We start from the raw sequence: 288,358 nt of genomic DNA on the forward strand, positions 1-288,358 counted from the left end.
CTAATTGCCCAGAGGGCAGTTAAAAGTCAACCAGATTCATGTGGATCTTGAATGAATGCATTAGTGTTATGTAGACAATAGTAAAAGAAAAGGTAGAAGGAGTGTATGATAAACCTCCTATTGTCCAAATTCCTCTGAGGGAAAAAAAGTGGAAGTCAAAAAGGAAATGTATTACAGAATCCATCAGTATTATAAAGAAGGTGAGATTCTTTTGATTAAGCCAACTCAATAGATTGGTGTGGAATTGGTATTCAAAATCAAAGTTAAGGTTTGACACTGTCAAAAGTTTTTATTTAGATTCACTCACGGGATATAGGTATCTTTGCCACGAGAGCATTTATCGCACATCCGTATGTACACAAACAGAGCAATTAAGAGTCAACCATCTTGCTGTAAGCCTGCAGTCCCACATAGGCCAGATAAGGGTGGTAGTTCCCTTCCCTAAAGGACATTCGTGAACTTGATGGGGATTTTTCCCAACAGTCATTTCATGATCAATAGATCCTTAATTCCAGATTCTTTATTGAGTTCAAATGTCACCATCTACCATAGTTGGAATTTGAAACTACATCCTCATCACATTAACTGAGTTTCTTGTATTAATAGTCCAATGATAGTACCATTAGGCCATCGCCTCCCCAGTAGGTGTTGGGAGAACAGAGTCAAGCAAATGGAAATGGAGGGGTATACTCTGTCTGAAAGAGAAAAAGACAGGTTCGCTAAAAGCACATGGAAAATAAGAATGAATAAGATATTCCTATCATTGTTTTTTTTTGCCAGATGGTATTTTTGAAAAATATATGATATTAAGGAGAATCAAATGTGTTTACTTGTAAATTTCTCAGTGACTTCAGTCGATGATGTTCCCATTGTGATTGCTGAATTGTTAAATTGTCAGAAATTTATGATGTCTGTTTAATTATATTGTATTCTGGGAAATTATTTGTATGATGAAATCTTACATTTTAAAGTGTACATTCTGGTTTCAAATGAGGATGGATTTTTGAATATTGTATTAACCAAGAATTTTATTATATTGCCCTCTATGCTGTGATCTTTGTTGGCGAGATGCAAATGATGTTATTTTAGTAACTGGCTGCTGTTGTGCATTTGTCAGTGTTGTTCACTGACAAATGCACAATATGCATGGGAAAGGGGTAATCTAAACCTTTTCTTGTACATTACAGTGAAGAATGCCTGCCTCACTTGGATCCACAATGACAAGTTTTGAACTTGCTTGATAAGTTCTTCACTTGGTATCTTGTAGCTTTTGTAGAGCAAAATCATCATGTTGAATTCTTCACTCAATAGGCTATTAAAATTGCAATTGGTGTTATCATCCATTAGGATCTGGCAAGGATGCCTGAAACCTAATGGAACTGGGGAACCCATGATGATTATATGTTAATGAAGGGGTAATTAGCTGATCACTTGACTGAGGGACAAGTAATTGTGTTGAAGTTGGTGAAGAGTGAGTACAAATTAAAATGATGAAAAACTTATATGCCTGGACTCTGTCTAGCCAGCATTTACCTCTGGTATTTACATCAGTATCCTAACTACAGGTTCCAAATTTACATGTGTGTATCAGATTCTCACGAGATGTGTGTGGGCATCTCAATCACCCAAGCAAACAGCAGGATTAAAATGTCCCCAAGATGGGGAAATAGGCAGTATGTTCAACATGTAGGATTTGGGATCTGACCATGATTGTCAGACAGCTGTATTAAAAATAACAGCATGGAGCTGGAGGAAGCCAGCAGGCCAGGCAGCATCAGAGGAGCAGGAAAGTTGACATTTCAGGTGGGACCCTTCTTCAGAAATTCCCCCATTTCTGAAGGAAGGTCCCAACCCAAAACATCAACTTTCCTGCTCCTCTGATGCTACCTGGCCTGCTGTGTTCCTCCAGCTCCATGCTGTGTTATTTCTGACTCCAGCATTGACAGTTCTTACTTTCTCTGAGCTGTATTCAAAAGTCTTCTGTGGACTCCATCGAATTAACACCCATTTTCAACGACAACAATCAATCAGTACGCTTTATTACGTTTTTTGGAAATTTTGGTGGAAATCACCAGTTTGAAAGAGTACCCAGCTACAAGTGAGTGCACAAACCTATACATGTGAGGAAAGTCACTTTCTATAACAAAAAGACCATAAGATGTAGGAGCAGAAGCATATTATTCAACACATTGAGTCTGCTCCACCATCTAATTTGGATCATAGTTGATCTGATACTCCTCAACTCTACATTCCTGCCTTTTCCCCTTAATTCTTTATTTGTTTACAAATTAAAAACCTGTCTGTTTCAGCCTTGAATATACTTAATGACTCAGCAAAAGTAGCCCTCTGTCATAAAGGAAACCATAGATTCACTACCCTTTGAGAGAACAAATTCCTCTTAGTCTCTGGTTTAAATGGGTGGCCCCTTATTCTGAGATTCTACCCTTTGATCCTAGTGTGTCCCACAAGGGGAATCACTTTTTTTTTGCATTTATGCTATCATGTCCTCTAACAGTCATGTACGTTTCAATAAGTTTTCAGTCTCATTCTACAACTGTCATAATCTGTGATTGATTAATTGAACAAATTTGACTGTACACAGACTTTAAAATATAATAAAGCAAAATCTATATCTAATCGTCATGATTAATAGCTTAAAAATAGGAATCATTCTTTTTCTCACATTCATGTAAGAAGACACGGGCTGCCAGCAACATGATTAAAAAACACTAATGTAAAGTGTTAAGGGGGTGTTTGGATAACTGTAGCAAGGAGGAAGATTGTGTGAAAAAGTTATACATTGAGGTGTGCATGGAATTTGATTCTGCAAACTACTCTCAAAAATAAGATGATTTCTGGTCATTGCTCAAAGTATTGGGTAAGTAAATGAAACCTCTTTTTCATACGACTTAGGATGCAACAATTTTAACCAGTGGCTCATTTTGATTTGTAAATTTAAAGTGAGTTTAAAAGGCTCATAAATCTTGCAGCAGTCAGTCAAATTTTGTCTATGTTGCAAATATCAGATGACAATTCATGTGTTTTAGATATATAATTTTTTTGGATATAATGTTAAGTCTGGAGATTAAAGTGTTGTAAGATAAATTGAAACTTTTTTTGAGGAACTGGTAAATAAATCTGGGGCGATTACAGTTGAAAAAGTAACCTGCACTCAACTTATAAAGCCACAATTGAAGTAAGAATACAAAGTATGTTCCATTTCTGATCGCTTGCTAAAGTCTATTGGTGCCTCGATTTTAAAAAAAAAAGTTAAATTGCATATATAATTCACAGATTTAGAAAAAGGCTAAAAGCAGTTGGTAAGCAAGGGGTTTCATTCTGGGAGTCGCAATTCTAGGAAAGACCACTGTAAACCCCATAAGAGATAGTAATTAGTTTTATGGGTCACAGGATCAAAGGGTTGTTTTCGAGGCAAAAATGATTACTTTGCCTTTTTACTTGGAATATCCTAAAGCATGCCACATTGCCATGAATAGGGGCTGTGGGGTTTGGGACATTCATTTGTATTCTGTGTGTATGCATTTGGTCTCAGAAGCAAGCGCACTATAGTTCATTATAAGATCATGCCAAGGCTGAATGTGTATTTGCTAAGAGCTGAAAAATAGCTGTAGACCAAAATATTTTCCACTGAGTGAAGGATATTGCAAGAGTGTATTTAAAGTCAAACTTGAGCTGGACTGCTGAGAACTGAGGTCCTGAAGTCATTGTGTATTTGAGACCGGGATAGATAGGTTTTTCATTGGTAAGGGGTCAACTGTTTTGGGTAAAAGACAGAAGAATGAAGTTGAGAAACATAAGAACAAAATGAGTTGAATGGCGTTATTCAGCTCCTGTGTCTTATGGTCTTATGGTTAATAGGCAATTTACCATTCCCAATTGAGCATCTCACATTGACACCCAGAACTTGGATAAAAGATGCAATGAATTGTTCCTAACATCAAGATCCTCCCAGACCTCTTGTGTGATATTTTTCTCCACTATATTTCTCACCATAGCCCTCATCATTCAGGCCTCCATAAGATTACACACAACACTATGTTGGGTGCTTTTTCTATTGGAAAGTTCTGTGATGCATATGAACCAGTACATAAGGCTAGTTAATGTAAGGGTCAACTTACCTTTAAGATAGATCTGAATGATAAACCACTCAAAATGTGACATTTGAAAGCGTGCAAACACTTTTTACTTAGCTTTCGGATTACCTCTCCTTTTTCTATTTTCCAACAATCTCTCAAACCAGATGTATATTTAATGGGCTTCCAAAACCTCTCACTGCCAGACAAAAATGGTGTGTAGAGGAAATCAATTTTCATCCCTCATTTTAGAATGAGGAACCTGCCTTCAGCAGTGTGGGAAGCGATCAGCAGACTTGGAAATCCTAATTTACTAAAGTCCAGAGGAAAATGGCACAGTGTCAGAAATGCAGCGAAGATCAGATCCCTTTCTGATAGAAAGGTAACCAGTTGCGTACTGAAACTTGCTTCAAACTAGATTAAAATTCAGCCCATTAAATGCCTTTAAATTAATAAGCAACATGTTAGAATTATGTTATATTTTGTGTTCCGCAAAATATCATTCTAGACTGTTCCAAAGTAAAAAATGATTTAATGTTGAAATTTAAAATAAGTGAACAGTGCAGCTAAGAGTAATATTTTACTGCCCTCTAGTTTCCAAATCCGAAAAAACAATTCATAATGAAGTATTGTAGCATTTTGTTTTATAAGAGACTTCTGTGGATGGTGTTATTATCACAGTAGTTGTTCCATCTGGAAACACAAGCATCACTTCAAATGTACTATAGTGATTCTGACAACATATTCCGTGGAAATAGAGTATAATAATAATATCTGATTCCTGATAGTTACCAGATAGAAGTACAATGCTGCATGCCAACGCTGTACCTACTTTGAAAATGACCACTGTTTACTGTGCTTTTTTTTACAATAATAGTACTGTAATTGTCATAAACTGATGTGATTTTGATGCCTGGCCTCTTAAACAACATGATATATATGTTAATACGGAACATGCATGCTTAAATGCTTACTATAATAATAGCATTGTACAAGTTATTTCAACGAAAATTTTAATCGGAATTAATTGAGCAGCAGTCCAATTCTTCTACTTAGAGAGCTTCTGTTTTCTTGTTTTCTATTCTTGATGAGCAATTCCTGTACCAAAACCCATGCAGAAACAATGCAGTTTTTATAGTATGCACAAGAACGTTTATAGATATTCACAACCTTCTTGAAACCCCAAGTGGAACTCTGATTCTAGGCTCCATGCAAGTCAGCACTTTGAAACATCAGAGATAATTATTCTTTCATCCTCATTAATCCAATAAATAACAGGGCAAACAGAATTATTGCTTAAATTTTAGTAAATTGTTTCAAGAGCCTATATGTGTTTGATGTGATGCTTTACTGTAATATATTAATAGCTAATCTACCCGGATTTAGTTGCATAATTCCCCAGTGTTCTCCACTGGTATCACAAACTGATCTGTGGTTTGAAGCTGAGATTCATATATGTTACTACAGATTGACTGACTCTAAACTGATTTATAATTGATCTAAACACTTTTTTGAGGTACATTGAAATGTTCAACACCTTCAGTTATTTGTAGTGTGAACTGAGCCATACAGACTGAGAGGTTTGTCTTAATTAGCAAACTCTAATCTATCAAATTTTGATCAAGGTGTGAATCAGGCCTATAATTGATTTTTTTTTGTTTCTGAAAATGGTGTGTTTGAATTAGACAATATTTCTGCTATGGATCACTTCAGTAAATCATGCTGAAAAGTGTATACATTTGAATATTGAATCGAACTCTCAATCAAAGAAACATTTCAATTACAAATGGTGTTGTTGAACTTACAATATGGCCGACCTATGAAGTACATATTTGTGACATTTAATATCACATACAATTTTGAAGTCGTCCATGTTAAAACGAACACCTAATACTCATTGTATTGTTTCTCATATGTAATATGATCACATGCTCAACAATTTGGAGGTTTGTTGTCACACTTGGAATGCAGCTGGTGCCTATCGATCACAACCTGAGATGCTGTGTTATGGCGACCAATGTGCAGGATCGTTGTAGCCACCAGTGAGCTGAAATCACCTGGTACCAGCTGTGACTTTCATGCTCATGACGGATGGTGGGATTGAGACCTTCAAATTAGTGAGGCAAGATTTGCAGTTAATAAGGTTGTTGGTAAATTATAACCCTTTTTTTTAATGGACTACTCACAACAACTCCCATGAATCTTGCATGGATGCACAGAACTTGGTTAAAAGATGCAGCAGCTTGGTCCCTATATCTATATTGATTTATCATGTAATTCTACCAGCTTTCTTGCAATAACCTATGCTGTTCAGTCCCCTGTAAGATTCCATGATCTTTAACTTAAAAGTGACTAAAAATCCTGTAATGGTAAGCTGCAAGTGATCCCTCTTGCTTAAATTCCATTCCAGATTCACAGTGCAACACAGTGTATGTGTGTGCTTGTGGCAGTAATTACATTATTGCTTACAGTTTTCTCCTTGTTATAATTAGTCTGTGGGCTTCTGAAACTGAGCAAAGAGCCACCGTTCAGCCTGAATAGTTCATGGATCACCCAGATGCCAATGGAGATTACTTACAGTTGGAGAAGGAAGAATAATTTCTCTCAAAGAATTAATGAACTAAGACTAATTACTAGGCATTTGCAGAGCAGCAGAATCTATGTTAACCACATATTTGCAGATAACTAGAAATGTTACTGATAATGAATGTCAAGTACTTTGTGCTCTACTGGAATTAGCTTCTTTAATAAATACCACATTACCTGTAAGTATAAAGGTAACTGGTACTAAGAAAAAGAATCCCCCTCAGCAGTGATTTAACTGTCTACTCCAGAAGAATCATTACCTTTGTTCACTTGCCTTTAACTGGTTTCTGAAACACAAGTCATTAAAGGATTTCTAGGCTCATCCCCAATTTCCAACATCTGAACAGTTATGTTTCTTGGCTTGGTGACAGAATTCTCTTCCTACCATTACTATTCTGCCATTTCCATTAGTGTTGCCAGTCAATGAACAGTGAATTGTTGAGATTACTGGCATTGCTCACAAATAATTCAATCAATTTAATGAATTATTGGAGCCTATGCATAAATAAGTCATTTAGATGGGAGTGTTCCTTTGTTTCCCTGTTCTTCTAATCTTCGCCCTCTGCTTTTCACCTGTCAGTTGTTGGCAAGAGCTGTTCCCTCACAAAAATCAGATTACGCAGCAGAATAAGTGTTGGTACATGTTCACCTTACTTGAAGATGGCTGTGGCATAATCCATAATTTTCCTTGAACTTGTAGATCTATGCACATTTATGTGGAGGGTGGATAGAGTCAGAGAGTAAAGACAACCATAGAATGACGAATAATGACTGCTGCCAGGAAAACATGTATGTAGTTAATAGCACACTGCATCATGGGAAATTATGTATCACCTCATGTTACACTACTTGCTTACATTTGGCAACAGCAAATGAGATGAAGACAAACAGTAGGCTGGAAGAACGCAGCAGGCCGGGCAGCATCTGGAGGAAAGGAGCATCCTGAAGAAGGGTAATACCCGAAATGTTGACTGCTTCTTTCCTCCAGATGCTGCCTGGCCTGCTGTGTTCTCCCTGCCACCTGTTTGCCTACCTTGGTTTCCTACCTAGCATCCATGGTTTTTTTTTGTCTCTAACTAAATAAGATGCAGACATTGGTAGGAGCCTGAATGATAAGTAGCTATAGCAAGATTTGTGGCAGAATTGGCCAAGAAGTGGGCGGTATGGTGGCTCAGTGGTTAGCACTGCTGCCTCACAGCACCAGGGACACGGGTTAGATTCTACACTTGGGTGACGGTCTGTGCGGAGTTTGCATGTTCTCCCTGTGTCTGTGTGGGTTTCCTCCCACAGTTCAAAGATGTGCAGGCTAGGTGGATCGGCCTTGCTAAATTGCCTGTAGTGTTCAGGGATGTGTAGATTAGGTGAGTTATAGGGGATGGATCTGGGTGAGATGCTCTGAGGGTCAGTGTGGACTTGTTGGGTCAAAGGGCCTGTTTCCACACTGTAGGGATGCTATGATCTATGATCTATGATCTATGAAGTCCAGTGAGACAGATTTTGAATGGGATCATCTTGTACATTATTTTTTTTGAGGGAGGCAAGATTTGGGCTCAGTGCCCAATGCGGGACCCAGCTAAGTAGCATGGTGAGTTTTTCATTAGACAGTGGAAAATTGCCAATTGAGGAGGATTATTGGTTGTTAAACATCTTGCTAACAATTGAACTCCCCTCATTAACACTAAGTTTCTGATCTTTCCAATTGTGCAAAATAGCTAGCCTGCTCTGAAGGACCTCCATGGTGGACAGCAGGCATCAACATCTCATGGGAATGCTCCATGGCTACTAGTCATACACACCCATGTTCATGGATATTTGCATATCACATGTGCCAGCCTGGAAGAACCCTTACACACTTTCCAATAACAGGATGCTTCTGAATTTTGATGCTGCACCTCAGACTGCACCGGCAGCTATCATTTATAATGCTGTAGCAAGGACACTGTGGCATCACAGATATGGACCCAGCTTTTGGACCAGACCAAGCTGCATCTCTGAGCTCCTAGCTCACAATCATAACACTCATTTATTCTAACCTCAGATGGAATGATCATACTGTCCCTGCCTGGCATTGCCTTTCCTTGCCCTTTTGTGCTTTTACCCCCTCAGCTCACATTACTCTTACCTTGCCATTTTAGAGCTGACAAACAGATGGGAAGGTTGTCATGGTGGTCAGGAGGGCTCAGTGAAATTGAGGAAAATAGCCCTCACTTACTGGGTGCCAGCACAATAAATCAAGGATAGTCTCCAATACCAGCCAAGTGGCTTAGGTATGGTTAATCAGCACTCTGGGTAGTCATATAGAATGTATCTTTACTCTCAGGGGTGGAAAGTCATAACATCAAGCAACCCAGTACCCATCTTTAGCTCTTTGCCCGTTGAAGGCTTTTGTTTTCTCTCTGTCACCTGGAATGAGAAAGAAGCAGGTATTAAGGAAGATGTAACTAGATGGCATAGCTGTTATTTTGGTGCAGGTGGGGAAGTGTCCAAACAAGCGAGTGGGCAGTATAAAGTAGGCAGTAATGTTGGGCCTTGGGTTGGCTGAAAGCAAGTAAGGGAAGATGTTGTAGGCAATAGTGACAGTAGTAAGGCGTGAGCCTGGGTCGGAGATGGTTACCATAAAAGAGAGAAAGTGAAAGAGGTATCAGATAGAAAATGATGAATTTTGGCATTTATTTCAAAGTGAATGGAATGTAAAAGTAAGACAGTTTGTTAAAATTGTACAAGGGACTTACACTACCACAGCTGGAATGCTGTGAACAGGCTTGGGACCTTTTTATAGAGTCAGAGTCAGAGATATACAGCACAGAAATAGACCCTTCAGTCCAACTCGTCCATGCCAATCAGATATTCTGTGTGAGCCTAGTCCTATTTGCCAGCATATGGCTTATATCCCTCTAAAGCCTATCTAAGAAAAGATACAATGGCATTGGAGGCAGTCCAGGAGAGGTTCACTAAACTAATACAAGATATGAAGGGACTGTCTTACGAAGAAAGGTTGAGTATATTGAGCCTGTATTCACTGGAAGAATTAAGAATGAGTGGAGATTATACTGAAACGCACAAGATTCTTGAGTATTTGACAGGATAGATGTAAAAGGTTGTTTCTTCTTGTGGGACAGTCTATGACCAGAAGGCATAATCTTAAAATAAGGAATTGCACATTTAAGACAGAGAGGCGAGGAAGAACATTTTTTTTTCTCAGAGGGTAGTGAATCTATTTTTATCACAGAGGGCTGTGGAGACAGTGGGCTGTTAAGTATATTCATGGCAGGAAGACTGATTTTTAATCTGGAAGGGAATCGAGAGTTATAAGGCAAAGGCAGGAATGTGTAGTTGAGGGCTATCAGATCAACCATGATCTCATTGAATAGTACAGCAGACTTGATTGGCTGAATGACATACTTCTGCTCCTATGTCTGGTGTTCTCATGGTCTTGCCCTAGTGGCGTGGACACAGTTGGCAATCTCAAACCAGATTGGCACGTACTAATGTTGTGGCCTCCACCGCTGGTCCCAGGACAAGAAAAAGTCCAGCCTGTTCAACCTCCATTTAATAAGCCCAGCAATTCTCTTCCTGGAAAACAGGACAACTATATCCCCTGTCTGCTATGTCTAGGGTAGAAGTCAGGAACTGCACACAGCAGTTGCAGACTGACAGGGCTTGTTGGGGTACGTGACTAGCTTCTAAAGATAGTGCAGTTGCATGGGATGCCAGTGAATTCTGGGATATTCATTGAGTGGTGACTTAATCTGGGAAGGATGTAGTAAGACAGGGCCAGAATTGGACATGAGGGACGCTGTAGGGCGGGATAGTTAGAGAGGTGGACTTGGTATGATATACTGAGAAAACCTGCAAGGCCTCTTAGTGAAAATCCTTCCAGAACTAGCTTGAGTTAGCTGAAGAAAAATTAGATTCATCTCTCAATGAGCATGTTTACATCAGTGCTCTATAAACTGTAAAATGTTGCAAACACCTCAAAGGAGTCAAATACATAACAGCCACATGAAATGCTGATTTGGCCCTTCTTTGAGGTTAGAATTATTAGATTTCATTCACAATATCTTGAGTGAGGCAAAGTCACTGCATTCATTTTATCCACAGAGGTTGGTGTAGGACAATTGTTTTCTCAAGGCAGTCACTGAAAATGGTCTCTGGGTAAAATCCATCTCCTCTTTCACCTTGCCCCCTCGTCTTCCAGCAGTTTGTCTTTCTCTAAGTGATGTCTCGTCGTCTTCCCAGTCATGGTTGGGATGCCTTATCAGGTCATCCATATCTGGAAACAAATAGTTTGAGCATAAGATTTTAAGAAATCTACAAAGAAATTGGCCACCAGCCATGCAGAGTTTCGAATTTTAGCCAAATATGAAGACACTCCAAAACCATGTACACTGCATCATCACTTAGAAGAAATAATCTAACAACTAACCTGGAAGCATTTCATGGTTCCTTTTCAATAATACTGATGGTGGATCTTTCATTCCATTTAGCAGCATATTCGGCGTTAGATGGTTGAGGCAATGCAGGAGAATGGCATCCATGCATGGCAGTGCAGCCATTAAATCAGCATTGTGTCCAAATTAGTGCAATTAGTTTGGTATGCTGCATCCTGCCAGCAGCCATGAGGTGGATCCCTTTACCAAGGACCTTTCCAGCAAGCCTCCCAAGAGAAGCATGTGCACATCTCAGGCTTCATTTTCAATCTTTGTGCTTACATTGCACTTAAAATCCACAAACTATATCAGAGATTTTATATTCCACAAGGAGTCCTCCTCTACAACATACTGGTTGACTCCTCCATCACTACTAATACTGCTCCAAGCCTGTATGGCACCTTCCAGTGGAATCACAGATGTTGTTACACTTGCCACTTTAGAAAGCAAAGTTGCAGTTAAAAATAGGGAACTCGTGTCACAAATATACAGGATGCTGGTGAGGCCGCATCTGATATGATGTGTACAATTTTGGTTCTCACATATAAAAAAAGGATATGTTGGTTTTGGAGGCAGTTCAAAAGAGATTCACTCAGTAAGGAAGGGGTTAACATATCAATAACAGCTAAACAGGTTAGCCCTTTATTCATTAGAGTTGAGAAGAATGAGAGGTGATCTAAATGAAACATATAGGATTCTGAGGAGGCTTGACAGGGAAGATGTTGAGAAGATATTTCCACTAGTTGGGGAATCTCAAACCAGGAAACATTGTCACAGAAAGGGACATCATTTAAAACTGAGATGCAAAGGACTTTATTCTCTGGGAGTTTTGAAATTCTGGCATTCTCTACCTCGGAGGCTAGATCACTAAAGTTATCTAAAATGGGTCAATCGCTTTTTGACGAGGGTCAAGAGGAGCTGGACTGAAAGCAGAGTTGAACCTTGCAGCAGAACAGCCATGATCTTATCAAATGGCAAGGTAGGTTTGAGGAGCTGAATGGCCTATTTCTGTTCCCTGTTCTTATGTTCCTCACTCTTCATTGTCTGAGGCACCAAAAACACCTTCTAAATGAAGAGAGATAACAAAGTGTGGATCTGGATGAACACAGCAGGCCAAGTAGCACCTTAGGAGCATAAAAGCTGATGTTTCTGGACTAGACCCTTCATCAGAAAAGGGGGATGGGGAGAGGAAAATTCTGGAATAAATAGGGAGTGAGGGGGAGGTGGACCGAAAATGGATAGAGGAGAAGATAGGTGGAGAGGAGAGTATGGGTGGGGAGGTAGGGAGGGGATAGGTCAGTCCAGGGAGAACGGACAAGACAAGGAGACGGGATGAGGTTAGTAGGTGGGAAGTGAAGGTGCGGCTTAAAGTAGGAGGAGGGGATAGGTGAGAGGAAGAACAGGTTAGAGAGGCGTGGACAAGCTCGGCTGGTTTTGGGATGCAGTGGGGGAGGGGAGATTTTGAAGCTGGTGAAATCCACATTGATACCATTGGGCTGCAGGGTTCCCAAGCGGAATATGAGTTGCTGGTCCTTCTAAGTGAAGCCATGATATATTTTAAGTTCATTCAATCTAGTTGCCCCATTCATTGCTCATAATGAGGGGAGCATTTATGAGACCAAATGCAGATTGGTACTGCTGATGGAACATTTCCACTGTGTACAAGAATGACCCAACTCTCTGCTTATTTGTCATTCAGCACACCTTTCTGTTGTCATGCAAGCACCTGTGTCTTTCTGTAACGTTCCAGAGAAACTTGTCACAAGCTGTGGGTATAGTATCGCATTTACCATTAGGCACTCTGCAGACTTCAGGACTCAACACTAAATTTAACAACTTCAAACACAGTTTTTGATTTTGAATAACCTCCTCCACTCTTTTTTTACCCTCCTTCAGTTAAGAAAAAAAGTCATATTGGGTGGAATTTTACTTCTGTTTTTCTTTCTCTCCTCAGATGCTCGCAGGCCTGCAGAGTTTTTGCAGCATTTTTGATCTTTCTTAGCTCTGTTTGCAGACCTGAAAGCATATTCTAATAGCTTTATAGTTAGTTCTTGTCTCTATCCCCATAATTTTTCATCTAATTTTGTAAACAAAAAAAAATCTGCAATAATTAATTTTCTGTTTGAACCTGTAAATAATGCTGGCAATTTTTGTTTTATAAAGAGAGAACAAAAATGCCTTGCATTTTCTTAATTCTTGGCATTGCCACTGTGGGGACGTGGTTGGCAGATGGAAGTTGTGGGAAGTGTGTGGGTTTGATACTGGTGTGATCAACAGCATTGATACTGAATATTCATCATACCACACATCTCAAAGGTTAGCTGGACCAGTTTCAGAAAATGTGGATTTATCTGAGAAAACATTACATTTCATTCCCTTTATCTAAGGCTGGTCAGGGGGAGTGTTAGCAACAGAATCTCACACATATACAAGTGCCAGATCTGTTCATAAGCATCTTTGTTTTCTACAACAGTATCCATGGAATCGAGAAGATGCACTATCCAATTAACGATACATCATTTTGTTGCATTTCTGAATTTTATTTAGAGGTTTAAAAATCTTTCTGAAAATTATCTTTTATTCTATTCTAAAAGTGAAATGTTTTACCTAGCATGTGAATGCTTAAGAGCCCCCCAGTCTTTCATTCAAAACATTTATCTGCATTTTTTCCTATGCATGAAATTGAGTCATTTTGACCTGTAGAACTCCCTGCTACACTGGACAATCCCTGTGTCTAATAGGCTGTCATTAAAACAAAGAATAGGTTTTCCTTATGCATTAGTTTGAAATAAGGAAGGATATGTCTTCTTTCACAAAACAACCATGTTAGATCTTATGCTAAAAACAAATAAAATAATTGAATGTTCATATCACCAATTGTCTTGCAGAGAATATTTTTTAGAATATAAACATTTTGTATTTAACAAGTGCTTTTTACATTCTTGGGACTTCTCAAACTGCTTTCATTACAAAGTGACTACACCCACATAAATCAGCTGTTTTTTATACGTTTTAGAGTTTTACCATAAAAACATAATAATAGAGCAGAAGTCAACCATTCAGCCCATTCACCCCGTTCTGTCTTCAACATTGCCCATCTGTTGTTGACCTTGAAAAAGTGGTGGTGAGCTTTCTTACTAAATTGCCATAGTGTATGTGGTGGAACTTTAGCCAAGTAACAATGAAGGTGCAGTGATAAAACTGAAAGCCTGAAATGCCTGTGACTTGATTTCCTTGTCCTTCGAGGCAATAAAGATTTGCGAGATGCCACTGAAGAGGCGCTGCTAAGTTGTTTGTGACCAGATGGAGATATTATGTGAGAGCAGCAGGGACAAAGGAAACAAATTTGTATTGTACCAGTTGGAGACTGAGACAACAAGGCAAATAGTGCTATTATAGCCACCTGATCACTCATAGTTTCACTAATCCTCTGCTTTCAATATATAAAGTACCATGTGTTATGTCCTGATGTGTTCTGTAATTAGCATCTTCAAAGTCTGAAATCCTCCAAGTAAAGTTATATCATTACGGTCCATTTCATAACATTTACTGTAGATTATTTCTTAACATTTCCATTGGCTGACAGGTATAGGTACACATTCCCTATCCAACGTTGATTGTATTCCCACTTTGTATACACCTCTTGCAACAGGAATAAATCTAGAAATTACTGCAGCCATAAATATTACCAAAAGTGAAACTACACCCTTTCTGAACCTTTCTTCACATTTCATGAGAAACACTTGTGAGAGGTGACTGGAAGTCCTCAGGGATCTAACACTAGTACATGTTCTTGTGCATACATTTGACTATGGATCTCAGTCACAATGAAAATTAACTCTGAAAATGACATCAAGCGAGAGATGTTGTGGGCTCAAAGAAGGCAGTGAAAATTTCACAAAGAGAGCTTGACAGGGAAAAGCCCTGCATTGGCCAGTCATGAATGAAACTCAGAGTGGATGAATGGAAAGTGTTGTGTACCAGGCATAACAATAGATGATTTGGGGAAGTTGTAAGAGTTTGAGTGATATTCGTTAGCTCATGCTGAATAGTTTGAGGTACCACTGGGACAAGTGAATAGGACACATGGTTACATTTCCAGATGTGTTCGTTAAATGTTTCAGAGGCATGACAGATCTGTAGAGTGTATTGGACAGTCTACAATGGAATGGTTTGAATTATTCTGTTAGCCACAAAAATTGAGATTTCTTCCAGTACTTAGATATGATGCAATGGGAAATGTTAAGGCTGGTCCCCAGAGGGATGATCTGTGAGCCATGAATTACCAAGTTAACACTCTTTACCCTCAAAAAGAGACATAAGAGAAGGCAGCTGAATACAAGTTTGCAAATGCATAACGGTATTGAGAAGATACACAGCAACAATACCTTCCTACATGCCATGGATGTGAGCCAGATTTAGAACAGATGTCAGAACATAGTTCTTCTCACAGCTGACCAGATAGGTGGTTGGTTAGGTGCTTATTTATGAAGATGTTGTCATGGGAAGGTATTGGTAGTATATTGGAGACTGATGGAATCAGTTAGGCTGAAGCAACATCTTTAACCGGCCTAATGTCCTCAAGGAAAGTAGTGGAGATGAAGGCTTTGATCTATTTACCAATGAACTATCATAACATTTTCACACGCATACATTGTGTGGAGGTGCAGGTGGAAAATTATATGATTGATTTTTGTGTTTTCAAAATCCAATGTTTTTGAGTCCACCAAAGGATTAGTCCCTCTTCAAAATAGTAAATAGTCTAAAAAAAGCTCATTTATTTTTCTCTCCAGGAAACTATAGTTCATTGCTAACCAAACACATGTCATTAAGATTTTTGATTATTAGCTCAGTTAGCAATTGTATCTCTGCCCAGCATGTAACAAATAATTTTGGGCATATAATGAAGAAACAAAAAGAAGGGATTTTTGCACTGAAATTAGCTTTCAGACATCATGGACTATGTTTGCAAATTGCATAAAAATTCTAGTCACCATTTTACTTGTTGAATTATAATACATTCCTCTATAATGTTAGTTACACTGAAAATGGAAAGATTATATCCCATGGAGGACAGAACCAATTACTCAAATTTTATGAAAAAGTACATGACAGAAAAGCTTTCAATTTAAGGTAATGTGAGCTGCTGTAAATTACAAATTGTTAAATGAATGACTGTGACAATAAAGATAACTTCTACACACTATATCCGAAGGCAATAATCTATTTCATTATACACCAGAAGGAGCAAAATTACACAGTATAACGAAAGCAGCATATATTAAGCAGTCACGCCTTTAAAGTTAATCATCATAATCATCTTTTTAAAAAATATTGTCATCTTAAAATTAGGGGGACAATTTTATTCATCAGATGACATGGACTGGAAATTGACACAAAATAAATGTACATATAGACTTTTATCAGATTGATGAAATATTTACACCTTTGTAATAGTGTATCAATTTTCAAACTTCTAATCACATAATTTAAAATTCTGACAGTTGAAATCTGTTCTTATGAGAGAAAACCTGAAACGAAAGCCTTATAAATTTGGTCATGCTATTTTGGGTTGTTAAGGTGAAGAGTAAATGGGGTCAGAGAGCTTGATCTTTACATCCAAATTTTGCACTTCTTTGCTATCAAGCAGACAAACTGCAGATAGTAACAGGATTTCTCAGTAAATGCTTCTTTTTGAAGGCAGTGTTTTTGGCTTGGATGGAGTATGTTTGTTTTTTTGGCTATTTTGACTTTAGAACTACCACAGCTCTGTCTGACATCACCCTATATCCAAAAGCGTATACAATTGAAATGCAGTATTAGCAGCTATTAATCAGGACTGGGAACCTGAGTTTGCATCTCAACAGCCTCAAAAGCTTATTATGAATTGCAATATGAATTTTGCCCTCACAGTGAAGATTTACTAACTTAGCAGTAAACAGGTATCAAAACTAACACCGTCCTGATCAGCACAGTTTCATGCAATACCTTAACCCTGTGTCACGACACACATGGCTACCAGCAAAGGGGAACATCTTGCTTGAATTAAAATCAGTGCCTATACTGAAGTTAGTGAAATTGCAAATTTCTTGCTATTCAATTAATTTAGGTTTGGACATATGCTGAGACACTGCAAATTGAGTTGATTATAGTGTGCTTTTCAAAGCTGCAATTATGGGTTAACAGTACATGTTTAAAATTGCAAGGCTGATTGCTACACATTGTGTCCGTAGTCATAGCAACCTTTCTGTCCATCTCCACGTCTGTCTCACCTGTTTACAAGTTATTGTTGAACTTCATAATTTGTTTCTATGTCAATCAGGGTCCATCTGACAATTCATCCACCAGTTGACTGTCTTTGTTTGGCCCTTGACATTTCTCCATTTTCATCTCTTCCCAGTCTGTGCTTTTAATCTTCTTGTCAGGGAATTATTACTGGCCTTTCCACTGGGGTACCCGAATTTGCACTCAATCAAAAAGTCCATTTCACCCAATGTCAAACTTCAAGTTGCATCATACCTATGTCCTCCGCAAGTTCTGTCGAACCCACTGTAAAGCAAGTCAAACACCCCTTTATACTTTAATTAGTTTTATTAATTATATGCAACCAGCGTGTTAATATTTCTCATTCCTAGAATCAATTTTACTATTCTGCAAATAATGAAACTTTTTGTCTTTTCAGTGAGAACTGGTCATCACAACATCAGCCATTTTGATTTTCACTGTTCCCCTGAATCACTCTAATCTACTTCCCTTTGATCTTTCCACACTCTGCTCTAACTAGTCCGATCCTACCGTTGTCATGAAACCTGCTGGAAAAGCTGATTCTGTTGTTATAAAAGTAAGTTATGTGGATTCGGGAAAGCTGAAATAAAAAGAAAAGGTACTGGAGAAACTTAACAAATCTGACATCATCTGTGGAGAGAGACAGAGTTAACACTTCGAGTCCAAAATGAGGCTTCTTCAAACTCAGTTCAGGGTGGGATAGGATGGAGTAGGGTGAGAGTTAGAGAGAAGATGGGTGCAGTAGCAGAGTTAGAATGAGTGTGAGGTAACAGAGAGAAGACTTAACTTTGCAGAGTGAGATGGACATTAACTTTCTTATGGAATTGCTGAGTGCTCCTCTGGACCATGGATACTGCACTGGAAACCGTAGAAACTTTGGACCAGGCTGGCAGGATCTGGTATCCTGGTCACCTCTGCCAGTCTTGAGGAAAGAGGATAGCCCACCTCCACACCATCCTGTACATCAGAATCTGCAGGTACTTGTTGGTGAAACAGGGCATGAACCTGCCTTTGTTAGCTTTTTCTGGGGCAGTTCTTTATACACAGCAAACATGAAGGGCAGCTCTACAATACTGGCAGTTGACCTGGTGCACAACAACAGTTTAAAAACAGAACAGGTGCTGGGAATTGCAGGAAGTCATGGCAGTGGTACATCTGCTGATGAGCACAAGGCAGTGCTGTCTGGAAGGAGAAGGCCTTGTGAGAGATCTATGTATCCTCTTTAGCCACAGGCAAGGTCCCAGAAAACTGGAATAGCTGGTGCTGTTCCTTTACTTACGAAGGGCAACAGGGATAATCCAGGAAATAATAGGCCAGCGAGTCTTATATCAGTAATCGGGAAGTTATTGGAGAAGATTCTTAGGAATAGGATTTCCTCACATTCGGAAGAGAATAGACCTATTAAAGATAGGGAAGTTAGCGATACAGCAGTATGACCTTGTGTGGGGAGGTCTTGCCCTCAAATTTGATTGAGTTATTTGAGGAAGATACCAAGTTGACTAAGGGTAGTTCATGTAGTTTACGTGAACTTTGCTAAAGCATTTAACAAGGTACCTCAGAGTAGGTTGGTTCAGAACATTAAGTCACATGGGATCCACAGTGAGTTAGTAAATTGGATACAAAATTGGCTTGGTCAAAGAAGCAAGATGAGTTGTGGGGAAACCAAGCGGAGGCTTGGGGACCGGTTTGCAGAACACCTATGCTCGGTTCGCACTAAACAACTGCACCTCCCAGTCATGAACCATTTCAACTCCCCCTCCCATTCCTCAGACGACATGTCCATCCTGGGCCTCCTGCAGTGCCACAATGATGCCACCCAAAGGTTGCAGGAACAGCAACTCACATTCCGCTTGGGAACGCTGCAGCCCAATGGTATCAATGTGGATTTCACAAGCTTCAAAATCCATCCTCCTCCCACTGCATCCCAAAACCAGCCCAGCTCGTCCCCGCTTCCCTAACCTGTTCTTCCTCTCACCTATCCCCTCCTCCCACCTCAAGCCGCACCTCCATTTCCTATCTACTAACCTCATCCCGCCTGCTTGAACTGTCCGTCCTCCCCGGACTGACCTATCCCCTCCCTATCTCCCCACCTATACTCACCTCTACAAGCTCCATCTCCACCCCTTGACCTTGTCTGTCTTCTCTCCATCTGTCTTCTCTTCTATCCATCTTCAATCCGCCTTCCCCTCTCTCCCTGTTTATTTCAGAACTCTGTCCCCATCCCCCTTTTCTGATGACGGGTCTAGGCCCAAAACTTCAGCTTTTGTGCTCCTAAGATGCTGCTTGGACTGCTGTGTTCATCCAGCTCCACATTTTGTTATCTCTTGAGTTGTGTACGGGTGTTTTTCTGACTGGAGGTCTGTGACAACTGGTATTCTGCAAGAATCATGATGCAACCACTTTTGCTAGTAATATATACACATATATAGTGACATATATCTAAATGATTTGGAAGAAAATGTAAGTGATTTGATTAGTAGGTTTTTGATGACACAAAAATTGATGGAGTTATGGATAGTGAAGAATGTCGTCAAATGATACGGCAGGATAGAGATCAGTATGAAAGTTGGAAATGGCAGATGGAGTTTCATCTAGACGAGTGTGACAGATGTATTTTTGGTGGTCAAATAAAAGAGGAAAGTATACAGTTAACAGCAAGACGCTAAAGAGCATGGATATACAGAGAGATCTTGGGATGAAAACTCCATAGCTCTCTGAAAGTTACAATACAAGTAGATAAGATGCTAAAAAAGGCATATGGCATGTTAGGTTTCATCAGTCAGAGCACTGAGTGTGTAAGTGGGCAAGTCACGTTGCAGCTGTATAAAATTTTAGTTGGGCCATATTTGGATTATTGTGTGCAGTTCTGGTCATCACACTGTAAGAAGGATGTAGATGCTTTTCAGCGGGTGCAAACGAGGTTTACCAGGATGGTGCCTAGATTAAAGGCTATTAGCTATAAGTAAAGGTTGGACAAACTTGGATTGCTTTTGCTCCAAAGAGCATCAGAGCCTGGAAGGTGACCTGGCAGAAATACCTAAAATTATGAGATTCATGGATAGGAAGGAAAGTCGGAGCCTTTTTCCCAGGGTAGGATACTAGAGGACACAGGTTTAAGGTGAGAAGGGGAAATGTTTAAAGATGTGCAAAGCATTTCTTCTTACACAGAGAGTGGTGGGTGCCTTGAATGTGCTGCCAGCGGAGATAGTAGAAACAGAGATATGATGGCAATGTTTAAGAGCCGTTTAGATAAACACATGAATAGCTAAGGAATAGAGGGATACAGGCCATGTGCAGTAGATGGGATTAATTTGGAATGGCATCATGGGAGCGCAGATATGGTGGGCCAAAGGGCCTATTCCTGAACTGTATTTTTCTTTGTTCTATTGCTTCCTGATTGTGTTCAATTAAAGAACACATTGAGAAATATTACCAGAAAAATTCTTAAAAAATAAACAAGAGAAGTAAAATACAAATGAAAATAGACTGTTTCAAACAGGTACAATATTGCCATTTTTCTGAGATTTACTTTTAATATTAACTTTCATTCATTCACAGCTGTTGTATCTTTTCATCATGACACCCTGGGTATAATCATTTAATTGTTTAAAGCTGCACTGATTTGACTGGGGTGATGACACAGGAAATTACAATATCAACAAATGGCTTGATTGAATGACAGACGGGTGGTCACATCTGTGGTTCCCCTAAATCACTGAGTGTACACTGTGAGTCATGGTCCCAACATTTTCATACAGAAGTGAAAGGAAAAATGGGAGTTGCAATCATCAGACACTGCTTTCGACTGCTCAATACAGATTGTTTTAGAGATTGTCTACATTTTCGTTGCAGCTATTTCATTTCCCAAAGTGAATTATGAAGAAAAAAAATTAATGACACAAGAAATTACATCCTTTTTTTTAAACAACACGGTACATTTACTTTTGTTGAATGCAACAGTCATTTGATCTACACTGCCAACTGAACTGGAAATAATTTAACAAATTGTTCTTTTTCTTGAATTTAGGTTCACTCTCTGCCAATTTCCATTCTTTCTAATTCTGGCTGTCTTCTGATGTATTTTTCAGGAATGTACTGTCACTAATTTAGCACAAAATGAAACAATTAAAATAACATCTCTTCTTTAAAATAACTTCAAGCTTAATGATGTAATTAGTATTATTTTTATGGATGTTGTTTTGTAATATCTGTTTCTGTTTTCTTTCAGAATCCTCCACAGTTTCAGTGAATTAATATCTGGTTGAGCTGTGTAACAGTAATTTAGTTGATCCCCTTAAATGTATACTTAGCATGTGAGAAAATGTTGTGGTTATATCAAACCCCTGCTTAATGGGAGTGAACAGGAGTGTATACCATTAGCAATGCCTATTCAAATCTAGTTTTCTTTTCAATTCCATCCTTTCTTGAAGCAATTATTCAGGGTATGGCTCTAAGTGTGTACGCAGCCAAATAATCAGTAAACCATTTAATTGTTAGGCCAGAGATAATGGGAACTGCAGATGCTGGAGAATCCAAGATAATAAAATGTGAGGCTGGATGAACACAGCAGGCCCAGCGGCATCTCAGGAGCACAAAAGCTGACGTTTCAGGCCTAGACCCTTCATCAGAGAGGGGGATGGGGTGAGGGTTCTGGAATAAATAGGGAGAGAGGGGGAGGTGGACCGAAGAGAAAAGAAGATAGGTGGAGTGTAGAGTATAGGTGGGGAGGTAGGGAGGGGATAGGTTAGTCCAGGGAAGGCGGACAGGTCAAGGAGGTGGGATGAGGTTAATAGGTAGGAAATGGAGGTGCAGCTTGGGGTGGGAGGAAGGGATGGGTGAGAGGAAGAACTGGTTAGGGAGGCAGAGACAGGCTGGGCTGGTTTTGGGATGCAGTGGGGGGAGGGAAGATTTTGAAGCTGGTGAAGTTCACATTGATACCATTGGGCTGCAGGGTTCCCAAGTGGAATATGAGTTGCTGTTCCTGCAACCTTTGGGTGGCATCATTGTGGCACTGCAGGAGGCCGTGATGTTATCGCATTTGCTTTGTTTTCCCAAATAAAATGTTAAGATACTGTGGGTTTCCTCACGAATCATTGAGTTAAGACAGTGGAGACATGGTGAGTACGATGTTGGGTAATTTTATGTGTTACGACAGTTGGAATGCTATAATTAACCCTTGTGCACCTATGTTAAAGCGAGGGAAATCAAAGAGATTTCTTCCCCAGGGTTGAGGCAGCAACCAGAGTACAGAATATTTTAGATTTAAAATAGTGTTGCTAAATCAGGTTATTTAGCAAACTTACAGTAAAGGCCCAACCTGGCAACAAACGATTATATGATAGAATTTCATGTTGAGTTTGAAAGTCATGTTGTTAATCCTGAAACTTGCATCTTATATTTTATCAAAACCAACTACATCAATGCAATGGAAAAGTTAGCTAATGTAGATTGAGCAATTAGATGAAAAGACATAAAGATAGCTCAGCAATGGTGAGCACTGAAAAAAAACTTCTGAATTCATAATAATCATTCATTCCTTTGAGACATGATCTCCATAGAGCAAGTGATGCAGTAGTTCCTATTAGAGAAGTTAAAGATAATATCAGATTAAAGGAAATTTACAATGTTACCAAAAATGACAGTAAGCCTAAGGATTGGGAAGATTTTAATAATTAGCAAAACATAGCCAATAAATTAACAAAGAAGGAGAAAAGACAATATGAGAGTAATTAACCATGAAACATAAGGACAGATTCTCAGAACTGCTTCCATTATTCGTTCTACTATCTTTACTTTGACAAGGAAATTTGAACTAACTGACCTTATTGTCCTCAAAAAGAAGAGACATTAATCCATTCTGGAACTTAACATTATTAGCATAAGACTTGGTCCTAAATGAAATGTCCTCCTTCTTGGAATTTTCATTCTGGAATTTAATGTACTTCTCTGAAAATACTAAGTAATGTTATAGCAAAAACAGTAATTTGACAATATTAATATTTGTAATCCTGATTTAAGAATTTTGCTATTTTAACTTGTTTTTTAGACCATTGAGGCATTTTGTGTAAATCTACATGTTTTAATAATTGTTTCTAGAACAATATAGTACTAAACAATCATAGATTGCATGATCAAAATGTTATGATATTATAAGAGTATACTATAATTAAATGTCAAGTCATTCTTAAATAACTACTGTATTACCATTTACAGATGATGAAGAAATGTTGTCTCATTTCCGTTTTAAATTTACCCCCTCTAATTCTAAGGCTGTGCCCACAGGTCCTAGTCTCCCGGCCTAACGGAAACAACTTCCCAGCACCCACCACTTCTAAACCATACATTATCTTGTAAGTTTCTGTTAGATCTCCCCTCAACCTTCTAAACTCTAATGAGTACAATCCCGGATCCTTACCCATTCATCATACGTTAAACCTACCATTCCAGGGATCATCCGTGTGAATCTCCGCTGGGCATGCTCAAGGGCTAGTATGTCCTTCCTGAGGTGTGGGGCCCAAAATTGGACACAGTATTCTAAATGGGGCCTAACTAGAGCTTTATAAAGTTTCAGAAGCACATCGCTGCTTTTATATTCCAACCCTCTTGAGGTAAACGACAACATTACATTCACTTTCTTAATCACAGACTCTACCTGCAAGTCAACTTTTAGGGAATCCTGGACCAACACTCCCAGATCCCTTTGCACTTCTGCTTTATGAATTTTCTCACCATTTAGAAAATAGTCCATGCCTGTATTCTTTTTTCCAAAGTGCAAAACCTCACATTTACTCACATTGAATTTCATTAGCACCAGGGTCCCGCAGTTCAATTCCACACTTGGGCGACCGTCTGTGCGGAGTTTACACATTCTCCCCGTATCTGTGTGGGTTTCCTCTGGGTGCTCCAGTTTCCTCCCACAGTCCAAAGATGTGCAGGCTATGTGGATTGACCAGGCTAAGTTATCCACTGTGTTCAGGGATATGTAGATTAGGTGGGTTGTAGGGGGATGGGTCTGGGTGAGATGCTCTGAGGCTCGGTGTGGACTCGTTGGGCCAGTAGGCCTGTTTCCACACTGTAAGGATTCTAAGATTAATCGGAGAACCTTGCAGAGATCAGTAAGGGGTGTGGTTATTCATCAGCCAGAGCTGTTCTTCCAAATCGGTCAAAGTGAGGGGCACAGCCTGTCCTAATTTCTTAGAAAGACACGTTGGGTTAATCGGACCATTACTATTGGGGAAATTAATTGTGGGAATTGAAGTCCACATACAGAGATGCCAAGGAGACAATAATTGAGAAGGGGGTGGGGAGGTAACTCAAAATATAAGGATGGGAGTGCATAAGAGGACATGAGTTCCTGTGAGAGAGTGGAAACCATTAATAGCCACCACCACCTTAGTTGCAATACTTGACATGACTAAACTGCAGCTAGGGGTAATATTGGGTGTGAAAGCTCAGAATGGATATGATCAACAGGATGCAAGAAGAAAAAGGATGTGAAAGTTTAGATCGTCACCTAGATTAACAAGCTGGCCTTGCAACTCACATTGTGAAATTCTTCTTGTCCAGGAAGGTCCCATGGGTGGCAAATACTTCTACAGCTGGTGAGTAGATGGGCATATGAGCATGACACTGTATGGGAAGTGCTCACATATTGAGGTGAGGAGAAGTTAATAACTAATGGTACGTAGGGAAGAAGTGTATGGATTCTATCGGACTGTGCCTGGTAAAGGGCCAAGTGATCCTTGTAATGGGAATAGAGGTCCCCCGGTAAAATTTACTGAAACCAGATGCCGTTTTCCAAAACAGAAAGGGACAGCTGATTTTGCTTTGTGTACACTTTTGGACTCAAAACCATATTATTTCAAAAATACGTTGGACTGAGAAACAAAGAAAAAGGGACAAGAATATAAAACAACTGCTGCCATGGTTTGCAGGGAGAAAAGTTTTCTTCCAAGCCAAGTTGTTGGGAAAACATATCCATTGTTGAACAGATAAGCCTGGGGTAATTTTAAAGACACCACACATTACCCCTGATGAGGCCAGGATAAGGATTCCCTAGTGGTCTGGGTCTTACTGCTGTAAACCAATTTGGAAATTCTCAGGATACTGAGAGAAAGAGCATGCAATGGTCTTGGGCATAATATCTCAGCCAAATGAGAAGAAAAATCTCATTTGAAGATGGAAATGATTTCAGGCGGTTTCCTGACAAAGCTGCAATTCTTTGCCAAGTGTCCTGGAAATTACATATCTGGCATATATTTATTGGTCATAAAACATTAATAAGGTCCATGTTTTCTAAAGTTCTAGACTGTTCATTGCTAATGATAACCTTTAGACAATATTGACTTTTTTGTTGTAGTAAAAGTCTTAAACTCAACCTTGAGTGATTCTTTAATCTGGCCACTGAGATTTCAAATCTGTATTTTAAAAAATGTCTCTATATTGATTACAACAGGCATCACAAAGTTCTATACGGACACAGCAACAATTTGGAAGAAAATGGTATCTTTGCTTCTTTTGAATGATGATTGAAGTATGAAAATAAGAAAATGTTGTTGCAATAATCTGGGCAATGATGAGACCAAATGTGGAATAATTGGCACAGTTTGTTCATATTACATAGAGATGGATGTATTTGCCTTGAGAGGTGACAACAACGGTTCACTAATTGAAATGTGAAACATTTCAGAAGGTTCATTAACAAGGCCAGCTGACTATATAGAATCAGGTATCAAAGGGCTAGAAGTAATGGGCAGCATTGAGAAGGAAGTGGGGCAGAGGGTGGGTGGTGGCAAACAAAATCGGGAAGTAAATACATCATGTTTATTAGTTGCTTTTTATTGTAGCTACAGTATTAGCATCTTGTATCTAAGTTATCTAATTAGGTTGAGTGGGTTTGATGATGGCCCACAAGGGCTGTTTTTTCTCCAGTTTTGGAGGAACATTCCAAATGTGAAACATGATAAAACTCAATTCTGGAAATGGGACCAAAACAGTAAGAAGTAACAGATGGAGTGTATACGTTCAAAGGCTACACTTCTTTTTGGACAGCCTTCACTGATTGTCAAGCTGAGGTCTATAAATATCTGCAGGGAGACATTGTCCATTACTGATGAGAAGGGAAAAAAATCTGCCAATTAAATCAAGAAAGCATGACTCGAGGTAACAGAATTGTCAGTTGCAGGCACATGGTGCCTTAACTCCGGATTCAATGTCAAAACGGTATAAACCACAGCAGGGCAGGAAAGGTGAGTATGTTGGGACTTTCATCAACACCTTAATCTCTATATCATCCCAACCCTCTCACTTTGAATAAACAAGTCTATTCCAAATGCATTACTCCTCACATCCCCATCATTCAACCACTAACACTTGCCATTATGTAACGTCGGATCTCTCCCTCATGACTACTCTTACCAAATACTCCTCATCCATTTATTCAACATGCACCACTATTCTCACTGATAGATGTAATGAGCCTTCTGGAGCCAATGCTTCTCTTGCCGCTCCTACTGCCGGTGCTCTCCCTGCAGCTACAGTTGCTGTTGCAGACCATGCTGGTGCTTATCGGTGACCCAAAGTCAAACAGCAATAGCAATGATCATTCTGATCTGATTAATCATTTATTTACAAGTGAGATCAACAACAAGTTACATTAATACAGCATCGTTAATGAAATAAACTACTTCAGATTTACTAACTTCTAAAATTATTGCAATAACCTTTTCAGCACGGGAACCAGTGAGAACAATCAGGCAAGAAGGCAGCTGCAAGGATTCTGGTCTTCGTTTCCCTGTCATGTCTTCAGCCCGTGAACTGCTGCTATGTTTTTGCCTTTACATTTTCGAGAAAATCCAAGAAATGTGCTCAGTTGCAGTTAAGTTCTAAAAATCATGTTAATAGCCTGATGGTAATATTGCAAATGACAACCTGCACTCCATGAAAGGTTTGATCATATGGAGTCTAATGAATTACAGTTAAATGTAGAACCTGGCATCCTGATGTACGGGGCCAGGTTTTCTTGTTATAGGTGGGAATCAGGCGAGAGAAGACCAATCTCACCATTGTAATCTCACTTTCATGGGGAGGCTGCTGGGAACCAGGGTATTCTGGGATACAGGTCTTAACTGGTTTGGTGACAGGCTGCTGAAGACAGAAATGAAGAAGGGCTATGCGTAAGTGAGCCTAAAAGGCCTACCATTGTTTCCCCAAACATTCTCAGCCCAACGCTTCTAATATAATCAATGGCTCATGTATATATCCTTGAACAATCTGACCACTTTAAACACCCCTAAATCCTTACCCTATCAACATTCCGTGCTCATTCCCACATCTCTTTTACCTCTCTTACCCCAGTCCTCACCCCATTCACTGTCACCTCCTTAATCCCTCACCTCATCACCATCAGTCCTGTAGCCTGAATACGTTTTAAATAGAACAGCCCAGCACTATGATAAATTAGAATAGCTGATAAAACTGACTCTTCAGCTCTGCAAACAAAGTCAAACACTTAGAAAAATAATTAAGCTATTGGATTGTACCCAAGAGTCCATAAAACTCCCCAGTTAAACAAATAGACTTCACAGCTGTTGCTGCAGCATGTGTCGAGCATGAATAAATGAAGGAAATGAGAAATGATTAAACATTTCTCAATTGTTCTTTTGGGGTACATTTTCAATAGTGTAAAATGTTCTTTACTATTTTATCTATGAGGTGATTCTTCTTAATTATGGAAAACCTTTCTACAATGTGAAATAAAAGATAAGAATTGTAAGATTACCACTTGGTACAAGTAACCGTCTGGCAAACACATGGGTTTACTGAGAAACATTTTACATTTGACAGTTACAGCACACTGTTGTGACTTACCACAGTGTTCCAGTGAAGCCCAACAAAAGATGGAGGAACAACACCTCATTTTCTGCTTGGGGACCCCACAGCCCTCTGGACTCAATATTGAGTTCAATAATTTTAGGGCCTAAACTCTCCCATGTCCCAGCCCCCACCCCACAGACCAAGCCTTGTTACCACATAGCCTGCCATTACACACCCCTGTTGTTAGTCACTAACAGTCCCCAATGACAACTATTCACCCTCCTAGCCTGAACTTTAGCAACTCCTTTGTCCGTCCAACTGTCTTTCTCCCTCTTTGGGCTCTATTCTCGTTTATTCCCTTCCCCACCCAACTCCCTATTTTCTGCATATAAACTGACGATTTTCCAGTCACCATCAGTTCTGAGGAAGGGTCACTGGTCCCAAAACATTAACCCTGTTTTCTCCATCACAGATGCTGCCAGACTTGCTGAGCTTTTCCGGCAACTTCGTTTTCGTTGTGTGGGATTTTATAAATTCCTATTTTGGAAATAATGCCAGTTTGACTCCAAGTTAATACGCAGCCCCAGATTCTAAACAAGGCCTCACACCTAAAATGCATTGTCTGACCTGAGATGTCACCTCTGATATGCTGATAAAACCTTGAGTTATCTTGGGGCAGTGACTTGAAACAAATTCTGGAATTTGCATATCGATCGTTTCTAACTGATTAAAGGTTTAATTGACATCTTAGATTTGTTCAATACACTTAAATCAGTTCTATGACCCTTTGATCTTTTGCTTATAAATTCAGTGTCTGATGCTACCTCTCTCACTGACAACTGAAGAAGGAGTGAGACTCCAAAAGCTTGTGTCTTCAAATAAACCTGTTGGCCCATAACTTGGTGCCATGTGATTTTTGACCTAAGTGATCGACTTTGTGACCTGAGACTGTGTTCACTGGTTCTAGACTCCCCACACAGGGAAATAATCCTCCTGCATCTAGTCCATTCAGCCTGGTGAGACTTGTATATGTTTCAATTGGAAACATCCTTCGAAAGTGTAGTGAATAAAGGCCGAGTCAAGACTTTGTCTTCTCAGGACAATCCTGCCATCCCTATTATTAGTTTAGTGAACCGCTGCTGTGTTCTCTCTATGGCGAGTGTATCATTTCTTACATAGAGACACAAAATTACATGCAATATTCCATCTCTGGTCTCATCAAATAACTGTTCATTATTGAGATGCACACTTGAATCTCTGTCACGGTTACAAACTGGGGGTGAGTGTTCACTGCTTGTAGAACCATACTGCAGCATAAAGTCTATACTTTCATGGCAGGATGAAATTAAAAAGAAAAGAATTAACTCCAGAAAGTTTTAGGCGATTCCAAGTTCAATAGCATAAAACTCCTGTAAACTGCAACCATATTCTGAAATGTTATGAATTCTATTTTCTATATATGCTCAAGCATCTCAAACATTATATAAATAGTGAATATGCTGGATATTTTTAAGTAACATTGTTTAGTTCATATTTCAGAAGAATGTAGTAGTTCGACAGTGGTCCAAAATGTAATTTTCTACATTATCCTTACAACCATTTACGTTGTTGAAATATGTGAAGATTTACTAATTCTGAGTTTGCCATGAGCATATGCCAGTGACCCAGGATAATTTGTTCCATAATTTTTCCCTCTACCTCTCTCCAGGGAGTCATATGGCCTCCGCTAGCAAATTCCCAATAATTCCTCAATTACAATTAGGAGCTCATCATGATAGAATACTTCTCCTCTGTACTACATATAATGAAATGATTCCCCCATGTGAGGAATTAATATAGATACAGGCTCACATCTCAGCAATCCAGTGAAGTGCTCTGAGTACAGCATTATTAATAACAAGCCCTATTATTGAAATTGTGATTTGCCAGAAAAAGTTCTCTGACTTACACTGTTCTGCAGATCAGCATTGATTTTCTGAGCCCAGTTGATTTTCTGAGCCCCCTTGCTCCCAATGGCATAGAACCATGTGAAATTTATCCTCTTCCACCAAAACTACTATAATTTGATTGTGACTTTCATATCCACAGTTTTGCTTTTTTCCTTCATAAGCTACTGTACAGAACCGAGCTGTAATTGTGACCATGCATAAATATATAAAGATATTGTTATGAGTAAAATACATTTCTGATGTTTAAATATGTGTGGCGCCTCCTTGCTCTGGGTCCACACTGGCATCAGTCTGTCTCCCTGTCAAGAAGGGGCTACCACATTGAGGTCAAGATCCCTCATGCCACTTTCACTTTGGCATAGACACGGACATTTATGACTAGAGCAATGGAGCGCAAGTCCATGCGCACAGCCAACAATGTTACCCAAGGAAATAACCAGGCACATGTACGTCAGAACTGGCATGATACTGACAAAGTTGATGGACTCCTGTATCATTTCATCCAGCTTACAAAGTACTTCTGACAAACCAGCCTGATGGCCTTGTGTCTGTACATTTTGATGAAGTCTGGCTAAATCTGACAACCTCTCCTCATTTGCAGTGAGCAGTTTTATATTCACTATGTTTCCCATGCCCTGTGATGAAACAAAAAGAGGGTTGATTATGACGGATGTGGATGGCAGATCATTAGTGCTGACGCTGGAGCAGGGTGGGTGGTCAAGTGTCCCTGGTGAGTGAGTAAGAAACATAGAGAAAGGAAGGGCCTTTTGTTTGGGATGAAGAGTGGGTTAGAGCCATTGCATGGGTATAATGCACGCAATAGTGAAAGATGTCGTCTATGAGCCTCGGTGAGTTAAACTGAATGATGGTCTTGAGAATGTGAGGTAGCAGAGAGATGGCTTTGGTATATACCCTTACAGAGTGTAAAAGATCATTAGCCTTATTCTACACTGCTGATGTTGCTTTTAACTTGAGATACTGCATGGGTCTTTGTCACTATCTCAGTCCAGACTGGCCAAGACTGCTGTTGTATCCTCTGTTGCCAGTGATTTGTAAAATCACTGCTGTTCATGCAACACCTCCAGGTATCTGTCATCAAACTCAGGAGCTAACTTCCTTTTGTGGACCATTTCCTCTGGGACAATGGTGGACCACATAGTTCAGGGCAGTTCCTGCATCTGAGTTGATGCCGAGCTGGGGTGTAGGTATGGCACCAGCAGCTTGATTGTCACAAAGTCCTGGCAGCAGTGAGAACTTCCACCTGTCCTCCTGCACCTAAAGCTACTGAACATTTTTTTGAACTGTAGTCTCTAGTGCAATGTGGGAAACTCATGTTTCCACTTATGACCAAGAAGCTTACAATTCATCCATTTATAATGGCATTGGTTTAGCATCAAATATGACCCAAAACATTTGTAAGAGCTTCCATCTTTTCTTTGCATTGTGCAGTGGGATATTTTATGTTCACCCTAGGAATGACTGATGTTTGATCAGATAACATCTCATCTGAAAATGACGACCTTTAAAGTGTACAACTGTGCTTCAGTTCTGTACTGAGGCATCTGAAAAAGACGTTATATCAAATTGATTTTCTACATTTACATATGCCTTACAATAGAAAGAGTGGTGTGAGGTTCTGTGGTACGGTTTATTAACAGTGAAAAGGGAGTCTAATAACTTTTATCATGACACGATGGAAAGGCTGTCAACATATAGACGAGAATAACTTGCAATAACCTGCTCACTGACATTCAGCTTCACTTATACCAGGGCTGCCAGATCAATGGGGGCCATTTTGGTTCAGGGCAGAAATTGAGCACTCGGCAGACACAGAGGAAATCATCAGGCAAATGAGGCTCTGGGAATTCTTCCACAACACCCAAGACATCAGCAGCGAGCCCAGTGAGACAACCAATGAACCGGAGTAGTCGACAGAGAGTTCCATGGTGCAGCGACCAAAAAAAAGTCGAATTGGACCCCACGAGAAGGCTGCTGGCTTAGCCTCGACATGTACACTCAGGCCTTCAGGATGTGGATTAATGCCAGATTCATCAGCCACGCTCACAACATAATGCAGACCGTCACCCAAGCATAACGCAATGCCATCCGTGCTCTCAAGACCAATCGTAACATTGTCATCAAACTAGCAAACAAAGGAGGAGCTATTGTCATACAGAATAGAACAGACTACTGCAAAGAAGTGCACCAATAACTGAACACCCAGTAACACTACCAACAACTACCTGCTAATCTCACCAAAGAACACTCCCAGCAACTGAACAGACTGATCAAAACCTTTGATCAGACCTTCAGAGTATCCAGTGCACTCTCATCCCGCATGCTTCTCGAAAAGAGAATTCTACTGCCTTCCAAAGATTCACAAAGCCAACATACCTGGATGTTCCACCGTATAAAGCAACGGGACCTGTGTTAGAACCTCTCTGGCTATGTCAAGGGCATCTTAAAATCCATTGTACAGGGAATCCCCAGTTTCCGACACAACACTACAGATTTCTTACGGAAATTCAGCATTCACGGGCCATTCAAACCACGAACATTCCTTGCAACAATGGACGTTTCAGCACTCTACACCAGCATCGCCCACAACAATGGCATCACTGCAACAGCCTCAGTACACATACCAACAACTGCCAATTTCCATACTCCAACCTACAACTCATCCGCTTCGACCTCAACTACAGCATCTTCACCTTCAACAACTAGTTCTTTATCCAGACACATGGAACAGCCGTGGGGACCAGACTTGCTCCCCAACATGCCAATATTTTCATACACGAGTTCGAGCTAGACTTTCGCTACACAGTACCACCAAACAATGCTATACACCAGATACATTGATGACATTTTCTTCCTTAGGTCTCATGGTGAGGAACCACTGAAAAGACTACACAATGATATCAACAAATTTCATCAGGCTTACCATGGACTACTTTTCAGAATCAGTCTCATCCTTGGAAACATGCATCTCCACCAAGGATGGACACTTCATGACATTCCTCAACCGCAAGCCCATTGATAACCTCACGATGCTACATTTCTATAGCTTTCACCCTAAATGTATTAAAGAAGCCATCCCCAGTGGACAAGCCCTGTACATACACAGGATGTGCTCAGATGAAGAGGAACACAATGACACCTAAAGATTTTGATAGACTCCTTAAAAGAAGAGGATATGATGCTCAATTTACTGATTGCCAGTTCCGATGTGCCACACAACTACCTCCTCAGAAGGCAGACACAAGATATGACTGATAGAGTACCCTTCACTATCCAGTACTTCCCTGGATCAGAGAGACTACACCATGTTCTTCTTAGCCTTGATTTCCTTTCCAATCACGATGGGTATCTTGCCAAGATCAACCCTACACCTCCACTTCTCATCCTCAAACAATCACCAAACCTTAAACAGACCATTGTTTGCAGCAAGCTGCCCAGCCTTCAGGAGAACAGCCATCACAACACCATACAACCCTGCCATGGCAACCTCTGCAAGACATGTCAGATCATCAACATGGACATTACCATCACACATGGTAACACCACCCACCACATACACAACAGATACTCGTGTGAGTCAACCATTGCCTACCTCATATGCTGCAGGCAAGAATGCCCCAAGGCATGGTAGAGAGGCGAAATCATAAAGACGCTATGACAAAGGATGAAAGGACACTGCGCAACAATTGCCAGACAAGAATGTTTCCTCGCAGTTGGGGAACACTTCAGCAATCAAGGGCATTCAGCATTCACTTTGGGCAAGTGTTCTCCATGGCCACCTTCAAGATATACAACATCACAAAATTGCCAAGCAGAAACTGATAGCCAAGTTCTGTACACATGAAGATGGCTTCAATCGTGGTCTTGGGTTCATGTCATGTGAGATGTGACCATGCTGCATTGTTCTGTGTCTGTAAAACCTTCCTTTCTATCCTGTTTTGACACCATCACCGAGATAAATTGTTATGATCTCTCTACCATAATTAACTTGTAAGGTTTTGGATTATTTATTACTTTTGTTAGACCCTCGGCATGCGACTGTTATACCTGTCATATTATTCCAGGCGTTTGGTTTGTCTCCAGCACCACCTTATTTCTAATTTTTTGTAATCTCTCTGCCTCACTTAATCAGATTAGAGGTCATCCCTTCGCTTGTTATTCAGCTCTTGACACTGCATTCACATCGTCTGATCACTTGGAGAGAATCATTATTCAACAACCCACTTACATCATTTGTATGACCATTTGATCTTTCTGTCCCTGATCTCTCTGCCCATAAATTCAGTGTTCTGTGTGCTCTTCTCTCTCACTTCACCTGACAAAGAGGCTATACTCTGAAAGCTTGTGATTTCAGATAAACCTGTTGGATGATAACCTGATGTCATGTGGCTTCTGACTTTGTTCACTCCAGCCCAACACCGGCACCTCCACATCACCCAATTTTTCACCGCAAGAGATATCTCCTGTTTCAGGTTCACTTCCTGCAATGATATTTCCATCAGAAAAATGAAGCGTTCCGTGGCTTCCTGAAGACAGTCACTTCCTGTCCATCATTCTGAAATTGCACGTCCACTTTTCCTTCACAAACATATCAGCCCCTTTAATTGCTTTGGGCCTTTAGATTCTGTAGCACAACATTTTCCACCTCTAAACTGGCAAGCTCTACAATTCAAATACATGGAGCTGACCAAAAATACTGATGATGAGGCTGGCCCAGAAACTACACTTGAAAGGGTGTTTATTAAATCTGACATGTCGGATTCCTAGCAACCTGATAAAGAAATTCAGGTGTCACAGCGAATTATCTCAGAGGACTTATTGTCTGTGGTAATGTGCATGCTTGACCTAGCCATAACTAACAAGGTGAAAGTTATTCATGTAATTTCAATGTGCTCCCAATAGAAATTAAACATTGTTGGTTGGGAGCATGTAGCAATCCTGCAGTGATTTAAATGATTTCATTTGATTAAAGAACTGTTACAGAACAGAAGAAGGCCATTCAGCCCAAATGAAAACCACCTTTATTGTGTCATTCTCCTGCCTTCTCTCTGTGGCTGTACATATTTAATCTTTCTGTCCCTGATCTCTCTGCCCATATTGTCACCAAATTTCCTCAAACACCTTGATTCAACCGTCCTCCACCACTCTTTCAGGCTGCAAATTCCAGATCTTAACCATTTGCTGCATGGAAAACATATCTCCTCAAGTCTCCATTACTTTTGTCAATTACCTTTGGTCTGTGCCTTCCTTCAGTGGAAACGTTTTCTGCCTATCTATTTTGTCCGGGTCCCTCATGATTATGGATAGCTCTATCAAATTTCCTGTCAACAGTCTCCAAAGAAAACAGTCCCAACTTCTCCGATCCACCTATGTAACTGGAGACCCGCATCCCATTGTCATGAATCTCTTCTGCACCGTCTCTGATGCCTTTCTGAAAATGAGGCACCCAGAACTTGACGTAATATTCCAGCTGAGTCCAAAACAATGTTTTCTACAACTTTAATCTAACTTCTTTGCCCTTGTACTTGGTCCTTTTAACAAAGTTTAGAATGTTGTATGTTTCGTTAACTGGTCTCGCAATCTGTTCTGCCAACTTATGCACCCAAGTCCCTTTGTCTTGGCACATTCTTTAGAATTTTATCTTTTATTTTATATTATCTCTTTTGAGTGCTTCCTAGCAAAATGAATCATTCACACTTGTCATCATTGAATTTCATCTATCACTAGTCTTCCCAAAAGCCTTATCTGCATCTTAGAACATAGAACATGGAACATTACAGCACAGTACAGGCCCTTCGGCCCTTGATGTTGTGCCGACCTGTCATACCAATCTGAAGCCCATCTAACCCACACTACTCCATGTACGTCCATATGCTCATCCAATGACGACTTAAATGTACCTAAAGTTGGCGAATCTACAACCGTTGCAGGCAAAGTGTTCCATTCCCTTACTACTCTCTGAGTAAAGATCTTTTTGAAGTTTTCTACTGTTCTTCTTACAGTTCACAATGCTTTCAAATTTTATATCTTCTACAACTTTTTATTGTAGTCAACGTGGTAAACTCTAGGTCATTAACATCTATCAGGAAAAATCAAGTGTCCAAAAATTGACTTCTGAGGAACTCCGGTACAAACCTTTCTTCAGTACAAAACACATCCCCTAACCACTCCTCCCTGTTTATTGTCACTCAGCCAATTTTGTATCCATTTTGCTACTATTCCTTTTATTCCTTGAGCTATGACTTTTCTCTCAAGTTTGTTGTACGATGTAGGCTTTTTTTTGCAAGTCTACCTTCAGGAGCCCTATCTTTCCTTCTTTTATTGTTTCTTTTTTAATTTCCCTTCTGAATCTTCTACATTCAGCCTGGTTCACTGCTTTATTATCCAGCTGATGCCTATCATAAATGTTACCATAGTACTAAATCTGAATTCTTGACATTTAACTTCCATTATCTGATTTTACACTTCAGGCCCTCATAGACTAAAATGATAAATGCTCATCTAAAATGGCTCCTGTGATCAACAAACCACAGACTGGGGATGGCATATGGAGCAAGTAAAGATTTGATTGTCATAGTTCTCGTGTCTTGGTACAGGCAAAGACACACAACTAGTGGTGATTTAACCTGAGGGTCACCACACCTTAGGCAAAGGGAGAGTTTAAGATGGAGACTTCTTCGTGGTAACCCCAGTTGGTGCAGGAATTGAACTCATGCTTTTGCCACCAGTCTGTATGGAAAACTAGCCATCCAGCTAACTGAGACAAATAACCCTGCATTTGGGCTTCAGTAAACCAGCAAAACTGTGCTTTGCCATTATCATTTTGTCCAATGTCATGAAACTCGACAATTAAGTCAGCAGCAAGAAATCTGCATTTCTTATTGAATTCACACTTGCATGATAAACCATCCTATTGAGAAAATAAAGTTACCTTTGGAGAATTCAGCTTAAAAAGACAAAGTAAGTAGACTCGTGAATTTGGGGTGATTTTAGTAGCTTCCTTCTCAGAGCAGATAGAGAAGGAAATATAGATTCATAATAACAAAACATGGAAAGCTTGATCTCTCTCTTCTTGTTTCTCTCAATATCCAAATTTAGTGCCCAATGAAACAGCAACTTGAGAAAACAACCATTCACCAAGGACGCTAGAATTCTCCAGACTTCACTAAATTTTTGCTGAAAAAACAAGGTAACAGATAAACTCTCATGCACTCAGGTTTCACTCTCTCAGTTCAAGGATTCTCATAATTTTAAACTGCCTTTGCATTTATCTCCCTGGTTGTACTAGGAACTCCTTCCTTATTTCTTTTAAACCTATTATCTGTGCTTGTGTGTATTTATGTATTATTTGTTTTCTCACAGTGAGTAAACAATAAAACTTCTCTTTATTTCACTCAAGTAAACCTTGGAATTGACTCCATTAATTTTGATCTAGTTAATTATGTTTCAAATGACATGCGATTGTTATTTGCCAGAAGACAAAATGTAAATATTTATTGCAACTGACCAAGGAGAAGTAAAAAGAGGGGAATCAATTCACCATCCTCACTTGATCATAACATACACACATTTTTTTTCTTCATCTTTATCACTTTTGTCATACAGGGAGCTGTGCATTTGTTTGTCCTACATTTTCAATTAGAGGGTGTTTACTTAACTGCACAAAATTATCTGTTCTTTATCATTTCACACTTCCCACATTTCCTGCCAGCCTTTGATTCCAACTTATCTAGAACACAGAACATTACAGCACAGTACAGGCCCTTCAGCCCTCAATGTTGTGCCGACCTCTCATACCGATCTGAAGCCCATCTAACCTACACTATTCCATGGACGTCCATATGCTTATCCAATGACGACTTAAAGGTACCTAAAGTTGGTGAATCTACTACCGTTGCAAGCAAAGCGTTCCATTCCCTTACTACTCTCTGAGTAAAGAAACCACCTATGAAATCTGTCCTCTATCATTCACCCCTCAATTTAAAGCTATGCCCCCTCGTGCTCGCTGTCACCATCCCAGGAAAAAGGCTCTCCCTATCTACCCTATTTAACCCTCTGATTATTTTATATGTTTCAATTAAGTCACCTCTCAACCTTCTTCTCTCTAACCTAACAGCCTCAAGTCCCTCAGCCTTTTCTTGTAAGACCTTCCCTCCATACCAGGCAACATCCTAGTAAATCTCCTCTGCACCCTTTCCAAAGCTTCCACATCCTTCTTATAATGCAGTGACCAGAACTGTATGCAACACTCCAAGTGCGGCTGCACCAGAGTTTTGTACAGCTGCAGCATAACCTCTTGGTTCCGGAACTCGATCCCTCTATTAATAAAAGCTAAAACACTGTGTGCCTTCTTAACAGCCCTGACAACCTGGGTGGCAACTTTCAAGGATCTGTGTACATGGACACCGAGATCTGTCTGCTCATCTACACTACCAAGAATCTTACCATTAGCCCAGTACTTTGCCTTCCGGTTACTCCTACCAAGGTGCATCACCTCACACTTGTCTGCATTAAACTCCATTTTCCACCTCTCAGCCCAGCTCTACAGCTTATCTATGTCTCTCTGCAACCTACAACATCCTTTGTCACTATCCACAACTCCAACGACCTTAGTGTCGTCTGCAAATTTACTAACCCGTCCTTCTACGCCCTCATCCAGGTCATTTATAAAAATGACAAACAGCAGTGGACCCAAAACTGATTCTTGTGGTACACCACTAGTAACTGGTCTCCAGGATGAACATTTCCCATCAACTACCACCCTCCGTCTTCTTTCAGCGGGCCAATTTCTGATCCAAACTGCTATATCTCCCACAATTCCATTCCTCCGCCTTTTGTACAATAGCCTACTGTGGGGAACCTTATTGAATGCCTTGCTGAAATCCATATCCACCACATCAACTGGTTTACACTCATCTACCTGTTTGGTCACCTTCTCAAAGAACTCAATAAGGTTTGTGAGGCACGACCTTCCCTTCACAAAACCGTGCTGACTATCCCTAAACAATTTATTCTTTTCTAGATGATTATAAATCCTATCCCTTATAACCTTTTCCAACACTTTACCAAAAACTGAGGTAAGGCTCACTGGTCTATAATTACCAGGGTTATCTCTACTCCCCTTCTTGAACAGGGGAACCACATTTGCTATCGTCCAGTCGTCTGGCACTATTCCTGTAGACAATGACGAGTTAAAGATCAATGCCACAGGCTCGGCAATCTCCTCGCTGTCTTCCCAGAGGATCCTGGGATAAATCCCATCCGGCCCAGGGGACTTATCTATCTTCACCCTCTGTAGGATTTCTAATACCTCTTCCTTGTGAACCTCAATCCCACCTAGTCTAGTAGCCTGTATCTCAGTATTCTCCTCGACAACGTTGTCGTTTTCTAGAGTGAATACTGTCAAAAAATATTCATTTAGTGCTTCCCGTATCTCCTCTGACTCCACACACAACTTCCCACTACTATCCTTGATTGGCCCTAATCTTACTTACGTCGTTCTTTTATTCCTTAAATACCTATAGAAAGCCTTAGGGTTTACCCGGATCCTATCCGCCAACAACTTCTCATGTCTCCTCCTGGCTCTTCTGAGCTCTCTCTTTAGGTCTTTCCTGGCTACATCGTAGCCCTCAAGTGCCCTAACTGAGCCTTCACATCTCATCCTAACATAAGCCTTCTTCTTCCTCTTGACCAGAGATTCCACCTCCTTCATAAACCACGGCTCCCACGCTCTACAGCTTCCTCCCTGCCTGACAGGTACATACTTATCTAGGACACACAGGAGCTTTTCCTTGAATAAGCTCCACATTTCTAATGTGCCCATCCCCTGCAGTTTCCTTCCCCATCCTATTCTCCCTAAATCTTGCCTAATCTCACCATAATTGCCTTTCCCCCTGCTATAACTCTTGCCCAGTGGTATACACCTATCCCTTTCCATCGCTAAAGTAAACATAACAGAATTGTGATTGCTATCACCAAAGACCAAGTCTAGTGAAGAATAAAGAAATCATTCAAAAGAATCATCAGAAAACTAAGTAAATAAACCGAAGGATCAGATTGGATTTTAATACATGGGGTCAGGACCAGAAATTCATTAGGAAAAGTGGGAAATGAATAGGATTCAATTATGGTTGATCATTTACTGAAAGTATTCAACAAATACAAAGCTTTTCATAAAAAAATGAATGAGCCATTACGGTATATCTTAAAGTCTTATGATTATTTCATGTCACATAATTTAAAGGCAACATTTAATTTGGAATATCATATGGAATGTTAAAAATTCTATCTTTGCAAAATATGTTAATAATGCAAAGGAAAATACTCTAAAAAGAACAACACAATAATACTGGTGTTTAGGATTTATGAGCTCTTAAGTTGATAGGAGATGTGATTCAGGTATTTAAAATGTTAAATTGCTTCAAAAGTAGTCAGCTTACCCTTTAAAGAAAGCTACAATATGTTTCAAAGGTTATTTTATAATGTAGTAGCTGATCATCTGGTTACTGATGTGACACGTGTAGAGGTATTACCAGGAATTTTAATCAATAAACAAGTAGAAAATTCAGGATCTAGTATACATTATTGAGAAATAAGTACACATTAAACATCTCTATTTCCTGCAGTCTGATGGTCTTTTCTGCATTGATAGTTAGATTATTGTAAACAGGTCACTCTGTTGTGGATATATATAGGATGAGCACAGGTTTCAAAGTTTTGTTACGGAAAGAGATTTGATATAAAGCACATGTTCTGACTGCATCCAATATGTCCACATGCTGCACTAATTTTTTATGGCATCTTTTGACATTCAAATCTGCAGATGTTATGGTTTACTTTGTTGATTTGACTTTAATGTTGTATGTATCAAATATCAAAAGGTACCTCATAGAATAAACAATGGTAGTAACGCAGAATATTGGTTTGTTAGTCTGATTTTTTTGGGGGAAAAAAGGCTAATATTAGTACAAAAAATTGTGTAAATTAGTAATATAAACAATACTTACTGATGAAACAAACTACAGTGATCTATATAATTTTCTGATTTTGGCCTTACCCTGAAAATTGTTGCTGAACTGTGATTTAAGTAGAAAATAGTGCAAAGGAGTTCTCTAACATTAGGTTTGTTCCACAAGTGTAATAAAGATTAGGGAGGAGATGGCCTAGTGGCGTCATCGCTGACAGTTAGTCCAGAAATCCAGGTAATGTTCTGGAGACACAGATTTGAACACCATCATAGTAGATAGTGGAATTTGAACTTAATAAAACACTGGAATTAAGAGAGTAATGATGACCATGAAAACACTATCCTTTATGAGGAAGGAAACTGCTATTGTTACCTGATGAGGCTATATGTGCACCAGACCAACAACACTCTGGTTGATTCTTAACTGCCTTCTGTGATAGGCAATAGATGCTGTGAATGAATAAAAAAAAGTTAGCCTTGTGGATAAAATAAAGAACATATTTTTCTCATCTCCATTTGTTATTACATCTATATAGTGTCTATAGAAAAGATGTGTTAGTTACTGTTTAGCCTAAAGGACACCTTTGATAGTATCTATTCTGTAGCTCATTACGTGTCTTGCCTCTATTCCATGATGACCTTTAGTCATCTTGAAACTTCCGCTAGTAAGTATCAAAGAAAATTACTATAGAATTGAGAGTTTTTTTTTAGCTGTTTTGCTATGGCACCTAAGTACTTCTTATATGCCTTCAGAGCTACATAACTGCATCACCCATAGATTCAATCATCAAGCAACTGACTTGATCAACAATGACCCTTTTTTAAAGTCTGCTGATTTGAATTGGTCAGATTATAACTTGTTTCTGGCTGATTTGGTCAAAGTTGAGCCCTGCTTGTCATTCCCAGTAAGTAGAGACCAGTGCACAGGCTCTAATGAATACAAGGCTGAAATTATCTAAGGGGCAACCAGTGAATACCCATGGCCCTACACCTTCCTAAAGAATAGGTGGAACTCTTTACCTTAGGTAGTAAAGCACAAAACGGGTGATACTCTGAAAGTAAAAACAGTGAGGATGGCAATAGAAGGTCACCATACTATTAATCCCAAGTTAAGTTGTTCAGAAGCTCATATGGAGGCTTAAATAAGGAAGTGCCCAAGAGATGAGGAAGTGATTACCTACATTAGTTGATTTTTAAAAATCCAAATTATGACCTATTTTAAGCTACGTTACCAGAATTTTGAATAGAAAGGACTTACAGTACTTTCTAAATCATTAGTAACATAATTCTAACTCCTGAAAATTGACAAGACCCACTGCCCGCAGACAGCAACAAAACAGCCTTAAAGTAGCATAATAACATTTAGTATATATCATTAAAGTTGTGTAAATTAATATATCATTTAAATGTGAACATTTGTCTTCAAAAAGTATTTTGTAAGAAAGTTGTTAATTTATGAACTCTGCCCAGTGTTCAGTGTTCTCTGCCCGGTGTTCAATTTTGCTCGTTCTCCAACTGCTTGCTTGTTGTATATCTGTTTCATTCTCCTTTGTCTTTAATTAAGAAGGGTTATACAGTTGGTTGCTGGGCAAGCTCATTCACACTTGTCTTCTGAGTGTAAGTTGTGCTGGAGGTGGCCATCTCTTTTCAATTGGTGTTGTATGAAAACACAACAATGCATTATAGAATTATTGTTTCATTACTCTGTACTTAATTATCATTGATTTTCTAATGCATTCTAAATGTTCTGCCAGGTCATTTAAGCATAAAAATGTGATATGTTTCACTAATCATTTAATACACATGTTTGAAATGATTTTCCAGTGTAATGCATTCCAGTATCAAATACAATTTGATCCAGACACTGACTGAACTGAAAATTTGTGTCGGTGATCTCTATTCTCCTTGTATTGTATCTTCAAACAATGGAAAATTTGGAGAAATAATCCATCACAAGATTAAAATCTTCCCATTGCACTGTGAATCTCAGGTCTGTTGCTCCTTCCATCCAAGGAGTGAATGGAATATCATGTGAATATACTCCAATAGTCATCAGCTGCCATTCTTCAGAGTTTCTTTCTCCCCTTTCCCTGCCTTCTGTCAGTGAGGCATTCCTCTATCCATGCCAGTATTTTACCCCTAACACCACATGTTCTTATTTTACTTAGCTGTCTCCTGTGCAGAACATTGCCAAAGGTCTTCTGGAAATCCAAAGGATCATTACCATTTGCTCTACTTTGTCTAACTTGCTCATTACTTCCTCGAAGAATTCTAACGGATTGGTCAGACGTAGCCTCACCTTGATGAAGCTGTGCTGACTCAGCCTTCTTCTACATTCATTTCCAAGTGTTCTGCAAACTCATCTTCAATAATGGGCTCAAAAATTTTTCCAACGCTTAAGTTCAGGCTAATTTCCCGTCTTCTGCTTTCCTCTCTTCGTAAATAGAAGTGTGACATTAGCCACTCTTCAGCCCCCTGTGACTTTCCCTGAAATCTGATTTCAGAGTCATATTCTTGCAGCACATTGATTCACTTGCATTATGCATGGTCTGTTTTACCATAGTTTGATTGTTTCAATATCCTGAATTGTAACTCTATCAAAATAACAATGTGGAGCTGGAGTAGCCTCAGTAGGCCAGGCAGAACGAGAGGAACAGGAAAGTTGATGTTTTGGGTCGTGACCGTTTTTCAGAAAATGACTCCAGAATCTGCAGTTCTTGCTATCTCTCTGTGACTATACCAAGATTTATTTAACTGGCAGTCCTGCCATTGCTGGAACATTGTTATTTACCACGTAAAAAATTTCAAGAAGACAGTGTAGTGATTGTGATGAAGTCAGCCAGCTGGACTTTATATAATATGAGTTCCTGATTGGGACTGTTAATCTGGCTCAATCAGGGGCCCTGACTACCATTAAAAGGTTAGGGGTCAGAGATACTGACACTCTGGTGTCTGACTCTGTATGCCTTAGTACTATAGTCAAGGACTCTCCATGGGTAAATAAAAGGTAACTTGCTGGTGGGATACTGGCCTCTGTTATTTCAGACAGGATGAGCTTGCATAATGGCCCTACCAAAGCACAGCATTCATGATCCATTATACACTGTAAGACAGTTTCCAGTTAGCTGTACCAAGAAAGTACCTGTCTTTTAGGATGTAAAGTGGTAATATGTTGGCTATAGCTCCAGTGGTGACTTTAGCTTTTGGTATATGTTATATAGTCTTTTCAGGATATATAGTGATAAGGGTCATAAAGTTTCAGGCTTCTTTATACCATTGACAAGGTGTGTGAGGATAACAATATGGAGAGGTTGGCCATCTTCTGAAACTTGCCTTGCACTCAGTTGACATGTCTGACCTAACCTTTGGAATTAGATTGTCTGCATGTGTGTGCCCAATATCACTTTGTTCTACAAGGTGAATACTAAATAAAAAAAACAAAAGAACTGTGGATGCTGTAAATCAGGAACAGGAAGAGTTACCAGACCCAAAATGTTAACTCTGTTTTTTCCTTCACGGATGCTGCCAAATCTGCTCAGCTTTTCCAGCAACTTTGTTTTTGTTCCTGATTCACAGCATCCACAGTTCTTTTTTTTTATACCTTTGCTCTATATGCTTTATACATGTCAAAAAAGCTGGACATCTTTTAAGTAGATGTGACATAGGTGTTGGTTTGGTCTGCTTTGTTGACAATAGCAATGGTGTTGGCTCAGTTAGCTTGAACTGTATCAATACTGCCAACTGTACTTAAAGCATGTAATTTCTGTTGACCTATAACTTCATACTAGAACCCATCCTCAAATAATGCATCAATGTAATATCCTTTATACTCATCTAAATATTCTTTCTAAAGCCTTAAAAATGTGGAACTGTACTTTTTAACAGTATGTTTCTGACTTTGTGTCACTGTAAATTAGAAGTGCCGTTTAATTGACATTGGTCTCTTTAAAACTGTTAGTTAAATTCATGTAAAGAACAGCACATGCTGCAAACCAGAAATAAAAACAGGGATTGCTGGAAAAGTTCAGCAGGCCGAGCAGCATCTGTGGTGAGAAAGCAGAGCTAACATTTCAGGTCGGGTGACCCTTCCTCAGGATTGACGGTAGCCAGGAAAATATCAGTTTAAATGCAGAAGCTAGGGTAGGGGCAGGGAGTAAGGAATAAACAACAGGCAGTGATAGACTGCAGAAAGAGAGAAGAACAGTTGGACAAACAAAGGAGTGGATAACAATCTGGCTAGGAGGGTGAACAACTATTAATGGTAAGTGTTAGTGGCTAACAATGGTTTGTGTATAATGCCAGACGGTGAAATAACAGGCCTGGTGTGTGGGGATAGGGATAAGGACAGGATGAGCTCAAGCCCTAAAGTTATTGAACTCGATATTGAGTGGAAAGAGTCTCCAACACCTTAATAGCGATTCACCCTCCTAGCCAGATTGTTATCCACACCTTTGTCTGACTAACTATTCTTCCCTCTTGGGCTCTATCCCTACATAGTGTTTACTTTTTATCCCTCTCAAACCCTATCTTCTGCATATAAACTGACATTTTCCTCGCTATTATCAGTTCTGAGGAGGGATCTTCCACCCAAAACTTTACTGATTTCCCTCCACAGACGCTGTCAGACTTGCTGAGATTTTCCAGTAATTTCTGTTTTTCCTTAAATTCATATTGCTGATTGTCCAAATTTTCAGATGTACAGAACTATTGTTTAGTAGGTCTTCAATTCAGTTTCCAAATATTATCTCAAAGATAATGGAGTTTTTTTTGTTTATAAACAGTTGCTAACCATGATATGAATTAGCCTCTAGCATAGCGATTCAATAATCTTATTCATAGCACAAGAAACTGGGTTTCACTATGTCATTGAGGATTCTAAAGAATGTTTACTGCAATTAACTACTATTGACAAGCATTAACTTGTAACAGAGCAGCATTCCAGTAGTGTGCCCTGTTTCAAATGGTCGCTGATTGGATAGAGTATGACACCCTTATGAACTCGGTTCACATGACATGATGAAGTAGCATGTATCTTAAAGGTATTAAATGAGAGTGAAAACTAGCATAACAGTAATCTGCCCCTCTACCCCATTGCATGTGCACTCTTCTCACCTAACAATACACATACACATGTGCATGCACATGCACGTGCGCACACACAGGCACACACACACAGGTTATAGAACTATTGGCAGCCTATGTGAAGACCATAAGACATAGGAGTGGAAGTAAGGCCATTGAGCCCATCTAGTCCATTCTGCCATTTAATCATGGCTGATGGGCATTTCAACTCAACTTCACTGCACTTTCCTCTTAGCCCTTAATTCCTTGTGAGATCAAGAATTTATCGATCTCTGCCTTGAAGACATTTAACGTCCCGGCCTCCACTGCGCTCTGTGGCAATGAATTCCACAGGCCTACCACTCTCTGGCTGAACAAATGTCTCCTCATTTCTGTTTTAAATTTACCCACTCTAATTCTAAGGCTGTGCCCACGGGTCCTAGTCTCCCCGCCTAACGGAAACAATTTCCCAGCGTCCACCCTTTCTATGCCATACATTATCTTGTAAGTTTCAGTTAGATCTCCCCTCAACCTTCTAAACTCTAATGAATACAACCCCAGGATCCTTAGCCATTCATCATATGTTAAACTTACCATTCCAGGGATCATCCGTGTGAATCTCCGCTGGACACGCTCCAGGGCTAGTATGTTCTTCCTGAGGTGTGGGACCCAAAATTGAACACAGTATTCTAAATGGGACCTAACTAGAGCTTTATAAAGTCTCAGAAACACATCACTGCTTTTATATTCCAACCCTCTTGAGATAAATGACAACATTACATTCGCTTTCTTAATCACAGACTCTACCTGCAAGTTAACCCTTAGAGAATCCTGGACCAACACTCCCTTTGTATTTTTGCTTTATGAATTTTCTCACCGTTTAGAAAATAGTCCATGCCTGTATTCTTTTTTCCAAAGTTCAAAACCTCACATTTGGTCATGTTGAATTTCATCAGCCATTTCCTGACCACTCTCCTAAACTGTCTAAATCTCTCTGCAGCTTCCCCACCTCCTCAGTACTACCTGCCTGTCCACTTATCTTCGTATCATCGGCAAACTTCGCCAGAATGTCCCCAGTCCCTTCATCCAGATCATTAATATATAAAGTGAACAGCTGCGGCCCCAACACTGGACCCTGCGGGACACCACTTGTCACTGGTTGCCATTCCGAAAAGCAGCCTTTTATCCCAACTCTCTGCCTTCTGTCAGACAGCCAATCTTCAATCCATGCCAGTAGCTCACCTCGAACACCATGGGCCCTCACCTTACTCAGCAGCCTCCCATGAGGCACTGTATCAAAGGCCTTTTGGGAGTCTAGATAGGTAACATCTACTGGGTTTCCATGGTCTAACATACCTGTTACCTCTTCAAAGAATTCTAACAGGTTTGTCAGGCACGACCTCCCCTTACTAAATCCATGCTGACTTGTTCTAACCCGACCTTACACTTCCAAGAATTTAGAAATCTCATCCTTGACAACAGATTCTAGAATTTTACCAACTACCGAGGTTAGGCTAATTGGCCTATAATTTTCCATCTTTTGTCTTGATCCTTTCTTAAACAAGGGGGTTCCAACAGCAATTTTCCAATCACCTGGGACTTTCCCAGACTCTAGCAACTTTTGAAAGATCACAACCAAAGCCTCCGCTATTTCCTCAGCCACCTCCCTCAGAACTCTAGGATGTAGCCCATCCGGGCCAGGATATTTAGCAATTTTTAGATCTTTTAGCTTTTCTAGCACTTTCTCTTTTGTAATGCCTACTACACACAGCTCTGCCCCCTGACTCTCCTTAATTGTTGGGATACTACTCATGTCTTCCGCTGTGAAGATTGATGCAAAGTATTTATTAAGTTCTTCAGCTGTTTCCTTATCTTCCATCACTAGCCTTCCAGCATCAATTTGGAGCGGCCCAATATCTACTTTTGCCTCTCATTTGTTTCTTATGGATTGAAAGAAACTTTTACTATCATTTCTAATATTACTAGCTCGCCCATATTCATATTTGATCCTCTGCTTCCTTATTGCTCTCTTTGTTATCCTCTGTTTGTTTTTGTAGCTTTCCCAATCTTCTGATTTCCCAGTGCTCTTGGCCACTTTATAGGCTGTCTCTTTTTCTTTGATACATTTCCTGACTTCCTTTGTCAGCCATGGCTGTCTAATCCCACCCCGGATAATCTTTCTTTTCTTTGGGATGAACCTCTGTACTGTATCCTCAGTTACACTCAGAAACGCCTGCCTGACAGCTCTGCTGGCCTGTGCCCAAAAGAAGAAGGAATAAAAATCATCAAGGCTGAGCAACATGCGGGACATGTGCAAGAACAGATCTAGATGTTGTCTTGGGCACAGTGCAGGGTGTATTTCCAGAGTAGGAGTAGTTCCTGACCCAAATGGTGCATCACTACTGGTGGTGTAATAATTAATTTACCAGAGAGCAAACAATCCACATGGTAATTCTTGCAACTTTATCATTATAGAACGGTGAAAGTGGCTGTTTTAAAGGACTTTGTATTACCAGTGCATTGCATCATCTGAGCCTCTCTACTTTGTGGGATTTGGCCAGGAAGCAATGGACACTATTGAAGTTCACACAAAAAAAATCCAAAGCCGACAGACAAGCAGGACATGGGCATGGGCAAAGGACATGGCTAACACCCATTTGGGCCTCAGTGAGGGTTATAGCTACAGAGATTGGGGGCCCAACCTATTATAGAAGTATTAGCACTGGTTCATTTTATTTTCTCATGAGACATGGGCATCACTGAATGGGCCACTATATGTTTCCCATTTCCAATTACCATTCAGAAGTTGGTGGTGAGCTTGAACTACTGTAGTCTATTGAAGTAGGTACATTTAGTGTTGTTTAGAAAGGCCTTGTTGCGGGTTACATTCATAAAGGAGCAAATCTTTTCTTGGAGAACAACCAACCCTAGATTCTTGCAATTTTAACAATATACAAGTGTGGAATTTTGTTTTTTAAAGCACTTTATAAAAATGTTATCACCGTAATTTAAGATTTTGACTCAGTAACAGTGAAGGAATAGCGACATAGTTCCAAGTAAGCATGGTGTGGTTGGAGGGAACCTTCCAAGTTTTACCCCCATGCAACTGTTACCCTTGTTGCTACCTAGATGGTGGAGATCATGGGTTTGGAAGGTTCTATCAAAGGAGCCATAGTCAGTTGTGGCTGTACATCTTGTAGGTGTACACACTGCTGTCACTGTAAGTCAGTGAGTAGATGCTGAAGATGGTGATTTGAGTGTCAATCAAGCAGGGTCCTTTGGCTGGAAGGTGTTGATCTTCTTTGGTGTTGTTGGAGATGCACCAGTTTAGGTAAGCAAACAGTATTCCACCACATTCCAGACTTGATGCTTGTTTATGGTGGATAGATTGCGGAAAGTCAGGAGGTGGGTCTTACCACAGAGTTCCCAGCCCCTTATGTACTCTTGTAGGCATTATATTTATACAGCTGAGTTCAGTCTCTGGTTAATAATAACACCCAGGAAATTGATAGTGGAGGATTCTATTATAGCAATACCTCTGAGTGACAAGTGGAGATATTTAATACCACAAACTCATTCATATTTGGTAATTTTCTTTCACAGATTTATATGTTAATTGTTTCAATGCTTCTTTAGGTAGAAAATTTATATTTGATAATATTTTCAAAGGTTTATTACACACAATAATGGTTTGTCTGTGAATATGACTGGTAATTGTACATCCAACATCAACATTTCACAAGCGCTGAAATCAAAAATAGTCATTCTCATTTGTAACAACAGCACACAATATTAAACATTTAACATAAAGATCAAGTTAACAGTTTGAAGTATTTCTTGATTCTAGAAGAAAAAAATGTTATTGCAGCTGATTCTTCTGAGTTCAGCATGCATGCATTCAAACTTGCTTTATTCCAGACTTTAAGGAACTATTGTTTTATTGGAGATATGAAGTTTAATGTTTGACATGCCACGTAGCTCAAGAAGGGAAAGGTGTAGAACCTAGATTGACCAATAGATGGTGCGGTTGTTCAGCTGGCTGCGGGGGGAATTTTAATTCCCTCCACCTGGTGGAAAGTCGGTAATACGCGAGTTAAAATCAAAGTAGTCTATCCACTGTTCTTTCTCTGGCCTGTGGCAATCTTGAATACAAATGGCTGAGGCGCCCCCACTCCCCCACTTGTCTTGCCCCGACTCAAGCAGGAGCCTCATGAATTTATGCTAATCAAAGTCCTATTATGTCGATCGAACCCTGAAGCTATTTTTGTGTCTACTGTGAATGCACCACTCAGTAAAAGCTGTCAGATCAGGAGTGGAGGTAAGTAAAAGAGAAATTCTTATGGGGCCAAGAGGTAACTGAAGTTTCGCTACTCCTGCCCAGGGCTGCCCCCTTTCCCTTATTCTGCATAATGTGGTATAGAGCCTCGTTGACACGGGCGAGGAAATAGGAGAACTGCCTCTCCTGCTTGCAGCCAGAACACTGGCAATAGCTGATTGAAAGCTGAACAATGCCTGATGTCGACATTAATCAGCATGTCCAATATTTCTCTTCTTCCATGTTCACATAAACAGCATCTGCCCAAAGAGTAACAATGCTATTCACATCAAGGATCATTGATATTCACATGCAGCAACAATTGCAATTTGTCAACTAACGTTGCAAGGTTGTCACCAATTATAATAAGAACACTGCACAAAAAGATTTTGAAAAACAGTATGATTTCACTGGTTTCCAGCAATTCCAGCACATTAGTTGTGGGAGGCCCAGGCCCTGGCCTGAGTGGCTCCTTACTTATGCTAGTCTTCCTACAAGATGCTGTCCTTATAGCATGGAAAGTGGAAAACAGTATAGCTCAGTCAAGGGCTCATGAGATTGCTCATAGTTGGTGACACTGAGTAACTCAGGCTTGAACCTGTTTACCTTCTCTTTTCCCAGTATCCCTTCACACACTCCACAGCCAGAAAGAAGAACATCCAGAAAGGTAACTCTATTACTCACAATGGGAGAGCAGATGACACCCTACCCAGCCTGCGCATCTGACTATTTTTCATCTTGGAAACACAGGATTCCTCAACAGTGGCACTGAGTTAGAAATTTAGTACTTGACAGATCATGAATACAAGTCCGCTGAACATACTTTAAATTTATCCTTTCAATTCTTTTTTATATGAGTACTTCAGAACATTTCTGTAATGTACTCTTTTATATTTTGCTGTGTAAATGCTCTGTCAGTGCTGGATTAATGGAAGAAAACAGCAAAGCTACTGCAAAACGGCCGGCCAAGCCAGTTAACCCCATGCCCTGTTGCCTTTCAGTTCCTCTTTTCACTGGGGAGTACCCTAGGAGGAGGAAAGTAAAAATTCCATTACTCAGCCTTTCACAAAGGGGAACATCAGGGACAGAGTACACATAGTAAGTGCTAATAGCATTTGGGATTGTATCCTGACATTGGTTTTCACATCGGCTAGCTTAGGTTTGTTGAGATAAATGCTGATGAATTCATAAATTTTGACAAATAGCCGGGGCCAATGGCGACACTGTTTTATTCAGGAAGAGTTGCCGTAGAACAGATAACTATTGCAGCTTGAATATTGAATGCAATTAATGAAATGTGTAATAGACCAAAACCCACCTTATGACTTGCTTAATGATCAGATCCTTAGGCAGAAAAGGGTTTCCATTAATACCACGTCTAGGATCTGTATTTCTTTGATAAAGAGCTAGAAACCAAGCAGCTATAAGTTAGTAAACATTTCTTTGATATTTATACCATTTTTAAGATAGGTCCACAGGATTTCATCAAAACGTTTTCTCAGGTTCATACAACATGTGATCTTGCATCATCAGACATCAATGTTACAATCTTAGTATGATAATTATCACGCACTGCATTATACCCTACACCCTACACCCTACACCTTCCCCTGTCTTTCTTTCCACCCATAGACTGTTTAGATTTTTATCCTAGCTCTATTGCAAGTGCCCCTCACAGTCTCTGGTACCAGAGCTGTCTATCTCCAACATGTTCTTGGCCCTCTTGCAGGATGTCTGCAGGTATGCACTGTACAGTGTTCTCCCTGGAAGACACTGACATTAGCAGACAGATTCTGCTTCATAATCACTGTGGAAAGATGATATGGATTTTCTTGGTCTTCTTGGCTTTCTTGCTTTCCTTTCTAGCCCACTGGCAAAGGTTAAGCCGTTGGCTGTTAATGAAAGAATGAGGCTTGATTAGTTCCTGAGAGGAAGCCATGGCTCATCCATGTATAAATCAGGTGGATTAAAAGAGGAGTGAATAATATTCTGAAGAATTTTCCTGTTAGTACTGTAGAAGTTTCACTCTGTAGATAATGGTTCTTCTCATACATTCTCTTCACTAGGACTCTGCTCCTCAGCTGGCTGTAATGTCACTGAAACTTCAGGATATGTTCTGTCATCAAGGGAACTTGTAGATTTGGAGAAATTACTCCTCCTTGTACTCCTCCTTACTTAGGTCTGTAATAAGATTCTTAGGGGTTTTGTATGTAATTGGTGATTTAAAAAGACTTTAAAACCACACAGGTTTCTATACTTAAGAAAGAATCTCACTCCCTCTTCTTGCCTCATTACAGGAGAAAATGTCTCCTAATGGGGCTGAAAGGGTAAAGCCCAGAGAGAAGGTAGTCGATATTCATTTCTTCTCCTTGTACAAGAAGATCCTTGAGTTAGTGGGAGTGGATCAAGATTGCTCATGTAAGAATCCAAAGACCGCTGTGTCCTGGCAGCTACAGAGTCAGAGTCATGCAGCACGAAAACAGACCCTTCAGTCCAACTTGTCCATGCCAAGTTTCCAACCAAGTTTCCAAAACTAAACTAGTCCCACTTGCCTGTGTTTGGCCCATGTCCCTCTAAAACTTTCCTATTTATGTACTTATCCAAATAGCTTGTAAATGTTGTAATTGTACCTGCATCCACCACTTTGACAGCTCGTTCCACATACGTACCACACGCGGTGCGAAAAACATGTCCCGCAGGTCTTTTTAAATCTTGCCTCTCTCACCTCAAACCTATCCCCTCTAGTTTTGAATTCCCCACCCTTTGCTATTCTCCTTATTTATGCTCTTCATGATTTTATAAACCTCTATAAGATCATCCCTCAATTTCCTATGCTCCAGGGAAAATGTCCCAGCCTATCCAGCCACTCCTTACAAACCCAAACGCTACAGTCCTGTGATCAGAGATAATGGGAACTGCAGATGCTGAAGAATCCAAGATAACAAAGTGTGGAGCTGGATGAACACAGCTGGCCAAACAGCATCTCAAGAGCACAAAAGCTGATGTTTCGGGCCCAGACCCTTCATCAGAGAGGGGGATGGGGAGAGGGTTCTGGAATAAATAGGGAGAGAGGGGGAGGCGGACCAAAGATGGATAGAGGAGCAGATAGGTGGAGAGGAGAGTATAGATGGGGAGGTGGGGAGGGGATAGGTCAGTCCAGGGAGGACGGACAGGTCAAGGAGGCAGGATGAGGTTGGTAGGTGGGAAATGGAGGTGCGGCTTGAGGTGGGAGGAGGGGATGGGTGAGAGGAAGAACAGATTAGGAGGCGGGGACGAACTGGGCTGGTTTTGGGATGCAGTGGGGGGGGGGGAGCTGGGCTGGCTTTGAGATGCAGTGGGAGAGGGGGAGATTTTGAAGCTGGTGAAGTCCACATTGATACCATTGGGCTACAGGGTTCCCAAGTGGAACATGTCGTCTGAGGAATGGGAGGGGGAGTTAAAATGGTTCGCGACTGGGAGGTGTAGTTGTTTATTGCGGACCAAGCAGAGGTGTTCTGCAAAGTGGTCCCACCGATGGCCTAACAAAGTGTGGAGCTGGATGAACACAGCACGCCAAGCAGCATCTTAGGAGCACAAAAGCTCCTGCACCTAAAATGCTGCTTGGCCTGCTGTGTTCATCCAGCCCCACACTTTGTTACCCTACATTCCTGTCTTCGCTGCACCCTTTCCAGTTTAATGAAATTCTTCCTGTAGCATGGTGCACAGAACTGTGTGCAAATGAGCTTTATTTTGTTCTGCTGCACTGGTCTTGAATACGGATTACTGTAAAAGTCGTCTTAACATGCTTAAGCTTCTACCCATATTGCACAATGCATTCCCTCTCATCTCTAATGCAAACACCAGCAGCACCCTCACAGCCTTTGCTACAAAGAGATCAGCTCCCCCAAACGTCAGCTCCTTCTCCTCTGACGGAAAAGATTCAGATTCCTGAAGGATGTACCAGAAAACCTTTCTCCATCAGTTAAAACACCTCAACCATTCAGAGAGTACTTTGCCTATACTAGGCCTGGGAACAGAACCTGGTAAGAACATTACTGGGCTTCTCTGCAGCTGATCAAGCAAGAAATACCACAGGCCACAGGCATTCAGAGAACTGCTGGAGACCAGGTGATGTGATATCAGGAATCTGGGAATTATTTCTTTATAAATAGCCTTTGCTGTTAACCCAGATCAGTTCTTCCCTCCCAATCTGGTACAGATACAGAGATTTTTAAAAAAAACCTTCAGCAGGCCGATACTAATGTTAGCTTCAGTAACGTAAGAAGGATACATGGACAACATAGAAATTAATTCAATAGACTTTTATTACAGTTCCTAATACCTACATATATGACAATCACAAATACTTGCATGTCTGGGCTTAACCTAAGCGACATTAATGTTAACTGTAGCAAAGCTTCCTCAGAATAGAAGTTACAGTGATGAGACATTGATTACTACTGAGAAACATTCTAGGTAGCAACATATTTCATGCATCCTTTAACCTTTAAGATCATGTCTGCAACTAAGACTTGCCACTTTGTTGAAGAGTAACTGTTTGCAAATTTAATAGGAACACCTTGTGATAGGTCCTTGCCACCACATATATTCTATCCATATGGACAGGTACTGTCTATAAGTGCTCATTCATTATTGCACTTTTCTCTGGAGACAAAGGGTTTTTGTTTTTGTCATTTAAGAATCGGTGATATCTGATACCCCATCAACATCCAAAGTCTATCTCATTGTGTATTGTTTAAGTTGGAGAAAAGTTTTTAAGCACTGTGTAAGGTAATTTTGACATTGTAGTGAAGTCTACTAAAACAATGTATGCTCACTTAGCAACGTATGCGAAACTGCAGGTGCCACAGGCTGAACCATTAAGGCGAGTGAGAAAGGCCTGCACCAGAATGCCTCTCAGACAGATAATGGCCTTAGCAGAACTCATTTCGCAGCTCTTGGATAACCGATCATGAAGCAAGATCAGGAAATAAGCACCACCCAAAATAAGAACCCGATCTGAATGAGTGCTAACTTTTCTTTACTACCCACCAGAACAGACAATGCTGTCATTCAAGAACATAGGTACAGTAGATATTCCAATGTGTTCAAACTGTTGGAAATGGTAGCAACTTGCACAGCAGATAAGGTGAGGAAAAGAAATAACAAGGAAGCTGCATTTGATTCAGTGCATTAATACTTGCTTACCTTTGAGAGAATAAAAAGTGTAGGGTGTCAGCTCATTTTGCTGAATGGCTGCTTTTATGGTGTGCAGCGATGCTAACAGTGTGGCTTCAGCTCCTGAACGGGCTGAGGTTAACATGAAGCATTCTCTTTCTCCCCTTGTCCTGAGGTATGATGCCTCTTAAATTAAACCACCACCAGTTGTCTCTTCATAATGAGAGACCAGCCACATGTTTTGGACAATGACAACTTTACCCTTTACATTCAGTGAATGATGTGTTAGCCAACTTGTGTCTCTTGTAAGCATTTATCCGCTAATTTTGGTGAGGCCCAACAGTTCACTGCTTATCCTGGTGAAAGTGAGGTTCCTCCTGCTCAGAGTCTCCCTCTTCCTCCTCAGAAGCTGCTCTCACAGCTTCGCAGTGTCAGTGGTGTCCCCTCTATTCCTGCTCCAGTTCAGCAGAACACAGCATGCCAGGATTATGTTGTGCTCTCAATCTGCAGTGTGTTGCAATCTGGATTGATACAATCACTGAAACCTCATTTTTAGAAGCTCCTTCCTCCAGTCCATAATAGCTGCGGTAAAACAGTGGGCTGCATTATTTCTATGTCCTGCCTTGGTCAGGGAGTTCCTTAATGAAGCCATCAGTCCTTATTGGAGAGGGTAACACTTTTCTCTCAGCAGCCCTTTGAATGAGGTGAACTCTTGAGTTATCGAGAATATAGGTATCATGTCAGCTTTCAATTGTACAGACGTGAAAGATATGGTAGTGATGTTAGCAGATGAGTTGGAGAATAATTGAGCAGAACGCTTTACTGTTAATAAATTCAACCACGTTATGATATGGCACTATCAATGTAATGTGTGTTAAGTGTGTAAATCCCTACATTTGGGGATGCCAGCAATGTAAATTCTACTGCCTGACCTATAGCACTGATCTTGTCACTGGGAACAAAGATGAGGTGCGGTGATCTTGCACAAATTACATTTATAACATCCTTGATATGTTGGTGGGTTTAGGATCGAGAGATTCCAGCCAGGAGGATCCTTTGAACAAGCCAGTCAAATAAAAGTTTAGCACTGCTGTCACTTTGACAGCCATTTGAGATGAGTTGGTCACCCACTCCTTCAGAATGCACATACTGCTGCGGCAAATGAAATAGTTCTTTTGTGGTATCCTGGGACATCTTCAGTCTGTACCTGAACTGAGCTTCAGTCATCCAGAGGAAATGGCAGGTGACAGTACAGTTTTGACTTTCTAAAACTCCTCTGCACGCTTTCAGAGTTTCAGCTGTGCCTTTTATGTGGAGGATAGCTGGCATCTGCTGGAGATTGCTGTTGTTGGCTTGCGATTCCTTTAATTCTATTCTACAAATCTACACTGTCTATGGATTAATGTGACAGTAACAATAGTGGCTGCTGTTGCTGGATCCATTCAGAATGGAGCAAACTGACCAATATGGGATACAGGAAGAGAAACAGAAACAGAAACACCTTATCAGTGACATGATTCTTGAAAAGTCATATCAGACACAAATGAGACTTTACCATAATTTGTGAGGCAGTACGACATGGAGGCCTCCCAGAAGGAGGGTCATGAAATGACTTTACATTGACATACTGCACTTTAATGTAGATGTATTTGAGGTCACATGCCTGCTTCAACAATCTCTCCTAGCAATTCAGCTGAAGCCTCCAAGTTGTTAGACATTTGATTACAGCCCCCTGCCTGTTGCTCTTTATTAAGAGCGGACCTACGGACAACTAGGAGGCCCTCGGTCTTATTGTCAGCAAGTACGGATGCAGGACCCAATTTTGGCTTCACTCCAAGATGCAGTACATGGTATTATTTAGTCCTACATCTCCATCCAAGTTTGGATTAGGTTAGATGATAAAGGAAATCAATTTGGGAATAGGCCGTATGAATGTACTCAGATTCTTTGTTCATAGAGAAGATAAACAAACTGAGTGAACCTCAATGTATTTCTAAGGCTTTCAAAAACTTTGTTTTCTTCTTTCCTGACCCAAAGGAGTTTGGGAATTAGCTTTTGATCCATTTTCCTGCATAAAATTAACTAGAAAAGCTATGAATCAAGTATACAACTATCTTTCTCTTCTACCCAACTCCTCCCTCCACCCCTCCACAAGCCTTGATCGATATCTGCTAATAATCCCAAACCTTGGTTGTGGCCTTCATCATATTATGATATTTGTGGGGACTGAGGTAGTGTGGAGCAAGACTGAAGAGACAAAAAACCTATGCAACTTAATAGCCAGACTTCTCTGTAATTTATTTCTTCTCTTTCCACTCAACCTTCCCAAATCAGCAAGGTAGAAGGTTGTGAAGTGTCTCATCCGTGGAGAGAATGTCAAAAGCTTTAATGAGGAATGTGGAGGAGTATTATGCAAGGTTCTAAAAGGATTAATAGTGAAAAGTTCATTAAAAAAACAACCAATGTGAAGGTGTTACATGGACTGGGTGAAGGCACAGCTTTAGATCATAAAATAGTAATGTTGTGGTCTTCTTCATGGTCTCAGTAAAAATGTCTATCATACCAGTGTAGCTTGTACCTAAATTGCTTTTATGAAATAAACATTTTCTTGTTTAAGGCATGAGCAACAGTTCTGAGGAACGGTCACCAAACCCAAAACATTAACTCTGATTTTTCTTAACAGATGTTGCCAGATCTGCTGAGCTTTTCCAGCAACTTCTGTTTTTGTTCCAGATTTACAGCATCTGCAGTTCTTTTGGTTTTTATTCGGATCTTACACCATGATGAGTTGTGTTGAAGGTCCATCTTTCAATAGGATGGTCGTCGCTGTTCTTTATTTGGCTCACATGTTGTACTGTAAAAGACAACTGTGCCAGCAACACCTAACTCTCTTTCACTACGGGGTATACTGGGTGCTGGGAAACCTGCATGGCAACTGGTAAATTTAAAATGGACCAGCAATTCAAGGAGAAAGTTCGGAATGAATTTCTTCTGTTCTTTAATCCCCCCTCAAACGAGTATGATTAGTATCATCTCAGGTCAAATTAATATTCAAGCAGCAGCATTCAATAAACTGGTTTACTTAACTTGAATGTACCTATTCCTCCCTCCAAATACTCTGGCTCTTACTATACTTTCAATCCCTTGATTGTTGGATTTAGATTAAATTGAAGTATACGAAGAAATGCAACAAATATCATGAAATAAACAATGAATAATGGTTTACTATGCACCTGCTTTTGATTAGATTAGATTCCTTACAGTGTGGAAACAGGCCCTTCGACCTAACAAGTCCACACTGCCCCTTAAAGAATCCCACCCAGACCCATCCCCCATAACCCACTCACCCCTGAGCATTACGGGTAATTTAGCATGGCCAATCCACCCAGCCTGCACATCTTTGGACTGTGGGAGGAAACCGGAGCACCCAGAGGAAACCCACGCAGACACGGGGAGAATGTGCAAACCACACACAGATGTTGACCCGAGGCTGGAATCGAACCCAGGTCCCTGGCGCTGTGAGGCTGCAGTGCTAATCACTGAGCCACCATGCCACCAAGGAACAGAGTTCAACCATAACTGAACAAGGGCTAGCCATCTGGTTGTAAAGGCCTTCAGCTTTAACATCACTTTCCAAACATTTACTTTGTATTAAGTTATTAGGATGTTGCATTTTTTTGGAGGAGAGGTGGTAGCTGCTAAATTAACCAATCACACATTTACTACCATGGTCAATACTTCTTTTGAATTATTTGCCCAAAAGCAGACTTGGTGATTATTTGCTGAACCTTGACAGAATGCCAGGATTCTTTGCTACCAGTAGAGCATGTGCACAGGCCCTGAATCTGTGTCAGCTGGAACGAGGATTGAACACCTTTCTGTTGCTGTTAATCTGATCCACATGCAAGATGTGTAGCCAACCAAGCTAATTGACCTCCCCAATGGTCAATTATATGAAAGCTAATTCCCCACAGCATTATGAGGAATGGGTGTAAAGGAACACTCAGAGCTTCACTTTGGAGGCATTTCTCTGTTATGAGCATTGCCTGTTCAAACCCTTCACATATGAGTCAACTTGACTGATTGCAAATAACTTACTGACTTCCAAGGTATCCTATGTTGAATGAGAGGAAATGTTTGATGGGAATGAAATCATGAGCAAAAGCAAAGATTCTTCAATACTATTTGCAAAATGAATTTTTGTTAATATATTTTTAATTTATATCTGCTTCTGTTAAATCGAAACATATTATTTTAGTAAAATATCAGTAATTAATGAAAAAACAGGAATTGAAAAAGTCTAAGTGAAAATATTTGTTGCGGCTTGCTTTAGGGTGCCAAGACTAATTGATCAACCTGCACCCACTCTTGTTCAGGAAGGTCACATAAGCCTCATACTACCTGTTTATCCAAATGATTTCAGCATGCAGCCACAGTGTGCATCGTCGGCATATGTTTTAGCTAGTCTGCCCTGCTTAAAGGTAAGGTATCTATTTGTTTGGTTTTATACCAATCAGTCCAGTTTTCAACAGGTCTGTTCTCTGCCCAGTACTCAATTTAACCTGACATGTGAATGTGTTATGATATTTGTGGAGGCTGAAGGTTGAGTGGAGCAAGACTAATGTGGAGTTACTGAAGAGCCTAAAAGACCTACAGAACTTAATAGCAGGACTTCTCTGTAATTTATTTCTTCTCTTTCCTATTCAACTTTCTCAACTCAGCAAGGCAGTGGTTTTTTACATATATTTTGAAGCTAGTCTCTTTCCACTCTTCGTCCTCTTGACTCTCAAACACACAACCTTTGCATACAATTTTACTTTCCAATAAAATCTCAGTTACACTTTTGATTTGGCCTTATAATATGCTGGAAATATACACACTTATTTGTTCTTCACACCAATTTTTTTTTGTTTTTCCTTCTGTGCCATTCACGTAAGTTACACTTGCATGGATCTAGAATTGCTTTCCATTTGCAAATTCAGTTGCGTAGACATCTTCATTGCCAGTGCCCAAATGACCATCTCTAGCCACAATCCTGACTATTCTAGCACATTCTTTCACAATTACCCAAAGCATTTTGTCACTTCCTTCCTCCAAAGATTCTCAAGGTGAGCTTTATTACCAAAACATACATCGTCTAAAGCAAGGCTTCTTATTTGTTATTCTCCAGGTCTGACAGTAGGTACCCTATTGAATGGGGAGCCTCACCAAATAAGGGCTGTTGCCCACTGTCTGTATGAAAGCAAAAGCCACCTCCTCAAGTCCCCAGCATCACAGTTGCCAGTCTTCAGCTAGTTAAATTCAACCGTTGTAATATCCAGGAAATGGATCCCGCAAAGACTATCAGCCCTGACAACATTCCAACAGTAGGACTGAAGACCTGTGCTCCAGAATTTACTGTTGTTTCAGTATAGCTACAACTCATAGTGGAAATCTGCCCAGATATGTCCTACGTATGCATAAAAATTTAACCTAACCAATTAGCACTTTGTCAGGCTACTCTCAATTGGCCAAAAGATGGAAACACCATTTTTTCAGAAAAAAATCGGCCCATTTGCACACAGTTGTAGTTTCATCAGGGCTACTCAGCTCCTGACCTCATCCGTGACAAAAGAGCTGGACACCAGTGACAAGATGAAGGTGACTTGCCCTTGACATCAAGGAAGCATTTGATCACATTTTACATCCTAGCAAAACTAGAATCCATGGGAATTTGCAGGAAAATATTCTCTGATTGGAGTCATGCCTAACTTAAGGGAAGGTGGTATCAGCTGTTAGAGGTCAATCATCTGTCTCAGAACTTCACTTCAGGAAGGGTCTCTCAACCCAAAACATTAACACTGTTTTCTCTCCACAGATGCTGTCAGATGTGCTGAGCCTTTCCGGCAATTTCTGTTTTTGTTTCTGATTTCCAGCAGCTGCAATTCGTTTGGTTTTTACACTTAAATGCTGTTAGGGAGAGAGCTCAGTTTTGTACATACATTGTTTAACATTGGGATAAAATACTTTATTATAAATCTTTTAAGCACACAATAGAGGCCAACATTTAGGGGCATTGATAAGGGAGTGCTGCATTATTGGAAGTGCTGTCTTTTGGATAAGACATTAAACTGACACTGCATGTGGTCTTTCAGTGATACATAAAGTATTCCACAACACTGTAACAGCCATTTTTATCCATCACATATCAGATTTTGCTGATTCATTTGTTTGTGAGTCTTTTCATTGTATGTGTTGCTGCCATACTTTGCCTACAAAAATAAGAGCATTTTTTCTTTTGAAACAAAAACAGAAATTGATGGAAAAACATAAATGATCTGGCAGCATCTTTGAAGAGAAAGCAGAATTCACATTTCCAGTCCAGTGAACTTTTACAGAACTACAAGGGCACTGAGACTCAGATCTGTCTCAGATCTGCCTGGAAAGTACATACTGAGATGAAAGGTCATCTGTGGAATGTTCAGCTTGCAAAAACAATGAGCAGACTCCAGAATATTCAAATGGACCTTTATCAATAAATGCTTCTGAACAGCAGAAGAGACCCAAAAATGGATTTGTCAACAATAACTGAAAGATACTTTCTGCCCCCCCTTGTCTGTCTCTCTCAACTTCAAGCTGAAAAGTGACACAATTCACTGGGAACTCCAGAATTGCAGCTTGAGGAAACATGAATACAGCGAAGCAGTTATGATTCAGTTTCATTCTGGCAACTCAGAGGCTCTTTAAAAACACAGTAGACTGCAATCTGCCTTACCTTCCTGTCTGTACTACACACCCCTCCCCACCAAATTCGAGACCACTGTTTTTGCAAACTCGGTCCTAGAGTTTGTTGTCGCATTTTGTTTTCCTCTTGAGGTAGTAGTAATAACAAAATTCCATCCTCTTTCACGGAAGAAAATCCTGGACTTGGCTCACCTTCATTTTTGATCTAGTTAACTAAGTCTGATTGAATTGCCCCAGTTGTGTGCCAAAACAGAAAAAAAATTGTTCTCAAAGTTTTCTGTTAGTCTCCAAGAGTAAAGTTAAAAAATGAATGAAGCTGTGATCTCTTCTCATCTGTTTGCAGCAGACATAGTGCCAGTTCTCAGTGCTCAGGTAAATTATATTATGATGAGAGGCAGCAGTGAACAAAAATGCCCTTTATTCATCACAAAACGTTACAGAATTACCAAATATCATCAAGGAAAACTTTTTAAAAATCGTACTGATATTGAGGATCAAATTTAAACAGAATGAACATTTGGATGCATAAATACTTTAGCTCAGCACCTTTAGAAACAAGAAAACAATTTTACTCGGATAATATATTTCCCTTAACTCTTGGTCTAAAAAAAAGAGGAGCTCAGAAAGCAAATCTAAAATATTGCTAAACTTTTCACCCTGTTTACATCTGATTATATTTATCTCAAAACAAAGTGATCTGCAACTGATTCAGTTACACAGCACTGAAGCTTTTTTTCTTGCACACTTGATTCAAATCACATTGCTTTGCAAGAAACTTTATTTCAACATAAGGAAGTAGGAGCATTTACTCAAAACTGAATAATCATCATACAGCTAGACTCCTTGGAACGGCAATCTTGCAATGGATCAACCACAAATCTTTACCATGTGTGAATTGAAAGCTTTAGAATATCTAGGATTTTTGAAGTTAGACAAGACACTACTTGAAGATATACAGAATAAATGTACTGTCATTATTTTTTGTTTTCAATAAAACTATAAACCAAATCGGTCCAGTCACAAGCTGAAAATATTGGACAGGATTTTCCGAGGTGTGCACAAATTGTCACTCCACTTTTTACAAAGCTCCACATTTCTGACAGGAGATTTCAATCAAGACTCCTACAGAAGTGTTGAATTGAACCTCCATTCTGATGAGTCGCTCGTAATGTAGAACAGTTGGAGGAAGGTAAATGTACTTTTTTCATCACATTCAGTTGTGTTTCCTGTGTTTTAAAGATATAGCAAGAGCACTAGGTACTCCTATGAAATGGTTGGTACTTGAGATAAGTGTGAGATTTGGTGCCAATAGGTGGGGGTTAGGTTGCCAGAGAAGTCAAGTGCCATGTGGATGGTGTGGCAGATGGGTAAGGGTAGTGGTGCAGGTAGGAGTAGGGTGTTAAGTAGGTAGGGGACCACCTGGGTTAGGGCAAGGTGCCATCTGAGCAGGGTTCCTGGTAAGTTGGTTGCCAGATCAGTAGAGAGCCAGGACTCAAGGCAAACAAGTAGTGATAGTGTTCAGGGTAAATCAGGTTGGGGAGTTAGCTTTGGGTCTGGAAGGTGTATTGTGTTGCAGGAGAAAGCATGTTAGTTCTGGAGGGTCCTTTGTTCTTGGGTCCCTAGGCATGAAGGGGTTATTTTGAGGTCCTGGGGCAAGGAGTGTCAACATCTCCAAGGGTGGGGGAAGGGAGGTCTGTGGTAAATTGGGAGTGACAGCTTAGAAGTTGCTCAGGACTTATACACCGCATTTAATAGTCTAACTTCTCCTGAGTAACTATTTCCCTAAGTGAGATGGAACCCATTTTAACTCTCTGATTGAAATGGATACTTTCAGAAGGTCTCAGCAGTTGGGAAATTGTCCAGTGGAATCATTAATTTTCCAGGCTATCCCTTCAGAGTCTGCTACGTTAAGAATTTGGCAGGTTCCCTTGTGTAACTCTCATCTATTCATCAGAAACAACCATCTAGTTTTGGAAAATTCAAGCCAATGTTTCCTATCAAATAGCACAGTAACAACTGGACATGTACTGTAATTGGTTTGCAGCATTTCTGGGGTGATTTTAACTGGGAGATGTGAAAGCGTTGTTGTAAGATGTTTATGATCTTGTTTTTACTGCAGAATAATACTCTATCCAGAACTGAGAGATAGGATGCTCTTTGAATAGTCGGTGTGGACTTGTTGGGCCAAATGGCCTGCTTCCACACTGTAGGGATTCTATGATCTATGCTATAAAAGCTTAACTTCTATGTGAGAGTATTTATATTTTTATAGGCCCAATTACTTTTCAGTGTTTCCAGAATATTTTAGTTTTACCAACATCAGCAATTTGTGGACAGCAGGGTATGTTGGTATGTTACTAACATTTGGATTTTTAAAAAATTTTAGTCCTGGTTTTAAGCTAACTGGAGTATAATGAGGATGTATAATGAAATTTACCTATAGTAAAATGTAACAATCACATTACCAAATCATGTGCAAGAAACTGAGAAGAATTTATAAAAAAAAGACTTTAAAAAAGAGAGATGTATGTAGAGAAGACAGTGTTATCAACAACATTGTAAAATAGGATCCAAACAGAGATCACTCTTGGGGAAGCGAATATGCACTACAGGCTACAAACTACTGAAAGAGATAGACAGCCATCTCTCCAATAGCCTGATTCAAACACTAGACAGAAACCTCAGTATGCCACAAACGACAGGGCAACACAAAATTCTGAAAAGTCTGCTTGGTGCTTTTTGCTTTTTGTACTTCTGCAGTACCAGTCACTAGTACAGTCTCTGTGAGTTGGAGTTTTAAGCCCCACTCCAGAGAATTAAGCCTATAATCTAGACTAACACTTCAGTGAAGAACTAAGAGAGTGCTACATTGTCAGAGGTACATTGCAGAATCACCAAGGATTTCAGAAAACTGTGCTGATGTTTAGATCAAACTTTAACATAATGAATATTTGTTTCTGTTGCATTTGTAAGTGCATTTGCTTAGCATCTTCAGAAACATGAAAACGATTTTACTTGGTTAATATATTTTCCATGACTATTGGCCTGAAAGAAGGATCAGCTCAGAAAGCAAATTTAAAATATTGTTAAACTTCACCCTGTTCATATTTGCCCCTTCAGGTGGACCTAATTTGATTGCATTATGTTGAAGACATTTGAGGAAGATCTGGCCAATATAAATCCCTCCTCTAACATGCTAAGACAGATCACTTAGTTATTTGAACAATGCCATTTGTAGCATCTTGTAAATTGACTGCTTTATTTTCCACATTGCAAAGGTGAATAGACTTCAGAATTGCTTCATTGGTTGTGAAGTGCTTTGGGACATCTGTGAGTTACAAAGACATTGTATAAATACATGGCCTTTTCTGCCTTCTTAAATTCTGAAGCTATGTTTAAAAACAGAGTGGAAATTTTAAGCAGATGTGTAAAAGTCAACAGATTTTCAATCTGCCATCTACCATGTGTAAACTAGTGTTGTGAATGGGCCACCCACCACTGAAAGTGCCTGATTTTCATTTCCCAGGCAAAAATGTACCAATCCTCCAAAGCTACTGGTCCAAATACTGCAAATCAAACAAAAATAAGCAAAAGGCATATTTAAATAAAAGATAAATGGTTTACAATAAGTTACACAAATATTTAGACATGTCAAGACACTGAAATGATCTTTGTAGCAGAGATAAGTAGCTTAGTTACATTATCTGCAGTATTGCTGATGTACAATTACATAAGCATTCTTTTCCACAAATTCCCATTAGTATTACAACATCTAAAGTGATATGTTTATTGAAGAATTACAATTCATTATCATTGAAGCATGTAGTCTACAGCTTACATGGCACCCTATAGCACTGACCCCATGATTTCATTTTACTTTGAATCCTTTTTGGCATCATGTAAGAAGTGAAGGTAATAATTTAATTTTGCAAAGCTCTATTCACTGCTTCCAAAATGAGAAGCAACTTTTTAAGATTAATTTTCATATTACCCTTAAAATGCATGTGAACATCACCCATAAAGACAATTACGGATGTTACAATGTCATCAAAATGTTCATCAAAAGATTAAGCCAACAGTTTGCTAGTGACATCTCTGATCCAAAAAGAAAGCATCGAATGTCACTCTGTTTTGAACCAGCATCCCTTGCATCATTTGCCCACTCCTACACACCAGTCTATCACAGATCTTGCCCTTTGATTGTTCCTCTTCTTTACAACCAAATCCTCTTGCACCCTATCTCTCACATAACTCCATATACACATGTTTATCCCTGGCTCAAACATTTTAAATATTCCCAGTTTAACTGGCCTAGAACAGTAGGGTTGTTTCTTCTTCCACAAATGAGCCCAACATACAAAATGTTCCAGCCTGAATTATAACGCCTTAACATCTTAATTTCCTACCTAAATGGCCATGTGTTTTATTAATAATTTTATGAGCTCATAAGCAGATCATTTAATTGAATTGAATGGATGATTGTTTATTTCCTGATTCCATGAATATTTTAAAGACTTTCCATTTTTATTATAGGCATATGATTTCCATAGTAAGTAGGTAGAAGAAGGCCTGTAGAATATGAGGAAATGTGTGTAATAGAGAGATGGGACTAAGAATGGTACACAGGGGCAAGGGAAACATGGGGGCGAATAGAGTGAGCATTGGGGCAAGTAGCTTATGGGGAGTAAGGGTGTAAAACATAAGGGCTAGGATGCCTAATACTCATTTACAGAACTGAGCTAATGATAGCTGAGATAAAGATGAGTCTTCTAAACCTCTCTGTTTGGCATTCAACAATGTGTATAAGTTGCTGCAACTTTGTCCTGTCCTCAGCACTCCACTGTGAAAATAGCATGGCACTGTAGGCCAGGAGGCAGAGTCATAACATGAATACATGGCCTGACTTTTAACTGCCACCTCAATGATTAAAATCCAGACCTAAATCCTATTGCAGCCTAATGAGATGACATTCCCTCGGCATTAGGTCCCTACCCCAGCTGTGTTGGGTGCTGGCAGGGGCTCCACCCATTACAGGGCATCTGGGAATCTTCCAGAGAAATAGCAGCGTAGCTTCCAATGTTGGAGTCTGCATTTAGAACTGATCGCTGTGATATTTATAGTGATGGAGGCAAGGTGTAGGTGGGTGGATGCAGGAGGAGGGGAGGTGGAAATTCACCTGTTAAATGTACGTATACATTTATTCACGTGTGGGATGCGAGAAAGCCAACATTCATCGTCTCTCTCTCTTGCCAATGGGAAAGTGATGGTGAGACATGTCCTTTTAAACTACTGCACTCAGCGGCAAAAGTGACCTCACAGTGCTATTACGTGGGGAGGTCCAAGATTTTGACTCAATGAGAGCAGAGGAACAGCAATGGATGTCCAAATCTGGATGGAGTGTGATTTTGCAGAGAAGGTTGGAGACATGGTGTTCCTTCACACCTTCTCCTCTCTGTCCTTCCAGTTGACAAAGTTATGGATTTGGGAGAAACTGTCAAAGAAGCTGCGGAATGTTCTCGTAGAATTTCGTGTAGATGCTACATACTGTAGCCACAGCATTTCATTGGTGAAGGAAGTGAATGTTTGGTTTGTGGATGGGGTGAAAAACAAATGAGCAGCCTTATTCTGGATGACACCAAGCTTCAAGAAGTTGTTGGGACTGAGCTTGGCAGATGAGAGTACAGCTGACATTTCACCCTGTCAATATTGTACGTCTTTGGGAATCAGAAGATGAGTCACTCACCACTGTATACCTGATATTTATCTGCTCTTGTTGCTACAATGTTTATGTAGCTGCTAAAGTTGCTTTTGGTCAACCTAACACCACCAGTGTTGACAGTCAGCAATTTCATTTAATGGGCAGAATCTTATAAGGGTCGTAGAGATGTGGGCTACTGAGAGATGTGTGGCAGAAGCAGTCAGGAAATCTGCTGAAGTCTACCTTGATGTCAGGAGTATCTTGTAATATCTTTTAGACATTTCAAAAGTTTTGTGGCGAGTTTCTCATGAGGCATCCATGAGTTGACACATCAAGGGGGATTAGACCTTATTAAATGCCTGGTTGTTGCATGTCTCACTACACTTGTATTCAGCTTCCTATCTTACCTAACTCACGAAACAAGCTAGATGTTGAGAAAACTCGACAACTAAACCAGAGTAGGTACTTATTAACTTCAGCTCATTGCTTGTTTTGAATCACCTCTGAGCTGAGTTTAAACAAGTACAGCTCAGCGCATGATCCAAGGACACTACCTTCATGCACCCCTCATCCACAAACAATAGTATCTGACAACACCATCTTGGCACCTCTCTGATATACGGCAGGGTGCTCTTTTTGTGTGGACTTGTACTGGAGGGCACACTGGCACCTAACATTGAAAGATTGCAAAAGGAACATTTGGCAGGCAAGGAAAAGAACTCAGATAACATTAGCTACATCTCAGGACTGCTCATGTTCTCTTTTAGCACTCGATCACTTAGCACCTACCTGTGAGCTCGGAGCAGTATCCCTGCCTTGCCAATTAGCAGAATTATAGAACAGCTTGACTTGTTGGTCAGCAGTTCTCAGTCAAGAGGGCAAACACCTTGTAATGTGTGACATCAATCTCATACCTGCCCAACGTGCAAGCAGATTCAATGGCAAACACACGGCACATGCAGTGAGTAGGCAGCTATTTCTCGAAGTCTTAGGAGAATAGTCCTTGCTGAAGACCATGGAGACATTTGTCAGTTGGGAAATCCCAGACAGTAAGTCCACATCAGCTTCCAAAGTCAGTCCAAGGGCATTGGCCAGTTAGGATTCAGCTCATTGTGTTCTCAGTCAGGGGTTCAGCGCCTCCGCAGTCTGGGGAGTGGGTCAAACTCAGATAATTGTGAAGGATACCAAAGCTGTCTACAAGCAGGGTGAACATGGTAAAGCATGGGAGGGATTTATTGAATGAACCCTAGCTCCGGGAGGTGACAGAGCAGTGAATGACCACATCATGCATGGTCATGTCATATGCCAAGGGCTGAGTGAGAAAGGTGAACAGGGGCAGGTGCATGTAAATAGCTTGGCTGAGGAGTTACAAAATTTACCAAAGAGTTATTAGGAAAGGAATTGAATGTTCAGGCCCTCACCACTATGTGCAAGCCGATACTGCAAGCCCATGATTGAAGAGCACTCACTGTTGGCTTCCAATGTTATGGAAATTGAAAATACATCACGCTGAGAAAATTGGGTGGTACAAGTGATGTGACCAAATGCTGACAGGGCTTCTAAAGGGAAACAACCTTGCACATAGAACCATGTACTGTATGTGGCACAGAGCTGCAGGATCCCTATTCATAGGCCAGCCTTGGACCCCAATGTGCATTACACCTGTCTGCCAGATATTGTTAAACAGCGGGCGGCAGGGTGGCTCAAGTGGTTAGCACTGCAGCTTCACAACACCAGGGACCCAGGTTCGAATCCTGCCTCAGGTAACTGTCTGTGTGGAGTTTACACATTCTCCCCGTGTCTGCGTGGGTTTCCTCCGGGTGCTCTGGTTCCCTCCCACAGTCCAAAGATGTGCAGGCTAGGTGGATCGGCCATGCTAAATTGCCTGTAGTGTTCAGGGGTGTGTGGGTTATGGGGGATGGGTCTGGGTGGGATGCTTCAAGTGGCGGTGTGAACTTGTTGGGCCGAAGGGCCTGTTTCCACACTGTCGGGACTCTAATCTAAAAAAAACAGCTCATTGACAGCTAGAATTTTGGAAACAGAGGCGCGAAACAATAGGAATGTTGTCCGAGAAGGACCAAAGGTGCCAGCATGACCCAATGTCATGTATACATTGTTCCTTTTACTGTCACAAAAGTAGCCTCTGTAGGTCATCTTCCTCCTGTCCCTCTCACTACATGAGTGTAGCCCCTGATTTTATAGCTAGGGTACAGAACGCCTGCTCAGCAGTGCAGCCCCTTGCCACTAGAGGTTTGGTCTGGTCATCATGGGGGCACTTGTGTCTGGTTGCAGTCGATATGCTGAGGATCTTCAAGCCAGAGACCAGTTGACTCTCCTTGGCATGAATTTCCAAGGATCAGATAGTGGGTAGCAAGGTGCAGGCAGAGGGCCTGGGACCTCCGCAGTGTGCTACGATGAGATTTCTGAGGTTCTTCCTCTGGTTGCATGTCCGCTGGCACGAGCCTGTCTCCTGGTGAGGAAGGGAACTTGTAGTCCTCTGAAGGCTCCTTACCACCCTCTTTGCTGTGCCTTCAGTCCCGAGGACCACTAGCAGGAGTGATGGGGCACAGGTCTCTGCACCTCTTCTAGACAATGTCTGAGGGTGCTGGGCTTCAGTCTACATGACAGCTGTCAACCTGTACATAGAACCAGAAATATGGTCACATGGCTCACTGCAGTGCTGCAGCTTCTGGACAATGAAGGCCATTGCATCTCTCATACCTGTCTTTCACTGCTGCTCCTCTCTGTGCACACGGATGAATTCCTTCTAATATCACAATTACTGATCTGGATGGCATTTTTGAACCAGGCTGCCAGGGTCTGCTGGCATGTCCTTCCCTCCCTGTCGTCTGGGAAGCAGATAGCCCGTCTTTGCACCGTCAGAGTCTCCAGATCCCTATTGGAGAATCGCGGTCTGATCTTCCCCTTCTCCAACATCTTCACAAGACATCCTTGACTTGGCATGGCAGCTTCAGAATGTCAGTGCTTGTCCAGTTTTGCAGCTTCCTTTTAATGATGGCATGGATTAAGAGGATTGCTTTGTTCAGATATCCTGTGAGTAGCGAGTTGTTTTGGGAACAGTGCATATTAAGATGGAGCCAGAATTGGAGGTGATGGACATCTTGTTGCCTGCGGGTTAGTTTGAAAATGAGGTGAGTTTGCTAGGACACAGCAAGAGAACATGTGAGGCCTCACTGGGAAAACCTTCCAAAAACTCAACAAGACTCTGACTCACTCTGACATAGCCAATAAAAACATAAGATCCAGTCCAATATTATTAAATGTCTACTTGAAAATAACCATTACTTCACCCTTGGCTGAGGCACATGTTATTTGTTACCTATTAATCCAAGACTGAATGTTGTCTAGCTCTAGCTGCATCCAGTCACAGACTGCTTCAGTGTCAGAGGAGGATTGAATGGAATTGTAAACTGCAACCATCAGCAAACATGTCTATGTCTGACCTTATGATGAAGGCAAGGCCGTGATTGAAGTAGCTGAAGGTGGATGAGGCCCAGACTCTATCTTCAGGCTCAGATGATTGACCTTGTAGAATTAGAACCATCTTTGTTTGTGCTAGGGATGACTCCAGACTTATGGCATGAAGAGTGGCAGCTGTGTTGGGGAAATGTGTAGTGAAGGTATTGTCATGAGGAAGCATGGAAATATAATGAGAATAGAGGACCTAATAAATTTAGTGGTGGGGCTTCAATATCATTTACCCTGTAAACAGAGAGAGAAAGATACAGAGAGAGAGAGAGATTGTGTGTGTGTGTGTGTGTGTGTGTGTGTGTGTAAACTAGCTGCAGATATCTTGACAGAGAAAAATGGTGGGTTGGTTGGCAAGAATAGGAGCAGCAATTGGGAGGGAGGTAACACTGCAGAATTGCTGGCAGGTGACAGGAAATTCATGTCAAAAATAGGAAGGGAGGAATCATGTGAGATTGTGTAGTGGAAGTTTGGTAAAGATTGAGGCAGAAAATTTGCTCAAAGGTCCTGGAGAGAGCAATCACCCTTCTTGTGGTCCATAAACAGTGCTCTCAAAATACCTTCTGTCTCGATTTTGAATTATCTTTCACCCGCCATCTATCTCTTTGCTTTGGGTGTCACAGGCCCTGAGAAGTATGGTTGATCAACTTTAAATTTAAATTCCTGCCAAAATGTCAGGAAGAGCCTCATTAGCATATTATTATCATCAACCTGTCTTTCCAGAGTGAGTTCTTTATTTATTCATTTATTCTTTATTCATTCACAGGATGAGAGCATCACTGACCAGGCAGCATTTATTGCCCATCTCTAATAGCCCAGAGGGCAGTTAAGGGTCAACCACATTGCTGTGGGTCTGGAATCACATATAGCCAGACCAGGTAATGATGGCAGTGTCCTTCTGTAAAGGAAATTAGTGAACCAGATGGGTTTTTCCCAACAATCGACAATGGATTCATGGTCATCACTAGATTCTTAATTCCAGATATTTTATTGAATTCACCATCTGCCTTAGCGGGATTCAAACCAGTGTCCCCTGAACATTAGACATAACAAGGTGTCGAGCTGGATGAACACAACAGGCGAAGCAGCATCAGAGGAGCAGGAAAGCTGATGTTTCGGGACCTGAAACATCAGCTTACCTGCTCTTCTGATGATGCTTGGCCTGGTGTCTTCGTCCAGCTCTACACCTTGTTATCTCAGATTCTCCAGCATCGGCAGTTCCTACTATCTCTCCCTAGAACATAATCTGGGTCTCTGGATTAGCAGTCCGGTCCAGTGATAATACCACTTGGCCATTGTCTCCCCTCAAGTTATTCATGTGCCCTCAAATATACCATAGTCAAAACACAAGCAGGCACATTCAGGATAGCCTGAGTCCAGATTTCACAAATTGATTAATCTAATGCTTTTTCTGAGCTTTTCCACCCCTCTTGGGAAGGGAAAGGTGTTTGAATATCCCCCACAAGAATAGTTTCTTCCCCAGTCATGAAAGTGACAAATATCACTTCTCTTATGTCATTGAAAATCTGTTTGATTATTATTTTGATCTTCCTGATGTGCACAAGGGTGATTTTTCAGATTCACTATTTATCATTGCAAAAATAAAATTTACAAGGTCCTTTTACATTGCAAAGTACATTGACCTTAGAGATAATTGAAATAAAGACCTTCATGCATGAGTACAGCGTTTTACACAGCAAATAAAGCTTAGACTGTTTTTCTTCAATCCAACATTTGAATGAGATTTTTAACAATTTAAAGGTATATTTGAACATTAAAAAGGTAACATTACTCTCCTATTATTATTCAAGTCAGCCATTTCAATGTTTAAAATACAGAAATACTTCTAAATTTGACAGCAATTTTCCTGATTTTGTGCAGAAATCTGAGATTATAATTTATAATTCAAGTTGTTGCTATATTTATTGTTTAAAATATTGAGTCAGAAAGGCAACTGAAAAATTCCATACTAATATACTATTTACCAAAGCAGATTGTGAATTTTGTTCTGTTCATTTGTATGGATATTACTTTCTTCAGCATCATGCGATTGTTTTTCTTTGAATACTAAGTACTGACATTTCTTTAATGTAATAAAGTTATCCAAGGTCCTCTGTGCCATGCCTCCTTATCAAATTAACTCAGCAGTTCAGTAACATTTGCCAAAAAGTTTGATTCCACAGCAGGTGTCAAGTTTACAAAATAAACAGCTGAAGTTTTATGACTTCCTCCCTTGAATGTTTTATAAAATACTTTCCTCTTCAAAGTCAAACTTGAATGCAGATCCATTTTGGAATAGCGATCCATTTTTGCCTTCTTTCCCATTGATAAATTCCTCATAAGGGTCTGCCTGCGATTTCTTTTTCTTTGCTCGCAAGTGCCCCAAGAAAACAGTTAATGCCAGAAAAGCATAGAAGAACATCACAAAGAGGACAAAAAAGTACGAATTCCCATCTGATTGCTGTTGAGTGCTCACTGAAGCCGTTGTATTCAACTGTGACCCAGTAATTTTGTCCTTATCCAAAGATTCTTTCAAGATCTTGCTTATACATGAATCTAAAAGGGAAAATAAAGCAGTTGCATTCATCTTGTTCAGCTCGGAAGTAATATGTGTGCTCCAAATAAATGCACTTAGACTTGTAAGCTAAAGATAACTGAACTCTAGATTTAGTAAGGAATGCAGCCTGTTCATTCAATGAGAAGACCTAATGATAATGCAACATACTTTAGATAATGCATTCTATGAGGCAGTGAAAGCTATTGGATGTTTCATTGTGAGATGATGCTCATTAATGCAGCCATTCCAGATATTACTTAGGAACATATAAATAGAAATAACTTTCTGAAATAACTGTTCTGCCATTCAATTGCTCACTTTCATTGCATATCCCTTGTTATATTTACTCAATACAAATTTATTATTTTCAATTTTGAACATTTCTGTAAACTGACCAACCATAGCCTTTTCAGGGATCACTGGGTTCTTCCCAATTGACCCCAGAAAACCCCAACCCCACCTATCTGCACTCCAAGCTGTACCATGACTGCTTGTCCAGGGCCTGCTACAGTCCATTTGGGTATAAGAAGACCCATAATGTTGTTAGGGAGGGAGTTCCAGGATTTTGATGCAGTGACACTGAAGGGCCAGCAATATATTTCCATGTCAGGATGGTGAGTGGCTTGGAGGGGAAATTGAAGGTGATGGTATCCCCATATATCTGTTGCCCTTGCCCTTTGAGAAGGAAGTGTTCATAGTTTTGGAAGGCGCTGCCTCAGGATTGCTGCTGCATGTGTTAGGCACAAATCAATACGGCCCACCATGACAAGTTTAATAGGTAAGGACCCCACTCATCTTTCGACCTTTCTCTGATTATGTCCATGATATTGTGTGTATATTTTAATTTCATCATGCATATCTTTTAAGAAGTAATGCTGGGGTTTTAAATATTCAATGTAAATGTTGAAATGATGGTGAACACACCAGCGATATTACGGTTCAAACGATAACCATCATTTCTTTAATATGATCACAGTTAGAAGTAAGAAAAATCTCTGAGCTCCTGGTAAGAAGAGGAGGCCTGCAATCATTTTGTAAGTGATTTAAATTCTTCATGTTACTCCCAATTCAAAGAAGCTAAAAACACCTTTTCTAGGTGGAATCAGCATATCTGGAAAGAAAGCTATTAACTCAATGAGAGGTATAAGGTATTCATGGGAGTCCCAGAACCAAAGGGTCATTTTGAAGAATACATTAATTGCTACAATTGATTTTGGTTTGATTTATTGTAGTCAGATGTACCTAAGTACAGTGAAAAGCTTTGTTTTGTGAGCAGTACAGGCAGAAAATAACAAACAGAGAATACATGTCATAAGGTGCTTAAACAGAGTGAGGTAGACAAGATTACGGCTGCACAGGAGGTGCATGATGCAAGACAACATTAGCAAGATCGACAATTATTTGAAGGTAGAGAGGTCCATTCAGTAGTCTAATAATGGCTGGGAAGAGAATGTTCTTGAATCTGTTAGTGCGTGTGTTCAAGCTTCTGTGTCTTCTGCCTGACAGAACAGGTTGGAAAAGAGCATTCCCAAGGTGGGAGCGGTCTTAGATGAAATTGGCAGCCTTTCTACGGCAACAAGAAGTGTAAATGGAGTCCATAGATGGAAGACGCACTTCCACGATGATCTGGGCTGTGCTCACAACTTTCTTTAGTCTCTTACGGTCCTGGACAGAGCAGTTGCTGTACTAGGCCTTTATGCACCTGAATAGAATGCTTTCTTTGGTGCATCTGATTTACCTTTCTCTTGGGAGCATCCCATGCATTCTGTGTTGCTCAGAGGTAGCTTATGCATGGGTGTACGCTGCTTTGTTCTGAGATTATCTGTGAGTGTTTACATGCATGAACAGCAGTTCAAATTGGAAAATGCTGAAGGTTTTGGATATAAACCTTCAAATACTGAGTATCATGTAAACCTGTGGTTCAAAAGATAAAAAACCCTGGACTGCATTACATCTCGATAATGCCAGTCCATTCATGAATTCAACATTCTTAATCATTTTGGATACCCACTCAAAGTGAGTGGATGTGCACAGAGTTCGTTCACCAAACTCACAGATTACAATGGAAAGCTGCAAGCATCTTTTACAATAGATGGTCTCCTGGAAGTGCTGGTCACAGACAATGGGCAATTGTTTACCAGTAGGAAATTTGAGTATTTCCTAAAGTCAGATGGCATTCAGCATACAATGACAGCTCCACATCATCCATTATCCAATGGTTTAAAGTTTTTGAGAAGATTTGCAGCTCGGGTTGTGGACGAGGTTGCAGACATGCTTGCTGGGCTGGTGAGTTTAGATGCAAATGTTTCATTACCCTTCTAGGTAACATCATCAGTGTGCCTCCAGTGAAGTGTTGGTATTCTGTCCCACTTGTTATTTATATGGATATAGTAGGAACTGCCAATGCTGGAGAATCTGAGATAACACTGTGTGAAGCTGGATGAACACAGCAGGCCAAGCAGCATCAGAGGAGCAGGAAAGCTTGATATTTCAGGTTGGGACCCTTCTTCAGAAATTGGGGTGTGGAAGGGGATGCTGAAACAAAATAGGATGATGGGGGAGGCAGATAGAGGATGGATAATGGAGACGATAGTTTGTAAAAAGGCAGACAGTTCAAAGAGGCGGGGTTAAAACCAGTGAAGGTGAATGTAGGTGGGGAGTTAGGGGGCGATGGGGGACTTGTCGTCCAAGGAGTCGGCGGTGGGGGGGAAATTCACAAAAACAATTACACCTTCCAGTCATGAACCATTTCAATTCCACTCCCCGCTAATCCTCAGACAACATGTCCATCCTGTGCCTCCTGCATTGCCATGACGACATCACCCGAAAGATGCAGGAACAGCATCTCATATTTTGCTTGGGAACTCTGCAGCCCAAGGGTATCAATGTGGACTTCACAAGCTTCGAATCTCCCCTCCCCCAAACACGTGCCAAAACCAGCTCAGCTAGTCCCCGCCTCCCTAACCATTCCTCCCACCTCAAGCCCCACCCCCATCCCCTACCCACTAACCTCAACCCGTCCCCCTGACCTGTCTGTCCTCCCTGGACCGACCTTTCCCCTCCCTAACTCCCCGCCTACATTCTCCTCCATTGGCTCTAACCCCACCTCTTTGACCTGTCTGTCTCCTCTCACCCTGTCTTCTCCTTTGTCCATCTTCTATCCGCCTCCCCCATCACCCTATTTATTTCAGAATCCCCTGCCCCTCCCCCATTTCTGAAGAAGGGTCCCAACCTGCAATGTCAAGCTTTCCTGCTCCTCTGATGCTCCTTGGCCTGCTGTGTTCATCCAGCTTCACACCGTGTTATCTCTGTTATTTATATGCCTTGGTTTGCTGGGTGGTTGGTATTACTTTTGATTCTGTTTCTCAGTGGTTTGTACACAGGGTTGAATTCAATGTGTTCTGTATATTACACCGTTTTGCACGTTTTGGGGACGGGATCCTTTATATTCATCAGTAGCTATCACAGTGTGGTTGTTGGTTTGTGGGCTGCTCTGATACCTAGGGGTCTGCGTAGTCACATGGCCATCTCTGAATGTCTTTGTGTACGGTAGGGTGATTTTTGAGTCTGGTAATGCCATGTCTTCCTGTTGTGGTCTGTCTCGGAGATAAAAGCAGGTTGTGCTTTTTGGCTATCCATTTATTTTGAATACTCTGTATCAGTGCTCCTGTTCTGCTTTGCGTAGTTCTGGGATGCCGCAATGTGTTGTCGCTCACTTAAATAATGTCCTGATGCAGCTCCATTTGTGGACGTTAGGGTGGTTGCTCGTGTAATTGAGTATCTAGTCCATATGTGATAATGGGAACTGCAGATGCTGGAGAATCCAAGATAACAAAGTGTGGAGCTGGATGAACACAGCAGGCCAAGCAGCATCGCAGGAGCACAAAAGCTGACGTTTCGGGCCTAGACCCTTCATCAGAGAGGGGGATGGGGAGAGGGAACTGGAATAAATAGGGAGAGAGGGGGAGGCAGACCGAAGATGGAGCGAAAACAAGATAGGTAGAGAGGAGAGTATAGGTGGGGAGATAGGGAGGGATAGGTCAGTCCAGGGAAGATGGACAGTTCAAGGAGGCGGGATGACTTCCTACAGACAAAGGGGGTGGCCATGGGTACCCGCATGGGCCCAAGCTATGCCTGCCTCTTTGTAGGTTACGTGGAACAGTCCCCCTTCCGCACCTACACAGGCCCCAAAACCCACCTCTTCCTCCGTTACATCTATGACTGTATTGGCGCCGCCTCTTGCTCCCCAGAGGAGCTCGAACAGTTCATCCACTTTACTAACAACTTCCACCCCAACCTCAAGTTCACCTGGGCTATCTCCAACACATCCCTCACCTTCCTGGACCTCTCAGTCTCCATCTCAGGTAACGAGCTCGAAACTGATGCCCATTTCAAGCCCACTGACTCCCACAGCTACCTAGAATACACCTCCTCCCACCCACCCTCCTGCAAAAATTCCATCCCCTATACCCAATTCCTCTGCCTCCGCCGCATCTGCTCCCAGGATGAGGCATTCCACTCCCGCACATCCCAGATGTCCACGTTCTTCCAGGACCGCAACTTACCCCCCGCAGTGGTCAAAAACGCAGTTGACCGCGTCTCCCGCATTTCTCACAACACATCCCTCACACCCCGCCCCCACCACAACCGCCCCCCAGAGGACCCCCCTCGTCCTCACATACCACCCTATCAACCTCTGGATACAACGCATCATCCTCCGACACTTCCGCCATCTACAATCCGACCCCACCACCCAAGCCATTTTTCCGTCTCCACCCTTGTCTGCCTTCCGGAGAGACCACTCTCTCCGCGACTCCGTTGTCCGCTCCACACTCCCCTCAAACCCCACCACACCCAGCACCTTCCCCTGCAACCACAGGAAGTGCTACACTTGCCCCCACACCTCCTCCCTCACCCCCATCCCAGGCCCCAGGATGACCTTCCATGTCAAACAGAAGTTCACCTGTACATCTTGCCACTGTGGTATATTGTATCCGTTGCACCCGGTGTGGCTTCCTCTACTTTGGGGAAACCTATCAGAGGCTTGGGGACAGCTTTGCAGAACACCTGCACTCGGTTCGCAACAAACAACTGCACCTCCCAGTCGCAAACCATTTCAACTCCCCCTCCCATTCTTCAGATGACATGTCCATCATGGGCCTCCTGCAGTGCCACAACGATGCCACCCGAAGGTTGCAGAAACAGCAACTCATATTCTGCTTGGGAACCTTGCAGCCCAATGGTATCAACGTGGACTACACAAGCTTAAAAATCTCCACTTCCCCTACTGCATCCCAAAACCAGCCCAGTTCGTCCCCTCCCCCCACTGCATCCCAAAACCAGCCCAGCCTGTCTCTGCTTCCCTAACCTGTTCTTCCTCTCCCCCATCCCTTCCTCCCACCTCAAGCCGCACCTCCATTTCCTACCTACCACCTCATCCCGCCTCCTTGAACTGTCCATCTTCCCTGGACTGACCTATCCCCTCCCTACCTCCTCACCTATACTCTCCTCTCTACCTATCTTGTTTTCTCTCCATCTTCGGTCTGCCTCCCCCTCTCTCCCTATTTATTCAAGAACCCTCTCCTCATCCCCCTCTCTGATGAAGGGTCTAGGTCCGAAACGTCAGCTTTTGTGCTCCTGAGATGCTGCTTGGCCTGCTGTGTTCATCCAGCTCCACACTTTGTTATCTAATCCATATGTGTTGTCTTTCTATATATGCTGGTCTGCAGCTCCATTTTGTTTTTACGTTCTACCAGGAGGGATAGTCAGTTGTTATTCTCTTCATCTTTCATAAATTTTATCCCAGTAAGGATGTTATTAATGTGTTGGTGGGTTTCTCCTAGTTTTGTGCAGTTGACAATCATGAAGGTGTCATCTACATATCGGACCCAGAGTTTGGGTTGAATAGTGGGGAGTGCTGTCCATTCTAACCCTTGCATTACTGCTCCTGGAATCAGCCCTGATATTGGTGATCCCAATGGTGTTCCGTTAATTTATTTTAATATGCTATTGTTGAAGGTACAGATCTACTAGTTTCTTGGTGGTGTCCTTATTGATGTTGTTGTTGGTGCCCTGGGTTGCCTGCTTACTTGATTCGTCCAACAGTGTAGCAATTGTTTCTTTGGTTCGGTTGATGTTTATGGATGTAAATAGTGCTGTTATATCGAAGGATATCATCACGTCATCCTCTTCCATCCAGGTGTCATTGGTGACATTGATTAGATTAGATTGGATTAGATTCGATTCCCTACAGTGTGGAAACAGGCCCTTCAGCCCAGCAAGTCTGAACCGCCCCTTGAAGCATCCCACCCAGACCCATCATCCTATAACCCACGCACCCCTGAACACTACAGGCAATTTAGCATGGCCAATCCACCTAGCCTGCACATCTTTGGACTGTGGGAGGAAACCAGAGCACCTGAAGGAAACCCACACAGACACAGGGAGAATGTGCAAACTCCACACAGACAGTCGCCCATGGCTGGAATCGAACCCGGGTCCCTGGCGCTGTGAGGCTGCAGTGCTAAACACCGAGCCACCGTGCTGCCAAAGGAATTCTTGGGATGAGTGGGTGGAGTGGGTAGTGTTGTCCACTGAGTATTTTAATTTCTGCTGCAGCTCTTTGGCAAGTCTATATTTTGGTGTGCCTGGTAGTAACAGGTACTCGACATAACAGGACTATTTACATCCATAAACGTCGACCTAGCCTAAGAAAAAATACCTTGCACAGGACTGTGAGAAACATTACATCAGCCAAACAGGAAGCAAACTGACAATACAGGTACATGAACACCAACTAGTCACCAAGAGACATCAATTCTCACTCGTCTCAATACACACGGACAACAAAGGTCGCAAATTCAACTGCAACAACACATCCATAATTGCACAAGCCAAACATAGACATGCCAGGGAATTCCTGGAGGCCTGGTATTCCAACCAGAACTCCATCAGCAAATACATTTAATTAGACCCTGTGTATAAGAAAGAGGACCAGAAGTAATACCAACCACCCGAGCAAACCGAGGCATACAAATAACAAATGGGACTGAACACCAGTGCTTCACTGGAGGCGCACTGATGATGTTACCTAGCAGGGTGACGACATTTTCGCAACCAAGCACATTGGCTGGGCAAGTATGCCATAACCTCATTACCCAATGATCTGATGGAAAGAACAGTCCAAACTTTGAGGCAGGCTTAAAGAAACAGACTACAATGTACCTCAATACTAAACTATCCCAGTTCCTGTTCAACTAAAGGACCACCCCCATGCAACTATAAAGGTACTTCCAGCGGAGTCGGTGATGGGGAGAAGACTCAGCACCAGGTTAAAGCTGATCTTTCTCAACCTGGGGATGGAAGGTGTGAGAAACAGCATCAGAATCGCCAATGCCAGACAAGGCTCCTCTGAGCGAGGGACACAGTTTACATCAGGGGTCGAAACATGAATGCTCTGTGTGCTTTTTTTTGCTGCTTTTGTGTCATTTCCAAATAAATACAAATGACATGATCAACTAATGTCTGGCACATGTAAAATCTTAATAGCACATGGAATATTTTTTCCTTCAACATTTATCTTAATTCAATCTTATTCAACAACTTATCTGTGCTTCATCCCAGGATCACTCCTCCTGGGCATCTTGCAACACCACCATTTCTTGAATTGGACACAGCAATGCCTGTTTCTTCAGCGAAAGTGAATATACTCACAAATGTTCCTCCAATGTTGAGGTTAATATATTTCAGAACAGGTTATAGCACTTTGGGCATGGCTCAGAAGCATATAAACCTCAAAAGAGGAGGAACACTCTATTGCACTCTCTCTCGCTCTCCCTTTCTCAAAAAAGGGGAGCTGTAGACATCAGCTCTGAGTTCATGTAGATGATGAGTGACAGTTAGGAAAAACAACTCCTCACAACCACTGCTGCTGCCAGCATCTTTTCAGCCTCAGTACCATCCAGTAATCACTAGCTTTTGGTGTCCACCTCCTGTCATCATGATGTAATTTCTTTGGTCAAATACCACTGCCGGTATGATAGAGTCTGAATGCGTCTCAATACATTAGCCTCTGAACATACACCATGAAGATTCACTTCTTGTTGGGACCGGCGTCTTGGGGTTTATTAACAGCACTAACTTTCTAGACTGTTGGAAGATCTCAGGCTTATGCATAGTCTGGCCTCTGTGCGTACTGATGTTATGATCACATTTCATGACTATGACACTGCACAGACTCCATTGCACTGACCTCTGAAGGTGAGACAAGGATTTTGATGCTGAAACATCAAATGTCATGGTGTCATCTAACAGTCTTAAAGGTAAATTGCTTTTCTACTACAAAGAAACAATATTGCTCACTCATTGACTGAGTCTCTCATTGATCCAGGGCCTCAGCTAATTGCATTACCAGCAGCAACCATTGCCTCCCCGATGGTGCTGCTGGCCTCAAGCTGGGAGCTCTCCCTGGGTTTCTTGATCCTGTAGTAAGCCCATCAACATTGAGATACTTGGCATTTGATTTGGTAAACCTATCCACAAAGAGGTTAGGTGGTTTCACTAGTGATAATCTGCCAGGAATCTCTGGAGTCAAGGAGGATCCCAGAGGACTGGAAAATGGCACCCAATGACTAGTGGAATTCTGTAAGGGCCATTGCTGGAACTACAGTATTCACTTTATACATTAATGATCTAGACAAAGGAACTGAGGGCATTGTTTGTAAATTTGCGAATGACATAAAAATAGGTGAAGGGACAGTAGTGTTGAGGAAGCTGGGAGGCTGTGAAAGCACTTAGACATGCTCAGACATTGTGCAAAGAAACGGCAGGTGGAAAAAGTATGGCTAAGTCTGAGATAATATGTTTTGGTTGGAAGGCTAGGGACTTGGACTATTTCTAAACAGAGAAAGGCTTCAGAAATCTGAAGTGCAGAGGGTCTTGGGAATCCTAGTTCAGGATTCTCTAAATGTGCAGGTTCAGTTGGCAGTTAGGAAGGCAAATGTAATGTTGAAATTTATTTCAAGAGGGCTAGAAAACAAGAATAGCGATGTTCTGCTGAGGCTGCATAATATTTTAATCATAGAATCCTTGCAATGTGGAAGCAAGGCCATTTGAATTATCAAGCCCATATCAACCCTCCCAATAGCATCCTACCCAGGCCCACCCTGAAACCCTATCCCTTTAACCTTGCATTTCCCATGGCTAACCCACCAAACCTGCACATCCTTGTATACTATGGACAACTTAACATGGCCAACCCATCTAACCTGCACATCTTTGGACTGTAGAAGGCTCTTGTCAGACCATATTTAGCATATTATTAGCAGTTTTGGACGCTGTACTTAGGAAAGCATGCATTGGAGGGGATCCAGAGAAGAATTACAAGAATAACCCCAGGGTCTAATTAAATGTATTTGCTGATGGAGTTCTGGTTGGAATACCAGGCCTCCAGGAATTCCCTGGCATATCTATGTTTGGCTTGTATGCCTCGGTTTGCTCGGGATGAAGTGCTTGTCAAATTAGGAGCTGTTGAGGACTCTGGATCTGTGCTTGTTGGAGTTTAGCAGGATGAGAGGGAATCTCATTGAAGCTCATAGAATACTGAAAAGCCAAAACAGAGTGGATGTGGAGAAGATGTTTACACCAGTAGGAAAGACAAGAACCTAGGGGCACAGCCTCAGGATAAAGGGATGAAACTTTAGAATTGAGATGAGGAGAAATTGCATCAGTGAAAATATGATGAATCTGTGGAACTTATTGCCTGTGGAGGCATGTATTTAAGATAGAGATAGATGAGTTCTTATTTGGTAAGGGGGTCAAGCATTATAGGGAGAAGGCAGGAGAATGGGGTTGAAAAACATACTGTCTATGATCGAATAGCAGAGCCGATGCGATGGTCTGAATGGGCTAATTCTGCTCCTATGTCTTTTTGAATTACAGTCTCCTCAAAGGTCTGCAACCGACGGCTGAGACATCTGTTGCCTACATATTCTGCCTGTTGTGTTCCTTTGCTTTAACTACTCCTGTACAAAATTCCAACTAAGCATTAAAAGGCAGAATGACAAGCTCACTGGCCTTGTCGATTTGCAGTTGGTTGCAGGAGGTGTCAGAGACGAGTTTCAAGCAGTTTGCCCTTTGATCTTGCTTCCTGATGGAGAGCCGTTAATCTATACTATGCTGTATTTGTGTACTTTGGTTCTGTTTATATTGAAACAACAAGCTCATGTCCTGTAATCTAATAGCGTGGTGCAAGCTAACAATACTGGGCAAACCTTAATGAAACAAAGCTAACAAATCACACTTAAAGAGTGTTTAGCAGAGCTCTAATGATATTCCAACATTCACGCAACGATATAAAAAGTACTAAATTATTGATTGGTACAACATAAACATTTAAGTAGATTTAATGGTAGCTCATTTAGTTATATGTATACTCAATTTTGCAGAGGATTATCAACCCACCTGTTGCTAACAGAACAGATTTTATAGAAATTATTTAGAAACATAGATGAGGATTTGTCGTTCTAGCATTTCCTGTATCATCCTTGCATTAGCTCACTTTTAATGGTCCAAAATAAACAAATTTGAGAAATACTAATTAAACTCATCAAAAGCAGGTCCATGCTGTAACACGGCGTGTGATGTCAGGAACCAAACTGAAATGTGCTAATGATTGATCAGCGCACTGAAGTATTGATGAATATATTGAACTTTTAATTCCGGTATGGCTGTTTTATCGGAAGACTGCGACAGCCAAAAGATCACTGTGGATATGCATGCATGTGATGTAAAGTGCTTGTTTGGCATAGTCTTGTGCAGACTCATGGAATGTCATACCTGTACAGTATCAGGGAGTCTTTTAAAAAGAAAATTTAACAAGGAAGAGATAATGAGATGCTGACTAACCACCCTTCTCTGCAGTAAATCTTCTCCTTCAGACATGATATTAGTTTACCCTTCCAGGGATATGCAAAAAAAGTTACAAAACCAACTGTGTTCATCCAGCCTCACATTTTATTATCACAAAACCAACTGTAACTGCTGGTCTTGGTGTATTAATGAACTGATGTCCAACGTATAGACTAATGTACTTTGAAGATCACAGTTTGAAACAGCCAGTAAATACCCCTGCACTGCAGGTTAAGAAGGGTAAAGTATATCCTAACACTGAGTGCTGCTGCCCAGTCACCATCAAAAGTAACCATGACAAAAGAATTTCAATCATCCTGCAAAGAGAGGATCTCAAAATTGACCACTGCTGTCAACTTTGCAAGTAGCATCTAAAGTAATGGCTGCCACTATCTACTCCCTAGTCTTCGCAAACAACTCGGAGACTGATCCTTTTTTTTTTAAGAGATAATGGGAACTGCAGATGCTGGAGAATCCAAGATAACAAAGTGTGAAGCTGGATGAACACAGCAGGCCAAGCAGCATCTCAGGGGCACAAAAGCTGACGTTTCAGGCCTAGACCCTTCATCAGAGAGAGGGGGGGATGGGGAGAGGCGTCTGAAATAAACAGGGAGAGAGGGGGAAGCAGACTGAAGATGAAAAGAAAAGAAGATCGGTGGAGAGGACAGTATCGGTGGGGAGGTAGGGAGGGGATAGGTCAGTCCAGGGAGGACGGACAGGTCAAGGAGGTGGGATGAGGTTAGTAGGTCGGAAATGGAGTTGCGGCTTGAGGTGGGAGGAAGGGATGGGTGAGAGGAAGAACAGGTTAGGGAGGCAGAGACAGGCTGGGCTGGTTTTGGGATGCAGTGGAGGGAGGGGATGAGCTGGGCTGGTTGTGTGATGCAGTGGTGAGAGGGGACAAACTGGGCTGGTTTAGGGATGTGGTGGGGGAAGGGGAGATTTTGAAGCTGGTGAAGTCCACATTGATACCATTGGGCTGCAGGGTTCCCAAGCGGAATATGAATTGCTGTTGCTGCAACCTTCGGGTGGCATCCTTGTGGCACTGCAGGAGTCCCATGATGGACATGTCATCTGAAGAATGGGAGGGGGAGTCAAAATGGTTCACGACTGGGAGGTGCAGTTGTTTATTGCGAACCGAGCCCATCCCAGGCCCCGAGATGACTTTCCAGGTTCACCTGCACATCCACCAATGTGGTATACTGTATCCATTGTACCCGGTGTGGCTTCCTCTACATTGGGGAAACCAAGCGGAGGCTTGGGGACCACTTTGCAGAATCCTCCCTCACCCCCATCCCAGGCCCCAAGATGACTTTCCATATTAAGCAGAGGTTCACCTGCACCTCCGCCAACGTGGTATACTGTATCCATTGTACCCAGTGTGGCTTCCTCTACATTGGGGAAACCAAGCGGAGGCTTGGGGGCCGCTTTGCAGAACACCTCCGCTTGGTTCGCAATAAACAACTGCACCTCCGCGTCGCGAACCATTTTAACTCCCCCTCCCATTCTTCAGATGACATGTCCATCATGGGCCTCCTACAGTGCCACAAGGATGCCACCCGAAGGTTGCAGGAACAGCAACTCATATTCCGCTTGGGAACCCTGCAGCCCAATGGTATCAATGTGGACTTCACCAGCTTCAAAATCTCCCCTTCCCCCACCACATCCCACACCCAGCCCAGTTCGTCCCCTCCCCCCACGGCATCACACAACCAGCCCAGCTCATCCCCTCCCCCCACTGCATCCCAAAACCAGCCTAGCCTGTCTCTGCCTCCCTAACCTGTTCTTCCTCTCACCCATCCCTTCCTCCCATCTCAAGCCGCAACTCCATTTCCTACCTACTAACCTCATCCCACCTCCTTGATCTGTCCGTCTTCCCTGGACTGACCTATCCCTTCCGTACCTCCCCACCTATACTCTCCTCTCCACCTATCTTCTTTTCTCTCCATCTTTGGTCTGCCTCCCCTTCTCTCCCTATTTATTCCAGTTCCCTCTCCCCATCCCCCTCTCTGATGAAGGGTCGAGACCCGAAACGTCAGCTTTTGTGCTCCTGAGATGCTGCTTGGCCTGCTGCGTTCATCCAGGTCCACACTTTGGTGTCCTTTTTTTTTAAACTGGGTCTAGGCCCGAAACGTCAGCTTTTGTGCTCCTAAGATGCTGCTTGGCCTGCTGTGTTCATCCACCACCACACTTTGTTATCTCTTTTTTTTAAAACTTTTAGCTTTTATTGAACCGATTGCTTATGCCTAATGTGTGCTACGTTATTAACTTTTCTCACATTTAGTAGCAAATAACCTCACTCTTACATTAACTCGGGAGATCCAGTCAACTTGGCTCCTTTTACTTGGTCTGGGAGAAAGGTATCCTAACAGAAAGAATCCTTTTTAAAATAACTTTGCTGTGAACTGAGTGAATGAGGAAGAGGACCCAATTCATTCTGTCTCACCTGGGTTCTTAATGACTTACAATATTGCATGTGAAACTGTTTAAAATTTTGGATAACTCATCTGGGAACTGATTCATTTAAAACATCTGTCATAGCAAGATCAGTACGATCATAAGATTTGTATTAGAAATTATAGGATATGGGTTTGTTTAATATAAATCAATTGTGGATAGCACAGTAGTATATCAGCCTTGTTTGAGTATCATGTAACAGTGCGACAGGTAAATGTTCAATATCCAGTATGTTCTTGGAAAAATTACATTCACAGACTGCATTCCAAAGTGGTGCTGGTATACTTCTGTCGTTATCTCTTGCCTTTTGAGTGACATTAGAAGAAAAACATGCAACTTGTTTCTTCCCTGATTACACTTAGTATGTTTCCTTAAATCTAATTTAATTTATCTTATAAACTTCTTACCATAATACGTGAAGCAAATAAGTAGAAAATCACTCAGATGTTCTAACTAAGCAAAACCACGACAATTATCTTCACTACCAAATATGTCTTTGAAATTGAAACTTGTGAAGTGCTACTTTTGTCACTAAAGTAATCTCACAGTTGTACTTTCGTCATGTTGGAATGCAAAGACTATTTCTGTAGCTCTGCTCATGGAAGTGTGGTCAGGGAGTTTGACCTACAGAGCTGTTCGCCTATGTTTGACTTGCTCCTTCAACATGATTCAAAATAACTCTTAATGGCAAGTATGCTGTCATTGTTGTCTTGCCATTGCAAATGAACCATAATATCATTTCTAGTCTCAAAACAATAAATGCCAAAGTATACTATGGACAACTTAACATGGCCAACCCATCTAACATGCACATCTTTGGACTGTAGAAGGCTCTTGTCAGACCATATGTCCATTCAGATTGAATTTCAAACTTACATAAGAAAGGTAATTCTGAATGAAGTACAACATTTGTAAAGACAGATTGAGTGAGCAGAGTTTCTTTTAAGTAATATTGAAGAAGTTTATGGGGGAGCCTGTTTGTGATGTCTATGCTTATAATAATGTAAATAGTGATAAATTGTTTCTACAAATTGACAAGATAGTAACAGGGTAGTATAATTTCAGAAGGCCATAAATTAATTTGAAAAATAATCGAAGGTGATCAAAACATGAAATCCACTGTCATATACATTCAGAAATTCTTCCTAACAGAAATTGGTTACTGAAAGGGTAGGATAAGCAAAATGAAAAGTAAGTTTTGATCTGACAAGTAAAGCCTTAGCACAGTCTCAAGTGATTGTTTTTATTTGTGTTACATTTTACAATTTCATGACAGCTCTCCGTATAAATCCTACCAATTGTGTTTTGCTGGTCATTCTCTCAGTTAGTTACAGACAGAACTTTGGTCCCAAAGATAATGTTCATCAATAAAATAACAAATTCAGTAAGATTAGCATGCTTGAATGAGACAGGCATGTTGAATTCAACATTGCACACAAACATTGTCACAAAGTTTAGAAATATTATTGTCTTGTATTTAGTGAAAAAAATTACATTCAGTTGAAAAATTACTTTTTATATTTTTGTCATTTGTAGAATACTAACTAGAAACCATCTGCAATATCCCTTAAGTTGCTGTTAATTGTTGCTTAACATGTGGACTTTGTGGTCAATGAAGTACCATTTTTAATCAATTGAATATTCTGTGGTCAATTCTTTGATTGCCAGTAGCAACTGAAATGAAAGACCATGTCAAAGAAACAAGGGGCAAGGGTTAATTTGTCCCCATGACACATTACCTTTAGATGTGCTTACTCGCACAATAAAGGTAAAGTAGTCAGAACCCGTTCACTCAGTATTATGTTTTACAGGTTATGTTGCACCAAAGTAAATTGTTGTTTTACCAAAGAGTGAAACATTATCTCTCTGCATTGGGGCTACTCTCCTAAATGACAATAACAGCTGCTTTGGTGATCTTGCCACTGTGCTATCAGGGAGAAAATTCAAAGCCGCTTTGAAGTAGCATGCACTTTTAAAAAACGTAATATTTTGCAAGCTTAGTGCTGTTTCTTTAAGTGTGACCTCTGAACTGATTTTCTGATGACTGTTACACATGCACATATTGTGTTATATCTGTACCACCATAGTGTCCCTGTATATGCCATTAGGATGCAGCTATAAAACACATGAAAGCACATTAGCAGAAGCTAGTAAAATAAAATTACACAGTACAAAACCTTTAGTATTATTGCTAGTTTCCAAATAAATTGTAAATTACTTACCTAGATATGAACTAATATAGTTCAGAAATAAAAACAGAAAGTTTGAGAAATTCAGCAGGTTTGGTAGCGCCTGTGAAAAGAGAAACTGAATTAACGTTTCAGATCCAATATAACTCTTGCTTGGAACTGAGAATGTTAACTCTGTTTCTCCCATCACAAATGTTGCCAGACCTGCTGAGTTTCTTCAGCAATTTCTCTTTGCATTTCATATCCCAGCATCTGCGGAACTTTGTTTTTAATATTTCTCTGAATTTTTAATGATCAAGTACCTCAGACTAAACTGTCTATAAAATTAACTCTATAGAATTCAACACAGATGAAGCAAATATGTAATGTTACTCCAATATTATGACTTAAAACTAGCTACTGTCATTAGTAGTTTCATATTATTCCTGTAATAACAAGGGAATTACTTAATGTGATTTGAAATATTGGTAACAAATTATCAAGGTGAAATGTAACACAAAATTCTTCATACAGGTGAATGGTGGGCAAGTTTTTGGCAACAGATTTTTTTTCTCAGTTTTAAGCTCCATTTCACTTAGTCTACCTAATGCTGCAGTTTTTCCATGGAACCCATTTAAGACCATAAGACCATAAGACATAGGAGTGGAAGTAAGGCCATTCGGCCCATCGAGTCCATTCCGCCATTTAAACCATGGCTGATGGGCATTTCAACTCCACTTCCCTGCACTCTCCCCATAGCCCTTGATTCCTTGTGAGATCAAGAATTTATTGATCTCTGCCTTGAAGGCATCTAACGTCCTGACCTCCACTGCAATCCGTGGCAATGAATTCCACAAGCCCACCGCTCTCTGGCTGTAGAAATGTCTCCTCATTTCTGTTTTAAATTTACCCCTCTAATTCTAAGGCTGTGCCTATTCATTGATACGTGTTTATTATAAGGTTTTCTTCTCTAAACCTTCTAAATGACATGGATGGTGCAAAGTTTTGTCATTTTCTGAAATAGTCCAACACTTTACTGCTTGATAGCTGATCTTTTAGCTTAACATAAAAATTCTGAGAGCATTACTGAAAATGTTGAGTTATTACCAGATGGACGCTAGATCTGAATAAGCATTTCTACAGTTCAATAAAGCTGTCTATTTTGAAATCTCTAAAGTGTAGGCCTGATTCCGTTTTTTTCAAGCTGCAAGAATTTAAATATGTAATTCTTCTAATTTTTAACAGATTGTCTGCCTGAAATATTTCATTGTATTCTTTGCACAGGAATTATAATATGCAGGCATGGTATGAAATTCAAACTGGCTATTAAATATTAATTTTCTAACAATGGAAAACATCTGAGTTTCTTTCTTTATCTTTTTGTTTTATCATGCACTGTGCTTTTATTTTTGTGACAGAAAGGAGTCAGAATTTAAAATGATCTCTCCTACATCATTTATAATGTGCATTTGATGTTGGTGTTAAGTTAGCGGAGCTAATGAAAAATATGCAATACACTGCAAACAGCTTCACAAAAATCTAGAGTCTGTATCCATACAAAGGTCATCCTTAAAAGAGATGTTTTCAATGTCCCATTGCTTCATAAGGATCACACCCATACTTCAACCAGCAATCAAATAACTTTTTCTACCTTATTGTATTTTTAAAGATTTCCATGTATGCAGTACCTGTATTTTCTTCAATGGTTGTTTTTGTCTGATAGGCGATCTGAGATCCTTATGACAACATTGGACAGCAAGGAGCAATGTGGTTTATTTCCAGTGTCTTCATAATGTCACTAAAGAACTGACAAAAGCAGTGTGTATCAACAGTCTGTTCGGATTTAATTGTCCGTGAAACAACATGGTAACCTAGTTTATTTTGGCAGGAACTCTGTTAACATGCCAAATGTACAAGGTAATAAAACCCTCTTGCGGTGAAACCTTCTGTTTTCCATAATATCATAAAAGCTATCACTATATACATTAAGTGTTAAAATTGACAAATCAAGTACAATTAACAGAACTTAATAATTTTATCATGAAGATGCCGTCATGCTTTATATTATTTAATTCTGCCTCATCTAGCCATTTGTTGATTCCCGTCCAGTCATTCCACCTTTCAGTGCTATGTTGAAAGAATTTAAAATTGTATAACTATACCAATGATTGTCTCTATTTCTTCTTACAAAGGTGAATAAGTCTGATGTAGCAATAAAATGTCACTCAATTCTGGATCTGAAAACTGCAAATATATGTTTTATTTCTTATTTGCAGCACATGCAGTTATTTTTTCCTGTTCGGTGATAAATATGCAATACTTTCATGTATTCTGAAACCCGTATCAACTATCCATCTGAGGAAAGATTGTGGCTGGAAAAGTTTCGACACTTTACCTGTAGGCAATAAATGCCCAAGCCTAAAAGTTGGGGCTTTGAGGCCTAGAAACTATCATATTCATTGACCTAACATCTTGCAACTAAATGTTGCTGTTTTGCTGCTCTAATTTTAAATTATTATTGCAATAAAGAGTCAAAGTCATGCATTACAAAAAGCAAATCATTTGATCCGGCAAGTCAAGTACTCTTTCTGCTCACTGAATCCCATCCATTTTTACCAAGAGTTATCTAATTCCTTTTTTAAAAAAAAGTGTTTTGCTTCGATGATTTTTGCTTCTTCATCAAAATGTAGAAGTAATTCATTCTTATTGCTACCTCAGAGTTATAGAGTCATAAAGTCCTACAGCACAGAGACAGGCCCTTCAGCCCAAACAGGTCCAATCTACACTAACACCATTTTCCTGCACTTGTCCCATATCCTTCTAAGTCTTTCCTTTCCATGTATTCAACCAAATGCCTTTTAAATGTTACTAATATACCTGCCTCAATCACTGCTGCTCACAGCTCATTCCATGTGTGTACCGCCCTCTGTGTAAAAAAAAGTTGGCCCTCAGGTTCGCTTGTATTCTTTCCCCTCTTACCCTCAACTGATGCCCTCCAATCCTCAATTCCCCAACCCTGGGAAAAAGACTGAGTGCATTCACCCTATCCATCCCTCTCATGATCTTATACACATCTGTAAGATCTTCCCTTCAATCTCCTATGTTCTAAAGAAAAACGTCTTAGTTTGTCCAACCTCTCCCTATAACCGAGTCCCTTGAGGCCTGGCAACATCCTTGTAAATTTCTTTTGCACTCTTTCCAGTTTAATAACATCCTTCCTATCGCAATGTGACCAAAACTGAACATAATACTCCAAGTGCAGCCTCACCAACTGTACAACTGCAACATAACTTCCCAACTTCTGTACTCGTTACCCTGACTGATGAAGGCCAGTGTGCAAAAGCCTTCTTCACTGCCCTGTCCATCTGTCACTCCACTTCCAGAGAACTGTGCACCTCAACTCCAGGGTCTCTCTGTTCCACCTCACTCCCTAAGGCAATTCACCATGAAATTCTGACCTTGGTTTAGCTTTCCAAAGTGCAACACCTCACACTTATCTATATTAAACTCCATTTGCCATTTCTCAGTCCACTTCCCCAGCTGATCAAGATCCTGCTGCAATTTCTGATAACCTTCTTCACTATCCACGATACTTCCTGTTTTAGTGTAATCCGCAAACTTACCAATCATGCCTTGTACAATCTCATCCAAATCATTGACATAGATAACAAACAGCAATGGGCACAGCACCAACCCCGAGATACGCCATTAGTCCCAGGCCTCCAGTCTGACAAGCATCCTTCCACTTTTACACTCTGCTTCCTACCATCAAGCCAATTGTGTATCCAATTTGCCAACTATCCATGGATTCCATGCGATCTAACCTTCCAGAGCAGCCTACCATGTGGAACCTTATCAGAGGCCTTACTGAACTCCATATAGACTTTGTCTACTTCTCTGCCCTCATCAAACATCCTGGTCACTTCATCAAAGAACTCTAACAAATCTGTGAGGCATGACCTCCCACACATGAAGTCATGCTGATTACTCTTCATCAAACCCTATCTTTCCAAATGCATATTTATCTTATCCCTCAGAATCTTCTCAAGTAAATTACCTATCGCAGATGTTAAGCTCACTGGTCTATAATTCCCAGGTTTTTCTTTGCAGCCTTTCTTGAATAAGGGCACAACATTCACTACCCTCCAGCCCTCCGGGACCTCACCTATGGCTAATGATGATGCAAATATATCAGCCAGGGCCCCGTAATTTCTTCTCTAGCTTCTTGCAGGGTTCTTTGATATATCTGATCAGGACCGGGAGATTTATCCGACCTTTTTACATTCTATTACTTCCAACACTTCCTCTACTGTGATATGGACAGTCCCCAAGGTATCGCCACGAACTTCCCCAAGTTCCCAAGTCTTCATGTCTTTCTTCATGGTAAACACAGAGGAAAAAATTTCACTAAGGATCTCACCCATCTCCTGTGGTTCCATTCATACATGCCTGCTTTGGTTCTTATTGTAACCCTTCATAATTGTGAAGTCCTCTAGATTACCTCTCAATCATCTCTGCTTGATTTGGAAAAGAAAACATGTTTCCCCAGTCCTTTTCCAAATACCTGTAACCCTTCATCGCTGGCGTTCAACAGTCTGAATTTTTGTGCATGAAAAAGCATGCTTTTGGACCAATCAAACCCCCTCTTTAGCTATAAAATACTATCCAGAAAAATATGTCTTTATTCACATTATAATGTATGTCAGCTCTTGCTGCCAAGCAGGCAATACAAGCTGTGTTGTGAAGAAGATGTGCAGAAGTTTAAGAGGTGCTCACATAGAATAGACTAGTCTTGGCATTGCAAACAATGAACAGAAATTTGTCCCCCAGCAAAAGAATGAAGTATGAAGCTACTTTCAAGCCAGAAGTTCATAACATTTGATAACTTGACAGCAGTGCTGCAGTGAGAAAATCCAATGTTTTGTGAAAAATTGGTGTGACTGACTGATGCATCTTGATCATTTTGTGTTATTACAATGACTCAAAGAGCTTTATTAAAAGAAACAATAGACAGGATTTTCCATTGGGGCTACACTGTTTTTTTTGGCATATCTTGAGCAGGAAATCAATGTGGAAATATTTTTGACAGCAATGCAGACTCTCCCACCATTTTCCAGAATTGTAGTCAAATTGCATTAATGAGTGTAGGCTTTAATAGAACATAGAACATAGAATGCTTGAAGAACTGAGCATATCCCTATAGGTTCCTTGATGCAGAGACCATTTTATAATAGTTCAGTTTGTTTTCACTAAGGGCATTAGAAAGCAGGCCAAGCTCAGGTAAATTTTAACAATTGACTTCTACTTGAAGGACAAGAAAGAACTTGCATTTGTACAGCACCCTCCACATCCTCATGATTTACTAAAGTGTTTCACAGCCAGTAAATTGCTTTTGAAATCAGAACAGAAAATGCTGGAAACACTCAGCAGTTTGGATAGAATTACTGGAGAATGTGTCTCCTTCTTTGTAGTGCTTTGTTTTTTATTATTTCAAATTTCCAGCATCCGCAGTATTTTGACTTGAAAGAGCGTTGGAAGACCGTTCGTTGTTTGTTTTGTCAGCAAAGTTGTTAGAAAATCTGCAACATAAAATAAGTGATTCTTTTGTGGCAGAACTTGTTGACAGTTTGTTTAATTAGCTCAGACATTTAGAAAACACTCATATTCCAAAAGATTCAATCAGATTTTCTGCATCTACCTAAATAAGCAAAAAAAGGGTGTTGGTTTAACACAAAATATTTGACCTTTAGTTAAGTGGCATATCTCAACTAAAAATCTGTTTGAATTGTATGTTCGGGTCCTGGATTGGAGCATAAATTCATGAATTAACTGACTGACGGTGCTACTGGTGAGCCAAGCTAAAAGAAAATATGATCATAAATTAACTAGTATGTAATAACTAAAAGGACTATAATGATTTGGGTGGGGATCCTTAGTGGTGAGAGGTGTGAAGCTTCATTCAATGTTGGCAGAGGTTTTGCAATGGGGTCTGCCATCTTCCTGCCAATGAGGGGTATCTACCAGTGAGTTATCCAACCCTATTAAACATCAGAACTGTGACATCACCCCATTAGGTTGATGGGGTATGGCAGGGTCTTCCAAAATGAATGGCCCCTAGCCCACAGAGGGATTTCACAGAGACAATGAATGCCTGTGTGGTTCCGGCACCACTACCGGATGCTTCCCCCTTCCCAGTCACCAGGGCCTACCTGCCTGGCTGTGGCATATTTGTTAAATGAAATAAACTTGCCTTTGAAGGTGCTTCAACATTGAGAAGCCCTTTTCTTCTTTCAGAAGCATCAATGTTATCATTGGGGGTGGTACTAGTCATCGTCAATGAGACAGTGGTCCCTCTGACACCTAAAAATGAGGCACCAACCTGGTGGAACAACAATACTGATATGGTAAACTTGGATACAAACCATTATAGACAGAGGTTGTGTTTCTATAGTTATCTCATATTCAATCATGAATGATGCTGCACGATTCAATGTCTAACTGAAGGAACAGCCTAGCACATCAGTGCAAAAGACAAGACTGAAGCTTTTGCAGCCATATGCTGTCAGACACTCTGACTGGCTGGTACACCTGGGCAGTAGTCTGAGGCCCCATGATCATAGATGCCAACTATCAGATAATTCACTTAATTCCTTGTGCTAGTAAGAAACAACTGAAGACACTGATCACAGCAAAGGCAATAGGCTCTGAGAGTAATGATGCTGAAGGTTCATACTCCAGAATTGGCCTTAGTTAAGCTATCAACCTATTCAAGGGTGTTATTTTGCACCTCTGGTGCGGGTGGGACTTGAATCCAAGTCTCCTGACTCAGAGATTGTAATACTACCATTGTGCTACAAGAGACTTTAAATCCTCCTTTTTGTCTAATTATCAGTGGTAGATGATAGATCACTCTAGAGTCTAAACAAGAAGAGGCACTTATATTGCAAACAAGGTTTTTGTTTCGCATGGTAACAACAGGTACAATTAACATTAAGGAAGGCCAATGATATCTTCCACTGGTGGCTCATTTACCAGTTAGCTGGCAAGAGTTTGATTTTGAATCAGTTGTTGTCTTGGAAATATTTGCACTCCACCTCCTGTTGCAAGGATATTAAACCAAAGATATGCAAGTGACCTCAAAAGTGAGCAGTGTTGATTCTGAACATACATTTTATCAACTCCTATATGCTGTTTTGTTCAGTGTTACTTGGAGGATACCTTTAATCTTAGAAGTTCTTCCACCTGCACATGTAGTTACATGTATTATTTTAGTAGATATAACTTCTATTTCTTCAATCACGGTATTTATTCTGACAGAATAGGGTGACTCATTCCTATGTCAAGCTTACATTTCACAAGATGTCCATTGACATAAATGGGCTCTTTCAGGTTGAATCAATTGTATCACTACTTTCATTTGAAACTGTATTTTTCCCTGGGAATACATTTAATACATTTTCTTACAGAGTTCACCACCACATTAATCTCTTTGAGAAGCGTAAGCTTTTGGTTTTACACTGCTCTGCGACTAAGTTTTAGTTTCACACAACCTATGGAAGTTTGTCACAATAACTGTCTCTGTCATGTCTTGCATTGCCTGTGCCTGTGAGGCTTTCCTCATCCACAACACTGCCAATGACTCGTAATATCTATTGTTGGCTTTATCTGTGACCTGATTATGTAGCCACAGTGTTTATGTGGCTAGTTCAGTTCAGTTCCTGTTCAATGGCAACCCACAGGATGTTGCTAGGTATTTGAAAAGGTATTCCATTTTGCAGTATCTTAGATATTCAGAACTGGCAATCTCTTCATTTTGAATGTGTTCTGAACATTTAGACTCTGGTCTGATCTTGATAAAGCTGTATGCAACTAATCTCTACTTTGTTCAAGCAAATCTTTATTGTTGATTTGCAGAAATATCTGGGTTGAATACTCAAGTTCTCTCCTTTAACTTATTGATACAGTTGAACATCTTCCTTTGCCCTCACTGGTTGTCATTCTGGTGAACTAGACTTTTTTGTATTCTTAGTCACATTGGCAAACTGCTGGTTAGATTTAAGATGCCCTGCAAGTCTGTTTCTTACGAATTCTGACTTCGTATACCCATAGTCACATTGACGCATGAATCTGTTAATGTCATTGATGAAATTACCTACAGATTCTTCTGGAAGCTGAACTCTTCTATCAAATCTTGCTCTGTCAAATAATTTGCTCATTCTCAGATTAAAGTAATTATCAAAAGCTTTAAAGACCACATTGAAGGTATTTACATTTTCTTTTGTATTTTGGTGATTTATAAAATTGCCTGGTATGAGACTCACAAAGTACTAGAATGTGTAACTTTTCCAGTTTCAGACCTAGTGTTTAATTTTGAAACAATTCTAAATCTTAGGAATCAGCTTCTCTAAGATGTCCAATCTTGTATTTTGATGGCCTGTCTTTTACATTAAATCACTTTGAAAATGTCATTGATCTTCTATTTCTTCTTAGTATGGTCATATTGTCATTTGTATGTTTCTTACATGTCTTATTTCTCTTATTTTCTAATTCTTATATTGTAAAGCTATTTTAAACCTGTAGCAATAAAATGTTGACTTAATCTTTCTGATTCCCACATGGGACTTGAGTGTCATTGGCTGTCTAGCATTTATTGCCATCCCTATTTTCCATTAGGAAGATGGTGGTGACCTGCCCTCTTGAATTTCTACAGTTTATGAGCTGTAGGTAGACCCACAGTGCCCTAGGGGGGTGGGGGGATTCCAGGATTTTGATCCAGCGACAGTGAAGGAATGGTGATATATTTCCAAGTCGGGATGGTGGGTCGCTTGGAGGGGAACTTGGATGCTGGTCGTGTTCCCATGTATCTGCTGCCCTTGGACTTCTGGATGCAAGTGTTTGTAGGTTGGAAGGTGCTGTCTACGGATCTTGTAAATTTCTGCAGTGTATCTTGTGAATTGTACACACTGCTGCTACTGACCATTGGAAGTGGAGAGAGTAGATGTGGTGTCAATCAAACAGGCTTCTTTATCTTGGATGCTATCAAACTTCTTGACTGTTGTTAGAATTGTACCTGTCCGGGCAAATAGGGAGTGTTCCATCGCACTCCTAACTTGTTCCTTATAAATAGTGGAGTAGGCTCTGGGGACCAGGAAGTGAGTTACGTGTTGCATAATTCCTAGCCTCTGACCTGCTCTTATAGCGACTATATTTATATGGCAAGTCAGTTGAGATTCTAGCCAATAGTAACCTCCAGGATGTTGATCCAAGGGGATTCAATGATGGTAACATTATTGAATATCAAGGCTAGGTGGTTAGGTTGTCTTTTATTCAAGAAGGTCATTGCCTGGTATTTGTATGGCATTTGTGTGGTGCCAATGTTACTTGCCTCTTGTCAACCCAAGCATGAATATTGTCCAGATCCTTTTGCATTTTAACATGGGCTGCTTCAGTACCTGGGGAGTCACAAATGGTGCTGAACACCATGCAATCATCAGTGAACATCCCCATTCTGATGGAGGAGAGGCCACTGATGAAGCAGCTGAAGATGGTTGGGCATAGGACACTACCCTGAGGAAATCCTGCAGAGATGTCCAGGTGCTGAGATCACTGACTTCCAACAACCACAGCCATCTTCCCAGATATAACTTCAACCTGTGGTCTTCAGACCTCCATTCAAGTATTTGTTACATGTCACTGGTCTAGCAACTGAAAACCAAGCCTTGCTAGTCTTTGAGTTATCACAAGAGTTAAAGATTTTACAGAAATGTGCAAAATTATCAAATTTACTTGTCTTTTAGACTTTGGTTGACAGAAAACACAGATTTTCTGTGTTCAATACAAATTACTATTTATTACAAATGAATTGATTATAATGGCAGGAGAACAATTATGAAGTGCTGGTATATAACTCTACGAGCTAAAACTTTAATCCCCTTATAGACTGCACACACACATGCAGACAGATACTTTCAGGCACTGTACAAACATGGGTATTATGGTGCGAGGAAAAGACTGGGAAGACAGTTCAGTGATCCTTGTCTCCACGGTTTGCTGAGAGGATTCTTGTACTAATCGAATTCTGCAGCTTGATCTTCATTCTCCTGACTTTCACTGGTTTGTAGGAGGCACAGGGTGATTTGTTCACACATGTCCAGGTCTTTGATTTATCAATTAACCGTTGTAGCCTTACACAGCCAGACATGGAAAACATACCTAAGAAAAGAGACAGCTCCTGACTTTGCAGAGATCCAGTGGCTTCCACCAAAACATCCACAACCGAAGCTGGTCAGCCATCTGGGAGCCAGCCACATTGTTGTTTGCAGCCAGAAGGCCTTTGTCATTGGTCTGTGCACCAGTAATCAGCTGTCAATCAACTACATTAGACAAATCTTGATTTGTACACACCCCTTAGATCCAACCGTCTGCAAACTAGGGTTTCACTGCTGCTTAAAGAAGCAACTATGAGAATGTCACTTACAATACACACCAGGTTATTTGTTTTTAAGAAGTATAACAATTCTTCAACAATCCTTGGTTTTCAAATTGATTTCTCCCCCTATTTCAGTCCACAATCAAAAATATAGTCTTTGCATCATTAAATCAATGCTGTTTTAAATTTTGTTCTCTCAAAGTTGCTTCAAACTACTAAACTCTGAATGATATCCTTTTGATAAAGATTTACATTCCATGAACTTGCAACAATATATAGTGTTTAACTTCCTCACGTTTCAAACTGTATTAAGTAACCACGCTGTACTGCTTGCTGGGAGTGGTTCCAGCTTTTTTTTAAGCTATCATCATGTCAGTTTCACCTTCTGAAAGTTTTCCCCACATTTTTCAGCAAAGATGGAGGATTTCCTGTTTTTTCCTGATAAAACCAATACTCTCCTAGCTTTCCCATTAAAGACACAAAATAAATCTTTGATCAGTTGGGTCAGAGGGCTGAGGAATGGCAGATGGAGTTTAATTTCGATGAATGTAACGTGTTGCATTTTGGTAAAACAAACAAGGGCAGGACATATACAATTAATGATAGGGCCCTAGGTTGTGTTGTTGAACAGATAGAACTAGGAGTTCAGGAACATAATTCTTTGAAATTTGCATCATGGGTAGACAGTGTGGCTAAGAAGGTGAGATAACAAGGTGTAGAGCTGGATGAACAAAGCAGGCCAAGCAGCATCGGAAGAACAGGAAAGCTCACATTTCAGGTCGAGACCTTTCTTCACAAATGAGGGAGGGGAAGGCAATTCTGAAATAAAGAAGGAGAGAGGGGGAGGCGGATAGAAGATGGATAAGGGAGAAGATAGGTGGAGAGGAGACAGACAGGTCAAAGAGGCAGGGTTGGAGCCTGTAAAGGTGAATATAGGTGAAGAGTTAGGGAAGGGATAGGTCAGCCCAGGGAGGATGGACAGGTTAAGGAGGTGGGTAGGAGATGGGGGTGGTGCTTGAGGGGCAGGAATGGTTAGGGAGGCAGGGGCGAGTGAGTCTGGTTTTGGGATGCAGTTGGGGGAGTGGAGATTTTGAAGCTTGTGAAGTCCACATTGATACCCTTGGGCTGCAGGGTTCACAAGTGAAATATGAGATGCTGTTCCTGCAGCTTTCATGTGGCATCATTGTGGCACTGCAGGAGGTCCAGGATGGACATGTTGTCCGAGAAGTTGGGGGGGAGTTGAAATGGTTCACGACCAGGAGGTGTAGTTGTTTGTTGCGAACCGAGCATAGGTGTTCCGCAAAGCAGTCCCCAAGCCTCTGCTTGATTTCCTCGATGTAGAGGAGGCCACAACAGGAACAGCGAATACAGTATACCACATTAGCAGATGTGCAGGGATGCAAAAGGTCTTATTAGGGCCTGGGTTGGGCATGAAGGGGAAGGTGTAGGGGCAGGTGTAACACTTGCTCTGGTTGCAGGGAAAAGTGCCAGCAGTGGTGAGGCTGGAAGGGAGTGTGGACCGCACAAGGGAGTCACGGAGAGAGTGATCCCTCTGGAAAGCAGATAAGTGTGAAAAATGTCTTCAGTAGTGGGATTGGATTGCAGATGGTGGAAGTGTCGGAGGATGATGCATTGGATTCGGACGTTGGTGGGGTGGTGCATGAGGATGAGGGGGATTCTGTTTTGGTTGTTGTGGGTAGGGGGTGTGAGGGATGAGTTGCGGGAAATGCAAGAGACGCGGTCAAGAGCATTTTCAACCATTGTGGAGGGGAAGTTGAGGTCCTTGAAAAACGAGGACCTCTGGATGTCCGGGAGTGGAATGCCTCATCTCGGGACCGGATGCAACAGAGGCGAAGGAATTGGGAATACGGCATGGTCTTTTTGCAGGAAGGTGGGTGGGAGGAGGTGTTTCCTAAGTATGTGTGGGAGTCGGTGGGCATGAAATGGATATCGGTTTCCAGGTGGATGCCGGAGATGGAGACAGAGAGGTCCGGGAAGGGGAGAGAGGAATCAGGGATGGTCCAGTGAACTTAAGGTTGGGGTGGAAGGTGTTGGTGAAGTGGATGAACTGTTCGAGCTCCTCGTGGGAGCACAAGGCTGCGCCGATACAGTCATCGATATAACGGAGGAAGAGGTGGTGGATGGAGCCAGTGTAGCTTTGGAAGACGAATTGTTCCACGTATCCTACAAAGAGGCAGGCATAGCTTGGCCTATGCGGGTACCCATGGCCACCCCCTTTGTCTGTAGGAAGTGGGAGGAATTAAAAGAGAAGTTGAGGGTGAGGACGAGTTCAGCTAAGCGGATGAGGATGTCGGTGGAGGGGGACTGATCGGGCCTGCAGGACAGGAAGAAGCAGAAGGCCTTTAGGCCACCTGCATGGGGATTGCAAGTGAATAGGGACTGGACTTCCATGGTAAAAATGAGGTGTTGGGAACCACGGAATTGGAAGTTTTGGAGGAGGTGGAGGGCGTGAGTGTTGTCATGCTGTAGGTAGGGGGTTCCTGGACCAAGGGGGAGAAAATGGAGCACAGATAAGCGGAGATAACACGGTGTGAAGCTGGATGAACACAGCAGGCCAAACAGCATCAGAGGAGCAGGAAAGCTTCTGATGTGTTCATCCAGCTTCACATCGTGTTATCTTAGATTCTCCAGCATCGGCAGTTCCTACTATCGCTCCAAATAGGTAGAGATAGGTTCGGTGGGGCAGGAGCAGGCAAAGACAGCAGATAGAAATGGGCGGTGTGGGTTTGGGGAACGATGAGGTTAGAGGCTGTGGGTGGGAGGTCACCTGAAGTGATGAGGTTGTGGATGGTCTGGGAGATGATGGTTTGATGTTCGAGGGTGAGGTCATGATCAAGGGGGCCGGTAGGTGGAGGTGTCAGGGAGCTGGCGTCTGGCCTCATCGTTGTACAGGTCGGTGCGCCATACTACAAATGCGTCTCCCTTGTCCGCAGGTTTTATGGTGAGGTTGGGGTGGGAGCGGAGGGCTGCACATTCTGTGGGGGAGGGGTTGGAGTGGGTGAGGGGGGTGGAGAGGTTGAGGCGATCAATGTCTCGAGAGCAATTAGCGACAAAGAGGTCAAGGGAGGGTAGGAGGCCTTGGGGTGGTGTCCAGGAGGAGGGTGTGTGTTGGAGGCAGGAGAAGGGGTCAGTAGGGGGAGGGTTAGGCTCATGGTTAAAGAAATAAGCGCAGAGGCAAAGGCAACAGCGAAACTGTTCAAGGTCCAAGCGTGAGTTGTATTCGTCGATGTTTGGGTAGAAGGGGTCAAAGGTGAGTCCTTTACTGAGGACTGACCGTTGGTCCTCCATAAGGGGGACATCTGGGGGGATGGTGAAGACCCGGCAGGGCTCAGTGTTGCTGTCTCCTCTGGGGCTGCTGGTTGTGGAGGAGGTGGGCGGAGTGACATCAGCAGTGAGTGCAGCAATGTCAGCACTGGGCGGAGCGACACCAGCGGGTATATCTTGGATGTTGGTGGCAGCAGCTTCCTTCAATGTCTGTGCTGTTGGCCTTGGAAACGGAGGCGGCGCCATCAGCAGCGATGTCGATGGTGTTGGCTGTACCAGAAGTGGCCATCTGTGGAAATAGTTGGTGCTCCAAAGTTAGCCACATGGCCAATGGCAGTGGGCACATGGTAGGGAAGGTCCTGAGTAGAGTGGCAGGCACCAACAATTTTAAAGTACTTTTGGTTTTTAGTGTCCAATAAAGCTCAGTAGAATTGTGAGTTCAGGTTGTGGATCTTACGAAGGATAAAAAACAGGAGAGGTCCTTTGCAGGTCTGGGATAGGGAGGCTGTGAGCTGGGGTAGGCTTAATTGTAGTGTCTGGAGATGCCAGCACATTGCAGCAAGTGTGTATTTCAGGAGTTGTAGGGAGAAAGGCTTCTGTAGGATATCATTGTTCTGAATGTAGTGGTTGTCACGGTTGGGGCCAAATTGGGAGGGCTTAAATGTAGACTGTAGTCCGTTGGGGATGATCTGATTCTGTAGGCAGGTTAAGAAGGTGTTTAGCATGCATGACTTTATTGCTCACACCTTTGAGTATGGAAGTCGGAATGTCAAGTTGACGTTTTACAGGACGCTGGTGAGGCATCTTCTGGAGTACTGCATGCAGTTCTGGTCACCACATTATGGGAAGGATATTATGAAGCTGGAGAGGAATCAGAAAGGATTTACCTCGATATTGCTCGGAATGGAGAGCTTGAGTTATAAAAATAGGCTGGAAAGGCAAATCAGGGCAGCATGTATACACTTAAGGTTGTGGGAAGTGTTGCTTAATAAAGAGACACTGGAGTGCAGTTTTGTAGTTCCATCAAAGTACAGCCACCGGCAGAAAGGATACGAAGGAGACATTTGGTGTGCTTGCCTTTGTTGGTCAGTGCATTGAGTATAGGAGTTGGGAGATCGCTTAGCAGCCATATAGGACGTTGGTTCGGCTGCTTTTGGAATACTGCAATCGATTTTGGTCAGCTTGCTATCGGAAGGATGTCGGCTTAACATCGAGGGCCGAAGAACCTGTTCTGCGCTGTATTGTTCTATGTTCCAATGTTGTCAACTTGAAAGGGTTCAGAGAGATTTACAAGGGTGTTGCCAGCATTGGAGGTTGGAGGTATACAGTGGGCTTGAATAGGCAGCGGCTATTTCTTGGAACTTTGGAGGTTCAGGGCTGACCGTACAGAAGTTTATAAAATTATGAGGGACGTGGATAGAGTGAACAGCCAAGATCTTTTGCCCGGGTTGCTGGAATCCAAAACTGGAGGGAATAGGTTATAAATGAGAGAGGGAAGTGAGGTGATGCACTTGGGTAGGAGTAACCGGAAGGCAAAGGACAGGGCTAATGGTAAGATTCTTAGTAGTGTAGATGAGCAGAGAGATCTCAGTGTCCATGTACACAGATCCTTGAAAGTTGCCACCCAGGTTGACAGGGCTGTTAAGAAGGCACACAGTGTTTTAGCTTTTATTAATAGAGGGATCGAGTTCCGGAACCAAGAGGTTATGGTGAAGCTGTACAAAACTCTGGTCTGGCCGCACTTGGAGTATTGCGTACAGTTCTGGTCACTGCATTATAAGAAGGATGTGGAAGCTTTGGAAAGGGTGCAGAGGAGATTTACTAGGATATTGCCTGGTATGGAGGGAAGGTCTTACGAGGAAAGGCTGAGGGACTTGAGGCTGTTTTCATTGGAGAGAAGAAGGTTGAGAGGTGACTTAATTGAAGCATATAAAATAATCAGAGGGTTAGATAGGGTGGATCGGGAGAGCCTTTTTCCTAGGATGGTGACGGCGAGCACGAGGGGGCATAGCTTTAAATTGAGGGGTAAAAGATATAGGACAGATGTCAGAGGTAGTTTCTTTACTCAGAGAGTAGTAAGGGAATGGAATGTTTTGCCTGCAATGGTAGGAGATTCACCAACTTTGGGCGCATTTAAGTCGTCATTGGATAAGCATATGGACGTACATGAAATAGTGTAGGTTAGATGGGCTTGAGATCGGTATGACAGGTCGGCACAACAGCGAGGGCCGAAGGGCCTGTACTGTGCTGTTATGTTCTAGGTTCTAGGTTCTAGGCTCTAGGCTCTAGCTGGACAGGCTGGGACATTTTTCCGATGGAGCGTAGGAAGTTGAGGGGTAATCTTTTTGAAGTTTATAAAATCATGAGGGGTGTAGATAAGGTGAATGGCAGGTATCTTTTCCCTAGGGTGGGGGCTGTTCAAAACTAGGGGACAAATTTTTAAGGTAATAGGAGAAAGATTTTAAAAGGTTATAAGGACCAACTTGTTTACAGAGTTTCATGTGTGGAATGAATTGCCAGGGGAAGTGATGAATGCAGGTACAGTTACAACATTTAAAAGACATTTGGATAACTCCATGAACAGGAAAAGTTTGGAGGGATGGAGGCCAAATGCAAGCAGATGGGACTAGTTTAGTTTGGGAACATGGTCAGTGTGGACTCGTTGGACCGAAGTGCCTGTTTCCATGCCGTATGACTCTGTAATTCTATAAGTCTTAAATCTCTTTGCATAATTTTTTTAACAAAGTTCCTTAACTGCGGCTGAAATAAATCTTCCCACTAACACCGCAGTTTAAATCGTCCATGTCCCAAATCTTCTAAAGATTTTAAAATTGTACAAATACTCTTCTTTGGTTGAACTCTTTTGTCAACTCTTCTAAATTTTCCCTTTTATGGTCTTAAATGAAGTGTGTGGACTTTTCGGTACTGCAGCACTGGCCTGCATTATTGTTCTGCCTTCACACTGTTCCTTGCAGCTGTATCTCATGCAGTCAACTCACAATGCTCATTCTGAGAGCTGAGAACTCTCTTTTCACTCTCTCTTCCCGTCTCTCCCTAATAGTAGTGCCATTCTTGTGAAGTTAATTCCCCCATTCATAATGGTCTCATGACCAAGGGTTATGATGGATAGACATTGTCCCCTGAAATGAGCCTTGTAAGACTCCTGGACCCTCAATTGCACCAGGCACAAGAGAAAGTTCCAGAATATACAAGTGCTGGCAGCTGCTACAATAGTGGTTGCGTAAAACTAGGAAGTGGTAACAGTGATCACAGATCACCTAAACATTGATCAAATAGAACCCCTTCCTGATAAATTCCCCAGTGTGTTACTATAGTCCCCTCATTGCCCTGTGTGTACAGTTGATGGGACCCTGCACCTGGAGTAGAGGGAGACCGAGCTATACTCATGAATCCATTTGCCCAGTCTGCAGAACTCACCTCATCCTGGGGGATCATAATGAACTGATGTGACCTTGCAAAAATGTCACTGCTCATTGTCCTAATGCATGACTGAGAGATCCTTTATAGATCACCCATCTCTCCCTGGCAGGGGCCAGTCACATCGAAGCTCATTGCCTCACTCCTGCTGGCCTCAGGTCCCACCCCAATATCTGGCATTGTTATCATAGTGTCATGAGACATACGAAGCCTGGCCAGGAGATGGGGATGGAGCACGAAAACTTTGGCCTTCCGTGTCATCCATTCATCGGAGAGACACTGTGACAGTGAACTCTCCTGGGCTGGTTGCTCTTCATTGTGTGCAGAGACTTTGTTGCTGCTCCTGGTTTGGTATTGATCATGCTCCTCCTGCATCCATCTTTGCCTTCTTATATGGGCAGCCACATGCCACCAGCAACATAACCCATCACTGTCAATAGAAAAGATCTAACCTGGGCTCAAAAGGAGCAAAGGAGTTCTTAAATTTCAGAACAGAACTGCGGGTGAGGTCTGAGTGAACCTCACCACAAAGTGCGACATGTTGGATGTGGATAATAGGTAATATGTCCATATTGGGCATCACACTCTATATCAGCCTGTTCGGCTATTCAATAAGATGGGGAGGTGGTGTCCTAATAATATTATCACTGTATAGTTAATCCAGAAACCCAGGTAATGGAGTGGGCACTTGGGTCAATCCTGCCAAGGCAGAGGGTAGAATTTGAATTCAGTTTTTAAAAAATCAGAATTAAGAGGCTAGCAATGACTATGAATGCTTTGTCAATTGTTGAAAAAACCCATGTGGTTCACTAATGTCCTTTAGGGAAGGAAACTGCCATCCGTACCTGGTCTAGCCTACATGTAACTCCAGACCCATAGCCCCTACTGTAGCCAACTTTGCCCTTTGTTGCAGTTCTGAATTCCGCCCATTCGATTTGAGATTCCCCATTACCGTCCTTATCTCCACAGCTATAAGTGCTTTCCCATCCAACCAAAGCTTGACTTCCACACCTCTTCTGTCAGTGATCGCTCACAAACCACACCCCTACCCAAAAATATCAACAGACTATTTTTGTCCTCGATGATTTTTTAATTCATTTACAGGATGAGGATGTCACTGGTTAGGCTAGCATTAATTGCCCATCCCAGAGGGCATTACTCTGGGCCTAGAATCATAAGTAGGCCAGACCAGGTAAGGATGGCAGTTTTTTTCCCTAAAAGGCATGAGCAAACCAAATAGATTTTTCCAACAATTGACAATGAATCCATTGCCATCATTAGACTCTTAATTCCAGATTTTTTCTAATCACATTCAAATCCCAACATCTACCATGGTATGATTTAAACCCCGGTCCCCATAACATTACTTGAGTCACTGAATTAAAAGTCCAGTGATAATACCATAATCTATCGCCTCCCCGAGACTAATCTGTGACCAACTCCAATGGTTAACCCCTAGATGTGACTGATCAGACCCACGACTGCTGTGTTCACAAATCCTAGAATAATAATACATGATTCCCCTGGCTGCTTGTGTTTCAATGCACGAATAACTGCTAAATACTCACTGAATTCTCTAAGATGGATCCTGAACCTTCAGCACGCCAAACAAATAACTGACCATGATGGAGCAAAAGGACTGTGTGCAGGCTGTGCCCATAACTGATAGTACTGTCAGCCCCTGACAGACACTGACACTCCCCTTAACCTGACAGTGGATTGTCCCTGGCAGATACTGACAGTCCCCTCAACCTGACTGTGATAATCCCTGGCAGATGCCGACAGTCCCCTGTACCTGACAGTGATAATCCCTGACAGATATCGACTGCCCCCTTAACCTGACAGTGGATAATCTCTGACAGATACCGACAGTCCCCTTAACCTGACAGTGGATTATCCCTGATAATGGGAACTGCAGATGCTGGAGAATCCAAGATAACAAAGTGTGGAGCTGGATGAACACAGCAGGCCAAGCAGCATCTCAGGAGCACAAAAGCTGACGTTTCGGGCCTAGACCCTTCATCAGAGAGGGGGAGGGGGAGAGGAAACTGGAATAAATAGGGAGAGAGGGGGTGGCGGACTGAAGATGGAGAGAAAACAAGATAGGTAGAGAGGAGAGTATAGGTGAGGAGGTAGGGAGGGGATATGCCGTCCAGGGAAGATGGACAGGTCAAGCAGGAGGGATGAGGTGGTAGGTAGGAAATGGAGGTGCAGCTTGAGGTGGGAGGAAGGGATGGGTGAGAGGAAGAACAGGTTAGGGAAGCAGAGAAAGACTGGGCTGTTTTTGGGATGCAGTGGTGGGAGTGGACGAGCTGGGCTGGTTTTGTGATGCAGTGGGGGAGGGGACTTCCTACAGACAAAGTGGGTAGCCATGGGTACCTGTACGGGCCCAAGCTATGCCTGCCTCTTTGTAGTTACGTGGAACAGTCCCTCTTCTGCACCTACACAGGCCCCACACCCTACCTCTTCCTCCGTTACATTGATGACTGTATCGGCGCCGCCTCTTGCTCCTCAGAGGAGCTCAAACAGTTCATCCACTTTACCAACACCTTTCACCCCAACCTCAAGTTCACTTGGGCCATCTCCAACACATCCTTCACCTTCCTGGACCTCTCAGTCTCCATCTCAGGTAACCAACTAGAAACTGATGTCCATTTCAAGCCCACTGACTCTCACAGCTACCTAGAATACACCTCCTCCCACCCACCCTCCTGCAAAAATTCCATTCCCTATTCTCAATTCCTCCGCCTCTGCTGCATCTGCTCCCAGAATGAGGCATTCCACTCCCGCACATCCCAGATGTCCACGTTCTTCAAGGACCGCAATTTTCCCCCCGCAGTGGTCGAGAACGCCCTTGACCGCATCTCCTGCATTTCCCGCAACACATCCCTCACACCCCGCCCCCGCCACAACCGCCCCCAGAGGATCCCCCTCATTCTCACAGACCACCCCACCAACCTCCGGATGCAACATATCATCCTCCGACACTTCCGCCATCTACAATCCGACCCCACCATCCAAGCCATTTTTCCATCCCCACCCTTGTCTGCTTTCCGGAGAGACCACTCTCTCCGTGACTCCCTTGTCCATTCCACACTCCCCTCCAACCCCACCACACCCGGAAATGTCCCCTGCAACCGCAGGAAGTGCTACACTTGCCCCCACACCTCCTTCCTCACCCCTATTTCAGGCCCCAAGATGACCTTCCATATCAAGCAGATATTCACCTGCACATCTGCCAATGTGGTATATTGTATCCATTGCACCCGGTGTGGCTTCCTGTACATTGGGGAAACCAAGCGGAGGCTTGGGGTCTGCTTTGCAGAACACCTCCGCTCGGTTCACAACAAACAACTGCAGTTCCCAGTCGCGAACCATTTCAACTCCCCCTCCCATTCCTCAGACGACATGTCCATCATGGGCCTCCTGCAGTGCCACAATGATGCCACCTGAAGGTTGCAGGAACAGCAACTCATATTCCACTTGGGAACCCTGCAGCCCAATGGTATCAATGTGGACTTCACAAGCTTCAAAATCTCCCCTTCCCCCACTGCATCCCAAAACCAGCCCAGTTCTTCCCCTCCCCCCACTGCATCACAAAACCAGCCCAGCTCGTCCCCTCCCCCCACTGCGTCCCAAAACCAGCCCAGCCTGTCTCCGCCTCCCTAACCTGTTCTTCCTCTCACCCGTTCCTTCCTCCCACCTCAAGCCACACCTCCATTTCCTACCTACTAACCTCATCCCACCTCCTTGACCTGTCCATCTTCCCTGGACTGACCTACCCCCTCCCTACCTCCTCACTTATACTCTCCTCTCTACCTATCTTGTTTTCTCTCCATCTTCGGTCCACCTACCCCTCTCTCCCTATTTAATCCAGAACCCTCTCCCCATCCCCCTCTCTGATGAAGGGTCTAGGCCTGAAACGTCAGCTTTTGTGCTCCTGAGATGCTACTTGGCCTGCTGTGTTCTTCTAGCTCCACACTTTGTTATAGTGGATTATCCCTGACAGATACCGACAGTCCCCTTCACCTGACAGTGGATTATCCCTGACAGACATCAACAGTCCCCTTAACCTGACAGTGGATTATCCCTGACAGATAGCGACAGTCCCCACTACCTGACGGTGGATTATACCTGACAAATATCGTCAGTCCTTTAAACGGACAGTGGATTGTCCCTGACAGATACCAACAGTCTCCTTAGCCCGACAGTGACAATCCCTGGCAGATACCGACAGTCCCCTTAACCTGACAGTGAGAATCCCTGACAGATACCAACACTCCCCTTAACCTGACAGTGGATTATCCCTGACAAGGTTCTGGTTGAATGAACATGCTGTGTGTTTGCCGTGCAGACTGCTGGCACATGCTAAAGGTGTTACATTGTTATCTTGATGACCTGGGCACTAATATTTTCACTCTTCCCAAAGCACTCCAATACTGACAATTAACTATTCTGTGTGCCCTAATTAAAAAGCCGCTTAGAAAGGCAGTATGATGAGCTTTTCCCCTGGCCAAAGTGCCAAATTGCTATCGGGCCACACATTGCATGGCAAGTCATGATATTGATGGTGTGACCATGCAGGTAGATGCAAAATGGGTAAGCACTAAGGGAGCAAAGAAGAGTCTGTGAGATGCAACTTTGTCCATTCCACAAGCTGGGCCCCTGTCCATGGACACAAATTGTCACTGCTGCAACTTTCTCAGTGCTGGTTGCTGCCTGGCCTGTCCTGTCCATCTGTGCTTTGTGAGTGGCCTGCCAATAAATGAGGGAGGTGCCATAATGGTCAGATGCTGGGTGCCAGTCTGTAGATGAGTGGCACTTAAGTTGGTGCCCATAGATTACGCCCTGAGCAATTGCCTCCCAGTGTCCAAAATGGAGACGATTTGCAGCAAGAGGTGAGTTGAATCCACCAGGTACACGCTCTGGTTTCTTTACCAAATTTTCCTGACTACAAGCTTATCTGGCAAGTTTGGTATGATGCGAGTCAGAATATTAACGAGGCAAGCAGTGGCATTAACAAGGCACGTAACAATCGATCTTGCCTGTGAATTGAAAGCTCGCTGCTGCCTACTGAGTAAATCTCAATGTCAAGCTGGGTCTTGCTGGATTGCTCATCTGGCTCTGCCACACATCTCATCATAACCCACAGCACTCAGACCGCTAAAAGATCCTGCCCACCGAGAGTTTAAAAGGTTTTGAGTTGTAAGCTGCCACTTTTTCATAAATGTCAGTGAAAACCAATTGTGGCTAATTTCCAACCTACTGTGCAGAAACAGCCACCTTCTTTTTTAAGGACAGATGTAACCTAATCTATTCATTTTAGAAATGAGCTGTACCCCCTACAGAACTCACTCAGTTCCTAGATAATTGTTACAAACATAATCAAAAATGTTGATAAATATGTAACAGTTTTAGTTCTTACAGACTATTAAATATTCATGCTTACTTTTAAAATGAAATTATTATTTGATAATAAGTCTGATATGAGCTTTCAATCATATATTCACTCCATCAATAATACTGCCTATTTCCATTTCAACAACAATATCCAGCTGTGCCATTGTCTCATGTGCTGCTGAAATGGTCACCTATGCTTTTTGTTTTAATTTCCAGGCTAGATCATCCTGATACACATTTTGCCTGTCTCCCATACTTTACTCTCCGTAAATGTGAAATCATCCTTCTATCTGCTGCCCATGTCCACTCAAACCAAATCTTGTGTCCCACCACACCTGTACTCATCCACTTTGATTCCTGATTTAGCAATGCATCAATTTTAACACTTTCATCCTTGTATTCATATCCCTCTTTTGTCTGGTCCCTCTCTTTCTGCATGATTTCCTCCAACCCCACAGGCCTCCGAGACATCTGCACGCATGAAATGTTTTGTCTTCTTGAGTAACCCCAATTTTATATGTATTTATTCAAGCATTGGATGTAGGCATCGCTGGCTGGGACAACATTTATTGCCTGTCCCTAGTTGCCCTTGAGAAGGTGGTGGCCAACTGCAAATTTAAGTATTTCACTATTGATTACCATGCCTTCAGTTATCTAGGCCATAACCTCTGTTATTCTCTTAACCTCTTCTTCTACTTTTGCTCCTTTAAGACACTCCTTAAAACCCACCTCTTTGATGAATCTTTTGACCCTCTACCCTGATATCTCCAGTGTTTTATTTTGACTTAAAACGCTGTCGTGAAGCACTTTGGGAACATTCCACAATATTGAAAGCATGTTGTTAATAACATCTGACCTTACATGATCACTCAAAATTATTAGCAATACAATTACAGACCACATGGTGGCAGGTTTTAGCAACACAACTTCAAGACACTGGGACTCAGCAACAAAATAAAAGAATGCATGAGGGATAGCGTGGATGGTCTTTCTTTTACAGAAAATGTCACTGAGCAGTTATTACCATTAAAGTTTAATTCCAATGTCTGATAATATATTGAGTAGCAACAATTTTAAGCAGCTTAAACCTGACTGACTGCAGCAAATATCTCTACACTTGGATACTTCCAACTATCACAACCATCTTTCTTGGCATTTTTCCTATGATGCTATCAGTGTGCATTATTCAGCCTTATTTACATATTCAGGAATAGCAAAAGGCAGTGAACCCCATTTGTTTTCTTAATGCTAATACAACTATGAATTATAATCTGTATCTAATTTAGGCATGATTTAGAAGTCCATGATTATCATTTTAAAATCATATTTTTTTAAATCAAGCAGCAGTTTCTAAACTAACTTGGTTAGTCCGGAACCTATAAACATTTGGAAGGAATAGCTTATGTCTCATGAGAATGACCACAAGAGACATAAGTTGTTTTGTGAAAATCAGATATGTTTTGCATGTGATCCAAAAAAACCTAGTGACCAATGTTTGCAGTTCACTCCTATGATCAGTTCTAGCCTGAAACGTTGTCCATGTTATAACTCTTGTATTGTCTACACTGATGTTACAACAGCTTCACATTTTCTTGAATTCTCCTGTTAAGCAGTTTCCCTTTGATTCCAATTTTTTTTTCATTTGACAATTTTTTTTGAGTTACAGTATTACAGCTATCGGTTGGTTCCTGGTAATTCATTTTCTGAATCTAGCAAGCAATTTATGATGGTAAAGGGACATTAACAGCCGTACCCAATATCACTCACACATCACACGGGTCCAAGCATGAGACTGACTGACCTGAACAACCTTTAATCATCATGTTAATAGGGTATCCAATTTATTATTCCACTAATCTCCAGAAGTAACATTTTGAAACTTTTTCCTGTGTTTCATTTTGGACATATAAAAACATATTATGCAGTTATAATAAAGATGATAGTCTGGAAGAGCAAATTATCCAGTTTGGAACCCACCTAATTTCCTTCCTCTAAAATCAAGAAGGTGAAAATCACATCAGCTCTACCCTAATGTAGGCCATCTTTCCCATTAGAAATTACACCTAGTGTTACTGATAATTTTTTTAAAAATAAAATTAAGTCTTTGTTGTGTTTTGGCACAGCTACTTTAAACATTTTTCTTAGAAATGGTCTGATGATGAGACAATTTGAGTATAAATATGGCATTGTATTCTGGCTATTTTTGAATATACCCATAAGGAATGCTTCATTAATAAACTAACTACCCACTTAGCTTTTGCTGCTAAATGCCCTGCTGTAAGAAGCATCACAGACAGTTTATCACAATGCCACAAAGATTTAAGAAATTAGCATACTTTTGGTCCATTCTTTAAACAGGAAATATAAGTTACCTGCCTTTAGGTTTAGGAATGTGAATGTGGCTTTTTGCTTGCACCGCTGTGTCAGTAAGTCTACATTTCTCCCGCAGTATTATTACACTATAATATTGAGTATGCTTTCCATTTAGTTTTTGTTATATAAAAGGTTGATGAACTCTTATCCCAAATTAGTTTCAAAACACCCTTCGGCAATCATACATATGTGGCAACTTTGAAGTGCTGGGACTATGAAAACAGAATATGAATTTCCTCACATTCTGTAATTCTGGGCCCTAAAGCATAGCACTGTGAATTATTTTGCTGATAACATTTCAGAGCCTATATTAATTTGTCCAAGATTGATTGATTTAGTGGATTATTTACTTGCAGTAATCTGTGTTAGGCAAGCCCCAGGCAAATGTAACATGTTCCAAGGAGCAGTAGGCAAGCAATATCGGTGAGAGATCCTGACTGGCTTACATTTAATTGAAAAGATGTGCATTATCATTGATCGTTAAAATGAAGGAGGTTGCAAACTAAATAAGAGGCATCCAGTGTCCCAACAAGAATATTTTGCAACCTATTTTGCGTATAGGTTTATATGAATGAGCTGAAATTTTTTCGGTAACTTCCTACATCATCATATAAAACTTGGTTATGAATCAGAGGTTAAAGTTGAATCTTTGGTGCAGCCAGGAGAAAGTGGGCTAAGATTTTCACAGAGGTGGAGACTGTGGAAGGACTTTCCCAGGAGGGGATTCAGGCAGAGTAGATATTTTACCAATATCAAAGCAGGCCCCTGTCATTTGCAGAGACCAGGAGTTCAACTGAGGCATTGTCCATCAGTGCAAGAGATTCCAGTTCACAGTGACAGGTTGCAGGAAATATATGCCACCGCCCTGAACACAACTAAACCTACAGAACGTTCTCCCCTTTATCCTATGCCCTACTGACCTTGAAAGTCTTCAGTTCAACACTTCTATATGGATAAGTGGGAATGTCACTAATTCGAAGCAACTTCATGATCTTTGATCACCCTGTCCCTATCTCAGGCTTGCCGCAGCGTTCCAGCGAAGGTCAGTTCAAGTGCAAAAACAACACCTCATTTTCCAATTAGGGGCCCTGCAGCCCCCTGGGCTCAATATCAAGTTCAATAATTTTAGGACCTAAACTTGCCCATGCCCTAGCCCCCGCACCACACACCAGGCCCTGTTATCACATAGTTTGCCATTACACATGATCTATTGTAGCCAGTAACGGTCTCCATTAACAGCTATTCACTCTCCTCGCCAGATCAATATCCACTCGTTTGTCTGTCCCAATGTTTTTCTCTCTCTTTGGGCTATATCCCCACCTAGCATTTACTCCTGAACCCCTCCCCTGACCCTATCATCTGCATATTAACCAACATTTTCCCAGATACCATTAGTTGCGAGGAAGGGTCAACGAACGTCAACTCTGATTTCTCTTCATTGATGCTGCCCCCTACTGAGTTTTTTCAGCAACTTCTGTTTTTGTTGATCATGATCTTTGACCCGCCCTAACTGTGCTGACCTCTCCCAAAGGAGCTGCCAAAGCTCCAGAGCGGGCAGCTTCCTGTTAGGCCTACAGGATCAGGTGCCCACCTGCTGTCCCTTAAAAGAAATTAAATGCAAAGTTAGCCAATAAGGAGGTTCACTTTGCAAGCATTGTGGTATGGGTCTCATTGTCAGCAGTTCTGAGTTTAGTACCCCATTTTGTTCCTAATGTTGAGGCCCTGAAACTCATGGGAAAATCCAGCCATTCTGCCTGCAAACCCCAAATGAAAGAAACAAACCAGAAAATGGAGCAGATGTACTAGCATAAACCCAATGTCCATTACATGTAGTGTCAGCATTAAGGGAAATATCACTGTGATTATTCCCGAGCAAACATGACAAATAGAAGGAATTCTTTCATTTTGCTGTCTTGTCTTTGTGATTTATTTCTGGTAAATGTCAACTACAGCCTATCCACATGGCAATATGGGCTAAGGATGTTAACATATCAACAGTTGTTTCCCAGATGTTCACTTGTGTCATGGTTTCTGATAGATAAAGTATTTAACCCTTTCTAACTCAGTAACTATACTATAAAAACATTGTTAAAAATAATACGCGTTCTTGAAACAGAAGTGGGTAAAAGAATCATCCATCTCAATCACTGCAGTTAAAACAATTTCAATCTAACTGAGAGTTTAATTCATACTTTTAATTAGTTGCAGTTTGATATTTGAGACAGTTTGAATGAAGTTGACTCCAAGGAGAAATTAAAATAAATGCTGCAATTCACTGCGTTGATAACTTTGTCCTGTGCCTGGTCACAGCATCACCGATTTTCATCTCTGAAAATGTGTTCTGGTGAGGTGAGAGTGACTGCTCTTACAGTGTGTGGGGCTGAAGGAGCACAGCAGGCCAGGCAGCATCAGAGGAGCAGGAAAGCTGACGTTTCGTGTCTGGACCCTTCTTCAGAACAACTTAAGAAAAACTCGCTCTTGACATCAAGGCAGCTTTTAACTGAGAATGGGATCAAGGAAACTGAAGTTAATCAAAATTGGGGTAAATTTCCTGCTGATTGGAATCATGCCTAACACAAAAGAAAATCATTGTAGTTGTTACGGTAAATCATCTTGGTTCTACGTCAGCATAACTAAGAGTTCCTCAGGGCAATATCCCAGGCCCAAGCATCTTCAGTAACTTCATCAAATACCTTCCTTCCAACAGAAAGGCCAGAAGTGGAAATGTTCACTGATAATTGTGATCCATTTCTGACCAAGAAACTGAATCAGCCTGTTTCCACATGCAATGAAATCTGGACAATATCCAGGCTTGGGATTACTACATGGCGGTAACATTCAGACAGCACAGTGCCATCTCAGAAAAGTAAGAATCAAACCACCTCCTCTTGACATTCAATTGCATCACTATCAATGACTCCCCAACTATCAACATTCTGGATGTTACCATTGACCAGAAACTGAACTAGACTAGCTTCGTAAATATTGCAGCTCAAGGAACAAGTCAAAGACTAGGAATTCTGTGACAAGCAATTCATTTCTTAACTCCAAACTCCTCAAACCTTGTCCACCATTTACAAAGCACAAAGCAAGAGCTTGATGGAATATTCTCCACTAGCCTGCATGAGTGCAGCACCAACGCTTAAGTAGCTTAACACCATCCAGCACAAAGCTGCCCACTTGAGTTGTACGCCATCCAACAGCTTCAACATTCATTCCTCCACTGCTGATACAGCGTGGCAGCAGTGTGTACTAGTTACAAGATGCACAGCAATAACTCACTAAGATCCTTCAAACATGACCTCTAATATCTGGAAGGATAAGGGCAGCAAATGCATGAGAAAAACATCACTACCTACAACGTTCCCTCCTTGCCGCATAGCATCCTGCCCTGGAACTGTATCACCCTTTCAGTGTAATGCTGGGTGAAAATCCTGGAACTCCTTCACCAAAAAGCACCATGTGTTTACTGACATCCTATGAACTGCAGCAGTTTACCACTGGCTAGCTCACAAGAATTTTCTCAAGTGCAGTTCTGGTTGAGCAATAAATTCAGGCCTCACCAACAATGCTCACATCCTGTGAACCAATAAAAATAAATCAGGGTAACAGTGGCAGAGCAGTAATTCCCACTGAATTAGAAATCAAGGAGCCAGGCTCATTTACGAGGAAAACCAAAAGAACTGCAGATGCTGTAAATCAGGAACAAAAACAAAGTCACTGGAAAAGCTCAGCAGGCCTGGCAGCATATGCAGAGGAGAAAACAGAGTTAACGTTTCGGGTCCGGTCACCCTTCCTGGGGTTCTGAGGAAGAGTCACTGGACCCAAAATATTAACTCTGTTTTCTCCTCTACAGATCCTGCCAGATGTGCTGTGCTTTTCCAGCCACTTTGTTTTTATTCCTCATTTACAAGGGATATGGGTTTAAATTCAAAATTCAGTAAGTTAGTCTGGTGTATAGTGTTTTTCTCAGCAGGATGACCGTCAAACTATCATCGACTGTTGCAAAGACCCATCTGGTTCATTGATGTCCTTTAGAGAAGCAAATCTGCTGTCCCTATCTGATCTGACTAACATATGATTCCAGACCCAATACGAACCAGACCCCTCTGAAATGGCCCAGCAAATCACTCAGTTCAAGGACACTAAGTGAAGGTCAGTGATTTTGCAAGTTAGCCCATATGCCACAAAAGATTAAAGATAATAATATAACTCAGTACCCAGGGAAAAGGAAAGGGAGCATGAAAGCCTAATTTATTTTAACAACCATTGTTTTACACATTATCATCTATTATAAAAACCTTAACTTTTGAAAGAAGTCTGAGGATATCAAAAGTCTACTATCCAAATATGGAAGATTTTCTTTATACAGTCATCTAAATAGATACAATGGAAATACCTTCCCAGCCCAGAGCAACCTGGGCCAGGGTGAGAAATTTGGGCAAATCATGTGAGATTGACAGTGAGGAACTTCTCAGTGTGAAAAGCAAAAAGCCCTGTTTGCCAACCAAATGTTGAACAATGTGACAAGATTTTCATTTGTGAGTAGCTAGATCCTATTTCAATGGATTAGCATGTGTTAACATGCTTCTCTTACCAAATATCACCTTAGTAATTTGCAGCTTTTCCACCCAATGGATAGAAACCAGATCAATGCAATTCCCTACATGACAGTCCAAGAGTTTATACACCCAACTCCAGCTCACTGCTCGTCCCACCAGACTTCAATTTTGGATTTTAGGCATCAATATCTCAGGTATGCTCCGTTGGCAGTGACCACATGAGAACCCCATTCACAGATTTTGGCATCTGACACCTACTGCATCATTATGGCTCATCTCTGATCCATGTACTATGTGGCTCTATACTTCAATACTGCACTTTGGCAATGGATAGGCACCTGCCATTGGGTAATTGTTACGAGGACACTTTGCCCACTTTGGGAGAGGCATCCAGCTCATGATAGGACCAGGGTGTATCTCAGATCTAGGCCCTGCTGTCTTGGCACTTATTCATTTTGTACCCTCTTCAATGTTCACAGCATCTATGCCTTTCATTTCCTTGCTTGGCCTTTTTAGGCTTTACCAACTAATTCAGAACTTGAAGGTTCAAAGTGCTCCTGTCTTGCCATGTTGATAAGTGCAGACAGAAGACCAGGCAGCTTGTCTTGCCTGTCAGCAGTGATCAGTCAAGGGGTTGGATGTGTTAATGTTCAGCACAATACAATGTAAATCTCACACCTGCAGCATGGGTCAGCATCCCTCACAGCAAACAGAATGCACGTAAATCAACAAAATAGAAATGTTTTAAAGTCGAGAGGAGAAGTGATTGGTCACATGTAGGGGTTTGCTGTCAGTTATGTAATCCCTGTATAATAAGTCAAGGGCCAAACTCCAATCTCAGCCTGAGGGCTTTAATGTGGTCAGTTGCTGCTGGGGCAGATGTGGTGGGGGGTGGGGTTTGGCTCTCCATCGTTACAGTCTCAAGAGAGGGCCATTGTCAATCATGCAGGTGAGGTGAGGTCAGGAGACACAATAAATTAAACAAGAAAATACACACAGAAAACGATTGACTTGGAAGTCACCTGACCTCTCGAACATTTCTATCCCAATTATGCAGAAGTTAGCAGCAACAATGTAAAATAGGTGAATGATGGTCAAAAGTGCCCCATTGTTTATGAAACTTCTAAGGGTGCTATGGGATAGGGAAAACATTGTATCATCCTAGGTGATGTAAGTGTGATAATAGACTTTAATGAATTCAATGGAAAATAGAAGGCTGAGGTGGGTCTAGCACAGGTAGGAGGTCAGATCTCAGCAGGCACTCCCTCTTTGAGTTAAGCTGTTGGTCATGCTTCCGTTTCAGCACCTTCAACAAGTTGATACGCATGCTGCGACTAGAGCTGTGGTACAGTAGACTTTGGGGTTGCTGAAGATGCTGCTCAGATTGATCTGGGAGTTCCTCCTGTATAATCTGGAAAGAGTGTATGACATCATCCTAAATTGCAGTGCCCTGCACAAACGGAGCACTGAACAAAATCTGGTGATAGATTTTGAGGACTGGGGAAACAGGTGCGACCTTCCAAGGGGAGTGATGATGACACGTGGAAGGAGGAAGCTGTCCTTGTGCATAATAGAGCTCAGCTGCATCAGATGATGCAAGCCAGACAGGACCTGATTGACTGCCAGTTTTGGTCGATGACCATGCCATTGTGGACTTATAGAAGAGTTATCGTCCATCATTCTGGCACTTGATGGATGACCTGCAGTCTTAAATGGTTCTGCTTGTGTTTACTTTTCCTGTCTGTAAACAAAAGTTATGTTTGCCACTGTCAGATTGCTTGCCTATGTGTGATGTTCACTCCTAGACATTACATGATGCCGCAGTGAGATGCAACTACAGATTGTCCGGGTGCACAGTGGCATTTTAAACATGGCACGGGCACAAGGGATGCTGGTCTTTCAGCAGATATTTACTGAGTGGTGAGTTGCTCTGGGAATGTGCATTTCAAGTTTAGGATGGAATCTGGTGACAGTGTCACTATTCAGGCATCGTAGATTATTACTGAGGTGATTCTAATAAGATGTGGCATATATTGTCACACTTGACCTCATGGTAGTCACCACCTCATGGTTCATGATAGAAAAGGCAGTATTGGCACCCAGCTTTGTGGGTAGAGACCTGAAAGCCTTTCTAGAAGGGGTGATGCAAAGGCTGGGAGTCCTCTTCCTCTGATGCCAGTGGAGAAGGACACGACACCAGACCGTACCAGCCAGGTTACAGCAGTCCTTCTCCTCCTGCTCCTCTGATGCTGCTTGACTTGCTGTGTTCATCCAGCTCTACACCTTGTTACCTCAGATTCTCCAGCATCTGCAGTTCCTACTATCTCTCCATAAAGCATACTGTCCGCATTGCCTATTCACTCACTCAAGACACCTCCCCAGCTGCACCAATAGTATCAGCTATGTCACCTACTTTCATCTCTCTTAATACCTCTCCTCTCTCATTCAAGGGGGAAACAAACCCCCAAAGCGCAAAAAGCATCAAGGGCTATCCAATATATGGCTTCTCGTCTCTTATGAGGGAAAGATCCTGACTCTGATCATCCCAAGCAGTTGACTGTGCCCAAGCCCCCATACTAGAATCTGAGGTTGCTCTTGACTTACTGTGCTACTATCACATGTCCAAATGGCTATCGCCCTTGATTTGACTGAGGATTGGTGACAACCAACGACTAGTTTTCTGGCTTTATATCTGCATTACACAGCACAGCAATATAGCAGTACTGTGAATCTGATATGTCTGGCTAAAGGGCAAGATGAAAACTGCAAGGCTCAAAATGAGTTATACTAGAGATGCAAGATAACAAAGTGTGAAGCTGGATGAACACAGCAGGCCAAGCAGCATCTTAGGAGCACAAATGCTGCTTGGCCTGCTGTGTTCATCCAGCTTCACACTTCGTTATCTTGGATTCTCCAGCATCTGCAGTTCCCATCTTCTCTGATACTAGAGATGCAGTTTGATCCCGTTTGTGAGCCAGATGTATGTCCCTGAACACAAAGCGTTCTTGCTGCAGCATTACAATGATAGTTGCCATTGCACTTCGAGGGATAGCATTGAAAGGAAGAAGTGTACTGAAATAAGATCAGAAATGTGCCATGAGCATTCTTAGAGGCTGGCAAATGTCAGATGTCAGTATCTATGGATGTGGAGTGTGGCTGGCGCCCATGGACAGTCAGCTGATAACAAAGTGTGGAGCTGGATGAACACAGCAGGCCAAGCAGCATCTTAAGAGCACAAAAGCTGATGTTTCGGGCCTAGACCGTTCCTGTTATCTGATATGGAGGTCTTTTGGAGCAAGCAGCAAGCTGAAGTCACCAACTATCTGCTCTGACTCCAATGTTGAGAAGTCTTTCAGTGGATGGCAGGAAAATAATCTGCTTACTATTTAGGTGAGATTTACAGTTAATAATGTTGTTAATAAGCTACAATCTCATTCAGCAGGCGATGTGTAGCTGCCTAATGAGAATTTTGATGTCTAGAACTCAGTGAAAAATGTGAGAAGTTGCTCCCAATTTCAAGAAAGGCCTCACTGAACTTTTCATGCAATTACACCAGACTTATCAGCATTGCTGACATTGAGACCCTTCTAAAGTTCAGCCCTAAATCTTTCAAAAAATCAAAAACTGAAATTCTTTCTGAGCAAGTTTAGAGCTTTGAAGGACTTTGTTGTCCGATTTGGAGATATACATGCTGAATGAATACGTAGTAAATTGATGAGATATATCTTTAATATTTAACATGTAATTTATAGTTTATGGTGACCACAATTTGCCTATAGATTCATGTTTAATGCATGTTAATTTTGGTATCATAGTTAAAGTACAAGTTATAAAAATATAACATTGTTCATTCGTTTTCTCATCGGGATTCTGTGGTTGAATTGGTTCTTTTGGTTTGTTGGTCTCCACAGAGACCATAACAAATGTCAGAGTAATTCTGTGAACAAATGATATGACCTAAGATGTAAAAGGGCCTCCATATAAAAAGCAATAGAGGTACTGTGTAGATATTGAAAAGAGAATGAATCAATCATGAACACGATTCAAGGATGTGTCTAAAAACAAACTACCGTGAATCTTAAGGTGGTACAGCCCCAACAATGGCCCTTTTGATGAGGGGTGCTCAAAATTTGTCATTTTAAGAAACGATCATCTACCCTCATCATGAAATAGTTAGTAATTGCGCTTTCATTATACAGTAAGCTTCCATTATGATCAGTGAGAGTCCAGACATTCCTGATGTATCAATCATAATAACAGCAAATGAAAAAGGGGTAAGTTGCTCTTTTTAAAAATAACTACTGCACCTATTTATTGAAAAGATCTTCATGGAATCATATCTCCTTCCAGAAAGCATCTCAGCCTCCATTGTCAACATTAAGCTGAGGTACTGAACAAAAAAGAAGGGGATGGAATCAACGTTAAAAAAACAGTTCTCATGCCCTCACTGCTCAGGATTATTCTTTGTGGTTCACCAGTTATTCAAACCATATCTGAATCTCCTTAAAGGCATTTAATGCATGAATCTTTTTTTTCAATTGGTTGGTGATTCTTCAACCCTGAACCAAATAGTGGCCTGTTTCCAATTAAATCATCATCTGAAGTAAAATAAAAGACAACGAACCTAGCTAAACTGAAACAGAATCCAAGGGAGCCATGGGAAGCCATTCCTGAGTTCTTCACATGGATTTGGTGAGATCAATGAAGAAACAGCTGCAGAAGGTTATCTGAAACAGAAGTTGTACCACCAAGTATTGATTTGTGAAGGATATTTGCCCAAATGCCTCACGAAAGAAATAGACATTTTGTTAATAAGCAGACTAATATCTATATTTTTTCCTGAAATCCCTCTGAAAAAATAACCTTCTAATTTTAAAATGTGAAGTAGTTAATAGATCAATAAATGTAGCAATAACTGTGGTATTTTACCTAACATTAATAAGATTTGTGATCGACAGTGACGCATAAGAAAAGCTATTTCATTTATTATGTAAAGATACGTTGAAAGCTAAATTGTCTTGTGACATTTTAGAGTATTTTATTTACTTATTTTGGATCAAAAATAAGGTTCCATTTACTCTCCAGATATTGTGAAATGAGAAATTTTTATTCGGTGCAAAAGAATAACCATTCTTCAAGAGCTAACTTTTGTATATAAATTGTATTTATTATATTAGTGCAGAATATTTGACGCCTTGTTGTTTACAATTTTGCTAGTTTTTATTAAGAAGGTACATTTATGCAGATTATAAAATGGGGAAGTAAAATATAAAGTGAGGAAGTCTATTCAATCCTGCCAGTGCCATGTGAGTTAGATCTGTGCCATCCTGTTCTATAATCATAGTTTATCCTGAAGTGGTATTACTAATTACAGAATCACAGAACTATTATGGCACAGGTAGAAGCCCCTTTAGCCCCTCATGTCTGCTCTGGCTCTCCAAGTGAACTTTTCACAGTGTCATTCTCCTACCTTCTCCCACCTACCCCGACATGCCTTGCCCCGCCACACTTTAAAACATTCCTTTTCGAGTAACAGTCTAACTTCATTTTGAATGCATCAATTAAACCAGCCTCTACCACTTTCTCAGCTGTGCATTCAAACTCCTAAGTACTCACTGACAGAAAAAGCAATTTATCATATCACATTTCCTTATTTTATCAGTTGCTTTAAATTTGTATTGTCTTTCTGTCAACCCTAACACAAGCAGGAACAGCTTGTCCATATGCACTCTGTTTAGACCCAGGTTTCTGTCAAAGATGCATCCTTCAACCAGCTTTTTCCATCCTCTCTTATAATTCAGTTTTCTGCTATTAAGGTTTCACCTCAAGCCCCTTCTCTACATTGAGTCAAGGGTCCGACTATCCATTTATTTCTTGGCAATGATGTGTACATTAATGTTAGTCTCAGCATTTCTTGATCAAAATAATGTTCCTATTCAATGATCCTTGATGGAAAGTGTGCACATAGAGATTGGGCAAGAAGAGATCAGATTCTGGTTTCCTGAATTCTTGCAGGATCATTCACTGCATAGGCTTATAGATAAAAAGTAGTTACCAGTCAAGACACAGAGATTCAGCATTTGTGAACTGTACGTGAGTATCAGTCGCCATTCCTGGGCAAGGTGAAAAAGAGAAGAAGACCAGTTTCTAAAAAATATTGAGTGGAATTGGGGATTTCACTGAATACAAAGAAATGTGAGGAAATGGTATCACATAATAAGGATTCCACAAAAGAATTTAACAAAATTATCCTGAAATTCAGGATATTAAAGGAAAATTTGAAGACTGGAGTCATGTCTAATCCGGGTTGCTATTTTGAATTTCCAGATGGAAGCATATGGTAGACTGCTTAGAAAGGTTAGATAAGGTTAGATCACAAGGGACCCAGGGTGAGGCAGCAAATTGAACAAAATTTGCTTGAAGGTAGGAGACAGAGGGTGGTGATAGAGAAGGTTGCTTTTCAGGCTGGAAGCCTGTGACCAATGGCATACCACTAGGATCAGCGCTGGGTCCACTGCTTTTTGTCAATTATGTAAATGATTTGGATGTAAATATAGGAGGTATGGTTAGTAAGTTTGCAGGTGACACCAAAATGGTGGTCTAGTGTAGAAGATTATGTCAGAGTACAAAGGGACCTTGATCAGATGGGCTAATGGGCTAAGGCTTAGTGGATGGGGTTTAATTTAGGTTTTTTTTATTCATTCGCAAATTGAGGATGTTGCTGGCTAGGCAGCATTTATTGCACAGGGGGCAGTTGAGAGTCAACACATTGCTGTGGATCTGGAGTCACACGTGAGCCAGACCAGGTAAGGATGGCAGTTTCCTTCCCTACAGGATATTAGTGAACCAGATAGGTTTTTCTGACAATTGACAATGGGTTCACTGTCATCATTAGATTCTTAATTCCTGGTATTCTATTGATTTCAAATTCCATCATCTGCCATGTTGGGATTCAAACCTGGGTCCTCAGGGGGGGGCCTCTGGATTAATAGTCCAGTGATAATACCGCAGCGCCTTAAATGTGAGGTGTGGCACTTTGGTAAGGCCAACCAAGTCAAGACTTATAAAGTTAAAGGTAGGGCCCTGGGGAGTGTTGCTGAACAAAGAGACCTAGGGGTGCAAGGTCCTTGAAAGTGAAGTTGTAGGTAGACAAGTTGCAGAAGAAGGCATTTAACCCGCTTGACCTCATGTTGGTCAGAACAATAAATGTAGGAGTTGGGATGTCATGTTGCAGCAGGACATTGGCGATGCCATTTTTGGAATACTGCCTATAATTCTGGTTGCCCTTTTATTGGAAAGAGGTTGTTAAACTTGAGGGGGTGCAGAAAACATTTACAAGGATGTCTTCCAAGATTGGAAGGTTTTAGCTAAAGGGAGAAGCTGAATAGTCTGGAGCTTTTTTTCCCTGCAGCATTGGAAACTGCGAGGTGATCTTATGGAGGTTTATAAAATCATGAGGGGCATGGATAGGGTAAATAGTTGAGGTCCTTTTCCTCAGGCAGGGGAATCCAAAGCTAGAGAATGTGTGTTTAAGGTGAGAGGGGAAAGATTTAAGAAGGATCTGAAGAGCAAACTTTCACACAGAGGAAATGATAGAGGCAGGTACAATTACAATATATAAAACTCATCTGGATGGTATATGAACAGGAAGGGTTTAGAGGCATATGGGCCAAATGCTGCAAATGGGACTAGGTTAAATTAGGATGTCTGGCCAGTGCAGATGAGGTGGACTGAAAGGTTTGCTTCCGTATTGCATAACCCACTGATTCAATAAGCAACCCCCAAATGTTGAGCCAAGTTTGATCAAATTGCAAATCATGAAACGTATGTAGGCAGCATAACAGACATTTTGATTGAATTTTAACTCATGAATCTGATCAGCATGGAACACACGAGATAAAACACATGGCAATACTCATTGTGCCTGGCTGATTTCACACTGTTCGTCATTTACACCATCCAAAATCACCACCTTAGGTCAGCAAAGGTGTAATAAATTGCTGAAATCTGGGTCTGATGATATCCAATCGGACCCTAAGCAATTTTAAGATGTTTCACATGAAAACAGCACTTGATGAACTCTAGTCCTCAAAAATGGAAAGGCTTTAATGAGGCTCAGAGAGGGGCACTGGTTGTATCTTCAATTTAAATCGAGGATATTGGTAAGATTTTTAAGAGATCGTATCAGCTAATTATTCACTCTCTATATCCTGATGTTGGAAAATGGGATCTTTTAATTCAGCTTCTTCAGTAGGATTTTAAATCTGTATAGACTTTTAAAAAAACCAGTGATTAAGATTTTTAAATTATGGGATATCACTAATCCACTGATTAGTTTAACATGTACATTGCAGAATTGGTCCTCATGAGGGTATTCTTCAGTTGATGGTTCTAATGCCTGAGGTGTAATAGAAACATTTTCTTCTGAGCTGTGACTTTCATAAAGTGTTGATTGAGATCCTGATTACTGATTATTTGCAGTCTTACAATATTTAGAGTTTCATTAAAGCAAAAGCTAATCCTGCAGCTACCCATCTATGGACCATCCACTGTCTTAACAGTAAACTTGTGTTGATTATTCATTCAATGGGATAGATTCATTTATCCAACAAGAGCTGTAAAATCATGATATATGGTTTACAGTTGAGGATAGCTTTGATACTATGGGAAAAGAGGAAGACTGAGTGCACCAGGCTGTCAGAATGACAACTGCATGAGCAGATAACCCATCATGCATAATTAAAAACAGCCTGAAGTTAAAATGGTGATCATTGGTGATCTAGGCTCAGCCTGATGCTGTCCCTACAGGTCCGCATTAGCCCTTGCCTCAAGTGAAACTTGAGTCTTTTATTTACACAATTTATCAATTCCTTGTTTGCCTAACTAGTCCCACATGGCTGCTGTGTATAATATATGACTGTGTACTTGTATTCTCAGGCCTAACTTGAAAAGGATTCTAATCCAAATGACCCACAGCACAGGGAATAGCCACAATACAATTGAAACAACTGTGTAGATTGTTAAGTCATTTCTGAGGTGTTATGATCCAAGCTGAAGGCAATATCGGACAGGTCAGAATCCAAATTGAAACCTGGCTTGATAGGCCATCAGATTTAATTTTGCAATGTGGTAGTCATTCACTGAACAGGAGGACAGCAGATTTCTCTCCTTTAGTGAACTAGATGGCCTTTTAAGAGTGTCAATAGTGCTTTAATGGTCACTATTACTAAGATTAACTTTTAATTCTAAATTTATTGACTGCGTTCAAATTTCATCAGCTGTTTTGATGAGAGTTGAATCCATTTTCCCAGAGCAGAAGGTATTGAAATGCAGCTTTTCTACTAAAACCATACCTCATTTTTTAATTTCTGATTTAACATGGCTGTGCTCACCATGGCCTACAGTTATCTTGTCTGTAGTCTTTGTAGAGAGTGGTGTTTGTTATCTGTACAAGGAGAAAAATACATTATACAATGCTACTTTAAATCTTCTCAACGTATGTGGAAGAGTAGCTTTGTTGCTATAGTGAGTGAAGAGGGCTCAAGAATTCCAATCTTTTTTTAAGACCACCAAATTTGCTCTGTTTTGAGATTTAGAATATTCCTAAGAAAAAAGGAAGAAGTGTAGGGTTCCAACCCAATGTTAACAGTGATCCAGCTATTAGATGATTAGACGTGTTTCAAAAACATATACAGTTTCAGATTAAAAATGTGGTATGTCAAGTGGCAGTAATTAAATGACATGCAACCAGCTCTTTCATTGGCAAAGAGCTTAATGCCAATATTTCAGAGGGAATTGTAAACTTCCAGTAAACAATGGATTACAGGCATTTTGCATGGAATTTGGAGGTATAAATACAAATTGGTTGATCCTGTAGGAGGGGATATACTGGAAAAACAGTGAATTCTACGTGATCCAACCAACTAGGCTGTGAGATGAAATGGCTATAAGATGTAAGAGCCATTTGAGTCAGCTCTGCCAATCAATGAGATCATAGCTAATCTGCTAATCCTCAGTCCTATTTTCCAGTTTTCACCCGATGACTCTAGATTTTGTTACTGACTAATAATCTGTCTACCTCAGTCTTGAATATCCTTAAAAGCCAGCTTTGGCAGCCTTGTGTGGTAAAGAATTCCACAGATTCACTTTCCTCTAAGGAAATAAATTTTTCTTCATCTCTGTCTTAAAGATCTCACCCCTTACTTTGAAATTATGGTCCTAGGCTCTTCCATAAGAGGAACAACATTTCCACATCTATCCCATCAAGTCCTCTAAGAATCTTATATACTTCAATAAGATTGCGTCTCATTCTTCCAAACACCAATAAGTATCGGCTCAACCTCTGCTCATAAGACACTCACTCCATTCCCAGGACCAGCCTGGTGAACCTTCTTTGGACTGTCTCCAATGCTAGTATAGCTTTCCTGAGTTAAGGCGCCCAAAAGTGCACACAGTATTCCAGTTGTGGTCTGACTAGTGACTTGTATTGTATTGTTTTAGCAAAACCTCCCTTTTCTTTATTATATACTGAACTTGGATGCCAACCTTTTGTGATTCACACTTAAAGCATCCCAAATGTCTCTATTCTGTAGCATTTTGTAGACTTTCATAGTTCAGATAATTTTCAGCTCCTCTATTCTTCCTGCTGAAGAACATAAGCTCACATTTTCCCATATTATATTTCATCTGCAAAGTTTTTGTCCATTCACTTAACCCGTCTTTATGCCTCTGCAGATACTTGTTATTCCTCACTATGTGCCCTCACACCTATTTTTTATGTCATCCACTACCAGACAGCAATACATTCATTTTCCTCATCAAAGTCATTAATACATACCAAAAATTATTCTGGCTCCAGCATTGATCACTGTGGCACTTCACTAGTTGCAGGCTGTCATACCTGAAAATGTCCCTTAATCAAAACTCTAGTTAGTGAGCCAATCCTCTATCCATGCACATATAATACCTCTAACATCGCGGTCTCCTAGATTATTAAATAGCCTAAGATTTGAAACCTTATGAAACACCTTATGAAAATCTAAATCTCTTACATCCAATGCTTCCCATCTATCCTGCTTGTTACCTCATCAAAGAATTCTCATACATTTGTCAGGCATGGTTTCCCTTTCACAAAACCTTGCTGACTTTGTTTGATCGCATTATGTATTTATAAATGCTCCGCAATTACATCTTTATAATAGGCTCTAATATTTACCCAATTACAAAATTGAGCTAACTAGCCTATAATTGCCATTTTTTGTGCCTCCTTCCCTTTTTAAATAAAGGTGTTCCGTTGGCTGTATTCCAATCTTCTGGAACTTTTCCAGAATATAAGTATTCTTGGAAAATTATTACCAGTGCATTAGTTATTTCCGCAGCTGCTCCTTTTAATATCCTGGGATACATCCTATCAGTTCCAGGGGTCTTATTGGTCAGCTATTTTATTCATTTTCTGTCCTCCTTTTGGACCAACAAATTTTTAATATTGTTGGAATGCTTTTAGTGTCTTGAACAGTTAAACCCCTGTAAAGCACTTACTCAACACCTCAGCTGTTCCCTGGCTCCCCATAATCTCCGAATCATGATTTCCTAAGGGATGTCTGTCCACTTTCACCTCCTTTTCCTTCCTAGATATGTAAAGAAGCTCTTGCAGTCCATCTTGATATGCACATATGTTCTTCTTGAACACATATAGAATACCATTTATTCATTAAAAAAGGAAAAAAAATATGCAAAGGTAACATCTAAGCACATCCGAAGGGAAGAGTATTTATAAAGTCATAGAAAAGACAACATTGTTTTTCTTTTTTTCAAAAGAAAGCATACTTTGATGTGGGATAGGTCTAAGGCCTGTATCTTTCAACCCAAGTTAGAATGACTATTTGTGGATCAGATCAGTCAAAAAGGTACCCACAAACCTTTCAAGGACAGATTTATTTACATATTCCTAAAGCCCCTTTGACAGGGGCTGACGGAAAATGAGTGTATAAGTCTAATAAGGAGTCAGTTAAGGGTACGCACCTGGCTGGGTGACAGGGTAGATTAACAGATTTATTTTGGTGGCAGGTGGGTGAGATGGGGTAGCCGGTGATCTGTGATAAGGGTGGCAGGGTGATTGAGGGACTGGAGTGACAGTGGGTGAGAATGCAGTCTGTCAAGTCAATGAAGGGGTTCTGCCTTGGTGAGAGAGCTCACATGGTGGTCATGTGGGTGAGAGGGAAGGATGGGTAAGGAGCCATGGTCAAGTGTGTTCAGACGTCCAGTAGGGAGGTGGAGAGTCAGGTCTGGACTTCTGGGGGAGTCAAATAGGCACCATTGCATGGGAGTGGATCACAGAGATTGGGTCAAGCATTCAGAGAGGGTGCGGGTTTGGTTCGAGAGTCCACAGATAGGGCAGAGGTTTGGGTTGGTTTGGGGAGGTGCATCAGTGTATGTAATAGAGTTGGGGGCCAGTTTTACAGCTAGCTAGGAATTGGAGCAAGTTTTATTTCCTCCAACCTTTCCTGGCTAACTATTCAGGTTAGTAAATGAAAACGCTTTAATGTCTCCACTTCAAACTCAGAGGGCTCCAGACTGTAGCTGCTTGCCCATTGAAAGTTTAAACTGCCCAGGCGATTACAGTGTAGTTAGTGTCTTGGTGCTTCTGAGAGGTCCTGACACTCATCCTCCAGGGTGCTTCTGATCTTTAACCATTCGATGACCAGAGGATGTGGGTCAAAGTCAGTGGTAAAGCAAGTTCAGGAGGAAAAATGAGAAACAAGGTCACCGTGCTTTACAATATATGTGAGAAATACTCCACAGGTAGGACAACATTTATCAAGATAAAACAACGTGCACATTTTAAGATACTGGCCTTTTGTCAGGACTAACAGCAGTAAGAGATATAATAGATTAAAACAAGTACAGAGCTATGAAGAGAAAGGATAAAAGTACAAGAAGGAAGGGCTGTGTTCGGGTAGAAGGCCAAAGGAGATAGTCATGAATCAAATAAATAAACAATCTGAGTCTGGCAGAGCTGCAAATGACAATATTAGAACCATTACTCACATTACTAATGCCTGAAAAATGAGAGCGTGGTCATGATTTGAAACTGTGGAATCAAAGCTGTGTCCAGAAAATTGCAAATTGTCTAATGAAATGAAAAGGTACAGTTTGTTGATTTTCTGTTGAGCTTCAATTGTGCCATAGTGGAGTTCAGTGTCAGAGTAGGAGTGGAATGGAGAAATATACTCACAAAGAACTAGGCTCAAGGCTATGTTTAAGAACATTGGAAATAGGAGCAGGAGTAGGCCAAATGATTCCAAAGCTTACTTGACTTTTAAATAGGATCACACCTGAACTGGCCCTCCCTGTCCCATTCCCCTGATTTCCTTACTGCCTAAAAATCCATCAATCGCTCTATTGGATCAACTTAATAACTAACTAGTCACTGCAATCTGGAGCAGACAATCTGGATTCATAATTCTCCGGCTGAAGACATTTCTTCATATCTCAGTTCTAATTGGTCAACCTCTTTTCTTGAGCTGATATATTAATCTGCCCTAACACTGCATAAATGTAAAATCATTATAGTCCTAACAGAGCAGAGGGCTGTTCTCTCTTTAGAGAGAAATGACTGTCAGTGGTTCAAGCTGAGGATCACCACATTTCAGGCAAAGGGAGAGGGCAAGATCCTTTATGATAACATGGTATTTGAACCCACACTGTTGACATCACTCACTAGCAATCCAGCAAACTGAACTAAACAACTCCCTAACATTGCAAAACATGTTACTGAATACCTTGAAAATCTAAATATGTTACTTAGACTTGTTCCCCATTTAATTACACGATCAAAAATTCTATTAAACACATCAAAACTATTTCCATTTCATGAAACTGTGCTGGTTCTGCCTAACAATATAATGATTTCTAAGTGCTCTATTGCCACATCCTTAAAAAGAGACTGTCACATTTTCACTTGCATTGATGTCGTGCTAACTAACTTATAATTCCTTGTTATTTTTCTTCTGCCTTTCTGACAAGCGGAGTTACCTTTTCTATCTTCCAGTCTGTGATGACTATTCTGGAATCTAGGAAACTATGGAAAGTCAAAGCTGATTTGTTTCTTAATCTTGCAGTTTAAAACTCTGGCATTTATAAACTGTTTCCAGGAATTTGTTGGCTTTTGATACAATAATTTCATTAGTAATTTACTTCCACTATTAATGCCTTAATTTCACAGGATTAGAACCTCTGTTTCCCACTATATCCATTATTTGTGTGCTGTCTACTATAAAGGGATATGCATTGGAGAGAACTATTACTCCAAAAGGCAGGCACGTTTAGGTCTGGTGGAAAGTAAAGCGTTTAAAATCTGTATCCAGCTCTATTCTGTCTGTGTACCACTTACAATTGGCAGAATATAAGGGCAAATAGCCAGCCCAGCACAGAGAGGCACCCCCATGCCTTAAACTGTCTGAACATCCTTCTGGCCTCCCACAAAGTCTCTAACTTCAAATTGATGACAGTCACTGAATGATCAGACCATTTTCTCCTACAACTTGCTTACTCCAGTTAGGGTTTGGACACTCCCAGGAATTGAAGACCACTCCATCCCTGGATCTGTAGTTCTGTGGCTTCTTTCCAGTATTCCCTATCCAACTTGAAGCCAAGCCTATCAATCAGTTTGACCCTGGTTGGGGAACCTATCAACATGTGCTAATAAAATGTGAGGCTGGATGAACACAGCAGGCCAAGCAGCATCTCAGGAGCACAAAAGCTGACGTTTCGGGCCTAGACCCTTCATCGGAGAGGGGGATGGGGAGAGGGAACTGGAATATACAGGGAGAGAGGGGGAGGCGGACCGAAGATGGAGAGTAAAGAAGATAGGTGGAGAGAGTATAGGTGGGGAGGTAGGGAGGGGATAGGTCAGCCCAGGGAAGACGGACAGGTCAAGGAGGTTGGATGAGGCCCGAAACGTCAGCTTTTGTGCTCCTGAGATGCTGCTGGGTCTGCTGTGTTCATCCAGCCTCACATTTTATTATCTTGGAATTCTCCAGCATCTGCAGTTCCCATTATCTCTATCAACATGTGCTATTGTGTTAAAACTCCATAGTGTCCAGGGGAACTTTGACTTCTGAGTTTCTGACATGCCACTAGACACTCAAATCCCAACTGGTCAGATGTTAAACCATCCTTCTAATATTTTTAACATGCCGACCATTTCCTTATTCTCCATATTTTCCCTGCCTTTGCTCCCAAAAGAATCCATAGTTCCTATTCTAATTGCTTCCTTCCTATCTACTAATAAAAGCTCTTACAATTGTTTTTTACAATTTTTGCCAATTTAATCTCAATCTCTTGGTCATGTTTGGCTGGTTTATAAAACTCACCCAAGTTTTAGGCTTATCAGTCTATTTGACAACATTATAAACCTCTGCTTTTAATCCAATATTACCCTTAATGTCTCTAGTTAGCCACAATTAGATCACTTTTCAATGGAGATTTATTCCTCAGAGCATGTTTATTTGTCAGGAATTATGAATTATTTATTTAATTGTTCTCCATAGCTTATTTTCTATCATACTTTTCAATCTAATTTTCCAATCCACCTTAGCCAACCCACTACTTATACCACATAAGTGACCTTGGCTTTAAAGTGGGGCCCTAGCTTCAGCATAACCACATCACTCTCAAACTACATGTGAAATTCTATCACACTGGGGACTGAATAAAAGGTTGATTAACAAAACTGAGCTTCAAGTAACCAGAGAGTCAGTCACAGGTTGGATAAAGAAAAATTGGCTCAAGAATAGAAAATGTAAGTTGGTTGTTTTTCAGGCCGGAGAATGATAAACAGGGATGTTGCACAGGTTCAAAGCTAGGACCCACTGATTTTTTGAAGAGTGTATATAAATGACTTGGATACTGGGACACAAATCAAGATTGTGAAATTTCCTGACAATACCAACTTGAAGAATTGGTCATCAGAAGTATGATACTAACTGACCACAACAAGTCAAAAATATGCTAGCAAAATTGGCTGACAAGTGGCAGATGGAATGTCATATGGCGAAGTGGATTTGGAAAAAGGGACAGGCAATATACATGATCAACCATGCAAACATGTAGGTTAGGAGCAGAAGTAGTGCCACTGGGCCCTCAATACTGTACTACCATTTAACAAGATCATGATTGCACTGATTGTTAACCTGAACTCCACATTCCTGCCTACCCTAATAGCCTATCATCCCTTGCTCAACAAGAATCTATCCACCTTTGCCATAAAAATATGCAAAAACCCTGTTTCCACTGGCTTTTGAGAGAGTTCTAAAGACTTACAATCGTCCGAGAGAAAAGATTTCACCTCATTTTTTTCTTAAATGGATGAACCCTTACTTTTAAACTTGCTCTAAATGTTAAAAATATTTTACAAGTTACTTCAATTTTAATATGAATGAAATGATGTAGTTCTAAGGTGGTACAGGGATAGAAGGACTTGAGGATACTAGTGCATAGATTCTTGAAGGTGACAAGATGTATGAGGAAACAGTTATCAAACATTATGGATCTTGGACTTCATAAATAGAGATGTTGAATGCAATAACTGAGAAGCTGTGCTGAACAATTATAAATCTTCTAAATATAGGCCGACATTTTTCAAGCTACTGTCGGTTCTGAGAAACAGTCACTCAACCTGAAACATTAACTCTGATTTCTCTCCACATCTGCTGAGCTTATCCAGCAATTTCTGTTTTTGTTTCTGATTTATAGTGTCTGCAGTTTTATTTTTTTTTTAAATTCATTCATGGGATGAGGGCATCACTGGTGAGGCAGCATTTATTGCCCATCCCTAATTGCCCAGGGGCAGCCACATTGCTGGGGGTCTGGAGTTACATGTAGGCCAGACCAGGTAAAGATAGCAGCTGCACTTCCTAAAGGACATTAGTGAACCAGATGAATTTTACCGACAATCGACAATGGATTCATGGTCATCATTAGATTCCTAATTACAGATATTTATTGAGTTCAAATTCCACCATCTGCTGTGATGGGATTTGAACCTGGGTCCCCAGAACGTTATCTGGGTCTCTGGATTAACAGTCCAGCGCTAATACGACTAGGCCATTGCCTCTCCTTTTGGTTTTTATAAAGCTCTAGTTGGGCCATAGATATTGTATTGGACCCTGTTCTGGTTACCACATTTTAGGAAGGGTAGAATTGTCCTTCAGAGGATGCAGACAATGCGAGATTTGTTCCAAAGAATGATGCATTTTAGTTACAATTTTAGGTTGGAGACACTTAGATTATTCTACTCAGAGTAAAGGAGATTGAAACAGTTTTGAAAGAGATGTACAAAATTATGACAAAGTTAGATAAGGTAGACACTGGAAAACTGTTCCTTTTAGCTGATGGTATAAGAACTAGGGGACACAGGTTAAATGTTATGCGAAGAGGTACAGGGAGATAAAGAAAGAGCTTTCTTTCAAAGCAAGTGGTAATGTCCTAGAAATTGTTGCCTATGGAGTTAATGGAAGCAAAGGTGAACAATTATTTCAATAGGAAACTGGATTAGCATTTTAAGAAAATGCATTTGTATACCTAGGGGGAATAAAGCAGTGGAATGGAAACAATTTGTATATGCTACAGAGGGCTAGCATGGTTTTGATGGTCCAAATGGTCTCCCTCTCTATCATAGCAACTGTGTGACTCTGTGATCACTATTCCCAAGTAGAACTACCAAAAGTTTACTATTGAACACTATCTCATTATAAATTTTTTGAAACTGCCTGTTGTACAGTTGTTACCTCAATGCATTGTTTGGGGAATCTATCTTGAATACCTTCTATGAAATTGTTTACAAATTCCTTTTACTGGCCTGTGTTGGCTTTTTGTAAGACATGCATAATTGTAAGTTACTTTAGTCACCATTGCCAGTACTGGAGATCTACGAGATTCTGAATAACTGGCAGCACTCCAGAGCAAAGATAGGAACCACAACTCCAGTCAGGTAAGTGATTGATAGGTGTTAAATTTGGTTGGAGACTCAATGGACAAGGTCCAATATTGTGAGCATTAAGTTCCACCCAGCACATAAGAGAAAAGGGAAAAAGATTTCAGGCAAGTTAACAGTAATATGATGAACGGATTAACATACCTTGTGAGAAGCACATTCTCATATCAATCTTAAATTTATCTTATGCTAGTCTGGACATGTCTTTTTGTCCTCATCTTGTATTTTATGTCAATTTCTAGTTTTTCCATTGCAATGTCCTTCACTATATTGAATAATCCTATCTGACCAACTCTCAAGCACCTACTTTCATGGTATAAAATCCCATGTTTCTCCCATTGTACATCATAACACAAATTCTTATTACTGCTGATAAGCCTTTGGCTTTTCTGTTCTGCCTCCAATGCTAGAATGTCTCTCTAATTTCTCGATTACCAGAACTAGAATCAGTATGAAATGTACAGAGTTTGTTCATAATATCATCTAACTTAATTTCATAACTGTTTTTGTGTTAGTTGCATATGTGAAGAATCCGATCAATTCAGACTCATCTCCAGTTTTCCAACTTCATTCTTTCGTAATTTGAATGCCATTCATTGAGTATTTATCTTGTCTATTTCCCTTTTCTGTGTGGGTCTTTATACTTACCTGTAATAAATTTCTTCTGCAATACTTCTGCCTGATGCATAGATAGTCCAATTCATTTCTGAATTTCATGCTGCATCTATTAACGTAACATTCCCTCTTAGATTAGCATCATCTGAAAAATTAATTACATTAGTTTTTGAATGCAAATCATTAATATAAATTAATGAGTCATGCATTATTCACCATTCCCTGATCTGATTATATTAATGGGTACTTTGTATTTCTATATCAGCTAATTTTGTATCCATTCCAGGATTTATCATGACTTTTTTAACATCGTGAATTTAACTAACCTTACATATGGATCTTTGTCAAATGCTAATTCAGACAAACTAAATCATAGGATTTTTCAGTGCACTTGGGTTGTCATTTTCTCAAATGTCAAGGAGATTGATCATACAAGATGTTCTAATCTGTTGCCTTGCAGTTGCTGTTTACTGGATTATTCCTGTACAGATAAATGTACTTCTGATAAATAATTATATTGTTCTGCATGGAATTTAAGGGAGACTAGTTGATTTGTGGTTAACCGTGTCTGTTTTGTCACCATAGTTAAATATGGATATCGCCTTAACCTGTTTCCAATCTAATATTGCCCCAATGTCCGGTAAATCTTTCATAATCATTAATAATATTCCTGTCTTATCTCTCTCAACACTAGGATAAATACCATCTGCCCCAAGAACTTTTTTGAGCCTTATTAGCCTGTCAAGACTTTCCACTTACGTTATATCAAGCAATTAATTTTGTTTTGGATAACTATTTGTTAGAAAAATGTGTCATTCAGATCTTCCCCAGAGAATACGTGGAGGAAGTGATCATTCAGAATTTGTGCTATTTTGGGCTTGTGCTCACTTTTGAGCCTACTTGCTTAATTATTCTCACAAAAGGAAGGATTTTCAATCATAACGCCAAGGTCAGGTACATGTGACCTCTGAACATACCACTTTTTGATGGTGGTCCATCTTCCGCTACCTCCTTAAAATGCTTTAATTTTAAATAGAAGATGGGCGTGGGGGAGTACCAACAATCTACACAACTCCAGCTTATTTGCTGTTAAGCTCATTGACAAGCTTGTTAATACACAGGCAAAGGAAGAATCAAATTTTCAATATTAATGATGGGAAATCTTATCAAATGGACAGTCAGGCTCAAGGGGCTAATGGGCTCCTTTTACTAATTTATATGTTTGTGTCCAAAAGTGAACAGTCTGTGGCACTTTAGCACACTGCAATACAGCGGGAAGTCATTATTCATGACAAAACATCGTGCATGAAACAGAAATAGACTGAGGCAAACACGCAGTGACAAAAAGCTTCCATCACTTGAGTGATAATAAAATGTGAGGCTGGATGAACACAGCAGGCCAAGCAGCATCTCAGCATCCTGAGATGCTGCTTGGCCTGCTGTGTTCATCCAGCCTCACATTTTATTATCTTGGAATTCTCCAGCATCTGCAGTTCCCATTATCTCTCTCTCCATCACTTGAGTATTTTGTTTTCACTGCTTGAGAAGTAGGCATTTGGCACCTGTGAAGACCATGAGCTTTCTCGGCCCTTGCTGTCTTGCCAATTCAATTGTCCAAGTAACTACAAACCATTGCCACTATTTTCCTTTTAAAATCATCCTTCAGAAGGAGAAAACCTCCCCGCAGCCCTGCTCTTAACCAGGCACTAAAATGGCTTCGATGATTAACGCAACCTTTCTCTTTGAAAATTGTGTTCCAGGGTGCAGTGTTATGTTATGTTTGTGGTTCACTAGAACCATAAATAGAACACAAGGTAGAAAGAGGATAAATTTGAAAAGAGCATACTTTATTGAGGGTTCTCTCAACTCCACAGTTGGTCTTAGATTGCATCCCCAGCTCTTGCACTGGATCACCTGATCCATTATCTTAAAGAAGCAATATACAGCCAATTACATACACAAGAGGTTAGGAGCCCCAAAACATACCAACATTGAGTGCCCAAACCAGGCTTGATAATTTTTTTGCTCACTGTCTGCCTGCAAACACACTATTCTATCATTGAAAGAGAATGTTAACATTATTTCTTCTTCAGGCATTTTAAATATAGATCTTCCTTTGCCCATCGGATCATCTTTTTACTGAGGCAAATTTTGGTTTGCTGTGGTAATTGGGTGAACAGTAGGCGTTGTAATCATGCAACCTGCCACATCAGGAAGTCTGGGACATCAGTAGCCTTCATAACCAGTGTACATATCTTTGGGGAAAGATGACATTAGAATGGGGGCTCTGCAGGGAAAAGAGGTGGCCAAAAATTCCTAAAGCAATCATCCCCTTCTGATGCTAGCAGAATGAGACAGGAAAAAAAGGCAGGACATTTCTGAATTGGGCTTACGCTAATCTTTCGAAGGACTGCTTGACTGCCCTGTGCATTCTTAATTTTATTCTTTTTCACTGCAGTAACTTCCACAGACTGTAACCTCCATTGCAATCATCTATTCTATATTAGTGATTTTGAAATCACTTGAAAAGGTTACACCTTGTTGAATGAGATATAGTATAACTGGGCTTTTAATGGCGTACCAACTTCTTAAAACTACTGCTAAACCCACTCCATGGCCTGGAGAGAAACAATTTCATATTTGTGTAATTATAATGATGAAAAACATTTCCACTTTATTTTTAAGTAAGACATTTGTCTGTCTTTACTTGAACTTCTATTTTAATCTAATTGCAATTTCTGAAACTTTAAGTTGAAAGCAAAAAGATTATGATGTTTTTACATTCTTGTTTATGGTCTGAGAGAATACTTCAAAGGGATTGATTTCTTGACGGCCTGCCGACATCACAACTGCTCAATGCCAAGATGTGCCCTTGACTTGACATCAGATTTAAACTGCAGTGAAAAAGGAGAAAGCCCTGCTGCAGAGATTGATACATTTTTGTGAGTAGTTTGTTCAAAGTCACTGGTGCTGCTCTTACCAGAGAACGACAGAGAGATTACAGCGCAGAAAAAGGCTATTCACCCGATTGTGGTTGTCTAGGTCAAAAAAAACTAGTCATCCGTTCTACTCCCACCTTCCAGGGTTGATCAGTAGCTTTATTTCATTGTTGACTGCAAAATATTCGCAAGTTATCTTGCATCGATATGTTTATACACATGTACATAAAGGTAATGTAGCCCAAGTAATAGCAAAATAGGACCTGAATTGATATGTGCTTGAGCAGATGTGGCCACATTTTTAATATCTATTCATCGAGGTACAAATTTTTCCAATAAACAAATTAGCTCGTGTCAAGATTTTTTCTGTAACGTTTTGTGATTAAAAGAGCAATTTATAAAGTTATCATTCTCTTCTCTAGACATTGAGTATTCATAAATGTCTAGTGATGTTAGAGAGTAATTCATTGAGTATTTACTTTTTAATAAATAGTGGACATTTACTAAAATTCCTGGTGCATTGAAAAGTGCATAATCCTTTTCTTAGTAGTGTACTCTATCCTCAATCATTTTATCTTCTCAGAGGTTTATTGTCAGATCTGGCAGATGGGATGGGGTGTCAAGTCTGGGAGTGTCAGGGCTCAGGTGTGAATTGGGCATGCCGCAATTCTTCACAATTCTTTATGGATATCTGTCTATTCCTATCCACTCCTCGCCAGATGTATCTCCTTTTTCTCGTTTGATGCTTTCTTAAATCATTAACAGCTCAACTCCTAACTATTTACCTTCCCTACCAGAGTCACTATTGAGTGGTGTTTTGGTCAATTTCCATTCTTCAGATATTTATTCCCTTCTTATGGTATCTGCATGAAAAAAAACCTTTTCTTCCTTGTACTGGAAAATCACTGTTCAATTCCCAGTTTCCCCTTACTCTTTTTACAATTCTAGAATATGCCATGACCACGCAGTTACATGCCTCCTTCTCTAAACAAGTCTTTTTGCATCTTTTGTAAGAACAGAGTTGGCAGGGGAGAGGGCTTAAAGGAAGTAGTTCAGGGTAGAAAAGGCTAATTTGCATTTGTATCATTTACCAGAAATCCAAGAAACTGGATGTATATTACGGTCTATCCAGCTATATAATTTCTCCAAGGATTTAGAAAGGATTTGTCAGGATAGGACATGTTTGTTAGGGTGAGAAAATGTTTTGCTTTGGAAAACATTTGCTTACAATTCCTGGCTATTCATTGATGTTCATTAGCTCTATGAAATTTGTTTCTATTTAATACAATCTGATGGATGTTCAATTTACAGCTTGAACATAAAACTTGCATTGCAGGTCAGATGTCCATTACAGGAACCAAACAGTTGTCAACATCAATGTCAGTTTTACAATCAGTCTTCATTTATTTGACAGGCTGTTTCCTTCAAAGCAATATGATTAATGCTTTGGTGTAAGATCGGTTATTGCTTATTAAATTGACACTTTATTTATACTTGTATTGCATTTAACGTCTGACCATTACTGTTATAAAATTAGGGACTAATATTGAAAATAAACAACCATAATCCGCCCATTTTGGTCACTTCTAGCCAAGTGCCTGAAGAGTAGAAGGTCAGAGGATTGAGAACCAGCTTTTTATTGCAATCATATCAGGGTTATGATGAGAAAAAGAAAATGGAGGGTGGATTAAAAATATTATATGCCATCAAAAGAGAGAACAAAAATGATATCGAGCTCACAATGTGGTGGAATGCACTCTGTAATTGATGTCCACTTTCGAAAAGTATAATAAATTACAGACAATGCTATTTAGGTGGCCCTCTTCCTTTGTAAATTTAGGCCAAAATATTAGAGGTGGTATTCTATCTGACAGCAGACTGCTGACAGTGATTGCTAGATTTCCATTAGTGTCATAATAAGGGCCTTGTGCACTGCAGCCAGGTTTATTGCTACCTGTTCAGAAGAACAGGATCAGATCAGAAGCAGTAACATCCAGGCAAAACATCCACTGGTGAGAACCTGGCTGATTTTAATGCTCACAGACTTTCCTAATACATCAGATTATAATTTACTCGAGTATACTAGTTTGATTTAAGCAAATCAAGACCTGATGTACTAAAACAAATTGTAATCCAATGTCACAACTCCCAAATTCAAATCAGCTCCAGTAGAGGTAGAAATTGAACTTGAAATCTTCCTGGCCATTTCAAGAGTAAACAGAGAACTTATCCAATGAGTCATTGCGGAAGTCTAATTTCCTATTTTGTCAATATTTTATACTAGTGGCTGTAGCATGTGTATGGTCCCAAAAGCGCAAATATCCTCCCCTTTCCCACCAAATGTGTGGACAAATTGCCCGCTTCTCTGTAAAAAAGCCCACCAGTGACAAAGTCATTCACCACTGATCCGAAAAAAGTCAACGATTAGATATCAATTGCACCATGCACAACAATAAGACTCATAAATAGGACTCATTTTCAGTTAGTTGATTTTCTTAGTGTTTTTATTATAAATAGTAAATATTCAACTGTGTTTGTACAGGAAAGAGAATCTTTACATCAAGGCTGTATTTTGCAGTCAAATGTCAGTCAGAAGGTTGGATGACAGGCACTGCAAAAAATTCAGTTCCATCACCTTTTAAAACCAGCATGTGACAGAAGACGTCATATTATCTAGATCATTGTACCCAGTGGCAGTAATTATCTAATTTGTTACTACATGCTAAGCAAAAATGTACATATCATGAGATACATGCTAAATTCTAAGATAGTTGAATATATAGGAATAAATAATAACCTCTCTATGAATATCTATGTTGCAATGCAACAACTTAACAGATTGATATGGTTATTATAATTACATTTATGAACAAGGTCCTCAGAAAAGTTACCACAACCTCCTACCAGGATAGAAACATCAGGCTACCAATCTTTCTGCGTGATTCTGGAACCATGTTGTAACAGGTTGTATGGTCATGCCCAAATTGTCCCTAAATTTTAAGCCCTTAGCAGAAAGCCCATCATGAACAATTCCTGAACTTCCCACCATCTACACGTACCATTTTCCTAGTGTTACTAAAATAAGATATGGTTTTCAGTCTGTGATATAAACCTTACAATATTGTTCTTCTACACCAATTTTACATGTAAGAATTTATGTACAATACCAACGAAATGTATATTTTGCTCAGCTCTTGTACATCCATTGTGATGCACAAAGTACCTGCCAGTAAACACCTTATATAGTTAACCAATAAAATTACAATGATGTCAAGAAAAATTGAATACAGTCCAATACTTTCAAGAAGTACCATAGTAGACACAGAAGTACATAATATTGCACATTGCTGTTTCATCACTAAAGGTGGAGTTAGTTGGTTGCTTTTGTTCTTTCTGCATTGAATACATTTTGGTCATTTACGTAATTATGGAACTTTTAAACAGCCCCATTTATTTCTGACTAAACAAAAACCTCCCTTCATGTTACCTTGGTGCTTTATCCTAATCATTTTGAACTGTCATTGGAGGAGGCAGAAAGTAGAACAGCTGGCGAGGAAAGCATTTAGATTTGAAAGGAATGAAAAGCTGCTTGTTTCAGTGCTGTTTTGTCATTGACAGCTATTTCAAAACTTTTCCATTGTAATCATTTCATCTATAATCATGGCAAACAATTCTTCAAATGATCAGTGAAGTGTGCCCTTCAAGTTAATTTTGGAGATAAGCCAAAGTGAGCATATCACAATTTAATGAGAATCAATGAGCCGTTGTTGAACAAACAAGTAGGTTTTGATACATAGGTAACCAGTAAATAAAAATTAACGCTGTAGACGGCTACTATATTTTGGATTTGATTGCAAAAGCCATGTCTTTCACATTTAAATGAACACGATTTTTTAAGCAGAATTTCTTTTGTTTTCTGAGAATGGTCCTTAGGAATGCTCACAAGAATTAATAGTCACCAATAAAATTATAAATCAGTATTTCGCTATAATTCTGATCAACTCACACAAATATATATATAATATTGAATGCTTGAGAAATTCACATTATTCCATTATAGTGGCAATAAGTTGGAAAGATTTCTTACTCATCATTTACTGAAAGCTTGCCATAAATCCTGAATCATCTGTGAGGGCCACGAGTGAGAATTAATTTTCTCCTTCTCTAAATAGAAGAGCCAACGTCTAAGGCAACAGAAGTAATATTTATACCAAAACTTAGAACAAGGGACTCTTCCTTTGATCACAAATGAAAACCATTATCAAAAAAAGACAAGATTTGGCTTGTTTCTGGGGAATCCAACCGTTGTGGGTACCATAGTCCCATTATGTTTGTGGGTCCAGAACAAGGGTCGTTTCAACTTTTTATGGAAATTTTCACTCATGCTATATCTGGCTTCAGATAATGAAAGGCACCTGTAATGGAAGTAAAAGAAACTTAGGAATTCTTCTTGTGACAACATCGTTGCAAGGGGCCATGTCAAATGCAGGTACAATGTTGTCAGGGCTAATCATGACCTGCCAAAACTATGTGGGTTACTTCGTTTATACTAGGACAAGTTTGACAGTACCACACGGATCCAGGAATATTGTCCAAGATGATGCCTGATTTGGGTTTTATCGGAACATGTGTTTTTAATAGTGACATTCCAGTGGCTGTTTTATTTTTTGACAGACCTTGGCCTTAGGTTCTACATAAATGGCAAGCATATATTAGGTCTCAGCAATTAATCGTATCAAGATGCTGCTGACTGCACTGAAAATAATTATATGTAGTACTTTAACTCAGCCTGTCAACAAAACTGTTTTATTAGAAATAGGCAAAAACTTTTAAGTGCATGGCAATATATTTTTGACGATATTTTGTACGCATTATCTAATCAATTTAGCCCAATTTGTTGCCTTTCCAGTGAGTTCAATATTATGAAGCTGCTTCTTCCCAAAATAAACTTTTATTTCTTTTGTCCCAACTTTCCTTTTCGAACCAACAGTCCCTTTGTAATCGGAATAACAGATTTATTTGGATTCTCAGTTGCTTAGGAAGAAAAATTTTCAATTCATGTGATCTTATCATTTGCAACATCTTTAAGCCTTCGTAAGTATAAAATAAGTATGATGTGCAAAACTATTCACAGGTTGAAATTCTACTCTGCTCACTAGCTAATGCGGTCTTGTAACTTTCTCCTGTTTTTTTTAATGGCACTTTAGACCTGTAAATCTTAAAGAAATTGGTGACTGGCCAAATAACATACATTGAATTTGATTAAATACATTAAATAGTACATTAATAAAAAATCAGACAGATTTCATTCTCTGCATTGAATCATGAATAAAACGAGTCTTTCTGAAGTAAATCACGATATGACTTAGCAAATTTCTCTTCCAATAAAAATTGAGATTGAAAATAATGGGGTGAAATTTTGGATGGCACACCAGGGAAGAACAAATATTGTGTCATGTATGTAGAAAATAATGCAGCAGCAATGTTGGCTAAGCTTTGCTTAGGACAGTTAAAAGCAAATATTTCTTTCAAAAAAAAACTGGTTTAACACTATTAAAGGACAGCCTTTAAATAATTAAACAGCAATGTTTTTTTTATTTATTAATCAAAGCCAAAGCCCAGATAGTGTAAGAAATAAAGAATCATCTGGCCGCATGCTATGAAGGCAGACATTTACAGCCATGAGGTTAAGCATTTCTACAGCTCCAGATTTTTGGCAGCCTATTAGAACTAAAGGGGGAAAAGGTTGAACGAAATCCGGCCAAAATACAGAAACTTCCAATGTTTAGTATGCTATCCTAATGCAGGGTGAGGCATTTTGTTTTCAGTTTAACACAACTACATAGTACAGAAAAACACCAACTTTTCTTTCTCAAATTTAATATAATTTAATTCTGAAGTTTCTTGAAGGTGATAGTGATCCTTCCCTTTGTCATGGTTCCTTCGAAACAACTTAGAATGTTGACTGAAGACTAACATTTTCCTATTAACCTCTGCATGTTCACTTTGTGCATGTGGCTAGGATTTGCACTGTGTGCCAAAACATACTAAATGAACAATTTATTTTGCAATTATTTCAAAACATATTTGTATACAAGACTAGTAATTTATACTGAAATTTACAGTCATCAAAGTTTGTACACTGAGTCACACATTTTTATACAAATTGATGAAGGATGGGGTGGGTAAGCATTTTTATAGGTAAACGTATTGCTTAGATTTACATGGCACTTACTTTGCCCATATTGTCCATACTGGTATCCTGCAACTGGATCCATGCTGTAACCTGAGGAGCTATAAGTTGATGGGCAATATGATTGAGTGGTGGGTAAGCTGTCAAGAGGTTTCATAGGATCCAGCCGCTGACTACAGCTGGCAGAAACTGAAGTGGAAGGTTCCAGACCTCCAGTTAGTGGTGATAGAGCATAGTCAGTTTGTGGTTGGTGTGGAACACCACCAGGATTTGCCAGGAGACCCATTACCTGCAGAAATGAAAAATAGCACTGTTAATAACATACCAACATGAAACATCTATTTTATTTGCATATGCCTCATGGTTTAACAATTGTAGAGTACTTTGAAAACTGCTCTCACATAAAATTACGCATCAGGTTTATGACCCTGATGGTTAAGTTTACAAGCTGGTTTAGCACTCCATAGATCCTGCAAATATGAGCACAATACAAATTAGAGAACATATTGCAATAATCCGAAGGTAGGTTTTCATCATATACTCCACTTCTAGTTCAAATTATGAGAAAGGGACAATGAGATTCAATTTCTAATATAAGGAAACTATGAGGTAAAAACAACTTGTGGCATTACTTATGAAATGGAAGTTTTAGGACAAGGGGCAGAAGATGTAAAACAGAGCATCCCTCAAAAGGTCATGAATCTCTGAATTCAATATCCCAGAATGTGGTGGATGTTGGAATATTCAGTAAATTTAAGGAAGAGATAGACAGATTTTTAATTACCAATGTGTTGAAAGGTCATGGACAGTGGGCAGAAAACTGGAGTCGAGGTTGAGATGAGATCAGCCATGATCGTTTCAAACGGCAGAGCAGGTTCGAGGGGCTGAATTGCCTACTCCTGCTCTGAGTTCTTGTGTAGCTGATTTGATTAAGGGACTGGATGAAGCTCAACATTGTGGTTGATTTTCCTACAGTATATTTCCTCAAATCAGGTAGACAAATGATTGAAACATTGAGAAAAAATCAGTATTAAGTTATTCCAACGTGACTTCTCTCCATTGTAAATCTTCATCAAAACAATTTCTGCGCAGCACCTTGTATGTCAAAGCCAAGAAGATCATCCTGGAATCCAAACACTTTACTCTTGCCTACTATTCTTGCCACTACTGCTCCATTTGAAACCTGGCAATAATCTTTACAGTCCTATTGTAAATTCTGCAAAAACTAGCAACGGTCTGTTAGCTCTCTGTTGGCCTAATCCCATATCCATTAAAGGTCTTCAGTAAGTGCGTTGGCATATTCTTCACAGCCTTGTAAATGATATAAAAGTAGACTAAGAAAATTCAGCCGACTCTATTCAAACAATGGTAGAAATTGAATCAATATGAAAAGAATGAGCTAGGTCCTACAATTTTTTTGTACATTTCTGGTCTTCTTTATATTCTCATGTGGACCATGTAGAAAAATGAGAATGGTTGCCAATGAATGACTTAGAGTTTTGGCAGGAATCCATGTCACTATGCCAGGATGTAGAAATACACACAAAAACACTAAAGGGAAGGTCAGGAAAAGACTAGCTGGCATATCAAACTTCTCAATTTGACTCCTCCATACCATCACTTTATCAACCTTTCTCCCCACCCCCATCCCAACTCAACAGAGCAAGGGAAAATCTCCACTTCAACCAATGGAATATTTCTATATTTTCCAGATGTTGATAACTTAAAAAAGACTGCTGGAAAATATCTGATTGATTTGTATTTAAGGTCAACTTCTGTCATTCAAATTGCTGATTTCAGAAAGCAATGTTTTAAGTTTGCATTTTTAAAAAATTCCTTAGTTTGAGGTACAACTTTCGGCACAAAACTAAATGGGCCCCTGCAGATTTCAGAAAACTTTTGAAAGGTTACAATGGAGTGTTTCTTTGCTTTAAATTTGTGCAGTATCACCTTCCACAAACATAAAAAGCAGCGCACAAAAGTAAAATTTCTGTCAGTTTACACATAGGTACAGGGCAGTCTACTGACGAGTAATTTCCTGTCAAAAGCAATTTACATCTATGGACCAATTTTAGGATCAAATAACATTGAAAAGGTGAAATCCTCATAAGGATAATTTTAATTGAGAGTAAGTTTTTTTAAGCTTCAGAAGGAACAATTTGACTTTTTCTGAAGCGGAACTCGATACACTCTCCATAACCCAAGGCAATGTAGTATTCTTTCAATTGTATGGATCTATCCACAGGCAAAATCTTAATATATTTGGAGGAATGCCAGTGAAAGGATTAAATATTTTAAAGCTTCCTGTCGCTTAAAAAGTCACTTTATGACCCTGAATGTCCACTAATGCAATGTATAAGTGCTAATCATTCTTCAACATTGTCAGAACAGAAAAAAGTTGTAAGAAAAATTTGGCAACACATTCTCCACTTTGTATAAGTCATTCCTTAATGCTCTGGCATAAAAAAATACCATGGACATTTAGATAACTTACTGTAAAATCAACTGATTAAATATTAAAATGGTCTGTTTCCAAATAACAACAGTTAAATCAAAATATGTCCACTTGCCATTTTGAAAATTCTCGAATATTTTTTAAACCAAAATCTTTGTACAATCAAATTGCTCAATTAAAGAAAATGTGACAAAGAATGTTGAGCAAAATTATATATGTGGACAAAACTGATTGAACTTTTAAATTGCACCAATCCCTCTAGGCACAGTTTTGATACTGGATTAACTATATTTAGTTTGAAGGGGATTAAAATGAGAGAAAATAAATTGAAAACTTTGATGTTCAGACAAAGGTTGTGTATTTAAGTGTCACATTGGAGTCTAGATGCCAAATTAGCGGTCAGTGTGGGTTGACTTTATATGTTGAAATTCAATGCTTAATGAGGATTTTACTTATAACATAGGGTGACATCCCCTGAAGTTGATTTAGCACTCTTAAATTTTAATTATTTTAGTGGTTGATGCTTTAGTATTGCCTGAGGCTTATTAGATAAATGTGCTGCCCTGCACAGTACTGAATCCTGCAGATTTGATCATTGCTGTTTGTTTTATTAACTCAGCATGGAATCTGTGTGCTATAATTGTCTACTGTGAGCTGGAATAGACAGGTTAGAAGGGGTTGCAAGACTAGTCAGGGGGCAGAAAAATTTTAAGCTGTATCCTTGACATTATCGTCATTCATTGATCCATTCTTTATATTTTATCTGTGATATAAGCATAGGAGGAAAAGTGAGGATTTATTTCCAATTTATTTACTGAGAAGGTAGCTACGAGCTGTAAATGGAACTTTATCCTTCATTGCTCGAGGCATTGAGTTTAATAGCAGGGAGGTTATGTTGCAGCTGTACAGAGTGCTGGTGAGGCCAGACCTGGAGTACTACGTACAGTTTTGGCCTCCTTACTTGAGAAAGAATGTATTTGCACTGGATGGGGTGCATAGGAGATTCACCAGGTTGATTCCAGAGTTGAGAGGGTTGGCTTATGAGGAAAGACTGAGTAGGCTGAGATTAAATTCATTGGAATTTAGAAGGATGAGGAGATTGTCTAATAGAAACATATAAAATTATGATGACAATAGATAAGATCGAGACAAGGAGGCTTTTTTTCCTCTGGCAGGTGGAACTAGAACAAGAGGGCATAGCCTCAAAATTAGGGGGAGCAGATTTAGGACTAAATTAAGGTAGAACTTCTTCACCCAAAGCATTGTGAATCTGTGGGATTCCTTGCCCAGTGAAGTAGTTGAGGCTTCCTCATTGAATGTTTTTAAAGTTAGGACAGATAATTTTTGAATAGTTAAGAAATTACGGGTTATGGTGAGAGGATGGGTAAATGGAACTGCAACTACGAAAAGATCTTATTGAATGGTGGAGCAGGCTCAAAGGGCCAGCTGGCCTACTCCTGCTCCTGGTTGTTATGTTATTATCTTAAACCACGTAAGTTGATGTGGTAAAGCTACCCAAAATCTTGTTTGGCAGGAAGTTCCAGAATTTTGATTTAGCAACAATGCAGGAACAGTGATATAATTCCAAGATTGGATTGTATGTGACATGAAGGAAAGCTTGGAAGTGGTGGTGTTCCCATGCATATATGTTCTTGGCTCTCTTAGCAGCGTTGGTGATTTGCTGCTGTGCATCTTGTAGGTGGTAACATGGAAGATACAGCAGGGTCAGTAAAATGTTTGAAATAATGGATGGGGTACCAATCAAGCTGCCTGTTTTGTCATAGTGTCAAGTTTATTTGGTGTTGTTGAGACTGCAATTGTCCTTGAAAGTAGAGACTGTTTCATCACACTTCAAATTTGTGTCTTTTAGCAGTTGGAGAGTTGTGGAAAGTCAGGAAGTTAGTCACTTGCTGCAGAATTCCTCGCCTCAGACCTGCTGTTGTAACCACAGTATGTATATGTAGCAGATCCAGTTAAGGTGGAGGTCAATGGGGACCTTCAGGTTGTTGAGGTGGGTGAATTAGCTAATATCAGTGAGACTGAATGCTAAAAAGGGGAAATGAAATTCTCTGTTGTGATGGTTAGTCATTGCCTGACCCGCTGTGCTGTTTGAATATATTTGGAAAAGAAGTATCCACCCAGTGTACTGTGTAGCACAAGGTAAATTCAACTATAATCTAATCAAAAGTTTACAACTTTTTAGCATTCACAGTCTAGGTTCACAGGTATAGAATGGCAATTTGGATAAGGTACTAAAGGATGGTGACACCTGTGAAACTACAGTGGAGCTTGAGTCAGCCCCTTTTGGACATGAACATGTGGGGAGATAGAAATTACTTTATATGTTCTGGAACTGAATAACATGTCTTATACTTGGTTTTGCTTGAATACATTTGGAAGCTTCAGTTGTTGAGGCGTCACAAGAATTTTATTTCTAAGAGATTGACTTGGATTATTTTGAAAATTCATATCAGTGATTTCGAGCAGAATCTTATCCAATCCAATCGTAAAAAATTAGGATTAAATGCTACCTTTGTGAGTTTTAGATAGTAGTCGAACTGCAGCACTGGTTAAGCATCAAGCAATAAGAGCCATTTTGAATACATGTTGACATTGGAATCTATTAACCACATACATTGATTTCCAATAATATTTTAGCATAAAAATTCAGTGAAATCAATTTTTTTTTACAAATGTTTGTGATAAACCCCTACATGTCTGTTGAGTAACATTTTCAGCCCTGAGTGGTTTACTGCTGATAAGAATGCTCCAGGAATCAACCTGCAGTTGATTAACAGCAAAATAATTAGATTTTAGTAATTTCTGCATGGTTCTTTGAGAACAAGAAAAAGAAAGTCGCCTCAAGGCACAGTGTGTCAGTTAAGGTATTTCAATGTGACCTTCTCACTTAAAGCATGGAGTTACAGGAAGGGCAGAACTAGTCTGCAGCAATTCATACAGCAAGGACTGAATGAAAGCAAGATTAGTCTACAGCATCCACCCCCTGCCTGTGGTACCAGGGTTGTTCCATCCATAAACAGATGATTCTTGGAATGCCCAAGAGTAAAACATGAATTTCCTGGAGAATTGACAATTTTCAGTTTTGAATTTTACGAAGCTTATGAAGCAAGGTACAGACAAAATATGTATGTATGTGAATTGGCATTCAATCAACAGTGCAGTCATTACTACTTCTCTCTGAAAAAGAACCTTTCCAACATTTTCAACCTCTGGCCTCTCTCAGATGAGATTACTAAAAAAGCACCATTTTATTCCGTACACTAATGTCCACAGGGAACAAAGTTAAGATGACAAAAATTAATTTAACTTGGTATTAAACACTGAGATGAATTCATAAATTCATAATGAAAATTATAATGAACAGAAATGAAACTAAACCCTTCTCAAAAGTTGAAAGACTGTATTACTTTTCAATTTTATGGCAATTTAACCTCAGATCATTTTTAAATCACTAGCATTTTTATGATCTGCTTATGTAACATTCTGACTGAAATCCTGGAAATGTATTATGTCCTTCTTAAGTCATATTACTGAGGAAATAATGAGATTGAATCTTTATGAGTGGAAATGAATTACATCGATCTTTGATGCACACATTCTCAAAATATGTTCCAATTGCAAAAGTGTTCACATTTCTGGCATAAATAGCCTTTGCTTTTATAAAAAAAAGTTTCATGTTGCATTTGAGCCCCTTCATTCTTGTTTACCTGTGGCTGCATGGATAGTATGAGCTCAAAATTAAAAACGTTAGCAACACCAGTCTATCTTTTTAGTAAGTTCTATAAATAGTGCACAAGGGAACCGCAGGCAGAACGTTTAACTGTTACGAAAAGCTAAGAGTCAACTCCTACTTTATCTAATATGTCACACTAAATTTATCTTCAACAGAAATCATAGGGGTTTTGGTCCAAAGAACTATTGTTTATATAAATATACTCAACATTTCAGATCAACAAGCAAGTGAATGCTGCTCACTGGCCCTTAACAAACTGAAGGCAGTAACCAATTCAGGTTCAGTTACAGTGAACATCTCCACATGAGATTAATCTGTACTTTATAGTACCATTATGTTGAAAGATTGGGAACTGTAGTTTCGATAGAGTTTTAATGAGCGAATAAAAATATTAACACAATCACAGCCTCCTTTTTTATATTTTGAAGAAAAACTAGACTACGATCAGCTTGTCTTAATAAGTAACAATCTCATGAGCAGTTAAGTCTAATTGTGCGTCTCTGCTCACATCACTCCATAGTTGTCCTAAAGCACAATCAAAGAACATTGGCCCCCAAAATTTACAGGTTTTCTCCAACATAATTTCAATTTAAGTTCAGCAGTAGTATCCAATAATTCACCAGTGTTTGGAAACAATATGACACGGCCTTCCCTGCAAATGATCTATTTATCAATCTGTAAGGTGTCAGGTATCAAACAGAGCACAGAGAGTTGCTGCATCTCCTGCCTTCCAGCCTAGTGTTAATTAGGTGGTCACCCACTAACTCAGCAATTCCGAGTATAGCATAGCTGCCATCCAGGAGTAACTCCTGGGATTATGGCCTGTTACAATGTTGAATCAATGTCTATTTTAGATTCTCAGCTTAAACTAAAATCCACTGCATTTGTAACATATATAGACCAAGAAAGTTCATCCAGTGGATGAACTGGAATGAATGTTCATAAAATGTGTCTGTAAATGTGTTAACCATACTAAAACCACAATAAATCATGCTGCCCTATGCAGATAGGTAATATTTTTCTAGCAACCCAAAGTTGTATTTAATTTTTCGTTTAATTTGTCATTGTGAAGGATGATTCTAACTCACAGTACGTCTGTAAAATGTATCATCTAGCTTCCGATTATAATTTTATTTCTAAAGTTCACTGTTATGTCAACTTTTCCAAATCATTGGAAATTTTACTGACAGCGACATTCAGTACATGCATTCTCGTTTTTCTTCTATTTTCTACAGTAGAATATGTAGAATAGAACAACATAATTCTATCTCCCTGATCACACTATTGTTTGAAATGAAAAAAAAAGTAGCCACAGTATGTCTTCAACATATAGCATAAGGCTGAAAAAGAGTAAAGATTATATAAGATTGTAGGCACTAGTTTCAATCGATCTGTGAAATACATTAACTTCGCTTTATTGGCTAACTATGGAAATTTAGCTCTACCATGGCAAATAATCACTTTGTTATAATTACAGATGTACCTCCAAATTTATTTCAATAGTGGCTAAGACTGAAAGCATTTTATCCTAAATGGAACTTCACTGTATCATGTTCACTTTCAGCAAGTTCCTCTGCAGAAGTCTTAATGCTACATCTGTACAGAATGCTAGAAGGTAAAGCAGTAAAAGTTGAAATTGTATAAGCGTTACATTTAAACATTTGACTTAATTATATTTAAACTTCCATTATAACAAGGGGAAACACCTGAAAACTGAACTATGCAGCTCTTCTAATGAGCGTCATAACTTTTTCCTAATGTATAATTGACCTAAAACTGTTTAAACACTGATAACACCAAAGATGAACTATACAGTTTCCCTTTGCCTGGGCAATGTTTTCAACTGGCCCTAACAGCTGACTTAAAGTAAATAAGCAAACAAACTTGAAAACGTCACAAACTGCTCCCAGCACATGAACTTTAATATTTGTCGTCATGGTTCTCAAAATTGATCATCTATGCAAACTTATTCCAGCTGCTACTGGCTAGGTCAATAACCAGAAAAAAAAGACCATATTCAAATTATATAAGTCACATGAAGATTACCAATATGAAATTTAAAGAATCTTAGTCAATACAATAAATACAACCTTAAGGTGCAGTTGGCTAACCAAGGTGAACTATCACTGGACCCCAGATATGATTCTCATCATCTTTGGCACAGCAGTAGAATACTTTGATGTTAACACGTATATATGGCATATATTTCTTTACAATTCTGTGATTTTGTCAACTTTAAATTTTTGTAGATTTTTTAAAGTACCTGATACCACATTATTTTGTCTTCAGTTTGTAACAGAACTTCTAAGGGCTTGAGATCTGTGTAAATCTGAAGAATGAAATGGAATCTGCTCTGTGGCTTTAAATTTAGAATATACGTATCTGATGGTGCACCAGTGCATCCAAATAAGTTTCTTGAAAAAAAATGAATTTTCCATTTTCTTATCTGTAATTTTTAAGTATTTTGCTCTCCTCTTCTCATACGGTCTCAATCTTCAACTTTCATAATATTTTCATATTTAAAAATCACAATGAACTATGACTGCACAACACAGCAGGAAAAGGTTTTTTTAAGCATTGTATCATTTTGCATTTTTAATATATCCATTATGGTTGTTACATAATTTGGATGTGTACCTGTGTCAATAAATCTAAGGAGGAAAGTTGTTAGCATGAAATATAGGTCAACGTAGGTAATTACTTCTAGTTCAGCATGAGACAAAATTACACAAGTAAAAGTAAATGCTACAATGCTTAGTATCTGCCAAGATAAAATTTGAAAACTAATGGTCACACTAATAATCTTTTTAAAAATGTGTATTACATATTGGCTTTTATTTTGTGTACACTATGGTTGTGAAATATTTTTACATTAAAGAAGTAGCGAGTTATTAGGCTTGTATTCTGCACCATAGAGATTTTATTTAGTATACCAACAAATTATCCAATTGTTAAATATGGTGTATTGAGAAATAAATAAAACAGATATTGTTGTTTGGACAAATTAGATTTTAGTTATCCATATAGACTGAAATAATACAAGGCTTTGGCCAAACTAGAGAGAAAGTCATGGAATACAGGATTGTTACTCTAATCACTATATCATGTGTGCAATAAGGAAGGATGTAGTCACAGATCTAGTTCTAGATAGTAATGCAGATGATAGCAGCAGGTAATGCACACATGCAATGAAAATGAGAAAGATTCTGTATGTTGTATGGAAGCTTTTGTGCACAGGTGGAGGCAATATAGACTAAACACCACTTAAAACGTTATATAAGACACTTGGCATCAAAATTATGGTGAATGATAACATAGAGAATGTAGCCATTGGAGAAAGAAACAAGAGATTAGGGGAATATTGACTTTTAAGTTGGACTGGTACATCTGTGCCTCAAGGCTCTGCATTAGAATCCCTATGTTTTCCATTTATATAAATGAGTTGGAAAAAGGAGAAATGAAATTCAAGACTACTGTTTATACCAACATAACAGCATGGCAAATTGTGAGGAAATTACAGGAGGATATGTGCAAATTAGCGAAGTGGCCAGAGAAACAGTAGATCCATTTTAATGCAAAGTAATCATCAACAATACATTTAGAGAAACAATATAGTGAAATGAAATGTATTTAAAATGATTTTTTTTTAAAACAGAGGAAGAACATAAAATTATAGAAATACTGATGTTTAAAGATAATAATGCAAAGATAAGCAGATTATAAAAAAGCAAATGGTCTTCTGGGTTTTACATTTAGGATCAATTAACACAAAAGCAACAAAATTACATTGAATTTTCACAAAAATTAATTCAACTATAGTTGTGTACTGCTTTTATTTATGGGAACCCATTTTATAGGAAGACGACATGAGCAATGGAATAGATGCAGCAATGAGTTATAAAAAAGGTAGACTACGAATTGAAACTATATCTATGACAAAAGACATATAAGTAAATGTCTATTTTAACAAGAACAGTGGACTTCCAAGGGAATCCAGTGAAGGTTTTCAAAATAATAAACTGTTTGTAAAAGGTAGACAGTGACTGACTAACTGAAAGCTTTAACTAGATCCTTCATGATCTAGGCCCGAAACATCAGTTTTCCTGCTCCTAAGATGCTGCTTGGCCTGCTGTGTTCATCCAGCTCCACACCTTGTTATCTCGGATTCTCCAGCATCTGCAGTTCCTATTATCTCAGTTAAAAGCACTACTTTTTCACAAAGAACATGGGACATTTTAGCACATGAGGCTATCAGGCAGAGATAGTGGATAGAACTTTCCTATTTCTCAGTTTAAAGTGTTTAATCGAGTGAAATTCATGGCATCCAGGCCACCATCTCTCAAAGTGACTTTTCTCACCTAATCTTCCACTCTTCATGTCATTTGTTGCACAGCAAGGCTTTTAAGTGGCTCTCTGAGGGAGTTGTGCAGTAACACTCACCAGTTCTGGGACCCTCCAGCATTGAACCCTTTGACATCATATTTAAAATAACTGTGTATCATTTCAGATGCATAAGCCAGGAACTGGTTGTTATACTGTGGTGCTTGACTGTAGTTGCCAAACACATGGCACTTACTCCCCTGCTCCCATGGACAGGGATCTGGAGGTGTTGCCGGAGAGGAGGGCAGTCCTTTGTCCAGCTGATCACTGCAGAAGGCCGCAGCACCAGACCCTGCCAGCTGGACAGACTGCAACCCAGATCAGTGCCATGTCCGGTGAAAAGGAACATTTTGTAGAACAGAGAGCTGACTACAGCAAAATCCGAGGACTGACAAGGTCACAGATCCCCAAATTCTGGTGGCATCTAGTGCCTGGCTGTAATGCAATTGGACGACTCCTGTAACTGACTTTGCCAGCATCCCTGACTGACTGTAGTCCCTATTCACCTGACTAAGGTCTCATCTTTCTTGACTTGTATGCATCTCCATTCGCTTGATGCAATGCTTTTTGCCACATAAACTGCTGGCAGGTTTAATGCTCGCGAAACATGGAGCCACACAGAAACATGTCCAAACCCTATCTGACTGATGGGTTGACTGTTCAGAGCTACCCACTGTCACAAGCTGCCTGCCTCCTCAGAAACTGGCTGCCTGTAACTGAACATTAGAGACCACATTCGGTAAGAAACCAATATGAGCCACGCAAAGCCTGCAAGTCAATACTGAAATTAGTGATGGGTGCTAAGAAAGCAATGAGAAGTACACAGATGCTGGCAGCATCCAAGTGAACAGTAATGTGTTTGAGAGCTAAGAACTGAATATTTGTCCGTGCCTGTAAAGTGACCTGGTAGAAGCGTGCATGTCGTAGGTGTCCCTGAGCTTCAAATTATAATGTTGAAGAGCTGAAATTGTGTCTGAGTTGGTCTGAGAACAAGCATGATATGGTGTGGTGGTCAGCAGACTTCAAGTTGTATGGATAAAATGTCAAGGAGAATACAGGGATGTTGTTCTGTAAGGAGTTGCTGACGGGACAAACTGTTGAAGAATTACAGCTGCCAGGTACCTGCACTATTGCATCAAAGTTTCTCAGTGAAGACGAAGGGAGTAGAAAGTGGCACATAAATAAGGCAAGTTAGAATTTTAAGAAGATCCAAATACATGAAAATAAGGTGATCAACACTCTATATGGTAAGATTCTGAGTTCACCATTTATGGACTCGAGGGGAAAATCAGGAGCACTTTTCCCAGTGAGAATAGATTTCTCATTCACGCCGGATTTCCCTTTTTTTAGCCATTACCCATACAGCACCAGGAAAGATGTTTCTACCCAATATGTCACATTGGCTTGAAACAAACCCGCGCATGATGAAATGGGGGCTCGGGTGTGATCTGGGAACCAGGTTGTTCTGTCAACCTGCTTTGGCATGGTTCCCTAATTCAATCATAGCTTAGGATTCTACTTCTGAGTGTCTCTACCAGATAGGATAGTTAAGGTGACTCACTTAATTTGCCAAAAACTATTTTCCACAGTTAAATGCATCCCATAATAGGTCAGAATGGTTGAAATCTATTTTAATTCCTAAGGCGTCAACTAACAATGCAACGGAAAGTGTCATGCCCAAATATTATGAACAGTCAGTCAATTTTTATATTTAAAACTGGGCATGAAAGGTTACAAAAGACAGCCAATTAACTTATTTTCTGATCAAACCAGTCCCCTATCTCAAAAGGGAACAAAATATATGTTCAAGATCTATATGAATCAGATATGTACCTGAAACCAATCTAAAGAGTATACTCATTAAATTGAATGCGTTGATCAAATACAAAGACACTGAATATCTCAAATTATCCAAGTGTTAAACAACATCACAAGATGCAAAATCAATGTTACCACTTGCCTTATTTGAAAAGGGGCTTTGAATTAGTAAAATGTTACATGATGAAACCACCATAATTTTTGCCCACTTTTAAAATCAGCAAGAACTGCTTACAGATAGAGTCACCAGAAAAAGATTGAATGAGTTGCAAGTCATCAAAGCAGCCAAGGTAATTATCAGCATTACTTCACAAGTAGGAAATACTAACCGTGAGAAGAATCCCGAACCCTGTTCTAATTTAGACTTCACCTGAGAACGAACCTCTTATATACCTAACAAGACATTTCACAGCCTGCTGAGAATCCTTCACTTTACAAGACCCACATTTCAACTTTCCAACTTTAACTTTGTCTGTGAAATCAGAGGTTTATCATGAAAAAAAAATTTGTAAGCTATAACAATAAACTACCTTTATCTGTACATAATCTTTGTGCATGAAAGAGGATATATGAGATTGGTAATGGAAATGTTACCCTATTTTCAGAATAAGTGTAAGATAAATAAATAACTTTTGTTGTTTTAAACTCATAAAAGTTTGCTGCTTTAGTAACTTAATTTGAGATCCACACTCAGAGTAAGAAAACATAAACCTCTGACAGACAAACATACTTCACCAGTACTAAAGAGAACAGATAAGTTATGTCTGTGACAAAAGGAAACTTAGGAAGTCCACATTCCTGTCTTTCACTCTTACCTGGAGATCCTGCTGCAGAATCTGTGGAATTGAATTGAGCAGGTATTTGACAAAGATGGAAAAACCAAACCTGCCCAACCAAGCAGATAAGAATGGAAGCAGCCAAGGTAGTAAGCAGTGGAACTGTGGTCCTTCCAACATGAAGACAATGCACTGAAAGAGTTTAGCACCTTGAAGGATTTGAAAAGTGAATGGAGTAGGACTTTTATGCCAAAGCTCCATATTCATACACTTTTTCCAGTAATCCCCTGGACAGTGCTCGCCAAACCTAGTGCACCTCGCAGATACTCTCACTCCTCTTTTTCTAGGCATTTCCTTCTATTCTTATCTGGGCAGCTAACACTCATGTCATGCTCATTCATTCATGCCTCACAGTCACAATCCACAAATACTGTTCTTCTTTCCATCTACATAAGCTGTTGCAGGGAGGAGAAGGGACCACAATTTTGGAGATTGACAAAAACTGACACTAAGGCACCCCTCCAGTGATGACTATCTTGGTAGCCAGTTTTCCACCTTGTTCATCAGGAAACTGGTTTTCTTCCAGGAAATTTGCAATGCCAGCAATAGTCTACAGTAAGGGCCTGAGTTTGTGCAATATAAAAGATATTACGCTTTCCATTTAGATTTTGTGTTGGAGGCCCTATTTCCTTGTAGCTGCCTCTGAGCGCCCATCCCCGCTGCCCTGTGAAATAATGTATGACTATTTATGTTGCTTCCATGTGAAAGGTGACAGCTGGTAATTGGTGATCTAAGTGACTGAAATCCAAGACAAGGGAACTGACCTCCAAGAAGTTAAAAACCACCTGTCAAACGTTAGTAGCACGCTTTCAGGAGTCCTGTTGATGCAATAGCCACTCTTGTAAGCATGTCTTCAGCTAGTAGGTTTTACTGTTTGAAGGTTTCTAAATCTTTAATTTCACTTCTTAGCCCTTAGCTCAGAAAACCTGTCAGTCGTTAGTAATGGAAGTATGTTGAGTTAAATTCACAACAAAATGACTCTTTGAACATTGGAATTACTTACTCTACAGTTGCACAGATATTTCTCCCTCACATCCAAACAGGTTAAACCCATATTTTCCTGTCCAAACATCACACTTTGGGCTTTACCTCATCCAAACCTATCTATCTTTGACAGTTAAACTGTCATACTATGACATTACTTTTGAAAGGATAGAATAAAACAAAAGGATAATGGAATTGGATCAGAGAAACCCAGCTGAACTGTGCATACTGGCAAGACTTGATGGAACAAATGGCCTTAGTCTCTGTTGTAATTTCTGTAAAAATCAAATATTTCATTTTAAGTCACCACATTCTCCAATAATTGCCCTGACACATTTTCCAACATATAAAGCTTGTGTTCAACATCATCAACAAACCTGCCTTGAATGACTTTAACTCCGTGGAAAATGTAATCAACAACTACACAACTTGCCACCAAGTGTTAAAATTAATCGGGAATATGATGTGCCTATCAGATCTGTGTTATTCAACTGGCCTATGATAAGTGTCTCAGTAACAGTTCAAAACTATAATGAGATGGTTGTAAGGTTTGAATGAGAACTAGGATTTGGACACACTCCAGAAACATGTTAATTATTTTAGGAATATTATAATACCACACCACCACTTTTTAACAGGTGCGGAACATTTTGCCTTATTCAAATAACTTGAATTTCTAATTATTAGAAGATTTTATTCTCCAAATTTTATTTTCTTTATTGAAATCTCTGGTGGAAGTAAATAATTAAAAGGCATTTGAAATTCTCATTTTTCACCACGGCATTTAAAACATAAAAGAAGGTTATAAGGTATTTGTTTTTTGATGGATTGAAAACATCTAGTGCAAACTCGAGAAAGTTTTGTTTACTTGTAAATTGAAATGATTACTTACAGTAATCAGTGACAAACTTCTATCTTTGCAAAACAGGATACTAGGTAAGAGAGCAGCTATATCAGTGTTCATCTTTGTTTTCACTGATTTTTAATAACTAAACCTGTAACAAAGCAGCATAAATACTTTGCTATGACTTTAGTAGGTTGTGTGCCTTTTTTAAACTATTAACATTAATTGGGGAGAAACGATGTAACTTCATTTTGAATCTATGATCTTTTTTTAAACGCAGGCAGCAAAGATTGCAAACTAAAATCTTGCCCTTAAATTTGCTGTAATATACCGATACATGAGTGTCTGAAAATCATCAGCTGCTAATTTAGCACAGTCACTAACTCAGTTAAATACATGGATTAAAAGAGCAGGGAGAAAAATATCACATTATCTCTGTGATTGGAAGTTTTCATAGCAATGTAAATTAGTGGTATTTAATAGATACAAAAAGATGATTTTCAATAACAAAGATTTTAACATTTTTCATATAAATAGAGAAAAAATAGAAAATTCTCACTCATTTTCTCCAAGTTAGATTCCCTTGCATTTACATTTGAAAACTAGAAAATTCAAATTGTTCAATTGCAAATAAGTTGGCATTGATCTGAATAGGCAGGCATGAGAAATGAATGTACCTCTTCAAAACTTAATTAAAAGAAATAACATGGAAATTTTTGGTTCCTGCCCTGGAAAACACACCAGGCATTTTTTATGTACTGTTCACTTGATTAAACCTTTTTAAATATAACATATTTAGTGACATAAGGACCATGCTCGCAGCTTATTATCAGTATTTATAAAATTTATAACATTTTTAAAACTTATAATTTATAAAATTTATAAAATATAATGAATCAAAGAATTTGTCAGAAGTGACAAGAAATTATTGAAAAGATCAAGAGTGTGAAATTCGACTTTGGTGATAATTCTCAATCACCAGTTTTGCATTATCAGTACATTTTATACCTCACCTGATTATCTTTTCTGTTGGAAGGCAATTTCATCGCTTTTTTTTGCATTTTGACAATTCATAGAATCCCTACGGTGTGGAACAGGCCATTTGGCCCAACAGGTCCACACCAACTCTCCAAGGAGCACCTGATCCAGACTCACACCCCTCCCTATCCCTGCAACTCCCATGGCTAATCCACCTAACCTACACATCCCTGGACAATATGGCTAAACTACCTAACCTGCACATCTTTGGACTGTGGGAGGAAACCCGTAAAGACATAGGGAGAATATGCACACTCCACACAGACAGTTCCCTAAGGCTGGAATTGAAGCCAGGTCCCTGGTGTTGTGAGGCAGCACTGCTAACCACTGAGCCACCGGGCCACCTGTACCAAGCCACCATTTCACCCATATTGTAAACATACGATTAAAATCAACACTAAATAGATAAATTAAAAACATTTATTTGAGAAATTGGAATCGAATATGCAAAGTGTTGTGAATTAAATAATTACTGTTATTTGATTCTAACAAAATACAACTTTTTTGGTGTTAATATTTTGCATGTTGGTGATTTACAGAAAAAAAAATAAAAATTGTGAAATTGAGATACATTTTTCTATTTAGATATGGTATCTAGAATACACCTAAGTAAGGCTTACAATAATCACATTACTCATTTCTGGTGGTGCCAATTTTATAATATTCAGGGTTGAGACTGAGCAGCACTTTAATGGCAACAGAGAAACAAAGGCTGTTAGCATAAAATTTGTGAAATCAAGTTCTAATTTGTAGTAAATTAAACAGTATTGCAATGCCCATACAGATTCTGTGAGGAAGTGTTGAATTAAATTGCTCCTGACATCATTAAAATCACAGCCGTTAAGAGTAATTTGATGTGAATAAACAGTAAAATATTTCACAGCTAGATAGCACATAAAAAGACCTTGGAACTGGTTGAGTCAGTGAAGAAATGCTCCCTTTAATACCAAAGCCCATCTGTGAAAACCATGGACCATGTTAAGTGAATCAAATTTCCTGATGGACGATTATATTTCATTTCTCTTTCCTCTGAAGCAGAAAACTGCACTGCATTAAAAAATATATTTTATTCACAGATTAATAATCGATCTTCTTCCACTGGGGTGCATCATCTCAAGAAGCAAATTGCTAGCAAAACCTATACCATATTTCATTATTCTCAAGATAAATAAGATCTTTCTCATACATATTTTCTTGCAGTGAATTAACATTCTTGTTTCAAAACCTACTGACAGTTTTTAGATTCAGAAATGTATTATACAGGAGCTGATGACATACTCCTTTCTGACCCTTACACATTTGCTTTCTGTCATTTACAGAACATGCTGTCAGTGGAATCCTGATAAATGCTCTTGAAGATGTCACAGCAAAGCTCAGCCTTAATGCGAAACACATGCGGGTCAGTAACCCTCCATTCATCATCAAGAAGAGGGTCAAGCTACTGCTGGATCATTGATGGTCAAAAGCAATTAACCCTTTCATTTACTATTTCTGACAAGAGTATTCAGGAGTGTGTTTCTCCATTACCCTGAATTAATCACCAACACTGACAGTTTCATATTTTTATTGCTTTACAAGCTGTTAATGCCAGCATAAACTTTGACAGGTCAAAATCATATAGAAATATATTATAATTCATTTTCCATAGGTGTGAGGTTATGCCCTCTTCAAGAAACTGTAATATGTTCAACATTTTGACTTTTATCTTCCTTTTCTCATCTTTTATAATCACACTACTTCTACCAAAGTGTTAGAATCTAAAAGTGGACAGCATACAAAAGGCAACAGATCCAAACTGGCCAATACTGGTTTTTGGAGTTGGGTTAAAAATAGCGTCAGAGAATCTCTACTTTCTTTGGGTGTCCTTATGGGCTAGTCATCTATGTGGCACTGTATCAAAAGCTTTGCTGCAAGCTGATTAAACAACATCCACTGTGTTCCTCCATCCACAGAGCTTGTTATCTCCTCAAAGAACTCTAACAGATTTGTCAGGCATGATCTCCCACTCATAAAGCCGTGCTGGTTCTCTCCTATAATGCTGTGTTTCTCTGGGTTCCTTCAAGACGCTATCAATTGCTTTCTTTGTCATCGTTTTCTCAGTTATTTTTAATGGATTGTGTGATTACACTCAAGATATTTTTAGAATTAAGTTTTCTATGGTCTACTGAAAGTCTCAGCTAGACTCTCTTGTGTACACATTTCCTCATTGCATAGCTTTTCCACATAACTCTGGTGACAAATCCAAGGGTCAATTTTGTTTCCCTTTGGTAGACTCTCTTTCCAAAAAATTGACAATGATCAGTATTTTGCATGATTTCTGTACTAGAAAGGGATCAGACGTTGTTTTGAACAAGTTCATTGCCACTTTCTCAGACTTTTAAACTCAACCCGCCAGCTATGCAATTCAAGATCTTGTTTTGCCTTTTTTTTAAGACTGCCACTTAACTTTTTTCTGATGGCTTCAGCTAGCTGCGTTTATCTCCAAAACAATTATTCTGTGTTCTATATTGTAGATTACTCCCTTTCACCCTGTCAGGTAAGTTCAATGTTCCCATTTTTGGAAAAGAATTTTGAGCTGTAATGTATACCACTGATTCTCTGATCAGTGCTCCCTTTCAGAGTGTGTCAATGAATTTGAAGTGCTGGTCTCAGTGCTTATTTTTCTTCCTCAGTCTGACCATCTATGTTATCCCACCAGATTAAATGGCACGTGCCACTTGCCAAGATATCTGCATAATCCACTAAAATAAATTCCCTTTAGAGTTATTTACTCATTGTTTCTGAAATATTTTGATTTTCTATATTACATTACTGATGTTATACATAAAGTTCTTTAACCTTTTGCAGTTACTTGTTTTATTGGTTTTTGTTATAATTTAAGCATTTCATTCCGGCAATGATTTTGGAAGGGCAGAGGAAACATGAAGAATTTGACAAACAGAACCAAAAACTGGAAAAATAGGACAATTTTTCAAAAATTTGCTGTTTGCTCATTACTGGTGCAAATTCAGACTGTGCTGCAGTTTGATTCTGATCGATATTTTATTTTAAAACATCAGTGAATCTCTTCCTTATTCATTGATCAATGGCCAAATGACACACAAGTTACAGCAACATCACACAAAATTACCACTAATGTTTCAATTACATAGTTACTCAATCAGCAGTAAAAAGAAATGGATTTGTCCATTAACTGGGAAAGTTTATTTGGTCAATAATATCAGAACTCTATATTGAATCTGGAATTGAAATGTACAAAACAAGCTTGAAGTACAAATTCAATAATTCTGAAAGCTCAGATTTTAAATTTTATTTTTCCTACCTATTGAGAAAATTTCCATTTGAGTTCAGGGCGTGAGTAATTGACAAAGACTTAATTTATGCCCCCTCCTGCTTAACCATTGTAAACTTGACACTGCTAACACATGATTTTTAACTTAAAAAACATTTCTTTCACATAAATGAAGGACCACCAGAATAAAAGAGACAAAACTCTTACCGGAAATGTTTCAAAAATGGAAGCCTTAAGTATTGTTCAATAGCAGAATCAAAAAGTATACAGCTAAATTGATGTTTCAATGCATTGTGACACAAAGGTTGTATAGGGTTTTTCACTATTTGCTGCACCTTCAGAAGATGTACTAGTTGAAGAATATTTACAATATTATTGGGAGATGAGACATTAACTTTATTCATCTTTTAAAAGTCAATTATAAGGAGCTTTTAAATTATAGTAAGGATATGTATCAGATGTATTTTAATGTGTCAGCCAGTCTCCTCTGATGCTGGTCAAGGTAGTCTCCAGTCTGACTTTAATACCTAATTGATAAGGTTAAGTTGTATTTAAATTATCATGTCTTAAGGTGGCATTCAGAGATATTCTCAATGTAGATATTATTAATCCACATATTCAAGTGCATTATGATACACACCTGTAGAACTGGTGGGGAAAGATATTCTCTATGTAACGTAAATAGCTATATTCTCAGCACAATTACAGAGCAATTGCTGAAGACTGGCAACTCCTATTGTAGGAATAAAGTAGGATATCTGGTCATAAGAACTGGTAGGAAATGATTGGTTTTCTTTCTCATTAAGTTACCTTTGGATTGATAGAAGCAGGTTGTAAAAATTTTGATATTATTACTTGTTAACTATTTCAGAAAGACATGAGTGAGATTTTCCATGTTGTGTTTGGTTTGTAAGTGCATTCTCTAAATTTGTAACTGGTTCACTACAAAAGAAAATGTATATACTTCTTCTACCAAGTATTGTAATTTGGGTATCATGTGTTGTAATATTTTTGGCACAATAGCTTGAAAGTATGCATTCTTCCAAAAAAAAACAGATCAGAAGGCAACAGATTATCAACAACAAACTCCAGGGACTCGAGGACTGGGGAGTCATTGAGAGTCTTAACCTTTCACACATAAAAACTGCTTTCACATGACACTCAATAAGGCTGCCTTTGGAAGCTACACAAAAAGTAAGTTAGTCAGGGATGAAGTACAAAGGAGTTATTTTACTTCATCTTTTTATATTGAAAGTCATAAGCCGGGTGTTATAACAGAAGTAATGATTTTTGAGCTTATGTAAAAAATATAATAACATATGTTTTAATATATTGTTAAAATATTTTTAATAGGCCCGAAATAAAGTTAAAGATATTAGCATAACTTTGTATTTCACATAATTCAGATAAATTGTTCCAGCTTCAGTCTTGTGGTTTATGGCATGATCGAAATGCCTCAATACTGTGTGTGCTTTGTAACTCATGCCTATGTATCCATGATTCTCTGTGTATCACATGGAGTTGAACTAGATCTTATTACCTATAATATCACTGCTTAGAAGTGAAAGGGCACTTAGTTCCCACACCAATATGGACATAAATTCTAGATTCCTTCATGGCTTCAAAACAGTAAAAGATATTTAATCCATACAGTAATAAAACTAAACATGATGGATTACATATCAGAAGAGGATTCTGATCAAAGGCTAATACAATATTACTGCAGTGTATATATTTTAACAACCCCTGTATTACTATCAATGAAGAAATGACGTTTGTGCAAAAATACTCAAAAGTAAAAGACTTACTTTGAAAAGTAGATGCATTTTCAGCATCATGTGCAAATACTTTTGTTCAAAAACACGAAAATGTTGGGATTTGTTGAAAATATTAATTGGTTGAGTCTGAAAACTTTAAACAATTTAGTGATCTAAAATAAACATAGATGGTCTTTGTCAAAATCTCTTCAATAGTACTGTTCTCCAGTTTCTACTAATCTTATCCCAAGAAAGCATAATTTGGACGAGAAAAGAAGTGATTAACATTTGTAAACGGAAGACTAAAAGTGAAGAATGAGGCCTACTGCAATTACACATTTTATGTACTATATTTGTCCCATGAGTCAGTGATGACATAACAACTCATCCTTCCCGTGTTCCGAAGCTCAGGGTCATAAAAACAAAGGTCCTCCTTCAGAAGCTGCAAGGATGAAAGTAGATCAGAGAGTTCCAGCCTGTCACCTTTGAGCAGATGCTGGCTGATAACATCTACAGATGTAGAACTGCAAATTAATTCTTTATTTATTTATTCTCCAAATAAGTGCACTAACCTTCATTGACTTTGACACAGATGTTATGATAAATGGTGAATAAAATGTCAGAGGAAAATATGCTTCAAATGCCTGGATCTCAAATGCGACAACAACCAAAAACCCTTCTTTCATTTTATGCTTTCTTACATTCTTATTTATAAGAATTGAAAGAGCAGCTTGTTTGCAGAAGTGTTTCTTTAACCAATCCCCTGGTGATATTTGTAATTGTGAGGAGTTCTTTTGAAATAACATAACATTGCTACACAAGACCTATGGAATTACAAGAATCATTTTGGCATAACTGATAGAGACCAAGATAGTGTCCAAAATTTGAAATTTATATCTATTTTTTGACTGTGTTGTATGACTCAATATTCCTACCACACCTGACTATGGCCTTGCTATGTAACTTGTATGCTGAATTCCTCATCTTGGTTACATATACCTCAACATGCTTTTTCCAAAAAATCTAAACCTGTGGCAGAACTAAACAAGGCACAATATGTGAACCAAACAGTAAAAAATAGTTAATAAAAACTGATGGAACTGCGGATGCGGTAAATTGGAAACAAAAACAGAAGTTGCTAGGGAACTTCTGAGGAAGGGTCACTGGACCCAAAGCATTAACTGATTTTTTTTTCACAGATGCTGCCAGACCTGCTGCGCTTTTCCAGCAACTTCTGTTTTTGTACTAAAAAATAGTTGTTAGGGCTGGAATGTCTCAAAGCCTTTTTAACCAATTATGGGCTTTTTTTCTCAAAGGAGTTGAAGTACATAAGTGTGGTTATTAGGTACCATTGTTGCCTTGGCCAGAACACATCTGGAGAACTGCAGTCATTTCTGGCCATAATCTCAAAAAGGATATATCAGCCATGGAAAGGATGCAATACAAATTTCACTGAATTATAGTGGACATAAAGGGCTTAATTATGAGTACATGCTGCATAAACTTGGTTTCTGTCTCTGTTAGTGTGAAAAATTTGGGATGGAGGTGTGTTGTAATCTAATTGAGGTGTGAAATATGATTAAAGAATTTGATAGGGCAGATAAAACAATAATCTTTTATTCTTGTGAGGGAAACCAGAATAAGAGGGCATATACTTAATATCAGATCTTTGTTTGGTATGATTATCAGGGAATATAAAACAAAGATAAGTGAGGAGAATGTGGCATATCAGCCATGGTCTAATTGAATGACCGATGTGATTGAGGGTCTGAACAGCCTACTCAGTCCTATATTTTACAGTTTCGCATAATTTGTGGGCCTGGTTTTAACCCATTCAAAACCAGTAAACACATAGGGAGTTAAAATTGATCTGTGCGATGTATCTCTGTGGCAATGATACATTTATCATAATCAGAAGTCATGACATTCATAACAATGAAACTAATCACAAACAGTATTTGAGTATTTTTAACACAAGACAAAATTTCTCATTCTATTCCATAAGCAATCTGTTTGATTCTGCTATATCCTTAGTCAATTTCTTGTGGAAGAGGAAAATAGGGTGTCAATTAATTCTGTGCTCAGTGTTCACACAAGCCGGGAAGGTTCTTATTTGGCGAAAGGGGAAACTTGTTTATTCAATCTTTATACTTTTTACAATACTGTGAACTGTTGGATCTGTGAGTTATCAGTGCGCTGCAGAAAGCAGAGACAACATTGCATGATGCGACTGCACATTAAATAAAGAATAAAAAGCCACAGATGCAAGGAGTCATTTTGACCACTCTTTGTGCCATTAGAATCTAATTTTCTGCCTATTAAAATGTCCCTTACTGTTCAGGCGGTAGCAGTAGCCAATGATTGGTGTGTAATTGACTATAATTGTCTTTTCACTTTTCATTTATATCATTCTGTGCTTCCTTCTGTTCTTCAATTTATAGCAAGATTTTCAAGAAAATCATACCTTTAACACTCCGTATCCTAGCTTTGAAATGACTCACTTTTAATTATAGAATCCAGTCCCTTGTGACCAATATTAAAAATTAACTGGTGTACATATCAGATGACACCTGTGTCCAACTTATGCTAACAAATGGAGACAGTATATTTTAATAAAATAATAATGTCAACTTTCCACCAGCTGGTCATACATTTAAAAACTTTAAGGTTCTCCCAACGCTATCTGCAATTATTCTATCTGAGGATAATTTACTGATCCTCTGGTAGCAATGTGAATCTTCTGCGGAGCAATAACATTGTGAAATTAATATATTAAAATTCCTTAACAAAGCATTGAAAGATAAAGCATACATTTCAATCAAAGGGCAAGTTGATGCTGACAGTTCTTATTTATGCATCTAATATCATTTTCCTGAACCATTTTCAGCAAATAAAGTGGCCAATAATCATGTGGATTCACTTCAATCACACATTGAAAGAGCTTGTTATAGTAACGCACCACTTTGTGGTGAGGTACTCCTCTTTTTAACAATTCCCTTTTGAAATTCTTGGTTCAGTTTGTAGATTCACAATATATAAAGTAACACAACTGAATCACATTTTAAACACAATATGCATATCATTACTATCGGTAATGTCTGGACTAAAATGAAGACAGTATAATAAAATATACCCAGTAGGCATGATAGCAGAGAAGAAAATTAAAACATGCATTAAACAAACTAAAAGAAAAATGTAAATTAGTGAATTGAAAGATAATGAACATTGATAAATTGGGTTGTTACAATAACTTCAAAATTCTCATTGAATTTAACATTGGAAATGGTTTCTGCTTCATTTCAAATTTTTTTTGTAAAAGTGTCAATAATTTTTGCATCATTTTTTTCTATAAGATTTCACTTTGTGACCTTATTTTATTTTTCAACACTCCAAAAGATGATAGACGCAGCAAATGCTTGTCTTATATAGCACCGAGAAAATTAAGTGTCTGAAAGATTGGTTTGAACAATGAATAGCTAAAAACTAGCAGTCACATGAGATGCACAGACAGATTTGTGCAATGATTTAAGTTCAGAAATGCTTCTTTAGTTTTGCCTTGGGTAGTAAACTATTTGGTTCATAGATATAGTAGACACCCTGTTTTGAATCACAAAACTGACCTGAGGTGAGAGGCCGTTGCTAACCGTTGGGTTCATGGGATTGGTAGAACCTGCAGGAGACACAAAGCTGTCTGTGTACCCTGAAAATCCATGCCTGCTGGTGGATAAGCAATAAGCAGAACTGCTGTCTGGAGTCGAAGGGAGGCTGCTTTGGTGAACTGATGTTGGAGGCAGAGGCTGTGGCCTGTGAACTGTGTTGCTTGGATCTGAGATTGCTGAAAGCACAATAACATTTATTGTATCATTAGTGCTGCATCTTTTCATTTCTTAAGAAATGACTAAACTAGGTCGAAAGGTGATATCTCATGTCACTGTCAACAGTTAAATTATTCGTGATACTTTTTCACATTCACCGATGCTTTTATTTCATACTTCAAAATAATATTGTTTAATATTGAAGTGACTTCTGAAAAAAAGGGAGTCGTTTATAAATTCAGGCTGAAGTTATGTAAATCACACCAAAATGTACCATTATGTCCCTAGCATGTGTTGTTATGGTGAAGAAAATGATTCAGAGGCAAATTATCTTAGGTTATAATGTTGACACAGAGCATCACGAGACAAGAACACAGGTCAGAGAATCAAGTACATATTAAAGCATCTGATTAGGAGCCTTCCAATTTTCTAATAACTGACATTAACATGCAAAGAAATAGAAGTGCTATAAATTGGACACGCTGGCCTGGATTATCTCGGAAGAGGTTATGTTGTGATTTTGGGACCACACGTAAGTGGGCAGCAATCTTCCAGTGCCTCTAAGAGAAATCACTGCTGTCAAGAACATTTTCACGAGTCCTCACAGGAGGGGGCTCTTTCATTCTTTCTCTAACAGGGCTGGGCAAACAGATCTCAATGATGACAGGTTCATCCTACCAGGCTCAATGGGTCACCAAGGTGGCCTTTGCTGTTGACAGGCTCCTCCTAGGGCATGGAACCACTGGCTTTCGTTTTCACCACCCCTTTCTCCTCAGATCCCACAAGGAGCCCGCCTCCATGCAACTAAACCACATGGTGTGGCCCCATTCACCTCCAGAAAATTTCAGATAGCCCCATTCACTAGTTAGCTCCAGTAAGTGGTGAACTGCTATGCCGCTCATTCCACCATTGTAAAATGGCCTAGCAGTGAAAGTGTGTGGGGAGCCATCACACCATGGCCCCTTAATATTTTAACAAGCCCCCTGTCTAATCATCTACCACTTCAGGACCCATATTTTTCCATTCCCAAATCTTCAATCCATCGTTCGTCGAACAACCATCTATATTCTAAGCCTTGTCTTGCAGAAATATATCCTGCGTATTTTTTATGCTATTTCTTCCTTTCTTGAGCAAACTATTTGCCAAATGCTTCTTCAGAAGGACATGGCCTTTAAAAAGATCATTTCATTCTATGTGTTGTTACAATAGCAATTGCATGTCATATCAACATGAATTAAAGTTATGTAAAAAGTAGCCTCAGGGTGATTGACATGAGGATAGCTGGATAGTCTTGTGTTATATACAGCACTGCTGGATGGAATACACCACACTGTATAAATGGCATGGCATTGTGCACAATAAACATGTAGTTAGATGTTGTACTAACACACAACTAAATATGTAGACAGTCACAGAATAATACTGGACTTCAACTTTATTGACAAATATGTGTATTTGTTTGTCATCCCCAGGTTATTTGTATCTGCATAAAGAGCGGAGGTGTAGAAAAGTTTCAAAACACCATATTTTTGATGATTCAAAACCCATTCCCTTTCACAAGATCAAATCAAGCTCAAGCTTCAAGCCTACTTGGAAAGTTTGGAAAATTCAAGGACAATTTTATTATTTTTCACCCTGATGCATTCTTGTCTAATTTAATATCTATCCCTCTAACATAATGGTGGTCAACCTTTTTCCATGGGGTGGATGGAGACAGTGGGAAAGTTGCAATGTTTTCTTTCCTGGAGACCAAGGGCTAGGGACAAGTTTCAGAAAGAGACAGGTTGCTGCAACAATTTGGATTGGTCACTGCTCCTCCAATCACAGACTGGTTCTCTCTCACATCTTCTGCTAAGTTCCCTTACAGCAGCAGTGCACACAAGAGTGAAAGGGCCTATGATTGGAGGAGTCCCTTACAAATGTTTCCATTTGTACTTACATGTATTTGAACCTCCAGATTCAATAAAACACAAATAAAACTTACTTAAACAAAAAATTCTCTTGACATCATTTTACTTGGCTTACGATCCTTCTCATTTAAGACGTTTTTATTACTAATTATGAGACTTTGATTATGGGGTGGTAATTATTATTTATGGGAACTCTATGAATGAGTTGTAAATATGTCTACCTGTGCAGCAGACTTCAGGCCATATGAAATGCTCTGGTGACCCACAGGCCATTGGTTTGGGACTCCTACTCTAAAGTGTTAGCTGTCAGTTCTTTTCCTTCTGGGGCCTCATTTAAAAACCCGCTCAATCTGATTAGATGAAAGATTCCAATAGCTTCCTGCTGCAAGTTTTCCATTCAAAAAAGTGTTTGAACTCTCTGAATGCAGCCCTGAGTGAATGTAAATCAGTTAAATTCAACATCTCAGTTATGAAATTGATCTTTGGTGGTAATTCAGAATGAGCAACTTCAATAGAAGAGGAAATTAAGCACAGTGTAAAACAGGCTGACAATTCATTCTCACTGAGCTTACAGCACAGCCAAAGAATAATCTCAGCCCATCCTTCATTCCTTATTTACAATGGAAAAGGTAATATGAGAGCAGTGGATGTACAATTCGGTAAGGTATCTATGGGTGGAAAAGTTTTCTCTGTGAACTGTGTTACAATGAAATGCTTAGCATTGTTTGAAAGCAAACATTATGCTTTTGTTATATGTGAAGTGGGGAGGCAATCTTCCACCATTGTGAGGGACTATAAACAGAGTTTCACTTCCATGTGAAATGATTGACAGCGACACCGGGTCACAAAATGGCAAGTGTTCCATTTCCGAGTGCCAATGTCTCGCGTACAAAAAGTTATCCAAGAATGTTTTCTTAAATGTACACATTAAAGTCATTTGATAACTATTTTGCATAACTAAAGGTTATTTCAATGCCAAGAAACATCTGGAAAAAATGACTGCAGCAGAAACTTCAAACTGCCTTTAGGAACCATGTAGAGAAGCCTCTTAGGCACAAAGATCAAGACAAATGGAAAAACTTTGTATTACTGGGGATCAAAAACAAACTAATAATCATTTAAACACTTTTCATTCTGTCCACAATTTTAAGAATGCTTGAGATACTCTTCAATAATTTGGCAGAATAGCCACCAAACCACCAGAATCAGAGCCCTCCAGTGTTTAAATTGGATGGAAAAAAGTTGTGTCTTGGGCCAATAGAATTAGGTGGACATTATAATATCAGCAATTTAATATATGTCACATGATATTTAGTTCTGCTGAGGACAACGGATTAGAATGTCAAGCTAGGAGTAAAACAGGTGGCCTGCACAGTAATGATCACGCAATACTTTTGCTCAAGGAAAATTTCTACTGCCGTCTTTATTCTTCAACCTAGAAGTAACAGAGAATGCAACTGACAGAAATATCACATGAAATAGTGTAACCATTGAAAACTTATTATTTTTCTTTTCTTTAACTTCACCATTAAAATTATAAGCAAAAAAAATGCTAAATCCTGTGCTTCTTTTAATGCTTCTTGCTTTATTCTGAATGATGTTGGTGTAGACAGTTGCTGTCAATTGACCATTCTAAGATCAGATGCTGATAGAGATACAGACACTAAATATTCACATAGTTTAAACATGGGGATATGTTTTACCCTGTGGTATGGATGTAGGAGGATAACTGGCATCAGACAGCTGATAAGGAGACAGTGCTGGCATTGCTGTGGGTGGGAATCCTCCAGGAATCAGGTGATTAAATGCCAGTAGTTGATTGGCTCCTGCTTGTTTTCTCCAACGAGCTCGGCGATTGCTGAACCAAACCTAATAAATTAAACAGGATCACTTCCAGGACAGTTTGAATTGAATTACTTTCAGTGCAATTATCACCATAATAAAAGTACAAATAATAAAATGAAAATAATTGAGAGAGAACAAAGTAATGTACAGCTCATGCACAAAAAGCCCAATGGATAAGAAGTGAAAATTTACAGTAAAATATTTAAGTTATGAATTATATTTACTTAATTGGGACTATTGGCAACTAGCATGGCATAAGGCAAAGTACTCTGATTGAGTCAAACATTTTATTAATTCATTATCAATAGTGCATTATTTAAAGCTTGAGTTTCTTAGACAATTATTCGCAGCTATCCTGAAAGCAAGAATACTTAAACCACAATGTTTAAAAAAAAATCACGATTAACTCTCTAGGATCACACCAAAGAAGACAACAAATGGTTCCTGCAAAGTGTTGCCTCCTCTAACTTTTTTTATCCAAATGTTGCAATTGTCAGTCTCTAAAATCACAATCCTTTCATCTGATTCATTACCCCATGCATACATAAAATACCAAAATCGAGGAATTAGGAAAAGATTTTTAAAAGTTACATTTATATTAAAATAGGAATTTTAGTGAAAAGAAAACTTTCAATAATCCGGCACAATTCTGTGAACATGTTCCAGTTGATATGCAATTGGTAAGACAGAACCAGAACACTTTCTGAATTAGTCAAAGATATATTATTTTTATGAGCAAAGTGTTTATTTTTAACCTCTAAAATACACGTAACTCCTGATTAAATCTTGTATGAATTATAATGTATGTAGAATGAAGTTTGTTGGGGTTCTTCAGCATCGGTGCTGTGGTGCAGATGTTTTGAAATAGCATTCTAGAGATTCTAAAGGAGCAAAGAATCTTTGTATAACTGTCATTTAAAAATGTGAAAATTTATTACAAGAAATAAAAGTTATATTCAGTATTCCTACTGTCTTGAGAAAACTTAAATTCCCATCACTGAACCATCATGAAGAAGTCTCTGATTGACTTAAATCTGTCATTCATGCTGGCTTTCGTAAAAGATCCATATGTTAGTTGTTCTGGAGAATTTAGCAGGGAAGTAGATCACAGCAAGCCACATAAAAGATGATAGGCCTCATGAGACCAAATGAAGCTGTGAGGAATGCAGAGAAGTCACAAGGTTAAAGCTACACTGTGGCAGCTGCTGCATTAATGTGGCTCCTGCATGCACTGAAGGGCAAGCACTTAGAAAGTGTTAGTGCTCATACTTCACTCACAAACATTCTGGAAGTCTGGAAAGTGAAATGTTTGTGTAGATATTAGACATTTTGATGGTGAATGACAATCGCATTGCAGGTTTGCTATTTTCCAGCACTTTTGGTGAAGTTAAATAAATGGTCCAATTCTGCACGGGGTAATGTATATACAGAAAGGTAACAACCATTGCGAAATTACTGATCCCAACATTTTTCTTTCCTCATCACCTAAATGAATTGAAACATGTTGGAGTCCCATAGATGCTTGCATCTCCCTATACCTCAGCAAGCAGAGTTTAAGTTTGGAATTAGTGGTCCATTCAACCTGGGTCATCATAGTTTTCTCTGATAGAGTTCCTACCCGATGGTCATTTACACACTGGCTAACTGAGTGCTGAGGTACAAGCAAGGGTGAAAATCTGGTTAATTTCTCCCTCAAAATGGGGGTCAAATCTGCCACCATTTTGGTCTAGATTTCTCAGGGCATCATTAGAGAGCCATAAAGGTGCTACAGAAAATGTGTTAGTGAATAAATAAAGTGCTTAATGTATTTGTGTGATTTATGCGCTGCCTTATGGAGAAACAAACCATTGATTATTGTTCATTATGATTAACTTTCTTAATTCTTGAGATCTTCATCAGGGAAATTTTAATATGAAGTATACATTGGGCAAACAGTGAGGGGAAGGCACATGATTGTTGAGTTTCCCTTAAATTTCGAAGCACAAATGACCATGCCTTTCCAGCACTGAGGCACAGGGAATCCATCAAGCGAGTCACAGAAAGCTGAATCAGGAATCTGCAATATCAGAGACCTAGGTTCAATTGAAGGGGGAAAGGATTGATGGAAGATGAGTAAGTAAACAAGCAATAGAATTTTATGTTGCGTAGCTAAATGCTATTATGCTTCGCTGGCCTTTAAACAGAAAGCACGCAGCAGCCAGTTCTTCAGTGATTTCCAGAAATCCCATTAGGGGCTACTAGTTTGGCTGCATTCCTAAACTTGCAATGGATGGAGATTATGCAGCAGAGGTATCACATAATTACCTTTCAAAATTGCAGCAGGTTATTACGTGCATATTAAGATCCCAATTTGCACACATTATTAAGATAGTCCTAAGACATAAAATCATGATTTGAAAAGGGAAATATGCTTACAGGCTGTCTGGTCTCTTCTATGAACAACTCCCTGGAGCCTCAGCAAACATACTGCTTTGAGGAGAATTCCAGCACATTCCCCACTTCTGACTTTCTTAGGCCATCCCGCCATTCATGCATCCCACATGTACGTATCAAGAGAAAAATAAAACAGGAGGCCAGAAATGACCTCCCACCTCATTCAGGGACCAGCTCTGGGCCTCTGCTTAGTTCAGTGCAAATGCTTTGATGATAAATTTAGGGAACAATAAAAATCCATCCGGAATAGGAACAAAGAATTGATCCAAGAGTCTCTGCCTCCAGTTTCTCTTCCATATGCACAATGAACAGGAAAATCTGTAATACTCTCAGGGCAAAAGCAGATTAGTGGAAATAAAGTAAATGGCACTGGAGGAAAAAAGTTGACACAGATGGAGTCATTACAGGTTGACTGTTTTCCTACTGGATTGAAGTTTTCTTGTAATAGCAGGAATTTCAAATCCCTGTGGCTGCATTGTGGAAGGGAATATTGCATGATTTCAGCAATGGACTCCCAATCCTAAAGGTTAGTTTTACGCTCAAAATGTAACTTGAAATGCCACACCCACACCCGACTCCTGGAGTTTTGATAGTAATATCTATACTTCTTTAAATCTGTAGTGAAATATATTGTGACATATTGTCATGATTCTTCAAAGCATTTTCTCATGCAGATGGATAACTAAGGACAATAATGACTTTGAGGGAGCTTTAACCAGAATGCATCAATGTGCGGCAATTTCTTCAGTCAGAGTTTAACCCACATCATTCACATAAATAAAACTACAGGTGTTAAGTACTTTCATTTATGTTGATCATAAGACATAATGTAAAATACTCTTAGCTACATTTATCAGCAAAGAAGAGGCCACTGCCGGATTACAGTGGCCTCATCTAGGCTCAATCACAAGCATAGTATCACTTAGTCTTGAGAGTTATGTGCAACTTAGCACAAGTGAAATCCCTGCAAAAGACAAAAATTATCTACACACAATATATACATAGGTAGAGGTATGGTCCAAAAAAAGATATTGATATAGATCAATCTGCTTTAAATATGTTTGAAATCATCACAAAAACTTTAATAAATAGATTGGTTTATTATGGGGCACTGTATTCAGCAACGTAGTTTTATTTATTAAAGACATTCCTCCACCATGAAATGCGGTTCTCCAACAAAGTATCTCAAATTCAGTAAACAAACCAATCTGGCTTACTGGATTTTTCAAGTAATTTAGTAATTTAATGAACAAATAAAAAATTATTGTGAATAATATATAATCAATGAAATTTCAATGTTTAGAATTTGTAGTATTCAGAACAGAATACACAGATTGATTTGTCAGATGTATATTGTTTTACCTGCACTCGTGCTTCTGTAAGTTTAGCTCTCTGTGCAAGTTCCTCTCGAGTGTAGATATCCGGATAGTGAGTTCTTTCAAATGCTCTTTCTAATTCCTCTAACTGTTCTGCTGTAAATGTTGTGCGACTACGACGCTGTTTCCTCTTCAGAGGCAGGTCTGGCTCTGAGTCAATATCTGATGCCTCATCTGAATTATTTGCTGTTGGAAGCAGGTTAAATTAATGATGAGTAAGTAGAAAAATATAACACCAGATCTGGTTTAATTCACAGAAGCAAAAGTTTGAAACATGGCTTGTGTTTACATGTAAATCCTTCACAGGACATCCATTCACGAATCCAATTTGTATGAAAATTATATTCCAAGTTACAGCAGAAAGGAAGTGTGCCACTGATAATAAAATTTGAATCTTCATGAATTTTAATTTGGGTATTTGTTGATTGCAGCCAAAGGAAAAGAAAGACTTGCATTTATGTTATATATTTCACGATCTGAGTACACGCTAAGGTGCTTTACAACAAATGAAGCAATTTTTAATTCATTCATGTGATTAAGAAATTGCTGGCTAGGTCACCATTTATTGCTCATTCCTAATTGCCCAGAGGGCAGTTAAGAGTCAGCCACATTGCTGTAGGTCTGAAGTCACATGTAGGCCAGACCTGGTAAGGATGGCGTCATTAAATGTGGAGCTGGAAAAGGACAGTAGGCCAGACATCATCCGAGGAACAGCAAGGTCAACATTTCGTGCCAAAGCATTCATCAGAACTGGGGAGAGAGAGAACATGAGAACTAGGAGCAGGAGTAGGCCATCTGGCCCCTCGAGCCTGCCCCGCCATTTTATAAGATCATGGCTGATCTTTTTGAGACTCAACTCCACTCACCTGCTCACTTACCATAACCCTTCATTCCTTTACTGTTCAAAAATTTATCTAGACTTGACTTGAAAACATGCAGTGACATAGCTTCAACTGCTTCACTGGGCAGGGAATTCCACAGATTCACAACTCTTTGAGTGAAGAAGTTCCTCCTGACCTCGGTCCTACATCTGCTTCCCTTTATTTTGAGGCAATGCCCTCTAGTCCTAGTTTCACCTGCTAGCAGAAACAAGCTCCCTGCCTCCACTTTATCTATTCCCTTCATAATCTTATATGTTTCCATAAGATCTCCCCCCATTCTTCTGAATTCCAATGAGTATAATCCCAGTCTAATCAGTCTCTCCTTATAATCCAACCCTCTCAACTCTGGAATCAACGAGTGAATCTCCTCTGCACCCCCTCTAGTGCTAGTATATCTCTTCTCAAGTAAGGAGACCAAAACTGCACACAGTACTCCAGGTGTGGCCTCACCAGGACCCTATACAGCTGCAGCATAGCCTCCCTGTTTTTAAACTCCATCCCTCTAGCAATGGCAGACAAAATTCCATTTGCCATTTTAATTACCCGCTGTACCTGCAATCCTACTTTTAGCAATTCATGCATCAGGACACTCAAGTCCTGCTGCACAGCAGCGTGCTGCAATCTTTTACCATTTACAACATAGTCCATTCTGTTGTTATTCCTACCAAAATGGATGACCTCACATTTATCAACATTGTACTCCAGGGAGCCCAGAAATAAATAGAGGCAGAGGGTGGGGCTGAGAGGATGGTTGGTGAGATGGAGATAGGTAGATGCAAGCGGGGGTTATTGTGGTTAGTCAGTGAGAGGGGTGGAGTGGATAGGTGAGTCAGAAGATGGACAGGTTGGGGGAGGAGAGATTTTGAAGTTGGTGAAGCCAATATTCAGGCCATTGGGCTGTAAGCTCCCAAGGCGAAATATGTGATTTTGTTCCTCCAGCTTACTTTTGATCTCATTCTGACAGTGGAGGGGGCCAAGGATGGACATGCCGCAGAGAAGTGAGAAGAGGAGTTAAAGTGGTTGGCAATCAAAGGTCGGGCTGTTTGGTGCATGCAGATCACGTATACTCTGCAAACCGGTCCCAAGTTTGAGTTTGGCCTCCCTGATATAGGAGACCATATCAGAAGCAACCGATACAGTAGATGAGATTAAATTAAGTGCAGGTGAATCTCTGCTGAATTTGGAAGGATTGTTTGGAGTCCTGGATGGAGCTGAGACAGGAGGGGTGTACAGGCAGGTGTAGCACCTTCTGTGTTTGCAGGGAAAGATACTGGAGAGTGGTGAAGCGGTTGGTGGGGAGTATGGAGCCGATGAGAGAGTCACAGAGTGAACGGTCCCTGTGGAAAGTGGACAGGGGTGGGGAAGGAAATCTTTTTGGTGGTGGGGTCTGATTGGAGGCAATGGAAATGTTGGAGGATGATGTGCCGTATGTGGAGTGTGGTGGGGACCAAGGGAGCTCTATCCTTATCATTGTTGGGGGAAAGCATTTGACGGCAGAAGTGTAGGAAATGGCAGAGATATGGTTGAGGGCATCCTTAATAACAGAGGAGAGGAAACTGTGGTCCCTAAATTAGGTAAGACAATAGAGTGGAACACCTCATCCTGACAGCAAATGCAGAGGAATTGTGAGTACAGGGTAGAATTTTTGCAGGAGGGTGAGGAGAGATAATCGTGGTAGTTATTCAGTTTGAAATGGATCTTGGTGATGAGTACAGAGATAGACATGGTGAGGTCAGTGTCAGAAATGGTCCAGGTGAATTTGAGGGTACAGTGGAAGGGGGTGGTGAACTGTTTGAGCTCCTCGTGGAAGCATGAAGCAGCACCGATACAATAATCAATTTAGCAGAGAAAGCGGGGGGTGGAATGATAGCAGTTTCCACCCCTAAAGGACATTAGTGAACCAGAGGGGATTTTCCTGACAATCAACAATGGTCCATCATTAGACTCTTATTTTTATATATGTATTGAATTGAAATTCCACCATCTGCTATGGTGGGATTTGAACCCAGATCCTCAGAATATTGCCAGGGTCTCTGGATTAACAGTCCAGTGATAATACCACTAGGCCGCCCCTCCATCTTTAGGGAGTATGCAGATAACATAACCAATTTAAGGACAGTGAGCTCACCAAAACAAAGGATGTACTGGTCAGTTTATCCTTTTTTTAATGGTATTGGTTGAGGAATAAATATTTCTCAGGAATAAATAATGACACGTGACTCTTCGCATCCTCCTGAGATTGCAGATGAAAACTTGATTAAATGTTTGTCTGAAAGATGGCACCTCCGACTATGCAGCATTCTCTCAGTATACCTATTTCTAGTTTCTAACCTAACATGTTCCAGAAAAACAATGAGCTCAGTGTAAAACCAAGACAATGTTCTCACAAAACATTGTAATCAGGGAAGGTTACATTCCTATAATTTTTAGATTTAGAACCTTTCTGGATTGATTTAATATACCTGTCCTTTGTTATAATTGAGTTTGCAAGATTGCAATATTTTGAAATCATAGATTAAATTAAGGTCATGAAGGAGCTTATGTGGCCAGTTCTGAAGTCTGGTTTGCTGGAAGGCTAAGTGATATGAGAGATCTAAAGAAGATCTTAAGAAGGTTCAGACTATTTTACTGAGAAAAGGATGCAATGTCGTTATGCATGGAGACAGCACAGCAGCCTCTAGGTTTGCAATGTGTTGACTTTGCAAACTTGCAGAAAAATTTTTTTTCCAGTTTTTTTTATTCACTCCTGAAACATTGATGTCACTAGCTGACCAGCATTTATTGCCTGTCTCTAGTTGCCCTTGAAGTGGTGAGCTGCCTTCTTGAAGCGTACGTTGTAGGTAGAACCACAATGGACTTAGGGATGGAACTCCATGAATTAGTACTCAGCAACACTAAAGGAACAGTGATATACTTCCAAGGTGAGTTGAGGAGCGACTTGGAGTGGAACTTGAAGGTGGTCGTGTTTCCATGTATCTGCTGCCCTTGTCCTTCTAGATAGAAGTGGTCATGGATTTGGAAGATGCCATCTAAAGATCTTTGGAGAATTTCTGCAGTGCATCTTGTTGATTGTACACACTGATGCTACTGAGGGTTGCTGGAGGAGGGATTGGATGTTAGTGGATGTGGTGCCAATCAAGCAGGCTGATTTGTCCTGGATAGTACCAAGCTTCTTGAGTGTTGTTGGAGTTGCAACCATCCACGCAAGTGGGGAGTTCTCCATTACACTCCAGACTTTTGCCTTGCAGATTATTGACAGGCTTTGGGAAGTCAAAAGGTGAGTTACCCACCACAGTATTCCTAGTCTCTGATGTACTCTTATAGCTACTGTATTTATATGACAAGTCCAGTTGAGATTCTGTTGTATGGTAACCCCCCAGGACATTGAAAGTGGGGGTATCAGTGATAAATGGTTAGATTGTCTCTTTTTGCAGATGGTCATTGGCTGGCATTTGTGTGATGTAAATATTACTTGCCACTTTGTCAGCCCAAGCCTGGATACTGTCCAGATATTGATCCATTTGAATATGGACTGCTTCGGTATCTGAGGATGCTGCTGAACATTGTGCAATCATCACAAACAACTCCACTTCTGATCTTATGATGAGGGGAAGTAATTGGTGAAGCAGCTGAAGATAGTTGGGCCTAAGATACTACCCTGAGGAATTCATGAAGAGATGTCCTGGTAATGACATGACTGACCTCCAAAAACCACATCTTCCATTGTGCTGGGTATGGCTCCAATCAGCAGAGAGTTGGCCCACTGATGCCCAGTGATTCCAGTTTTGTGAGGGCTCTGTTGAGTGTGGCCTTGATGTCAAGGGCTGTCATTCTCACCTCATCGCTGTAATTCAGTGCTTTTGTCCATGTCTGAACAAAGGCTGTGGTGAGGTCAGGACCTGACTGGTCCTCATGGAACCCAAACTGGGTGTCACTGAGCAGGTTATTGCTGAGCAGGTACTGCTTGATAGCACTGTTAATGACAGCTTCCAATACTTTACTAATGATCAGGAATGGACTGATGGGATGGTAATTGACCTGATTGGATTTGTCCTTCCTTTTGTGTGCAAGGGCAATTTTCCACATTGTCGAGCAGATGCCAATGTTGTAATTGTACTGGAAGAGCTTGGTTACGGGAGCAGCATGTTTTGGAGCACAAGTCTTCAGTGCTGTTGCTGGAATGTTGTCAGGTCTCATAACCTTTGCAATATCCAGTGCCTCCAACTGTTTCTTGATATCTTGTGGAGAGAATTGAATAGGTATGGAGACTGGAACTTGTGATGCTGTCGACCACTAGAGAAGGCCAAGACAAATAATCCAGTCAGCGCTTCTGGCTGAAGATTGCTGCAAATGCTTCCACCTTATCTCTTGCACTGATGTGCTGGGCAGTTCGTCATTGAGAATGGGAATATTTATGGAGCCTCCTCCTCTTATGATTTGTTAAATTACCCACCACCATTCACAATTGGATGTGGGGACTGCAGAGCTTAGATCTGATCCATTGAATCTGAGATCTCTTCACTGTTCTATCACATGCTGCTTATGCTGTTTGGCATGCAAGCAGTTTGGTAGCTACACCAAGTTGTCACCTCAATTTTATGTGTCTCTACTATTTGTAACAGTTTGTAAATCATTGCGCCTTAAAAAGTTAACATCTCAAATTAAAGGAGTTTGTGATCAAGGAGAGTAAGCTAGCATCTCTACTTGAATGCAAATACAGATAGAAGAAACAGGGCAGAGGTAAGACAGTTTTGAGATTAAATTTCAATCTGATTACACGCTTTTGCTACAAATCATACAGGCTTCCACCTGTATAGCACAAAACTTCAGTTTTATGTAGAAATAATAAAAGAATGCATGATATCATTCCAATCACATTTAATAGACATACTTTCCAATCCACCAGTTAAAATACAACGTATTATTTATGTGAATAATGGAACAACATCGTTCTAATGAAACTTGAAAGGAACCCAGCGAATATTAAGTTAAAGTCACAGCATTGGCTTCGACTATGTCTCCAACACAGCAGCTTCATTTTACCTGTACTATTGTATCAGTTCTACAAGTTCTATTTCAGTCTTCACAAGCAAACACTGGTCTGCTTGCACAGATTTACATCAGAGAAAAAACCAAGGCCTTTTCAAGACTTCATACTTGCATGTCTCTGACCCCAATTTCCCCTGTCTCTATCTCTTACCTTTACCACGCACTTTAAATTCCATGCGGCAACTGAATAATTTTCACCCCTGCAGTGTTATTCAGTGTTATACAGGATTTGGCACCTGGTAATCCACAGAGCACAAACAACATGGAGAAATGGGTTTAAGAACTCTAGAAATGAAATCCAAAAGCTTTTCAGCTGAGTTAGTGACATCAGAGCTCTCCTGAGTCACAGGCTCTTTTCTGGAGATGTCATTTAAACATGGTGGACTTGGTGTTGTAGCCTAATGATGACGATTAAACTATTGCCTACCATCACAAATGGTCCACTAATGTCCTTACGGGAAGGAAATCTGCAATCCTTACCTGTGACTCCAGGCCCACAGCAATGGAGTCAACTCTTCACTGTCTTCTGGGTAATTAGGAATGGGCGACAAATGCTAGTCTAGCCAGAGATGTCCACATCACAGAAATGAATAAAGAAAACCTTGTTTTGGCTAAATTAAGTGTGCCAATCATTGTGAAGGTGACTTGTTGCCATCCTGTAACAATTGTACTGTAATTTGCAATGAGATTTAGGACTTCCATGTAAGAGTTCCAGATATGGATAACAGAATTCAATGTAAGTTTAATGTTACTTTAACACACCAGGGAGTCTAAAAATTGCTATAAGTCAGCTTATTTTTTTCTTAGCACCACGAGGCCCCATGAGTTTATATGAACCCTTCATTCCTATTTTATTGCTTTACTTTTGATGCATCTTGAGGACCAGTATTGCCCCTGTGTTTTAAAATGGGTTGTATTTGAGTCTCTTCTCATGACATTTTAGGGCTGGGATTGAGATACAGGTTGGGGGGATCTACCACCGGATGCATCTCTAAGGTCAGCGCCTGGGGAACAAATGTCAACTGTCACATTCCACTTGGTGTATGATCAACAGTCTGGCTAATCTGAGACCTAGTAGTCTGCCTCCCAGCCCACAGGATCTAAACATCTGTATAAAGAGTAATGTCTACTCCTTCGGCCATGGAAACAGGCCACACTTCTGGATATAAAAGGTGAACAAACCAAATAATTCCCAACTGCTCACTATTGCACATCCTTGGACATTTCTCTCACTTCTTTCACATAGATGAGATATTCCTTTATTATCCTTCCTTTCACCAATCACCAGTTAGTATCGTGGGATCTGAAAATGGGCAATGAAAAAAGTGATAAATCGTCTTCTCACTTCTCCACCTCCCTTGTCTTCTGTCTCAAATATCCAGTTAGCGTTGAAGATTAGCAAACTTTCTGAAAGGCCCTATAATGATGAAAATTATTGAGCTGATGCATGGAAATGAAAGTGCATGGCAAAGACAAGAGGCAGAAATATTTGGTGCAGGGGAGCCTAGTGTCAAAACTTGTCCCTAGGATTCCTGTGCAGACTGGTTCTCAAGATTATCTTCTTTTTCACTACTCAACAAGAAATTTCTTTCCTCCTGTTCCTCCACCTCATCATAATCATTCATTTCCTTTGCTTCTTCATTCTCTGCCCCTGTAAATGTAAGGATGGCATAGGTTAAGAATTCACAAGGATAACACTATTGAGAATAAGAAGACAAGGGAGAGGATGAAAGCTTTGGCCTATGTGTTGCTTCACATATTACTGTGGCTGTTCTATAAAAGTCCACACACTTATCTTATAACTGCACCAACTCACCATGTCCACCATATTTTATAACTTGAGCAAACTGCTCTTGAATAGCAAGGACTTAATTCATAATGGGCCATTTACAACCTCAGGACATCAGGCAGCACTTTATACTTCAGTAAAGTGCAGTTGAAATACAGTCACAGTTGTAACGTGGCAACTATTTGGTACATAGCAAGGTAACACAGCAATCAACATATAATCAGTTAGATAAGCTGTTTTAATGATAAGGATATATAGTTTCCTCGGTACCATGATGAAGTATCAGTATAATTAGGGGGTAAAGTGTTCAAAGCTCAACCCTGCAATGCATTGATTAGGTTGTAAGTATATGAGAAGTGCTATGTGAATGCAAGCCTGTTTTTCAAATTCTTTTGTAGGAGAGAGTATTACCACTGAGAGAAAGCCGGTATTGTTATTTCTGCCTCTTGAAAATGATCAATTCCTTTCTTTGAATGACTTCCAGATCCTCACTTGAAAACATGCTTTAGAAATGACATTGCATATGAACCATCCATTCCAGCTACCTGAAGGTCACTCTACTGTGTCAAAGACTTTCCTGCTTATCTGCTGCTCCTCAAGCCAGCTGTTAAATTCTTCAGTTTTTCCTTTTAAAGGTGGTACTCCTAATTTACAGGCCTCTTCCCACAGGTTCCACTGCTGGACTACAAATGGATATTTAAATGTACTGACCCCACCATTTACAACAGGTCAATGCCGGAGAGGATCAGTGAACACAATGTTTGCCTCCAAGTACTGCAGCAATATAATTTAACCTGTGGATTTTCAGTCTTTAACTTTATTGAATATGTTGCAAGCTCATGGTGTTTAACTTTAAGATACAACAAATGTTAATTCTTGAACATAGAAATGAACAAAATCTATACTTGCTGCAGAGGAAGTTTTACACATTGGAATTCATTGCAAATTGATAACTTACAAAGCGAAAGTTAGCTGAAAAGAATATTCAATGCACAGGAGGAATCGCTGTGATTACAGAGTACTGATAAATGGATATTTCATGGCCATAAGGCCATAAGACCAAGGAGCAGAATTAGGCCATTTGACCCACTGAGTCTGCTCCACCATTCAATCGTGTGATATATTTCTCAAGCCAATTCCCTTGCCTTCTCTCTGTAACCCTTAATGTATGAACAGAGAAACAGGATATTCAGTCTAACTGGCTCATACCAGTATACTCCATTTGAATCTCTGCCTGTCTTTTCTTGCAAATCTTTTCTAAATCTATCATCATTGTTATCTATTCCATTCTTCCCTTAGTCACCTGTAGCTTCCTCTTGGATACATCGCTACTGTTCAACCTTAATCACTCCCTAAGGTAGCAAGATCCACACTTTTACCACTCTTTGGGTAAAGAACTTTCTTCTGAATTACCAATTGGATTTCTTGGTGACTATCCTGTATTGATGTCTTCCAGTTGTGCTCTTATACGCAAGAGGAAATGTAGCAGAGAAATTCATTGCAAGCAGTAACTTTACCAAAGGGGAGTTTCACCAGAGCGTGTGCTTCATTTACAGTTTCCCTGTTCTGCCTAACATATATGTTCATTAAAAAAACCCTCGACATAAACTTTCATGAATAGGCAGATAATCTATCATCAGTTTTGAGTGAATCTTCTGACAGGGAGACTTTTTAACCATTGCAGAATCCATCATAAGTGAACAAGCCATACAGGCAATTTTATTGCAAATTGACAATTTCTACATGAGGTTCACTGTTAATAGGCCACTTATGCGGGAGAAATTCACTTTAATGGAATATTTAATGGTGGGGGAAGGAATGGTGATGGTGATATGCCCACTTTAAGTGAGCTCCCTCTATATAAAGTGAATTCACTGCAGATAAACACTTTATGAGGAACAGAAATTCACTAATTCACTAAACACTACAAAGAATACACCATAAAAATACATTTGTTGAAGGTGGATATACTCTGTCTAATTTGAGCAGGAAGGCCCACTATAATCATTATTTATGCAAGGCAATATACTAGGCTACCTATACAGAAGTTTTATTTTAAGTAAATAAGAAAGCTTTAAGAAAATATTTCATCATGGGGAGGATCACTCTAGATAAATAGTGCAAATCAAATCACTGGTCAGTGAGAACTTTGCATGAAGATTTGGTGATTTAACATTTCCTATTCAGGATTTGCAGTAAGTAAATTTTAAAACAAACTGACTCTTCAGAGATTCACTGTATGCAGGCATTTAGTGCATGGAAACTCACATACACAGAAATTCATTGTAAATGAACACTGCTGCAGGGGATTCAAATTAACACTTTGTTGGTAAAAGCTTCAATGTGGATCATGCTGTTGGGGATCATTTTGATTCAGTACAATTATACACAGCAAGAAATTAACTGTAGAGGACAACACAGTGGAAGATTTCTTTAATGACTTACTTAGGCATTTTTGTATCTAGGTTGATGGGCTGCCAGGACAAAACCAAATTCATTGTAAATAGATTCATTGTATTCATTAAGGTAGATCACTGAATTGATACATAATGTAAAGAGCAATTTACTGTGAATAGACTCTACATAAGGTGTTTATCATCAATTATATGAAAGATTCACATAACAGAATATTTTGCAGGGGTTTAATTCATATGAACATGTACAGCATTTGAAAGGACTCACTGTTAGGCAAATACTTTGTGCAGAAGGATTTACTGTAGTTCAAGTGTTCAAATAATGGACTATGGTCTAGCTATGCATCTGAACATCAGCAAACAATCTTGCAAAGATCATTAACTTGTCTCTCCTAACATATAGCCACACATTTCTGTTTCTAGTTATAAAGTGTATGCTGCTGTTTGAATGTGGAGAGATGGGAGATTTCAAAATGCTAGGTCTGCCAGATTTAAACAAACAAGTCCTGCAACATTAAAATATAAAAACAAAGCAATGTATTTAGCAGCCCCACCAAATTCAATAGCTTAAATCGATAAAGAATGCTTTTCTATATTTTAACATACACAGCATAATCAAATTTAAGTCAGAGACTTAACGTGAGGCATACATCAATGGGTTTATTTAACTACACAAGTATTTAATTTAGTGAAGATGATCAGTTAGGACAATGGCTTTGCATCAGCCAAAACATTTCCTCTGCTCAGTCTGCAAATGTGACCCTAAGTTTCCTGCCATCTGTCAAAGGTGATAATATTGCCATTTTAACACATGGTTGAAAAAAAAGGTAATCTACTAAGACAGAAGGTTTGAATTCCAATCCTTTTATAGGGGAGAGCTCAGTGCAAATTGACAGTTTCATTAAATTGAAAATATTAATTGGAAAAGCATACTTTATATAAGAAGATTTGTTCCAAATGGATGATTTGTAGAGGAAGATGCACCACACACAAGCAAGTTATATTAGATTAAAAACAGGAAATGCTGGAAGTACTCAGTGGTGGAGACAGAAGAGAGAATGTTTCAGTGGTTTGTGGCCTTTCAGCACGACAGAGAGTAGTTAGAAATAGAACAGATTCTGTGACAACGGAGGTAGAAGGAAGAAGAAGAAGGAAGGTCTGTGATAGGGTGAAGGATAGCAGCAATTCAATGACAAAATATTTTGTGGTGCAATTACAAAGTTAGTCGGAAAGGGACAAGTGCGAAACTTCCTCAAAAGGTGAGGTGAATGGCAAAACCAAGAATTGCTGCTAACTGGAAGCGAAGGAAATAAGAGACGAAGCAAATGAAAAAGAAAACAAACTAAAGAAAATTGAAGTACAATGAGCAGAGAAATTACATTCTTGTGTAACTTAAGTGATTGTTGAGTCCAGAAGGTTGTAAATTGCCCAAACCATGCAGTGCTGCTCCTTCAGCCTGGTGTTGAGCTTTTAGTAGAATACTGCAGCAGGCCACAGACAGAAAGATCAAATTGAAAGCAAGGTAAATAATTAAAATGACAGGGAACTCAGTATCATGTCTGCACACTGGACAGTGGTGCTGTATGGAGGATTCAGCCAGCCTGTATTTGTCTCTCCTATGCAGAAGAGACCACAACATGAATATTGAATACAGTATGAGAAGCATTGACAAATCATTTCAGTCAGAGTGAGTGTTTGAGAACTTGGACTGTGTAAAGAGAGATGGGGAAAGGACAGGTGTTGTTGCATTTTCTGCACATGCATAAACACATATTTGAGAAGAATCTATAGATCCTGACATTTAGTGCTTCCAGAAATCCATTCCAACTACTGCAACATTTTAATCATGAATGCGAAATGGGTCAGTAACTAGTTATCTCACAATGGATTGTTTAAAAACCACAACAGGATTTGGGGCTTTTGAGCTGGGTCCTCAATGTGAGGATTAAATGGAGGTCTCACACCACACTATGTAGGGAGCAGTAACCTGGCAGTGATGTTCCCTGAATTGACCACCTTACAACCCTGCCTTCAAGACTGAAAACTGAACCTCCAGGAAACTAGTCCAGAGCAGGATGATGCTGGCAAACCAATATGCCAGTCAACCATACAAATTTTCATGACTATCAAGGGCTAAAAGTTCCACGCTGTTTGAGTACCTTTATGTCAAATATCAATACATGCAAAACTCAATGACCTATCCCCTCATTCTATTTCAAGCCATTGGACCTGGAATTCTTGCAACAAAACTGTACTTGATTATTGATTCAATGTGATCCTAAGTGTAAATTATGCTTGTTTTTGTATATGAAACTGCTCATCAGTTTGCCTATGTATACAATCATATTTTTGATCTATCTCAATCATGTCAAAGTGCATAAAGGAAAGATTAAAAAAAGTGAAAATATGAGTGTAGCTTGACAAATTATTCATCTGACACTGATTTCTAATTGATATTTTAGGAAGACTTTTAAACTGTTTAATTAACTCCATTGGTTTATAACTGGAAACAGTGGTAAGTTAGTACATTCTGCTGTCTTTTTAGATGTTCAGATAATCATAGAATGATACAGCATAAAATAAGTAATTAGATTAGATTCCCTACAGTGTGGAAGCAGGCCCTTTGGCCAAACAAGTCCACACCACGCCTTGGAGCATCCCACCCAGACCTAACCCCCTATAACTCACACACCCCTGAACACTACAGACAATTTAGCATGGCTGATCCACCTAGCCTGCACATCTTTGGGCTGTGGGAGGAAACCACACAGACACGGGGAGAATGTGCAAACTCTGCATAGACAGTTACCTGAGGCTGGAATCGAACCCAGGTCCCTGGCACTGTGAGGCTGCAGTGCTAACCACTGAGCCACCGTGCTGCCAAATTGAGCCTGTTTATCTTTGTTAGAGCTATCCAATTAATTATTATCGAATCATAGAATCCTTACAGTGTGGAAGCAGGCCATTTGGACCATTGAGTCCGCACCAACCACCTGAACAGCATTCTAACCAGACCCACGGCCCTACCCTATCAGTGTAACACTGCATTTCCCATGGCTAATCCATCTGGACTGCACATCCCCGGACACTATGGGCAATTTAATATGGCCAATCCATCTAACCAGCACATCTTTGGACTGTGGGAGGCAACTGGAGCAAACCCACACAGATGTGAGGAGAATGAGGGTGGAATCAAACCAAGGTCCCTGCCTCTGTGAGACAGTAGTGATGCCACTGTGCCATTGCTCTGTTCTTCCTGGTAGTCCTCAACTTTTACTTTCCTTTCGAGAATTCATCCCATTGTGTCTGAATTTTACTATTAAAACTGTGTCCATCCCAATTTAGGCAATGTATTCCAAATTACAGTAAACACTGCGCAAAATGTATGTCCTCATGGGCTCCTTTGCTCATTTCTTTAAATTTATGCCTTTTTCAGGTTCGGCATTTTCTACCACTAAAAACAGCTTCATCTTATTTATCAGAGATAATGGGAACTGCAGATGCTGGAGATTCCAAGATAATAAAATGTGAGGCTGGATGAACACAGCAGGCCAAGCAGCATCTCAGGAGCACAAAAGCTGACGTTTCGGGCCTAGACCCTTCATCAGAGAGGGGGATGGGGGGAGGGAACTGGAATAAATAGGGAGAGAGGGGGAGGCGGACCGAAGATGGAGAGTAAAGAAGATAGGTGGAGAGGGTGTAGGTGGGGAGGTAGGGAGGGGATAGGTCAGTCCAGGGAAGACGGACAGGTCAAGGAGGTGGGATGAGGTTAGTAGGTAGCTGGGGGTGCGGCTTGGGGTGGGAGGAAGGGATGGGTGAGAGGAAGAACCGGTTCGGGAGGCAGAGACAGGTTGGACTGGTTTTGGGATGCAGTGGGTGGGGGGGAAGAGCTGGGCTGGTTGTGTGGTGCAGTGGGGTCATCTTATTTATTGTAACTACATCATTCATCAACTTGAACACCTCCCTCGAATCTCCATTGGCCCTCCCTGCTGTAAAGGAAACAATCTCAGCTTTTCCATTCTAGTAAATCTCTTCCCTATTCTTCCAAAGAATTTGGCATCCTATAGTGTGGTGCTCAAAACCAAATCTAACTTTCCTAGGCATTAAAGGACATGAGCTTCACTTTTGAGAAAGCTCAGAAAAATTGCATGAGATGCCCAGCAAAGAACTTCTCAACAGCGAAATTAAAATGTCTCAATTTCCAACCATGTTGATCAACAAGATGAGATTCTCACTAGCAAGTAGCGAGAGGCCTGGTTGCATGGCATTAACATCTCATTGTTACCTAATCTCACCTTATTTATGTGCCGTTTTTCACACGTATCTGGTAGAAACTAGATGGCAAAAATTCCCAACCTGAAAGTCAGAGTGTTTACCTGGCAACTCCAGCTCTTCATATGCTCCTCCACACCTCTACCTTGGACACCAGTTACCAACATCTTAGGGCATATTCCAAAGGCATTGACCACATGCACTCCATATAGACTGATATACCACTCAAAGCAAACTCACCGCACTATCATGGCTCATCTCCAAGTCACTAACAACATAGTTCTGCCCTTCAATGCTGCATTTTGAAGAACACTGACACTTTTCCTTGTAATGCTGCTATTGGGGCATTTTGCATTTAGAAACTGGCACAAATGTCACAGATTCAGGCAGAGAGCATCTAAAGGCTGTGCATTTGCTCTCTTGGTGCTAACTTTCTACTTATTTTAATGCTCACAGCATCCCTACCCTGCTTTTCTTTTTTGCACTTTGTCCCATCAGCCAGACCTTAAAAGCTCACAGTGCCTCTGTCTTGCAATACCTTTTCAACACAGACATAAAACCAATCAGTTTCTCATGATTGCCAGGTATGATTAGTCAACACTGTCCACATGTTGTGGTGTGGCACAGTGCAATGTTAATTTTATACATGCGACACATACCAGCAACCGAGGCTACAAAAACAAAGTGTGTGCTTCAAGAAAATGGCCATGTCTCAAAGGCTAACTCAAAAGAAACTGTCAGTTGACCGCTTAGGGTGTTCATAGCAAAGTAAGTCAACTGCATTGTCCAATCTTAGTGCAAGGGCTTGGACACAGTCAGTCAACCATTTAGGCTGGTCAAAGTCCTGAGCGCAAATCTCTACAGTCCAGTGAGTAACATGGTCAGGCCTGCAGGTCTAGTGCATGCAGTGAGGGAATTTGTGGCATGTCAGTAAGGGAACTGCACAGAGAACAGTTAGGTGTCCAACTCCTCTGTCAGAGCCCAAGATAATGAAATGTGAGGCTGGATGAACACAGCAGGCCCAGCAGCATCTCAGGAGCACAAAAGCTGACGTTTCGGGCCTAGACCCTTCATCAGAGAGGGGGATGGGGTGAGGGTACTGGAATAAATAGGGAGAGAGGGGGAGGCGGACCGAAGATGGAGAGAAAAGAAGATAGGTGGAGAGGAGAGTATAGGTGGGGAGGTAGGGAGGGGATAGGTCAGTCCAGGGAAGAGGGACAGGTTTAGGAGGTGGGATGAGGTTAGTAGGTAGGAGATGGGGGTGCGGCTTGGGGTGGGAGGAAGGGATAGGTGAGAGGAAGAACAGGTTAGGGAGGCAGAGACAGGCTGGACTGGTTTTGGGATGCAGTGGGTGAAGGGGAAGAGCTGGGCTGGTTGTGTGGTGCAGTGGGGGGAGGGGACAAACTGGGCTGGTTTTGGGATGCGGTGTGGGAAGGGGAGATTTTGAAGCTGGTGAATTCCACATTGATACCATTGGGATGCAGGGTTCCCAAGCGGAATATGAGTTGCTGTTCCTGCAACCTTCGGGTGGCATCATTGTGGCACTGCAGGAGGCCCATGATGGCCCATTATGCCACTACCTACTAACCTCATCCCACCTCCTTGACCTGTCCCTCTTCCCCGGACTGAGCTATCCCCTCCCCACCTATACTCTCCTCTCCACCTATCTTCTTTTCTCTCCATCTTTGGTCCGCCTCCCCCTCTCTCCCTATTTATTCCAGTTCCCTCTCCCCATCCCCCTCTCTGATGAAGGGTCTAGGCCCGAAACATCAGCTTTTGTGCTCCTGAGATGCTGCTTGGCCTGCTGTGTTCATCCAGCCTCACATTTCATTATCTTGGATTCTCCAGCATCTGCAGTTCCCATTATCACTCAACCTCTGTCAGAGCCGTTTATCAAAGTTGATTGAGGGAGTGGGGCACATTTTGTCTTTGAGGGATCAGCTCAAAGAAAGTCACAGATTATTGTCAGGGCTGTAGTAGGCAAGAGGGAAACTCAATTCTGAGGATGGAGGCTGCATGCTGGGATGCAAAGAGAGAAACATTGTGAAGAGGTGATATTTGAACCATAAGCAAGAGGACAAGGCATACGGTGGAAGTTTGTGGATAATGGTCACAACTAGCAAGGCCTCAATGGGGGGGGGGGGGGAGGGGGGGGGAGGGGGGGGGGAGCTGTATATCATAATTAAGTTGTAGGGCCAAGTCTCAAGGGATGGAGATGTAATTCCAATTGGTGTTGCAAAACATGGTTGATCAGTACTGATGGCTTCAACAGGAAGTGCCAGGAAAAAAAGCAATGGGAAGGTTCGGTTGGGAGGGGATGATTTGATGACCAGGTTGTGCCTGAAGTACCTGAGATATATTGTGCCAATGCCAACAGTGTGGCCTTCAATACTCATGGGACTCATTAATGTGCATTGCAACCGGAAAATGGCTGGAACCAGACCCAACGTAACTTTCTTTTCTGTCTGCGCACACTGGTTCTATTTGTGAACATTGTGAAGGACAAGAGGCATTTTCATAGTCCAGTTGAAAGTCATCTGGAATCATAGCATTATGCATGTGAAATTCCAGCAGTGTCCAACTGCAAGGGACATAAACCCTGATCACAAACAATCTTGACTATGTCATTAGTCACTGCGTATTACAGGATAGACATCTCTATGAAGTAGAAGTAATCACAGTCAACCTTAAGACTGGCAACTGTGGGGCACAATTCACAACGCACAATTTCACAGGCTGCACATGGGCACAGGACTGGTTCACACCACCTTAAACTGGAAGTATTTGCCAACATGCTTTTATATGCAATGACGTTTTTCTTTGGTGATGTTGATCTCGGAGAAGAAGATCTCAGTACTCATGCAGGGCTTACAATCCCCTTCTGTCTCTTTGCAACATGACTTAATTGCAACAAGATCCCTATGTCAGAGTTCCATGCAGAAGCATTCCAGACAGTGTGCTGTCAGTGTGCAAAGTGCTGTAACATGCTGTGCACTGCAGTAGCTGGAGTAGGCAGAGAGGATGTGATGGATGCTAAAGAACTAGGAGAGTGAAAGCAGTCTTCTGAAGAGGAAAGTGAAGACATTGAAAAACAGGAAAAACATCATGTCCTGCCAAATAGAGTTCAACGGCATCAGTTGCAACAACAGGCTGGACTTAACTGACTTCTGGTTCTAGTAGATGAAAACTGGGTGGAATGTTGACTCATTGACTGTTTGGTACTCAAGAGGCAAGCACCCTGCTTCTGTTCCCAGAGGCAAACAAAGACTCTGTTTGTTTAATTTTTGATCGCTTTTGCTGAATAAAAGTGAAAGTTTTGAACCATTTAAAGGCTTTCCAGTGTGTGATAATCTCTCATTAAACAATAAGAAGATGCGGAGCTCCACTGGGCACTGGGGAAAGAATGACCTTAACATGGACAAGATTGTAAGAAGGCATGAGGCTCAGGATGGGTATTCTGTTTGACTTGGTTCTTAAATAACTATAAATAACTATATAACTACACAAGTGCACTTGTACATGCAATGGAGCATCAGCAAGTCACCTTTGTGCCCTGAGAAGAGTTAGTTTGTGATTGTACTGCCACCATGTGCACAATGATGGACTGCCAGCTCTTGACCATGTAAATGACTGGCCTTAAAACTGGCTCCAATACCAGACGTCCTGGGATGTCCTGGCTGTGGAAACTACATATACATTACCAGGACACCACAGGGTTGAAGTGCAAGGATAGCGAGGTGAGTTGAGAAGATAGTGTGAAAACGTTTGGTCAGATTCTCCATGAAACTCAACCAGAATTGGCACTTAGCTGATTTCTGGCAGAATTCAACTCCATTTTGGGGTTAAATCATGAGGAAAATTTTCAACCTTTACAAACACAAAATTCTTTTCAGAAACAGGTTATCCATCCATTATACACAGTGTCTTTTAATTTTCTTCCTAATGAAATAAATGGAAATCAGAGAGGCGTATAATGAATAGCAGAAACATTACCTGGTATTCCTGCCTCGCTGAAACAGAAGATAACCTCCAATACAATTGAAATTGCTACAAACTTATAACCAGGGAAGTAGGATGAATCTTGAGGACAGAAATAGTTGGTGGTGAACATATGGATGAGGCTTTTAGCTGGAGACAAATATATAATGTTTAAGGAATAAATAAGGATAACTTAAGTAAATTAAGGATAAATAAATTAGAGTCAATAATTGAACATCATTCATTTTTCCTGGCCAATCAGATGGACTGCACATTGCTGTGCATACATGTGTTCTCAGGTTGTTGCAATAATTATTTATTGAATTCCAATTACCATTTTTCAAAAGAAACAACAATCCTCCATTATAATCTCTCTCCCCGTAGTATCAACATACAAAACAGGAACTGGGTAGACCATTTGACCTCTTCAGCCATTCAGCAAGTTCATGGCAGATCTGCCTGCATTTCGAACTCCACACTCCTATCTATCCACGACAATCTTAGGTTCTTATTAGGTAAGAAAATAAATCTACCTCTGCCTTAAAAGTATTCAATGATCCTGAATCCACCACTTTGTGGAGCGGATGAAGAAAATAAGAGCAAAGTCAAAGAATAGGTAAAATTTTCAGCTGATGATCCCTGTGAAAATAGTCAGATCATTGAAGAGTCAGGAACCCAATGACATTCAACATTGTGGTTCCTTCACTGAGCCATAAGATTATCATCCAGCCTTCAGGTTCCCCAATTAATCAAAGAGGGAATTTGGGATGATGTGTCAAATCTGTCAAAGGAAGGATTTCTAACTGACCCTAATCACAATGGCTAAACTGCACATTGTTTTTTGGGCTGCAGCAACCTAAGTAATAAACAGGAGACCTGGAGTTATTCTTACCTCGAGGACCTCCTGCAGCTTCTGAGGAGCTGCAGTGAGGTGATCTCTCCCAAAGGTAGGAGGAAGATAAACACATTCCATCCATGCCAGTGGAAGTAGGTAAGAAAGTCAGCACCACCCAACTTGAAGACAATGCATCAAGAGAACCAGGATTTCAAGAGGAAGAAAAGTGAGTCTGGAGCAAGTACCAAGGTGCACACTGACATTTGTAGATTCCCCAGTGCATCATTTCCCACAGGCAATACATTACAGTTGTACTTGTCTCTCTCACGCTGTCTAGGTGTCTCGCATTCCTATCTGAGCAGTCAGTAGTCCATTCACTTCAGCCTATGCCTCCTACATTCATGCCTCATAGTTAACCTTCACAAGTGCTATTCTTCCCTCCTATCTACACAGGACATTCCCAACACTCTCAATTCTGCTCACACTATCCATGAAGTCTCCAGATGTCAGCAATAACCTGTAGCAAAATTTGAGCCTCCAGAGTGACATGTTGGAAGAGCTGATCCTCTGCTTGTTGAGCTTGTGTTCATTCTCACCTCCATCAAGCTGGATTACTGTATCCATACTATATCCTGTGAAGCTGCAATATGACTGGGGAGAAGAAAACTGATACCGTTCTTACTGTACTATAGATGTTGGTATAGTTACTCCTCTCATTTCTCAGCAGAGGTGCAAGGGTACAGCTGTACAAGCTGTTTCCATGACATGGTAAAGCCTCACAACAGGGAAGCACAGCTGAAGATGAATGAAGTTCAAGATAGGTGAACTAACTTTTGAAAAGTTGACATCCACATGCCATCAAATGAAATCTCTCCCTCTGAGGACCGGTGCTGTGAGCAGCAGCCTCTTATCTAGTTATGGTCAGAATGTTTCAGGTTCATTGACAGGCCATCTAGGTTTTGATCAATTTCACGGTAGGTCCCCATTTTGCTCTCCATTCGCTAACATAGTTAAATGACAGACAGTTTAATAAATAGGTCCACTGGCCTATTTAGCCTGAATTCCTTGGTTAAAACGCCTATTAGGACAATAAGATACCGTAGAGCTGCAGAAGAGTTCCACGCTCACTTAAAAACATAAGGTTAGAAAAGGTAAAATACAGAGGAAAGTAGGATCATATCAGATCCTGACCAAAAGTCACTTTTAGGGGATTTAACACCTTGCACACATCCAAACATGCTTATGACTGGTAGAATGCCCTTAATGTGTTTCTACAGCTGCATGTCCTCTCTGCTCTGGCTGCAGAACCTGTTCTGTTAAGGTATTACATGATAGTAAAAGCATTCTTCAAATCTGCGAGACTCAATTTTCCGATTTGAAAAGTTATGTCATGTAGTTTGTGAAACGTCCATTTCTGTAGATGTGTAATTACACATTTTTGAGAACTCAATGCAAAAAGATGAAACAATATTCCTGGGGTTCACTTTCATAACTGTTTTTTTTTCCTGTGTTTAAACAAATTACTGATACCATGATCCGGCTAATTGATGTGAGAAATGTTTGTATGTTGAGTTGACATTCAATTCAAATGTCAGGATCTTCATATTATCTTGTATTATCTGAATCTGCTCTGTGTCTTACTTTGGTAGGTTTCTGGATAGGCATAGAACCCCTAGTCAGCTCTCAGGTAAGACATTTTATTGTTCCGATAGCTGAGCTGAAAGGGTTAACTCTGAAACTTCAAGATAGCTCCACCCATTTATACACAAATGACAATGTACCTCTGGAGGAGATAATCAGTTACAGAATTAGAGAGTCATATAGCATAGAAACAAACCCTTGAGTCCAACAAGTCCATGCCGACTATAATCCCAAACTAAACTAATCCCATTTGCTTGCACTTGGCTCATATCCCTTCAAACATTCACATATTATCCAAATGTCTTTTAAATGTTATAAATGTACTCATCCACCACTTCCTCTGGAAGTTCATTCCACACACAGGCTACTCTCTGTGTAAAAAAGTTGCCTCTCGTGTCTTTTTTAAATCTTTCTCCTCTCAATTTAAAAATATGACCCTAGTCTTGAAATCCCCCACCCTAGGGAAAAGAGATGTGCCATTCATCTTATCTACACCCCTAAAAATTTTATAAACCTCTATAATGTCACCCCGCAAACTCCTATACTCCAGTGAAATAAGTCACAGCCTATCTAGCTGCTCCCTATAACTCTAACCCTCCATTCCCAGCAACATCCTGGTAAATCTCTTCTGAACCCTCTCCAGTTTAATAATATCCTTCCTATAGCAGGGCAACCTGAACTGGACACAGTACTCCAGAAGAGACCTTATAATGTCTTGTACAACCTCAACATAATGACACATTCTTATACTCAAAAGTCTGAGTAATGAAAGGACGTGTGCTAAACACCTTCTTAACCATCCTATTTACATAAGACACAAACTTCAAAGATCTATGTACCTGAACCCTAGGTATCTTTGTTCTACAACACCAGCCCTACTTTTAATTATATAACTCTCACCCTTATTTGTTTTACCAAAATGCAATACCTCATATTTATACAAATTAAACTCCATTTGTCATTCTTCAGCCAATTAACCTGATTGATCAAGTTCTCTTTGTAACCTTCGATAACCCTTCTCATTGTCTACTATACAACCAATTTTGGTGTCATCCACAAACTTATTAACAATGTCTTCTATAATCTCAGCTAAATAATTTATATAAATGACATATAAAAGTAGACCCAGCACTGATCCCTGTCAAACACTGCTGGTCACAGACCTTCTGTCCAAAAAGCAGCCCTCCAACATCACTCTCTGTCTCCTGCCAAAAAGTCAACTTTGTTTCCAATTGGCAAGCTCACCCTGAATCCCATGTGATCTACCTTTCCTAATTATGCCACCCTGCAGAACCTTTTTAAAGGCTTTACTAAAGTCCAAGTAATCAATGTCTACCACTTTGCCCTCATCAATCTTTCTTGGTTACTTCCTTAAAAAAACTCAATTCAGTTTGTGAGACATGATTTCCCTCACACAAAACCATGTTGATTATCCCTAGTCATTTCTTGTCTCTCCAAATGTAAATAAATCCCATCTTTCCGAATCACCTCCAACTTATCCAAAGCTGAAGTCAGATTCCGAGATCTATAGCTCCCAGGCTTCTCCGTAAATTCTTTCTTAAACAAAGGCACAGCATTAGCCACTCTCCAGCTATCCAGCACCTCACCTGCGTTTATAGATGATAGAAATATTTCTGCAAGGGGCTCCGCAATTTCTTCCCTAACTTCCCACATTGGATCAGATCCTGGGGATTTGTCCACCTTTATGTTTTCTAAGATCTGCAGCACTTCCTCATCTGTAGAGTGAACTGTTTTCAAAACACGAATATTTATTTCCCTGAGTTCTCTAGTGTCTATTTCTTTCTCCATAGTAAATACTGACATGAAATATTAATTTGATATATCTCCCCATCTCCTGAGGTTCAATGCAAAGATGACCTCTTTGATCTTTAAGAGATCCTACTCTCTCTATAGTTGCTCTCTTGCTCTTACTGTAGTTATTCTAGTTTGTTATTGATCAGTTCTACAGTCTACAGCCATGTAGCAGAGAACTAGCTACCATCTCAGAGAAGTTATCTAGGGGATGAATTTTCCCAACAACTGAACAATGTAGGCAATGACAGTTGGGAATAAAGTCAAGAACTGAAAAATTAGATTTTTGACATTGAGGAATAGAAGTTCAATTTTACACTCAAGGTTTAAATATCAAGATGAGTATCTCACTAGTGAATTGCAAGGGTCTTTTATGCATGCATGACATCTGCCATTACTTATGCTCACCTCATCAATTTCCTACACTCCCAGGTGGCAGAAAGACACCAGACAGTGATAATTCATGACATGAAAATCAGAACATTTGTTCTTCTGGGCCCTTAACTTTGCCAGCAGTTTCCAACATTTCAATGCAGCAACTGCCTTGATGCATGACATCGGCATCAGAGTCACACCAATCTCACCACATCTTGACAGTGCATCTCTGAGCCATTTAAAAAATAGCTGACCATTTCAATGCTGCACTTGAGCACACCAACAACATTCATTGCAACTGCCAAGCCATTTGTGTGCAGGGACAGTCACACATCTCATGCATCCAAGCAGGGTGCACCTCATGGCTCTTTGCTCACTGTGACAGCACTCACACACCTCGCACTGACCTGGACGTTCACAGCACCTCCGAGTTGCCTTGCCTTGTCTTTTATGTGCATTCAAAACTTAATGACTCATGGTAATTCTGGCTTGCCTTGCCATTTAGTATAGACACAAGGTCTGGTTATCATCTGTGATCAGTTAAAGGGGTGAAAGTTAGAGATATGTTGCTCTGGAGCTTGGAGGAATCAACTGTGGGGATTGGAGGCAGAATGTTGAGATGCAGAGGGTACAATAATTGTGAAGGGAGTAAACTCAAGGGTAGGAAATGATCACATATTGAAGGACATGGAGTGCTACAGGAGGGAGGGGTCATCAATGGTCACCACCACCCTGGCTTTAACAGGCAGTACAGTACAACGTGATAGTTGGCATGATGAAGCTGTCGAGCCAGGTTCAAGGGTGATGTTGGAAGATAAAAATATAAAAGCAACAGTTTGTGGAAATGTGAGGGAGCTCAGAACTGATGGGATCCACACAGGGAATGCAAAGAAGAAAGGAATATGTGAGGGGTGGTGAGGGGAAATGGTTGTTGAAAGGTGGGGGGGGGGGGGTGGAAATGCAGCGCAGGGATTACCAGACAGAACTTGTGAATCACACTGCTTTCCAAATTGTGAATGCTAAATGTGAATGGAAAAGGGCAGCAAATAAACCTGGAGTGGGGTGAAGCAAGTATTTCTTTTTTATGCCTAAACACACGGGCTCAATCTGTGAACAATGAGAAGCCGATCAAGATACAGTTGAAACAGTCAGGCACTTACAACCTAGAGGCTGAAGATATCGATAATCAACATACCCTGTTACATGCAGTGTCCAATTGCATGGGATACAAATCCAGGTCACAAGCAATTTTGATCATGTCGTTGGTCATTATAAATTCATCTTTGTCAACTCAGTGAAGCAAAAAGTCTCACCTGCAGGCCACAATTAGAATCACAGAATCCCTACAGTATGGAAAGAGGCCACTCGGCCCATTGAGTCTGCACCAACCTTCCAAAAAGCACCTAAACCCAGTCCCCATAATCCTGCTTTCACCAAGGCTAACCCACCTAATCTGTACATCCCTGGATACTACAACAACTTAGCACAGCCAATCCAGCTAACCTACACACCTTTAGGCTGCGGAAGGAAACTCAAGCACCCAGAAACCCACTCAGACACTGGGAGAATGTGCAAACTCCACACAGTCACCCAAAAATTGAACCTGGGTCCCTGGAGCTGTGAGGCAGCAGAGTTAGCCACTGAGTCATCACGGCACTCCTTCACAAAGGTGATGCAAGATCACATAGGGTTCAGAACGGCACAGAACTGATTTCTTCTCATCTTCAGTTGTTAGTTATTCGCCAGTATGCTCTTATAGTCAATACTGCCTTTCATGGGTGATGTGAGATTGGGATCAATGTTGCAGTAATCCTATTACATTTACAATTTCTTACACAGGTTCACTGCAATATTGACTAATGCAAACAAACCAATAAAATAGCAGGATCATGTGAAATGAAGACACAGAGAAATAAAGGAGGAACAGATGCACCAGCAAGCCCAGCACCTGCAACAACCTCCACTGACTGCCAAACAGCCTCCACATGAATTATAACACAGTGTGGAGACGAATGAACACTGCAGGCCAGGCAGCGTCAGTGCAGCAGGAAAGCTGATGTTTCAGAAAATTTTCTGAAGCAGGGTCCTGACCCGAAACATCAGCTTTCCAGCTCCTCTGATGCTGCCTGGCCTGCTGTGTTCCTCCAGCTCCATACTGTGTTATCTCTAACTCCAGCATCGGCAGTTCTTACTAACTCTAGGTTCGAATAATGACCAGATAGTGAAATTTTAATTCAATCAGAAGCTTCTTCAGAAGGGTCCTGACACTGTGTTATAATTCAAACCTATATCCCCAGCACGTTAGTTTGAGGTTCTGATTTGCTAATCATGTGACATTACCATTATGCCAAAGCTTCCTGTAGTAACTCAAGTACATGCCTCCTTTGCTGAAGACTTGGCTGTAATTCATGATGTACTACTTAGCAAAGGTAAGTCATGTAGATTAGTATTAATTGAACGGTTGGTGTCAACAAATCTACCCAAAGAAGATCCTAGCAGAATGAAACGTCAACTGTAGACATTTCTTCCAACAAGGATCATTGAACAAAACAATATTTTATTCACAAATGTAACACAATTTCCTAGTGCTGTCAAGTTTAGCTCCTTCAAGTCCTCATGTATCAACACTTCAGAAGATAAAATTAATAATAAATAACAATAAAAATTGATATGTTAACATGCTATATTTAACAATTGGGTTTTCTCCTTATTTTAGTATTCACTGCAAACAACCCTATAAACACTTCAGAATGGAAATAGGTTATGGCAGTTTAAATATTCTCATTTTCAATGCAACCATTGACCATAGCTAGCATGCATCATTTTGTTGTGACTCCTTTGCAACCGAATGCTAAACCAACAGATACATCACCTAATCAAACACAACACCAACTTGCCTAAATAATGAATATCCAAATTATATTAATTCTGTAACTGCTTGTAATTTCTTGAATTGTTCCGTTTGAGAATAAAAATTTGTAGCTTGTGGAAGTTCTGATAAAACACAAATCTTTATGAAATCATTTACAAAATTACAGCAAAGTTATGAATGAATATAAAATAATCAGCTGCAAACTTTAGAATGAAATAATGTACATCACTGCAATATGTTTTCTCAGTACACAGTACAGAATCCAGACTGATTTGCAGTAATACAACATGCAGACATTAAGATCAGGAAACTTGGCATATCCCTGCATATTCATGCCACAGTCTGTAAATTAGAAAAATAAATACATTTCTTCTGAATATAAATAGATTAAATAGTGCACCCAGCTGTAAAGGAAAAATATAGCAATCATTTCTACTTAGTTTAAGAAAATAAGTTAAACTCTTTAAATCTATAATGGAAAATTCCTACAGTCATAGTCACATTTTCAGGAGTTAACACGGAACATTATTAACAAGAACTTTATAAATATAATGTGTTGGCAGCACATTTTTTCCAATTTACAAAAACATCAAAGGAAAAAGCCCATTTATGTATCCATGTGATTCTTCCTTAGCAGTGTTTGGTGCAGCTGTAGCTGCTTTTGTCTGGGAAGAACCCTGCCTCGGACTAATGAAACTGGGAGAAAGTAGGAAAGACAGCAATTAGCAAAGGGATCAAGAACAGGGAAGTAATAACACTCTATGGGATTACAAATTCTTCACTATAGGAACAAATAAAAAAGGGAGGGAAACCATAAGTACCACCACTGGACAAACCGTGAAGTTTAATTAAACAAGGAATTATAGAATTAGAAGCAGTTCTTTCTAGTCTGACCTTTACTGTGACTTCAGAAAATATTTGCCTTTGTTAGGACCGTGATATATGAACACTTCAGGCCAATTTTGTAGGGAACTGAACACTGCACCATTCTGGTACATGGCATTTTGTCGAGATTTTTTTCATTTCATACCAATTGGCCAATTATGGAACTGTCGTTGCTAATATGACAACAAGTACAAGCTGAGAAATGCATAAACAATGGGAGTTAGAATTACGAGTTGCTTCAAATTTTGAATGTTTAGAGTGTTTTTATTTAGTTCCAAAGAAATGTTATCCTGCCCCTATATACTTTACAACAGATAACCAGGAAACCTTCTTTCTCCACCCCAAACTGTTCTTCTATACACGTTATGGGGATGATGGTATTTGCAGTGGATTAATCTTTAACTACTACTCCAAAATATTTGTCAAAAAAAATGAAAACAACAAAGCACTAAGTTCCACTTGTTGCAACTTATTCATTGTTAAAGGCAAAGTAAATAAAACAAGGGATAAACTGTATTTCAAAGTACATTAACCTACTCATAGGAACAACAGAAGTATTAAACAATAATCCCACAATAAAATTGTTTGTTGAAATCTTCAGATGTTGAAGATCATTACTATGTTCCCATTCAAGTCAAAAATGGTTACAAACAGCATGGATTGATATTACTTTTCTTGTTGCACTTAAACTGATCAATAATGGTGCAAGTGAGCCCTTGGTCACCTGATATTTAAGTGTTTTGTGATTCACATGCTGAGATTCACACAGAAAGATAATAGAAACTATGGAACTCATCCCTGTAGTCTGAAATCATCTAAATGGAGTTTTGTGTTCACCATAGAAATGTGTTCATCGTACTCATTCAGAATAAACTTTTCTTAAACTCAGAACTAAGTGATGCAATGAAATTAGTGATTAGTGAATGTACTTACATTTCAATACAAAGTAGTGGTCAATCTTCCTTTATTTAACTTTGATCTAAAACTCATTCAAGCACTTCTTTGTCAGTGCCTACTGGCTTTAGTAAATACTATAACTCTTGTTGATGGCCATACGTGCTTTGAAGAAACGAAGGATTTCTTTTTTAATTTGGGACAGCTTAGTTAATTTAAATCGCTAAAGTAATTTTCTGAATAAATGGTCAAAATAAAAAAAACTCTAAGTTAGAGTGGTCTTGAAATTTGAGAACAGAATCTAATTTGTCCATAACTCACACAGTTTTCGACAAGTGGTCAAGATCAGCAGAGTGAAAAATGTGAAACTCAATGTTATGGCTCAAGTCAAGCCGAAATGATCTGCTGAAATAGTTCATTGACATGGCTGGATGAGTCATTCGGCAGGTCACTGTTTCACCATTATGCCTTCCACTTATTATTTTTCCAGGAAATTTCAGCCCAAGTCCTTAATGGGAAGTTATACATTCAAAGTACAAAGATTAATCATGTAAATTGTGATCATGCCATTCCAGGAAGTTCTGAGCTATTACATTTAAAACGCTTCCACTACACCACTTGTGTTTGATGTTGCAGAAAAAAATACCATATGGAGAACGCTTTTAGCCCATTTTCATTTTGAGTCAGAACATCAGGGATTTGAAACCTATCCCAGTCTGGAGTGCAGCTTCTGAATTCTATGTTGCTATTCAGTGGGATATGCCTTCCATTAGGTGACTACCCTCCTTTCCACCCATGGTACCCCAGCTACTATCTACTGGTATAAAGATGAGCTCTGGTCTTGGAAAGTGCATTCACGTTATGGCTTGTGGCTCGACAGACTGATTATTAATCAGCTTGCAAATCCTTCCATTGCTGCATACTATTGTCCAAGAGTAGCGGGTTGAGATAAAAAAAACATCTTCCAAAAGTCTACAGCTGCTACAGCTTTCAGCAGATTGTGCCTTTCTGAAAATAACAAAACAATCTTCAACTGAGGTACTCAGTGCCTCTTAGTGAAATGTGATCTAATTTTACTTGTGGGCATGATTCTTCCACTTTCAAACTTGCTTTGCAAGACTAACCCAGTCATGCACAGTGTGGGAACAAAATTTGTATTTTGTGGATTTCATTGGCTGTCTACTATATCTCATCTTATTCATTGTGCTTCATGGGTCTTTTTAATCGTGGTTTTGTTACCTGTGAATGATTGTCAAACATAGATTTTCTTCAAAAATAGGCTTTTCTCACTGAGAATAAATTTAATCAAACATAATCATTTTTTAAAACGTAGCATCTTTCCAGTTCCAAATATGCTGCAAATAAAGTGCAGACTGTCAACAGCCACCTGTTCCCTAAACGAAACTAAACTTCTCCACCGAAAGAATCAGAACTATCATTTTTACTTGTTTGAAAACTAGGCAGGCTTTAGTAGCTCTGATACCCCATCAGTGGATCAGAGTTAATGACAAATGACACTTTCTTCTTTGTGTTTCTCAGGATTTTTTGTTGACATATTTGGCTCCTTTTGTTCGGGCCTAAGAAGTGGCCTATGGCAGAAGCCTATTCTGCCAATTTCTACGCTCCATCTGTGGTATACATCAACAGGCCCTTCCTCACAGTCAGCATTCTGACACCTGCCTGGCACAAAGAGACACTTAAGAGGAGCAGAGTAGAGCAGTTCAGGGCTGGAGAAGTAAACTCAGCAGGGGTTAATCCAGCTCTCTGTTTTAGGAGCCTGTAGCACCTGGAGGCACTCTTCATACAATGTTTCTATACATTGGTTAAGTAACATTTTCTATTAAAATTAACAGCAAATTCTGGTTTAGTATGTTGGAAACAACATCAATGAACAATGAAAGTTTTGTTTTAAGAAGCTGAAATAATCTTTATAATTTATAACAGGGCTTTAATTATTATCTAGTATTTAGTCCTCTTATTTTGGCAGCTGGGGAAGAAAGTAGCAGCTTACTAAAATGTATTGGTGAGCTTTCAAGCTTTTTTCAGCAAATTTCTCTTCCGTGAAGATGCATTTAATTCCTGCCATCCCCCATACCAACCTTCCCCTCCTCCATTTTCCTGCCTCTCAGCTCCACAGCAAGGGGTCATTGATAACAAAATAAGCCCCTGACAACTCTGTACTAACCAAAATGGTACAAATAAACTCTGACATGCAACAACTCCCACAGTGGTTTTGCTGTGGGTGGAGAATACAGATTAAATATGAATATAGTAAACAGCAGGAGACAAGTTCAGAAGGTCTAAAGTCAGTCAGGAGCTCCCCTCAAGCTTTTTCCATTATTACTGCATACTGGTTGATGGCTAACTCAGAACAAACCTTGTTTAAAACAATTTTGCTTATTAAATCCAAGTGCACGTTATGAAAGAATACATTCATCTTTAACCTATGTCTCTGAGAGACCTTTTCCATGCTGCCTGTTAAATGATGACTGCTATTTGCAAGGGTATATAATTAAATGTACCAACATATTTTACTGAGAAGAATTAATTTCCAATTGAATGAATTACATTACAGGTCCATTACATTTTGTTTTGGAACCTAAAAATATTGTGCAATCATGCAGGATGTCTTTTTTACCGTCCTTTGACGGACATTCAGTTTATTTAAAAGGGCATACAATTATGTGCATACAAAAAGATACCTAAAAGTATTTTATATTTACCCATTCAACTGATTTTATTATATTTCTACCTATTAACTTAAGTGAGATATAAGAAATTTTCAAAGAAAAGTTTTAGGAAAACAATCAGCACTTTAAAGTTTATGAAATGAGAAAGTTCCTAATTACACATAGATAAATCAGGATGTAACACATAAGAAAATATTTAAAATCACTTTCACCAAATATACTAACATAAAAACTTATTAAATAAGTATGCTTAGAATATAGCACTGTAAGCAAGAGCATCTTTGTGAATAAAATCTAACCTAATCAATACAATTAGAAACAGTTGCTTGCTTTGAGAGGTGTAGCCCTGGCAAAGGAAACATTCAAGATAAAGGCTGCAGTCATTTTCGTTTATATAACTATCAAGCGAAGGGCCTTTACAGACCATATGTGCTCCAAGCAGAGTTCCTATCATAGGCAGGCCACAGAGTCTTTTGGGAGCTGTTAATGAACTGGGTAATTGAGCTGTCGACATGTGTTACCAAAACAAAACAAAAGGGAAAAAAGACAAATGAACAATTTATTTGCAGATCAGACCAGTTTAGCTTCTCAGCAAATGGGACAAAGTGATTGACTCAGTACATATAACAGTACATTGAAGTAAAGCAGATGCACTTATGGCAATGATGGGTTGACAGCTTCTGGCCCATCTGTGCCTATCATTCTGCTGGTGTGAATATGTGATCTACTAAAGAGATTAATTTTACACCTGCCTAAATTGTCTATAAAATAGATAAATTATTAGAAAAACTACTTTATATATATACCATAGTTAACAACCAACAACTACTTACTGAAGATCTATTGTCTCCACTGCCCAATATGCAAAACACCATTAAAATAGGATTTTATTGGGATCGTTGCATTTTATGTCATGCATCCAGTAACTAATAATATGTTTAATTTAGAGTTAAACTCATTAACATTACTTCAGATCTGAACAAACATTGAGAAGAACAACTGTGCTCTCTGGCCAAGGATTAAGATTGTCACTTCTTAACCCCTCCACACTGTAAGAAACTCTATACAGTGCTCTCCAATGCAACAAGAATGATACTTTTAAAACATAACCAGGGAAGTACAAATATAAAAGTTCCATAATATTGTTTTGAATATAATGCTTTTTGACAAAGCTGTCCAAATGTAAACCAGTTGTACAAATGCACCCATGACTATAATTAAATTATTTCTGTAGCACGTTGGAAAAGTGAGTTGAGTTTCATAATTTAAGATAGGGAGGTTAAGTAAATTCATGCCTACAAGTGGACAGAAAGGAATTAATTTTTGGTCCTTTATCCTTACCAAGTTACTACTTTCCATAAAGAACAAATTTACTTTTAAAATTTTTGGCCTTTGTCACCAAAATGTAAAAGATGATGTTTTAAATTAAATAGTATTATAAAGTTTACATAATTAGGATTAATGGTTACCTTCTACAGTCCACAGTTTTTTTTAATAAGGCACTTAGTAAGAATGATTCCTAATGGATACAATCACAGTATATCAGAGTCACATGTGGAGTTGGGACACACGTTTCACTGGTGTGAAAACAGGAACAAATTTCCAATTGGCATCACCCCAGGAAAGTTTGTTTTTGTTAAGCCAGAAAACAGGACAATTAGAAAAAGCCATGTTGAAAAGCATAAAATGGACTTTTATGGCCACTAGGGGCCATATGAAAGTTGAATTTTAATTACTCAAAACATGAAAAACTGATCATGCTAATGACACCATAGAATTTTGTTTCATTATGACACTGATTCCAACCTTCTCCCCTTGTTCTTTGATTTTGTATTCTGATGTGAATTAATGAAGCGTGAAAACATGTACTTTTTAAATGTAGGGACACTCAATATTTCCCTTGCTGAGGAAACTGCAAATCTACCATGAAAGTTCTGTATGCTGGCCTGGGGTGCTAACATCAAAAACAGCCTCCCCACAGTTTGTATGCTGTAACGGTGGAAGTAATTGTGTTGTTATCCATACTTTTCTCACAAAGAATCTGCTTATTGCCAGTGATTTAACTGTTGATTGTGATTACAAAGTGACTCAGTATATTCCAAGAACTAAATTCTGGCAGACTCTTATTTTCACTGTCAATTAAAGCTAATTGATGATCAGCTAATTAAAACTCCTACAGGGCAACACTGGTAGACATTGACCTTATGATAAACTTTGACCTGGCAGTATGTTACCAATATGCCTTCCAAAAATTGCACTGAAAGAATTCCTCCCTTCAATTTGGATGAACAAGCTGCTTTTACTTCACACCAAGACATAAAGTCTAACTTTCTATTTTAATGCAATTTCTTGCCTTTCAGAATTTAGTATTGACACCAAAACTTTTAGCATGTGTGTCCAAAGATAAAAGCTGTTGAGTGAAGTTCCTTATAATTTGTCTTTTTATCTTTTTTCTTTGCTTTTGTTTACTTTACTTGAAAGGGAATATAAACAGGAGAAACATTTGACCCTTTTACCCAATTTCTTCACCTCTGACTTCCATGTGATAAACATTTCAGACCCCAAGTTCTCACTTTCAGACAGAGGATTTATTTGGAAGCTTTTAAAAAAAAATCCTCTGTGCGTCTATCAATACATATATATTGCATTACCTGCTTCCAACATATTCTCAAAGGTGAACAGTCTGCAGTAACCATGTCACATGACCACAAGAGGGCAATGGTCAAGAATCTTCTTTCACTGACTTAGCGCTTCTTTTCTCATACACTTGAACAGGTCAACAATCACTGACTGTAAACAAAGAACTTGTTCGGACATTTACATTCACAGTTTATGTCAAAGCACTCCTACAATCCTACGTAGTTCATTTAATATCCATATTTCAAAACTGGGGCAAAAAGGACAGATTTTGGGATTCTTTCTACAACAAATTAACAGTTACACAAATTCCAAGTAAGGACATGATGTTGGCTCAGCGTTATCCTATTACAACACTGAACCTTTCCTCAAATGAAGATAAGTGATCAAAAAAGCGAATCTTCTCATTGGAAATACATTGGTTTCCTGAAGGCCAAGTACAATATTGAAATTCATTGGCTATCACAACAAGTCCACTTAAAAAATAAATCAGATTAGAGATGGTAATTGAGCACAAAAAATTGTGCTTTACATCATCAACTATCATTAATCACATGACATAACAGTGCTTGACTACCTCCTTGAAATATTTTCATCGCTCGGTTTCGACTACAATAATACTATCCATCTTTTATAGCTAATATAAATATCTTTAAATGCATGTAATCTGCAAGTGAGATCAGCATACTTTGTTTATATTTTACTTTTTAAAAAATCAGCTCACAGTACTGATAAATTCTATATTCACTAGTCCAAATAAGTTGACTTTGAATGCTTCAATATTAATCCAGCTAAAACAATTCAATGTCCCGATGCCATTTCTACCAAATTAACTTTTGTTGCATTGAAGCAACTCCAGAATGTTAGTTAATCGTTAAGAGATCCATGTCCAGTTTTTTTTTGCTTTAAAAGATCAAGTACTCCAGTTTCAGGTATAAACAGAAAAATGTCATGCTGTTGAATTGTTCATACATGTGTGTATTTGTTTAATGCAGATGGAAAACTCATTCTGTAATGACTGCATCAGTGATATCAATGTTCCTCTTGTCATTTATGCAGCATGATCACAAGATTCAATTCATTTTCTTAAACACTCAGTGGCTATGACTGAAAAAAGGTCCAGGTTAACAAACCAAAATAGAACTAATTGTGCCTTGAATGTGTGCATATATCACCAGATTTTTTTTGTTATAATACAGCACAATTAGTACATAAGAGCACACATGCATGGGCCTGTGTGTAGTTCTATGCAAATAGAAGTAATTTTACTTTTTTGTATAGTTGCCAGGGTAACCACAAAGGCTGGTCGGATCCTACAGCAGTTTCTCAGAGTATTTTACTCCCAAGAGATAATGGTGTGAAGGGAGTATGAAGCTCATAAACCTGGTAGTGAGCTATAATCCTGTTCTTTGGCAGTATTGTTACATTCGTAAGACTTAAATTACCAGCTTCATGGAAAAGAGAATCTGTGCCACTGTCATAATTGTAAACAACTGAAGTTAAAACTCTCAAAATAATATTCATTTTATGATGTAAAGAAGTTAATGTACTTTACAAAGTTGAAGTCTTCATTTATTGATTCACTTAAACCTCCCAAAAAAATTTTAAAAAGCTTATACATTTGTAGCAAGATGTTGCTGGCTCACTAGATATTACCCTTGTAATTAATTAACAAACTCAGCAATCTGGAATGAGCACATTATCATCACAGATGCTGAGTTTACTAAGCTAATTGGATAAAACAGTGGGCTACAGTCTATTGCTTTCCAAGATTAGTGATTGACATGCCTCTGTCTGGCTTGTCTATTAACTGTGGTCATATTGTTGCTATTTGGAGTTTTGCTTGGCTAATACTTCTAACAAATAGAGTGCTTCTTTAGCCCTTTCTCCTTGACCTTCTCTTGTCCATTTTCTTTTAGTCAATTCAAATTGCCTTATGAAGGATTTGGTCACAGTAGAGTGAATCCCAATTCAGTGCATATAGTTAACGGAGTGCAGCCAAATTAGCACATAGTCAACTTAGTGCAACACCAATTCAGCAACTTCCAATGCTTAATGCAATGTACACATAATCAATTCAGTGCAATAAGTTACAAGATATAAATTAATCACTTTTCAGCCTGGACTGTAAATCTGTAAATGGGAAAAAAAATAAAGATAAATCTGTGGATGCAAGTGGCTGCAAGCAACACTGCCAGTACTCAACACCAATATAACGCAATTAACAAACACAGAATCAGCTGCGCTACATTAACCACAAGCTGAAACAAAACTCCCTGAACTGGATGTACCCCTTATGAAGGGCTACTGAATGAATATAGTCCATTGCAGCCTCAGGTTCATCCTATTCCTTGCCCTGAATACCTCACTTCAAAGACAAGCCGCATTCATTAATTGCCCTTTGAATTAATATCAAAGGGTCACAATGCGAGTGCCAAAAGAGAAAGAAGCTTTAATGAAGCATAGAGCTGCCATTCATTTGCAGATAAGCATGTTTTTATGCTTGAATGGTCACCATGCTGAAGGCCTCCTGAAGGGGGAGGCAGTAAGAGTTGAAGAAGCTTTGCTCTAATGGTAATTTGTACTGTAAACAAACAAGAGAAAACCAACATAAATATACTACGACGAAATAGCGCTATTCACTTCAAGTCACAATAGCACGACAACTTTCTGTCACTATGAGGCGCAGTAGAACAATGGAATTGCTTAAATTAGAAGTTTTCTTAGTATTGTACCTTGTTTTAATTAATATGTTATCTTAAGAATTGTGATTGTACAGCATCATCTTTATTGTCTTGGCAGTTCAGCACAAATCAGAAGTGTTACCATTTCTAAATTAATTAAATGTTACTGATACTACCAATAAAGTGGTAAAGGTTACATTTTAAATTACTATTTCCTTCTTACAACTTCAAATGTACTCGGTTTTATTTCCCTCTACTTGCTACTTCCCTTTATATTTCCAATTCAATCCATCCTTTTCTCAGTTATTTATTTTCCATAGTATAAAATCTGTAATCATAAAATAATTGAACTTACTTTATAATGTTAATTTCCATGACTTAATTTATTTTTCACTTCTTCATACCGAAAGTTTGAACTGTAAAATCAGTCTAGTACCTGAAGATTTAATGCAGGCTATTTTTATAGCATCGTACAACTATATCTTTCATCCTGTGATCTGTTAAGCTAAAGTTGTAAAGTTACTGCATTGTTTGTACTGATCTGCTGATTGGTTTATTATGTAGCTTCTTTTAATAAGGACAGTTAGTATTGCACAGTGTTATTTAGTTTTTAATATGTCAATGGCATGTTGTACTGAAAAACAGCAATTGCTGAAATATTGATAGCAAGTTATTCACTCTATTTACACAGTCCTTCTCAGTTTCTTTGATAAAAGCAGTTAAATCTTTTTACTCTTTCATGTTTTGTCAGAACTTGATTCCTTTTGTCCTCTGGCTATTTGCCTAGCTGCGGACAATGATGGTGGAAGAATAGAAGCAGATTGTTGGAATGGTCTTCAGTGAAACTAATTATGACATGTTGACTGCACTCACCATGACATATTTCAGAGATCCAAGCTTATTCAATTACCCTTTCCAGATTTCCCTTTGAGAAATATTTTATCCTTTTGAGTGTTTGTATTTCTGAAGTGCATTTATGTTCAATCTGCAAGCACAATCCCCTGATCTGTGAGGGACCGTATTGTTACCGTTATTATACCCATTTCCAAATTAAGTAAACACCAATGGGATATTGAAGACATAATTTTGTTTGAAAGGCTTAGTGGTAAAGAAAAAGTTTTTTTCTCCTTGTATTTTTATAGTAACTGTGATATTTTGTAGTTCCCTTCTTATGATGTGGTGCAAATTAAGGGCCATGATACTAAGGGTTGCTTTTTTGAAAGCTCACTTCATGTAGGAATAAAACACATTACGTTTCATGTTGCTAATCACAACAGGCATTGACAGTTAGGTGAACACTGGACTTGTAATGCCTGACGATCATGGTGTGGGTTTTGCAGATGCCAACTAACAGCAGCTGCTCAGCGAGAGTACATTAGAATAGAGGCAAATGAAAGAAAGCATAAACATCTTAGTCATAGAAGTTCTGAAAAGATAAGTGCTTACAAACTTGGGAAACTAATTGAGACACTTCATGACTTGCACATAAATCTTAATGTTGCTTGAAAATTCCACGTCATCTTGCAATACTAAATAACTGTTTTATTCACAATTATATTTGTCTGAACAGAATTCCCTCCTCCCTCAAATTCCATGTACCATCACCACTGTCCAATCTAGACAATGGAGTTGATCTTTTCCCAGGTCTCTGGCAGTACTGTTCTTTTGCTGCCTAGTAAGAAGTATGTAAAATTGGTTCAGGTTAACTAACCCTCTGAAAATCTTCACTGCACAATGATGCAGTCCTTCACATCCTCTCACTGCCTCTTGCCCTTCCCCCGCACCCAGCATTCAAATGTTATGGAAAGCCTCCAGTAAGGGAATGACAGGCTCCAATATTCATCCAACTACTTAAGAATTGTAGTTTGTTTGTTGGTGATATTTCTAAGCTTGTACCAGTCGTTAGTAATTGTCGGTTTTCAACAAACAAAAATGCAGAGAGTGTCACAGAGAAGAACAGTATTGGAAATACTGTGCCTCAGAAATTGGCAATCGGAAAAAAAAACTCAGTTTATAAACTACAATACTGCAGCAGACAAGAAAGAATAGATAGCACAGTGATATTTTACCTGTGATAGAAAGGGTGTCCCATCAGAACACGTTTTCATATTACACTTCTTGGGTTTCTTTCATTTAAAAACTATTTATTTTAACAAGAACAATTTCTGATTTTTTGAGGGTAAAATTTCTGAGCTACTTTTCCTCATAAATTTAGGGATATGGTGACATTCATGGGATGCAGAATTGCAAAGGGGCTCCACCACAGAAGAGGTTACTGGTGAGACCTTGGAGGTAGCATAGGGTGGGGCAGGTGGTGCTGGCAGGAGTTTGAGAGCAGATGCTGATAAAGGAGGAAGGGTTGACCTACAGTCACATGGTCATTGCCCTTTGGATGCACATGGCAAACAACACCACTAACCTCCTTCACGTTCCCTCCAACACCTGCAGGCAACCTTGAGCAGACACAATCAACCTTGTTTTGTCCAACACATGGTGCAGAAGTAATGCCTGCAGCAGAAATGCAGGTCAGAAGAAATCCTGGAAGGTTGATTTAACCACGAATTGTACTCCAGTGCCTATCCAATGAATTATTGACCACAAATTGGCTAAGGCTGAGATATCAGCTGTATGTCATTTTGTTTTGCTTGCCCCAGTCTTTTTGGCCAATTTTCCTCAGCCTCACTTTAAGCTTTCTACTTGCTTCTTTTCTTGTTTTATTTTATTTTCAATTAAGAGTAGGCCACTCAGCCTTTCCAACCTTCTCCAACATTCAATAAGATCAGCCTGATCTGACTTTAATCTCAACTCCACATTCCTGCATTCTACTGATTACCTTTCATCCTCTTGATAATTAAAAATCTATCTGTTCCTGCCGTAAAAATATTGAAAGATTCTGCACCCGCTGCCTTTAGAGGAAGGCATTTGTAAAGACTGACATCCATACTGACTACTATTCTGGAAGGTCTCCATGTTATGCCTTTCACAAACCTGAGGGAATCTAAACTCACATCCCCACTTGCAGCTGGTTCTATTCCCTCGATACTCCTATGCTCACTGACCTCTGTTGATTCCTAATTGACCAACACCTCTATTCCTCCATGGCCTTCTTCCTCCCTGTCTCTAGTCTTCTCCAGTGGCACAACTTTCCAAAATTTCTGGGTTCTTCAATTCTGGCTTCACTACTATCTTAAATGCACCAAGATTTAGAGATAAGTGTAGAGCTTGTTAAGCCTTAATCTGTGTAGTTCCCTCCCTTTCTACTTCTCTATCTCTCTTTCCTTCTTTAAAACACTCCTTACATCCATCTCTTTGACCAAACATTTGGCCTGCAACCCTTCGGTAGCTCAGTTCAAATTTTGAACAACCTTTGGATTCTTAGACCATAGAACATAAGCCTGATGAGCAGACGTAAGCCATATGGTCAATAGAATCTGCTCTATCATTCAAATGAGATCATAGCTCATTCAATAATTCTCAACTCCATTTTTCTGTCTTATCCCATAACCCTTGATGCCTTTAACAATTAGAAATCTGTCTATCTTTTCACCCTGAATATACTTGACAACCCAACCTCTGCATCCCTTTGCAGTAAAAAATTCCTCAGATTCGCTACCTTCAGAGGAAAAAAAACTTCCATTCTTCTGAATTAAATGAGTGGCCCCTTATTCTGACTGTTTTCCCTCTGGTCCTAGAGTTTCCCACAAAGTAAAACAGTCTCCCCACATATATTCATGTCAAGCCCTGGAGAAACTTTTATGTTTCAATAAGATCTCCTATCTTTTTTAAAAACTCTAACAAGTACACATCCAATCTTCTCAACATTCCCTCATAAGAGAATTCTTCTACACTTAGCATCAACACAGTGAATCTTCTCTGGATAGCATCCAATGTCGTTATATATTTCCTTACACAAGGGGACCAAAAAGTGTTACAGTTTTCTAATTGAGATCTGATTAGTGCCCTTTATAACTTTAGCAAGTCCTCCTTATTTGTATATTCCATTCCATTCCCTTCAAAATAAAGTTCAACATTCCATTTGCTCTCCCTGTTGTCCACTGAACTTAGACGCTAGTTTTTGTGATTCATGCATTGGGGCCCCCCATCCCTCTATGCTACAGTGATTGTAGGAACTGCAGATGCTGGAGAATCTGAGGTAATAAGGTGTAGAATTGGATGAACACAGCAGGCCAAACAGCATCAGAGCAGCAGGAAGGTTGATGTTTTGGGTCTAGTCCCTTCTTCAGAAAGAAGGGTCTAGGCCCAAAACATCAGCCTTCCTGTTCCTCTATGCTGCTTGGCCCTCTGTGCTACAGCTTTCTGCTGTCTGTCCCCATTTAAACAATATTCAGCTCTTCTCTTCTGCCTGTCAAAGTGCATAATCTCACATTTTCCATCATTAGCTTTCATCAGCCAAGTTTTTTCCCACTCTTTTAAACTGTCTATAATCATTTGCGGACATGTTACGTCATCTTCACTACTTGCATTCCCACCTATTTTTCTGTCAACTGCAAATTTAGCTGAACTAATTCACTTCTATCATTTTTACTCCACTGAAGGGTATTATATAAATACTCATGACTGTTGTTGTGGCAATGATGGCAGCGAGAGATTGAACAAAATCTCCACAGGAAATGGCTGAGGAAAAGTCAATCTGCATTACGCTAGCATACATCCTTAGAATGACTAAACGTGAAAAGGCCTGACAAAAGACACTTGCTCATCTTCTCAGCACATTGTACTTATGGGAGTTGGGAAGGAATTCAGTGAAGGAACATTTAAGAAGTTCTCTAACCATGGACGAAACATTGACCTTAAAATCATGCTTTACAAACAGAATGAAATCTATTTATTGTAATTATATAAAATTTCTCTACCTTTTTTTTACGAGGCACTGGTTAATTTTAGGCACATTAGCTTTTGTTAAAGTATATGGGAGATGAAAGGTTAACCATTAGGGAAGGGACTTCTTTGGATAATTGGATGCTGATATTGTATTTTGATATTAAGGCCATACACTCTTCTGGCACAAGCAATTTCAAACTATTTAAGTTGGTATGATATAACTGCCACACCAAGTATTTCAATACTGATTTTCCCATGGAGTATCAACTTCAAAATTATACATAAAATATCATTCGTACTGGACACATAAGAAAATCACTATGTGACTAGGATCGATTATCTCATTCACTGGGAATGACTAATCCCTTGAATTCTGGCTGAGCATGGCCTAATTTCTATGCAAAGGGTTAACCTATAATAGTCCACATTAAGCAAAAACACCATGCATTTGATATTTCTAAGAAGCACCTGTGCCCTACAACAGAAATTCATCTCATTGTGCAATAACACATGGTGCAGACTGTTACATCACCCTCAAGTGCCATTGCCTTCAGTAGTTATTTAATTAGAATCTATAAACCATCCTCTAGTGCAATCATTTCCAAAATATGAAGTATGTCACTATGAAATAGGTAATTAGTATTAAGTTAATTGAAGTATATGAGCCATTGAAAACCAAATGAATTTTTCATTGAAAATGCAAGGACTTGCTTTCAAGATTTGGCTTCTCTAAACACAATTTAGACTGATATCTATGGATGTTTTCAGAATTGCACACTGCTTTGGTGGAATCATTAGCTCTGCTGTGTAAATTGAAGGTTTGCTGTAGTCAGATGCTAAAGTTTTGTGTGCAGCTATGATCATTTATTGAAAATGGAAACAAGTTACACTTTGGCAAATAAACTAAGGTAGAATCCAGCAGCAAATTTGCACCCATCCAAATTCATAGTACAAGGAATTATCTCCATGTTACTCCTTCAGATAAGCTGCTAGGTACACTACTTAGCAAAGCATATGCCATACTAGATATGAAATATTCTAAGCAGTTTAAACTTTTATTTAGCCACATCACGACTGAACATTGATTAGTGCCTTATTTTTGTATTTTCTTTGTAACATACTTTATGACGTATTATTGACTTGTACTTAAAATAGGTTGTCCTGATACTTTGTTGCATGACACTTCTTCATATCTACTGAATATAAAACATAAGGAAATGGTTAACAAAATATAACAGATTTTATGTATTTTGTCATGGACATTCTGCTGTCTTCCTGAACTAAATCTACATTAACGTCAAATCTCAGCAAGCAACCTGTTACTCTGCACGATGAATCAAAGAAAACTTAACCATAGAAATCAAGAACATGAGGTGAACGACATTTCCTTGACAAGAATAACAACAAATCCCAAGTATTACCAAAGTCTCAATACTGAAATCATTAACTATATCCGACTTTCCACTCAATTCATGAAAAGAGATTTTAAAAAGTGCAACTATTTTTCTCACAAATTGATGATCGATAACAGTTCAAAGTTTTGAAAATCACCAAAAGGAACTAAATTACTTCCAGAAGTTTTGTTGGGCCATTACACAATTGAAATAATTGTTTTTAATTTTTTAAAAAATGAATGCAGTGTGAAAACAATTATAAGTATAATTTTCAGATTAGCAAAAATATTACAATCAATAGAGTAGGGCTACATGTTTTCGGAAACTAGACCTTCATTTCAAAATTAGAAAGGTGAAGGTTTCAATGGTTATGGCAGTAATTTTACTTATCACAAAACAAATCTGTCAAGTTCCATGAGAAAATAATCAAACCCATACTTAAAAAATTGAACCACCATGTTATTTAATGTGGAATCTAAAGCAAGGTTGATTACATGTCATAGAGTATAATTGGTAGATTTTTGCAATGGGCCATTTTGAATTAGCAAAACAAGCGGTAGTAATATTACCAAGAAGAAGTAATAGTCAAAAAGTCCAGGAGAAGTCATTTGTTGTGGTGTAAAGTTATTCAAACTAGAACACAACAACCTACCTTTAGGTTAAACTGATGATTTATTCCAATCATTCACCTAACTTGTTATTAGTGAATAGTGTAGTTAAGTACATTGATCCTTCATTCCCTGTACCCTTCTAGCATATCATTTTACAAGGGGAATCATGAGAATAATTAAAGCTGAAAAGGCTTCTTGCTCCTTTATAATTATTTTCTGGATTTTCTCTTGGTTCAAAGACAGTTCAGGAATGGTTTAAATGCATGGTCGTGAAAGCCCTCTTAGTAATTTCCCAAATCTGTTGTTGATTTGAGGCAGAAGGTTTAGAAAAAGGGAAGAAAAAGAAAGTGCCCCATGGACAGTACTTATACAAAACAATTTGGATCACAACGAATTTGTCAAAAACAAGTTTAAATCAGAAATTTACTTTAAAATCAAACAAAACATTTCAATAATGAAGTTAAATGAACCAAAATAATAGGAAACTACAAATTGTACTACTGAAGTTGCCAATCAAATACAGTTATGATCACAGTAATGAATTAAATTAAATACAACATGCAACCTATGTATTTAGTTTTGCTATTTTCACTCAACTATTTCACTGTTCAATTAAGTTAATTATTAATTCAGAAGACTTATGCTAGTAATGTTTTCCACTTGCAATATTCTACATTAGCCACAATAAAGATTCCCTCTCAGTAATCAGTGTAAACCAAAAAGAGAGAGCTTTGATCTCTGTTGTTAAAAGACAATGACGATAGAAGTTGTGGAAGAAGGGGCAGAGCTGCTGGCCCCTCTTCACACAACAATAGCATCAACAAACAAGTACTTGATCAATATTTGGCCAGGGCAACTGAAAAGTTTCCTTTCAGATTTTAATTCCAGGTTGTAAAACAGCTCTAAGGCAAAGAGGGACATAAAACTCCAATGAATTCAGTTGTGAAGCACCTTTCATGATTCCTTAGCTGTAAATATCTGCACAGACTAGCTGCATGACCACAGCCATTATCAGCATATTCTGCTCTACACGACTTCACTAAGAGCATAACCAGTGGCCATACTTCTGTATTTTATTGTATATTGTTGCTATTCATGCAGATTCAATACATACAGTGTGATTTGAAAAAAACAATTAACATATTTCAATGAGTCACTTGATCAAAACCATATTATATGCTACAAATACTCCACATGAAAGCAGCAAGACTTTCTGTCACATGTTACATCATTAGTTGGATTCAGTTATGTTCAAAAGTTGCTCTTTCAGATGAAATCTTGCCTCTTGTTGTCATTCATTGCTTAAATTAAACTGAAGTGAATTTGTGGTTGGTAAAGTGAACATAATTAAGCTAAATAAAGTTTGAATACAATGGATAAACTTTTTTAACTTAGTGAGAGTCGATGCATTTTTTTCAATATTTATGATAAGAAATCAAGGTATATTGTAGATTAGAGAAATATTGGCATTTGTATTCCAAGGTTCCTTTTTAATCAAACACAGAAAATGCTAGAGAAATTCTACATATCTGACAGCATCTGCAGAAAGAGAAACAGAATTACAGTTATGAGTCCAGTATGGTTCTTTTTCAGATTCTGAACTTTGGCTCTGTTTATATCTCTGCAGATTCTGCCAGACCTGCTGAGCTTAACCAGCATTCTTTGTCTGTGTTTTGGATTTCCAGTATCTGCAGTATTATACTTCTTTCCAATCAAAACTTGTTGTCTCAATGTAGTATTGTGTTGAACAGCCATAGCGTAAACTTATTCCTCCTGAGTAATTTAGTTTACTACATTTCAGTGTGTAACTCATGGTCCTATATAAAATATATGCATTGTCTTAGGCATGGGCATTGAGGCAGTAATTATATGTTCTTTGGAGTCATCTCCATTTTTTTGGTTTGGATATTATTGATTGCTTTGCTACAGCATGTCAAGGATTAAAGATAAAGGAAATAATTACTACTGGTTATTTACCAATGATGCAACACTTAAAAGGTGACAAGTAATAATGCTCCATTGCCCCATAAATTATTCTAAATCCTTCAGTCTTTACAATTTATCTAGCTGTAGCTCTAGACAGTAAACCCATTAAAATCATTTTATTTTCAGTACCACAATCCTTAAATAAATACCATTCTGCATGTCGTTATCCAATTTATATTGCCACCTTAAGTAAAAGTACTTCATTTATTGCTTCTTGCAATTGGACAATGCCTTTAATGATAAGTCTGGCTGCAGGTGTAATGGATCAATTTATATGCTTATACCATTCACTTCAGTAAGCCAAACATTGTAATTTTTTTAATACTGCATTTAACTTTCATGAAATTTAAAAGGAAAGTTGTGTATTTTGAATTGTTTTAGGTGAAGAAATTCAACATTTAACATGTATTGCTTGTTATGAGATTAGTGTGGTCATTATTTTAAAAATGTAAACTATTAACATTGTTGCTTTTAAGATATTTATTCAAATGGCATTGTGACAACATTTGTTTCTTGGCACACATACATAGTGTCTTTGCTTCTTTTAAAGTTTTTTTTATTTTAACTGCAATAAATAAGTCAGGAAATTGAATATAAATTTTGTGCATTCAAAACATCTGATTTAAAACATTGTATTGATTTAGAAAGCCTTGCCTGCTAATGTTCTCTAGTAGTTAGATGCCTTCTGGCATAAAGACACTGATGCCATCATGATGTGGCGTTACACTGTGCTGACTCTTAAATTATAGCGTCATGAAATCTACCTCTGGAGGGGTGAGATTTCACGCTGGTAATTAGACAAGTTTATGTGACCAATTGCTCTCCAGAATAGAATCCACACAAGGTTCAGGTTCTGTCCTACTCGATGTGAACAATAAAAACAATTGCTGGAGTGTCTTCTTCCCCCGACAATTTCAGAATATTTGGTAAGTTATCATTGCGTCTGAATCTTTACTGAGGTAATGGGAACTGCAGATGCTGGAGAATCCAGCATCCGAATCTTTACCGAAACTGTTTTGGTTTCTTCTTTTAACGATTTGAGTCAAAACTCGGATTAAAAGTACTTGCAAAATCTACAGTGTGTGGAGAGGAATCCAATCGAGTATCCAAACCAGGGCCTGGAAGAAATTGACCTACATTCACCCCTGCTTAATATCTATTTTCCTGAAAATGTGAATGTCTACACGAGCTTTGATTCCGCACCACAACTCAAGACGGGTCCATTTGTCATCTGAGCCGAGCAATTTTTTTTACATCTACCTGCTGCCTGTTGAAGGTGCGATTTCAAACAGCACCCCGAAGACCTGAGATACGGACATTACTGCTGTACCGCGAGATCCTTAGGTAGGAAGGGAGACAGTGAATGCTAGCAACTGTCTGGACCATTTCATCCAAGGCTGGCCCTATTCACGCCATATCAATTGCATCTGACTTAGCAGCAAGGTGGGGGGACGCTAGCTCGTTCTTCTCGACATAAAACCGAGCCAATAATTAAACACGAACATCTGTCAAAAGCCAGGGATGAAGCTTGCCTTTCTCCACTGAATCATCAATAAACCTTGTTTTATTCTCACGGGCTGGATTAGGTCTTACTGATTTTCTCCTTCAATATCTATCATATTATAAGTAATTCCAACGACTTCAGTTTGGCGACAAACAGCCCCGTTTTCCTTTCTTGCATAGTTCCAGTAATCTTGGAATAAAGCGTTGTGTGAAACATTTATTGATTAAAACTAATCCTCATTTCTACTCAGACAAAGCGCCTGCATTTATATAGCGTCTGGAACACTGGGTGGTTGCGGCTTGGGGGCAGAGGTGGGAATAGGGATGGGAAAATGCAGAGCGGCCAACTTGCTCAGAAGGAGGCCAGAAACGGACATCTAATGTTGAGATTTGGTTGCGGACCCAAGAAACCAGGAATTTCCTCAAGGATCCCACCAACCGATCCCGGGGATCTTCTCCGAAATGACAAGTGCAATTGGCTCATTGCTGGCCACCACAGCAAAAGACAGCACCTTCAGCAATGAGGCACTCCCACGCCAGTGCAAGGGAGTTCTGCTTCCAGAATGGAATCATGTTGTCAGCTATTCCCTTCCTGATCCAAATCCTTTTGACTTTACAACAATCTTCCAAAGTATTGTCTTAAAGGGGAAAGTGCATTTCGTCAGAGCCATTATCATGAATTCTATATAACCTTTCTGTAAAGAAGAGAAGTTTGATGTTCATACACTTTCAGGTTTGCCGCAGAATGAAGTTTAGATCATCAGATGGCGAGACCATTTGCGCTGGAGAATTAAATGAGAAGGTGTTGGGCCTTTTTATTTATTTTACCGCCACAGATATGGTTCGTTTGATAAATGTTGTGATTTTCGTGATTAACTGATTAATAGCCAAATGTGATTAACTTGAAAGCAAACTACTCCGACCTGTGGTTTCTCGTTTGGTATCTAGAAAATCCATTTTTTTTAGAAAGACCATTTATTTGGAACAACTTGCATGTAAATTAGAAATGTGTACACAGGAGAACAGAGTCAGCAGAGGACTTTACAATTAATAGAACCCGGTGCTGAAGGGCTCTTCCGATTGTGAATAAAGCCGGTTTGCAGCTCTCATCGATTTGAGTTTCACTGATTGTTCGATGTGAGTGATCAAGGCGGTCCATGTCACATGTTGTGTTAGGAGGCACGAGAGGGTTTCTCTCCCCATACAGGTCCAAATCACCGGTCATCGCCTCTCACACATGTAGCTCGCCACACTTAGCTTGTCTCGTCATCTAAAACATATTCTTCCGAGAAAATGCCTTATCTGCATGCTATCACGCTTTCGATCTAATTGGCCACTCGTGCGCCTCTCAAAACCAGCCAGAGTCAATGAGTACCACTGTAATTGTAAACTTTACATCTAAATATTAAGATAGGGCGCGGGAGTCGCGTGTCTGCGGGACACAGTTATCAGCTGTCAGGAATTCCATTACTGCATGAAGCAAAAATGCTTCGGCTCGTTCAAAACTTCCCACATTCCGTAAAACTTATTTCATCTTGTCCCCTCTCACAGCTTTGCTTGTTAGCTGAATCGAACCGCCGTCCCAGCGAGAGAGAGAAAGAGGGGACAGAAATTTCACGAATTTGTGCCCCGGGCGAACTGGGGGCAGGGCTGGAAAAGATGAAAGTGAGAAGAAATAAAAGGCTCAATTTAATCAGCTTGAAAGGGCTTCGGTCCGGGTTTCTGATTGAATTTTGGACCTGCGCATGATTGCGGATAAATCGAGCCTGACCACGCCTGGAGCTCCGCGCAAACACTGTGTACCATTCAAATAGGAGCTGGCGCGCAGCCTGCGACACTTAGAATCATCCAATATAACAGAAACATTTATAGCGCCCCATCGATAATTTTTAAAAAACTATCAACCACTTCCAGCAAGAACGTCCTGCTCCTTAATAGTTCCCAAATGGTCATTTTCTTTGTTTTTTTAATAAAACCTTCAATGGTAAAATTTTATAGATTTTACAACGCAGCTAAATCTTGGCTTTCGATACTTTGCAACATTCAGCCAACTCTCGTAGATGTGGGCAAGTCTTTGCAACGTTGATTTATAAATACGTTTTAACAAAGTGTCTTTAGTTCCGATCTTGTGAGCGATGTGTCAGTCACTTTACATTGGCACAAGACGCTGTGCTTACGCGCTTCCTCGAACTATTTCGAAGTTATAATCATGAATTGGCGGAGCCCGTGAACAAACTGCACTGCTGACGGTGCAGCTCGGTACTGTTACCGAGGGGGTGGCGAGAGACGGAATTCTCCAGTAAATGGGCAACGTGTTTACCTATGGACGCTACTAAACTGTTTACTGGAATAATTCGAGTGGAAAGTTGGCATTCCACACAGCAACCCCACCCCACCCCCCGCCATATACCAAACTGTTTTCTTCCCCTTCAAGCTAATGACACTGTGATGAAGAGACTACCTTAGAATAAAAACACTGCTCTTTTACACATCCCCGATCCGCAATGCGTCGCTCACATAAAATATAGCCGTTTGTAAAGGCTGAGTTCTCGCCTATTTGCTCGAGGAAATCGCTGGCTTTCTGAGCACTCTTCCCTCTTTTCGCCTTCCAACCTAACGCCAGCCCCTAAATCAAAGCCTTCGCTCAATCGAATGATGCCAATTGTATTTTTTTTGAATGACAGTCGGCATCTTACACGTCTAAAAAGATAGCAAAAGAAACATTTTGTAGGTGAAAATGGCTAGTTTTCCACGGTGAAGAGAGAGTCCATAAAACTGCAAGGACTGGCTGCTACTGGAGATCACTGAATAATTCATCCCTCATTGCAAGCCCATAATGTCTTTTCTCAGCCTTTTGTTTGGACGGTTTCTGTTCTTCTTTTTCTCTGAATTACAAAAAGGTTGCCTTCTTTTGTGGCGACCAAGCTGTCACTGGCATAGGCTTTGTCCCGCCAAGCCTAAAGTGTAACTTTCAATGGACTCAGGCTTCTTTGTTTTCCAAGTTCATCTCCAAGTGTGGATTGTGTATTCAAGCACCTCTTTGTATAGCTGGAAAAGTTGTACAAATGTTTGACCAGCTCATTTGGTCGTTTTTGTCTACTCAAGATCCTATTTGCAGCGAAATTCGGGCAGGTCTATGGACTCCAGCAACAAGCGACACTTTGTGTCAAAGCTTGTGCACAAGGCTAATGTTAAAAGGGACTTAAATTTATACACTTTTTCCAAGAGTTTTCTAGCTTTTTTTTAAACAGATTCGATGTTTTGATTAACAAAACATGTCTTTGCGAAAAGGTACTTTGTTAGTTGGGAAAAGAAGATAATCAAATCGCAACAATGCCCAACAAGTTAGAATGAGACACTGGGATACTTTTTTTTCCTCGGTGTTATGATCCAGATAGGAGCTCGTTAAATATACACTCGGACAATTCAAATGGCAAAGATGGCATATTAATCTGATCAATAAACAGTGCAGGCTACAAACGAGCTCTCACGCGTCATGAACCTGCTCACAAGTAGCATCACTGTCGCCCCCAGTTCCGTACCAGCCCAAGGAGACTGCGCCACTCATTCGGAGCCACTTTTCAGACGAGATTCAAGCGATACACAGGAAATTAATATTGCACGTTTTTTTTAGACGAAACCGCTTTAGATAACATTGTTAGCAGACTATTGGCAAGTAAGTCAGGGACAGTTTGATATACTAAATAGTCGTTAATGTCTTATAGTTGAAGTCTACATTATTCAAGTTTGTTACAAAATAAAATTGAAGGGTTGGTGAAGTACGTTGGGTTCTGTATAATTTGAGCAACTTAGGCTGAGCTATTGCTTAGTCAAAAGCCCCACAGTCAAAACTGCGAAATGCCATTGACTTTCAAGTATTAGACAACGTTTGACAGCCCTTCAATTACAATTAAAGTTGAAACCGTTAAAACGAATATTGTATTTTAAAGGTAGTTAACACACGTTAGGTCACTGAGGTGTATTCGTTACCCTACCACAGAGCCATCTATTCGTTTTTATTAGATACAGTCCCGTTTTATATCCACAGATGTCCCGTTTTATTGCTTGTGGCATCATATTAAACACAACTTGCAGTTCCCAAGAGATGTGACGAAGGAGCTGACAGAACAGTTATTCTCAAACAGTTAACCCCCTGACTTCCCGCAAAATAAAATTCGGAGTAAAGTGGGTAATGTCCCTTGTTTGGTAAAGTACCTTTGGTATTTCTCAATGAGATGGATGCTCTATGTAGCGAAAGATATACAGAAGGAAAAAGGTTGAGTGGATTCAATAGATCATCATGAAATTCAACCTATAGAAACAACCCAAAAGCTGTAAATTTATCAATTTCAATTGCGTGTTAGTGGTGATTCAGCATTTCTGTGACAATCAGCTGAAAAGATTATTTTATTATTTTATTTTTTAAAAATTGATCGAATGATTTATGTAATGACATCAGAAGGTTTTTGTCTCTAGGGCTACTGTTTATAACAGATGTATTTAAAGTATAATTCACTCAGAGTGGGATTTTCTATCGGAAACCCTTCTTTCACAATTTATGATTTTATGTCTTTCTAATATTGCAACATGAATGATTCTATTCGAATACAGTAGCATAGATCATCTCGACTTGATAAGGTTTAGTCGAAACGGAATCAAGTAATTTAGTCCAGATCTGATTTGATCAAAACTCAAACTCAAGGGAGTGATAAAAATAACCCAATTCGATGGCAAATCATAGATAACCTGACGCACTTCTCGTAACCTTTTGGAATCATGTAGTAATGAGAAATCGACATGATCGTCAATTTCAAATAGTAGAATCTAAGGCTAGTTTATCTACATTTTGATAAAGGTCCTGCGATGTTTTGCATCTACGTACATTATCGGTCCGAGACTTCAGAACCGGTGCCAAATTCCAAAAACGGACGAAAGCTTTAAAATCGCGGATTTCGCCAAATGTTGTGGTGTCAGAAGTTTACAAATTTGCTTAAAATTTAATTACTGGACTTTTGAAATCGATATTAAAATCATTTTCCATCCTTCACAGTTACACTGGATTGTTATTAAGAACATTATTTCATAGCGTTTGTTTCCACAGGCTCGTTACACCTGCGATCTCAAACTGAGTTCTATGTCTTTAAAGTCAAGAAGAAATCGGCAACACTGAAGCAAGAATAGCCGAATTGTTGACATTCTTGGTGTCCTTTACTCAATGTAAAAACGGTACGATTACTTTCTCAATCTCCGAAAACCGACCGTATAGAATTAAACCCATTCCTCCTGACAACATTCCCGAACTCTAAACTAAATTGCAGTCAAACAGTAAAAGTTGAAAATTGTCTCTTTATCTTGGCGCACAAATGAAGCGGCAAACTATCAACAGGTTGCTGTGCTGATAAGGCTTGTCCACGCTGGGTATCCAACTTTGAAATCGCCGCCCTTTGCTATAACTTTTTTGAATTGTTTTAACACCTTGGCGTAAAGTTTACCACCCGAAACCAGCTCAATAAAACTCACAAGACAGAACGAAAGCAGTACTTCCGTCCATTTTCTCTGATTTCGGAAAGTACCAGGACCACAAAACAAAGCTAAGGGCATCGAGGCATTTACAGCTGCAGGCAACTGTGTGCTCGTGGTCATTTTGTCGCATTCGTCTCGGGCAGTGTAATTGTTACTACACCAGTGTGGGGTATATGAACTTTCATCTATGTATTCTAAATTGGTTAAAACCTTTTCTTTTGGTGCAACGTTAAACGAAGAGATACCAGCACCACCATCACACCCCCACCCCGCCCCCACCCACCATCAAAACATGTAAAGCAATAATCGTTCTGGGATTCCCCAATGCCTATCCATAAAAATAAAATTGGTAATAAACATTTAAATTAATACTTCGGAATTGCTAAAAATACACCAGTAATGAGACGAATTCCACCTCTTACCCTTGCTGGCCAGAATGCCGTCTATGCTGTGTTTGGTCTTTTTATCGCAGTCTTCATATTCCTTCCTTTCACAGTCTTCCTCTTCCTCCTCTTTCTTTCCGAATCTACTCCTCAGAATGCGACTTATTGAACTCACTTGTTGGAAGAAATTTTTTTTTGTTTAAAAAAGATCAAATGATTAATTTAAAACAGTGACGAAATTTTATATTTCGCGTAGTTAAATGTCAAATAATGTGGGATTCAGTCATTAGTATAGAAATTCGAATAAAACTAGTCTTTTAAAAAATATTTTCCCAACAATATTAATCTTGAAAAGATGAAATTAAAATAAAAAGATTACATTTCAGCATCAACATCTATGTGGCAAAAGCATATTCAATTTCTTGCAATGAATTATTTTCTTAGTGAAATACGTAGACTATAATTCCTGTCTGCAAAATGGTAGCTTATCATAACCTTATAACATTGCTTTCTGACGATCCTGATAAATAATAATGTTTCACTTAAAGTGAATTCACACAGTATTTATTTTAATTGGATGCATTAAAGCCCGGAACCTACTTGAAGCAATTCGTTAAAACCATGAGCTGTTTAAGCATTCTTTATTGGTTTGCGCAGCTGGACACATTTTACATGTTTACGGGCAGTTCCAGGCTTAGATGAAGCCAGAAGAATTATTTCTCTATGTTAGTTAAATTGTTATTAGATTCCTTCTACCCATTTCACCCACGTTTCCATCGAAAAAATCACAAATACTGAACCAACCTGAAGGAATGGTGTTCCTATCACACATGCCGTCTTTCAACAACTTATCCCGGATTTCCCAACTAAACATTCCAGGATTCTCTTTCTTGTATTCCTCAATCTTTTTTTCCACGTCTGGTATTGCCATTTGCTTTATTAATGATGTTTTTACAAAAAGAGAAATAAAACGTGATTTACAATTGTGTTTAATAAGCTCTGGGGGGGGGGGGGGAATGGCCTGTTTCTTATTTGCATTCATAGAGGTATGCAAATTTTAAATCAGCAACAATATACTGTATTTTCAAGTTCCGATAATTCCCGACATAAAATTACTGCCCTTACAATTTCTCATCAAAATCCTAGAAAAAATACTTTGCATACAAGATGATTTAACACAAAACTAAAATCAGGAACTTTTCAACGTTTATATGGTCAGTTGCTTTTATTTGACGTAGTTCCCTTCTCCCAGGCATATACAATTGGTTACTGATCCAGACTATTTATTTTATGAAGTTGGCTTGTAGTGAACGTAAGGGCAAAAAGAACAAACAAAACGGGGTGCAAACGCTTTACTGATTGTTAACAACTGTAGGTCAGCACTTGAACTTTGCAGGCGCTTTATTGAAAATGCGGTGAGCTGTTGTACAAGTTCCGTGTTTAATGGGCTATATTATAATGATCGTTGGTCATTACAGCCTGCGTGTTTAATTGTCTGTGACAAAACAATCCATATTACAAATTAAACTACGAATCAAGTAATAACGTGCGTTTTTGGCGTTGTAAACGAGTACTGAACAGTTTGACCATCCTACTCGATTGTGGAGAAACAAAGTTTACCCGATAAAGAAAATGCTGAAAGGTATTTAAATTATTCAAGAGTTCCCTTAATTTCATGTGTTCTAATGCAACACTCCCCACCGAAGGGTTGAGCAAAATTTTAATTTTATGGACATACACAAAGAAAATATCAAACAACTTGCACGTTTATGTAATATATTGCATATCAGGCGAGAATGAAAAAAAACTGATTCTTCTGGTATGGAATAAATCCAATCTGAATACGTTACTGTAGTGAACCTTAAATTGAGCTTTATTATTTTTGCGAATACGAATCGTGAATCCAATAGTTAAATAGATTACATCTTTGCAATCCCGCTAGTTTAGTTATGGCATTTTCATTGCTACACGTGCCCTCAGTTTTTTTGAAGGAGTTTTAAGTTTTTGGTCCCTCAGATTGCCTAACCTGTTTCCCGATTCGGATGATCAAATGTTACTGCATCGTTCAACAAACCGCGTTGAATAAGTGGGTTTGAACGACGTGGGCTATGTCTGTCAAATTATTCTGTTCCAGGAACTTTCAGCTTTATTGAAATAGCGACATTTGGATAAAAACAGCTCATGTTATTTGCTACGCTTTGATAATGACAGTCGCTCGTGAGTCTTACGATTGTACACATAGGCAGTGTAAATGTTAGGGCGCTTTCTGCAAATACGGGATGTGAATTTCAGTTCTAAAGACGATACTACACTCCTCAGGTGGTTTCAGAGTATCTAACTTGCCTGTGTTTAAAGCGCATTCGAAAAGCTTGCAGAGACAACAGCTCCATTCGGACACACTTTTCAGGTGAACGAGCGCAATGCCTTTCATGATGCGGTAACTCACATCAACCAAATTCCAACACTTCATCAAGCAAGCATTTGATAAAATAACAGAAGAGCTTAGATCGACTTACCCTGGGTTTGCTCCCAGTGGCACCTGGTCTGATGGAACCCGTCTCCTGGTATCTGCACAGGATTTTAGAGACACAACCATGGGAGACCCTCAGTTGCCGGGAGATGACACACGGTCTGATGCCGTGATGGGCCATTTCTACTATCTTGTGCCTGATGTGATTTGGCAGAGGCCGGCCATTTATAAAAACTCCTCCGAGCTGGTTCACTCTCCCTTGACCTAAAGGCGTTGACACTATTTGCAGTGAAAACGGCAGCATTAATAAATGTGTTGAAATTTTTACCGAACAAACAGCGATTTGGAGAGGAAATCAAAACATATCACAACGTTGTTAAGAACACATCAGTGGACAGTGGGATTTCTGTACCTTACTCGATTCCCTTGCGGGAGATATGCTGGAACAAAATAGATTTTTGGTATAGAATTTGTCCTCGTTCCTAGCTGTCACTTTACAATAATCTTTAACATTGAATGGTGACGTTTGGATCTAAGATCTGAAGTTGTACATTCATATGGTATGAGGGGACGTTATCCCAACTCTACCACTGCAATAGTTAAAATATATATTCAACCATCTCCCCCATCCCACACACGCCTTCCAAACTTCTATGTAGGAACTGAAAATCTCAACTTTCTTTTAAATCTAGTTTGAAGATTCACCGATCCGACGCAGTTCGTGTTTACAATGAACTGTCTAGCGCAGGGATTGGACCCAGCGCTTTTTCACATGTGGTCAAGGCAAAACTTTAAAGGTATTTGAAACGGCGAAGGAGTTTTGTTTCTGATTGATTTCACAGAGTGTCTCCGTTAAACTTTAAGGTGTATCTGGTGCACGACTGCGCTCACAAGAGAGTTCAAGTCGCAGTACGATTCTACTCACTGGATACACCGAACATAATAATCGCAGAACGCCCCTTTATCTCCGAGAAACTTTGGAAAGGGTTTCTCCCGGAAAAGGCCAAGACAATTACAGCTACGTCTGAAACAATCTGGAGAGGGAAAGCCTCATATTGTTTTCGCCTCGTACAGAAGAGTTAAGGTTCTGCGGTTGCGCGACTAACGGCGTCTTTTAAAGAACTGGACTAGAAACCCCAGAATGTGCTTAGTCAGTTAAAGCATGTGCGGCTCACCTTCCAGTGGGAACCCGCCGCTGCGAGGGTAATTCTGTCCCGGGGCTGGCCGCATCATTCTTGGGACGGGTCCAGCCAACGTGCTCATTTTTAAAGGCGTTCAGTTCCCAGATTTTCCTGTGCGTTGCCGACAGGGGGGCGAGAGGAGGGGAAGGGGGAGAGGAGGAGGAGGAGAGGGAGAAGGGGGAAATGAAAATCTATTTTTAAAGGAAATGTGTGACCACTTTTAGGTAAATCCACGTAGGCTAGCTGACTTCAGGCAAGTTGTACAGTTGTTTCAGTTCTGAGCAGATGTGATACCCCCAAACACTCCGACGGAAGTGAGGGAAGGGCGGGGGGGGGGGCTCGGTGATGGGGGTGGTTGTTGAAGAAAGTTGGCTGAGTTTTTCTCCTGAAGTTTCGGAAGTCGGTGCTGATGGTCGGTTTTGTTGCTCTGCGTATGTGTGACAGGTACAACTGTGGTCCAAGGGTTAGGAGTTGGAGTCACAGCCAGGAGTCGCTGGGACGGTGACCTGGAGAATTTATCAGTTCTTCCACCCCTGGCTCCATCGAGACCCCTGCTTTCTGATTGGCGGATAGGCGAGAGTCTTCTCTGTGGAGACGTGTGTTTTCATTGGCCAATCCGCGCAATCTTCCTTCCCCATCGCTGGAAAAAATATGGTTTTTAAATACAAAAGTGAACGTGCGCCTGCCGCAGCTAAAGCAACCTGTCCTGTTGCCTTTCGCGACAGCTTTCATTCATTATCGGGCCACTGATCTAGAAATGCGTCCTTTAGCTGCTCCTTACACAATAAAGTAGAGTGCCTTCAGGGCAAACTCTGCTTTTGGAATCAAGTCAAGAACGCCTCTGAAGGCAGCACATCGTTCGTAGATATTATAAGCGATTATTTGTAATGCAATTCACCAACAATTATTTGCTTATAGGTCTCTTAAAACCAAGCTGGACTTTGGCAGGATCAAGTTGCTGTTTGGGGGCGCGTTGTGGGACAGTCCCACTGCAGGTTGAGGGCTGCAAAACAAAAGCCTCTCAGGTAAAAGGCAGGGCACTGTGATGATCACAGACTAATCAAGCCTTCACATATTCTGGGGTTTATATATGTACTATTAAGAAGCAAAAAAAGAGAGAAAGAAGTGCTCTGGCTGAGAGCAGAAGCGCCACAGCAGGATATGACGCCAGGACTGTTGTAAAGCCCGTCTGTCCTCAGAGAAGGTACTATTGTCTGAGTCCTCTATTTATCACTTGGTAACTGCCAGTAAACTCATCCTGTACACTCTGATCTTCAAGCACAGCCATCCAAGTGGGCTTTATTTGGAAGTGGCTATTCAAAAAACCCTGTCAGTCTGGCGCGGAACTTTATCCAAAGCCTTAATCAATCAAACGATGAGATAGTTAAAACTAGGCTTTGTTTGGGAGACGGTTGCAACAACCTCCTTTTGGCAAAAAGTCATCTCTTTCACTTACTGATTCTTAATCTCAACAATTGTTCTCTTATGCGAGGACACAATGATTATCAAGTGACGCAACAAAAAAAGATTAAAAAAGAGTCACTGGCTATTATATTAATTCCCCTTTTTTCACGTTATTTAAAACCAGCACTTGAAACAGCATCATCCTGTTTAGTGATCACCAGTGCAGATAAAGAATGGTCCCCGCATTTGGGGGATTGAATCAGAAACCAATTACTGTAACCACATTTCTCCAGGAAAATTTTCTCAATTCTTCATCTCACTTTTGATCAGAAGCAACTGGATTTTTTTTTCTCTTAAATTAGCTGCTTTTGACTGCGTAAATGAATTACATGAATGTGCACTGTCTATTAACTTTACAAAACTGCAACGGAGACAAAATCAGAGGTTTGATTGTACACGTTTAGAGTGTGGATCTTTATATAGCATTAGTTGGCAAAATATTCGAGAAATCAAAACTGTATTCGTAAACGATACGACTGTTATTGCATATAATAAATGCACTAATTTTAGGGATGGAGTAAATGATATTAAAAGGCAAAGGGATTTAAGTAAAAATGAATGTCAGAATTGTCATTAATGTAAGCAAGAAAATCTGAATTACATAACAGACAGCGAAATAAATCTCAAAAATTAAGGAGACCTTCAAGGCCAGGTACCCTTTAACTAGAACTGAAATTGGAGTGAATACGAACACTGCGAGTTATACCAATCATGCAAATATGGTCTTTTAGAAGAACTTGAAACAACGTTATGTCTTTCGTTTCACTCAGAATTTTTTTCGCAACTGCGTGTCGATTGGTTAAAACGGGAATATCTTGTAATAATAAGATCTTAAACACAAATTGTCGGAATTTTCGGAGTTGTACATTAAGTTGAACAAGTCTTTGATGTTCACTGCATTTGTTTGATGTGTGGATGTTTTGGCTTTTGGAGGGAGTACATTTCACGAATAAGATGCTTTTTGCTCTTCCAACAGAGGGTTACAAGTAAATCGTTCTGTTTGAACATCTCGTTAGTTATCCATTCGTTCTAACCTAGGATTATGATTTTAATTTAAAAAGAATACATTGAAACTGTTACAGTTCGTTTATCTTAATCCTTGGAAATATTAGCAATTTATGCCTTTAGTCACATATTTACAAACGCCTTTGACTTGTTTTTGTTTAACATAGTATTTGTCTCAGTTATCCGTTCACAATTAATTTCAAGCATAATTATAATTATTCGCTGTCGTCCAATTATAATTCAAACTATTGTTATGCAAAGTACACAGTGATCTTTTAAAACTCTATTAAGTTTAGATTATAAGAAATTGGCACAATTACTCAGAATTCTAACCCTCAAAATTATTAGGAAACCATTCATGCACCTTTGCTACAATTAATCAGAATAATTTATTAATTAACAATTAATAAATGACACAGCATCAGTATTTCAAATTAAATATATTTATGTAATAATAGCAATAAAGTAATAATCATGCGAGAACTAACATATGCAAACAGCAATTTGATGGAATTCAAGAAATCAATTTCAAACAAAACTCACAAGTAGCATTTAAAATTAAAAAATTCATCAAACTAACATGATAATTACTGACATTTTTAGCATATTGAACCTTTTGGAACTCAATATTAACTTTTTTAATTACAGAGTTTTATTTATAAATAAAAGGAAAATTATTCTACTCTTGATGGCTAAGGATTACATATCAACAATACAATCAATGTGTTCTAATGATGGTGTAACCACAACCTCAAGACAACAGTTTTTTTTAAGAGTTCCTAGACTATTTTTGATACTATTTCCATCTCAACAGATTCTCAATGTGTATCTTCACTCAGCATGATAGAAGCATAAAGACAGCAAAGTTTACTTTATTCTTGTGATTCGTATACATCTGCCTGGAAGTGAGTGGGGTTTATTTATAATGTTTTATATTCAACAAGGCAAGGAGTTTTGGTATTATGGAAATGAAACTTGATCTATCTAGAAAAACTTAATAACAGCAACAAACTGTACCAGAGTATACAGAGCACAGCCAAATACAGAGTAAAACTTACTTTACTCTGCTTTAAGAATATACTTTAATTTCCAAACTCAGGATAGCATTCACCATTCCACCGTGAAAACATTATGTCAGTTTCTCATTGAAATCATGCTTGGTGCTCCCTTGTTGAGTTTGTCAATTACATTTAAACTAGGGATAGTTTTCTATCAAGAAATCAATGCTGTTTTGCAACTGGATTAAAGACTGTACCAACCAGGAGGCAGAAAATATATTTATTCCAACAGTGTGCATCAGATTGAAAAAAACTCCACCTGGGAAAGTCTAGTCATTATTTACTGCTGTATCCAGTTCTACCAAAATGAATTTCTACTACAAGTTAACAGTGCATTTCTGTACGGATCCAATTTAGTTTCTGGAACTGGCTCTGCAAATTTCAAAACAAAATGGGTGAAAGCTTTTGTAGCAAGATAAACTAATAATAAAATAACGTGCGGAGGAAGAAAGTTTCATTTTGCTCATGTCCATTGTTCTACAGACCATATTCAATTCTTTGTTTCAAGATATCCATCCCATGCATTTTACAATTAAGGGTATATTCAGCAAATATGATTACCGACTCCTCAAGATCCCCCCTTCCGATAAGAAAATCAAGTGAGCTCCTAGGTGTTGTTGTCAAGTAAACATTGTAGCAATGAATTAAGAACGTCAGTACCTTACAAAGAAAGGTGCAGCAGTAGTTTGGTTATATTATAATTGTAGTACATCAGATTATGAATCTCAAAAGAGGGTCTAGGCCAGCTCCAGTTTTTGGCAATGTGTGAATCTCTGACAGAGATACCTCAAAGTGCTGGGTGAGGAGTAAATGGGATACTGTGTGACTTCAAATCATTCAGCAGCAATCAGCAGCACTAGTTTCAAGAAACCTGGCAACTGTTGGATTCAGTAAGACCCCATATCATCTAATTGGCTGGATGGTTTATCCAAGCATTAAAGATTTTTTTTGCTGAATACAAGAAAATTTTTAATACTTGGATACTATTTATGTGGATACAAAACATTTTGTGTTTTACAACTAATGTAATAAAATATTATTAATTGGCTACTTTACCAGTTTAATTTTACATTTAAATACATGTGCATTTTCCAATCCAATCTAGTTATATTTCTAACACAAGAAAACATTTCCCAGGACCATGTCAACATTTAAAGTAAAATAAATAACTGGACAGCCAGCAGATCATGTGAGAAAAAGCAATCACAGCACTCTGATATTCAACGTGAAAACAAAGGAATATGCAACAAATATGAAAGGGTGAAGGATTGGAACAGAAATTAAAACATTAATGAGATTTAGATAAATGTGAGGTGCTGCATTTTGGAAACACAAATCAGGACAGGACATAGATAGTTAATGGTAAAGTCCTGGAGAGTGTTTCTGAACAAAGAGACCTTGGCGTGCAGATTCATAGTTCCTTGAAGGTGAAGTCATAGGTGTGAGGCTGGAAAAGCACATCAGCTCAGACAGCATCCAAGGAACAGGAAAGTCAACATTTTGGGCCGAAACCCTTTGCCAGGAGTCACAGGTAGACAGGGTGCTGAAGAAGGCTTTTGTAATGCTTGCCTTTATTGGTCAGTGCATTGAGTATAGGAGTTGAGTGGTCATGTTACAGCTGTTCAGGACATTGGTTAGGCCACTATTGAAACATTGTGTGCAGTTTTGGCCTCCTTACAATGGTAAGGATGTTGTGAAACTCGGATGGGTTCAGAAAAGATTTATAAGGATGTTGCCAGGGTTGGAGAATTTGACTTGTAGGGAGAGTCTGAATAGAAGGGGGGCTATTTTGCTGCAGCATCAGAGGCAGAGGAGTGACTATACAGAAGTTTATAAAATCATGAGGTGCATGGATAGGGCAAACAGACAAGGCCTTTTTCAGAGAGTGGGAGAGTTCAAAACTAGAGAGCAAAGATTTAAGGTGAAACGGGAAAGATTTAAAAGGGACCTAAGTGGCAACCTTTTACACAGTGGGTGGTACGTGTAGTGAATGGGCTGCCAAAAGAAGTTGAGGTGATTGGTACAATTATAACATTTAAAAGGCATCTGGACGGGTATATGAATAGGAAGGATTTAGAGGGATATGGGCCAAATGGAGCTAGATTTATTTGGCATATCTGGTCGACATGGAAGAGTTGGACCATCAGGTCTGTTTTTATGCTGTATATCTCCATGACTCTAAGATGGGTATTGTCCAAATTGACTGAACAGGTACATTAGTAAATACAACAACTGAGCAGCAGTGGAGAATCTTCAAATATGAAGTGATAAGAATACAACATGGCTATATTATAAAGTAGAATGTCAAACTGTGGGATATTTGGTTAAGAAGAAAATTCCAAACTAAAACTAGTATAAAAAGCCATATGATAAAACTAAGGCTCACAATGCCAAATTGTGAAAACTATAAAAGGCTCACCAATTATAAAAAAGGAAATTGGAAAGATTCTTATAAACATAGTGTGAGTAAAGGAACATTGGAAAAGAACGTTGCGTTGCTCAGGGATAAATATAATTGTCGTGTCTCTAAATATAGTATAAACATAATGAAAACTAACTGTGAGTCAACTTTAAGATTAGTAGAGACTACTGACTTATGGGAGAATAAGCTGGAACATTGTGGAAAGGATTCAGAACCGAGCAGATCTCAAATGGTTAATTCATTAGACTCTAACTTTATGGATGGAACAGTGGAAGGAATTTAACATGGAATAGAAAGGTTCTGACTACATTTCTACATTATCCATAGATATGGAAACAATGCAGAGGTCCTGAAGGGTAGACCCTGTTCAAGAAGAAAGAAAAGGATATGTTAGGTAATTATAGTACAGTTATTGTTGTGTTACTTGTAGGTAAACTTTTAAAAGTCTTACTGTCATACCAGTTTACATTTTCAGAACTTTATGACAATCAAGGACATCAGCAGCAAGGTAATATTTGGCAAATTAATTTTGTTTAGGCATGTACAGGTAAAGCGAATGCAGCAGGGTTGAGACATGTTTTTGAGAGAACTCAATAAAATGTCTGAAGGGAATCTTGTCAGAAAAATGCTGGTGTGTGGTATAAAAGTTGAGTTACGTAGATATAAATTTAGTCTATGGACATGAAACGGGGTGTTATATTAATATGTATTGCTCGTATTAAAAAGAGTGGAAGAAATGCACCTTTCAGTGCTACGTCCATTTTCATCTTGTTACATTTAAGCCATTTAGATTTATGTATAGCCAGCAGAATTTCAAACTTAGCCATAATATAAAAAGAGAGGTTTGCAAAACAATAGGGAGACCCGATATAAGTTTCAGGAGGGAATAAGCAAGTAAGCAGAATGGCTAGTCAAATTTATTATGGAGACATGTCCAATTATCTATTCTTGGAGGAATAAAAAGGAATGGAAGTAGGCTTATGAAGGAGAACATGAAAGGATGAGCATGAGCAGAACAATCTAGAGATCACATAAAGCCATTAAAGAATATGCATGCATTTTAAAAGTAACAAAAGAGTACAAGTGTAAAGAAGTAATGAAAAACCTGTGCAAGGTTATAACTAGGGCACAGTTACAGTGCTTGGTGCAGGTCAGAGGTTTGGAATTTTGAGGCAAATAACTCACTTTCTGACTCCCTAATGCCTGTCCACCTTTTACAAAAGTCAGGTGTGTAATACTTGCCTGAATGAGTGCAGCTCCAACAACAATCAAGAAGCTAAATATCATTCAGGTTGAGGCAGCCCACTTGACAGCATCTTATCCTCCACCTTCCAGATTCACTCTGTTTGCCACCAATCCACAGTCACAGCAGTGTGTACCATCTACAAGATGCACTGCAGTAACTCACCAATTCTCCTTGGTCAACATCTTCCAAACCTACCATCACTATCACCTCAAAGGACATGGGCAACAGATGCATGAGAACTCCACCGTCTGCAAGTTCTCTTCCAAGTTACTGTCCATTCTGATTTGAAACTATAATGCCATTCATTCACTGCCACTGAGTCAAAACCATGGAATTCCCACCCTCACGAGGGTGTAAATACACCATGTGGATAGCAGCAGTTCAAGAAGACAGCCTCCCACCATCTTCTCAAGAACAATCAGAACGGACAATAAATGCTTGGCTAGCCAGTGAAGTCCATATGTCATGAATGAATAAAAAAATTGCAGTTATGAAGCGTATCTTTTTCCAAAGATACAGATCAGGCTGCAAGAAAATTTATTAAAGCTTTATTAAATTTTGGATCATATGAATAGGGAAAGTCTTCCCTCTGATTGAAGCTTGAGTGTTGAGGAGTCAGCAGTATGGAATTGTCAATAGAATTGTAAGGAGAAATTTCTTAGAAGATTATTGGAGCATGGAATTCTTTGCCATAGGGAATGGTTGAAGTGTTTACAAGATAAGTAGCTAAGTATTTGAAGCAGAGGAAGATACAGACCAGCAGCATTAAAGCAATAGGATTAGTATTAGATTACTCCAATTAAGAGCTGTTATGGATATAATGAGCCAAATGTTCTCCTTTTGTGCTGTTCTCCAAACATTTGTACTGTCACCATGTACAACTTTAGCTGGACCATATCTCCCCTTAATCTGTTTTCAATCAAGTGTCCAATGTAGAATCCTGAACAATGCAACCAAAAAGAGGCTTTCAAACATGACACAACTGTTAGCAGAATAACTGTAGTGTATGGAGAAACATGCTAATTATCACGAGTAATATAATTCACTACTTCCATCAACTTTTATGAATTATTAAATCTAAAGGCACATGGTTGTAATTTTCCAAATGCTGTTCTCATTTACTCCCAGTCTCAAACACAGACCTTAGCCCTCTTGCATTTCTTCACTTCAGGCCATATTGGTAAAAGTTATGCTGTATCAACATTAACTCCAAATTTTAGCCTATCACTTCCATTATACTTTACCTCCCTCTTTTTTTCCCTTTTTTGTTTACCTTTTCTGGATCCAACGTTCTTGTCTCCACTTGGATAGGTATGCTTTGGCTGCCAACACATCAAACTCTGGAATTCTTTCCCTGAACATTTTTTTTTCCATCTCATTCCTCTTTGAAGAAGCTCCTCAATACTTATGTCTTTGACCATGCTTTTGGCCATCTACCCTAATATCTCAGTTGTGGTTTGATGTCAATTTTTACATGAGAATGCTTCTGAAAAGCACTATGAGATATTCTATTGTGTTAAAAGTTAATAAGTGCACATTGTATAAAATTATTGAGTCCATTACTTCAATAAAATAATTAGTCATTATACTTGAAAATAGTCTCTGTAAAACGCTGAATAAACCAATTGAATAAAAATGTATCAAATGTAGGAACTGTCGATGTTAGAGAATCTGAGATAACAAGGTGTAGAGCTGGATAAACACAGAAGGCCAAGCGGCATCAGAGGAGTAGGAAAGCTGACGTTTCAGGTCGAGGCCCTTCTTCAGAAAATAAAAAGCTCTTTGGCACAGCAAAGTTCAGCATCATAATTCAGAAGTACACATTTATTATTCAAACATGGAAAAAGATACTAATTAACCAAGTGAAACATAAAATATGAGCTTAAATCTCAATGGTGCATAAACTAGGAAATAATATCATGGGCCAAAGGGCCTGTACTGTGCTGTACTGTTCCATGTTCTAATATTGTTCAAAAATAATTTAAAACAAAATAAAATTGCATATGAAGTTGTCATTAACAATGACCAATTGACTGAAGATATTTGAGCAGGGAAACTGCTTGGATATCAACAGAAAGATATTTATTGCATAGTTCAGTGATCTGAGTCTGTATTATTATCAATTAAAGGAAATTAGAGAGTAGACATACCTGTACCATTTAAGAAAAAGATATTGAAGCACAATAAAGGATTTCAAACATAAGAATTAGTTTAGCAGCAATAGCAGAGTTGTTATTTGCATTTGTGTGTTTAAAAAGTATAATTGGTCTCAGTTTCATAATCAATTCTGTCCTTCTTATGGACTCACAGACCAGTTCCAATGACTGCTAAAGTAAATAATTGAAACACGAGCGTTCCTCTCTGACATTGATGAAGGATTTCCAATGTTGCCAACTGTGACGAAAATGTAAATTTACTTTGAGGTCATTTTATTTCTGAACTGTTTCCCTATGTAACTATTGTTGTCTTCTAGTCTGGCAGCATTGTCACTAGTATCAAATGATAAACAATTTCTGAGATTTTATGAAATCCTAGTGATGGTCTTCCTGTGAAATTTTCATTAAGTAGCAGCTATCCAGTGAGCACAAACTTGCATTATTTTAAGGACTGAATGAAAATTATGGTTATCTAGTGCTAAATCCCAAGTTTATTGGACACTACAGCTCATTGATTCCAATCTAATGAACAAAATGACAGGGGGCAGAATTTCCCAGCCTTCACAAGTCAGTTCAGGTATGAAAGTTCCAAAAGCTGTTATTGGGTCAGGCTTCCAATGTGACCTTCTGAGTTTGATCAGTTACATGGCCATGAAGACTCTGCTGTTCAAAGCTTGGTAGGCGGTTGCCATTCTTGGAGGGCCCGTCATCTATCAAACGCTTCACTCACTTTCAATCACTCTTTTCTGCTGCTAACCTTCAGCACAGCATTACAGCACCTTATACAGCTCCACCATCCATCTCCTCTGAGGCACTGCCAAAGCAACAGCAGAAGTGACACAAACAGGAGCATCAGTTGCCTTCTTTGCAGCTGCAGACTCCCCCATTGGGCAGATGAGATGGACGCCAAACTCCCATTAGAAAGGGGCAAAATCTCAACACTGTTTTAACAGGCATAGGATCAGCTCCCTCAACATGTCTGATCACCAATGCTTCAGGATGCTCGGGCTAATAGTAAAGGTCATTGTTGACAAATGCAGCTACATGACATTCTTTCCAGTGAAACACCAATATTGTGTCCGTCACTAGGGGGCATTACTCCCATGCCAGGTCTCCATTTCCTGCCAAGTTGTACATTGTCTGCAAGGAGAGAAAGTAGGAAAGTGTGAGTGGTTGTTGAAATAACTGCATAAAGGCCAGTATCCTGTCACCAAGTCACCCTTTATTTACATCCGGAAATTCCTTGACACTAATCCAGCTACCTCAAAGCCAGCTCTAAGATTGAACAGGGTGTCTGATTCTCCTTTTCTTTTTCTGTCAACTACAGCTCCCCAACTGGACCAGATCAACAGCCCCAATCAGAAGCTATGTTCTATGAGGTCCACACAGCTGACCTTGTTACACTCACTACATCCCTCCCCATCTAAATCTGAGGACATAGGCTGTTGCTTTTTTTTAATAGCACCTCCTGGGGCGTTTTAGCACCTGGTCAGGTTCCTGCAAATCTGCCTCTGATACAAGTAGCATGTAATGCACAGTAGCATGTTGCTTGCACACAGAGACCTCAGAAGAAATTCAGTTTCCTCTTCAGGTGGCAAAGATATCAAGACAGGGATATCCACCACCATGACCACCTCACATTCTGAGGTATCTTCAAGGTTTGATGGAGATGGAGAGCCGATGGGTTTCGGAACAGTCTAAGTGGCAGTCCATGGGGTCTGGAATATTTTGCCCATGCACCAGTTGTGAGTTTGCAGCTTTCATATGCTTCACATGCTTGTTCAGGACCCTCTTTATAGATCATTCTTTATACATCAGTGGACCTGACCTCACATTGCCCAGGCCTCTTACCCATGCAGGGCCATTCCTGTGGTTCCAACACCAAACTTCGTCTCCTGAAGAAAACTGTCTCTCTAGCAGAATCTTGTGTCTGGCATTGGTATTCCTGATGCTGTTTCACCCTGCACCCCCACCCCCAAGCGAAGGATGATCAGATTCTTCTCACTGCTAGCAACTCTACCAAAGCTATCCCTGTAGTTTTGTAAGGGGTGATCATATAATCAAATAAGAACCATGACAGTTGGTATCTGGTGAAGATGTAGGCTATTTCTTTAAGCCTTTATTCAAATTTTGGTTTGCTTTTTCTGCCAGACCATTGAATGATGGATGGTATGGAGTTGTCATTAAATGATAAATTCCATTTGGTTTTAGGTAATACTCAAATTTTCTGCTGGTAAATGATGGCCCATTATCCATGAATAACACTTCCGGGAGTTTATGTATTGAAAAAGATGCACACAATTTTTCTATCATCGTCCCTGTGTTTGACAAATGAAATCTATGCATGTCCAGCCAATTTGAGTGGGCATCCACACTGACTAAGAATACTGAGCCCTTGAAAGGACCTGCACAGTTAATGTATAACCGAGTTCAGGGTTTACCTGGCCATTTCCACAAACGTAGGGGACTTGCTGGCTGTAATTTTCATCCCTGTTGGTGCTCTGGCCACTACATTACCAACATGGTCTTGTCCGCACCAATTCTGGCCATCAGACATAACTTACAGTTTTGCCAGGACCAGGCCTTCCTGTGCCCAATGTCTGATTATTGTCAGTTGTGTCCAGAAAATTTAAAATGATAATGGACTTTTCCTGTGGCAGTACCACTGGCAGTGTATGTGCCCGTGGGAGGCAGTACAATGCATCCGCGTTTGCTGCTTGGCCTTCCACAGTGTTCCAATTTGCAATTATACACCCTCAGTATTAGAATCAGTGCTGAATTCAGTCTGAAGTTGTGGGTGGCACTGCCTCATCCTCTTTATGTAGAGCTTGGCCCATTATTACAAATTTACATCCGTAAAGGTATTGGTGGAACTTCCTGACTCCAAAGATGACCGCCAAATCTTCCTTCTCTATCTGGATGCTGCATGGGAGGCATCACAAGTCAATACCAGATCTCGCTTGGGATTGTAGAGTGCCAACACCTTAGAGGACGATAGCTGCTTCTTCACTTTCCTAAAAGCTATGGCTTGGCTAGGTGACCTTTTCCAAGACTGTCACTTTTTTAAGAGTAGATGCAAAGGTGCCAGGATGGAGACCAGGTTATGTATGAGCTTTCTGTAATAATTCCCCAGCCCAAGAAAAGACCTAAGTTCCAGTACAGACTTGGGAGCCAGGGCACCTTTCTCTTCCAATGGCTGTAAAACAACCTTGTTAACTCTGTAGCCTAGTAGGTCAACTGGGATGACTGGAATATATATATTTCCCTTCTAGTGCTTGCGCCTGCCTGGGAGAAACGTCTAAGGACTATGTCCAAGGCTCTCTAAATGCTCTTCCTTAGTTTTCCCTGTTATTAGCACATCATCTAGATAAATAGTAGCCTGGGGTAGACTGTGTAAAATATTCTCCATCATCTGCTGAAAAATTGTGCATGCTGACAATGCCCCAAATAGCAGTCTCACATACTGGTACAAACCCTTATGGATATTAGTTGTAGCATATCTCTTGGAATCCTCATCTGACTACAATTACAAGTATGCATGACTTATGTCCAGCTTCATGAATGATAGCCCCCCTGCCAACTTTGTGTATAAATCCTCTACGCAAGGGATTGGGCATCTATCCAGCTGCAAAAAGAGAATGACCACTTGTTTAAAATCCCCACAAAAGTAAATTGACCCATTGGGCTTCACAACTGGTACCAGCGGTGCTGCACATTGCGCAATTCGGCTGGTTTGATAATCCCATTGCTTTCCAACCTGCTGACTTCTGCCTCTATTTTTGCCCATAAGGTAAATGACACTGGTTGAGCCTTGCAGAATTGTGGAACACTGGTCAACATGCAAGGTAGCCTTGACTCCTTCGATACACCCTAAACCTTCCTGAAAAACATTTGAGTACGTAATTACGACTTCACTGAGGCAGCCATTTTCTAATCAAAAATGTTAATCCAATCTAGGTGAATCTTGCTCAACCAATTCTGCCCTATCAATCTTGGGACTGAGTTTTGTTACTGCAATCAGTGGTAACTGAACCAACTACTTCTCATAAGAGAATGAAATCAAAGTTGTACCTTTAATCTGTAAAGGATCCCTGGTGTAGGTTCTCAGTCTTGCCGAGGTCTTGTGCAGAGCAAATTTTGCTCAAGACTGGTTCTGCAAGCCCTGAAATGGCCAAGCCAGAACTGACATCTGTTAGAATCAGATGAACATTTAACTCGATATTTATTTTGATTGGTTCAGTTAAATAAATAGTTTAATTGTTTCAGACCAGATTTAGGTGGACATTCCAGGGTGTGCACTCTCCTGGATACCAGTCTATGAGATCTCTTACTCAATTTAGGTCAAATCTGACTCTTTTGCTGTCTGAAGTCTGTGTACCAGCAGCAACTACATTGGTGTGCTAGCCTGGACCCTGAAGAAAGTTTTAACCATGTGGCTGAGGCTTGGGGGAGAGAGATAATGGGAACTGCAGATGCTGGAGATTCCAAGATAATAAAATGTGAGGCTGGATGAACACAGCAGGCCAAGCAGCATCTCAGGAGCACAAAAGCTGACGTTTCGGGCCTAGACCCTTCATCAGAGAGGCTGAGGCTTGGCTTTGTTTTGGAGTTTTGCAGTGAGCAAAATGACCAAAAATGCTGCGGGTCCACAAGCATTCAGGTGAATTACTCATTGTCACAGTGTCATTTGCCGTGAGAAAATAACACATTCTTTCCACAAAATGGGTTCAGTCTTTGACAGCAAGATTAAATGAATCAAACATTCCAAATAATAGCATGATGCTAGAAATGTTTATGCCAACTCAAAGGCTGTTGCGAGCCAGTTTCTTCAGAAGTGTGTTTTTCTCTCATTGCCACTGAAATAACTCCACAGAGTCTGATATCCCATCACCAAGACACCCTTTGTTTCCACATGGAGAGTCCTTGTCATTGATCCAGCTCCCCTAGAGCCAGCTCTCAGAGTGAACAGGATGTCTGGCAGTCTTTTTTTTGTCTGATGGTCTGGACTCCCTGATTGGACCAGAATAACAGCCCCAGTCAGGGAACTCATACTCTAAGAGGCCCACCTAGCTGACTGTTACAATCACTACAGTTATTATAGCTTGTACGCAAAGGACAGAAGGTTCAGAATTGTGAAGCGTTATTTGAAGAATGGGTACAATAGAACATTAGGCTAAGAATCACTTGTTGACTGCGCAGATGAATTTGTGAGGTGACTGGAGAGGGAATAGAATGAATATGTTGAGCATCAAGCTGTGTTGTCCCAAGGCATGCCAAGTAGGAGACAAAATGTAGGGCCTGACCCCTGCAGTGCTTTGCCACTTACTCACATCATGCCCTTCGGTGGCCCTGGATTCTCCTGCTTACTGGTTTCACATTGGCCCACTGCTGCCTTCCTTGGCTACTTCCATCCATACTTGCTCAAGTTCACCTCGCTACAGCCCTTCAGATCTTGCAGGGGGAATCTTCAAGTCAGCTTCTCCAATCGTATCATTTCTGTGCTGTCTTACAAATCCAAGTCTTCATGAGCTCTTCTTCACTATGCTGTGATCCCTTTAGAAATTCTTCCTTTGACAGAATGAGCATGTCGCCTTGTCCAACCTTCCTAATTTATTGATGAATCCAGATACAGATTAACATTTGGTTTGCTCCAGTAAAGAACAACTCATAGATGTGCCATTCAAAGGGTTGGATTTGATACTCCCAAGTCATCCTGCTATTCCAGCAGGAGCTAAGGTGAGTAAATTCTACCCAAGGAGCCTGATATGCAAATTACTGCCAGCAGGTGGCACATGTGTGACAGGGAAAGCGTTTTTGTATATTTGCATTTTGGTTTACTATTAATAATCAATCAATTTAATTTGCCCTTTCCTTGTTCATCAACACAAAGACAGCTGCAGTACTCTCATTGCTGCCATAACTCAAATCAGGTAACACTCAAGGCTTTCCTAAATGCTCAGATAAAAAAAAATCAAAGGATGGGAAATGGTGTGTGGCCCTTCATTTTTATGTATATAAAACAGACAAAGCAAACAAATTTAGCAGCAAAATGGCCTATGTCTAATTTACACAAGCATCAGCCCCACTACTAAATCTGTGGGCCATCTTACAGTCATCCTGTAGACAGACACCTTAACAGGAATTAGATCCCTTAAGCATTTAAATTTGGGGTGAAGTTTGCTGACAAAATCCATTAATTAACCATTCAGTGATACTGCTCAGGAATCTTCACCAGCTCCAGCACCAACAATCGTATGTATATTACAAAAATGTTGTCAAAAAAAAATTATCCTGTGCAGTTCCAGCCAGATTTCAATCTTTTTCTCCTGGAATTCACCTAAGGGCTGTTCTCTGTGAATGCAGGCAGCCCAGCCTTGATGTCTTTCCTCAGATGGGAGGCCTGAAAAGGGATAACCTGAGGTAACAGACTGAGGCAAGTCTGTTGCTGAGATCTAGTTTCTCAGGCCTCTCATTATTATGTGTGCATTGGTCAAGCAGAGTCATGTTTCAGCTCAAGAAATTTCTAGATCTACATTTTTCCTTCTTTAAGTCATACTTGGAAATATTTTGGCAAATAACATTTTTGAATGTTAATGAAATTCTAGTGAAACAAAAGTTTGGAATTTCTTTACTCAAATAGACGTTCAATTCAGGCAATATTATTCTTTATTTGCACTTATGCCTTAACTTATTAGAATCATAATCACAGAATTTTTAACAGTTCAGAAAGTCTTTGGTCTATCGCACCCTTGCCAATCATCAGCATTTATCTATTCTAATCCCATTTTCCAGAACTTGACCCATAGCCTTGTATATTGTGCTGCTTCAAGTGTTCAACTAAATACTTCTTAAATGTCTTGAGGATTCCTGCCTCCACTACCTTTTTGGGTAGTGAGTTCCAAATACCCACCACACTCTGGGTTAAAATTCTATCCTCAAATCTCCTTTAAACCTTTTGTTCCTGTGGTAAAATAATGAATAAATATAGAAGGGTCTAGGCCTGAAACATCAGCTTTTGTGCTCCTAAGATACTGCTTGGCCTGCTGTGTTCATTCAGCTCCACATTTTGTAATCTATAATAAATATTAGACTTTCATTTGCATTTCTGGATTAAAGCTTCTTTAAATTTCTGTAAAATACATTAGTATTCTATATTGCAACAAAAAAGATAATTTAAATGTCTAATAATAATTTAATGAAGTGTACTTGAATGAAAGACTTCCATTAACTGGGGAGTCTTGGCAATTTGGCATCATTTTTCTTAGAACAGAGAAGCGTATATGGATATAGGTTGTAATTCAGCCAGGATCTCATTGAGTGGGGTGGAACATGCTAAAGATGCTGAATGGTTTCTTATCCCTGTATATCATGGCCAAGAGAAGACTTAGTACAGATGTTCAAAATCATGAAGGATAGAGTACGTAAGGAGATATAAAGGACACATAACATAAAGCATGAATAAAAAAGACATTATTTAAATATAAGTCTCAGGAATATGTAGTTTTTATAATTTAAATATATTGCTGTGGTTCTTCATTGATATTAAGAGAAGAAGAATGTCCACTGACCAAGCAGCAATGAGCTATCAGCTGCAATTCAGTTTGTAGAGCACATCCCTCTTTGTTAGAAAGTTATGGTTTCTCATCCCACTTCAGGATTTAAGCACAAAAATCAAGACTGCAATCCCAGTGTTTTATCAGGGGAAGCCTGCACTTTTGGAAGTGCCTTCCATCAGATAAAACATTAAATCAAAGTGCCAGACCACACTTTCAGGTAAACATAAGATTCCATGGCATTGGAGAAGAACAGGGAGATATCCCTGGTCTCCTGGCTAATAATTAAAAAAAACATAAAAACTAAGCAGAAGTAAGGAGGCATGAGATTCAGGGAAATATGGCTGTCTGGATCCAAAACTCACTGTCCAACAAAAGACAGAGGGTGGTAGTAGTTGGAAAGTATTCAGCCAGGAGCTTGGTGACCAGTGATATACCACAGGGATCTGTTCTGGGACCTCTGCACTTTGTGATCTTTATAAATGACTTAGATGAGGAAGTGGAAGGGTGGATTAGTAAGTTTGGTGGTGATACGAAGATTGGTGGAGTTGTGGACAGTGTGGAGGGCTGTTGTAGGTTGCAACGGGGCATTGACAGGATGCAGAACTGGGCAAAGAAGGGGCAGATAGAATTCAACCCAAAAAAGTGTGAAGTGGTTAATTTTGGAAGGTCAAATTGGAATGCAGAATACAGGGTTAATGACAGGATTCTTGGCAGTGTGGAGGAACAAAGGGATCTCGCGGTCCATGTCCATAGATCCCTCAACATTGCAACCCAAGTTTATAGGGTTGTAAAGAAGGTGTCTGGTGTGTGGTGTGTTGACTTTCATCGGCAGGGGAATTGAGTTTAAGAGACATGAGGTTATGCTGCAGATCTATAAAACTCCAGTTAGACTACAGTTAGAATATTGTGTTCAGTTCTGGTCACATCATTACAGGAAAGATGTGGAATCTTTTGAGAGGGTGCACAGAAGATTTACCAGGATGCTGCCTGGATGGGAGGGAAGGTCTTACGAGGAAAGGTTGAGGGAGCTAGGGCTCTTTTCATTGAAGCAAAGAAGGATGAGCGATGACTTAATAGAGATTTACAAGATGATGAGAGGCATAGACAGAGTGGATAGTCAGAGACTTTTTCCCAGAGTGAAAATGACTATTATGAGGGGGCATTATTTTAAGGTGATTGGAGGGAGATATAGGGGAGATGTCAGAGGTAGGTTCTTCACACAGAGAGTGTTCAGCCTGTGGAATGCACTGTCGGCAGTGGTAGCGAAGTCAGATACTTTAGAGACTTTTAAATGATTCTTGGATGGGCATATGGAGGATAGTAAAATGTAGGATCTGCAGGGTAGATTGATCTTAGTAGGATAATAGGTCGGCACAACATTGTGGGCCAAAGGGCCTGTACTGTGCTGTACTGTTCTATGTTCTAGACAATTCACCTACTCGAGCCTACTCTGCCATTTTACACAATCATTGCCGATCGCATCTCCATCTCAAATCCACTTCTTCTGCTTGTTCCTCATAAACTTTCAACTTGTTATTAATTAAACATCTGCCTATCTCCTCAAATTTACTGTGTTCTAGCATCTACCACACTCTGGGGTAGTGAGTTACTCAGATTCACAAACCTTTGAGAGAAGTAAATCCTTCTCAGCTTTTGTGCTCCTAAGATGCTGCTTGGCCTGCCGTGTTCATCCAGCTTCACACTTTGTTATCTTGGATTCCCCAGCATCTGCAGTTCCCATTATTTCTGATTACATCTTGTCATCATCTCCCTTCAGTTATCGTATTACCCTTCAATGAACATTACAAAAACATTGTCATATCATTATTACAATGCTGTTTGTGGGAATTTGCTATGTACAAACTGACTACTGTGCTTACTACACTACGATAGTGATTACATTTCAAAGTCACTTCTTTGCTACAATATTCTTTAAGAAATTTGGTGTCCCTTTTAATTGAGAAATGCAGCTGAAATAATTTGAGACATAAAATAGGTCGGTAGCCAAAAAATATGTTGTATTGATGCAAAAATGGTCATTTATCTGTCACAGAGCAATGCAATTGACAAGGTTTTACAATGCATGTGATTTTGAAAAAAAGACAGGCCCATGCAGAGGAGAACAATACTTGAGGGAATGTAGGACCAGACTGTCAGTGGGTCAAAATCTTGGAACTCTCTTCGTAGCAGCATGTGCGTGTTCCTACATCACAAGTTAAGAATCAGCTTACCATCACCTTTTCCAGAGAAGTTTGGGATGTCAATAAATGCTGGTCCAGTCGTTAATGACCATATCTCACGGAGGCAGTACTGTCCATTCCTTTGCCCTATTTCTGGCCCTCACCAGATTTATCACTTTCTGTACTCCTGACCTTCTCTTTCCTTTTATCACTTCCTTGTGGCCCCTTTATCCACATCTTCATTCACACTTCCCTTTGCTTTGCACTCTCTATCAATTTTGCCTGAAAATAGCACTTGCACATGACAAGCCTGAGTCACAGGAGGTCAGCCAGTTATACCAAAAAAGTGGTTGGAGGAACATTGGAGCCTTCATGGAGGGAGGCATAATGTGTGGAATTTGATATAGTTAATTATGTTTTTACCACTTTCCAGGAAGACCTGTTGCAATTATTACACAGCAGCAGGATTTGCTCAATATCAAGGGCTTGGGAAAAAGAAGCCCCACCTGTTAGCCAATTGGATCTGGAAGCTTTTCATTGGTCAGCAGCACCATGAGGGGAGCAGTGCCAGGGGCAGCTGCTGTAAATGCACTATCCAGGATCAAAGAAGAGCCAAAGCCACATGTTTGATACCAAGGTGGTGATCATGGGGTGGGGCCCGCAGGACAGGATGTCACAAGTGTGTGAGGTGGCACTAAGTGGGCCCCCACTTCAGCATGTTGGATCTCTGAAACAAGTACTACGTGAGCTTCAATGAGGGACTGACCTTCCCACCCGCCCAAACCCTCTTACTATGGTTGTTACACTTTGTGCTTCCTATGTGGCAACTCCCCTGCCTACCAGTGAGTGGATGCCACCCTTATATGGTTTGTAATTACTTAAGGGGCTCAACTAACCATGAGTCTTCTGGGCCAAGACTTAATTGATGCAGAGACAGGAAGGTGGCAAAGTCCCCACTTGCCAACCTTTGGTCCATTTTAATACCCTCCACCACTTCACTATTTGCCACTCATATTAAATTCAGTCCATTCACTTTCAAAAGGACTAAGGCTTCCTTACAAGTCCTGTTTTCACACTAAAATAGAAGCAAGTTTTCAGTATATGTGAGAAAGCCTAAAGATTGCATAGCAGCTGGCTGCAAATGGCCAGGAATAGAGATAATGAAACTGACACTCTCCACAGAGCAGACTGAGAGGAGACATGACTGTATTTTCATTGGTGTTGCCAAATGACATAAATAACCTGGACTTGCGTCAGACTCAAGTGTCTAGAACTAATCACTTCTAGTTACAAAAATTATTACAGTTTAAATATATGAGGTAGAGACAGAACATTTCCACTGTTTGAATAATGCCATGTCCCTCTTATTTCCTGTAAGAGATATGTTATGTCTTTAAAACTAAATGCATCCAGGTCAGCTCACTCTCTTAAAAACAAAGATGTGTAATCTCAAAGTGGGAGAATTTCATGTTCCACATCTGACAATCTAATTGTGATGAAATACACCAAAGATTTCTGATTATCAGGCGATCTAAACAAGTCATACAACACAGCTTTTTGTTGGACCTGACCTCTTTACGATCATTAGAATGTAAAATATGATGGGCACTTGTTGTTTATAGACCTGGGAGGCAGAGAGATGAGACAGCATCTAAACTCAATTGTTGATTTTGAAACCATTGTGCTGAATCCTACATTTTTCTTGCCTAAGTGTTATTGTGGCATGTCTTTTGGAGGATTTTTCATTGCAAGGTCTAGCGAGGTCGCCAGTCCTATTTTACAAAACTGGCCTCACTAACTGAGATAGTAAGAACTGCTGATGCTGGAGAATCTGAGATAACATGGTGTGAAGCCGGATGAATGCAGCAGGCCAAGCAGCATCGAAGGAGCAAGAAAGTTGACATTTCAGGTCGAGATCTTTCTTTAGAAATTAACTACCTGCTCTGGTGCTATGGTGTTCTTGTGACCTGCTTCTAGCTCCATCTTATCACATACCAGTTATGGAACAATTCACCACTCACCAGATAGCCTCAAAAAGACTGCATCCATAGTGCCCATGCATCTTTAAAAGGCTGCTGTTCACCCCCGTAAGTGTTGGCAATTTGGTGTTACACCTTAATTATTTTTGGGAGTTCATGATCACACTTACCTAATATTGGAAGTCAACAATTTATTGCAATTTTTAATAGTTTTATTGAGAAGCAGTAGTTTAGATATGGCACATTGGCTAATTAGGCAAAGAAAGAAGTTATAGAGCCCATGACAGATGAGAATACTGTATCAATTTTTGTAGAAAGAGAAGTAGATGCAGCACACTCCAATGTCCCGGTGTCCTATGGCCTTTTGTGGTAGTATCTGGTGGTCTTTGTACCAGCAGTTTTTGATCTTCTTTTGGGTCTAGGCCCGAAACATCGACTCTTACTGTTCTGATGCTGCCTGATCTGCTGTGTTCCTCTGGCTCCACACTGTGTTGACTTTAATCTTTTCTTGGTCTAATACGGAGAATTCCTGGCTTTTCCCCAAGGAGATGATGTGGATCCTTCTGCACATTCCTCCCCTCCTGTCCCTGTTAATACGCCTTATTCTAAGGGGCTTTGCCAACAATGCTACATCATTCACCTTTCTAACCCTTCTTTGCCAAAGGCCATGGGACAACTACTCATGGTGTCAAATGACCATTGTCCCCTGGTACCTTCATCTGAGAGTTAGACTGTCATTCTTCCTCAGAGCAAATGCTTCTTACTTATGAAAACATCACACTAACAACACAGTGCACTTATCACCAGATAATTTGTTGACGCTAGTTCAAGGTGCATTTTGACTTCTGTGTTTGTCATAATTCTTCTCTTTTGTTTTAACATGGTGGAATTTTTGAAAGTTAACTACTGATGCAATTGCTATTGAACGAAATTTCATGCTATGCAATGCATACTAAGAATATGCATTTTTTAAAGGACTCCATTGTCCTACCCCATCATCGCACAACATCCTCAAAGCAAGAGTGCTGATGGCACATTGCTGGCACGGCCAACATTTTCCCATACATGCACCCACATTCTCTCATCCTGCTTGCAGTTTAAACATCAGGCCACACAGTTTACCTGTGTTTAGCTACATCCTATCTAAACACTCTCCCTAAGTCATTGCTGCTCTGTCCACAATGTTTTTCATTGTCCAGTGCAGGAGCATCATATACAGGCAAGCAATTGGACAATTCCAAACATGAGTTTTTATTTACAACAGTAAAAGCAAACAGAAATGAATGGAATGTTCAACCCCACATTTCCAGCACATAATAAGCGACCCTGTCATCCAATCCACCACAGCTCTAGTCATAATATGTGCACCCACTTGCAGAGGGTGCAGCTTTGTCTGAGTGACCAACACATCAACTCAAAACGGGAGTGCCTATTGTGCTCTGATCCCCTTTCCAATTCAGACATACAATCTTTCATTGAATTCAGTAGATTTCATCACAAACCTAGATGATAGATACTGATGCAATGATCCCTCCTCCTTCCCAGCACCCTTGAAAATTTCAAAAGTGATGGGTCATTTTTGGCCATCAGTCTCCTCAGTTTAAGTCATTCCCAGTAAATTCTGCATCACTGAGATGACAATGTACAATTTGCAAGCCCAAGCGAAATGGTACAAACTGCCGCTGACCAGTATTTGTACTCCATGTTCACTCTGCTTGTATTGCAAATGGACAATGAAATGATTGCAAATTAAATGTAGCAGCAGTTGCAAGGGCATGTTTTATGTATTTCGCCCTTCAACGACCTAGCACACAGCAGATGCGGATCCCCTGTTTTCACTTATCAAAGTGACAATGACTCACCCTGACATCCAGCAAAGATGCAGCAAGTTGCTCCTGAGTTTAGGGCATGCCTCAGTCGACTTCTTGCGTGAGTCTGCAACAAATCTCACCAAATATCATGTTGTTTGGCTCCTGTAAGATATTACCTGTTTAAATTTCTCACAGCTGTGTCCAAATCTTTGTCAGAGCATTTGCCCCAATAATCTCTGCAAGCCACATTTGAACAGGTTAATGAATAAATCCACTTATTAATATAACAAGTTCAGACATAAGTCCTCCCATATCAGTGGAGGCAATGGCCTCGTGCTATTGTTGCTGGACTGTTAATCCAGAGACCCAGGTAACATTCCGGGAAAAGTGTGGAGCTGGATGAACACAGCAGGCCTATGCAGCATATTTTGGGCCTTGACCTTTCATCAGAAATCTGCAGTTCCTATTATGTCTAACATTCTGGCCATCTGGGTTCAAATCCCGCCACGGCAGATGATGGAATTTGAATTCAATAAATATCTGGAATTAAGAATCTAATGATAACCATGAACCCATTGTCAATTGTCAGAAAAACCCATCTGGTTCACTAACGCCCTTTAGGGAAGGAAACTGCCATCCTTACCTAATCTGGCCTATATGTGACTCCAGGCCCACAGCAATGTGGTTGACTCTGAAATGCCCTCTGGACAATTAGGGCAATAAGATGGGCAATAAATGCTGCCTGGTTAGCAAAGCCCTCATCCCGTGAATGAATAAAACAGAACAGCTCACATACTAAACTGCACAGTGGGACCGTCTACTGGTGCAGTGCAGTATCCCTACTCCCGGACCGAGAGGCCCGGTTTCAAGTCCCAATTGCTCCAGAGGTGTTCAATAACATCTCTGAGCAGGTTGATTCAAGGAAGGTTAAATTTTTTTTAAAAATCAGTTACATAGTTAAAATTGTTCCACACAAAAGCACTGGGTAGCCTTCAAGCTAATTTAAAAACACCGAATTGCTTATTTTATTTCCTGTTTTTCTTAATGTGCTTTATGATTAGTCTGTTTCACTGCACAGTACGCAGTCCATTTGGATTCATCCATTAATGGAGCACAAGCACGAAGAATAAACCTTCTCGCATCATCAGGTTTCCCAAATTGAAACAGATGAAGTCAATAATAAGAAATAGAAACAACATGGGCGCAAGGCAATGTCCTTACCTCAGAACCAGAAGGCCCAGTTCAAGTCTCAGTTGCTTCAGAGGCGTATAATAATATCTCTGAACAGGTTGACTTGAAAATATATACAATAGCTTTGTGTGGCCAGAAGTCCTGATTCAAGTCCCGCTTGCTCCAAAAAAGATGGTGGTTAAGATGCCAGTGTTTTTCTCACAAGCTATATGGATAATGTGTATGGCTTACAATAGGCCTGATATACAGACATTTCCAAGCTGTGGAATGATGTTAATCAACTCTCTTTAACTCTTGACAACCATCTTTAATTAACAGCTATGTCTCAAATATCCACAAACTAACATGACCCCAGTAACCGTATCGGAATGAGAACTGAACTCTAACACTCCCCCATGAGATTCTCTTACAAAGTAGTCTATGTGCAGAGAAATCGCGGATGATGGCCAATGTACTCTCCACAGCTTTACCAGTCATAATATAGCCTTCATCCCAAGTTGTACAAATGGTCCATGGTGGCACAACAGACAGAAAGTCACAATTGGCTTAGCTAGCTATTGTGCAGCTTCACCATTTGCATAAATTAACTTGGCATGTGTTCAGGAGAGTCAGAGATTTAGTATGAATTGTATTTTTGCACTGCCACTTTCAGCAAATTACAGTTATTTTTCATTAAGTCAGCAGACAAAAGTTGATTCAACCTGTATTATAAGGAACACATCAGGAAGACCAAATGTCTACTTAAGGGCACTCTCAACCACCAATCCAGCCTGAGCACATGTCGAGTTCATTTATGCTCCTCCAGCTCCACACTGTGTTATTCTGGATAGGGTGGGACTTTTCCATTAGAGCACAGGCGGTTCAGAGACGACATTGTAGAAGTTTGTAAAATAATGGGGGGTATAGACAAAGTTAATGGTAGTTGCCTTTTCCCTTGGATGGGGATTTCAAGTCTAGGAGGCACATTTTTAAGGAGGGAGGAGAGAGATTTTAAAAAAATACGTGAAGGGCAAATGTTTTACACAGAGGGTGGTTCACATGTGGAATAAACTTCCTGAGGAAGTGGTGGATGTGGGTACAATTACATCTTCAAAAGGCATTTGAAAAAGTACGTGAATAGGAAAGATTTGGAGGGATATGGCCAGGAGCAGGCAGGTGGGACTAGTTTAGTTTGGGATTATGTTTTGGCACGAACTGGTTGGACTGAAGAAACTGTTGCAAAGCTGTATGACGCTGTGACTCTATGACTCCACGGACAATGGACAGCAGACGCCTCTCAGAGAAATATCATCAGTGATGCTTCTGTAAAATCCTGCAGATATTCAGGCAAGATAGGCACTTCAATATCAATGCCCTCTTTCAAGACAACACCCCCAGCATCGAGGAACTGATAATGTTATACAATGAATTGTATTGGTCAGGTCACATCGTTTGCATGCCTGACACAAAACAAACTCTCTACTCCAAGCTTGGTCACAATTTGAGGTTAACAGAAGGGCAGGGAGAAAAGCATCATAGACATAGTCAAGCCTCCCTAGAAAATTTAACATCCCCACCGATTCATCAATACTTTTCCACAAGGCCACTCAAACTGGTGAAGGAGCACCTGTGAAGGTGTCAATCATTTTGAGATTCTCTAACAGGTCAGGTGCAAGCACAAACAGCAGAAGGACCATGCAAAAACTGGAACATTCCACCCATGCCTCTTCAAATACTCACCTGTGGCATGTGCAGGTCCAGTTTCGTGACTTCAGCATCGGAGTAGAAGAAAGGCATCCTTAGTCCTGAGAGTCAGCATTAGGCAGTAAATTGGCTCAGTCGTTAACAAAGTGTGGAGCTGGATGAACACAGTAGGTCAAGCAGCATCTTAGGAGCACAAAAGCTGACGTTTCGGGCCTAAACCCTTCATCTAGGCCCGAAACGTCAGCTTTTGTGCTCCTAAGATGCTGCTTGAACTGCTGTGTTCATCCAGCTCCAGAATTTGTTATCTCAGATTCTCCAGCATCAGCAGTTCCCATTATATCTGGCTCAGTGGTTAGCCGGGACTGGGACTGATTCCATCCTTGGGCAAGTTTACACATTCTCCTGTGTTTGCATGGGTTTTCCTGTGTGCTTTTGTTTCCTGCCACAGACCAAAGGTGCGCAAGTTAGGTGGATTGACCCCACTAAATCGTCCCGTAATGTTCAGCGATGTACAGATTAGTTGGGTTAGCCATAGGAAATGCAGGGTTACAGGGTAGGTGGATGGGTCTGGGTGGGCTGTTTTTCAGAGGGGCAGTGTAGAATTGTTGGGCCAAATGGCCTGCTTCCACACAGTAGGGATTCTATGATTCAATGTAGAAGGTCAGGGAGAGGAATATAGTCATTGGCTAGGGAGTGGAGCTTGTCCCAGGGGCTGATGATATTCTAAGTCAGCATGATCACCCTGCTTTGTTTAATGATTCCTTTTAGAGCAGTTTGCCAGAATAATGACAAAAAGAAACCAGTCATAATTATTGGTTTCAAACCTTGTTCACATGCATTGCAATGGACTAGTTAATGCTGGCATGACTAATACCAAAGCTCTGATTTATCTTTACCAACATTGCGTATATAATTTGGTGCATGCATTTTGCCTCATCAGTGACGTGCATGAAAGTGAAACTGTGTCACCTAAATTAATGAAAAATGCAACTGAGCAATTTTGACACTGGCTAAACGTGATTTTAACTTTAACATCGTAGTTTACAGAATTGAATCCAATTCAGCAGTTGGTTGGTTTCTGGTGTAACAGAATTCCAACAGAATCCAGAATTGGTTTCATGATCCCAAATTGCCTTCCTCAGATATATTTGGGCAGTTATCCCCTGCTTGACATAGACAGAAAATGCCATTGTAAAAGACATATCCATTTCAGTCCTACCAACAGATCAAAACATAGTCAAATCATGTTGAAAGCAATTGATCTACAACAATTTATCTATCTGTCATCAACAATCAAATTTCAGGAAATTACTGTCAATAGCTGTGAAAATATTTGGCTGCATCAATTTTACTCTTTGGTTAATGTCAACGAATTTTAATTGCTTTTAATTTTTAATATCTTGTATTTTTATGTGCAGTGAATGTGGATGCTGGCTCAAAATAAGTTAGAGTATGGGTTATAGCAAATTGTATTAACTGCGTTGAAAGATACTAAGAAATTAAAATGATTCAGTCAATGAGAATGAGTTCAATTGTGCATCATTATGTTTTATCAGTTTCAAAAATATTGCTGACCCTCCCCCAGTTTTAAATAATTTAGTAATCTCTTAGGGAAAGAGAAGGGAAGAAAGCAGGTAGAAATCAAAGGTTACAATAATCAATATGCATCTGGCAGGTTACATTTCCGTTTGTCTAAGCCTCTGTAAAGTTATGTATAATTTAACATGTAATAGTAGCAGTACTTTGCTTCAAATAAAAGTTCCTTCTTGCTTTATTGGGATGTCTAGTTTGACTTTTGCAGCATATCACAATGATAAACTCTTTCAGGCTCTGAGATATTGGCATCACAATTTTCACTTTTTATATTGTTCTTTCGTAAAGCAAAACATTCTCCCAACATTTCTAATCAGACCCAGAGATATTTAAGTTTCAGATAGGCACTGCACGTGGATCTGAAATTTGAATGTTAGTTATGATGTTTTCAATAAAAATAGTATTTATAGACAAAGTTCAAATCTAAATTGTGCTAGAAAATGCCATAGGCTCATAGACGTGCATCACAATAATCTAAACCACACGCACAGGCGTTTTCTGCAAAAATATTCCATGAAAGAAACATTTTCCATGTGCTTACTTGTAGGTCCTGGCAGAAGCCATTGATTTCCATATGGAGAGCATCACAGCCTGAATTGGTAACCAAAAGTAAAACGACACATAAAATGAATACAATTTTTCTACAAATAGAAATTACTGTAAGAGGTCTGTAATATGGTTTGTGTGTGAGACATTGAGATATGTTTTAAACTGAGTCACCCAGTCTAAATGGGCCAGCTGTAGCACTCCTTATCCAATACTTTGTATTCTATAATTGCCAGCGTTCCTGCTGTAGCCATCTTGACGGTGGCCTACCACAGGGAATCTAAAAAGACTGGCTGCTTCAAAAGTAATCCTTTTAAGAAGAAGCTTGAAATGTTGTTACATGTGTGGAACCCCAAATGCCATTTTGGGAGGCAATTGAATGGTGCATGCCTACCCATCTAATCCTCACAAATTTAACCACCTAAATGGCATAAATTCCGTTCAAAGCTTTTGTCAAGCCCACAGATCATAACTCTGGATCACTTACAGACATATCAAACTTTTAATTTTAACATGTGTTTTTCTTTTAAGAGGATCCTGTAGCAAGTAAATGTCTGCGGATATAAATTCAATGGCTGTCTGGAGAGAGGAATCCTGGAATATCCCATTTGCAGGTATCAAAGAATCTTCAAAGGGAGAAATGCACCACAGACAGTGAACACAATGGTGACCAGAAACAGCAGTCTGAATAAGAGGCATATTTGCATTTTCCCCTTTCAAGAAGATACAGCGATGGGGACTAAAAATGAGCTTCAAGTCGATTCATCTCCTAGTGTATGGACAAGTGTGCTGTAAGGTCACAGCTTTGACAGCAGTCATTAACCACCCCAGCACTGCAGATAAACAAAATGAAAAAAATCTCTTACTCTTGAGTGTTGCTAGCCAGCCGATGTTGACAGGATGCAACAGAGGATTTTCCATTAACCTAGTGAATGGGTGGGTAAATGGAGCTGTGTCTCAAAAAGATCAGCCATGATCTTATTAAATGGCGGGGCAGGCTTGAGGGGCCAGATGGCCTACTCCTGCTCCTAGTTCTTTGTTCTAAAGTTAACAATCACAAAATTGAATGTGCACCTTCTAACTTTGACAGCACTGATAACATCAACTATAACAGCCAAAATTCTTGACTTTTTTTCTGTGAATGATCCAAGGCTGAAATTTAATGTTTAAATGTTATTTGCTTTGGATGAATTTCTCATTTCCAGTTTGTGTGTATCTGTGTTACATTATTATTTATTCTAATGATTAATAACTAATAATTTTTTATTGACTCAAGAAAGCCTGATTAAATTGGCTTATTTAAAAATGGGAACGTATTTGGTCTGGAAGAAAGGTATAGATATCAGAGGGAATTCTTTATGAATTAACCTTATTGCAGCCAAGGAAATGGAAGGCAAATCAAGAAGGCGAGCCAGTTCATCCCTCCTTACCTGGGAGCTTGACAAGTTGGGTCATCCCATTTTAACTATAATAATTTAGAAAACCTCAACCGGGATCCATTCATAACACTATTAACCAAGAATTAGCAAAATCCAAACACGAAACCAAAATGAACCTCTCAAACAATGTTTTCCTCTCACTTCAGCCTCAATTTTCTTTCTGTAACTACATATCATTCACAACTGTAACTTTGAAAAGAAGCATCTTAGGAATCTAGGGCTTGAATTCTGCATCATTCAAGGCAGTGGGAATTTTGCATGAGTTTTAAATGAGGATTTTCAGCTACTGGTGACAAATTTAGTCTGTCACCTTTGTAACACAAAGAAATGAATCATAGTAGTTGTAGCCTTCAGATTTCTCTCAAAAAGTACAAAAACCTTAATTTATGTAGAAACATTAACGTAGTAAAACATCACAAGGTGCTTCACAATCATATGTAATATGTCTCACAGTAATCTGAGTCACATTATGACCATTTTTAAAAAAAGGAATAAGTGACTGAAGCAAATACTGCAAATGCACCTCATAAACTAGAGGAAAATGCATTTTGAAATCTTAGTAAAGAAAGATGTAGGAAGGCAAGACTCTGCAATATTATATGTGCATCTTAAACAAATTTTGTGGTGAATGTAACTTTAGAAATATTGACCAGGAATTTGCAGCCAGCGGCAATATAATGATACTTGACCCTGATCTTGAATAATGCTGCCCTCATATATTTAGCAATTCTGAGGTATGGATTTATCATTCCTGATATTCTGGCATCAACTAAAGGAGATCTCTGGCAACCTTCAATATGATGTCATCAAGTAAGCTAAATAGTCAATCACATAGATGAATTCTAACAGGCAGAAAAGCAGAAAGTAAAATGTATTGGCTATTCATCATGATTTCATCGTTTTATGAAGCTTGAGATACAGAATGGGGCATTAACATGGTATGAAAGTAGAAATTGAATGATTATGAGTGCACTTTGAAAATTAAAGAGTTTTTAAAATCATGTTGCATCAATTTCTCATTCCACAATTCTAAAATTAGTTTCTTAAGGCCAGATTCTTTTTTCATCAGTAACTATTGCCAATCCACCATTAAATATAGAATTACACATCATTCAAAAAGGGATAACTTTTTAAAGCTGTTTTAACAGTAAGACCAATAGTGTGCAAATTGAACTTAATGTTATTCTTTGAGTGACTTAAAGGATTTCTATGTGTACACCTGCAGCAGCACACCCTGTGAAGGATCAGGGAATCAATTACAGGATATTATGAATTTCAGCACTTATCTAAAGGTTGTTGTCAGTTTCACAGTTGTGATGAAGTTGAGTGCTGACAGCATTTCTGTCATTACAATAACTAAAATGTATAAATTGTAATAAAAGTAGGGACTATCTTTCAAAGTCAATAGAGTGAAACATATCTTTACACTGTGTGCGTCATATAATACATTCATCAAATTTGTTGCATTAGAGGAGTTGGCAAATAGTTGCTATACCTATGTAGAATTTAATATCTTTTGAAAAAAGCAATTGAAGTCCTGGATCCCCCACAACAAAAATTACACAATCATGTAGAACCACTATGTACTAGTGTACAAGAACATTTTCCTCAATGAGTATTTAATATTTTCGACTATTAATATTCTGTTTGTTTTCCAGAACGAATATCATGTTCTCCATGAGTTTCTTATCTATTTTTGACAGAGATGCTTGTTATACATAACACCTTCCTGATAAAACAAACTACCATTGTAAGGGATATTGATCCTGACTTTCTTTTCTGCACATCTTTTTAAACGAAGCTTTTTCTGGGCAAGTGCATACAGAATGCTTATTGGAGTCAGGCTTTACTTACAAGCCATGTAACCAGAGATTTTGAAGACTTACTGTCACTTGATTTTTTTCTTCTGAAGTTATTGAATCAATTTCCAGATGGCTTAACAAAAGCTGAAAATTGAATATCACTCAGCAGGATCTTCGAGAGAAAAACAACAACAAACACAGTAAATTCTATATTCCAAAATGCATATGTTTCAAAAAATGACCAGCAATCTAAGGTTCCCCATGATGTAGTAAGCTACCTGATGTACCTGATAGAGAACAACAGACCTGAATTGATTACTGACGGGGTTGAATCCATTCCACAGTTTGGGGGCAATAATTGCCTCATTGCTTTCCTGACCACCTCAAGTGATTCCTATTGGAAAATTCCTGTATGTGGATATCTGGTGATCTTTTTGATGGGCTTGTAGTAACTGTAACAAGGTCAGCCAAGTGGACCTCTTAGAATATGAGTTCCCTAACTAGGGCTGGTATCTGGTCCAAATAGGGAGTCCTGGCTGACAGATACAAACAGGATGTCAGGTGTCCTGTTCACTCTGAGAACTGGCTCACAGGGAGCTGGATCAGTGTCAAGGATTCTCCAGATGTAAGGGTGATTTGGCAAAGCGATACTGCCTTCTGTGGAGTTTCGCACAGAATCCCTACCATGTGAAAATAAGTCTTTTGGCCCAACAAGTACACACCGACCCACAGAGCATCCTGCCCAGAACCATTCCCCATTAACCCACCTAATCTACACACCCCTGAACACTAGGGGCAACTTAGCATAGCCAATCCACTTAACCTGCGCATCTTTGGGCTGCAGGAGGAAACCGGAGGAAACCCACGCAGACATGGGAAGAATGTGCAAACTCCACACAGGCAGTTGCCCGAGGGTGGAATTAAACCCGGGTCCCTGGTGCTCTGAGGCAGCAGTGCTAACCACTGAACCACCGTGGCAGCAAAGCACACTCCTGAAGAAATTTGCTCACAACAGTTGCCTTTGAGTTCAGGTAAGTGTTTCTGGCATCATGTCATCATTTTGGAACCATGACTCATTCAATCCTGCCATCAAATTCTGGGCCCAGTATGTGGAAAGAATACAATACTTCTTCCTGGCAAATGATTTTGGGGCAGATGAAAAGCAAAGAGTATTCCTCCTGACAGCTTGTGGGCCCACAGCATTTTTTGGTATTAGGAGCCTTACTTTCCCTGAGGCACTATGTACTAAAAGCTTTCAAGAGTTGATGGATTTAGTTAAGGAATATTATGATGCTTAGTCTCTTCTAATTCAAAGTTGCTGTTAGTTTTATTCAGCAACTTTAGAACCAGAGGAACCCATGTGGGGATTTTTTGACTAGATTAGGATGACTGGCAGACGTATGTGACTTTGATTTGACATCTTAATGAGATGCTGAAAGACTGTTTGCTGTGTGGGATTAATGATGTTACCATTCAAAAGTGCCTACTAGCTGAAGCCCAACTGTGCTCCAAACAGGCACTACAACTGGCTTTGTCATTGGAAAATGCGCCAAGAGGGGCATATGAGTTACAGGGTATTCCGATAGAAATGGACACTGTCGCCAGTCTGATTGAGCTTGGGGAACATCACTTGAATGAAGGCAATTGAACTCTAGATTGACCCACAGCAAAGCCCCAAAACAAAACCAAGTCTTGGCCATGGGGTGAAACATTTCTACTGGATTTGGGCTGGCAAGCCATTTTATCATTGCCAGCATGCAGACTCGACAGCAAAAGAATTCTCCTCTATTTAAACTAAGTGAGAGAACTCACAGGCTATTATCAAGGAGAATGCACACCCTGTATCTCATTTGGAACAGTTAAATTGCTTAGCAACATCCAAATCAGAACCAATCAAAATAAATGAAATAACAAGGTGTAGAACTGGATGAACACAGCAGAAGAAGGGTCCAGACCCAAAACATTAGCTTTCCTGCACCTCTGATGCTGCTTGGCCTGCTGTGTTCATCTAACTCTACACCTTATTATCTCAGATTCTCCAGCATTGGCAGTTTCTGCTATCTCTTGATCAAAACAAATATCTAGTTAAATGGTCATCTAGTTCCAAGAGAGGTCATTACCAGTGCAGCTGTTTCAGTGATCACAGAACCAGTCTTTAACAAAATTTGCATTGGACTCGAACCCTTAAGTTTGCGCAAAACCTAAGAACCTGTGCTGGGGAACCTTTAGAGATTAAGGGTACAACCTCAGTGCTGGTCTCTTATCACAGTGTGGAGCTGGAAGAGCACAGCAGACCAGGCAGCATCAGAGGAGCAGGAAAGCTGACATTTTGGGTCTGGACCCTTCTTTGGAAATGGGGGAGGGGAAGGGGGCTCTGAAATATATGGAGGGTTGGTGATAGCAGGTAGCTAGTGGTGGGATTGGTCAGTGAGGTGGGAGGAGTGGATAGGTGGGAGAGAAGACGGACGGGTCAATGCCATTGACAGATACATCATGTGTGGTACCGTCACTGGAAGGTTCCATAATGGTTTAAAAATTTCTGGACACACCTCCTATCACAGCTGACGATATCAGACTTTGTGTAGTAAGATCCAGTCCTGGCAAAACTGAAACAGCTGCTGGTGACGGGGGAAACCAAAGGGCCATCATGTGGATGGCATATTACTATTGGGAGCAAGAGTGATTGTCCAGAGCAAAGGTTGCCTTTGGCTAAACTCCACCAGGGTAATCCAGGGGTTTCCAAAATTAAAATGTTGACAAGATTTGTCTGGATGCCAGGGCTGGATATCAATACAACCACGTTGGTAGAGCAGTGCCCAGAGTGGCAACAAGGACAAAAACTACCACTAGCAGTTCCCACACATACATGGGTTTGGCCAGGTAAGCCCTAGACTTGGTCATACATCTATGCAAGTTCTTTCACGGGCTCAATGTTCTTAATCATTGTGGATGCCAATGCAAAGTGGTTGGACATGCTTAAAGCTCAGTTGTCAAACAGGGGGCAATGATAGAAAAACGGCACGCAACTTTTGCAATACACAGACATCCAGAAGTGTTAATCACAGACAATGGGCCATCACTTACCAGCAGGGAATTAGAGTATTTCCTAAAGTCAAATGGTATTCATCATATAAGGACAGCTCTATATCATCCATTATCCAATGGTCTGGCAGAAAAAGTAGCCACAACTTTGAACAAAGCTTTAAAGAAACAGCCTACATCTTCATCAGATACCAACTGTCCTAGATCCTGTTCGATTATAAAACCACCCTGCATGCAACTGCAAGGAAAGCTCCAGCAGAGCTGCGAATGGGGAGAAGACTCTGCACCAGGTTAGGTCTGATTTTCCCAGACCTAGGAGCAGTGGGAGGGTGAAACATCAGAAACACCAATGCCAGGCACAAGCGTCCACTAAGCAAGATAAACATTTTTCTTCAGGGGAAGAAGTTTGATGTTGGAGCAACAGGATTGGCTCGCATTAGCAAGAGGCAAGGTTGGTGCGAGGTCAGATCCAGTGATGTATAAAGCTCAGGTAGGTGTGATGGGTCCTGAACAAGCAAGTAGTGCAACAGCAAAATGTTCCCAGCTCCTCAGTAACCTTTTCCACTGTTCCAGAGCCTGTGAGTTCTCTCTCTGTCTCAAGTGTTGTAGGTACCTTGGAATCTGAAATGGGCATGCAGATGTTGCTGTCTCAATGCTTTTGCCACTTGAAGAGGAAAATGATTTTATTTTCCAAGATGCTGGGCGCAAAAGACAAGCTACTATATTTCACATGCCACTTGTATCAGAAGCAAAGTTGTAGGAACCTGTCCTGATACTAAAATGCCCCAGGAGGTGCTACAAAAAAATAGAACCAACTTATGTCCTCAAACTCAGAGGGGCAGGGATGTAAGGATGGTAATGAGGTCAGCCAGGAGGACTTCATAGCATATGAGTTCCCTGACTGGGGCTTAAGCCTAGCTGATTGAAATAAACAGGAGTGTCGGAGATTCTGTTCACTCAGAGTTGGCTCTGACGGAGCTGAACCAGTGTCAAGAATTCTCCATGGTGACAGGACATTGGCCCCTGTGCCGTTATTTCAAAGGTATTCTTTCAATGTCCATTGGGTGGGCACAAATATGGTAAAGGAAGAATACCTGGACAATATGTCCAGCAGGAGTCTATGTCATCAAGGGTAAACAAGAAGGAAAAAATTATTTTTATGCCATGTCGACGGTGTTATGACCAAGTACTGAGCAGTGGATAAATTCCTTTCATTTCTCACCTGACGTTGGTATAATAGAGTTTGCTTTTATAAATAAGTGTGCCTTTTGCAACTCAACATGTACTTAAACATATCTAAAACCATGAAACAAAAAGCCAACCAAATTTCTTGAATTACCAAATAAAGAATTTATTTTAATACTTTTAAAAATTCACTTATTTAATTGTGTAAGCATGACTGAAATTGGGAAACCCATCCCAAATCAGCACACAACTTAAGAACATAACAACAGAAGAACTAGGAACAAGACAATTCAGCTCCTCAAGCCTGCTCTGCCATTCAATACAATCATGACTGATCTCAATATAATCACCACAGCACAAGAACAAATAATAGGGAAGTGGACTTAAAAAGAAGTTAAAGTCCATAAATAAATTAATTTGATGTTCTACTTACCCTGGGGTTCAGGCCATTGTAAGCAAGTTCTTCCACTGGTGGGGCAGTTTTTTTTAAAGTGCTGTTAGCCTATTCCAGAATGGCTACTGTAGAATTGAGCTTACTTTTAAATTTTCTATCGTATTGATGTATTCTAACTTGTAACAGAGATTGGGTCCGAGCTTGATTAAATTATAAGACAGAGTTGTTGTACTATTATTCCATCCTTCAGGTCTCTTCAACACAACTACCACCGCTAACAAATAGACAAGCTTACAGTGTCAGTTCTTCCAAACTGTGCTTTTGATTGTGCAAAAAATGGCTTTTGGTGCACAGTGGCATTGATCCATTTTCGGAGTTCTGATTTCTATTGCCAAAGCTATCAAGATGTCTTTGAAACAGAGTGATCTTCAGGCTTTTTTTGCGAACTGAGTCTTAGCAGACCGCTTTTGCTTCTGAACATTGTTGCAAACAAATTTGAGCTATAGCAATATTGATTGGGCACCCCAAAGAAAACAAAGGACTGCAGATGCTGAAGATTTGAAACAAAACAGAAATTGCTGGAGAAACTCAGCAAGACGGGCAGGATCTGTAGACAAAAAGCAGAGTTAACATTTCAAGTTCAGTCCTGAAGAAGGGTCACTGGATTGTAAACATTAATTCTGCTTTCTTGTCATAGATGCTGCTGAGTTCCTCCAGCAACTTCTGCCTTTGCTTAGGCATCCATTTTGCAATTAGGGTCATAGAGTCATAAAGATGTACAGCATCCTTCAGTCTAACTCATCCATGCCGACCAGATATGCCAAAATAAATCTAGTCCCATTTCCCAGCATTTGTCCAATGTCCTTCTAAACCCTTCCTATTCATTTACCCATTCAAATACTTTTTAAATGTTATAATTGTACCAGCATCCATCATTTCCTCTGGCAACTCATTTCTTACGTGGACTACCCTCTGCGTGAAAATGTTGCCCCTTAGGTCCCTTTTAAATCTTGCCCCTCTCACGTCAAACCTATGCCCTCTACTTTTGGGCTCCCTCACCCTGGGGAAAATTCCTTGTCTATTTACCCTGTCCATGCCTCTCATGATTTTATAAACCTCTGTAAGGTCACCCTTCAGCCTTCGACATGCCAGGGAAATTTGACCTAGCCTATTTAGCTTCTCCCTATAGCTTAAACCCCCCAACTCTGGCAACATCCTTGTAAATTTTCTGAACCCTTTCAAGTTTCACAACATCCTTTTTATAGTGGGGAGACCAGAACTGCATGCAGTATTCCAAAAGTGACCTAACCAATGTCCTGTACAGCTGCAACATGGCCTCCTACTCCTGGACTCAATGCATTGGCCAATAAAGAAACACCTTTTTCATGATCCTATCTACCTGTGACTCTACCTTCAAGGAACTATGAATCTGCACTCCAATGTCTCTTTGTTCAGCAACACTTCCAGGACCTTACCAGTTTATAAGTCCTGTCCTGAGTTGCCTTTCCAAAATGCAGCATCTCATATTTATCTAAATTAAAACTCCATCTGCCATTACTTATTGAGTTGCAAGTCAAATGGCTTAAGCTGCCATTTTTGAAATGTCCTGGCTCAATTAAAAGAGTTTTCTTCCAGACAAATGTCCCAGATATCACATGGGTCAATGAAATAAAGATTAATATTGCATATATTACTAGTAAACACCAAAGAATTTTGAAAAATCTAGTAAGGGATCCCAACAGAGGTATCAATCTACCTTTAAAATAAACAATGTTCACTTTAATAAAACTTTTTTTTAACTTTTAATCCCAATTCCCTGATTGTTCTGGCTCATGCCATAATTCAGAAACCCTTCCTCCAGGCTTTGAATGCTATTCAGCGGGGACCAGTATTTTCCCGTAACAGCATCCAATTAGTCTATTTTAAGAATATTAAGGATATGTGAAATGATGAATATGTATATCATTTTAGACAGCTCATAAAATGCTTACCACCAGCTTAAAAATGCTAATGAATCAAGGGCCACTTTACATGTCCAAACTGGGCAAAATTGAGTTGAATTAACAGGAGCAGGCTTTGTTGTCCATGACAAACAAGAATTTCATATTAAAATGTGGCATACTATTTTCTGATGTGAGCAAGATATCTGTTCAAAATTCTATCTTTTAGAAGCAAACATTCAGGGCTACAGAAGTTCATTTTGCGTAGCTTAAGATGGTAAAGTAAGTGCATTCGCACCATTTCTGCATTGTTCTACCTTATTTTGTTTTTGTTTTTGTTAGTTTTTAAGTCCTTCTGTTAATTGTTTTATGTAACTTGTCTTACCACCAGTACCATTGGATTTCTTGTTGGCACCTACTGTCTGTATTTTCTTTCTACTAAAACATGAATGTGACACGTAGAGATCATTTGAAATATTTTGGAAACACAAGTTAGTTAATGGAAAGCATAAAGTAAATCTGGAATGGTGCCTTTATTTATTCATAAATATTCTTGTGTTTTTGTAAAAGTGTCATGATTACATTGCAGTCAGTAGGTGGAATAAATAGTGTATTTTTGAATTATTACCAAAGCATTTTAAATGGGTCGTTATAATGATTTCGCAAGAAGATTTAATGTGCTGTGAATAATATTGGATTGGAAATGAGTTATTTGCATCTTAGGCATTGCAGACTCAAGGCATATTTAACTGAAAATTGGAAAAAAAAGATGGAAAGCTCAGAGCAGTCATAGGGAACTGGAGAAGGAAAACTTTAAGATGTATTGAGGTAGTACTTACAAGGAGATGAATGAATTTTAAGAAACAAAAACTGGCCATACTGCTGATTTTATCCCTACCCAGTTACAGAAACTAGGACAAGAGATATTTAATAACACCCAGTAGTGTAACCAGCCAGGAAAAACAGCCTGCTTGAGAGCACATGACAGAGAAAACTGCTCAAAACCAAAAATGCCCCTTTAAACTTATGGGTATTGGTATCACAATAATGTTGTTTAAACCTGTCAGCAATTTTAACCCAGCAATTTAATAAACAACAGCAAGGATTTTCCATCAGGTAAAGACAACGTAGAAGCACGTCGGGTTTGTACTGACATTTTGACTATTATTGTTATAGTGCCCCACTAGGGGCTGTCTAAACCATTTAATCTTTAACTTTAAAAGATTATAAGCAGATCAGGGACTAATGAAGCCAAAGGCATATTCTTAAAAGTGAAAACGATCTGACCACAAAGACAGTAAGTACCCCATTGCATAGTTTCAGACTTTTCTGCCACAGATCTGAAGCCCCAACACCAGCCCCCAACACCTCACCACAAACCCATTCTAATACTGACCCCTGTAAAACACTTTGGAAAACCTCCCTCCAGTCTGAAAAACAACTGTCCACTATTTCATGGTTTATATTCCTCACCAATTTGTTATCTAGTGTCACTTTAATGCCACGAATTTTAACTTCGCTATTTAATTTAGACTGATAGAGTGTTGCATTATTTTTATTCAGATAAAAGACTCAGTTCCAGCTGTAGACATAAAACACTCCAGGGCACCATTTGAGGAGTAAGGTTAGCTTCTGATTTTCATGTCAATGTTTTTATTTGACATAAAATGGATAAAACAGAGCAACTTGAAATCTATTTTTGTTCTGTGGGATCTAACTACGTGCAAATTGTCACTGCTATATTCACCTACTACACTGCATTAAAAAAAATTGGTTATGATTGTTAAGACAAAGTAAAATGGTAAACGACATTGCAACACGTCATTTGTATTTTCATCGTGGTACAACTTATTTCAACTATCATGGAGAATCTGAGCATATTCTTTGTTGCTGGCTGTGAAGACAGCTACACTGTGACACACTGGAATATAGATTTTATCACATCCAAGGGCCTGCAGTCTCATTTATTTTTGTATTAGAACTTCAGTTTAACTTTTATTTTGGCTTTCCCCTTTTAGCAACAGGTGTCTATGAGATTTGACAAGTTTACTACTTGCATATTGTTAACTGAACGCTGACTGACACCCTAATAGGAGTAAGTAATTTGTAACAATTACACTTGAAGGTCTCTCTCTACTGTTTTGGAATTTCTTGACAGGGTTGTTCCAGACTCCCGAGAAATAACATAATCTTGTAATTACTACCAGTTCAAGTGTTTGTTCAGACATAACAAGATTTAATCCTATTCCATGTCTTGTTGTAATTGTACCAACAAGAACAGTATTCAATAGGTAGTCACTGTATATAGGTCACTGGCCTCTGTTATTCTATTATAGCATTACAAAGGCTGATATTATTCCTATTTTTCATGAAATAAAACACTGCATTTATTGGAAAGTAAAATGGGGGTCCACTGGAAAGCGAATAACTGTTAACCCATCAGTAAATTATTCATACAGATATAGATCTAAAGCACACGTAATTTTTTTTCCTCTAAATTTGTTTTCACTAACTCCGTCCAGCATATTCTGCCTTTGGAAACCAGTTTCGGCTCAGTGTCTCCATGATGAATTTTGCTCTTTGAACATATCAGAAACAAAAGTGATTCAAACTGTCAATCCTACTAGTGATTAATAGATACAGACGGAGACAAAGGAAAAGCAGGGAGTGTTTGATTTATGAATGGCCGTGATATACAATACTGTTTTTATAAATGCAAGAAAAGACTATCACATATTTTAGGGATCACGTGTACGAAACGTTTAAATGCCGGAACTCTGTACGCATATCTAATCGATTCTCTTCATATCATTTAAAAGCTACAATTGCTTATATAGCTGACAATCATTAGCTGGATGGATGAATACATGTGTAGGAATGTTAAAGCTGACTGACTGGATCCAGCAGGTCTTTTCACGGTGAAACGATATCCTGGATACACAAGATTTTTAATTATCCAAAAGCCGTGTAATTTAGAATTTACAGTACTTCCCTAAGCCATTAAATGGTACATGAATTAATGTCATTCAGAGAAAATGCAGTATCTCAAGTCAAATTACATTATTTTACCTGAAATTCTATATTGTTGGACCCCGCAGTTAACATTCGACATGTGTATCTGACCAATTGAAAAACTTGCACTTATACACCCACGGTCCATATCACATTTGATTTAATCCCACTTGAAACCTTGAATATGTGACGCTGGTTGTTCTTTGCATTTGTAAAACCATATTGTGTATCACAGTCTTTATTCAATCAGCTGTTAAGCCCGCTCCTGTCTCCAGTTTAAACCATTAATCAGAAGCGAAATTGACAGTACCTTAATCGGCCTGATTTCAGACTCCTTCAGACTGTAGAAATCAACTCGCTGTCAATGGTTCTGGGGTGAGGGCAGGGTGGGTTGTGGGAGCTCCTTAGGTTTGTTTTTCGAAAGAGAGCTCTCCTTACTGACTCATAACGATGAATACTGAGATAGATTGGATCACGCCAGATGTTTAAAAAGTCTAACACAATAAAAATTTCCAAATTCCAAACTATATTCCTAGCTGCAGCTTTTTTAGCGCAAATTTTTATGGAGACAAAAATAGTTTTACTTCACTGGAAGATTTGTTTTTACAGGCATGTGGACCATTAACTTAACAATCATGAATTTTACAATTTTATCCATCGGATGTAAGCTTTCTGGCCTGACGATATTCTGTTCATCTACGGTGTCCTCTGAATAGGCACATACGTATGCAAGATGGAGGCCCACTGAATAGGATGCCTTCGTATATATGTGGGATCGGAAGGAATTTGCATGTAGAAAACTCAAAGGATATAACAAGATTTCTTCGTCTGCTCTTGGCTTCATTCTATTGCGTTACTTGCAAGTGATGCTCTAGAATAGTCATCCTAGGTAGAAATTTTAACTACTCTCATCTACAAAAACAAAGCTGTCTCACCTTCATATTGATGTAAAGTCATCACCAAACTCCCAGCAGATCATCCAGGAAGCTCCTAAACTCCAACATTTCTCCTCCTTACTGATATAAACTAATCTCAATTGGGTGATGGCTTGGACATGAACATTAGCTCAGAAACAAGCCACTGATCATCCTGACTTCGAAATGTAACAACAATCCTTCAGTGTCACTGGGTCAAAATCTCAGAATTCCATCTCTAACAGCCTTGTAGGTGTACCTACATAAAATAGACTGCAGCAGTTCACAATCAGTTTCTCAAGAGCAACTAGGGATAGACAATAAATGCTAGCCCAGCCAGCGACTCCTGCTTACCATGAATGATTTGTTTTTCCTAAACGCTTGTATGTTTCCGCTCTCGGAAATAGTAGGCACTACCGATGCTGGAATCTGAAATAACAAGGTGTAGAACTGGATGAACACAGGTCAGACAGCATCAGAGGAGCAGGAAAGCTGATGTTTCAGGACTAGATCCTTCTTCAGAAATGGCTTCGCAGTGGGGTTAAAACTCACTCAGAGATAGTTGGAACTGCTGATGCTGGAGTCTGAGACGTCAAGATGTCAAACTAGAAGAACACAGCAGGCCAGACAGCATCAGAGGAGCAGGAAAGCTGATGGTTCGGGTCTGGACCCTTCTTCTGGAAATTCTGAAGAAGGGTCCAGACCCGAAAAGTCAGCTTTCCCGCTCCTCTGATGCTGTCTGGCCTGCTGTGTTCTTCTAGCTCTTCACCTTGTTATCTATGTTTCTGGGCTCCTAGGTTTTCTAGGAGCCTCTATGAGAAACAGTCCTACCTACACTTTGAAGGAGAAAAGAATCAGACTAGGTTGTGACTACTTATGAATTGAATGGCCCACTGATACTGATGATCCAAATTTACATAGGAACACTATGGTACTGGAAGCTGTGTGTAGTCAGTCAAGCCACAAAACCATGAGAGGAAGGAACAACACTTTTGAGAAAAGTAACAAAGAGGAACATATAAAGCTGATAGTGAATTTTCATCTGTAATCAATCAGGTTTACTGTCATCAAAAAAAATTAAAATATAAAGAAATAGCCTTTCAAAATGAACCAAGCATGTTTACCAATCAAAAGATTAATTCAAAACTTACACGAAAGCAATGGAGCTTAAATTGGAATATCAGATTTAGTAACATTATCTTCCTTTTGGAAATTGCATCAGAGATACAATCTACTGATTACGCGTAACCCAATCAAAAGGGGAAAATTAAATAACTATTTATAATACTATTATTATTAAATATTCAGACAGGTAAAAAGATTTCTTTTTCAAAAATAACTTTCAAATTTGGATCAAATTGGAGTCTTTACTTTGAGTAAATTTGTACAGCCTGACAGACTCATTAAAATGATGTTGAATTTGATACCTATCCCAGAGAATGGTGAAGCACTGATGCACCAGAAGAATAAAAGGGTTGGATTAAATAGCGAGGAGCTGCTTTTTCAAACCTGCATCATACCAAATTCCTATATATTAGGAAGAAGAACTACAGACATTTTTGCCAGAGTTCTGTGTATCAATGAGGATGCTCACATCATTCAGGCACAATCTGTTTGGAAACACTATACAAGCACATATTGTAATATTTAATGCATCATTAAAGCAATTTTTTAAATTGCAAAACAGGTAGGTAAGAGGTGTCTTCAATGTGACCACCACAAAAAGTGACAAATCAATGCAAAATTAAAGGCTGAAGCTCACATTGCTCATATGGTTAGATTACTAAAGAACATTGTTGTTCATATGTTTGTTTTATCTCAATTATAGTCCAAGAAAACAATAAAATATATTTTCTGAAAGTTATGTTCATTTTAATATTTTAACATACAGTTTTAACATCAACATTCTGGAGGGTACCATTGACCAGAAATTGAACTGGACTATTCATATAAATACATTGGCTACAAGACCAGGTCAGAGGCTAAGAATTTTGCAGCAATGATTCCTTTGACTTCCAAAGTATATCCACCACCTAAAAGACACAAATCGTTAAGTGTGCATGAGTACTTCCCACTTGCCTAGATGTGTGCGCCTCCAACAAAATTAAGAAGCTGGACACTATTAGGACAAAATAAGCTATGATTTGGATACAATAAGATATAAGCTTTGATAAGGTTCCCCATGGTAGGCTATTGGAGAAAATACAGAGGCACGGGATTGAGGGAGATTTAGCAGTTTGGATTAGAAACTGGCTTTCTGTAAGAAGGCAATGAGTGGTGGTTGATGGAAAATATTCAGCCTCGAGTCAGGTCACTAGTGGTCTGATTCAAGGGTCTGTTTTGGGACCACTGCTATTTGTCATTTTTTATAAATGACTTGGACGCAGGCATAGGTGGATGGGTTAGTAAGTTTGCAGGTGACACTAAAGTCAGTGGAGTGGTTGACAGTGTGGAAGAATGTTGCAGGTTGCAGGGAGACTTGGATAAACTGCAGAATTGGGCTGAAAGGTTGCAAATGGAGTTCAATTGCTGCTAAATGTGAGGTGATTCACTTTGGGAAGAATAATAGGAAGGCAGAATGCCTGGTCAATGAAAAGATTCTTGGTAGTGTGGATGTGCAGAGGGATCTTGGTGTCCATGTACATAGATCCCAAAAAGTTGCCACCCAGGTTGATAGTGCTGTTAAGAAGGCTTACGGTGTTTTAGGTTTTATTGGTAGAGGGATTGAGTTCCGGAGCCGTGATGTCATGCTGCAACTGTACAAAATGCTAGTGTAGCCTCATTTGGAATATTGCGTGCAGTTCTGGTTGTCCCATTACAGGAAGGATGTGGAAGCATCGGAAAAGGTGCAGAGGAGATTTACCAAGATGTTGCCCGGTCTGGAGCGCAGGCCCAATGAAGAAAGGCTGAGGGACTTGGGCCTGTTCTCATTGGAGAGAAGGAGGCTAAGAGGGGATTTAATAGAGACATACAAGATGATCAGAGGATTAGATAGCGTGGACAGTGAAAGTCTTTTTCCAAGGATAATGAACAAGATCCCTCTGCACATCCACACTACCAAGAATCTTTTCATTGACCAGGTATTCTGCCTTCCTATTATTCTTCCCAAAGTGAATCACCTCACATTTAGCAGCAATTGAACAAGGAGGCATAGCTACAAGTTGAGGGGTGATAGATTTAAGTCAGATGTCAGAGGCAAGTTATTTACTCAGAGAGTGGTAAGGGCGTGGAATGCCCTGCCTGCCAATACAGTGAACTCAGCCACATTAGGGGCATTTAAACAACCCTTGGATAAGCATATAGATGATGATGGGATAGTGGAGGGGGATGGGCTTAGATTAGTTCACAGGTCAGCGCAACATCGAGGGCCAAAGGGCCTGTTCTGCGCTGTATTGTTCTATGTTCTATTTTCTATGCTCTAAAACAGCCCACTTGATTGACACCACATCCACAAGCATCTAATTCCTCACCGATTTCATCTACAAGATTTCTGCCACCACAGAAATTTACTAAAGCTCCTTCGACAGCCGCTTCTAAACCACAAGAACTTCCATCTACAAGGACAGGGCAGCAAATACATGGGAACCTGCAAGTTCCCTTCTAAACCAGTCACCATCCTGTCATAGAAAGGTGTCAACATTCCTTCAGTGTCACTGGATCAAGACCCTGGAAATCTGTCCTTACCGACATTGTAAAAGGACTGCAGGAGCTCAAGAAGACGGCACACCGCCATCCTCTCAAAAGCAATTGGAAATAGGCAATCAATTCTGTCTCACCCAGTGATGCCCACATCCTGTGACTGAATGAAAAAGAAAAATCTCATTTTATCCTGCAGCAGAAATACATTATGTTGAAGAATAAATCTCACAGAAAGTAAGCAATCATACAATAATGCATTTTTTTCTGCTAACTTCACCCAGTATGTTCAACAAATTAGTATGCAGTATATGTTGAATCGATTTCAGAAAAAAACTTAAATATAACTATTATCATAACCAAAATGTTAATGATTTTATTCATTCATCCCTCACAATCTTATAACAGAGTCTAATATTTATTTCAGGATGGTCTTAGAATTACAGAGTGTTCCAGGAAAAGTGGACAAACTTAAAGGCATCTGTTTTAAGCAGTTGACTTAATTATAAGGACCTTATGAATTATACATTATTGAAATTTAGAGAGACTTATATTTGTAAAAGAAAGCATTGTGCTTACTGATTTTCAAGATTCATTGGTGCGTTGATGCTTGTAAATGAATAATAAGTTTAGCATAGTTTTGGTTATTTCAGAGACCTCACAAATAATGGATTCCATTAAGCATCTAGTGGGAAGACTAAATCATTATGTCAATTTGCAACGGTTTTTGAAAGGAAACTGTTCATTGACTATATTATCATCAAGAGTTAAAGTTAAGTTCTTGGGTGGTTAATGGAACAGTAAGTCATCAATTAGGTTCATGAATTTAAAACAACTCAATACTTTTATGTATCTGTGAACATTGACTGAAATTGTCAATGCTTCGTCTATTTCATAAAACCATGAGGTAATTTTCTGAGTGAATGGGTAGCAGATGGGGAATCAAAAATGTTGAACTGTTTTAAGTCAAAATAGTTCTCTTTCTGTGGTGATCCATGGGTAGTTTCCAGAATCTTTTACGAATGAATAGAATTCTGAGCATGTAGCTCTGCTAACCATTTGTATACATAGACATGAACAAACAAATTGGAGGCAGGAATATGATACTTGGCCCATCCACATTCCAGTTTCCTCCTTCCATTCTTCAGAATCATTCCCATGTCCTTGACAACTATGCCCTGAGAAGAACGAGATGCAATTTTCTTCTTCTGGAGGTTTCTTCTCCCAGAGCTAAATATTTCAGGACTTCTCCCTTACGAACCTTAATCACATAGGAGAAAGTGGCAGTGAAATGGGATGGATGATATCCACCTTAGAGGGAAGAGCTCAGAATTGACATTTTCTATTATTAACACAATATGGGTAATGAGATTAGATGATGGCAATGTCTCTATAACTAAATAGGGATTGTGGGAACGTATGGTATAGAGTAGAATTTTATTTTGAATGGAACAAAATATCAAACCCCTTCCTTTCGGGCAAGTGTTTTTTATGTGTCAATCAGACCATTTGCTACAATAATAAATCCACTTCCAGATGGTCACATTTCTTCAAAGTTTCACATAAAAGGCAGCAAGTCAAGCTCAAGGTTGTGGAGATTCAAGGGGATTCAAAATTTGATGGAATGAATAAGAAATTGACTAAAGGGAAGGATACAACAGGTATTTGTTAGATGAGTTATGTTGTGGTGGAGAAGGCACTAAGTTAAATGCCTCAGGGATTGACATTGGGACAACTGCTGTTTTTAATTTATATCAATGCCTTAAATTCAGAAATTCAATGTAAATTAGTTACATTTGCAGATGATGCCAAACTTGAAGTTCCAGTGGGATCAAATGAAGCAGCACAACATTCAGAAAATTGCTTAAGTAAATAATGCAATTAGGATAAAAATTGCAGATGAAATTTAGTGTAAACAAGGAAAGATGCTGCACCAAGAAAGAAAAAAGTATTTACGATGTGTCTCAGGCACAAATATTGTTGAAATTACCTAAAGAGGAAGCCAAAAAAAAGAACTATTTTAGTAGAGTTGACTCAGACACAGCATAGACATTTCCAATCTGTGAAATATCAAATGACAAAACCGATAGAATATTGAACAACATAGAGCATTAGAATGCAAGGTCATAGGAAGTTGTTATAAAATAGTATGTGCCCAGTTCAGATCATTAAAACATGGGATTGGATTTTACAGACTTTTGTAATCCCAGTATGCCACGTCCCTGGACTAAAATTTTGGTCAAGTGCCTGCCCATGACAGTGCCAGCTGCCAGGCAGCAATTTTGTTCTCAGTGGAGAAATAAATTACTCACAATGAAACAGTCATCCCCATGTGATCCTACCATGGTGAACTGCCAGCCAAGGAGATGGCAAGCAGCTTTGTAGCCCCCACAATACCAGGTTTGAATGGAGGTTGCTATTGGGATTTCTGAAGACGAGGAGATTATAGAGGTTTGCCTGACCTAAGCATATTTCTGCTTCCTCCCAACCTCTCCAGCATGTCTTGGTGTGTAGGTCCAGTGACAACCTCCATGAGGGACTGCTTGTCCCTATTCTCATCTAGCACTGCTATGATCATAGAACTACTAGCCAAATGATTGGAGGCAGCATTTCTTTGAGATGAAACTTCTTATCTTTGAGGGGCAGAATTACTGCCCTCTGCCCATTCATGCCCAATGACAACATCTGAGAAGTGATACAAAAGCAAAATACTGTGGGTGTGGAAAATCTGAAATAAAAGCCAAGAATGGTTCTGTCCATGGAATGCGAAGTAAAGGTAATCTCAGATTAATTCAAGTTGATGACCTTTTGTTTGAAGTGTGCTGATACTTTATTTTGTTACTTTTTCTGACAGATTTCCTCTTCTTGCCCCACTTCTTTCTTGACAGCTATGATTAATAATGGGGTAAATTTCATAAGGGTACTAGCCCTTTTAGCTCATTCCTCCCTCACACATGAGTTAAGACACTGAGTGTCTTACATAGTCTCACCACTACAGCTAATTGTCAGTTGAGTACTCCACTCAAGATTTCTACAGGACTCACTGAATAGCAAACAAACACAAGATCCCTCCCAATGTGGCTGACTGGTTTATCAAGGTTGCTACTTGATCTATGATCGGCAAGCTCAACAACTGGAGGTGATAGTGTCATGGTAATGCGATTCAAATTAATGCACTGGGGACGAAGGTACAAATCCCATCAAAACAAATGGTGAGCTTTGAATCAGTCAATAAATCTAGAATTAACAGATATTGATCACAAATCAAACATTGCAAAAATCCATCTAGCTCACTCCTTTAGGGAATAAAATCTGCCATCCTTGCCTGGTATAGCTGACAGGTCTCTCCAGACCCACAATATTGTGGTTGACTCTTAAGCGACTCTGAAATGGACCTAGGAAGCTACTGAGGTGCATGAAACTCATACAAAGTCGAATGAAAATAATGAAATTAGACAAAGCACCTGGATTGATGTAGGCACTGGAAATGACAACGAACCCAGCTGTCTTAACTCTGCAAATTTCTCCATATTGACATGTGGGGACTAGTGCTAAAAGTGAGACAACTATCTCAAAACTAGTCAATCAACAGACTGATATTGTCCTGCTCACAAAATCATACCTTACATACAATATTCCACCACAATCACCAACCCTGAGTATATCCTGTCCCACCGGAGACGCAGGAGAGGTGGCAATGGCACAGTGGTATAGTTTTAAGATAGAACCAAAAGGAGTTCATCAGCGTGGAATCCCCAACACAACCATCTTCAGCTGCTTTATCAATGACAGACCTTAATCATAAAGTGAGATGTGGGATGCTCACTGATGATTTTACAATATTCAGCACAATTCATTACTGCTGAGATGTTGAAGTACAATGAATTCTCAATGTTGAACACCAATAGTGGTGAAAGTGAAAGCGGTAAAGGCACAGCATGTACTCTGCGTGTTGGATTTAAATGTCCCTTACCAAAACTGTCTTGGTAGCATCACTACTGAAAACTGGCTGAGTATCCAATATAACTGTTAGACTAGATCTATACCAGCTGGAGAGGGGACAAACAAGAGGGAAAATTTTACTTTAAATTGTCATCACCAATATACCTGTTGCATCCGTCTGTGACAGTATTGGTAGGGAGGATCACCACACAGTCTCTGTGGATTCCTGTCTTCACATTGAGCCTGCCATCCATCATGTTGTATGGCACTACCACACAAAATGGGATAGATTTGTAATATATATAAAACTGAGCATTGTGCATTTATGATGTGAGGTGTGCCATTGGCAGTGGCAGAATCTAATTCAACCTTAATCTGTAACCTCATGCTGCAGTATTTCCCCCAGTCTACCAAGGGACCAACCTTGATTCTATTAAGATTGCAAGAAGGCTTACAAGGACCAAACCAAGCATGCTTAAAATTAAGTTGTCAACCTAGGGAAGCTTACAAGACTATTTGGATGTCAACCAGAAGAAGCAGCATGCAACATACAGAGCTAAGCAATCCCACAAACAAAAGAACAAATCAAAGTTCTCTAGACTTGCCACAACCATACCCTGAATGGTGGTGAATGATTGAACAGCTCATAGGAGGATGAGGCTCTATTTCCTCATTCTCATCAATGGATGAGCCAATATGGCAAAACAAAAGACAAGATTGAAGCATTTACACCCATCTTCAGCCAGAAGGACCAAGTGGGTGATCCATCTTAGTCCCTTCCTTGGTTCACAGATACCATTCTTCAGCTAATTTGATTGATTCCATGTGATATTAAGAAAACACTGGATACTATAAAGGTTACAGGCTCTCATAATATTCTGGCAATAATTCTGGAGATTTGTGCCCCAAAACTAGCATTCCCCTAGACAAGTTATCCAAGTACTGTTACAACAATAACATTTACCTAGCAATGTGTAAAATTGCCCGGGTATGTCCTGTGCAATAAAAGCAGGACAAATCCAAGCTTGGCATTTCCTACTCCATCAGTATACTTTCAAACCAACAACAACGTGATGAAAATTGTCATCAACACTATCATATACTTTGATGCTATACTTACTTGCCAATAATCTGTGCACTAACAGTTAGGCTTATTTCCATCAGGACAACTCAGATCCTGACCTCAATACAGCCTTTGTCCAAACATTCAAAACGACCTTATTTTCAAAGGTGAAGAGATAGTTATGATGACATCAAAGAAACATTTGACCAAATATATCATCAATGAGCCGAGCAAAACTACAAAATGGGAATTGGGGAACATTCTCTGCTGGTTGGAGTCATTCCTAACACAATGAAAGATGATTGTGATTATTTGAAGTCATTCATCTTCGTCTCAAGACAGCACCATAGGAATTCCTCAGGTAAGTGTCCGAGGCCAAAACATCTTCTGTGGCTTTATCAATGATCTTCCCTCCATCATAAGGTCAGAAGCAGGAATGTTTGCTGATGATTGCACAATTGCACAATGTCCAGCACCATTTTCAGCTTATCAGATACTGGAACAGCCTGTGTTGACATGTTGCAACATCTGGAGAACAGATGTTGATAAATGGAATGTAATATTTGTGCATCCTGAGTCCTAGTCAAAGACAATCTCCAACAAGCAAGAACCTAACAATCTCTCATTGACTTTCAATGACATTACCACTGCTGAATTCCCTTAATATCAACAAAATTGGGGTTACAATTGGCCAGAAATTGAACTGGGAATGTCATCTAAATACTATGGGCTACAAGAGCAGGTCAGAGGCTAGGAACTTTGCACGTATATCTCAGATTACATCTCCAAAAGTCTTTTCAGCATCTAAAAGGCACAAGACTGGAGTATGATGGAATATACCTCACTTGCCTGAATAGGTGCGGCTCCAACAACAATCAAGAGCTCAACACCATTCAGAACAAAGTAGGTCCCATGTGATTAGCATATATTCATCACCTTCAAAACTCATTCCTTTACCACTGATGCACAGTGGCAGCAGTGTATACCATCTACAGGATGCACTACAACGACAAGCTCGTCCTCCAACAGCACTTTCCAAACTTACGATCCCTTACAGTTACAAAGAAAAGGGCAGTTGATACATGGCAAACATAACAAAACATGACCGGCAAGATCCAATCCAAGCCAGTCATCACACTGACTTCAGAGAACTATATCACTGCTGTAGTTTAGGTGAATGACAGGAGATCTGTTTTAGTTATTTAATGTGCTAACAGGATTGAAAAAGTAGACATAGAGAGGGTGTTTTCTCATGTGGGGTAATTTAGAATGACAATAAGGGGTAGTAGAATTAAAACAGAGATGAGGAGAAGTTATTTCTTTCAAAGGATCATGAATCTGTGGAATTCACTACTCCAGAGTGTGGTAGATACAAGGACATGGAATAAATTTAAGAAGATAGATTCATTATTAATTAATATGGGTTCAAGATTTACAGACCACAGGCAAGAAATTGAAGGTAAGGCCGAGATGAAATCAGCCATGATCGTATTGAACAGCAGAGAAGGCTTGAGGAGCTGAATTGACTAACTTTGCTTTGATTTCTTATATTCCTTCACATGAGAGATTTCCCTTCCTAACAGTACTGCAGGTGGACCTACAACCCAAAGACTGCAGCAGTCCAAAAAGGCAGCTCACCATCATTTTCATTAACTATGGTCATACTAGGGACTTTTCCAATTGTATGGTGCACTGTCACACTTGGTGTTTTAAATATTAATTCTTTGGGAAGATTAATGATAGCATTTTATTTTGGTGTAATTTTTCATTTTGTACTCATCAGGATATTTTACAAGAATAAAGTAGAAACCAACATTTATACTACGTAAGACAGTGTTACAGACCAGACTAAATTCTGTCAAAATATATTAAGAATATAACCTAGACTGTAACTTCTTCATATCGTAAGAAGGTAAATGTAAGGAGCTGTGTTCCAGAAGTCAATTCAACTGACTTTAAGCAAAATTCTTTTTGTTTTGCACTAGTTAAGATACAAACAAAATTAAAAGAACTGGTTAAACTGCACTCTATTGAAGAGTACTAGTTATAAACTGCTCCAATATAACAACACCCCATAAACACACCCTTGGCAAAGGTAAATTCAGTAAAATAGATTCTCTCACATCCAATTCCAGCAGTAGGAAGAGAACCCTAGCTTTTAGCTGAACAGAGAGAGGAATAGGTTTAACGTACGATGAACGGCTAAGGATCCTGGGATTGTATTCATTAGAGTTTAGAAGGCTGAGGGGAGATCTAATAGAAACTTACAAGATAATGTATGGCTTAGAAAGGGTGGGCGCTGGAAAGTTGTTTCAATTAGGCGGGGAGGCTAGGATCCGTGGGCACAGCCTTAGAATTAGAGGGGGTAAATTTAGAGCGGAAATGAGGAGACATTTCTTCAGCCAGAGAGTGGAGAGCCTGTGGAATTCATTGTCACGGAGTGCAGTGGAGGCCCGGACGTTAAAAATGCCTTCAAGGCAGAGATCGATAAATTCTTGATCTCACAAGGAATCATGGGCTATGGGGAGAGTGCAGGGAAGTGGAGTTGAAATGCCCATCAGCCATGATTTAAATGGTCGAGTGGACTCGATGGGCCGAAAGGCCTTACTTCCACTCCTATGTCTTATGGCCTTATGGAATGAGAGCATCCACATCCAGTTTCAAGACCCCAGCAACTGTAGAAGGCAAAATCTAAAAATCCTGGCTCTGTGGGAGCTTAACCGCACCCACCCAGGCTCCTTCCATTGCTCCAGATTCTAATTTTAAATACACTAAAGCATTACTGTCTCAACCCTTCTTCATCGAAGAAAGGACAAAATATACCTCCTAAAGCTCAAGAATTATCATAAGAGAGTGCTGATTGGATGGCCAATTAACTCTGATTGCTCAAGCTATTGCCATGGAAAGTGGATGCATTATTGCTGATTGGCAGCTAATAGTTGGGTGAGTTTTGAACCTTAAACCAGAAAATTGATTTTGATTAGTCAGAGTACTGCCTTGAGAAATGAACCAGTGAATCACTGTCACCCACTTTGTTGGGTTGAATCATGAACAGAGCA

The 288,358-nt window shown here is 39.7% G+C and overlaps 1 protein-coding gene and 1 long non-coding RNA gene across 5 annotated transcripts; one reads left to right on the forward strand and one right to left on the reverse strand.

Annotated features, from left to right (window-relative positions):
* The first annotated feature begins 2,812 nt into the window (after positions 1-2,812).
* On the forward strand, positions 2,813-167,484 carry LOC132210531 (uncharacterized). Its single transcript, XR_009446649.1, has 3 exons — positions 2,813-2,878; positions 164,331-164,410; positions 167,360-167,484. It is a non-coding gene; the product is annotated as an uncharacterized LOC132210531 (long non-coding RNA).
* Positions 143,848-235,582, reverse strand: pax3b (paired box 3b). Of its 4 annotated transcripts, XM_048542288.2 has the most exons (9): positions 235,035-235,582; positions 233,906-234,138; positions 232,194-232,323; positions 231,429-231,563; positions 179,426-179,625; positions 175,489-175,654; positions 171,681-171,895; positions 146,945-147,191; positions 143,848-145,124 (listed from the first exon to the last, which is right to left on the reverse strand). In XM_048542288.2, the coding sequence occupies exons 1-9, from the start codon at positions 235,120-235,122 to the stop codon at positions 145,090-145,092; spliced, it is 1,449 nt and encodes a 482-aa protein (XP_048398245.1). In that variant the 5' UTR covers positions 235,123-235,582; the 3' UTR covers positions 143,848-145,089. The 4 variants fall into 4 exon arrangements, with proteins under 4 accessions (XP_048398245.1, XP_048398244.1, XP_048398247.1 ...); XM_048542287.2 differs by having other exon boundaries at positions 143,848-147,191; XM_048542290.2 differs by lacking the exons at positions 175,489-175,654; positions 179,426-179,625 and having other exon boundaries at positions 143,848-147,191.
* Positions 235,583-288,358: the final 52,776 nt, after the last annotated feature.

Source organism: Stegostoma tigrinum, chromosome 14, assembly GCF_030684315.1.
Source record: "Stegostoma tigrinum isolate sSteTig4 chromosome 14, sSteTig4.hap1, whole genome shotgun sequence".
Lineage (NCBI taxonomy): Eukaryota > Metazoa > Chordata > Chondrichthyes > Orectolobiformes > Stegostomatidae > Stegostoma > Stegostoma tigrinum.

What these genes read in the sequence shown, in the direction of transcription:
- pax3b (XM_048542287.2), bottom strand. Translation starts at nt 235,122, where the DNA reads ATGAGCACGTTGGCTGGACCCGTCCCAAGAATGATGCGGCCAGCCCCG. An exon ending in CCACTGGGAGCAAACCCAGG is followed by an intron (nt 232,324 to 233,905) that starts GTAAGTCGATCT and finishes TCATTAATAAAG; the next exon opens with CAAATGGCAATACCAGACGT. An exon ending in TAGGAACACCATTCCTTCAG is followed by an intron (nt 231,564 to 232,193) that starts GTTGGTTCAGTA and finishes TCTTCCAACAAG; the next exon opens with TGAGTTCAATAAGTCGCATT.